This window comes from Astatotilapia calliptera, chromosome 22 (assembly GCF_964374335.1).
Source record: "Astatotilapia calliptera chromosome 22, fAstCal68.1, whole genome shotgun sequence".
Classification (NCBI taxonomy): domain Eukaryota; kingdom Metazoa; phylum Chordata; class Actinopteri; order Cichliformes; family Cichlidae; genus Astatotilapia; species Astatotilapia calliptera.
This window is the reverse complement of record NC_137442.1, coordinates 3,122,840-3,378,980: the sequence shown is the minus strand read 5'-3', so window position 1 is coordinate 3,378,980 and position 256,141 is coordinate 3,122,840. Positions and strand designations below refer to the sequence as shown.

At 41.9% G+C, this 256,141-nt stretch overlaps 2 protein-coding genes, 4 long non-coding RNA genes, 1 other non-coding gene and 2 gene segments (V, D, J or C); 3 read left to right on the top strand and 6 right to left on the bottom strand.

The window, feature by feature from the left end:
* Nucleotides 1-24,547: 24,547 nt before the first annotated feature.
* On the top strand, nucleotides 24,548-166,408 carry LOC113014269 (Ig kappa chain V-III region MOPC 63-like). The segment is given in 4 exon segments: nucleotides 24,548-24,778; nucleotides 87,100-87,415; nucleotides 164,903-164,934; nucleotides 165,920-166,408. Coding segments are annotated over 4 exon segments (726 nt in total).
* On the top strand, nucleotides 35,808-249,534 carry LOC145423569 (Ig kappa-b4 chain C region-like). The segment is given in 2 exon segments: nucleotides 35,808-36,063; nucleotides 249,438-249,534. A coding segment is annotated over 1 exon segment (255 nt).
* On the bottom strand, nucleotides 103,935-104,648 carry LOC145423578 (uncharacterized). The gene is made up of 2 exons (XR_013904628.1): nucleotides 104,178-104,648; nucleotides 103,935-104,040 (listed from the first exon to the last, which is right to left on the bottom strand). It is a non-coding gene; the product is annotated as an uncharacterized LOC145423578 (long non-coding RNA).
* Nucleotides 109,840-113,691, bottom strand: LOC145423570 (uncharacterized). Of its 3 annotated transcripts, XR_013904618.1 has the most exons (6): nucleotides 113,658-113,691; nucleotides 113,404-113,536; nucleotides 112,920-112,955; nucleotides 112,391-112,543; nucleotides 111,941-112,030; nucleotides 109,840-111,366 (listed from the first exon to the last, which is right to left on the bottom strand). It is a non-coding gene; the product is annotated as an uncharacterized LOC145423570 (long non-coding RNA). The 3 variants fall into 3 exon arrangements; XR_013904617.1 differs by lacking the exon at nucleotides 113,658-113,691 and having other exon boundaries at nucleotides 113,404-113,632; XR_013904616.1 differs by lacking the exons at nucleotides 113,404-113,536; nucleotides 113,658-113,691 and having other exon boundaries at nucleotides 112,920-113,336.
* LOC145423565 (uncharacterized) lies at nucleotides 150,003-154,301 on the bottom strand. The gene is made up of 4 exons (XM_080296237.1): nucleotides 153,583-154,301; nucleotides 153,345-153,500; nucleotides 152,230-152,322; nucleotides 150,003-151,221 (listed from the first exon to the last, which is right to left on the bottom strand). The coding sequence occupies exons 2-4, from the start codon at nucleotides 153,447-153,449 to the stop codon at nucleotides 150,904-150,906; spliced, it is 516 nt and encodes a 171-aa protein (XP_080152363.1). The 5' UTR covers nucleotides 153,450-153,500; nucleotides 153,583-154,301; the 3' UTR covers nucleotides 150,003-150,903.
* Nucleotides 159,478-159,560, top strand: trnal-uaa (transfer RNA leucine (anticodon UAA)). Its single transcript has one exon. It is a non-coding gene; the product is annotated as a tRNA-Leu (tRNA).
* Nucleotides 161,422-163,327, bottom strand: LOC145423703 (uncharacterized). Its single transcript, XM_080296458.1, has 2 exons — nucleotides 163,323-163,327; nucleotides 161,422-163,100 (listed from the first exon to the last, which is right to left on the bottom strand). Exons 1-2 carry the CDS (start codon nucleotides 163,325-163,327, stop codon nucleotides 161,549-161,551), a joined length of 1,557 nt encoding a protein of 518 aa, XP_080152584.1. The 3' UTR covers nucleotides 161,422-161,548.
* On the bottom strand, nucleotides 203,198-205,009 carry LOC145423575 (uncharacterized). 2 transcript variants are annotated; one of them, XR_013904624.1, is made up of 3 exons: nucleotides 204,620-205,009; nucleotides 204,302-204,438; nucleotides 203,198-204,215 (listed from the first exon to the last, which is right to left on the bottom strand). It is a non-coding gene; the product is annotated as an uncharacterized LOC145423575 (long non-coding RNA). The 2 variants fall into 2 exon arrangements; XR_013904623.1 differs by having other exon boundaries at nucleotides 203,198-204,438.
* LOC145423573 (uncharacterized) lies at nucleotides 213,612-218,696 on the bottom strand. The gene is made up of 3 exons (XR_013904621.1): nucleotides 217,209-218,696; nucleotides 216,012-216,038; nucleotides 213,612-214,723 (listed from the first exon to the last, which is right to left on the bottom strand). It is a non-coding gene; the product is annotated as an uncharacterized LOC145423573 (long non-coding RNA).
* Nucleotides 249,535-256,141: the final 6,607 nt, after the last annotated feature.

The window sequence follows — 256,141 nt, the reverse complement described above, 5'->3', positions numbered from 1 at the left end:
GAAAAGTGCACAGTTTTCTACAAATTATGCAATTATGATGCCGTTATTATTTCACACTAAAATCTTTTTGAGCATTTTCTTTCAATGAAACTTAAATTTTTAAAACTTTTTTTTAGAATTTTTTCTTCAAAAACAGTTCATAGATGGCACATTTTTGTTTCTATGTTTTAACCTTTTGCCAAAGTATCTGCAAATAATTTTTCATCCATTTCATTTCGCCTTTGATGAAGATTTAAAATTACTATACTGCCATATGGTTACCATTTAACCATACTCTAAAACAGGGGTGGGCAATTCCAGGCCTCGGGTGCCGGTGTCCTGCGGGTTTAAGATCTCACCCTGGGTCAACATACATGAATCACATAATTAGTTCGTTACCAGGCCTCTGGAGAACTTCAGGACATGTTGAGGAGCTAATTTAGTCATTTAAATCAGCTGTGTTGGTTCAAGGACACGTCTAAAACCTGCAGGGACACCGGCCCTCGAGGCCTGGAGTTGCCCACCCCTGCTCTAAAAACATGCTGACCACGTTGGGCTCAGTTTATGAGATTTAATTTGTAATTAAGTTATTTTTATTTTTCCAAAATATACCAAAAATAAGTTGGTTTGTTTTTTTCCATTTTTACATACAAAATTGTTTAATTTTTGAGTTTTGATAAAATTCTGACAAATTTATTTTTCTGATTATTTTAATTGTAATTGTAGAACTAAGAAATAGTTCACAGATTACAGACGAGACCATCAGAAGTCAACGAAACACTTTAATATTTTTATCTTTGGTACTGAAACTCGTCTGTTGCCATGGTTCAGCAGTGAAGCCTTTCAGTTACCATGGTTACCAAGCTCAGAGAGGGAAGTGAAACATCTGGAGAGCAGTTTCACCCAAACTCCCAGTTTCTCTAACATCTCTCTCTCTCTCTCTGCAGTGGGTTGAGTCCCCCCCTCCCTGACCGTGCTGGCGCCCTCTAGTGAGGAGCTGCAGCAGGGGAAGGCTACAGTCATGTGTGTGGCCAACAAGGGCTTCCCCTCAGACTGGAGGCTGTCCTGGAAGGTGGATGGCAGTGGCAGCATCAGCTGGGAGGAGAGCAGGAGCCCCGGGGCACTGCAGAATGACGGCCACTACAGCTGGAGCAGCACCCTGAGGCTCCCTGTAGACCAGTGGGAGAAGGTGGGCTCTGTGACCTGTGAGGCCACCCAGGGCTCCCACACTCCACTCTCAGAGACTCTGATGACAGACCAGTGTTCCCAGTCCTGAGCTGACTCACTGGGACTCTGATACTGGCTTTAGTCTGCAGCTTCTCTCAGTCTGCTCCCTCTGTGTCTGTATTGCTTTGATAGTTTTCATGTTTTCATGCTTGTGGCACTGTTGATGGTTTTAATACTTCAAATAAAAACTGAGGTCTTCAAATAGTGGTTTTCATGTGTTTCCATTCAGCTGCTCTTCTGTCTGATAATCATCCTTCAGGTTCAGCAGTGATGCTTCCATACACTGAAAATCTCTGCTTCAGTAACTTTGACTGAGAGAATCACATGTGCTGTATCACATCAGAGTGTAAATGTAAAAAAATGAAAACAACTAAAAAAAAGAAAAAGCAATAAGTTAAAAATAGAATAACAGCCAACAGCTGCTCCCTGTTATAAATAGTTTTAAAGTCTTTTGCAGCTGCATTATTTTCCATCATGTTGGATTTTGTGATGATATTTGCTGTTGGGTGTAGAAGAAGTAGAAAACATGGTGACAGATTATTGTAACCTGCATGTGACCCGTGATGAGACCCGTCCTGGTTTTCTTCAAAGTCAGAATTGATAAAATAACCCAAAGAAAAATGAAACTTTCTTTATCAACATAGGAGACACTAAAAATGTCTCTTTCAGAACATCAGTGCAGGTTAAAAAGTGTAAATGTCAGAATAATTTATGTCACAAAGATGAAGTTAAAGACTTGATGAACTAAACTTTAATCTTCAGATCAAATCATGTGAAATATTTCTGTGACCAAGAATGTAGCTGAGCAATCTACATACATACATATATCAGTACTGCAGTTTACTAAAATATTCTCATTTAATAACTACTTCCCAGTTTGAATATTTACAGGAGAGTTTCTTCATCACAGATCTGACTCACAGTATCAACTGTTTTGTGTTTCACATGTTCTTCTGTGCGAGCTCGTCAGGATGGACACAAGTCTGATGTTTTGAGTCAAACCCACATTAACATTTAGGGTTAGACTGTGTGTGTGTGTGTGTGTGTGTGTGTGTGTGTGTGTGTGTGTGGGTGTGCGTGTGTGTGTTTATGGCAAGGTTTTTCTGCGCAGTGTACCAGGGGCACGGAGAAAAGTTGTCGTACCAGAGGCACGAGGAGTGTGTGTGTGTGTGTGTGTGTGTGTGTGTGTGTGCGGGCGCGCGTGTGTGTGTGTGTGTGTGTGTGTGTGTGTGTGTGTGTGTGTGTCCTCAGTGAACTGTATCAGTCTCTGCAGTATCTTCCAGCTGCAGCAGTCACTTCAGTTTCTGTTCAGTCTGACTGAGGGAGGTTTTTGTACGACTGTTTTTCACTGTGTGAACACATACTGACTGTTGATAACATGAAAACTCTGACAGTAATAAACTGCTGCATCTTCAGCCTGGACTCCACTGATGGTCAGAGTGAAGTCAGAGTTTGATCCACTGCCTGTAAAACGAGCTGGAATCCCTGATTGTCGAGTGCTAGCATAGTAAATGAGCAGTTTAGGAACTCCTCCATCTTTCTGTTGGTACCAGGCTAAATGGTTGTTGCCATGAACATTCTGACTGGTCCTACACTTGATGCTCACAGATCCTCCCACAGCAGAGCTCACTGCTCCAGGCTGAGTCACTGTGATCTGTCCTCTGGACTCTGAGGACACAGAGACAAAAACATAAAGCAGCTTCATGGTTTTGTGGGCTTCATTTCAGAGGGACAGATGTTGATAGAGGAGAGGAGTTTGATTCTCTGGACTTTACCTGTGAAGCAGCAGCAGAGGAGAGTCCAGATGAGGACGCAGATCAAAGTCATGTTTTTGATGAGGAGGATTTCTGTGGCTTCTGTTGTGATGAAGGACAGCTGTCAGTCATCCAGTGTTCAACTCTCAGGACTATAAACTCTCCCAGAGCACTGGAGCATGGTGCTGCTGATGCAAAGTGCCTCTCTATGGAAATCATCTGACTGACACAATGAAATCCTTCGTGCTTTTTCTGTCTGAATTAATGATGTCTTTTCTGTTTTTGCTTAGTTTCCTATTAATTGATATTAAAAATTAATCAAAATTTAATTTGCAGTTTATGGATTACAGTTACAGTTAATGTGTAACCTGCCCCTTACCCTGGGACAGCTGGGTAAAGCTCCAGCCTCTCCAGAATCCTGTCAGATAAGATCACAGATTGAAATAGAAAGTGTGACATCATCAATATTTTTATAACTTTCATTTGATGCTTTTTTTATATATAAATTTGTTGGCCCAACAGCTAATTTAGGAAATTATATCGGTGACTCATAACTGAATGATCAGTCATTCAGTGTTTAACAGAACGGCTTATTCATTTATTAATGTCAATAGTAAATGATCAACTGTAATGAATATTATCCGTAGTGTCCATCTTTACACAAGGTCACTCTTCTGAAAAGAAAAACAAATTATCATCAAGAGAACTAAAACCATGAATAACAATAATCAAGAAATATAAATTAAACACAGAACACTTGGTCACAGACCAATGAAAGCTATTTTGATTGAAAACATATATTATGTTGTTTAATTTATAATGACGCAGAGTTGGTAAAAGAGGAAGAATTTATAGATTATCTGGGATGAAGAATAGTTGAGTTCTTTAAAATAAATAACACAAAAACATCTGCCTTCATTGAATGAAAGCATTGAATTAATAAAAATATTTATATTTTTATTGAGATTCATAAAAAGCTTTATTACTTAAAGAAGTACAACAAATCAGACTGCTTATGTAATGGAGTTATTTCTAGGAAAACGTCTGTCAGAAGATTGATCCACAGAGGGAAAAGTAGCCATATGCTATGAGATGATGAATTAATGACGTTTGAAGCAAATGCTTAAATTTACAACACGTGTTCTTTGGTCAACCCAGGTAACTCTTGGTATGACAATATATATTATAATGAGGTTGTTATTACACATTATGTTGAAAACAACAAAGCTCTTGGAGAATTTCACCAGCCATTTGTACAGTACTGCACTTAAAACAACACAGAAGAGCTACTGATTGAAGGTGTTAACTACAATTTCAAATGGAAACAGAGGATAGCTGGATTCTGAAATAAACACTGGATGCTGGGAAATGGTGCAAAGTAATTGAATGACTGTCTACTACAAACCATTTCATGGGGAAACAAGATTATCTTTGTAACTCATCTTGGAATAATGAGGAAACAAAGTATTTTGAGTTCAAGAGGTGAGGTTGCATGTATCAGCATGAGGTCCAGGAAATCATCAATCAGCTGACAAACTAAATCAAACATAGAGAAAAAAAACTTTATTACTGTCAAGTTACACTCAAGAACTGGAAGACTGGATTAGACTTTGCCAGTAAAACATTTAAAAGGTCAAAAACAGTTAAAAGATGAACTTTTTTCAGCATGACTGGAAGAGAAAATTAAAAGGAGAAAAACTGATCTGATGCAAATCACAACATCTGTCAAAGATGGTGGAGACAAAGTTATGGCACTGATGGTTTTGGCTGTAAGTGTAGCTGGGCCACTGGTATTTACTGATAATGTTACTGCTGATAGAGGTAGCATGTCACAATCTGGGAGGCAGATCGTCTGGAGGAGGATTTGGACCCAAACGCAAGCACGGACGACAGCGTAGCTGTGAGCAAGTTTATTAACAATGAAAGGCATTTTCCAGTGACATTTGTTCACACCATACCCGTTCCTGTTATGTGCTTCGCTTACGTTAAATAAAACTCACTCCCTGAATATGAGTCTGCGTTTGGGTCCTTCCAATAAAACCCGCAGCTGTGACAGGGAGCTTTTGTAGTGATGTATCTTAACAACTATAAAATGTAAATTCTCAAATTATAATTTTGGAACTTTATTTTATTGTGTTTATTTTATTTTAAAATTATACTATTAATATGTTATAAAGCTATGATAAAAACAATTCATATGGTTGAGTTTGTTTGTTTCAGAGTCAGAGAGCCGTGTCTCAGAGGTTTTTGTACGGCGCCTCAATGAGTTTGTATCACTGTGGTGGACTTTTGGTGGAGGAACCAGACTGGAATTTGGAAGTAAGTCGAACTTAAACCTCTTTTATTTTATCAGATTTCTTTCTTGTGGTTATCTTGACTTTTCTGTTCAGTGTGCCAGAAAACAAAAATCATTAAAATAGTTTTTAGATCAATTTTCATGAAGACACAAAGTTAGCTTCAGAATAAATGTTAAAATCAATATTAACAAATAATATAAAACATCAGAGTGGACTTGAGGATTATTGAGATATATATATGTCTGGTTAACTCTTGAGAGCTTTTGGTTTTAATTTAGTCTGTTAGAGTCAGAGAGCCGTGTCTCTACAGTCAGAGGTTTTTGTGCAGCGGCTCAGTGAGTTTGTATCACTGTGGTGGACTTTTGGTGGAGGAACCAGACTGCAAGTTGGAAGTAAGATTATAATGTTTTTAAAGAAACTACATCGAGGTTTAAATGTTAGCTTTATAACAATGAAGTATTCATGTAGAGGTAATATTATAACCATTGTACACTGGAGGCTGACTCCATCAGCTTTAATTAGATTTTATGTCGACATTTCTGACATAAAGACGATGCATTGTGTAAATAATATAAACTGTCATCAGCCTGTGATTATTTTCTAGTTTGAAATCACAGTCACTGTTTCTAAGATGAATTAAATGTAACTGTCCTCAAGTTAAACAGAGTGAAGATAAAGATTTCTGGTCTTTTACTTAGTCAGTAAAAATGTAGAATTTGCTTAGAAATCATAAAAGCACTACAATAAATGACTGAAACTCACATGAGGTAAGTAGAAAACTTGTGTATTATACAGAACGGAGGTTTTTCAAGCTGAACATCTTGTATAATTGTTGCCATATCTGCTTCTTTTATTTCCAGAAGTTAAAGATGGGCATTTGACAGTGTGCAGCACGTCTGGTGTTTCTGTTGTAGCAGATATCATTTCAAATGTCATTAAAATCATGTAAGCAGTAAAAGAAATTAATCCACATCATTCAAGTAGTGCTATTAAGTTTCTTATCTCCAACAAGTGATGTGTTATAGATAACTGATGATGTTGAAGCTAAAATAGTTTTTGTAAATGTTTCCACATCTGCTTCTTTTATTTCCAGTGTAGTTTGAACATATTTCAGCTCAAACTGTGTGATGATTCTCTCTGTGCTGATATGCATGAGAGGTTTCTGAAAGGGAAGTGAAACAATGTGTGAGTGAATGACTGGTGGAGCAGAAAAAACACCTGACAGAAACTTCTTAACGGAGAAAATCAAATTGTGGTTCCTGTCCTCTAAGCTGATTGGTGTTTCCTAGGTGATGCCCGCCCCGCCCTGAAGGTGCTGGGTCCCTCCAGTGAGGAGCTGAAACAAGGGGAGGCTACAGTCATGTGTCTGGCCAACAAGGGCTTCCCCTCAGACTGGAGTCTGTCCTGGAAGGTGGATGGCAGTGGCAGCATCAGCTGGGAGGAGAGCAGGAGCCCCGTGGTGCAGGAGAACGACGGCCTCTACAGCTGGAGCAGCACCCTGAGGCTCCCTGCAGACCACTGGATGAAGGTGGGCTCTGTGACCTGTGAGGCCACGAGGGGCTCCCACACTCTGGTCTCAGAGCCACTGATGAGAGACCAGTGTCCCCAGTCCTGAACTATATGTGACTTTTATGCTGGTCTTACTTTCACACTGCATTCTGTAGCTTTTTTTTTCCAATTCCTTCTCTCATTTTTCATTGCTTTGTTTAAAGTTTAAAGTTTGTTTAAAGTTTTAAAGAATAAAAAAAATCTACATTGAATAAGAATTGAGTGTTTGTCTTACTTTTGTGGTGATATCAATATTAAACTCTAAATAATGATTTGCAGGATTCTTATTGGAAACCAGTGTGCTATCTGTAGAAAGTCAATATGAGTCAGTAGAATTAAGTCACTTTGAATACATGAAGTTAAGCGAAGTTTATGTTAAAGAGTGTTAAGGTTCAAAAATTGAGGAAGGAGAGTACAAACAACCAGGTCCAGAAGATCTTGGTCAAACAAATGATTTTAATGAATACACGCGTGGGAAGAATAATCTGTACGCAGACAAGAATTAATCTTCGACTTAATCAAAGCATACACAGATTTTTATAGCATCAGGGTTTGAATTACTGACGCCCCTTCATACGTCACAGACAGAATATATACACACGTCAAATCAAAACCACAATGACTTTTAACACAGTTTAAAGGAACGTTGTCTTCTATTTTCATGGCCGGTACTTCCTGTCACTGCCGGATGCTCTCTTGTCATCTTGACACCTCAGCAGCAGTTCTGCGACAAACTGCTCTTTTTGCAACCCCAAGCAAAACATGATTAAACTTCCACCTATAAATGATTCTCTCTAACTGAGTGTGTGTGTGTGTGTGTGTGTGTGCTGTTCTCTCAATTCACCCGCTGCACTTCTGACCTTTTACCAGACCAGAGGCTCATCCTTATGTGTAATAACCTAACTGAAACTACATGTACTCATGTACTATGTTGAATAAATGTTTTAATCAAGAACCTCTACTAAGAGCTTAGTAAAAGAATATAAAAGTATAACAGACAATTTGAATAACCTAGTAATTCAAATAGCCTCGTCTAACCTGCTCCTCAGAATAACTTTCGGTTTCAGTCCTGCAAACTCTCTGCAACTTCCTGTCAACTGCAACTTAGTCTTTCTTGAAAGACACACACTGTTTAAACCTCTGAATACAATATCAATGCTGCAGATTCTATTATTAATGCAATAGTAATGATGATGATTATTTGACAATAGCAGTAAAATAATTTCCCTGCTCCACAAGAGTAAGTGCGAAGGGGAATTGATAAGAACTTAGAGATTATGATTTTATTACTGAGAATATTGAGCGACACCGCCGTTATTCATGCAGAGTCATTGCATGCTGTTTAATGAATGTTTCAGCATGTTGTAGCTTGTTATATAAAGCAATTTGAGTTCTCAGGTGGAGTAGAAAAGCACAATATAAGAATGAGTCAAATGATCAGTGTTGAGGTATCTTAAAGTATTCTATTATGCAGAGTACTTTTTTAAAGTAATGCAGTACATTATTTTGGTGTTTTTCTGTAAAATCACCTGAAACACACCATCTCATAACTATCATTTAACAATAAGAACTTATAGGCTACAGTCCCTCACGCCAATATAAATCCCTATCCTAATGAGGCCACACATACAGTGGCTTGCAAAAGTATTCGGCCCCCTTGAACTGTCCCACATTTTGTCACATTACAGCCACAAACATGAATCAATGTTATTGGAATTGCAAGACAAAGTTATCAGACTAGTATTGAACAGCAAAAAAGAAAAAAATCTACAAACCTGAGAAAATTGGACTTAAAGTTTATATTGGAAGTATTTTTATAAGTTATGCAGACAATTGTGACTCACTGATTTTGGTGATTTATTGTGTTTTTTTCTCTTTCTTTAAGAAATGTTTTCATAATGAACAATATTCAGGAATTGGTTCACATGTATTTGAGCTGCTCTGAAGCAGAGGTCAAAGGTCAAAATTTGATTGACTAAGATACAGATAGATTTCCAACTTCTTTTTTGTTTAGCAACAATAACATTTTCACTGTGTGTGTGTGTGTGTGTGTGTGTGTGTGTGTGTGTGTGTGTGTGTGTGTGTGTGTGTGTGTCCTCAGTGAACTGTATCAGTCTCTGCAGTATCTTCCAGCTGCAGCAGTCACTTCAGTTTCTGTTCAGTCTGACTGAGGGAGGTTTTTGTACGACTGTTTTTCACTGTGTGAACACAAGCTGACTGTTGATAACATGAAAACTCTGACAGTAATAAACTGCTGCATCTTCAGCCTGGACTCCACTGATGGTCAGAGTGAAGTCAGAGTTTGATCCACTGCCTGTAAAACGAGCTGGAATCCCTGATTGTCGAGTGCTAGCATAGTAAATGAGACGTTTAGGAACTCCTCCATCTTTCTGTTGGTACCAGGCTAAACAGTGAGAGCTGCCAGAAACAAAAACATCCTGACTGGTCCGACACTTGATGCTCACAGATCCTCCCACAGCAGAGCTCACTGCTCCAGGCTGAGTCACTGTGATCTGTCCTCTGGACTCTGAGGACACAGAGACAAAAACATAAAGCAGCTTCATGGTTTTGTGGGCTTCATTTCAGAGGGACAGATGTTGATAGAGGAGAGGAGTTTGATTCTCTGGACTTTACCTGTGAAGCAGCAGCAGAGGAGAGTCCAGATGAGGACGCAGATCAAAGTCATGTTTTTGATGAGGAGGATTTCTGTGGCTTCTGTTGTGATGAAGGACAGCTGTCAGTCATCCAGTGTTCAACTCTCAGGACTATAAACTCTCCCAGAGCACTGGAGCATGGTGCTGCTGATGCAAAGTGCCTCTATGGAAATGATCTGACTGAATACAACAGCTACTTGGCTCAAATAGTTGATGCTGTTTATCAGTTAATCAGTTTTTCACAATGTCCACTGTAATTTGTTTCAAAAGAACGATTTTCTTGGAAAGGAGATTTCCTCACCCCAGTCCAAGTGTTGGCCAATCAGGAATGTGCAGGGTGCCAGTTTAGCGCAGTGGGTCATTGGAGGGGGCAGCAGCCTGGATTTGAGTCTAACCTGTGGCCCTTTACTGTGTGTCTTTCCCACTTTCCTGTCTGTCTTCACTGTTTTACTATCCAATGATGGGAAAAATGCCAAAAATGTCAAAAAAAAACCATGCTACCTATAAGACAGTGTTGCCTGAAGATAAAAGCACACACATTTGTCCTTGTAAGACACAATCTGATTTTGTTCACATAAAAAAAAGAAAAGAAATACTGTACTTATCTACTCACAAACACATGAACAGAGTTTCTGAGAATCTTCACCCTGAAAGAAGTTAGAAAATGACCTGTCAACAAATTAAAGTGCTGTTCACATGTAAAAAATAGGCCAGAATAAATAGAAAAGTCAATGTTTTTCAGACTACACCTGTGCATGTAAACATGGCCTCAAAAGTGAAATTTAAAAAAAAAAGGAACAATTTGTAAAAGTTATTTTAGAGTTTTGAAAAACTCACTCAGTACAAAAAACCTTGCAGTGATTCACATTGATGCACGATGCTGACCACAGGGTGGAAAAGTTAAACATGACCACAGCGCAGATATCACTTGTTAAAATGTTTTGTAGAATAACAGGACAACCTGTGAGACAGGAAAGACTCGACTTTCATGTCCTGAACATGTTATTATCTGTTTTGTGATGTAGTGTGTAATGCTCAGCAGTATTATCATTTTAACTGGTTCTGTGCATGATGTAAAGCAGTCTTTCTCAAACTGTGGTTCACATACCACAAGTGGTACTTGGGCTCTCTCTGGTGGTACGTGAGAAATCTCCATATTTTTTTAAGATTAAATAATATACCATTGTGGAGGTATGCAAAGATGACACGAGCGTTCCCGAGGCTCTTCTGGGAGCCGGAGTCAACCAGAAAACGTCTCCCCGAGCATGAGTCCTCCATGAAGTGCAGCCTTTCCTTATCGCCAGCAGTCACGGCCGCTACAGAGCACAGGCGGGCTCATTTCCCTGGGCCATAAAACTGCAAAGACGGAACAGCGCTGTCACGCTGATGGTAAAAACACAACCCTTTTCGATGACACCGCGATCCCAGCCACTATCAATGAGTTGGAGGCCCCTGGGAGAATCGGTGGGGGCGCGGGAGTTGCCGTCGGTGAGTCGGGAATTATTGTCTCGATGCCAAAGGTCCTGGTAGCCAGGAGAATGCGATCCACTTCTTCTGCAAGTGACTGGGAATCCTTTGCACCCAGCAGCAGGGAGTTGTCAAGGCCAGCTCAAGGAAGACGTGAGTGAAGAGGAATCCGCCGTCATCCGTTCCTAGCAAGGACAGCGTGCTCTCCATGAGCTCGAGAGCGGTACCATCACCCAGGCCAGAGAGAGAGAGGAGTTTCTCAGGCCGCTCTGCATCGGAGGGGGAGTAGTGCTGCAGCAGCAGCACCTTCAGAGCGGTGTATTTCCCTTTGATAGGGGGGGATCTCGGAGGAGGGTCATCACATGGTGGGTGGACAGTAGATCCAGCAAGTATTTTGTGTTGTCGGCCGAAATGCCATGAAGAGTAAACTGAGTTTAGACGTGCACAAACCATGAAGGAGGGTCATGAAGCCAAAACTCTGGCAGCTTAACTGACACAGAAAAATTAAAACATACAGCTTTGCTATCACTTCTGACATAAATGAAGACAGAAAACTAAACAACAGTGGCGTTTGTAGGGTTACTGAAGTTGGGCTAGCTACACAGCTATGGTTAGCATAATATAAACACAGTGAAGCTGGAGGATGAACTTTTTTCACTCGATGAGGGTTCCCGATGGTTAGGAACAAATGTAACTGCATGGCAGGATGCTGTTAACGGACCAGACTTCATTGAGGAGATCAACTGCGGTATAAGGTTAGAATAGAATAGAATAGAATTCAACTTTATTGTCATTGCACATGCACATGTACAGGGCAACGAAATGCAGTTTGCATCCATCCAGAAGTGCTTTAGCCATGATATAGATATATTACAATATATATATTAGCAATAATATAGATATGTGAGTATATTACAGAAATGGGTCTATTATGGTATGTTATAATGTACACGGTATGAAGTATGTTGTGAATATTCTATAACTATAAGTATGTACAGGCTATGAACAGGATATAAATATGAAAAACTATACAGAATATGAAATAAATAACTTTACAGAAATAATGGGAACTATGCATTATTATAATATATTACTTATTATAATATAGTGCTGCATGGGCTGGGCTGTAGTTACATTATAAGGTTTAAAAAACTGAGCTTTAAAATGAATTGTGATGATAAAAACCGAAAGAGGCCGACAGTGATCACTGACTTTTTTAGGGGCTTGTTTAGATTAAATGGAACAAAATAAAAAGCGTTAATGTTACAGCCGAGAGGGCCAGGCGGTGTGTGTGGACTCAAACGCAGACACAGAGGTAGGCAAAACAGTGCCTAGTTTAATTACAATGCAGGAACTATAAAGGCTACGAACTGTGAACTATGAAACGTGAAACTCAGACAGTGTGCTATGACTAGATGCAAGAGTTTAAGTACAGATCCTGGGGAGGGGAAAAGGGGCGGCAGCCTGGGTGGAGTTACACAGAGTCACTATAATGAGAAGAGACAGCCAGTCAGTGGCAGTCTAGTGAATCACAGCCATTTGATTAAACTATGATGGTTATGGCTTATGCATTGCAGGGGCAGGTGTCGCGCAAGGAGAGTGTCTAGGGGGTCCGGGTGAGGAGTGGTGGGGAGAGAGTCCGGAATATACTTGGAGCAACGGCCCTGGCAGGGAGGCAGATGAAGAGCCACGATGAAGGGAGTGCAACCTGATAGCAGAAACCCAGTGTCCAGACAGAGATGCATCTCTCCTGTTTGTAAAGCGTGACAGCCAGGCAGGTACTAAGACAGGGAGAAAACACTGAGTAGAAATGCAGATGTTAGGGAAACTCTCAAGAGCTTGGCGGCCTAGAACTAACGTGGGTTAGCTGAAGATCTGGCAGAGGTCTGTTGTGAGTGCTGGTCTTAAATGCTGGTGACTTGATTGCAGTCAGGTTTGAAGGCTGATGGGAGTCTCCGCCTGAAGGTGGAGCCCAGCAGAGTGGAAAAACCCCGCACTCACCCGGACCATGACAGTTAAAACGTAAGATAAGATAAGATACCTGTATTAGTCCCACAAGGTGAAATTTCATGTTAAGGCTGCCGACCTATTGCACGCAATGGCAGCGCCATCTTACCCTCCGACCATACATACATTACCCAAAAACATCACATGGGGAAGACAGGTCAGAGAGGTATAACATGGAAAATGCACCACATGAGGAAAGATAAGGAGAAAAAAATAACTCCCCCCAGACTGAGCTCCAACAGGGAGATCAGTTTGAGAACAGAAAAAAACACCTCTGCACATGAAAAAACTCTTAATACACCAAAGAAACACAAGAAACAGGGGAGGGTAAAGGGGGAGAGACAGCCAGTGTAGACAGCACATCTGGGCCTGCAGCATAAGCGCTGGTCTCCTTGATCCACCGTCAGCATCGGAAGGGAATCAGCGTCAAAGGCGTTTGGAGGGGGGATGAGTGCACATCTGCATGTGTATATATGTCTGTGTCTGTATGTGTGTGTGTGTCCAGAGTTCAGCTGAGACAGTGTCCTTCGCCCTGCCAGGCTAAGTAAACAGTCTTCCAGCCAACCCAGGTGGCCTTGCATGGAATGGGAAGAACAGTCTAAACACAGTCGTTATCAGGGTGTTGTTGTTCAGCTCCAGCCTTGAGACCACAGCTGGTGCCAAAGGGGTCTCCGCATGAAGTGATGGTGGTTTTTACTTTAGTGCGAACAACTCATATGAATTTCAAAGCAGTTCTAACAGTCCAACACTGGTCTCTCAATCTCCTGTTGGAGAGCTGCGAGCTTCTCCATGATGTTATCAAACTTACTCTCTGTGATGTCGTCATTCTTGTGCTCAAAGAGCCGATTCTGAGAACTCACGACCGCAGTGAGCTTCTCCAAGATGTGATCCAGTTTGTGCTCAGAGGTCTTATTCTGAGTATTCACGGCAGCCGTAAGCTTCTCCGAGATCTTATCCGTGCTGCACTCAATGAGCCCATTTTGAGAAACTCACACCTCGTCCCATCGTTTCAATCCCAGCGGGCAGCCTTGTGGGGGGTTTGAACAGCCGGTTCCGCTTTCTTAATTCTTCGATAAGTCAGGGCCAAGCCAGCTCCGATCAGCCAGAACCCTGTTATCATGGTTCTGAATACGTAGATATCTTCAGCACTCAGGCTCACCCGAGCCCAGACTTCTCGTTGAGAAAAGGGTGTCAATTGCATTCAGGGACCAGATTGATCAAATCCATAATTCCTCTTTTAGGTTTTAGAGAACAGACATGTTAAAAACACAACAGCCTTAAAAAATGCAGAATAGTTTGGATCCAGAAGCAGGGTTCATACGTCATCACTTAAAGATTGGATATCCCACCTGCTGTGAATGTTTTAATGCAGTACAGTTGTTATTATTATCATTTGTCACATCCTGTTTGTGACAGTTAAAATAAATAACATTCATATAAGAAATAAAATTGTCTCGTGTAAACTGTGTGGTGTTACAGTGGCTTTTCCACATTTTGTCACATTACAGCCACAAACATGAATCAGTTTTATTGGAATTCCAGGTGAAAGACCAACACAAAGTGGTGCACACGTGAGAAGTGCAACGAAAATCATACATGAATCCAAACATTTTTTACAAATAAATAACTGCAAAGTGGGGTGTGCGTAATTATTCAGCCCCCTTTGGTCTGAGTGCAGTCAGTTGCACATAGACGTTGCCTGATGAGTGCTAATGACTAAATAGAGTGCACCTGTGTGTAATCTAATGTCAGTACAAATACAGCTGCTCTGTGACAGCCTCAGAGGTCGTCTAAGAGAATATTGGGAGCAACAACACCATGAAGTCCAAAGAACACACCAGACAGGTCAGGGATAAAGTTACTGAGACATTTAAAGCAGGCTTAGGCTACAAAAAGATTTCCCAAGCCTTGAATATCCCACGGAGCACTGTTCAAGCCATCATTCAGAAATGGAAGGAGTATGGCACAACTGTAAACCTACCAAGACAAGGCCGTCCACCTAAACTCACAGGCCGAACAAGGAGAGCGCTGATCAGAAATGCAGCCAAGAGGCCCATGGTGACTCTGGACGAGCTGCAGAGATCTACAGCTCAGGTGGGGGAATCTGTCCATAGGACAACTATTAGTGGTGCACTGCACAAAGTTGGCCTTTATGGAAGAGTGGCAAGAAGAAAGCCATTGTTAACAGAAAACCATAAGAAGTCCCGTTTGCAGTTTGCCACAAGCCATGTGGGGGACACAGCAAACATGTGGAAGAAGCTGCTCTGGTCAGATGAGACCAAAATGGAACTTTTTGGCCAAAATGCAAAACACTTTGTGTGGTGGAAAACTAACACTGCACATCACTCTGAAAACACCATCCCCACTGTCAAATATGGTGGTGGCAGCATCATGCTCTGGGGAGGCTTCTCTTCAGCAGGGACGGGGAAGCTGGTCAGAGTTGATGGGAAGATGGATGGAGCCAAATACAGGGCAATCTTGGAAGAAAACCTCTTGGAGTCTGCAAAAGACTTGAGACTGGGGCGGAGGTTCACCTTCCAGCAGGACAACCACCCTAAACATAAAGCCAGGGCAACAATGGGATGGTTTAAAACAAAACATATCCATGTGTTAGACTGGCCCAGTCAAAGTCCAGATCTAAATCCAATCGAGAATCTGTGGCAAGATCTGAAAACTGCTGTTCACAAACACTGTGCATCTAACCTGACTGAGCTGGAGCTGTTTTGCAAAGAAGAATGGGCAAAGATTTCAGTCTGTAGATGTGCAAAGCTGGTAGAGACAGACCCTAAAAGACTGGCAGCTGGAACTGCAGCAAAAGCTGGTTCTACAAAGTATTGACTCAGGGCGCTGAATAATTACGCACACCCCACTTTGCAGTTATTTATTCGTAAAAAATGTTTGGATTCATGTATGATTTTCGTTCCACTTCTCACGTGTGCACCACTTTGTGTTGGTCTTTCACCTGGAATTCCAATAAAATTGATTCATGTTTGTGGCTGTAATGTGACAAAATGTGGAAAAGTTCGAATACTTTTGCAAGCCACTGTAAATAGGCCTATAACTGTACTTTAATGTTGGTCATAAGGGTGGTACTTCAAGAGACATATGTTATGAGGTGGTCCTCACTGTGAGTTTGAGAACCACTGATCTAAAGACTCTGAGTGTTTGTGAGAACACGTAAAACTGTTTTGATGTATTTGTGCAGTTTGAGGTTTTGTGAATGTAGATTGAAAATTCAATTTAATGTTTAGAGTTTTGAGAAAGAAGGTGGAAGTGTCGTGGTCCGGAGTCTGTGGACTCCATGTTTATGTTTTAGGTTAATTAATGTTCTGTGGTTTTGTTTATTTTGGGTTATTTGTATTTGTGATTGTTCAGAGTTTAATGTTCTCTGTTCCTCGATTGTGTTTTGCTTAGTATTTTTGGTTCTATGGTAATGTTTTCAGGTTACATCCTCCCAGTCTCGTCTAATTAGAATCAACTGTGTCTTCCTCCTGTCTGCCATTTCCTTGTTTCCTTGTGTGTGTATATTAGTGTGTGTTTGCCTCTTTGCTCTTTGTTGGAGCATCTGCGTCTCACTGGTGTTTCATCCGCATCTCGTTTCCTGCTGGCCATCCCCTGTGTTGTCTCAGTCTCCTCACGTTTCAGGTTTGTCTTACTTTTGTGGTGATGTCAATATTAAACTCTAAATAATGATTTCCAGGATTCTTATTGGAAACCAGTGTGCTATCTGTAGAAAGTCAAAATGAGTCAGTAGAATTAAGTCACTTTGAATACATGAAGTTAAGCGAAGTTTATGTTAAAGAATAAGTGCGAAGGGGAATTGATAAGAACTTAGAGAGTATGCTTTTATTACTGAGAATATTGAGCAACACCGCCGTTATTCATGCAAAGTCATTGCATGCTGTTTAATGAATGTTCCAGCATGTTGTAGCTTGTTATATAAAGCAATTTGAGTTCTCAGGTGGAGTAGAAAAGCACAATATAAGAATGAGTCAAATGATCAGTGTTGAGGTATCTTAAAGTATTCTATTAGGTTTTGTATTGTTGATTGTCATTTATGCTTAGAAATATTTACTCATATATGCTTAGAAGTATATAATCATTTGTAGATTGAAAGAATGTCTCATCCTAGGAGGTCTGTAACAACTCTGTGTAGCATGAAGAGGGGAGTGCGTTCACTCCTCTACAGAGTGTTCTGGCATAGATCACACACCTCCTAGGAGAGGTCGTATCTTCTCTTGCTGATATATGGTTTAGCAAACACACGTATATTTCTTTAAGTATAAGAGCCTTTTGTTCAGATGGAGCCCTAGACTCCTGGCACCAGCTTTGGGGAGTCTTCACAGGGTCACATCTTGACCACACACACACACACACAAAGCCAAGGTACTCTTTGTGTGTATGTAGACGTCATATGTTAATGAACCTATGCATATTCATGTAACCTCAATAAAAGAGCAGTGTTACGGGAGAACGGACGAGAGAAACTGGGGTCAAGCGAAGGAACGGCGTTTGTCCGGTTCTCTCCCGTGCACGAGAAACATGAAGAACTTTGCCTATTTGTGTCTTGCTTGCTGTGTAATTATATTGTCTTCAATGTTCCAGCGAATAGGTTCAAGCTACAAACCTATCAATTCTATTATGCAGAGTACTTTTTTAAAGTAATGCAGTACATTATTTTGGTGTTTTTCTGTAAAATCACCTTAAACACACCATCTCATAACTATCATTTAACAATAAGAACTTATAGGCTACAGTCCCTCACGCCAATATAAATCCCTATCCTAATGAGGCCACACATACAGTGGCTTGCAAAAGTATTCGGCCCCCTTGAACTTTCCCACATTTTGTCACATTACAGGCACAAACATGAATCAATTTTATTGGAATTGCAAGACAAAGTTATCAGACTAGTATTGAACAGCAAAAAAGAAAAAAATCTACAAACCTGAGAAAATTGGACTTAAAGTTTCTATTGGAAGTATTTTTATAAGTTATGGAGACAATTGTGACTCACTGATTTTGGTGATTTATTGTGTTTTTTTCTCTTTCTTTAAGAAATGTTTTCATAATGAACAATATTCAGGAATTGGTTCACATGTATTTGAGCTGCTCTGAAGCAGAGGTCAAAGGTCAAAATTTGATTGACTAAGATACAGATAGATTTCCAACTTCTTTTTTGTTTAGCAACAATAACATTTTCACTGTGTGTGTGTGTGTGTGTGTGTGTGTGTGTGTGTGTGTGTGTGTGTGTGTGTGTGTGTGTCCTCAGTGAACTGTATCAGTCTCTGCAGTATCTTCCAGCTGCAGCACTCAGTTCAGTTTCTGTTCAGTCTGACTGAGGGAGGTTTTTGTACGACTGTTTTTCACTGTGTGAACACAGCTTGACTGTTCAGCCAGTGATAACTCTGACAGTAATAAACTGCTGCATCTTCAGCCTGGACTCCACTGATGGTCAGAGTGAAGTCAGACTTTGATCCACTGCCTGTAAAACGAGCTGGAATCCCTGATACTCGAGTGCTAGCGTAGTAAATGAGACGTTTAGGAACTCCTCCATCTTTCTGTTGGTACCAGGCTAAACAGTGAGAGCTGCCAGAAACAAAAACATTCTGACTGGTCGTACACTTGATGCTCACAGTTGCTCCCACAGCAGAGCTCACTGCTCCAGGCTGAGTCACTGTGATCTGTCCTCTAGACTCTGAGGACACAGAGACAAAAACATAAAGCAGCTTCATGGTTTTGTGGGCTTCATTTCAGAGGGACAGATGTTGATAGAGGAGAGGAGTTTGATTCTCTGGACTTTACCTGTGAAGCAGCAGCAGAGGAGAGTCCAGATGAGGACGCAGATCAAAGTCATGTTTTTGATGAGGAGCATTTCTGTGGCTTCTGTTGTGATGAAGGACAGCTGTCAGTCATCCAGTGTTCAACTCTCAGGACTATAAACTCTCCCAGAGCACTGGAGCATGGTGCTGCTGATGCAAAGTGCCTCTCTATGGAAATGAACTGACTCCAGCACGACTGCATAATTAGTCTTTGCAATGTGAATTCACTGGTTTTCAACATGTTTTGAGATGTAATTGGGTTGGTAGCTTTTTATTATTCTATTTATTACTTTATCCAGGACCTTTAAGCCTTCTCCTGATACACAATCTGGTAATGTGGATTAAAAGCAGAATTAAACATTCATTCAGCTACTGCTATAAAAGTGATCAATGAACCTTTTGGAGTGACTTTTTTCCTAGACTGACTCCAACACAGACTTGGACCAGGCTCATAATGCTGTTTAATAATGGATCAATCAAATTAACATACCACTGAATAAAGGTCTCAAAGTCAGTTTTCTAAAATCTGGAATGTGTTTGAACAGACTGCCACAAGGATACGTCTTTGTTTTTTAAAGCCAGTTCATGGACAGATAAGACCTGTTAATTAAACAGATCATTGATTGATTTTAAGTAAAATAATTGCATGTATTGTTAATTAATTACTCTCCATATGAGGTCCAAAGAGATCATCACCACAGGAAATAACAAAATAAACATAAGAGCAAAAACTTTAGGACTGTCCGAATCAACCACCATCATTCGTAAAAGGAATAAATGCATTGGACAGCACGATACTAAAAAGGCCTGAAAAACCACTGAGCTGCACTCAGCTCCCACTGAAGGTTTGGACTAAGAGGCTGCTGGCTCTGTGGCCCGTCCGAGCTGTGGCACTGTATGTTGCATGTACCCACTCGATTCGGACAACGGACCAGCTGTTAGTTTCATTCCATCCCGGGATTCTGGGAAGCCCCCAGTCCAAGTCATCAGCTGTGTCAGCCTGACTGTACTGAGAGTAATTAATAGTAATTAATACTGTTGGATTTGAAGGTAAAATCCACAGACTGAACTTGTGGCCTTCACGTTTCTACCCCTCTTATGATCGAAAATCATGTGGGTCATATGTGTGTGTGTTTATTTGGGTGACTCTGTCATGGTCCTGGGTCATGTGACCCAGTATTCTGAGTTTCTTGATGTTTTCTTTTTCCTTTCAGTCTAGTTTCATTTCAGTTTATCGAGTTACATTCCGTCACGCCTGGGTTACAGTTTTAATTCATGATTTTTCAAGCTCCCCATTTGTCTCATCCCTGTGTGAAGTTTTCTGTGTTAAATCTTCGTGTGTTTATCTGTCATGTTTCATGTCCAAGTTTTCTTTGTTTGTCTAGTTCCAGTCATGTCTGGGTCTCGTTATGTTTCCCGTTTTATTTTGAAGGATCCTTGTGTTTTGTGTTTATTGTATTTAGCTTCACGTCCCCTGTCCTGTCATTATGTTAATTGTTGTCAGCTGTTTCCCATGTGATTCCGCTTCCCCTGATCATTCCTTATGTGTACTTAATCCGTGTGTTTCTGCTCAGTCGGTGTCAGATCGTCTGTTAACCTCACCACAGTATTCATAGGTTTACCTCATTGTTCCGCTGTGTGTCCTAGTTTACTCAGTGTTCATAGTTTTGTTGTAGTTCTTTCACTGAGTGTCACGGCCTTCTGTTAACACAGTGTTCATCGTCTCCTTAGTTTCCCTAGTTTTATGTTTTTTCTTCTACAATAAAGGGTCGCTTTATTTTTGAAACTACGTTTTGTCTCCACCGTGTCTGCATCTGGGTCTACTTCATTCTTCACACCGGCGCACCCCGCCGTGACAGACTCTTCCCATCAGAGGATGTATGTGTGGGTGTTTCTCTTTCGTCCCTCACAGGTGCCTGCTGAGTGGTTGGGTTGACTGATTCCTGTTCCCAAACTGTGTACAGAAATCTGTACATTACAGAGAGTGCAAGCATGCACATTTTTTATTTTCGTCAGCCAAAAAGTTTACTGATCTTTGAGAAAATTATGTAACTTTAATAACTATATGTTCTAACTAGGGACCGAAAGTGCTTAAAATCTCAGAGAAGCGGTGTAGGTGAGGTAGAAAGTCATTAGGATTACATGTTACATATCACACATTGACTCACTTTGTCTTAGATAAGTGTGTGTGTGTGTGTGTGCGTGTGTGTGTGTGCGTGTGCGTGCGTGCGTGTGCGTGTGCGTGTGTGTGTGTGTCCTCAGTGAACTGTATCAGTCTCTGCAGTATCTTCCAGCTGCAGCAGTCACTTCAGTTTCTGTTCAGTCTGACTGAGGGAGGTTTTTGTACGACTGTTTTTCACTGTGTGAACACATTCTGACTGTTAGGATAGTGAAAACTCTGACAGTAATAAACTGCTGCATCTTCAGCCTGGACTCCACTGATGGTCAGAGTGAAGTCAGAGTTTGATCCACTGCCTGTAAAACGAGCTGGAATCCCTGATATTCTCTCATGAGCACGCTTAATGAGCAGTTTAGGAACGTCTCCATCTTTCTGTTGGTACCAGGCTAAATGATGGTAGTTGCTAGAAACATAAACATCCTGACTGGTCGTACACTTGATGCTGACAGATCCTCCCACAGCAGAGCTCACTGCTCCAGGCTGAGTCACTGTGATCTGTCCTCTGGACTCTGAGGACACAGAGACAAAAACATAAAGCAGCTTCATGGTTTTGTGGGCTTCATTTCAGAGGGACAGATGTTGATAGAGGAGAGGAGTTTGATTCTCTGGACTTTACCTGTGAAGCAGCAGCAGAGGAGAGTCCAGATGAGGACGCAGATCAAAGTCATGTTTTTGATGAGGAGGATTTCTGTGGCTTCTGTTGTGATGAAGGACAGCTGTCAGTCATCCAGTGTTCAACTCTCAGGACTATAAACTCTCCCAGAGCACTGGAGCATGGTGCTGCTGATGCAAAGTGCCTCTCTATGGAAATCATCTGACTGAAAACAACAAGTAGTTGGATCAAATAGTCGATGCTGTTTATCAATTAATCAGTGTTACACCCCGGCCTAGGCAACCGGGGTGCAACGTAGAAAAACAAAGATAAGGAAAATAAAACTACGAAGAAAAACACTAAGGCTCTCCACCAAAATCCCAAAAAGTGTCTCAAAACGAATTTATTTCCATCAAAACACAAAACGTCAAACTATTTACAACGGGGGGGAAGATCGCGACCATGACAACTGACACACAGGGCTTAAATACATGGAGGGAACAATCAGGGAATGGACAACAGGAGGGAAACACAGCTGGGGCAAATCAGAACTGACGAGACAGGGAAAATGTAAACTGAACACACTAAGATGACACAGACTTTCAAAGTAAAGTAGGAAACACATAACAGTCACGCAAAAACAACACATTACCAACGCCAAATCGTCAATCCCGGAGGAGCACCTAGACACTCAAATCCACACACAATTACGGTCACAGCCGTAACCAGTCAGTTTATGAAAATGTTTTCTTTCTTGTGTTTTAGGACACATCCACACATTGATGGATGTGTGGGATTTTTAAATTTGGGTATTTTCTGCAATCTTTTACAAAAACATGTTCATTGACTGAGAAAGGCAAGAAAATGTTTCATGATCAAACCAGAGCAGTACTTTGTGATATAACCCCAAGTGTTGCCAAATGCCAACAAAACATGCAAACAATGTCTGAAGATAAAGGCACAGACATCCATCCTTGTAAGACAAAATCTGATTTCCTCTTGTTCACTTAAAAAAAGAAGAAGAAAAGAAATGTTGTACTTGTCTACTCAAACACATGAACAGAGTTTCAGAGAATCTTCACCCTGAAAGAAGTTTTAGAAATGTATCTGTCAGCAAATCAAAGAACCGCTTACATGTAAGCAACAGGACAGAATAGAAAAGCTTTCCCCCAAAAAAGAACCTGCACATTTGAACATGGCGTCAAAAATGAAAGACATTAAAAAAAATCAGAGGAAAGGTACAATTTGCAAAACCTATTTTAGAGTTTTGTAAAACTCAGTACAAAAAAACTTGCAGTGATTCACATTGATGCATGATGCTGACCACAGGATGCAAAAGTTAAACATGCCCACAGCGCAGAATCATTCATCTCTGTTTTAATTTGATATTTTTATAACAGGACAACCTGTGAGGCTGGAAAAACTTCGGTTTCGTGCCCTGAACAGGTCACTTTCTGTTTTGTGATGTAGTGTCTGCAGTGTTGGGAAGGTTACTTTTAAAATGTATTCCACTACAGATTACAGATTACATGCCCCAAAATGTATTTTGTAACGTATTCTGAATACTTTGGATTACTTAATATATGATCATGCTTTTTACAACTACATAAATGTACTATTGCTGTGTGATTTATTAGTGTTACTGAAGGCTACTTGCCGTACCAATAACAACTCGATTTTTACATCTTAATATAAATGAGTATCAGTAGGTGGACATTAGGTAAGGCTGCACTTTTTGCAGTAATCTGCAAACGCATATATAAAACAGGTCCACAGCTCCAAACTGTAGTAAAGGGACCTCTGGCTAATCCGTCGGGTTCGTGTCGGGCTCGTAGCTGAAAACTAGCTTTACTTTGTTGTCTGGGTCAAGTTTGTAAGAGACAGAGAGAGGCGTTGAAAGGCTGCTCCAGCAGAACTTATTGTTTCGGAGGAAAACACGAACACAGTGTCCAGTCGAGTCTTAATAGCTTACTTACAGCTGGGCTCGTCAGGCTCTCTGTTTGGCTGCTGTGGTTATTATCATATTTACATGCTTCCAGCTCCCTGCATCAAAATAAACTTTTTCCAGCAGTGCAGTATGAGTCCTCAGCATCCCAGAAACGACACAGAAAGTCATAAAGTCAAACATAACTTTTAAAAACACAAGTATAGGCTCATAAGGCCACGATGGTAAAAAAAAAAACTACATTTCCGCAAAATGGCGTCACTTCCGGTTTCGGGCAGGACATGGAGGACATGTGATAGTTCACGCTGATGGACGTAGGAAGTGTTACAAACAGCTGATCGGATCGGCAAAGCGTGTTTCTGGAATATTTTTTGTTGCTGCAAGTGCTTTTTATGCAGTTTTTGCAAAGCTTTATGTGGAAGGAAACTGTGACCGAGGACAAGCTGATGACATAAAATGTAAGTACAACTCCTCCGGTTTCATATGCAAAAAAAATTATTGCGCTAGCTCACGTGGTTGCAGTGCTACCGGGATTTAAAAATAGTTACGCAAATTGGAGCGTGTCCGCTCCTACCGGCTTTAAAAGGTTAAAGAGGGCTGCTATTCATCTTTAGAGACACGTATCAGTGCCCCACTGAATGTCGTCTCTCCCTCAACTGCTTGGGAATTAAAAAGGTGTTGGCTCATCGTGTCTGCAGACTTTGTTGATTATATTTCCATGACATTATTCTGCAGTGACAAAGTGAGATATGTCACAACAAAGGAGCGAAAACTGAAAAAGTGTTTGTTTACATTGTTGAGTTAACACCGAATATAAAAGCTTCAGTGCTCTTTGGTACAGATTCTCCAGTTGTTTTATTTAAAAGTTTTATAATTACGATTTTGATTATGTCCCCACATTCGGTGTCAATGATGGTGATGATACTGGAGGATAAACGTGAGCTCTAACACATCTGCTCAAATTTACACAGCTTTCCCATCACTTCATTGTAGGGGTCGACTTTTTCTTTATTTGTTACCTGTCTATGAATCTACAGTGTTCAGTTGAGTCACATTCCAAATATGCTGTGAAAAACTCTTTTTAAACGAGTCGTGCTGGAGTCAGTCAGATGATTTCCATAGAGAGGCACTTTGCATCAGCAGCACCATGCTCCAGTGCTCTGGGAGAGTTTATAGTCCTGAGAGTTGAACACTGGATGACTGACAGCTGTCCTTCATCACAACAGAAGCCACAGAAATCCTCCTCATCAAAAACATGACTTTGATCTGCGTCCTCATCTGGACTCTCCTCTGCTGCTGCTTCACAGGTAAAGTCCAGAGAATCAAACTCCTCTCCTCTATCAACATCTGTCCCTCTGAAATGAAGCCCACAAAACCATGAAGCTGCTTTATGTTTTTGTCTCTGTGTCCTCAGAGTCCAGAGGACAGATCACAGTGACTCAGCCTGGAGCAGTGAGCTCTGCTGTGGGAGGAACTGTGAGCATCAAGTGTACGACCAGTCAGGATGTTTATAACAACAACAATTTAGCCTGGTACCAACAGAAAGATGGCGGAGTTCCTAAACTGCTCATTTATGGTGCTAGCACTCGACAATCAGGGATTCCAGCTCGTTTTACAGGCAGTGGATCAAACTCTGACTTCACTCTGACCATCAGTGGAGTCCAGGCTGAAGATGCAGCAGTTTATTACTGTCAGAGTTATCACTATCCTAACAGTCAGGATGTGTTCACACAGTGAAAAACAGTCGTACAAAAACCTCCCTCAGTCAGACTGAACAGAAACTGAAGTGACTGCTGCAGCTGGAAGATACTGCAGAGACTGATACAGTTCACTGAGGACACACACACACACACACACACACACACACACACACACACACACACACACACACACACACACACACACACACACACACACACACAGTAGTACAGGTCCTCCATCTTTTTTTACCCAAAAAGGGTTTAATTTGTGAGAGTAAACTTGTGCAGTGTAAATAGTCAAACAGTAAAATGTAAACCTTGCAGCAGTTAAGGAGTGAAAGGCCATTTTTGTTGAAACACTTGTTTCCTGGTTAAGAGCATTGCTAAGAAACTCGTCTTTGGTTTACTTTTCATTTTCTGTTTGGGAAGATTGGGGAACATAAGGACCTGTTTTCTTGTTTTGGCATTGCTCACATCCAAAACAAATAAACTCCTCTATACCAAAAACGAACCTTCTTATCAACTCACATGATCTTGTTGTGCAAATATAGTCATCCTGTTTTTATTAAGCTGTATATTTTCAAACTTGAACATTGTTAAAATGATTTGGTCGATGTTTCATCTTTCACTTTGTTATTCTCCTGGTCTTTCATTTGTTCAACTGTGATGCTAAAGTTCAAAAAACAAATCCCAGAATTGTTTTCAGTTAAGCTAAGCAGTGCCTTCATGTTCTAATTATCTTTAACATTACAGGGCTCTAGAATAACTTTTTGCCTTGGTTGCACTGGTGCGCCACTTTTTCAACCGCATCGCTTACATGTGCCCTTTTTTGGGGGGGAAATTGCTGTCCATACAGACAATATTGATTTGTAAATGATTAACTAACAATCTTGTTCTTGTGCTTAAAGTGCTTTGGCACTCTTTGGCCATAAGAATGCAGAGATGGCACCGGGTGTTATGGCACGCCGTCTTTCTCTCGGTTCTGCAATGTTTGTATGTTGTGTTCTTAGTGGTGTCCCTGCTAGCTTGGAAAACCCACTCCCTGTTGGTGTATGAGCGACAGACACTTTTTAACATCCGTGACTCACTGCTGATGCTCCACAGTGTTAGCGAGCGACCTGGAGGAATCCCGCCGCCGTGCCGGAGGAGCAGCTTCGCCGTGATCGCTGCTCTGCGCTTCCACAGGCCCCGCTGGTTTAGAAACTTATTCCCGTTAACGACAAGGAAGCAAGATGAACAGCAATTTTACTTGCTAGCAAGGGAGGCTGGTTGGAACCAGGCTCTTGGAGCTAAACGCTCCTCACCTGTCTCCCAGCCAGCATCAAATAAACAGCCTTCCTTGCAGCTTTTTATTCTGAGAACACAAACACCACTCGTTGTAAAACCCCCCTATGGTCACAAAAGGTTAAAACACTGCGCACGTGTGTGTGTGTGTGTGTGTGTGTGTGTGTGTGTGTGTGTGTGTGTGTTTGTGTGTATGTGAGTGTGTATGTTTGTTTGGTGGTGCGTTTGTGTGACCTCCTGCTTATCAAAAGGGTCATAAAAGAAGGAAGCTTACTAACCAAGAAAACAGAACCCTCACATAGGATGTCCCTATAATGAAACACTACAGCCTCCCCCACCAACAAACAGGCTGGAGAGGTGGTCAGAGACAAAGGAATGTCTTTGACCATGCTGCTTGAACTAAGTCTTACACATTTAAGTAACACAATGACAACATTTAACAATTTGACTCCAACAGTCCCCCCTTTTTGTCAACTTTGTACTTAAATTTCCACTTATGCACCCTTGTGTTTGACAGTTCAGTATAGGCTTCATTCACACACAGCTCCTCACATCATTCACTTCCTACTGCTGCAAAAGTTCACAGTTAATACATGTACAAAACGTGCTTAGCAATTATCCTACTTCTCATTCATCTCACACACAGGAAACTACATCCTGCAAGGAAACAAATGAATGTCAACAGTCAAAAACAAGAGTCAACGTTCTCAAAAGAATATGCACTACAATCCAAATGTATGCAGACATAGGCATTCAAACACATCCGTTGGTTTTTGGTTTGTCCATGTGGCTTCCAGCTATCTTCAAAGCTGTAGCCTGGTCAACACTCCTCTTTATGACCCCTTTCAAACCCCCAAATCTTCTCACTGTAGACACCCTGTGGGGTGATAGAGTCACCTGGTGAATCATCTGCATTTACAACTCCTCTCCTTTCCTGTTGTCACTGCAGAAAAAGTTTTTTAAAGGAAATTGGATCAAGTTGTTTATGATCTTCTCCCCCCTTTTTGAGTCATGTCCACCCATGGCTCAAAACTCCAACCAACTTATATAAGTGTACGTGATGTAAATGTAAACAAAAGAAAGCCCCTTTGACTGTCTGGCTTTTTCTTCATAATGATAGCCATATTAGGACACATAAAGGCAATGGTTATATATCTATATATTTTAGCACAAATGACAATATAAAAAATATCAATCCTAACAATGCCCATGTGTCAAAGTAACTGAGAATAAAAAACAGAAAACATGAAGGAGATATTCCTGGCCTGGCTTTTTATAGCAGATAATCTTAAAAAATATTCTGCAATTTTGCATAATTTTAAAAAGTTTAAATTTCTTCAGTATTGAACAGCAGAAAATAGGCTTTCTTGTCCGAGGTCATTGAAGTAAAAGAAAAAAAGAAAAAAAAAGACAGAGGCTGACAGAGCTGCAAACAACGGTAGACTGGTGGGTAATAAGCGAAGAAATAACGCAGAAAACAGAGATTTGAGACGGGAAACTGTTCTTGAAGTACAGAGAGAGAGAGAGCTGTGCATGAAGTGTGATTTTTATCTTGGTGGAAACAAAACAGTAAAGTAAGAGGGAATTCATGACGATGTTTATCAGAAGTGAATAGTTTGTTGCTTCTTTTGCTGCTGGTTCAGTCAATTTTGCTTGGAGAGAGACAAAACCTGCAGCTCAGAATCAGCACAAAAAAGACGTAAACAGCGCGGACCCGACGCATCAGAATCAGTGAGCTGTCGGCTTTCAGCCCGATGGCGTGTCCGTCTACGTGCCGTCGTGTGAGAAAGCAAAGAAAGCTGATTCTGATGCGTCGGGTCCGCGCTGTGTGTTTACGCTGTGTGTCTTTGTGTGGAATCCGTTTACCTGCTCTCATTTACTGTTTGGTGGTTGATAAAATACTTTTGTGATCTTTAACCTGAGATTCCGGCGTTTCTGGGAAAATATATTTATGTTTAAAACTCGATTTAGGATTTAATGAATCAATGTCGCTTTATTCAAGCTACTCACCTCTCTCTATCTGCCTGTACTTTCAAACGTACAGACGGACTACATGAATATCTGAACTACGACCAATCAGAGAGGTCCCACCCCTGATTATCTCTGATTGGTTTAGACCACGATAGGAGCATAATGTGTGTCGGTTGTTGACCACAGGGAGAGTTTCAGAGTTGCAGAGAGTGTTTTTTTATTTATTTATTTTACTCGAATAGTTGGTCGTACCGCTGCGACTTGAGATTATTTTTAATCGCACTTGCGACCAAATTGGTTGCACTCTACAGCCCTGCATTACATTTAATTTTTCTAACTTAGCTTTGCTCCAGTGGTAATTAGAGTGAAAGGACTTGAAACTCAAAGTTTTACTCGTCTCTGTAAAACAAATTATTCATACCACCTTTACTTAACAGGAGCTTTACTGTGATAGTTTTAATACATTCTTCTATATTTAGTATGGTTTTAATATTTTCGTATTTTAAATTACGCAGGATATATGATAAAACAATAATTTACTTGCAAAGAGTTTTAATTTCTACACAAATACTTTCATTATGTGGAAAAAAGGTATTTGAGATGGAATTGTTTTATTTGATCTGAGAACAAAAAGAAATTGTTCATTGTTAATATATTTAGATCATATAAACAATATACAGGTACATTTATCAAAGAAAGTAAGAGAGAAAAAATACTACAGACGGGCATCTGAGGGTGAGGGGAGCGTGCCAAGCTCCAATCGACAGCACAGAGGGAGTTCAATGATGGCATCATGATTCTGTGAGCAGCACAGAAACCAGAAGCTAGGGTGGTGATGGGGAATGACCGACGGCAATTTCCTATGAACATCACCTAATGCTGTGTCACTGTGCTAAGCATACTTTGACAATCTGAAGAGGGTCTTCCTTTGTGTCATTGTTGTTGTCATTTGCATCATGACCACTTCTACAAGACTGCTAAAGTGATTCAACAGGTGGGATCATAACAGCAGTAAAACAACTGGATCCAATACCCTTTCCGAGAAAGGTTTTCTGCAGAGATAAAAAGGACAATAGAGGAGTCATAAGTATTCCCCCCACAGGAAGAATGCCTGAAGTGAGGCGATGAGGGTTGATAGAGGCCATAAAAAAGGGCTCTATCATATAATCATATATGCTTAGAGGTATCAATTGTATAATGATAGAGGTCTGATCCTTGGTAGTCTGCAAAGACTCTTCCAGAGTGTTCTGGCATGCACACACATCCTAAGGTCATGAGTGAGGTCGTACCTTCTTTATATAGTATGGGAGGACACCTACTCTGTATCTGTTTAAGTATAAGAGCCTTTTGTTTAGGTGGACCGCTGGACTCCTGGCACCAGCTTACACACACACACACACACACACACACACACACACACACACACACACACACACACACACACACACACACACACATACATACAGTGCCTCGTCTTTGTAACCAAGGGGGGTTTACGAGGGGAGGTACTATTGTATTGTGTGAACTGTTTTCCCAATAGCAAGCGGAGGCCGTCGTTGGGGTCATTTTGTGGTAGACACCGACGAGGCCTCCATTGCAAGTAAATCGATCGATCGCTGACTGTCTCGTTTTCTTCATGATGAATTAGTCTCTAAACCAGCGGGGCTTGTGGAAACACAGACCCAACAACACCCAGATAGAAGACTAGTATTAATAACTGACTGCACACTTATTTCCACACTGTCATCCTCGAGTAGGTGAGAGGGAACGAAGTCCTGCCCCAAAGACATTTTGTAGGTTTGCTGGCTCCTTAGAGTACGAGCACCTGGATGACTGAGAGCCTTCACAGATCTATTTTCAAGCTGAGCTCAAAGGTCAAAGCCAAGCTTTTTTCAATACACTGCTCAGCTTTCTTTATCATAATCGTACACATCATGGTTTTGGGAGCTTCATTTCAGAGAAATGATTTTTGCAATGATTGTTTCTCGAGACTTTCTCCAACTTTTCCTTGCTGTGCAAAAAATGATGGTATTTGTTTAAGAGACATACAGTGTGTGTGTGTGTGTGTGTGTGTGTGTGTGTGTCCTCAGTGAACTGTATCAGTCTCTGCAGTATCTTCCAGCTGCAGCAGTCACTTCAGTTTCTGTTCAGTCTGACTGAGGGAGGTTTTTGTACAACTGTTTTTCACTGTGTGCTCACCCACAGACTGTTAGGATAGTGCCAACACATACAGTAATAAACTGCTGCATCTTCAGCCTGGACTCCACTGATGGTCAGAGTGAAGTCAGAGTTTGATCCACTGCCTGTAAAACGAGCTGGAATCCCTGATACTCGAGTGCTAGCAACATAAATGAGCAGTTTAGGAACTCCTCCATCTTTCTGTTGGTACCAGGATAAACGGTTGTTGTTATAAACATCCTGACTGGTCGTACACTTGATGCTCACAGATCCTCCCACAGCAGAGCTCACTGCTCCAGGCTGAGTCACTGTGATCTGTCCTCTGGACTCTGAGGACACAGAGACAAAAACATAAAGCAGCTTCATGGTTTTGTGGGCTTCATTTCAGAGGGACAGATGTTGATAGAGGAGAGGAGTTTGATTCTCTGGACTTTACCTGTGAAGCAGCAGCAGAGGAGAGTCCAGATGAGGACGCAGATCAAAGTCATGTTTTTGATGAGGAGGATTTCTGTGGCTTCTGTTGTGATGAAGGACAGCTGTCAGTCATCCAGTGTTCAACTCTCAGGACTATAAACTCTCCCAGAGCACTGGAGCATGGTGCTGCTGATGCAAAGTGCCTCTCTATGGAAATGATCTGACTGAATACAACAGCTACTTATCTCAAATAGTTGATGCTGTTTATCAGTTAATCAGTTTTTCACAATGTCCACTGTAATTTGTTTCTGCTTCCTGGCTGCCAAATATCCTTGGGCAAGATACTAACCCCATGTTTGACTACTGGTGGTGGTCAGAGGGCCCGGTGGCGCCAGTGTCCGGCAGCCTCGCGTCTGTCAGTGCGCCCCAGGGCGGCTGTGGCTACAATGTAGCTGCCATCACCAGTGTGTGAATGACTGAATGTAGTGTGAAGTGCTTTGGGATCCTTAGGGACTAGAAAAGCGCTATACAAATGCAGGCCATTTTATATTTATTACTTTAATTTTTTAGTCTAATATATATAGTCCAATATATCTTATTGTCACGGTTTCTGAGGCAAGCTGCATGGTGTTATGAATGAAGGACCCAAGATTCAGGCACAGGCTGTGATGCGAGTGAGCTTTTATTCCAACAGGTGAAAACACACAACAAAAGTGAGGATGGCAAGGACAGAACTAAGGCTACGTTCACACTGCAGGCGAAAGCGCATCAAATCTGATTTTTTTGACCCTGTCTGCTGACAGATGGAGAGAATAGACAGACTGTTCCCTGTTTGTGAAGGACTGCTAGGAAAGTTTAACATAACTGTCTGTCCTGAATCAGTCTTATTAGGTAATGTTCAAATAATTTCATCATCCCAGTGTTTTCAGTGTGGGAGAAAGTACTCAGGGCCTTCAAGTTACACACTATGAAAGGCAGCAACAAGTTTAATGTTCAGAAACCTAAAGTATGTAAAAATAAATGTTTGTTTCAGTTCTATGAAGCTTTGAGTATTTTGGATCAGTAGCTGCTGTGTTTGTTGCATCATATTGCTGTAATTGTTTATATGCTTTATATATTCTGAGCTAAGTTGATCTATAGTGTTACATCATATTCTATAAGGATGTTATGTGTTTGTAGACTTTCTGCCCAGTTTGACCCATTTAGCAGACGTCAGCCTGTTTAAGGCTCTGATATCTATGCTGTATGACTTACAGCAGTTATGACATGGTCTGATTTTCTCACCCAATAAAGGAATATTTCATATATCAGTCAACTCTTCATTCTATCAGACACAGTTATCACAGCTCGTACATTTTCTTTTTACACATATATGTAAGCATTGAGCCAAATGTAATAATGCCAACATATTAAACGAACAATATTTGTCTCTTATATATAATACATCTGTATATACACTGTCACACTGTCATACTTGTCTTTGAGTGAAGAAATGAATGACCAACAAGACATTTTTCCTCCTTCATTTCTGTCACACAAAGCTGTATGTAACGTTTCTCGCGGTTAGTATCATGGTTGCTAGGCAACCTGAACAGCGCGACGCAGGCTAGACCGTCCCATTTCACAAGCCTCTCACTTCCGCACTTCTCGTACTCATAGTACGCACCGTAGTGCGCGTAGTTCAAGCGTGCAGACCCTGAATTGGGACACAGCCACGGCTTTACACAGAGACCTGACTGAACTGGAACAGAGGGAGCATGGGAACCAAACCTAGGAACTAGAAATCACAGCAAAAGACATAACCAGAATAACCTAAAGCATAAGATAATAATAATTAACACAAAACACTGGGTCACATGACCCAGGACCATGACACTTATAGCACTAGAATTAAATAATAAGGGAAGGATTCTGGATCAGCATCATGATGAAAACTTGTGGCCGTAGTATATACAGTATTCTGGAGAAGGTATAAAATGTCACCGTATGTGTGTGTGTGTGTTTTATGTGTATGGATTTTTTAAATTATTACTCATCATATATTACTGTCTATTAAACCTGATTTTTTCATCCCCATGATAGAACAGAGAAAACCCAACTCAGGAGTGGTCCAAACATTTATAATTCTTTATTCAATCATCTTCCAGAAGAGAGAGACCCCACACAGCCCAAAAGCCAGTTGCAAAATCTCTAGAAGCCAAAAATGTGTCTCATATAGGTGTTATTTTGGTCCTTTCCACGTCACACATAGTTTTGATAAAAACATCTCCTTCTGTGTTACTAGTTCCGCTTTTTCTGTCTGGTTTCCTGTATGTTATTAATATGCCTCTGTAGCTCTGCACTAAACTTCCTGTTTCGTAACTTCCCCTTACTGAAGCCTCGGTTGCTAAGGCGACCTGTCACCCTCTGACCTAATTCTCTCTCACAGCTGGCCTTGCTTTATAAAATACTTTATTAAAAAGTACAAAAAACAATATAATCAGAAAATAAGCACTAATAACATATATTGATTCTGCAACATGTCCAAACATGTCTTGTAAGGACATGAGGAGGAAACAGTGACAAGGGAGCTGTGTGAGGTTATTAAAGGCAATGGATCCCTCAGCAGCTGGATTAAAAAGAGCACAGGTAACAATAACGCCTGTACCAGTTGTTGCATAGCAGAGGTGCTCAAGTATAAAAACAATAATAAACACAATGCTTTGGTTCTATAACATTTTTCTATCATTACTTTATTTTGGATTAGGTGCATGAGCTTTTAAGTATGGATAATTAAATAATAGATTAATGAAACACCAGAGTGTGCCCTGTTCTGAGATGTACAGCAAGTGGAGAGTGACAGATGAGATGAGGAGATGGAAGAGTGACTCACAGGCAGAGCCGAGTTCATTTCCCACAGTTTTGTGGTTTAATGCTTCTGAGCGCTGTCACCAATCTTTGCATTTTATTATCATCTCATAACACTTCTTTAATCAGCTGCCATCTCTGCTGTGGACTTTTTACTGTCTACAGTCTCAAAGCAACACAGACCTCCATCACTATCTGCAGCAGGAGCAGCAGCAACCCCTCAACAGCAACAGTGTTGTTGTTATTCAGCCTGGTTCCATGTGCCCCTTTTGAACTTTGAGCACCCATCCCTTCCAGCATCTCTGCACGGCCCTGCTCAGAATCATTCATCTGTTTTAGGTTGACATTTTATATGTTTTGTAGAATAACAGGACAAACTGTGAGACTGGAAAGACCTGAGTTTCATGCTCTGTTTTGTGACGTAGTGTGTAATGCTCAGCAGTATTATCATTTTAACTGGTTCTGTGCGCGATCTGAAGACACTAAGTGTTTGTGAGAGAACATAAAACTGTTTTGATGCATTTGTCAGGTTTTACCTGATGAGTTTTAAGTTTTGTGATTGTAGCTTGAAAATTAAATTTAATGTTTAGAGTTATGAGAAAGAAGGTGGAAGCATTAAAGTGATGTATCTTAACAGTTGTAAAATGTAAATGACCAAATTGGATTATTGGAATATAGTTTTATTGTGTTTCGTTGTTTTTATGTAAAAATTATAATTTTAATATGTTATGAAATTATGATTTAAAGAATTCATATTGTTGAGTTTGTTTGTTTCAGAGTCAGAGAGCCGTGTCTCTCTACAGTCAGAGGTTTTTGTACGGCGGCTCAATGAGTTTGTATCACTGTGGTACACGTTCGGTGGAGGAACCAGACTGGATGTTGGAAGTAAGTCAGCCATAGAGCTTTTTTTTTTTAATGTAATTTTCTTTTCTTTAATTTCATTTAATATGAAAGGCTAGGAAACTTTTTATGTAACTGATTAATTATTTTATTCATAAATTCTGTCCTAAGAAACAAAGTCAGCTTTGGAAATGAATATTCAGACACTCAGGACAATTTCCAATGAAAATCTGGGATGTTTCATATTATTCATTATTATTTCTAGTTCTGATGGTAAAGTTGTATTTTGAGGGCTTGTAGGTTTAGTTCAGTCACACAGAGTCAGAGAGCCGTGTCTCTCTACAGTCAGAGGTTTTTGTACGGCGCCTCAATGAGTTTGTATCACTGTGGTGGACTTTTGGTGGAGGAACCAGACTGGATGTTGGAAGTAAGTCAGACTTAGAGCTTTTTTTTTTAAATGTAATTTTCTTTTCTTTAATTTCATTTAATATGAAAGGTTAGAAAACTTTTTGTGTAACTGATTAATTATTTTATTCATAAATTCTGTCCTAAGAAACAAAGTCAGCTTTGGAAATGAATATTCAGACACTCAGGACAATTTCCAATGAAAAAAGTTAAACTGCACAGAGTGAAGATAAAGATCTCTGGTGTTCTTATTGTATCATATCATTTACAACAATGTAAGCAATAAAAAAAACCACATTAGGTAAGTAGTGGTATTGAGTTTCTTATCCAGAACAAGCTGTTTATTATGAAGAACTGATGATGTGGAAGCTTAACATCTTTTAAAAGTGTTGACACATCTTTGTTTCGTTTTGTTGTTTTTTATTTCCAGTGTAGTTTGAACATATTTCAGCTCAAACTGTGTGATGATTCTCTCTGTGCTGATATGCATGAGAGGTTTCTTAAAGGGAAGTGAAACAATGTGTGAGTGAATGACTGGTGGAGCAGAAAAAACACCTGACAGAAACTTCTTAACGGAGAAAATCAAATTGTGGTTCCTGTCCTCTAAGCTGATTGGTGTTTCCTAGGTGATGCCCGCCCCGCCCTGAAGGTGCTGGGTCCCTCCAGTGAGGAGCTGAAACAAGGGGAGGCTACAGTCATGTGTCTGGCCAACAAGGGCTTCCCCTCAGACTGGAGTCTGTCCTGGAAGGTGGATGGCAGTGGCAGCATCAGCTGGGAGGAGAGCAGGAGCCCCGTGGTGCAGGAGAACGACGGCCTCTACAGCTGGAGCAGCACCCTGAGGCTCCCTGCAGACCACTGGATGAAGGTGGGCTCTGTGACCTGTGAGGCCACGAGGGGCTCCCACACTCTGGTCTCAGAGCCACTGATGAGAGACCAGTGTCCCCAGTCCTGACCTGACTAACTGTGACTTTCACACTGCTTTTTTTTTTTTTTTCCAATTCCTTCTCTCATTTTTCATTGCTTTGTTTAAAGTTTAAAGTTTGTTTAAAGTTTTAAAGAATAAAAAAATATCTATATTAAATAAGGACCGAGTGTTTGTCTTACTTTTGTGGTGATGTGAATTTTAAACTCTAAATAATGATTTCCAGGGTTCTAATTGGAAACCAGTGTGCTATCTGTAGTCAATATGAGTCAGTAGAATTAAGCCACTTTCAATACATGAAGTAAAGCAAAGTTTATGTTAAAGAGTAAGTGCGAAGGGGAATTGAGAGACACTGCCATTACTAAGCAGGATATTAAAGACATTACATTTATGCAAATTCATTGCATGCTGTGTAATGAAATGTTTCAGCATGTTGCAGTTTGTTGTATAAAACACTGAGCAGGTGGAGCAGAAAAGTGCTGTATAAGAATGAGTCTATTCTCGTGATCAGTGTTGGGGTAGGTATTTTAAGAAGTAATTTAATATACAGAGTTTTTTTGTTAAAAGTATTCAGTACGTTATTTTGTTTTGTTTTTTTTCTGTAAAATCACCTGAAACACAACATGTCATAACTGTCATTGAACAATATGAACTTGTAGGCTACAGTCTCTCACACCAACATAAATCCCTATCCTAACGACGACACACATATTTTCTTTCTCTTGGCATTTAGGTATATGAATACCTGTCAAGGGTCCTTGACATACAGGTCTCCGACTCGGAGGACAAAAATTAATGTCCTGTGTCTTAGGAGGGCAGGATTGCTTTGCTTTTTCATTATACGATGCTTCGCAGTATTAGTTTTGCCTGACAACCTGTTTTTGACTCCTAAATTGTCATTAATGCAACCGCTCTACATAACAGTCAGTGTAACTGATTATAAATCTTTTATTCATGAACCTACACATTACGCTTTATTTACTAGTTGTATGTATTTTAACAGAGCAAGAGGTGGACCACACGTTTGAAGAGCTGCTGGTCTTTATAACTGGGGCTGACTTACTTCCACCACTGGGGTCCTGCAACATAGACTTTTATGATCAGGAGTCAGGGATACGCATCGATGTGCAGCTTATCCCTGTATCTTCCGAGACGTGTTGCATACGAGGATCAATTTAAAGATCTTATGAACACTGCATTAAAAGGATTCCTGGGATTTGGAAAGCTGTAGCTGCATTTACATGAACTGATGCTGGAATGCTGTGGTTAAAACCTGTGGCCTTTTGGGATGAAGTTGTGCTATTCTAAGTGTTCTGAAATGGGATTGCTCCTGGGCTTCTTCACATTGTACATTTTAAAAGTGTTTAGTATAAAAGTTTTTTGTTTTTACAAATGTGACTGTATATAGTTGTATTTATAGTCCTGTTAAGACAGGGTAACGAGGGAATACACCACAGAAGGCAGACACAGCTGAACCTCATCAGACATGACGAATACACTCACACAGAACGCAGAATCCAAATAAAACAGGGAACCAGAGAATAGCTCTGAGACACGGGTTGACAGAACATAAGGAACAGAGGGATGAAGAAATGTGACTGGAAAACAGAAAATAAATGAAACGAATCATATTAATAATCAAAAAACATGAATAGGAAGTCAACAGGTCTTTGTACCATGGCAGTGTTGAAGAGCAAAAAAGAGAAAATCTAAAAACCTGAGAAAGAAAAGATGGAAATTTGATCATTTGACTGATTTGGACTTAAAGTTTCTATTTGAAGTATTTGCTAAATTGTGCAGATAATTATGACTCACTGACTTTTGCTGAGTTCATTTAGTGTTAGATTTTTTTTCTTACAGAAATATGATTTTTGATAATGATCGATATTTAGAAATTGAGATTTATTTGAGCTGGTATGAAGCAGAAGTCAAAGGTCATAAATGATTTGTTAAAAATAAATGATATATTTCCAACTTTTTTTTCCTTTAGCATTAATGACATTTTCATTGTGTGTGTGTGTGTGTGTGTGTGTGTGTGTGTGTGTCCTCAGTGAACTGTATCAGTCTCTGCAGTATCTTCCAGCTGCAGCAGTCACTTCAGTACTGAGGGAGGTTTTTGTACGACTGTTTTTCACTGTGTGAACACACGCTGACTGTTAGGATAGTGACCACTCTGACAGTAATAAACTGCTGCATCTTCAGCCTGGACTCCACTGATGGTCAGAGTGAAGTCAGAGTTTGATCCACTGCCTGTGAAACGATCTGGAATCCCTGATTGTCGACTGCTAATATAGTAAATGAGCAGTTTAGGAACTCCTCCATCTTTCTGTTGGTACCAGGATAACCAATTACTATAAATATTCTGACTGGTCGTACATTTGATGCTCACAGATCCTCCCACAGCAGAGCTCACTGCTCCAGGCTGAGTCACTGTATATTGTCCTCTGGACTCTGAGGACACAGAGACAAAAACATAAAGCAGCTTCATGGTTTTGTGGGCTTCATTTCAGAGGGACAGATGTTGATAGAGGAGAGGAGTTTGATTCTCTGGACTTTACCTGTGAAGCAGCAGCAGAGGAGAGTCCAGATGAGGACGCAGATCAAAGTCATGTTTTTGATGAGGAGGATTTCTGTGGCTTCTGTTGTGATGAAGGACAGCTGTCAGTCATCCAGTGTTCAACTCTCAGGACTATAAACTCTCCCAGAGCACTGGAGCATGGTGCTGCTGATGCAAAGTGACTCTCTATGGAAATGAACTGACTGACTCCAGCAGGACTTGTTTAAAAAAAGTTTTTCACAGCATATTTAGCATGTGACTCACATGAACCCTGTAGAATTTATAGACAGTTAACAAATGGTCTTTGAGCGCAAAATCTCCAATGGGAGATTGAGAGACCCGTGATGGACATTTAGATCGACTGTAAAATTGACATGCACTTGTTCGCACTAAAGGAAACCACCATCATTTCATGTGGCTACCATATCGGCGCCACCTGTGGTCTCAAGGCTGGAGCTGACCAACAAAAAACTCTGTTTCTGAAGACAGACTCTGTAGACTCTTCGTTCCCATCCTGTGTCCCCCAACCTGGATTCCAAACACCTTTGAACGCTTATCTCCAAGGCTGAGGTCAGACGGCGGGTCTAGTCCCAGCGCATGCTGCAGGACCGGATGTGCTGTCTACACCGACTTACTCTCACCCCTTACTCACACCTGTTGCTTGTCATGTGCTTCTATGGTGTATTAAGATTCATGTGCTTTTGTGCTGAGGTGTTTTTTGTTGTTCTCCCATCAGAAGCTCAGTCTGGGTGGAGCTTTTTTTTCCTCCTCTCGCCTCATGTTGTGTATTTTTGTTGTTTTTCTTATCAGCCTACCTCTCTGACCTGTCTTCCCAATGTGATGTTTGTTTTGAAGTATGTTTGGTCTGAGGGTTCCTGTGTGTGTGTGCTGTGAGATTATTATTTTATCATGTGTCTATAATCGAAATGAGTGAATCATTGTACTGCTGTAAGCCACACCATACTCCTTATTATAGAGAGTATAATTAGTATGTAGTTGTAGTTCTAGTTTGCACTATGCTTCTGAATTACAAAAGAATCATTAGAAAATCATTAGATTCATTAGATAGGTTTGTACTATCCTATACTGTTGATTTACTGTGAGTGAGTTACACTGTTTCATGGCATTTCATACTGCTGAGTTAAGAAGAGAATACTGTGTGCAGAGAGCACAGAGCACATTCCACAGGAGCTCACCCCCTTGTTGGAAGCAGATAGGCAGGGAGCCAAGGTCATAACACAGGCTCACTGAGAGTTAGAGGGTAAGTTTGAGCTTTTTACGACTGGGTGGGGTCAACAGAGGCTATAAAAGCTTTGGGTAACGCTCCACCATTTTGAGACTTGCTGTGACCCTCTTCTTGCATGTCTCCCCATCCGGATGGTTTGTGCTCTTAAAGTGTTGAATTGTATGGAATACAGGATTGTTGATTGAGCATTTATACACCGAGTATTGTCCTTCCTTCAGCCCATGCACAGTACTGGAATGTAAGCGTTTCAATGTGGATGCACAACTCTGTGAAAACGACTGAAAACCCTAGTGTGGACGCAGAGCGTTTTCAAATCTATCCGGGCTAGTGTGGACGTAGCCTAAAGATGAATAGCAGCCCTCTTTAAATACAGTCAAGAAGAAGGCATTTCCACAGTTGTTGTTCACACCCTTGAACCCTCAGAGAGAGAGTTTACAACCTTGTCTCCTCTTCCAGTGTCACATAGAGACTGCTCCTTGCCTCTTCACCCCATCCTCAAAGACCTGATTAACAAAAGACTTCACCACCTGTTGGATCCTCCCCCTCTGGGTGTCACCAACTTTCTCACGAAAGTTAACTCGCCTAACTTTGTGTAATAGAATTAAAGCTAAACGCTTCTCCACATTTAGTATTTATTTATTTATTGTCATTGTCAAGAACAATGAAATTGCGTTTGGGGCTTCCATACAACCCCAAAAAAGAAGAAAATAATAAATACCCCTTAAAACCCAAGTGTACATATTTAACCCAGTGTGACTCCAATGCAATAAGACAATCCTTAGCAATAATGTTCATAGAAATTCAGACAAAGACCTGAGAAACATGACAAAATACAACAATGCAACCCATTCAATATTATTGTACTGTGAGATATGATATCAGATATGATAGTTATCTATTTAAGAAAGGGGGGGGGGGGGGGGCAGGAGGGGGAAGAGAATAAAGATATGATGCACCAATGCAGACCAGTTCATTGCTATTAAGAAGTTGGATATGGTTATTGTCCGTGAGAGGGGGGCAGAGAGTTCAGGAGCCTCACAGCCTGTGGATACAGGCTGTTGGCCAGTCTGGATGTTCTGGCCTGTATAGACCTGTACCTTCTCCCTGAGGGCAGCAGATGTTGGTCCCGCAGGATACTGTGCACCCTCCTCAGACAGCGAGTGGGGAAGATATTACTGATCTCTGGCAGACTTGTTCCAATAATTCTGCCAGCTTCCTTCACCACCCGCTGGAGTGCTTGCTGATCGGCCTTGGTGCAGCTGGGGAACCACACTAGAAATCCATACGTCAGAACGCTGCTGATGGCACAGTTGTAGAAGTTCAACATCAGAGATCTGGGAATGTGTGCGCTCCGCAGTCTCCTCGGGTAGTAGAGGCGCTGTTGGGCCTTCCGTACAACTGAGGTGATATGGTTGCCCCAGGACAGGTCCTCGGTCACAGTTACCCCCAAGAATTTAAAACTGCTCACCCTCTCCACCGCCTCACTGCCAATGAAGAGAGGCAGATGGTTGTTATGACCCCTCTTCCGGAAATCTACAATGATCTCCTTGGTCTTTTTGGTGTTTAAGACCAAGTTATTGTCGTGGCACCATGACTCTAGTTGTTGCACCTCTGTCCTATAGTTTGTCTCATCATTGTTGGATATAAGTCCGAGCACTGTAGTGTCATCTGCAAACTTAACAATGAGATTGGACGCGCAGGAGGAAATACAGTCATGGGTGAAGAGAGTGTATAGCAGAGGGCTCAGAACACACCCCTGAGGGGCACCGGTGTTGACCACAAGGGTGGAAGAGGTGTTCTTACCCACTCTGACACTCTGTCTACGGTTAGTGAGGAAGTCCACAATCCAGTTGCACAGAGAGGAGTTAAGTCCCAGTTGGTGGAGTTTGGGACGTAGTTTGTATGGCCGGATGGTATTAAAAGCCGAGCTGTAGTCTACAAAGAGGAGCCGTGCATAGGTATTCCTGTGTTCCAAGTGCTTCAGTAATGTGTGCAGCACTGTGGTGATCGCATCCTCGGTTGACCGGTTCTCCCTGTATGCAAACTGGTACGAGTCCAGGGATGGTGGAAAAGCAGCTCTGATGTGTTTAATGACCAGTCTCTCCAGGCATTTGGCGGGAATGGGGGTGAGTGCCACAGGTCTGAAATCGTTCAGACATGTGACATTTGACTGTTTTGGATGGGAACGATGGTTGCTGCTTTGAAACAGGATGGTACCAGTGAACAGGACAACGAGGTGTTATATATAGAGGTGAAGACGTCCGCCAGGTCCGCAGCACAGTCTTTTAGCACCCGGCCCAGCACTCCATCCGGCCCGGCCGCCTTCCTGGTGTTAATGCTCCGGAACACACGCCTCAGCTCATGAGTGCTCAGGACCGGAGCAGGGTCGGTTGAGGGGAGAGGGGACAGGACAGGGTCGGTGTTCTCCCTGTCAAAACGGGCATAAAAGAGATTTAGATCCTCAGCCAGAGTAGAACTGTCGGCTGAGGGTGATGGTGTTCTTCTTTTGTAGTCCGTGATAGCCCTGATGCCCTCCCAGACCTGCCTTGGGTTTGTGTTGTTCTCAAACCTGGCCTCGATACGCCTCCTGTGCTGCTGCTTGGCAGTCTTGATGCCTCTTCTCAGGTTGGCCCTGGCAGCACTGTATGCCTCCTAGTCCCCGGATTTGAAAGCGTTGTTCCTTGTTCGAATAAGTTGTTGAACTCCGTGTGTCATCCAGGGTGGATTATTAGGGAACACACGGAATCGTTTCCAAGTTGTTACATTGTCCACACAGAAACAGATGTAGTCCAAGACAGTGGAGGTGTAACTATCCAATGCGACACGATTGTCAGTGTCCTGCACCTTGAATACATCCCAGTCTGTGCAGTGGAAACAGTCCTGAAGCATCGGAATAGCATCCTGCGGCCATGTTCTCACGGTTTTGGTTGTAATCCCAGTGCTCTTGATCTTTTGTGTGTATATTGGGTGTAGCAGAAGGGAGAGATGGTCTGACAGACCCAGGTGGGGATAAGCCTGGGCTCTGTACGCATTCGCCATGTTGGTGTACACCTGGTCCAACGTTCTATCTCCTCTGGTAGCACAATTCACATTACGGTGGAAATTGTGAAGTACAGATTTCAGGTCCGCGTGGTTAAAATCCCCAGCCGCAATAAAGACACTGTCCGGGTGTGCTACCAGGCTGTTATTGATGCTGCTGCTCAATTGTGCTAACGCTAGCTTAGCATTAGCATCTGGTGGAATGTAAATAGCGCAGATGTAAACGGCAGAAAATTCCCGAGGGAGATAGAATGGACGGCACTTTAACAACAACAGTTCTACCTCTGTACTGCACAGTTTTTCCGTTACCGTGACGTTCGTGCACCAAAGGTTGTTAATATAGATGCACAGCCCCCCGCCAGTCTTCTTACCCGAGTCCGCAGACCTGTCGGCTCAATAGGCGGTGCGGCCTGCTAGATCGATAGCCGCATCGGGAATGGCGCTGTCCAGCCAGGTTTCAGTGAAAATCATGCACGAACAGTTATTAAAAGTCCGTCGAGTGGCGATCTGCAGTCGTATTTCATCCAGTTTGTAACGGATTGAACGGGCGTTGGAGAGGAATATGATCGGGAGTGGTGGTTTAAACAGACTAGTCTTTAGCCGTGCCCACAGGCCTCCCCGCTTGCCTCTCTTCTGCCTCCGCTCGCAACGTCTCCTCCTGCGGCTTGCTGTTGCGGGTAGCCCCGGGGGTTGCTTAACGATCTCCGGGGGGATGAGATACTCGGATGTTAGTTGAAGATCTCCACGGCTTAGTTGTAGTAGATCATCTCTGTTGTATTGAAGTAACCCCAGACTGTGTGAAATAATACACAGTACCACCAAAAGTGCAAAAGTGTAGGAGCTCCGGGCCGCTGCGTCTGTGCGCGCCGCCATCTTGGTTGCAGTGATCAGAAACGCTTCTCCACATGTGAACCTTGAAGTGACCCAAAAGTGATATTACTAAAACATGTGACAAATGTGAAATTTCCAGCACATTCCCACTCTTTGGATTACTCTGCTAATCACATCAATAACAGACATTTCTTTTCTGACAATCTGTATATCACATCAACACCATTGTACACTCAAAGAGGTTTCACTATGTGCATCCTCACTTCACTATTCTCCTCTCCACCCTTTTGTTCATCTCCAATCGTCATCATAGCCTAAACTTCCATATGCAAAAGATAACAATAATGATAAAAAGAAAAAACTTCCAAAAATATCAAATTACACATGGAAACATGATGTTCATTCATGAGAAACTGTGGCTAAGATAACTGGTGTACTAGAGAAACGGTCTAGCTGTCATACAAAATGTGCACAAGTAATTTGTCAGTCATTTTTAATCAGGATCACGACTCCCTGTATTTGTGATGTGTGGAGAATCATGTAAATGCATATCATTTGTAAAATGACTAGAAAAGTCACACCAGTGACCACCAGAACTTAAAAACACACTGAACCTTTCAGGCAAGACCAGCCTGACTGTTTAATCAGGTGTTATCCACATTCCATCGCTGATCCCTCTCTGCACGTTACTCAGTTGGAGCTTGGCACTCTCTCGTTGGAGGAGGGCGCTCTTTCACCCCTCACTCTGTTCCAACGCAGCTTTAGGTTGAAAGGGCAAAGTACATAGACCCTTGTTGTCTTCCTCAACATCAACACAGAAATCCTTTCGACCTTTGGATTATTATTGTGGTTCTGAAAACTTCTTGTGACAACTGCTAGGAACTCAAGTGGCACAACCTTCCACCTTAACCTCTGTCTGGGCTCTCAGCTGTGACTGGAATGGTCCCTGCTTCTCACTGGTTCTTTCATGACTTCTCATCCAGTCTCAGTCTGGAGTTTCCACCTTGGGATGACTTCTTGCTGTAACACTCTCTGGTGTTAAAGGTCCTTGCCATGCATCAATTTAACTTAATTAGCAGAACAAGAAAACGGACAAAGCTAAGTCTCTTAAATTGATAGGTTTGTAGCATAAACCTATTCGCTGGAACGTTAAGACAATATAATTACACTGCAAGCAAGACACAAGTAGGCAAACTTCTTCATGTTACTCGTGCACGGGAGAGAACCAGACAGAGCGCCGTTCCTTCGCTTGACCCCAGTAGCTCTCGTCCGTTCTCCCGTACCACTGTTCTTTTATTGAGGTTACATGAATATGCATAAGTTCATTAACATATGACTTCTACATACAAACAAAGAGTACCTTGCCTGTGTGTGTGTGTGTGTGTGTGTGTGTGTGTGTGTGTGTGTGTGTGTGTGTGTGTGTGTGGACTGCTGATCAAAGGGTCAAACATCCTTGGTCAGGAAGAGGGTAGACTAGACCCCCCCCCCCCCCCCCCGGTGAGGAAGTCCAGCAGTTCATCTAAACAGAAAAGCACTTAGACTAGAACAGACGTAGCTACGTTAATCCTACCATAAAACAATAAGACACGGTATGACCTCTCATGCTCCCAAAGTGCTGTCTAATACACACAAAGTTTGCAGACTATCAAGGATCAAAACCTCTACCAATCTACAACTAATTACAAAACTCTAAGCATATATAAGTAAATATTTCTAAGCATAAATAACAATCAACAATACAAATCTAACATTTCCCCCCTTTTTGACCTTTATGCTTGAAAAGTTCCCAGGTATGAATACCTCATGTCTGACAGTTTCAATGCAAACCTTTTTATACTCAGCATATGTCAAATCACCCTAAATTACTGAAAAGGTACACAGTTTAACAAATGTATTAGCAGTTATCCCATTCCTCATTGATCTCATCTCATGGCAAACTGCATCCCACAAACAAACAAATTGTTAATTTAATAGTGAAAATAAGAAGATAACATTTCCAAAAACATCTCAGCTTGGTGATGCTTCCTCCGGGTGTGCGATCACATGTCTCTCTGCAGAGTGGTTTAAGCTCTGCAGGGCGTCATGAATGTCTCTTCCAGTTGTTTCCATCACTGTCCATAGGACCAGAGTCCAAATGTATGTAGAATAGACATTAAAACATACCAGTTGGTTTTGTTGTTCGTCAACATGGGTCTCAGCTATTTCCAAGCTGCAGACTTCTCAGCACTCTAGTTTTATGGCCTCTTACCAGCCCCCATCACCTGACTTCAGACCTTCGTCTTGTGAGGGGGATATTTATGACTCCTTAATTGTCCACGCTCTGCAGAAAAAGCTCTCTGTGGAAAGGGTGCTGGGTTCCGTCATCTTACTGCTGTTATGATCCCAGCAGCCTTCAGAGTGTCATCGTATGCACAGTACAGTGGCACAGCGTTAGGTGATGTTCATAGGAAACTGCTGTTATCACCACCATAGCTTCTGGTTCCTGTGCTTTCACAGAATCATGATGTCATCCTCGAACTCCTTCTGCGCTGTCGATGGAGCTTGGCACGCTCCCCTCATCCCACGAGTTTTCATGTTCCAACGCTGCTGAAGGTTTAAGGCAGAGCACGTCGTACACCTTAGTTGTCTTCCTCAGCGTCAATATTGAATCTTTCATTTTATTTAAAATCTCCTGGAAGCTCAGTAGCACAGCTCTCTGTGTGATGTCTGCTGTGCTGAAGATGATCTCTGATCCTCCTGAAGCCTCTCTCCTGGCCTCAGCTCCCATCTTGTGGACGATCCTCTCCTCTATTTTGCAGGCAGTTTCATGGTCCTTGCTGTGGCTCCAAGGTCTGATCTCACGATGGGCCCCAACCAGCTTGACCTTTGACCTCAACCACTGCCTGGCTGTCAGCTATGCCTGGAATGGTTCACGCTTCTCACTGGGTCTCTGAAGATTTCTCAGAAGATTACTGCTGCACCTGTATTTCCTTGCTAAGAAGAAAAACTTCTATTTGGAGAGCATGTCAACAATCATCAAACCACATTCTTTAGTTCAGTGAACTTCACTTATAGGCCATCAAAGCCTCATCTGAACATGGATGCACCACTTGCATAGGTTTAATACTTGTAAATAAACGGCTAATCACACAAATCACTGCAACAATAATAGTAAACATTGTTTAATGTTAATCCTTGCACTCCACCTCTTGACGCATGGACATTCCCATGCATCAACTCACCAAACCTGGATCCCTGTCTTAAAGAAAAAGATTAGCTAGATCATGTCCCAGGCAACATCAGGGCATCTCCTCCGGAGTAGCTCCGTAACCCTGCAATAAAAGATGTTAGTGTGTCTTGCATATTAAGTTTGCTTAACACCTGGCTCTCCCAGGAGCCTGCATACACACCATCATGGCCTGGAAAGCAAAACCTGGAAGTGAAATCAAACTTCATACCTGTAAACAATTGTATCATAAGAGTAATAAGCATTCGACATCAGCAAGACAAGTGTCATGTGCAGGCTTTCTCAAATCAGTAACTACAACTATTACCCTAATTCACCTCAGACATGGATTATCCCATGTACTCTGTTAACATTAATGTAATCAGTGACTTCTCTTAAGCAAAGTCACTCCACTCATATATTATTATTATTATGGGTTCAAAAGTGGCCAGCAAATGAGCCCATAATAAACTATTCCATAAATACCGTAATCTCTTATCTGTTTTACTCATGTCACTTGTCCGCTTCAGCTGAATCTTCTAAACACAGTCTCAGAAAAACAAACATTAGCAATACACATTGACCATCCTGGTGGGCAGGCGTCGGCCATCCACATTCCAGAGGTGCCATAAAACACCATAAAGTTAGCCATCCCTAGCTGTGGAAAGAAGTAACACCAGTTCTCAACACAGGAAATTTCACACATGTTATTCACAGTACCAAAGTAACCTTCACATTTTCCCATCAACACAATGCAACAGCATCACCACCCATAACCTGTAAACACAGTTTTCCTCACACATAAACCCAGAAATCCTGTAGTAGGAAAAGACATCAACCAGTTGTCCTGGTATAAATCGCATCATCAATTCACATGAAGAACTTGTCATGGTCTGGCTGGGCACCTGCAGGTCTCAGACAGCGGCTCCTCCTCCTTTAGGCGGAGTCCGGTTGCCCCTCCCTGGCTGACCACCTGTGAGCAATCGTGCCAGCGGTATATCAGACCTGCGCTCTCAACCACTCATCGCCTGAGTATCTCCTATTCCCATGTTAGTTCAGTGGAGCATCCTAAAACCTTGTCTTAACGCCGTGTGATGACTGACCTGTCTTTTCTTGTCCTCAGCGATAGCACCCGGAGTGGAGATCTTGTTCCCCTCGCTCCCGTCCTCCTGGACCTGGGCCGCCAGCTGCTCACACAACGTGGCCTGCCGACCCACTGCTCACCTGCCTGCCTCCCCACGCCTCGACCGCTTCCGGGTTTTCCGCTCCACCTGTCCCCTCCATCTGAAACCAATGCCCGGGCCCCTACCTAGTCCTGTTTCTACCTCCCCGCTGTCCCCGCTGTTCAGCCGTCTCCTAGAGGTGTCTAGGTCGCCCTCATTTTCACAGACGAATCCTACGCGCCACTAGTGTGGTGGCGTCGCTTTGTGTTTCACCTTTGTTTTCCTGTGGGCGGAAATAAATCATTTGTTTTCTGTCACCTCGCTTCCGGGTTGGTTTCTGCGCCTGTGTCCATCCCTGTTCCCTCGTGCCGTTGAGCCGTGACAGAACTGGCATGCTGTAAGAAAAGAAAATGCAAATATTAGCGCTTGCGCAGGCGTATGCATACTTTGTCACAGTTATCTCTGTGAGCAACTCAAGCTAGTGAATGACACACACATAGTAAATTCACAGACACAGAAAATGGCATTTAAAATGTTAAATCATCACGCAACCTCGAGTGTTGCTGTCATCTTTCTGCTCCTGTAAAAGGAAACACATGGGTTCATCTGCACCTTTGTCAGGTGGGGGTTAGCTTCACACAATCATGTTCAGTCAGTCAGTCAGTTATTTTAAAAGTCTTACTCATTCACTCAGTGGTTCCTTCTTTTGCTAATTGTGGAAATTATCATCGCATTCGTTTCCACGCTCAGCAAAACGACGTTATTTCAAAAAGAAAAATAATTTAGACTGGATTTCCTCGTTGAATCCTTTTTGGGGGGACTCTCATTTCCTAATTGTCCCAAATAAGTGGCTTTCTCCTGAACCCATTTTAAATGTGGAGAAACTCACTTGCAACAATTTCCTTGACGACGTGTAACGCTTTTAATTCCCGACTTGCAGATCTGCTCAAAGAAAAGAAATTCACAAGCAAAAATCAGTACTTGTTCAAAAATGAAAAATAAAAAATAACAGAGATTATCAAACCAAACTCTCAGTGCACTGTGAAAGTATCAAAATAAAAAGGCCTTGTTAAGTCATGACACAAACTCCTCATCATCTTCACAACAGGAGAAGAATCATCAGCTAGATTCACTCCAAACCAACCATCAACTGCACAACACACAACATAACCCTAATGTCATATTAGCTATGAGTTTAATCACCCGGTCTGTGCTCTTCACTCATTTAAGCCACAGATCTATTTTATTCAATTTTTCCTTTTTCCCTTCATCATAAAACATGTGACATGCTGTCATGCACTTCACAAAAGACGTTTGTTCTGATGTATTCAGAGTTGTGTATCTAAATACAGGATTCACTCGCACATCAAAACAGGAAACTCAGTGTTTTAGAGTCTCCACTCAACACACAACTCCAACACATCTCATTCACTCGTGCTAGAATTCAGTCACCTTTCATTAATCTAAGACCGATCAACTAATTTGAATCAGCTATTAACCCACTAGGATGACAGGACGACAGAAATGCATGTTCAAAATGTTATCACTAAAAGAGAATTTCCCTCATACAGTAAATTTAGTAGTAAACTTGTGCTGCATCAATCAAGCAGGAAGCTTCTCCCAATTTACCATTTTAACAACTAAATTTATTGTCTGATCACTGGTTGGTCAACCCAGGATCTTTTTTCCCACAAAAGTTAAACTGTTGTCCTGCAACCTGGAGAGTCAATTTTTTGCATTGGTTACATTCAGTATTTAATAACAAGTGTCTGCTAAATTGACACTAATTTAACACTGATGAAAGATAACAAGCTAATTTTCATTGCATGGGTGTTTGTGTTATTAGGCAGGTCTAATGCATGTCTGTGGAGCTGCATCTCCAGCAGAGCATGTTCTTAAAGCTGCCTTTCCTACACATTTCTCTGCTATTATTTAATCATTTCTTAACTAATGTGCTATGAGTCTTCATGAGTCATTTTGTGTTTGGAATTGTTAGTAGGGTTAATGCATGTTCTGCTTGTGTGTGTGTGATTTTGTATATGTTTCTATTTTCGCAATGTTTCAGACTCCGTCTCAATTTTCCAACTTAAGCAGTCAGTTTTGTTTTTCCCAGGTTTGCTAACCCAAATTTTGATTTCCCACATTAAATAATTCCTATGTGTTCTCACCTAGTCTTCTCACTCTGTTGTCCTCTCCCACTTCAACAGTCCAATAGCAGGCAGTTTCTCCTTCAGCTTTGTCCTGTCCCTCCTCTGATGCGGTTGACTTTGTGCTAGTGTCTGAAGTGCTGCCGCTGCCTTCTTGGGCGACTTCTTAGCAGCTGCTGTTTGTCCACATTGCTGCTGCTTTACTGGGACTTTTTGTGCTCAGGACTTGCTGCTGTCTCTTTATCATGTTATTGCTTTGGAGCTGCATTCCTTATCTTCAGGGAGGAGTGAGCTCGCTTGTGAGGTTGAGAAACACATGGCACTGTAAATAAGTCAGCCAGAAACTTGGCCTGCATGTTTCCAATGATGTTAAACTATAACTTTCTTCCGACCGCTGCATGTGGAAAATTGATTCAGGTCTGCTTTTCACCTGAAAGTGACAAACTAAGACATTTCATTATTATCATCACTGCTTAATCAACACACATCTCTCTCTCTCTCTGTGTTTTTGTGAACAGTCTTTTCTTAAAAGCAGAAAATGAAATTGTAGATGTTTTTGGCTGATCAACACAAAACCTTTTTCCTATGATTTTTCTTTTTCATCTACAATATAAGTTCATTCTCTTTTTCACCCTTTTTTTTCTTCTTCTTTACAATAGCTGGTGATCTGCAGAATCACCGCTCTCACTCACGATCAAAGGCAATTACTTTTACACAGTGCACAAAAACACTGTGACGTCAGACACATTCACACTCACTTTGTCATCTGCAAAAATAAATCACATGGCTGATGATATGTGCCATGGTGATCCGTAAATATGATCACCAGTTTATTTAACTATTTTTCAACCCAACAAACAAATAAACAAAAACATGATGCTGATGTTATGAACACTCTACACACAAGTCAAGATGCAGGAAAACTGCTCACGGAAACGCTGCACACTCTCTGTTTCCCCCTCTTTGAGTAGTTCCCAGACAGCTCTTGATCTGATAATGTGTAGCTTGCTCATCAGCTCAGAAAAAAAACTGCAACGCAACATCACACAGTAGTTGCATGCTCTGCCCACAGCGGCAAAGTCTTACACTTTCATATTCAACACAGCTCCTCCATCATGTACTTTTAGATGTTTCATACAGGGTTCAGCATATTAGTTGTTTTCACAGGTGTGCTCCATATCTCAACAATGGCTCATAACAAGACGACAGTCTTTCACACAGGTCAAGTGCCTCTATGCACTTCATTAGTTTAAATATTTACCTATATCACTTCACCTCACATGTCATTATACTGAATTTAAGCAACCACAAGCTTAATGTAGATTACTTTTAACAACTATCCACCTCAATTAAATCTATGGTCTGGCACACAGGCTGCTGTCGATCAGGGCAAGCTAAAGAATAAACATTGTGTCAGCAAGGGGTGGGGGGAAAGCCATTCACCAGAGCATATCTTAAGTGCTGCTGATGTGGGCTGGCCTTCTCCACAGCTCTCCAAGGCTGGTGTGTTTTCTGAAAACTTCTAACATTTGAATCTCTTCCATTTATAAGCCTGCGATTAACCGCACGGCTCAGGTCCGCGTGACCGCGCTCGCGTGAACCCGCGCAGCTGTGGAGCCGTCGCTCTCTCTCTTTTTTACATAAATACTTTGTGCTGCCAGGAGCAAAGTCCAGCACAAACGTCTGTCTCCCTCCGACTCACTCTTGGTTGCTTAGAAACCCATGATAACAACAACAGTCGGTGTCACAGACCACATGTTCTGCTCCGCACACACCCACACACAACAACAACAACAACGACGACGACAATGACAACAACACAAAATAGGCCTACTGTCCAGCACAATCTGGACCCCGCGGAACTTCTCAACACCCCACTGAGCAGTGGAGAACTCACTACAGTACCCCACACAGCGGTCTGTATTTCGCCCCACTAAGACGGCGAACCAAAAAAAGTTCGAACTGCGCAACTCTGCGACTTAATGCTTCTGTACAAAAAACCCCACTGAGCGGCTTTGTACATCGCCCCACTTAGACGGCGAATTTTAGCCCCACTAAGCGGCCACGGACAACGCCCCACTGAGTGGCGAAGACGTAATTTTAGCCCCACTAAGCGGCCACGGACAACGCCCCACTGAGCGGCGAAGACGTACAGTTATAGAGTTGGACTCTAAACTTACTCGGTGTTGCTTAGCGTGTAATATCAGCCTCGAATCCCGCCAATCGCCATTCATCGAGGAGAAAAGACATACAGCGAATCCACAGGAACTTCCTGGCTGACGTCAGTCTTTCAGCGTGTCCCTCCTCCCCTCGGTGAATGCGATTCCAGGGATCCGGCTCGAAGGACCAATTAATGATAGGTTTGTAGCATAAACCTATTCGCTGGAACGTTAAGACAATATAATTACACTGCAAGCAAGACACAAGTAGGCAAACTTCTTCATGTTACTCGTGCACGGGAGAGAACCAGACAGAGCGCCGTTCCTTCGCTTGACCCCAGTAGCTCTCGTCCGTTCTCCCGTACCACTGTTCTTTTATTGAGGTTACATGAATATGCATAAGTTCATTAACATATGACGTCTACATACAAACAAAGAGTACCTTGCCTGTGTGTGTGTGTGTGTGTGTGTGTGTGTGTGTGTGTGTGTGTGTGTGTGTGTGTGTGGACTGCTGATCAAAGGGTCAAACATCCTTGGTCAGGAAGAGGGTAGACTAGACCCCCCCCCGGTGAGGAAGTCCAGCAGTTCATCTAAACAGAAAAGCACTTGTCATGCTACGTTGTGTGGCAGGCAGGGGAAGGACCCAAGATGCAGGTTCACAGACACGGAGATAAACTCAAAAAACACAGCTTTATTGCTGGCCACGGGAAGCAATACAGAATAAACTAAAACTGGGAAAACTAACGCATGAACTGTACAAGGAACCGAACCACGGGGAGAATTACACACAACATGAGGGAGAACGCGACGCCGAACAGAGGAAGACGCAGACAGAAATACACAGAGGGTTAACGAGGAAAGTGGGAACACACGGGGAACACAGGTGACACAGATAACCATAACGAGACAGGGCGGGGTGAACATAACGCTGACGGGTACAGGCACAGAGGTTCAGACAGGAGGAGAGAGAGCACGGGAAGAACGCAGACATAACGGGCTAGGGAAAACATAGAATAAAGCACAAAGAGAGACGAGGGCTCATAAATACACAGAGGGGCACACAGGGGGTAAGAGTCACGAAGGGAAAACACATGAGGAACAACGTAACAGATCAACCCAGGAAGCATGGCCTAAATAAAGAACAAAATACAAAAATACATGAAAACTAAGAATACTGGGCCCACATGGCCCAGGACCATGACACCACCCCCCCCTAAAGGGCTGGCTCCTGACAGCCCAAACCCGAGAAACAAAAACAGAAAACAACCCACCCAGGGCGGGAGGCGGGGGACCAGGACGGAGGGACCAGAACGGGAAACAAAACAAACAACAGAAAACACAGGAGCACATGACTGTAGTCAAAATAAAGTTCAGGGGGCCGACCCAGAGCCCACAGGCACAAGAGTCCACGGGTCACACGGTCGGGGGGCCGACCAGGCGGGTGGCACAGGTGGCAGAGCTGGTCCGGAGGCCGGCCGTGCGGAAGGCAGCGGCGGCGGCGAAGGAGACGGAGCAGTTCAGGAGGCCGGCCGCGCGGAAGGCAGCGGCGGCGGCGAAGGAGACGACGGAGCAGTTCCGGGGGCCGGCCGCGGGGAAGGCAGGGGCGGCGGCGAAGAAGACGACGGAGCAGTTCAGGGGGCCGGCCGCGCGGAAGGCAGCGGCGGCTCTCCAGTGTCAGGCGTGCTGGCCATGGCCCGGTGGGCACAGGACCAGACGAAGCACAGGCCGAAGCCGCGACAGACGAGGCTGAAGACTCGGAGGCTGCTGCAGCTGACGAAGGCTCGGAGGCTGCTGCAGCTGACGAAGGCTCGGAGGCTGCTGCAGCTGACGAAGGCTCTGAGGCTGCAGCGGATGAAGGCTCTGAGGCTGCAGCGGACGAAGCACAGGCTGGACCAGGCGTAGCAGAAGGTGGCTGGATGGGCTCCTCGGGCCCTCCAGCTGACGAGGCTTGAGGCTGAACGGGCCCCTCGGACCCTCCAGCGGAGACAGGTGGCCGAACGGGCCCCTCGGACCCTCCAGCGGAGACAGGTGGCCGGACGGGCCCCTCGGACCCTCCAGCGGAGACAGGTGGCCGGACGGGCCCCTCGGACCCTCCAGCGGAGACAGGAGGCTGAACGGGCCCCTCGGACCCTCCAGCGGAGACAGGTGGCTGAACGGGCCCCTCGGACCCTCCAGCGGAGACAGGTGGCTGAACGGGCCCCTCGGACCCTCCAGCTAACGTGACGTGAAGCGATGGTGTCGCCGCAGGGTGCCGGATAGGCACACCTGGGAGTCCAACAGCAGATGCAGGACAAGCAGTTATGTAGGCCCCTGGCTGGACTAGGAGCAGAGGAAACACAGGCTGCTGAGGCACAAACCCAGAGAGAGAGAAAACAGGTAGAAAACAGTCTATAGGGCTTAACATCTTGGCATGAAAAACCGTGAAGTGAACAGTGGTAGGGACCACCAGTTCAGAGCCAGCAATCATTAGGTTCCCAGAGTCTGCATCAGTCCAAGGTGGCTCGCAGGTTACTGGCCCAGTCTCAGTAATCCTAGGAGAGGCCAACATAAGCTGGTTGGACTTAACCGATGGTAGTGTGCGGCTCAGAGGAGCTGGTTCAACCATACGGAAAACAAGAATTGCCACTCGATCCACAAAAACAAGGCTTAGATCATCAGGAGCTAACTCCTGAAAAAACAGTAAACACACAGGTATGGACCTAACCAATGTCACCGTGGTAGCATGACTGTGGTGTGTTGGATGGATGTGTTTGTTGGAACCTGCACCCGCAGTGATCTGTGGCGTCAGAGTGATGACTATATTGAGTGGAGAGACAGATACAGGCAAAACGGTACGTAAACCATTAACTGAAGCAGGTGACACTTCAGGCTGAGAGTGAGTGGTTACAACAGTGTTCGAGGCTAAAATCTTATCCAGTGATGAGTTCACAGAGACAGGAGAAAACGGTGTCACATTAACCCTGATCTCAGCCTCCATCTCCTGAGTGGAGGTACTGGTGCAAAACAGTTCAGAATCACCCTGTGTATGACCTTCAGGAAGACAGAATTCATATTGTGACGTTACACAGTCCAGGTTACCATGATCAGCATTTATGTTTTCATCTTGACAGGTTAGAGTGAGTTTATGATCGGCGTTCACCGTTTTCAGTTCATTAAACACAAGAGTAGCAGGGAAAACAGGATCACTAGTCATGTTACACTTTAATCCATGATTTGCCAACTCTGCAATATCCTTGCTTACTGTGGCTTCAGAGGGCCCCGGAGTTGAGAAAACACAGTTCTTGAGGTCAGGCTCAGAAACAGATAGCTCAGACTTGGATGGAACCTCAGACATGGTAAAAGACACAAAAGGAAACACCTTCACCCCACTACTCACACTATTACCCTGAGAATCAGTGGAAGTCTCTTTCAGTCTATGTGTAGATTTTGTGGTCCCTGCAGGATTGAGTGAAGCAGTCATAATCGGCTGAGAAGGACTGTCCCTAGCCTGTGGCTTGGTGAATAGCTCATTGCTAGCCATATCACCGGCTAAGTCTGTAGTTACTTCACATGCCGCCCGCTCAGAGGAAACTTGGCTTGACAGAACAGGTTCACTCACCTCCGAGCATCGGGTGGTGCGGTGACGACGCGAACGCCGTTTTTTCTTGGCCGTGGGCCCCGTTAACGCGGAAAGTGGAGCCTCCTGCGGTGACGCAGAGGCTGAGGATGCGAGTGTTGGCGGAGCGTCAGGTGGGAGCTCCTGGCAACTCCGGGGGCCCCCAAAGGCCAGGCGTGTCCCGCGGAAAATCTCACCGTAGTGAGGAGCGAGCCCTGGCTTCCCCCGTTGCTCCTCCTCCAGTTGCGCGCATGCGGCGCTCTGCCGCTCCTCGAGGTCGAAATCCATTACCTCCACAGCCTCCTCGTGTCGTTCAGTGGAGGGCGAGACATGCCGTAGCGATGAGCGACGGCGACGTGAACGCCGCTTCCGTCTTGAAGTGGACGAGGATGGAACTTGGTTTTCTGTGATGACTGGCTCCTCGTCTTCCGACCACATCCGCGCCAGAAAGGAAGCGGGAGAAGAGTAGTCCGATCGAGGCAGCGAGGACGGGCGGCCGGTCCGAGGCGGGGCGGCTGGCGGAAGCTCCTCCTCGGAGATAAGCCAGGGCTTCCAGCGTAGCTCATCCTCCCGATACGCTCGCAACACCTGCTGCCGCTCCTCCTCACCGAAGTCAACAGCCTCGGGCATCTCCGTGCAGGCAGGCGGTGGCGAAGATGCGGAAGCTGATGAAGTGTGAGCCAATGGTGTGTCCGTGGTGAGCCTCACCGTTCCGACTCTGACCGCCACTGGCTCATGAGGCGGCGGGGCAACGGCGCGATGGCACGGCTCTGGTGAAGGTGCACGCCCACCGGGCCGCTGCTGCGGACGGAGTCGGAGAGCGGAGACGAGAAGGTCGCTGACGAGGGGGTGCAGCGTCTCCCATAACCAGGGGAACACAGACACGCACACCCCTACCTGGCGGGCGAACTCCTCCCGTTCCTCCTCACTGGAACAGTGCAGCCACTTGTCGCACAGCGACTCCACTGTCCGGACAATCTCCAGTCTTTGTGTCGCTGGGTCCGGCATGCTCGCGTCGTACTGTCGGTCCGCGGAGGGGTTGTGAACTGCTGGGTCCATGTTGTGGTCGCGTTCTTCTGTCATGCTACGTTGTGTGGCAGGCAGGGGAAGGACCCAAGATGCAGGTTCACAGACACGGAGATAAACTCAAAAAACACAGCTTTATTGCTGGCCACGGGAAGCAATACAGAATAAACTAAAACTGGGAAAACTAACGCATGAACTGTACAAGGAACCGAACCACGGGGAGAATTACACACAACATGAGGGAGAACGCGACGCCGAACAGAGGAAGACGCAGACAGAAATACACAGAGGGTTAACGAGGAAAGTGGGAACACACGGGGAACACAGGTGACACAGATAACCATAACGAGACAGGGCGGGGTGAACATAACGCTGACGGGTACAGGCACAGAGGTTCAGACAGGAGGAGAGAGAGCACGGGAAGAACGCAGACATAACGGGCTAGGGAAAACATAGAATAAAGCACAAAGAGAGACGAGGGCTCATAAATACACAGAGGGGCACACAGGGGGTAAGAGTCACGAAGGGAAAACACATGAGGAACAACGTAACAGATCAACCCAGGAAGCATGGCCTAAATAAAGAACAAAATACAAAAATACATGAAAACTAAGAATACTGGGCCCACATGGCCCAGGACCATGACAGCACTTAGACTAGAACAGACGTAGCTACATTAATCCTACCATAAAACAATAAGACACGGTATGACCTCTCATGCTCCCAAAGTGCTGTCTAATACACACAAAGTTTGCAGACTATCAAGGATCAAAACCTCTACCAATCTACAACTAATTACAAAACTCTAAGCATATATAAGTAAATATTTCTAAGCATAAATAACAATCAACAATACAAATCTAACATAAATAATTTCAGGATTTCTCCTCTGGAGCAGCCTCGCTCCGGGCCTGTAAACCTGTGTTAGAAATGGAAAAGAAAGAAAATATGTCTGTGAAGGTCATCGTGGTCTAAGGAGCTTGGAAAGAAAAGCGTCTGGACTTCTTTGAGTTGCTTGAAGACGTTTCACCTCAAGAAAGAAAGAAAAGAAAATGAAGTTAGTGTGTTTTTCATGTTGACTCTGTGTAACTCCTGGTTCCTCCATCCACACTATAGTATAATCAAAGACCACTGATCAATGGCCATGAAAATTTGCATATTAATGATCAAGGAACTGACCTCACAGCCCATTTTTCACTCAGTGGTGCTGGTTTCAGTCATTGTGGAAATGTCCTGTTTATAAGGTTGGGGAAACCTGCAGTCAGCTGAGACTGAAGAAGTCACTTGGATGAGTGACGCTATGACCAGATGAACAGATTCAAATTTTGGGGATAAAGTCAACACAGCTTGATACCTTTTGTTTGTGTATTCAATTGTGTCTGTATTTCAATTATTTCAAGTTATATTGTCTCTCATTACAGTGTGTGTGTGTGTGTGTGTGTGTGTGTGTGTGTGTGTGTGTGTGTGTGTGTGTGTGTGTGTGTGTGTGTGTGTGTGTGTGTGTCCTCAGTGAACTGTATCAGTCTCTGCAGTATCTTCCAGCTGCAGCAGTCACTTCAGTTTCTGTTCAGTCTGACTGAGGGAGGTTTTTGTACGACTGTTTTTCACTGTGTGAACACCCACTGACTGTTAATGTTATGGAGACTCTGACAGTAATAAACTGCTGCATCTTCAGCCTGGACTCCACTGATGGTCAGAGTGAAGTCAGAGTTTGATCCACTGCCTGTAAAACGAGCTGGAATCCCTGATTGTCGAGTGCTAATATAGTAAATGAGCAGTTTAGGAACTCCTCCATCTTTCTGTTGGTACCAGGCTAAATGGTTGTTGCCATGAACATTCTGACTGGTCCTACACTTGATGCTCACAGATGCTCCCACAGCAGAGCTCACTGCTCCAGGCTGAGTCACTGTGATCTGTCCTCTGGACTCTGAGGACACAGAGACAAAAACATAAAGCAGCTTCATGGTTTTGTGGGCTTCATTTCAGAGGGACAGATGTTGATAGAGGAGAGGAGTTTGATTCTCTGGACTTTACCTGTGAAGCAGCAGCAGAGGAGAGTCCAGATGAGGACGCAGATCAAAGTCATGTTTTTGATGAGGAGGATTTCTGTGGCTTCTGTTATGATGAAGGACAGCTGTCAGTCATCCAGTGTTCAACTCTCAGGACTATAAACTCTCCCAGAGCACTGGAGCATGGTGCTGCTGATGCAAAGTGCCTCTCTATGGAAATCATCTGACTGACACAATGAAATCCTTCGTGCTTTTTCTGTCTGAATTAATGATGTCTTTTCTGTTTTGGCTTAGTTTCCTATTAATTGATATTAAAAATTACTCAAAATTTTATTTGCAGTTTCCATATGGATTACAGTTACAGTTAATGTGTAACCTGCCCCTTACCCTGGGACAGCTGGGTAAAGCTCCAGCCTCTCCAGAATCCTGTCAGATAAGATCACAGATTGAAATAGAAAGTGTGACATCATCAATATTTTTTATAACTTTCATTTGATGCTTTTTTTATATATAAATTTGTTAGCCCAACAGCTAATTTGGGAAATTATTTAGGTGACTCATAACTGAATGATCAGTCATTCAGTGTTTAACAGAATGGCTTATTCATTTATTAATGTCAATAGTAAATGATCAACTGTAATGAATATTATCCGTAGTGTCCATCTTAACACAAGGTCACTCTTCTGAAAAGAAAAACAAATCATCATCAAGAGAACTAAAACCATGAATAACAATAATCAAGAAATATAAATTAAACACAGAACACTTGGTCACAGACCCAGGGCCGTGAAAGCTATTGTTGTCACGGCTGGGGCGGCAGTCGTGTGGAGGGTGAGAAAGGAGTTCTCCTGAACCTTCAGCTGACGAGTCTTGGGGCTGGACGGGCTTCTCGGGCCCCCCAGCGAAAACAGTCTCAGAACCAGTGGGCACCGGAGCCCCTGGCACACACAGGACAGAACCAGCAGGTGCGGGGACCTCTGGCGGGCGCAAGACAGAACCAGCAGGTGTGCGGACCTCTGGCGGGCGCAGGACAGAACCAGCAGGTGCGGGGACCTCTGGCGGGCACAGAACAGACTGCAGGTGTGCAGAGCACCGACCCTGCTCAGGCAGCGACAGCCGGGTGCAGTCCTCAGCTGGGTTCTTAGCCTCCAAGGTGTCCAGAGTCGGCTGAGGGCTGTAATTTAACCTCTGGTGAGGCCCTGGAGCAAGTAACAGTCTCTAAACTAGCCAGCTGTTGAGGAACAGTTGCAATTTTAACGTGTTTGTCTCTCTGCAAAAAATACGTACTAGAAAAAGAGTCCAAAACCGGAGGCACAGACGCAGCCTCCCGTACAGAGGGAGTCGGTGAAGACGGAGATGGCATAGATGACTGGGCTAGCGGGGATACCGGAGGCCGAGCTGAATGCTGCTGCGCAGCTAAACGAGGTAAAGACAGCTGAGCAGGAGAATGAACAGGCAACAAACAGTTCTCCTTGTCATCTGCTGCACAAAACAAAGCCCCTGAATAAACTGTCCCACAGTCCAAAACAGAAAAAGGGTCCTTCTCACTCACTACAGCCGGCAATTCTGAAGTCCTAATATCCGGCTGTGGGGTGACGCGCCGGCGGCGCGATCGTCGCTTCCTCCCTGCCGATGGCTCCGGCGGGTCGGGCAAAACCTCTAGCGGGCCGATCAAAACCGGGAGAAGCTGACATGACTGTTCCGGGGCGGCCGTAGTCCGCTGCTGCTGGACAAAGTCTGTGGATTCCTGAGCTTGCACCACCCCCTGGGCTTTATGCAGTAGTATTTACTGATAATGTTACTGCTGATAGAGGTAGCATGTCACAATCTGGGAGGCAGATCGTCTGGAGGAGGATTTGGACCCAAACGCAAGCACGGACGACAGCGTAGCTGTGAGCAAGTTTATTAACAATGAAAGGCAAAATATAAACCAGAGCAGAGCATTCGGTGGGCCTTGAAGGTCTGCACTTCAGTCACATCCTAGTTCTTTGAGTCAGATTCCACTGTGTTGGTGTACACAGTAAAACTGTGAAAATGTGTCATTGTCCAAAAACTTATGGATCAAACTATATTTAAACTAATGTTGTACAATGTTATTATGATGGTATTTGAATCAGAATCAGAATCAGAATCAGAATACTTTATTGATCCCTGGGGGAAATTATTTTTTGTTACAGTGCTCCATTTTAAACCAACATTAAGACAAGACAGACAATACGCTAACTAAGAATAGTACAATATATACATATATATACATACATACATACATAAGTCACTTATAAATAAATATTTGGAAAAGAAACATGTGTAGTTGTAGCAGCAAACAGTGTGTTAAGTGGATGCGTTGTACAGGGAGATGGCCACAGGCAGGAATGATTTCCTGTGTCGTTCAGTGGTGCTTTTCGGTAATCTCAGTCTCTCACTGAACGAGCTCCTGTGACTGACCAACATGTCATGGAGTGGGTGGGAGGTGTTATCCAACATTGTCTTTATCTTGGACAGCATCCGCCTCTCCGACACCACCTTGAGGGAGTCCAGCTCCATCCCCACAACATTGCTGGCCTTACGGATCAGTTTATTAAGTCTGTTGGCATCTGCGACCCTCAGCCTGCTCCCCCAGCATGCAACAGCATAGAGGATCGCACTGGCCACCACAGACTCATAGAAAATCCTCAGCATTTTCTGGCAGATGTTGAAGGACCTCAGTCGCCTCAAAAAATAGAGACGACTCTGGCCCTTCCTGTAAAGTGCTGTGGTGTTTTTAGCCCAGTCCAGTTTATTGTCAATGTGTACTCCAAGGTATTTATAGTCCTCCACAATGTCAACACTGACCCCCTGGATTGAAACAGGGGTCAAGTGTTTCCTGGTCTTCCTGAAGTCCACGATCAGTTCCTTGGTCTTTGCCACGTTGAGCTGCAGATGATTCTGCTCACACCACGTGACAAAGGAGTCGACCACAGCCCGGTACTCTGTCTCATCATCCCTGCTGATGCATCCAACCACCGCAGAGTCATCAGAAAACTTCTGAAGATGGCAGGTCTCTGTGCAGTGGCTGAAGTCTGTGGTGTAGAGGGTGAAGAGGAAGGGGGAGAGGACAGTCCCCTGTGGTGCCCCTGTGTTGCTAATCACCTTGTCAGACACACACTGTGGGAGACGTACATATTGTGGTCTTCCTGTCAGGTAATCAACAATCCAGGACACCAGAGAAGCATCCACCTGCATCGCTGCTAACTTATCACCCAGGAGGGTCGGCCTGATGGTGTTGAAAGCACTGGAAAAGTCAAAAAACATGACCCTCACAGTGCTCGCCGGCTGGTCCAGATGGGTGTAGACACGATTGAGCAGGTAGATGATGGCGTCCTCTGTTCCGAGACGAGGCTGATAAGCGAACTGAAGGGGATCCAGATGTGGTCTTACTATGGGTCGCAGCTGGTCCAGGATGAGCCTTTCCAGGGTCTTCATGATGTGGGAGGTCAGTGCCACGGGCCTGTAATCCTGGGGGCCACTGGGACGAGGCGTCTTTGGTACAGGGACGAGGCATGATGTCTTCCACATCACCGGGACCCTCTGCAGACTCAGACTCAGCATAAACAGTTTATGAAAGACTCCACACAGCTGGGGGGCACAGGCCTTGAGGACAAGGGGACTCACTCCGTCTGGTCCAGCAGACTTGCCTGAGTGAAGTCTCCTCATTTGCATCTCAACCTGGTATTGAGTGAAGGTGATGGGTGGGGGAGGGGTGTCAGGAATCTCACAGGAGGCAACATGTGAAGAGAGAGGCTGGCACAGTGGTGTGGCTCTGGATTCCAGGCTGACTGCAGGTGAGGTTGTGGGGGTGGGAGCAGACACTGTGGTGTCGAATCTATTGAAAAACAGATTCAACTCGTCGGCTCTATTCTCACCTCCCTCAGCTCCCCTGCTGTTGGTTGGCCTGAATCCAGTGATGGTCTTCATGCCCCTCCACACCTCTCTCATGCTGTTCTGCTGGAGTTTCCACTCCAGCTTCCTCCTGTAATTGTCCTTAGCCTCTCTGATCTTGTCCTTTAGTAACACCTGGACCTTCCTCACCTCCTCTTTGTTGCCCCCTCTGAAAGCCCTCTTCTTGTTGTTGAGGAGGGCTTTGATGTCCTTAGTCACCCACGGCTTGTTATTTGGGTAACAATGAACAGTCTGAGCTGGAACAATGGAGTCGGTGCAGAAAGTTATGTAGTCTGTGATACACTCAGTAAGCCCATTGATGTCCTCGGCGTGAGGCTCACAGAGTGTTTCCCAGTCGGTCACCTCGAAACAGCCCTGTAGTTCCGCTATTGCCTCCTCTGACCACCTCCTAACAGTCCTGGTGGTCACAGGTTCCCTCCTCACAATTGGCACATAGCGGGGGGTGAGGTGAATCAGGTTATGATCTGACCTACCAAGTGGGGGGAGGGAGGAGGAGCTGTATGCATCCTTGACGTTAGCATACAGTAAGTCTAAAGTTTTCTCTTCCCTGGTGGGACAGTCCACATATTGTTTGAATGTTGGTAGTGTATTGTCCAGTGATACATGGTTGAAGTCACCCGAGATCACAATAAAGGCACTCGGGTGCTGAGTCTGTAGCCGAGCTATGGCAGAGTGGATAGTGTCACATGCAGCTGTGGGGTTAGCAGAGGGGGGAACATAAACAGCCACCAAGATGACGTGAGAGAATTCCCTGGGTAAATAATACGGCCTGAGTCCAACAGCACACAGTTCAGTGTCCGGGCAACAAATCCTTTCTTTGATTGTTATGTTGGCAGGGTTACACCACCGGTTGTTAACTAAAACAGCAAGCCCACCTCCTTTACGCTTACCGCTAGCGATGCTGTCCCTGTCCGCCCGAACAGTGTGGAAGCCTTCCACGGAAGCATTCTCATCGGGAATGACCTGGTGCAGCCATGATTCGGTGAAACACATCAGGCTACACTCTCGGTATTCCCTCTGACTCCGTACCAGTGCTGAGAGCTCGTCGATTTTACTTGCCAACGATCGCACATTTCCCATCACGATAGACGGCAGACACGGTTTAAACCTCCTCCTCGCTTCGAGCCTCCGCTGTCTCACCGTCACCTTTTTTCTTCTCTTCTGTCCTTGACCTCTGCATCCCCGATGTGTTTTCCTCCAAATTTCAGCTGGTACTTCTGCGGGCACTTCTGCGGGCCTGGCCAGCGAGCCGGCCGGCATCAGGGCGATCAGCTGATCTCTGGAGTAAACAGTCCGTGCGTGTAGGAGATGTGCCGCGGTCCCGTTCCATGATAAAAGTAACAGTTCCACGGCCACCAGAAGAACAAAAACTCTCTCAATCCACATGATTGAGTAAGAGATAGAAAACGGAGGAAAATACAAGTCAGAAAAAAAAAAAGAATACGTAAGAAAAAAGAGCTAAACTAAGAGAAAAGCAGGAGCGACTGTAACAGGCTGCACGCTGGTTGGCGCATGCGCACTAAAGAAGTCATATCAGCTGAGTCATGGCTGCTGTGAAAACAATGAATGATTTAGTTGAGTTTGAGTTGAGTTTGTTTGTTTCAGAGTCAGAGAGCCGTGTCTCTCTACAGTCAGAGGTTTTTGTACGGCGCCTCAATGAGTTTGTATCACTGTGGTGGACTTTTGGTGGAGGAACCAGACTGGAATTTGGAAGTAAGTCGAACTTAAACCTCTTTTATTTTATCAGATTTCTTTCTTGTGGTTATCTTGACTTTTCTGTTCAGTGTGCCAGAAAACAAAAATCATTAAAATAGTTTTTAGATCAATTTTCATGAAGACACAAAGTTAGCTTCAGAATAAATGTTAAAATCAATATTAACAAATAATATAAAACATCAGAGTGGACTTGAGGATTATTGAGATATATATATGTGTCTGGTTAACTCTTGAGAGCTTTTGGTTTTAATTTAGTCTGTTAGAGTCAGAGAGCCGTGTCTCTCTACAGTCAGAGGTTTTTGTGCAGCGGCTCAATGAGTTTGTATCACTGTGGTGGACTTTTGGTGGAGGAACCAGACTGCAAGTTGGAAGTAAGATTATAAAGTTTTTAAAGAAACTACATCGATGTTTAAATGTCAGCTTTATGTAGCAAGTACATAAGCTAAAATAATTTAAGTTGGTTATGAATATAACCAACTTAAATATAACAATGAAGTATTCATGTAGAGGTAATATTATAACCATTGTACACTGGAGGCTGACTCCATCAGCTTTAATTAGATTTTATGTTGACATTTCTGACATAAAGACGATGCATTGTGTAAATAATATAAACTGTCATCAGCCTGTGATTATTTTCTAGTTTGAAATCACAGTCACTGTTTCTAAGATGAATTAAATGTAACTGTCCTCAAGTTAAACAGAGTGAAGATAAAGATTTCTGGTCTTTTACTTAGTCAGTAAAAATGTAGAATTTGCTTAGAAATCATAAAAGCACTACAATAAATGACTGAAACTCACATGAAGTAAGTAAAAAACTTGTGTATTATACAGAACGGAGGTTTTTCAAGCTGAACATCTTGTATAATTGTTGCCATATCTGCTTCTTTTATTGCCAGAAGTTAAAGATGGGCATTTGACAGTGTGCAGCACGTCTGGTGTTTCTGTTGTAGCAGATATCATTTCAAATGTCATTAAAATCATGTAAGCAGTAAAAGAAATTAATCCACATCATTCAAGTAGTGCTATTAAGTTTCTTATCTCCAACAAGTGATGTGTTATAGATAACTGATGATGTTGAAGCTAAAATAGTTTTGTAAATGTTTCCACATCTGCTTCTTTTATTTCCAGTGTAGTTTGAACATATTTCAGCTCAAACTGTGTGATGATTCTCTCTGTGCTGATATGCATGAGAGGTTTCTTAAAGGGAAGTGAAACAATATGTGAGTGAATGACTGGTGGAGCAGAAAAAACACCTGACAGAAACTTCTTAACGGAGAAAATCAAATTGTGGTTCCTGTCCTCTAAGCTGATTGGTGTTTCCTAGGTGATGCCCGCCCCGCCCTGAAGGTGCTGGGTCCCTCCAGTGAGGAGCTGAAACAGGGGGAGGCCACGCTCATGTGTGTGGCCAACAAGGGCTTCCCCTCAGACTGGAGTCTGTCCTGGAAGGTGGATGGCAGTGGCAGCATCAGCTGGGAGGAGAGCAGGAGCCCCGTGGTGCAGGAGAACGACGGCCTCTACAGCTGGAGCAGCACCCTGAGGCTCCCTGCAGACCACTGGATGAAGGTGGGCTCTGTGACCTGTGAGGCCACCCAGGGCTCCCACACTCTGGTCTCAGAGCCACTGATGAGAGACCAGTGTCCCCAGTCCTGAACTATATGTGACTTTTATGCTGGTCTTACTTTCACACTGCATTCTGTAGCTTTTTTTTTCCAATTTCTTCTCTCATTTTTCATTGCTTTGTTTAAAGTTTAAAGTTTGTTTAAAGTTTTAAAGAATAAAAAAAATCTAAATTGAATAAGAATCGAGTGTTTGTCTTACTTTTGTGGTGATATCAATATTAAACTCTAAATAATGATTTGCAGGATTCTTATTGGAAGCCAGTGTGCTATCTGTAGAAAGTCAATATGAGTCAGTAGAATTAAGCCACTTTGAATACATGAAGTTAAGCGAAGTTTATGTTAAAGAGTGTTAAGGTTCAAAAATTGAGGAAGGAGAGTACAAACAACCAGGTCCAGAAGATCTTGGTCAAACAAATGATTTTAATGAATACATGCGTGGGAAGAATAATCTGTACGCAGACAAGAATTAATCTTCGACTTAATCAAAGCATACACAGATTTTTATAGCATCAGGGTTTGAATTACTGACGCCCCTTCATACGTCACAGACAGAATATATACACACGTCAAATCAAAACCACAATGACTTTTAACACAGTTTAAAGGAACGTTGTCTTCTATCTTCATGGCCGGTACTTCCTGTCACTGCCGGATGCTCTCTTGTCATCTTGACACCTCAGCAGCAGTTCTGCGACAAACTGCTCTTTTTGCAACCCCAAGCAAAACATGATTAAACTTCCACCTATAAATGATTCTCTCTAACTGAGTGTGTGTGTGTGTGTGTGTGTGTTGTTCTCTCAATTCACCCGCTGCACTTCTGACCTTTTACCAGACCAGAGGCTCATCCTTATGTGTAATAACCTAACTGAAACTACATGTACTATGTTGAATAAATGTTTTAATCAAGAACCTCTACTAAGAGCTTAGTAAAAGAATATAAAAGTATAACAGACAATTTGAATAACCTAGTAATTCAAATAGCCTCGTCTAACCTGCTCCTCAGAATAACTTTCGGTTTCAGTCCTGCAAACTCTCTGCAACTTCCTGTCAACTGCAACTTAGTCTTTCTTGAAAGACACACACTGTTTAAACCTCTGAATACAATATCAATGCTGCAGATTCTATTATTAATGCAATAGTAATGATGATGATTATTTGACAATAGCAGTAAAATAATTTCCCTGCTCCACAAGAGTAAGTGCGAAGGGGAATTGATAAGAACTTAGAGATTATGATTTTATTACTGAGAATATTGAGCGACACCGCCGTTATTCATGCAGAGTCATTGCATGCTGTTTAATGAATGTTTCAGCATGTTGTAGCTTGTTATATAAAGCAATTTGAGTTCTCAGGTGGAGTAGAAAAGCACAATATAAGGATGAGTCAAATGATCAGTGTTGAGGTAGGTATCTTAAAGTATTCTATTATGCAGACTACTTTTTTAAAGTAATGCAGTACATTATTTTGGTGTTTTTCTGTAAAATCACCTGAAACACACCATCTCATAACTATCATTTAACAATAAGAACTTATAGGCTACAGTCCCTCATGCTAATATAAATCCCTATCCTAATGAGGCCACACATACAGTGGCTTGCAAAAGTATTCGGCCCCCTTGAACTTTCCCACATTTTGTCACATTACAGCCACAAACATGAATCAATTTTATTGGAATTGCAAGACAAAGTTATCAGACTAGTATTGAACAGCAAAAAAGAAAAAAATCTACAAACCTGAGAAAACTGGACTTAAAGTTTCTATTGGAAGTATTTTTATAAGTTATGCAGACAATTGTGACTCACTGATTTTGGTGATTTATTGTGTTTTTTTCTCTTTCTTTAAGAAATGTTTTCATAATGAACAATATTCAGGAACTGGTTCACATGTATTTGAGCTGCTATGAAGCAGAGGTCAAAGGTCAAAATTTGATTGACTAAGATACAGATAGATTTCCAACTTCTTTTTTGTTTAGCAACAATAACATTTTCACTGTGTGTGTGTGTGTGTGTGTGTGTGTGTGTGTGTGTGTGTGTGTGTGTGTGTCCTCAGTGAACTGTATCAGTCTCTGCAGTATCTTCCAGCTGCAGCAGTCACTTCAGTTTCTGTTCAGTCTGACTGAGGGAGGTTTTTGTACGACTGTTTTTCACTGTGTGAACACACGCTGACTGTTCAGCCAGTGATAACTCTGACAGTAATAAACTGCTGCATCTTCAGCCTGGACTCCACTGATGGTCAGAGTGAAGTCTTTGTTTGATCCACTGCCTGTAAAACGAGCTGGAATCCCTGATTGTCGAGTGCTAGCGTAGTAAATGAGACGTTTAGGAACTCCTCCATCTTTCTGTTGGTACCAGGCTAAACAGTGAGAGCTGCCAGAAACAACAACATCCTGACTGGTCGTACACTTGATGCTCACAGATCCTCCCACAGCAGAGCTCACTGCTCCAGGCTGAGTCACTGTGATCTGTCCTCTGGACTCTGAGGACACAGAGACAAAAACATAAAGCAGCTTCATGGTTTTGTGGGCTTCATTTCAGAGGGACAGATGTTGATAGAGGAGAGGAGTTTGATTCTCTGGACTTTACCTGTGAAGCAGCAGCAGAGGAGAGTCCAGATGAGGACGCAGATCAAAGTCATGTTTTTGATGAGGAGGATTTCTGTGGCTTCTGTTGTGATGAAGGACAGCTGTCAGTCATCCAGTGTTCAACTCTCAGGACTATAAACTCTCCCAGAGCACTGGAGCATGGTGCTGCTGATGCAAAGTGCCTCTATGGAAATGATCTGACTGAATACAACAGCTACTTGGCTCAAATAGTTGATCCTGTTTATCAGTTAATCAGTTTTTCACAATGTCCACTGTAATTTGTTTCAAAAGAACGATTTTCTTGGAAAGGAGATTTCCTCACCCCAGTCCAAGTGTTGGCCAATCAGGAATGTGCAGGGTGCCAGTTTAGCGCAGTGGGTCATTGGAGGGGGCAGCAGCCTGGATTTGAGTCTAACCTGTGGCCCTTTACTGTGTGTCTTTCCCACTTTCCTGTCTGTCTTCACTGTTTTACTATCCAATGATGGGAAAAATGCCAAAAATGTCAAAAAAAAACCATGCTACCTATAAGACAGTGTTGCCTGAAGATAAAAGCACACACATTTGTCCTTGTAAGACACAATCTGATTTTGTTCACATAAAAAAAAGAAAAGAAATACTGTACTTATCTACTCACAAACACATGAACAGAGTTTCTGAGAATCTTCACCCTGAAAGAAGTTAGAAAATGACCTGTCAACAAATTAAAGTGCTGTTCACGTGTAAAAAATAGGCCAGAATAAACAGAAAAGTCAATGTTTTTCAGACTACACCTGTGCATGTAAACATGGCCTCAAAAGTGAAAGACATTTAAAAAAAAATTAAAGAAAAGGAACAATTTGTAAAAGTTATTTTAGAGTTTTGAAAAACTCACTCAGTACAAAAAACCTTGCAGTGATTCACATTGATGCACGATGCTGACCACAGGGTGGAAAAGTTAAACATGACCACAGCGCAGATATCACTTGTTAAAATGTTTTGTAGAATAACAGGACAACCTGTGAGACTGGAAAGACTCGACTTTCATGTCCTGAACATGTTATTTTCTGTTTTGTGATGTAGTGTGTAATGCTCAGCAGTATAATCATTTTAACTGGTTCTGTGCATGATCTAAAGCAGTCTTTCTCAAACTGTGGTTCACATACCACAAGTGGTACTTGGGCTCTCTCTGGTGGTACGTGAGAAATCTCCATCTTTTTTTTAAAGATTAAATAATATACCATTGTGGAGGTATGCAAAGACGACACGAGCGTTCCCGAGGCTCTTCTGGGAGCCGGAGTCAACCAGAAAACGTCTCCCCGAGCATGAGTCCTCCATGAAGTGCCGCCTTTCCTTATCGCCAGCAGTCACGGCCGCTACAGAGCACAGGCGGGCTCATTTCCCTGGGCCATAAAACTGCAAAGGCGGCACAGCGCTGTCACGCTGATGGTAAAAACACAACCCTTTTCGATGACACCGCGATCCCAGCCACTATCAATGAGTTGGAGGCCCCTGGGAGAATCGGTGGGGGCGTGGGAGTTGCCGTCGGTGAGTCGGGAATTATTGTCTCGATGCCAAAGCTCCTGGTAGCCAGGAGAATGTGATCCACTTCTTCTGCAAGTGACTGGGAATCCTTTGCACCCAGCAGCAGGGAGTTGTCAAGGCCAGCTCAAGGAAGACGTGAGTGAAGAGGAATCCGCCGTCATCCGTTCCTAGCAAGGACAGCGTGCTCTCCATGAGCTCGAGAGCGGTACCATCACCCAGGCCAGAGAGAGAGAGGAGTTTCTCAGGCCGCTCTGCATCGGAGGGGGAGTAGTGCTGCAGCAGCAGCACCTTCAGAGCGGTGTATTTCCCTTTGATAGGGGGGGATCTCGGAGGAGGGTCATCACATGGTGGGTGGACAGTAGATCCAGCAAGTATTTTGTGTTGTCGGCCGAAATGCCATGAAGAGTAAACTGAGTTTAGACGTGCACAAACCATGAAGGAGGGTCATGAAACCAAAACTCTGGCAGCTTAACTGACACAGAAAAATTAAAACATACAGCGTTGCTATCACTTCTGACATAAATGAAGACAGAAAACTAAACAACAGTGGCGTTTGTAGGGTTACTGAAGTTGGGCTAGCTACACAGCTATGGTTAGCATAATATAAACACAGTGAAGCTGGAGGATGAACATTTTTCACTCGATGAGGGTTCCCGATGGTTAGGAACAAATGTAACTGCATGGCAGGATGCTGTTAACGGACCAGACTTCATTGAGGAGATCAACTGCAATATAAGGTTAGAATAGAATAGAATTCAACTTTATTGTCATTGCACATGCACATGTACAGGGCAACGAAATGCAGTTTGCATCCATCCAGAAGTGCTTTAGCCATGATATAGATATATTACAATATATATATTAGCAATAATATAGATATGTGAGTATATTACAGAAATGGGTCTATTATGGTATGTTATAATGTACACGGTATGAAGTATGTTGTGAATATTCTATAACTATAAGTATGTACAGGCTATGAACAGGATATAAATATGAAAAACTATACAGAATATGAAATAAATAACTTTACAGAAATAATGGGAACTATGCATTATTATAATATATTACTTATTATAATATAGTGCTGCATGGGCTGGGCTGTAGTTACATTATAAGGTTTAAAAAACTGAGCTTTAAAATGAATTGTGATGATAAAAACCGAAAGAGGCCGACTGTCACGGTTCTGGGTCCGTTGGACCCAGTATTTTGAGTTTATTGTGTTTTGATTTAAGTTTGCATCAGGGATTGTGTTCTTGTTCTCTTGTCGTGTTATGGTGATGAATATGATGTCTATTATGAGAGTTCCATGTTTCTGTTTGTCTGGGTTTAAGATGTGGGCTTAATTTCATATGTCATTTCCTGTCTGTCTCTCTATGTCGAGCCTGCGTGTGATGTTTTATTGTGAAGGTCTGCGTCTTATGTGAGTGTTCAGTTTTACCTCTGTCTCGTCTTACGGATTATTCCCAGCTGTGTCCACCACCTGTGTGTAATTCCCGTGTTTCTCTGTGTGTATTTAAGTCGTGTCCTCCGTCATTGTAGTTGCTGGTCCGTCTGTGTAACCACCGTGTCTCGCTCGTGTGTTCACCCTGCTGTTAACCATCGTCTGCTTCATGTTCATGTTCTGGTTTCTGCGCTATAGTTTAGCTGTTTCCCTGTATAGTTTAGTTCGAGCTCCATTTGCTGTTTGTCCTCATTTTGTGTTCAATAAACCACCTTCACCTCTCCACTACTGCCTGCGTTTGGATCCCCCTTCATTTCCTCCACACGGCTCCTCTCACTCGCCGTGACAGTACGGACCAGCCACAAGATGGATCCAGCAGCTTTGTCTGGAGAGAGCGACCTCGCACGCATCCGACGCCTGATGGACTGGGTAACCCACACCACCAACGCAAGGGCAAGAGTGGTGGGGTTAAAAGCCATCGAGGCAATCCTGGAAGGAAATCCCTACCTCTGCCAGCTTAAGGGAGTTTCAGGCTTAATCTGCAACCTGCATAAAGCCCGGGGGGTGGTGCGAGCTCAGGAATCCACAGACTTTGTCCAGCAGCAGCGGACTACGGCCGCCCCGGAACAGTCACGTCAGCTTCTCCCGCCGGAGGTTTTGCCCGGCCCGCCGGAGGTTTTGCCCGGCCCACCGGAGGTTTTGCCCGGCCCGCCGGAGCAGTCGGCAGGGAGGAAGCGACGTTCGCGTCACCGGCGCGGCATCCCACAGCTGGACTTCAGGATGTCAAAACAGTCGGCTGTGGTGGGTGAAGCAGACACTCTTTTTGTTCCTTTTTACCCAGATGCTAGGTCTATTTCTTCTGGAGCTATTTTTTGTGTCTCCTCTAAACATGATAAGGATTTCTCCGTCTCACCCATGACCATTGCTCCTAAGACTGCCTTTGTTGAGCCGACTTTTCGTGCTAATGACTATGTTCACGCTGTTGTTCCCATGCCCGGAGTAGCTGAGCCTAGCACTACGAACATAGGGAATTTAAGTGTCAGGGAAGCTTTCTTGTCTCTGTCAGTTCCTTCAGGGAAAGCTATAAACCTTTCTGAAACTGGTTTTTCTGACCATATTGTTCCATCCTTACTTTCACCTCAGTCTGTAGCCCAGCTGCCCTCAGTTCAGTCTGTAGCCCAGCTGCCCTCAGTTCAGTCTGTAGCCCAGCTGCCCTCAGTTCAGTCTGTAGCCGCTTCACTGCCTATAGCTCTGTTGCCACCAGTTCAGCTGTCTGCCCACTCATTAACCCAGCCATCATCCTCGAAGCCTCATCACAAGCAGGGAACACACTTCATACAAACTTTAGCTGGTTCACTTAAGCTGGCCATCTCAGAGACAGTTGCTCCCTCTAGGGCCTCCCCAGAGGCTGGGTGTCAGTCACCAGCCAACTCTGGACCCCTAGAGGTCAAGACACCAGCACCAGCAGCCTCACCGGAGAACTCACCTGAACAGTCTCGGCTCTCAGCACCCCCTGAGAGCTCAAGTGAGTTCACCCGTCCGCCTCAGTCCTCTGCTGAGTGTATTGGGGAACACTTCCAGCCCTCTGAGGACTGTATCCCACTGTTGCTGCCTGAGTCTAGCCACGGTGCTGCTCAGTCCCAGCCAGTGTCCACACTGGCAGAGGTCTCCGTACCTGCTGCTTCAGAGACTGCTTTCACTGGAGGGCCTGAGGAGCCCGTCCAGTCTCAAGTCATGTTAGCTGGGGGTTCAGGTGAACCCAGCCAGCGTCCTGCCTCGTCGGCTGGAGGGCCTGAGGAGCCCGGCCAGCCTCAAGTGTCGTCTGCTGGGGGTTTAGGAGAACCCAGCCAGCCTCAAGTGTCGTCTGCTGGAGGGCCCGAGGAGCCCATCCAGCACCACGCCTCGTTAGCTGAGGGTCCTGGAGGACCCAGCCAGCACATCCTCACACCTGCTGACGGTCCTGGAGGACCCAGCCAGCACATCTCCACATCACCTCCTGCAGCGTCGCTGCCGTCAGGTTCCGCAGCCGTCCCGCTGCCGTCAGGTTCCGCAGCCGTCCCGCTGCCGTCATCCACGCCTGGTCCAGCCTCCGCTTCTGTCTCGTCGCCGTCATCCACGCCTGGTCCGGCCTCCGCTTCAGCCTCGGTCTCGCCTGGACCGGCCTCCGCTTCCACCTCAGTCTCGCCTGGTCCGGCCTCCGTGTCTTCAGCTTCGTCTGGTCCGGCCTCCGTGTCTTCAGTCTCGTCTGGTCCGGCCTCGGCTCCGCCTTCGTCTGGTCCCGCCTCGTCTGATCCTGCGGTTGCCACACCGCCGTTGGAGCCAGCTCGACCCGTTCTGCCTCGCCTCTGCCGGCCATTTTCCGGCATCATGGCCTTCGGGGACGGCCTCCGGAAAGAGTTCATCGCCGCCGCTGGCATCGCGGCCGTCCTCCGGACCTGCTCGGTGGCCGCCACTACCTTCCAAGTGGTCGGCCTCCAGAACTGTTTGCCCGTCGCCGCCGTTGCCGTGTGCACGGTCGGTCCCCAGAACTGTTTGCCCGTCGCCGCCATTGCTGTGTGCATGGTCGGCCCCCTGACTGTGTTATGGACTAGTGAACAGTCGTGTTTTGGTTCTGGACTCTCGTGCTCCTGGTTTTTTGTGTTTCGGGCCCTCCTTCCTGGGCCCCCTCCGCCCGCCCTGGCTTGGTGCTTGTGCTTTTTGTTTGGGGCTGTCGGGAGCCAGCCCTTTGAGGGGGGGTACTGTCACGGTTCTGGGTCCGTTGGACCCAGTATTTTGAGTTTATTGTGTTTTGATTTAAGTTTGCATCAGGGATTGTGTTCTTGTTCTCTTGTCGTGTTATGGTGATGAATATGATGTCTATTATGAGAGTTCCATGTTTCTGTTTGTCTGGGTTTAAGATGTGGGCTTAGTTTCATATGTCATTTCCTGTCTGTCTCTCTATGTCGAGCCTGCGTGTGATGTTTTATTGTGAAGGTCTGCGTCTTATGTGAGTGTTCAGTTTTACCTCTGTCTCCTCTTACGGATTATTCCCAGCTGTGTCCACCACCTGTGTGTAATTCCCGTGTTTCTCTGTGTGTATTTAAGTCGTGTCCTCCGTCATTGTAGTTGCTGGTCCGTCTGTGTAACCACCGTGTCTCGCTCGTGTGTTCACCCTGCTGTTAACCATCGTCTGCTTCATGTTCATGTTCTGGTTTCTGCGCTATAGTTTAGCTGTTTCCCTGTATAGTTTAGTTCGAGCTCCATTTGCTGTTTGTCCTCATTTTGTGTTCAATAAACCACCTTCACCTCTCCACTACTGCCTGCGTTTGGATCCCCCTTCATTTCCTCCACACGGCTCCTCTCACTCGCCGTGACACCGACAGTGATCACTGACTTTTTTAGGGGCTTGTTTAGATTAAATGGAACAAAATAAAAAGCGTTAATGTTACGGCCGAGAGGGCCAGGCGGTGTGTGTGGACTCAAACGCAGACACAGAGGTAGGCAAAACAGTGCCTAGTTTAATTACAATGCAGGAACTATAAAGGCTACGAACTGTGAACTATGAAACGTGAAACTCAGACAGTGTGCTATGACTAGATGCAAGAGTTTAAGTACAGATCCTGGGGAGGGGGAAAGGGGCAGCGGCCTGGGTGGAGTTACACAGAGTCACTATAATGAGAAGAGACAGCCAGTCAGTGGCAGTCTAGTGAATCACAGCCATTTGATTAAACTATGATGGTTATGGCTTATGCATTGCAGGGGCAGGCGTCGCGCAAGGAGAGTGTCTAGGGGGTCCGGGTGAGGAGTGGTGGGGAGAGAGTCCGGAATATACTTGGAGCAACGGCCCTGGCAGGGAGGCTGATGAAGGGCCACGATGAAGGGAGTGCAACCTGATAGCAGAAACCCAGTGTCCAGACAGAGATGCATCTCTCCTGTTTGTAAAGCGTGACAGCCAGGCAGGTACTAAGACAGGGAGAAAACACTGAGTAGAAATGCAGATGTTAGGGAAACTCTCAAGAGCTTGGCGGCCTAGAACTAACGTGGGTTAGCTGAAGATCTGGCAGAGGTCTGTTGTGAGTGCTGGTCTTAAATGCTGGTGACTTGATTGCAGTCAGGTTTGAAGGCTGATGGGAGTCTCCGCCTGAAGGTGGAGCCCAGTAGAGTGGAAAAACCCCGCACTCACCCGGACCATGACAGTTAAAACGTAAGATAAGATAAGATACCTGTATTAGTCCCACAAGGTGAAATTTCATGTTAAGGCTGCCGACCTATTGCACGCAATGGCAGCGCCATCTTACCCTCCGACCATACATACATTACCCAAAAACATCACATGGGGAAGACAGGTCAGAGAGGTATAACATGGAAAAAGTACAACATGAGGAAAGATAAGGAGAAAAAAATAACTCCCCCCAGACTGAGCTCCAACAGGGAGATCAGTTTGAGAACAGAAAAAAACACCTCTGCACATGAAAAAACTCTTAATACACCAAAGAAACACATGACAAGCAACAGGGGAGGGTAAAGGGGGAGAGACAGCCAGTGTAGACAGTACATCTGGGCCTGCAGCATAAGCGCTGGTCTCCTTGATCCACCGTCAGCATCGGAAGGGAATAAGCGTCAAAGGCGTTTGGAGGGGGGATGAGTGTATATCTGCATGTGTACATATGTCTGTGTCTGTATGTGTGTGCGTGTCCAGAGTTCAGCTGAGACAGTGTCCTTCGCCCTGCCAGGCTAAGTAAACAGTCTTCCAGCCAACCCAGGTGGCCTTGCATGGAATGGGAAGAACAGTCTAAACACAGTCGTTATCAGGGTGTTGTTGTTCAGCTCCAGCCTTGAGACCACAGCTGGTGCCAAAGGGGTATCCGCATGAAGTGATGGTGGTTTTTACTTTAGTGCGAACAACTCATATGGATTTCAAAGCTGTTCTAACAGTCCAACACTGGTCTCTCAGTCTCCTGTTGGAGAGCTGCGAGCTTCTCCATGATGTTATCAAACTTACTCTCTGTGATGTTGTCATTCTTGTGCTCAAAGAGCCGATTCTGAGAACTCACGACCGCAGTGAGCTTCTCCAAGATGTGATCCAGTTTGTGCACAGAGGTCTTATTCTGAGTATTCACGGCAGCCGTAAGCTTCTCCGAGATCTTATCCGTGCTGCACTCAATGAGCCCATTTTGAGAAACTCACGCCTCGTCCCATCGTTTCAATCCCAGCGGGCAGCCTTGTGGGGGTTTGAACAGCCGGTTCCGCTTTCTTAATTCTTCGATAAGTCAGGGCCAAGCCAGCTCCGATCCGCCAGAACCCTGTTATCATGGTTCTGAATACGTAGATATCTTCAGCACTCAGGCTCACCCGAGCCCAGACTTCTCGTTGAGAAAAGGGTGTCAATTGCATTCAGAGACCAGATTGATCAAATCCATAATTCCTCTTTTAGATTTTAGAGAACAGACATGTTAAAAACACAACAGCCTTAAAAAATGCAGAATAGTTTGGATCCAGAAGCAGGGTTCATACGTCATCACTTAAAGATTGGATATCCCACCTGCTTTCAATGTTTTAATGCAGTACAGTTGTTGTTATCATCATTTGTCACATCCTGTTTGTGACAGTTAAAATAAATAACATTCATATAAGAAATAAAATTGTCTCGTGTAAACTGTGTGGTGCTACAGTGGCTTTTCCACATTTTGTCACATTACAGCCACAAACATGAATCAGTTTTATTGGAATTCCACGTGAAAGACCCACACAAAGTGGTGCACACGTGAGAAGTGCAACGAAAATCATACATGAATCCAAACATTTTTTACAAATAAATAACTGCAAAGTGGGGTGTGCGTAATTATTCAGCCCCCTTTGGTCTGAGTGCAGTCAGTTGCACATAGACGTTGCCTGATGAGTGCTAATGACTAAATAGAGTGCACCTGTGTGCATCTAATGTCAGTACAAATACAGCTGCTCTGTGATGGCCTCAGAGGTTGTCTAAGAGAATATTGGGAGCAACAACACCATGAAGTCCAAAGAACACACCAGACAGGTCAGGGATAAAGTTACTGAGACATTTAAAGCAGGCTTAGGCTACAAAAAGATTTCCCAAGCCTCCAACATCCCACGGAGCACTGTTCAAGCCATCATTCAGAAATGGAAGGAGTATGGCACAACTGTAAACCTGCCAAGACAAGGCCGTCCACCTAAACTCACAGGCCGAACAAGGAGAGCGCTGATCAGAAATGCAGCCAAGAGGCCCATGGTGACTCTGGACGAGCTGCAGAGATCTACAGCTCAGGTGGGGGAATCTGTCCATAGGACAACTATTAGTGGTGCACTGCACAAACTTGGCCTTTATGGAAGAGTGGCAAGAAGAAAGCCATTGTTAACAGAAAACCATAAGAAGTCCCGTTTGCAGTTTGCCACAAGCCATGTGGGGGACACAGCAAACATGTGGAAGAAGCTGCTCTGGTCAGATGAGACCAAAATGGAACTTTTTGGCCAAAATGCAAAACGCTATGTGTGGAAAACTAACACTGCACATCACTCTGAACACACCATCCCCACTGTCAGATATGGTGGTGGCAGCATCATGCTCTGGGGAGGCTTCTCTTCAGCAGGGACAGGGAAGCTGGTCAGAGTTGATGGGAAGATGGATGGAGCCAAATACAGGGCAGTCTTGGAAGAAAACCTCTTGGAGTCTGCAAAAGACTTGAGACTGGGGCGGAGGTTCACCTTCCAGCAGGACAACCACCCTAAACATAAAGCCAGGCCAACAATGGGATGGTTTAAAACAAAACATATCCATGTGTTAGACTGGCCCAGTCAAAGTCCAGATCTAAATCCAATCGAGAATCTGTGGCGGGTCGCGGAGTATGGGGGTGCCTACTGGGGTCAGCGGGGGAGCTGGCCCCAGGGAGGGGTCACTTGCCCCTCCCTTCCTTCCCTCCCCATCTCCAGCTGCCTCCCTCTTCCCGCTCCACCACAACCACCCACACATGCAGGGCCTTGGAGTAGGGGTATGTCACCAGGGTGCAGAGGAGGCTACCCCCCCCCCCCCCTCTGTCCCCTTCTGGCTGCCTCTGCCTCAATTTTATCCCACAACTTAGACATTCACATTACTCACACTCTCATTACACATACATATAGGATCTTGGGGGTGGGCACGCTACACGGAGTCCAAAGTACCATCAGGGTGTACACCCCACCCCTGGCATCGTTGCCCACCTCTCAATTTTAAATACACGTAGACATTGAGGGCTAGCAGGAGGGACCATGCGCTTACCTGCTGCTCTCTGGCAGGTAGCTCCAAGCCCTCCTGGGTTTTAAATGCACCTTAGAACACACATGCATCAACACTACAATGAGCGGGTGGAGGGAGGTTTGGAGTCTTCTCTCACCCCCATTCTCTGCGACCTGCTGGAGCAGGGGGGCTAGGACTAGGAGGAGGAGTTGGCCGTCCGACTGCGGTCTGGAGTGTGGAGCCTTCCTGCTGCTGCGGAGTCGGGGCGGTCTGCCTCCCCCACCGCAGGGAAAAGGGAAACACCACCTGGGTCTGGGTGCAGTTCCCCCCTCCAGGGGCGGGGGCACCTAGACCCGGTTTGTAGAGTACGCTTGGGGAGTGTGATCGTGTGTACAACGTCTCTTTATGTCTGTCTCCACGTTGGTTGAGTGTGGAGTAAGTGCATATGAGAGCATGAGGGTGGGAATGGATGTTTGTATCTGTGTGTGCCCGTATGTCTGTGTCTATATGTCAGGTTGGGTGTCAGGCGCCACCTCTCTGGGGACATCTCAGGCCCTCCAAGTTTTTGGAGGCCTATCTCCCCCTACCACCACTTCCCCTGCCAGTGGCGGACCCCCTCAGACATCGGTGCGTTGGTGGTTCTTTGTGTCCGGGGATGGGCGTCCAGGTACACACCGGCTCACTCCTTGGCGGCCGCTTATCGGGGCCTGGAGCCTGGGGCTCGCTCGGGCCACTTCGGAGGTGGGGTGCCCCCGGCCTCTCGGCCTGGGGCTCGGTCACTCAGGCGCAGCTGGCTGCCGGCGGAGCTCACGGGCGCGTCACTGGAACTCCCCCTGGCTTCTGCTCCGCGGCTGCTGAGTGAGCCCTCATCTGGGACTCTCCTCAGCTCTTTCCGGGACAGTGGCGCAGCTGCCCCTCTGTTGGTCTTCCTTGGTCTCTTGTGTTCTGGGGGCCTCTGGATGTCTGGAGTTTTGATTTCCTCCACACCTGCTTCACGCCCTGGAGGACGGGGCTGTGGCCCCCCCACACCCTCTAGCAGATTATTACATGAAGGAACCTTTTAAAAAACAAAAAACAAGCGCGTCCATGCTCACAGGTGTACACACGGGTGATCACACCCACAAACTACACCCTTTTTGGCTCCTACCTCAAAGCACACTGTGTTCTGTTGATCTTATGTGCTGCACAATAATGTTTAACATTTAGTATTTACTGTCATATTCCCATATATCATTGTGATGTTGTTTATTCTATTACTCTTGTTCTCTTCTGCTTGCTTTCTTTTTTCTTTCTCAGCAGGTGATCCAGGTGATTGATATATGCATTTTTTTTTCTCTGCCCGTTCTGTTGGTTTTTGTCTTTTGCCCTTCTCCCCCGTCCCTCTTCTCAGCTGTTTCTCTTTCCCCTTCTTTCCCCCAGTCAAGTCTGTCCCGTATTCAGTAAGTGAAAATAAAATAAACAATAAAAGGTGAATCAAATGGACCATTACGGCAAGGCTGGGATGGTCAGTTTGGTAAAGTAAATCCGTTGGGCATCTTTCTTTGCCTTTAGACAACAATTCTGATGCAAAAGAGCCAAACAGGACAGGCCAAAAAAAAAAAAAAAAAAAAAGCCACATAAAGTGTGATTAGGCAGAATGGAGAAGTCCATCTTTGTCAGTTGGGACAAAGATGGGAGCAATGTGGGAGCTTACAGAAACCTCCCGCTATGTATTTTTATTGGTTTAACTCTAAGTTTATGAGAATATATAATTAATAATTTGTTATGTAATATAATTACACACTAATCAATCTGTAGGATGAAGTATATCTGTAGGTACAACACCCTTTCATCTATCATATAATCTCAAGAAACAACTAACTGTATCTTGAGTTATAAACATAATAGTCTGGTCATTGATGCAGTCTGGGTGACTGGGCACTTAAATAAATCAGCCAGTCTCCAGATACTGTTTTCTGCTTTAAAGTGTGTTTTCCTTTTTTAAATGTTGGTTCCTCTTCAAAAAAAAAAAAAGAGAATCTGTGGCAAGATCTGAAAACTGCTGTTCACAAACACTGTCCATCTAATCTGACTGAGCTGGAGCTGTTTTGCAAAGAAGAATAGGCAAAGATTTCAGTCTGTAGATGTGCAAAGCTGGTAGAGACAGAACCTAAAAGACTGGCAGCTGGAACTGCAGCAAAAGCTGGTTCTACAAAGTATTGACTCAGGGCGCTGAATAATTACGCACACCCCACTTTGCAGTTATTTATTCGTAAAAAATGTTTGGAATCATGTATGATTTTCGTTCCACTTCTCACGTGTGCACCACTTTGTGTTGGTCTTTCACCTGGAATTCCAATAAAATTGATTCATGTTTGTGGCTGAAATGTGACAAAATGTGGAAAAGTTCGAATACTTTTGCAAGCCACTGTAAATAGGCCTATACTGCTGTACTTTAATGTCGGTCATAAGGGTGGTACTTCAAGAGACATATGTTATGAGGTGGTCCTCACTGTGAGTTTGAGAACCACTGATCTAAAGACTCTGAGTGTTTGTGAGAACACGTAAAACTGTTTTGATGTATTTGTGCAGATTGAGGTTTTGTGAATGTAGATTGAAAATTCAATTTAATGTTTAGAGTTTTGAGGAAGAAGGTGGAAGTGTCGTGGTCCGGAGTCTGTGGACTCCATGTTTATGTTTTAGGTTAATTAATATTCTGTGGTTTTGTTTATTTTGGGTTATTTGTGATTGTTCAGAGTTTAATGTTCTCTGTTCCTCGATTGTGTTTTGCTTAGTATTTTTGGTTCTATGGTAATGTTTTCAGGTTACATCCTCCCAGTCTCGTCTAATTAGAATCAACTGTGTCTTCCTCCTGTCTGCCATTTCCTTGTTTCCTTGTGTGTGTATATTAGTGTGTGTTTGCCTCTTTGCTCTTTGTTGGAGCATCTGCGTCTCACTGGTGTTTCATCCGCATCTCGTTTCCTGCTGGCCATCCCCTGTGTTGTCTCAGTCTCCTCACGTTTCAGGTTTGTCTTACTTTTGTGGTGATGTCAATATTAAACTCTAAATAATGATTTCCAGGATTCTTATTGGAAACCAGTGTGCTATCTGTAGTCAATATGAGTCAGTAGAATTAAGTCACTTTGAATACATGAAGTAAAGCAAAAGTTTATGTTAAAGAATAAGTGCGAAGGGGAATTGATAAGAACTTAGAGATTATGATTTTATTACTGAGAATATTGAGCGACACCGCCGTTATTCATGCAGAGTCATTGCATGCTGTTTAATGAATGTTTCAGCATGTTGTAGCTTGTTATATAAAGCAATTTGAGTTCTCAGGTGGAGTAGAAAAGCACAATATAAGAATGAGTCAAATGATCAGTGTTGAGGTATCTTAAAGTATTCTATTAGGTTTTGTATTGTTGATTGTCATTTATGCTTAGAAATATTTACTCATATATGCTTAGAAGTATATAATCATTTGTAGATTGAAAGAATGTCTCATCCTAGGAGGTCTGTAACAACTCTGTGTAGCATGAAGAGGGGAGTGCGTTCACTCCTCTACAGAGTGTTCTGGCATAGATCACACACCTCCTAGGAGAGGTCGTATCTTCTCTTGCTGATATATGGTTTAGCAAACACACGTATATTTCTTTAAGTATAAGAGCCTTTTGTTCAGATGGAGCCCTAGACTCCTGGCACCAGCTTTGGGGAGTCTTCACAGGGTCACATCTTGACCACACACACACACACACACACACAAAGCCAAGGTACTCTTTGTGTGTATGTAGACGTCATATGTTAATGAACCTATGCATATTCATGTAACCTCAATAAAAGAGCAGTGTTACGGGAGAACGGACGAGAGAAACTGGGGTCAAGCGAAGGAACGGCGTTTGTCCGGTTCTCTCCCGTGCACGAGAAACATGAAGAACTTTGCCTATTTGTGTCTTGCTTGCTGTGTAATTATATTGTCTTCAACGTTCCAGCGAATAGGTTCAAGCTACAAACCTATCAATTCTATTATGCAGAGTACTTTTTTAAAGTAATGCAGTACATTATTTTGGTGTTTTTCTGTAAAATCACCTGAAACACACCATCTCATAACTATCATTTAACAATAAGAACTTATAGGCTACAGTCCCTCACGCCAATATAAATCCCTATCCTAATGAGGACACACATACAGTGGCTTGCAAAAGTATTCGGCCCCCTTGAACTTTCCCACATTTTGTCACATTACAGCCACAAACATGAATCAATTTTATTGGAATTGCAAGACAAAGTTATCAGACTAGTATTGAACAGCAAAAAAGAAAAAAATCTACAAACCTGAGAAAACTGGACTTAAAGTTTCTATTGGAAGTATTTTTATAAGTTATGCAGACAATTGTGACTCACTGATTTTGGTGATTTATTGTGTTTTTTTCTCTTTCTTTAAGAAATGTTTTCATAATGAACAATATTCAGGAATTGGTTCACATGTATTTGAGCTGCTCTGAAGCAGAGGTCAAAGGTCAAAATTTGATTGACTAAGATACAGATAGATTTCCAACTTCTTTTTTGTTTAGCAACAATAACATTTTCACTGTGTGTGTGTGTGTGTGTGTGTGTGTGTGTGTGTGTGTGTGTGTGTGTGCGTGCGTGCGCGTGTGTGTGTGTGTGTGTGTGTGTCCTCAGTGAACTGTATCAGTCTCTGCAGTATCTTCCAGCTGCAGCAGTCACTTCAGTTTCTGTTCAGTCTGACTGAGGGAGGTTTTTGTACGACTGTTTTTCACTGTGTGAACACATGCTGACTGTTAGGATAGTGAAAACTCTGACAGTAATAAACTGCTGCATCTTCAGCCTGGACTCCACTGATGGTCAGAGTGAAGTCAGAGTTTGATCCACTGCCTGTAAAACGAGCTGGAATCCCTGATATTCTCTCATGAGCACGCTTAATGAGCAGTTTGGGAACGTCTCCATCTTTCTGTTGGTACCAGGCTAAATGGTGATAGTTGCTAGAAACATAAACATCCTGACTGGTCCTACACTTGATGCTCACAGTTGCTCCCACAGCAGAGCTCACTGCTCCAGGCTGAGTCACTGTGATCTGTCCTCTGGACTCTGAGGACACAGAGACAAAAACATAAAGCAGCTTCATGGTTTTGTGGGCTTCATTTCAGAGGGACAGATGTTGATAGAGGAGAGGAGTTTGATTCTCTGGACTTTACCTGTGAAGCAGCAGCAGAGGAGAGTCCAGATGAGGACGCAGATCAAAGTCATGTTTTTGATGAGGAGGATTTCTGTGGCTTCTGTTGTGATGAAGGACAGCTGTCAGTCATCCAGTGTTCAACTCTCAGGACTATAAACTCTCCCAGAGCACTGGAGCATGGTGCTGCTGATGCAAAGTGCCTCTATGGAAATCATCTGAATGAAAACAACAAGTAGTTGGATCAAATAGTTGATGCTGTTTATCAATTAATCAGTCAGTTTATGGAAATGTTTTCTTTCTTGTGTTTTAGGACACATCCAGACATTGATGGATGTGTGGGATTTTTAAATCTGGGTATTTTCTGCAATCTTTTACAAAAACATGTCCATTGACTGAGAGAGGCATGAAAATGTTTCATGATCAAACCAGAGCAGTACTTTGTGATATAACCCCAAGTGTTGCCAAATGCCAACAAAACATGCAAACAATGTCTGAAGATAAAGGCTCAGACATTCGTCCTTGTAAGACAAAATCTGATTTCCTCTTGTTCACTTAAAAAAAAGAAGAAAAGAAATGTTGTACTTGTCTACTCAAACACATGAACAGAGTTTCAGAGAATCTTCACCCTGAAAGAAGTTTTAGAAACCTACCTGTCAGCAAATCAAAGAACCGCTTACATGTAAGCAACAGGACAGAATAGAAAAGATTTCCCCCAAAAAAGAACCTGCACATTTGAACATGGCGTCAAAAATGAAAGACATTAAAAAAAATCAGAGGAAAGGTACAATTTGCAAAACCTATTTTAGAGTTTTGTAAAACTCAGTACAAAAAAACTTGCAGTGATTCACATTGATGCATGATGCTGACCACAGGATGCAAAAGTTAAACATGACCACAGCGCAGAATCATTCATCTCTGTTTTAATTTGATATTTTTATAACAGGACAACCTGTGAGGCTGGAAAAACTTCGGTTTCATGCCCTGAACAGGTCACTTTCTGTTTGGTGATGACTACATCACAAAACACTAGTCTGCAGTGTTGGGAAGGTTACTTTTAAAATGTATTCCACTACAGATTACAGATTACATGCCCCAAAATGTATTTTGTAACGTATTCTGAATACTTTGGATTACTTAATATATGATCATGCTTTTTACAACTACGTGAATGTGATTTATTACTGTTACTGAAGGCTACTTGCCGTACCAATAACAACTCAATTTTTACATCTTAATTTAAATGAGTAACAGTAGGTGGACATTAGGTAAGGCTGCACTTTTTGCAGTGATCTGCAAACGCATATATAAAACAGGTCCGCGGCTCCAAACTGTAGTAAAGGGACCTCTGGCTAATCCGTCGGGTTCGTGTCGGGCTCGTAGCTGAAAACTAGCTTTACTTTGTTGTCTGGGTCAACTTTGTAAGAGACAGAGAGAGACGTTGAAAGGCTGCTCCAGCAGAACTTATTGTTTCGGAGGAAAACACGAACACAGTGTCCAGTCGAGTCTTAACAGCTTACTTACAGCTGGGCTCGTCAGGCTCTCTGTTTGGCTGCTGTGGTTATTATTATATTTACATGCTTCCAGCTCCCTGCATCAAAATAAACTATTTCCAGCAGTGCAGTATGAGTCCTCAGCATCCCAGAAACGACACAGAAAGTCATGAAGTCAAACATAACTTTTAAAAACACAAGTATAGGCTCATAAGGCCACGATGGTAAAAAAAAAAACTACATTTCCGCAAAATGACGTCACTTCCGGTTTCGGGCAGGACATGGAGGACATGCGATAGTTCACGCTGATGGACTAGGAAGTGTTACAAACAGCTGATCGGATCGGCAAAGCGTGTTTCTGGAATATTATGTTTTTGTTGCTGCAAGTGCTTTTTATGCAGTTTTTGCAAAGCTGTATGTTTTAAGGAAACTGTGACCGAGGACAAGCTGATGACATAAGATGTAAGTACAACTCCTCCGGTTTCATATGCAAAAAAAATTATTGCGCTAGCTTACGTGGTTGCAGAGCTACCGGGATTTAAAAATATTTACGCAAATTGGAGCGTGTCCGCTCCAACCGGCTTTAAAAGGTTAAAGAGGGCTGCTATTCATCTTTAGAGACACGTATCAGTGCCCCACTGAATGTCGTCTCTCCCTCAACTGCTTGGGAATTAAAAAGGTGTTGGCTCATCGTGTCTGCAGCCTTTGTTGATTATATTTCCATGACATTATTCTGCAGTGACAAAGTGAGATATGTCACAACAAAGGAGCGAAAACTGAAAAAGTGTTTGTTTACATTGTTGAGTTAACACCGAATATAAAAGCTTCAGTGCTCTTTGGTACAGATTCTCCAGTTGTTTTATTTAAAAGTTTTATAATTACGATTTTGATTATGTCCCCACATTCGGTGTCAATGATGGTGATGATACTGGAGGATAAACGTGAGCTCTAACACATCTGCTCAAATTTACACAGCTTTCCCATCACTTCATTGTAGGGGTCGACTTTTTCTTTATTTGTTACCTGTCTATGAATCTACAGTGTTCAGTTGAGTCACATTCCAAATATGCTGTGAAAAACTCTTTTTAAACGAGTCGTGCTGGAGTCAGTCAGATGATTTCCATAGAGAGGCACTTTGCATCAGCAGCACCATGCTCCAGTGCTCTGGGAGAGTTTATAGTCCTGAGAGTTGAACACTGGATGACTGACAGCTGTCCTTCATCACAACAGAAGCCACAGAAATCCTCCTCATCAAAAACATGACTCTCCTCTGCTGCTGCTTCACAGGTAAAGTCCAGAGAATCAAACTCCTCTCCTCTATCAACATCTGTCCCTCTGAAATGAAGCCCACAAAACCATGAAGCTGCTTTATGTTTTTGTCTCTGTGTCCTCAGAGTCCAGAGGACAATATACAGTGACTCAGCCTGGAGCAGTGAGCTCTGCTGTGGGAGCAACTGTGAGCATCAAGTGTACGACCAGTCAGGATGTTTATAACAACAACTACTTACACTGGTACCAACAGAAAGATGGAGGAGTTCCTAAACTGCTCATTTACTATGCTAGCACTCGAGTATCAGGGATTCCAGCTCGTTTTACAGGCAGTGGATCAAACTCTGACTTCACTCTGACCATCAGTGGAGTCCAGACTGAAGATGCAGCAGTTTATTACTGTCAGAGTGAACACAATCCTAACAGTCAGTGGGTGTTCACACAGTGAAAAACAGTCGTACAAAAACCTCCCTCAGTCAGACTGAACAGAAACTGAAGTGACTGCTGCAGCTGGAAGATACTGCAGAGACTGATACAGTTCACTGAGGACACACACACACACACACACACACACACACACACACACACAGTAGTACAGGTCCTCCATCTTTTTTTTTTTTACCCAAAAAGGGTTTAATTTGTGAGAGTAAACTTGTGCAGTGTAAATAGTCAAACAGTAAAAAGTAAACCTTGCAGCAGTTAAGGAGTGAAAGGCCATTTTTGTTGAAACACTTGTTTCCTGGTTAAGAGCATTGCTTAGAAACTCGTCTTTGGTTTACTTTTACTTTTCTGTTTGGGAAGATTGGGGAACATAAGGACCTGTTTTCTTGTTTTGGCATTGCTCACATACAAAACAAATAAACTCCTCTATACCAAAAACGAACCTTCTTATCAACTCACATTGTTGTACAAATAAAGTCATCCTGTTTTTATTAAGCTGTATATTTTCAAACATGAACATTGTTAAAATGATTTGGTCGATGTTTCATCTTTCACTTTGTTATTCTCCTGGTCTTTCATTTGTTCAACTGTGATGCTAAAGTTCAAAAAACAAATCCCAGAATTGTTTTCAGTTAAGCTAAGCAGTGCCTTCATGTTCTAATTATCTTTAACATTACAGGGCTCTAGAATAACTTCTTGCCTTGGTTGCACTGGTGTGCCTTTTTTTCTTAGGCGCACCCATTTTTTCAACCGCATCGCTTAACACCGCGGTTTTACATGTGCCCTTTTTTGGGGGGAAATTGCTGTCCATACAGACAATATTGATTTGTAAATGATTAACTAACAATCTTGTTCTTGTGCTTAAAGTGCTTTGGCACTCTTTGGCCATAAGAATGCAGAGATGGCACCGGGTGTTATGGCACGCCGTCTTTCTCTCGTTTCTGCAATGTTTGTGTATTATGTTCTTAGTGGTGTCCCTGCTAGCTTGGAAAACCCACTCCCTGTTGGTGTATGAGTGACAGACGCTTTTTAACATCCGTGACTCACTGCTGATGCTCCACAGTGTTAGCGAGTGATAAGGATGGGTATCGAAACCCGGTTCTTGTTGAGAACCGGTTCCCACTGTTTCAATTCCTTGGAATTGTTTGCCATTTTTGCAAACGATTCCCTTATCGATTCCAGTCGCCCCAATGACGTCACCACGCTGCGGAGCGTCATTTACCCAGCAGGAAACACTGCGCCTAAGCGGCTCAAATGCTCAAAAGTTTGGTTATACTTTACGAGAACGGATGACAACGGGGCAACTTGCAAAGTAGATATTTCATTTAAGGGAGGAAAGACTACGAATATGCAAAAAACACACGATGACCTTAAATCAATGTCGTGTTTTTAATTCCGCCTCGTGAATCTCAACCCAGCAGCAGCGGTAACGTTTGCACGTCCTCTCCCGTTAATGCGGCAGGTAAATAATCAACTAACAGTGCATATTATGTTAGCGCGATCTGCCTTATTACAAACCTGCCATTACTGTGCATTTAGTGACCATGATGAGACAGAGTCTGGCTCAGATGCTGGCAGTTCACGCTGCAGTCTACCGGTAGCATCTCCTTTCAGGCCAGGATAGACGAATGTCACCGAGCAGAGACTCAGTTTGTGGTCAAAGGCTTGCACCCATTTGTCACAGCAGATGCCCCGATTTTAAGCAAGTGAATGTGTTTAATTGTAGGCAGGGACATTACTGGATATTCTTGTGTAATTGCTACTGAATAATTTATGTTATACTTTGTTATTGCTACAGAAGAATATTTATTTTATTATTTTACATTTACAATTTTTTTTTTCCTGGGGACCCTGTGACACCCCATTGAAGAGCCGTAGGCTGGATCTCTTAAGATCTCACTGCTGGGTTTGTAAGGCCATGTTACTCCTAAATTTCTATCTTGTTCAAAGAGAAGATAAAAAACAAAGTTCTAAGCTAATCGACCTTAGTGTTCTCCTTTTTTAAAAAGAATCGATAAGAGAATCGATAAAGAATCGAATCGTTAAACAGAATTGAAAATGGAATCGGAATCGTGAAAATCTTATCAATACCCATCCCTAGCGAGCGACCTGGAGGAATCCTGCCGCCGTGCCGGAGGAGCCACTTCGCCGTGATCGCTGCTCTGCGCTTCCACAGGTTTAGAAACTTATTCCCGTTAACGACAAGGAAGCAAGATGAACAGCAATTTTACTTGCTAGCAAGGGAGGCTGGTTGGAACCAGGCTCTTGGAGCTAAACGCTCCTCACCTGTCTGCTAGCCAGCATCAAGTAAACAGCCTTCCTTGCAGCTTTTTATTCTGAGAACACAAACACCACTCGTTGTAAAACCCCCCTATGGTCACAAAAGGTATGCTTGTTTGGTGGTGCGTTTGTGTGACCTCCTGCTTATCAAAAGGGTCATAAAAGCAGGAAGCTTACTAACCAAGAAAACAGAACCCTCACATAGGATGTCCCTATAATGAAACACTACAGCCTCCCCCACCAACAAACAGGCTGGAGAGGTGGTCAGAGACAAAGGAATGTCTTTGACCATGCTGCTTGAACTAAGTCTTACACATTTAAGTAACACAATGACAACATTTAACAATTTGACTCCAACAGTCCCCCCTTTTTGTCAACTTTGTACTTAAATTTCCACTTATGCACCCTTGTGTTTGACAGTTCAGTATAGGCTTCATTCACACACAGCTCCTCACATCATTCACTTCCTACTGCTGCAAAAGTTCACAGTTCATACATGTACGAAACGTGCTTAGCAATTATCCTACTTCTCATTCATCTCACACACAGTAAACTACATCCTGCAAGGAAACAAATGAATGTCAACAGTCAAAAACAAGAATCAACGTTCTCAAAAGAATATGCACTACAATCCAAATGTATGCAGACATAGGCATTCAAACACATCTGTTGGTTTTTGGTTTGTCCATGTGGCTTCCAGCTATCTTCAAAGCTGTAGCCTGGTCAACACTCCTCTTTATGACCCCTTTCAAACCCCCAAATCTTCTCACTGTAGACACCCTGTGGGGTGATCGAGTCACCTGGTGAATCATCTGCATTTACAACTCCTCTCCTTTCCTGTTGTCACTGCAGAAAAAGTTTTTTAAAGGAAATTGGATCAAGTTGTTTATGATCTTCTCCCCCCTTTTTGAGTCATGTCCACCCATGGCTCAAAACTCCAACCAACTTATATAAGTGTACATGATGTAAATGTAAACAAAAGAAAGCCCCTTTGACTGTCTGGCTTTTTCTTCATAATGATAGCCATATTAGGACACATAAAGGCAATGGTTATATATCTATATATTTTAGCACAAATGACAATATAAAAAATATCAATCCTAACAATGCCCATGTGTCAAAGTAACTGAGAATAAAAAACAGAAAACATGAAGGAGATATTCCTGGCCTGGCTTTTTATAGCAGATAATCTTAAAAAATATTCTGCAATTTTGCATAATTTTAAAAAGTTTACATTTCTTCAGTATTGAACAGCAGAAAATAGGCTTTCTTGGCCGAGGTCATTGAAGTAAAAGAAAAAAAGAAAAAAACACAGAGGCTGACAGCGCTGTAAACAACGGTAGACTGGTGGGTAATAAGCGAAGGAATAACGCAGAAAACAGAGATTTGAGACAGGAAACTGTTCTTGAAGTACAGAGAGAGAGAGAGCTGTGCATGAAGTGTGATTTTTATCTTGGTGGAAACAAAACAGTAAAGTAAGAGGGAATTCATGACGATGTTTATCAGATGTGAATAGTTTGTTGCTTCTTTTGCTGCTGGTTCAGTCAATTTTGCTTGGAGAGAGACAAAACCTGCAGCTCAGAATCAGCACAAAAAAGACGTAAACAGCGCGGACCCGACGCATCAGAATCAGTGAGCTGTCGGCTTTCAGCCCGATGGCGTGTCCGTCTACGTGCCGTCGTGTGAGAAAGCAGAGAAAGCTGATTCTGATGCGTCGGGTCCCTCTGTGTGTTTACACTGTGTGTCTTTGTGTGGAATCCGTTTACCTGCTCTCATTTACTGTTTGGTGGTTGATAAAATACTTTTGTGATCTTTAACCTGAGATTCCGGCGTTTCTGGGAAAATATATTTATGTTTAAAACTCGATTTAGGATTTAATGAATCAATGTCGCTTTATTCAAGCTACTCACCTCTCTCTATCTGCCTGTACTTTCAAACGTACAGACGGACTACATGAATATCTGAACTACGACCAATCAGAGAGGTCCCACCCCTGATTATCTCTGATTGGTTTAGACCACGATAGGAGCATAATGTGTGTCAGTTGTTGACCACAGGGAGAGTTTCAGAGTTGCAGAGAGTGTTTTTTTAATGCTGTGTCACTGTGCTAAGCATACTTTGACAATCTGAAGAGGGTCTTCCTTTGTGTCATTGTTGTTGTCATTTGCATCATGACCTGTTGAAAGATTTTATTATGTTTATGTTTAGAAGTACATTTCATTTGAGGTTCTCTAGATGTGTTTGCTCTTTTTACTAGAGAAGTTACACTGTGCAAGCTCAGCAGGAAGTCTCTACCGTTGTATGTTATCTCTTCCTGCATGTGTCTGTGACGCAGTCTCTACCGTTATATGTTATCTCTTCCTGCATGTGTCTGTGACGCATACATGCTTGAGTATAAATAAAGGGTGGCAACTGCTGCGGTGAGTGAGTCTCCGTTTGAAATCTCACCCGTGTGCACGTTAAACCTGCAAACCTGTCTGAGTATCATTTATTCTGACCTGAGTTGCATTACAGGAAAACTCCTGACATTTCTTGGTCCTCCGAGCCGGAGGGACACCACTTTGCGTGATCCCACAGGAAAACCTCATCGAGTCCTGACGTCGTGAGAAGCCCGCGCTGAAGTCTGTCGACAGCTCCTGTCTAGGTACAGGATAAAAAACCAGAGACGTAGAATTCGGGTTCTGGCCAGCGTTCTTAAAAGTGGTACACGACGCTGGGGGTCGATGAGGGAGACTTGACAACCGGCAAAGTCAACAAACAGGTGAATATTGACACTCTGAGACACGTTGCGTAAAACCGTGTAAGCTCGCCCAGAGAGGGGCTGGTAGCATTTAAAAGCTCGCCTGAAGAAGGCTGGTAGCATTTTAAAATAAAATAGAGCTCGTCTGAAATAGGACTGGTAGCTCCCCTGTAGAGGGTAAAATTAGCGCGCGCATAAAGGTATTTATTGTTTTATTTTTGTTGGTGGAATAAGTTGATTTTCCAGCACAATAAGAAGGCTGAACTATTCCACTAATTTGTTTACTGTTGGCCACCCAAGTACTGGTGAAAAGAGAAAAAGGTCGTGTTTTATCACGTAAAGCTGACACCGCTTTCAAGAATAGCTTGAAAGTAGAAGGCCGTGTCAACTACCTCTCTCGATTCTCGTGCCAGAGAAGGTGCCGCAGTTGTGTAGTTATAAAGGATTAAAATGGGTAACGAAGCTTCAAAACTCACTGCTGACGAGCAGTGGTTAGAGAAAAAATGTCCAGGTGCCGGACAAACTAGTGCATGCAGATGGAGAAATCAAAAGAAAACTAAATGTCCCACATGGGAGGGAAAATGTAGCCCCTCCGCATTGACTAAATTAAAAGAAACCCTCCAAGCAGAAATAAATACTGAAAAGAATCCTAAAAAGAAAACAAAACGTATTCAAGAGTTGCAGTATTTCAAAGCGTGGAAAGAGGAGGAAGAAAGACGTAGTGAAAATAGACAAAAAAGGCAAAAGAAAAAAGAAACAGCATTACAAAACTCATAGCCACCCCCTTATGTACCAACGCCGTCAGCACCAGAACCGCAATCAAAAAACCCGTTTACCAACCAATCTAACCCCTATGCTCAAGCCCGACATGCCTTAAACTGTATGGCTGTAAATAAAAATCCACAGGAAGACATAGGGAGAGATCCGACAGGCAGGGACATGGGAGGAAATGTTGACCCCCCAGGACCCTCTGAATTATTCCCAATGATAGCTACACCCAATCCTAGATATTGACAGCTGACCGGTGGTGCAAATAATGAGCGAGATGAGAACCCAAACATATTTGTTTTTAGACCATGGTCACAAACAGATAGACAGAATGTACTCAAAGATGTCCCATCTTTAAATGAAGGTTTCATACAGTGGAGAGAAGCTGTCGAGTTAATTAGAAGACAGTGGTATTTGAATGGCCATGAAATGCTCCAAGTGATACAAGACTTGTTAGGATTAAAAATGGGAACAGTGAGGGAAAATTTTACAGGATCAGATGAAAATGGTAGGGCCCTAGATCCCGGATCTGATGACTTACAAGCTGCCATAACACACTTGTATGAGCGGATTAGAGTCCGCCTGGCCCCCAGAGCAGATTACGCAAAAATAGGAGAAGTAAAACAAAAGGAAGCCGAGACAGCAGCAGACTTCCTCGACCGGCTACGCCCGGTTTTTAGACAGCATTCAGGCCTAGATTATGAAGAAGGCCCAGAGAGACCATACCAACAGCAATTAAAGAACGCATTCCTAAACGGTCTCCTTCCCCCAGTTAGAGCCCATGTTGAAAAACACTGGGTAACAATGAATACCGGTAACCTAACAGATGCTCTGCAGTATGCAGAACATGCAACCCGAGTGCTAAAAAAGAAAGAGAAAGGAGGTGTTTTCACTGTGGATCCTGAAACAGGATTTGTGGCATTTGCTGGTGGATACAGAGGACAGAGACAGGGACAGCGGAGGAACAGAGGAAGGAAAAGAGCAGGTTTCAGAGGAGATAGAGGGGACAAAAATGATAGAGACAATCGCTGTTATAACTGCGGAAAGGAAGGACATTTTGCAAGAGACTGTAGGAATGGAAGTGAGAATCAGAGTAAGTGACTAGAACAGGAAACAGAAGAGGAGACAGAAATTTTCAACATAGAACAGTTGCTTTTAGGTTCCGAACACAAACCCACAGCAACAATCCATATAAGTGGCCAACCCATGACCATGTTATGTGACACTGGAGCATGTAAAACCGTGTTAAATCAAAAGCCCAAAAATTTAAAATACTCAAGTGACACCCTGATAGTTAAATCTGCATCAGGCCACACCAGTGTTAAATCATTAACAGAAGGATTGTTGCTAGAACTCAAAGAAAGCGGCAGAAGTTGTAAAAACCAATGTATATATGACCCATCCTGCCCAGTCAACCTTTTAGGGAGAGATGCTTTAAAAAAACTAAAGATCGGTGTGGTGCCAGGGCCAGAGGGCATGTATGCTAAACTAATGTTGCATGAAGAGCAAAGTCTTGAGGCCCGTCAGTTTAGTGTGTGTGAAGGACAGGGGGAACCCCACTATTATTGGACATTAGACTTGCCTCCATTAGAACCCTTGCAGCATATAGCAAATCGCTACTTGCCAACCCAATCAAGAAAGCTAGATTTTGCTGATTACCACAACACCTTAAGGTTCAAACAAAGTCCAGGTCATGACCCCATATATGACCAACAAGTGCACAGACTAGGCCCACAGAAACTCACACTGCAACACCTCTATGTTACCCAAAGCGGTAATGCAGTGTGCTCTGTAATACAGCCAGAAAAGGTCCAAGAGCTAAGCAGGATGCCAAAACCACATGTGTCAATAGCACGTAATGACAATACGGACTGGAAAGACTTAGGCCGCATCCTCACTCAGGTTGAAAGGGACAGATATGAGTCAACTGAGGAAACACATGAAGGGTGGCTTCAGGGCCGTAGAACAGGATGTATGAGGTACACATTAGGGTGGGTACTCACAACACAGCCAGCAACCCACATGATTGACTGCGCAGATGCACACATGCACGAAGTTAGTGAGGATTGATACACACTCTCTTTAGAACAACATCCAGAATTAGAAGAATTACCTGCAAAGCTGTGGTCCATAGGACCAACAGATGTAGGACTAATTAAAGGAGCAGATCCTGTTGTAGTAAAAACCACAACAACTTACAGGCCAGTAAAACCACAGTATCCCCTCACAACAGAAGCCAAAGCAGGAATAAAACCAGTAATTGCAGACATGGAAAAGGCAGGCATCTTAATAAAAATGACTAAAGTAACCTGTAAAACACCCATTTTCCCAGTGAAAAAAGCAAATACCGGAAAGTACCGTCTAGTACATGATCTCAGGGCAATAAATGAAGTAACAGAACAAATCCCACCTGTGGTAGCAAATCCACACACAATCCTGAATCAAGTGACCCCCAAGGAACAGTGGTTTTTAGTTATAGATCTGTCAAATGCATTCTTTTCTGTACCACTGCACCCTGACTCGCAGCATCTGTTCGGGTTCACCTTTGAGGGTCAAAAGTACACGTACACAAGGTTACCTCAGGGCTTTCAGAACAGCCCCACCTTGTATGCAGAGGCTCTAAAAAAGTCCATGTCACTGTGCACACTCCCCGCCCCGGGACAGTTTCTCCTGTATGTAGATGATATACTCATCACAGGGAACACACAAGCAGACTGCAAAGCAAACACAATGACAGTGTTACACCATTTAGCTGAGCAGGGCCATAAAGTCTCACAACACAAACTACAACTGTGGAGCCCAAAGGTTACATACCTAGGACACACACTCACAGGGGAAGGGAAGACACTGTTAGACAGCAGAAAACTAGCAGTACAAAATGCTCCAAAACCGCTCACGAAACAACAAATGATGAGCTTTTTAGGTCTTTGCAATTTTTGTAGAAGCTGGATACCTGAATATTCTTCTTTAGCTCAGCCTTTGCAGAATCTAATTTATGGTAAAAACCTAGCACTGAAAGATAAAATAGAATGGACACCAGAAGCGGATGAAGCGTTCAGTAATCTAAAACTCGCACTCCAGACACATACAGTTTTAGCATTACCAGATTATGACAAACCTTTCTACTTGCATGTAGACGGAGGTGCAGGCTACATGAAGGCTGTTTTAACGCAGGCCTTCGGGGAAAAGCAACGTCCACTTGCGTTTTACTCGTGCAAATTAGACTCAGTTGCGTCCGGTTTGCCTACCTGCATACAAGCTTGTGCAGCTGCAGCAGAGGCAGTTAAAAAATCTGCTGATATTGTTCTCGGACACACATTGATTATCAAAGTCCCACATGCTGTGACCTCCATTTTGTTACAAGCAAACTTGTCTTATCTCACACATGCAAGACAACTTTCCTATGTAGGTATTCTGCTTTCACAGTCACACATCAGAATTGAGAAGTGCGGACAGTTAAATCCAAGCACACTTCTTCCTACTGTGCAAGATGGTGACGCGCACTGCTGTATAAAGAAGCTAGATGAGGAAACAAAACCACGTGCTGACATTTACAGCACACCACAAGCTGGCTTCGTTAACATCTTTGTAGACGGTTCAGCGTTCAAAAATAGTCTCGGGCGAAACTGTGTAGGTTACGCAGTAACCACAGTAGACACAGTTTTAGAAGCAAAAGCCCTAACTTCCTCTTTTTCAGCACAGAGTGCTGAACTCATTGCTGTCATACGTGCATGCCAGCTACACAAAGGTCAAGATATAAACATTCACACTGACAGCCAATATGCCTTTGCAGCAGTGCATCATTTCGCAAAAATTTGGCAGAATAGAGGAATGATCACTTCCACTGGCAATCCAGTGCAACATGGAGATCTTTTAAAGGCACTGTTGGAAGTGATAACATTGCCAAAACAGTTAGCATTATGTAAATGTGCTGCACACCAGAAAGACAACTCAGAGGTCACTAAAGGCAATAACTTCGCAGATCAAGCCGCAAAAGCAGCAGCACAACAAACTATAGACACATTAATGTCTGAATCCTCAATGCAAATACCACTTGATGTGCTTAAAAACGAACAAAAAGCCGCACCGACTACTGAACAAAAGAAATGGTTAAAATGTGGAGCACAGCTAGAAAATGATTTGATGACTTGTAATGGCAAACCAATACTACCAAAATCCCTACACAAAACAGCAGCATTAGTGACACACGGTTCCACTCATGTGTCAACGGGAGGAATGGTAGATATACTTTCTAAATATTTCTATACTCAAAATTTCGAAAATTCAGCAAAAGAATTTGTCAGAACATGCATGATTTGCCAAAAACATAATGCACAGGGAAACCTCAGACCAAAAAGAGGAAACTTTCCCACACCACTTCATCCTTTTCATACAATCCACATGGATTTTATTGAACTAAATGAATGCCAAGGCTCAAAATACGCTCTAGTGATCATAGACGTATTCTCAAAATGGCCAGACATCTATCCAGTAAAAAAAGCAGACGCCATCTCAGTAGCAAAATGTTTGTGCAATCATTTCATTCCAACATATGGCATCCCCACTCTGATAAGATCAGACAACGGGACACATTTTGTTAATGAAGTGATCAGCAAGGTCTCTGAAGCACTAGGATTCAGCATCAAACATCACTGTGCTTACCACCCACAAAGTGCCGGACTAGTGGAAAGAACTAACGGCACAATAAAACAGAGACTGAGAAAATGCATGGAAGAAACAGGGAGACCATGGCCTGAGTGTATAGGCCTAGTAAAAATGTGGATGACATTGACACAAAGTTCTCAGAAACTCACACCTTTTGAAATCATTCATGATAGACCATTTCCACTACCAATCACAAGTGAGCCCATAGATAAGTCAATAAGAGAAACTACACTAGCTGAATGGATGACTAAATTGCTTGAAAATAAAGAGATTGTTCTAAACAACCAACAGCCGAGTGATTCATCTCCAGTGTCTTGCAGGTTGAAGCCAGAAGATTGGATCCTGATAAAGGTGCTCCACAGGAAAAATTGGAGTTCACCCCGTTGGGAAGGACCATATCAAGTACTCCTGACCACACCAACAGCGTGCAAAATTGCCGAAAGACCCTCTTGGATTCATCAGAGCCACTGTAAAAAAGTGACAACATAGACTAAGAGACGCCGACGCCCCTGCCTGTAGGTGATCTAGGAAGGTGGAGAGAGGGCTGTTTTGGGTAGAATCCCGCCCTGTTCTTCTCGCCCCTAGTCTACTCACCTATAGGACGCTCGTCCTCCTAGTGGCTAGTATTGCACTCCTGGTGAGTTTATTAACACTCACCCGAAAGAAAGAAGATGAACAGCACCACCTGCAGACAAGAAGGACACATGACGACTCACATCTTCGTGACATGACGCAAGACCACATTCACCCATGGATGAACAACGCATGGTATCGATATATACATGACAGCACACTCAGGAAAGACTGCTATGTTTGCTCCTATATGCCCCCAACGACACAATACGCCACCTTGTACGCGAAGGGAATGAACATGGTTCAGGCACAGTGTGCCGCAAGTTACGCCAGCCTTGGGTATCAATACCGGGGAATTGTGATTGACTATTATTATTATTATTAACCTTTATTTAACCAGGAAAAGTCCCATTGAGATTAAAAACCTCTTTTTCAAGGGAGTCCTGGCCAAGAGGCGACAACACGTTGAAATTACAAAGTTACATACATATTATAAATAACAATTACATTTTAAAAACATTTTTCTCTGGCTCTCTCAATCTGGACTTAAAAGCATTTAATGAAATAAGTTCTGCTATCTTCCAGTCTTTTTGCATCATGTTCCATGTGAAAGGGGCAGCATAAGTAAAAGCCCTCTTTCCCAGTTCAGTTCTGGCAAATGGAACATTGAGCAAAAAAAGATCGCTTGAACGCAGGCTGTAAGAAACAGTACTTCTCCGTGTGAGCAGATCGCAAATGTAGGTGGGCATTTGTCCAAGCAGGGCCTTATAAATAAAGATGCACCAGTGAGCAAACCTCCTGGAGGACAACGAAGGCCATCCCACTCGAGCGTACAGATCACAACAATGGGTCAAGGCCCTACAGTTTGTAATAAACCGTAAAGAGGCATGATAAACTGAGTCAATCTTATGAAGACTATCTATGAGAAACCTCTCGAGATAGGACTACCAAGTGGCACATGTGACGAATGGTTCTGGGTTGACCTGAAAGAAAAACACAGGAGTAAGGCTAGATCATTCCCAGTCTTTCTCGAAAACAATGGGAATTTGAGCCACACCCTATGCTTCCGCCAACAGATCGGATCCACGCCAATGGGAAAAACCACCAACTGTGAAGCAGTACAGATACATGCTCCTGGAGGACCAGTGAAGAACAACAACATCTCGAATGGCACCTATTGGGTGCAAGGAATGGCCTGGCTCTGTGGCCAACAAGCCTATTTTATCCTTCCTAGGAATTGGACAGGTCAGTGCGCTCCCATTTTCATATCTGACCACACTTTCAAGATAACTGTGGACGCCACGTCAACAACAAGGAAAAAACGAAGCACTCTAGACCTCAAGAAGCATGATTCCATTTGGGGTTCTGATGTCCCAGAGGAATTTAAACTTTGGACTGAAAAACAAAAGGTTGTTCACGCACTCTTCCCATGGGTGGGGGTAGGAAAACACGCTTTAAGAATAGAGACTCTGAATTACCGTTTTGGACTTTTTCTGAATGCTTCATGTAAAATCAACGACGAACAGAATCAAGAAATTGATGCTCTGCGCATTGCAGTAATGCAACACAGGGTAGCATTGGACATGATTCTTGCTGAGAAAGGAGGACTATGTGTCCTCTTTAACAACACATGCTGCACATACATTCCAGATAATGTACACTCATCCAACATGACCGATGCTCTGAAAACACTCAGACAACTTCGGGATGTACAACAACAAGACTATGTTGCGAACACAGAAGACTGGCTCACGTGGCTTTTAAGCGGCTCTTGGAAGTCCCTGTTGTTTAAAGGACTTGTTTTTGTTGGTGTTCTACTACTGTTATTGTGTCTTTTCACTTCATGTGTCATACCTTGTTTGAAGAACATGGTGTCAAAAATGGTAACTGCTTCAATTAATGCTTACATCACCCTACCACAGAATGAAAAAGATGATGATGAGATAGACATTTGGATATAACATACTCGCAAAACTCACTATTTCATGATGTCTTGGCTAAAAATGTTTTACAAGTGGTCATAGACTGATACAGTGTTAGTGAGTTGCTATGTACATATATAGGAGAAAAGATCAAACAACAGGAGGGAATGTTGAAAGATTTTATTATGTTTATGTTTAGAAGTACATTTCATTTGAGGTTCTCTAGATGTGTTTGCTCTTTTTACTAGAGAAGTTACACTGTGCAAGCTCAGCAGCAAGTCTCTACCGTTGTATGTTATCTCTTCCTGCATGTGTCTGTGACGCAAACATGCTTGAGTATAAATAAAGGGTGGCAACTGCTGCGGTGAGTGAGTCTCCGTTTGAACTCTCACCCGTGTGCACGTTAAACCTGCAAACCTGTCTGAGTATCATTTATTCTGACCTGAGTTGCATTACAGGAAAACTCCTGACATGACCACTTCTACAAGACTGCTAAAGTGATTCAACAGGTGGGATCATAACAGCAGTAAAACAACTGGATCCAATACCCTTTCTGAGAAAGGTTTTCTGCAGAGATAAAAAGGACAATAGAGGAGTCATAAGTATTCCCCCCACAGGAAGAATGCCTGAAATGAGGCGATGAGGGTTGATAGAGGCCATAAAAAAGGGGCTCTATCATGTAATCATATATGCTTAGAGGTATCAATTGTATAATTGTCACAGCCCAGCGGCACGAGGGAACAGGGATGGACACAGGTGCAGAAACCAACCCGGAAGCGAGGTGACAGAGAACAAATGATTTATTTCCGCCCACAGGTAAACAAAGGTAAAAAACAAAGCGACGCCACCACACTAGTGGCGCGTAGGATTCGTCTGTGATAATGAGGGCGACCTAGACACCTCTAGGAGACGGCTGAACAGCGGGGGCAGCGGGGAGGTAGAAACAGGACTAGGTAGGGACCGGGGGCATTGGTTTCAGGTGGAGGGGACAGGTGGAGCGGAAAGCCCGGAGGCGGTCGAGGCGTGGGGAGGCAGGCAGGTGAGTGGTGGGCTGGCAGGCCACGTTGTGTAAGCAGCAGGCGGCCCAGGTCCAGGAGGACGGGAGCGAGGGGAACAAGATATCCACTCCGGGTGCTATCTATGGGGATAGCAGATACTCAGGCGATGAATGGTTGAGAGCGCAGGTCTGATATACCGCTGGCACGATTGCTTACAGGTGGTCAGCCAGGGAGGGGCAACCGAACTCCGCCTAAAGGAGGAGGAGCCGCTGTCGGAGACCTGCAGGTGCCCAACCAGACCATGACAATAATGATAGAGGTCTGATCATTGGTAGTCTGCAAAGACTCTTCCAGAGTGTTCTGGCATGCACACACATCCTAAGGTCATGAGTGAGGTCGTACCTTCTTTATATAGTATGGGAGGACACCTACTCTGTATCTGTTTAAGTATAAGAGCCTTTTGTTTAGGTGGACCGCTGGACTCCTGGCACCAGCTTACACACACACACACACACACACACAATTCCCAATAAAAGGCAGCAAGCGGAGGCCGTCGTTGGGGTCATTTTGTGGTAGACACCGACGAGGCCTCCATTGCAAATAAATCTGTCTCGTTTTCTTCATGATGAATTAGTCTCTAAACCAGCGGGGCTTGTGGAAACACAGACCCAACAACACCCAGGTAGAAGACGAGTATTAATAACTGACTGCACACTTATTTCCACACTGTCATCCTCGAGTAGGTGAGAGGGAACGAAGTCTTGCCCCAAAGACATTTTGTAGGTTTGCTGGCTCCTTAGAGTACGAGCACCTGGATGACTGAGAACCTTCACAGATCTATTTTCAAGCTGAGCTCAAAGGTCATAGCCAAGCTTTTTTCAATACACTGCTCAGCTTTCTTTATCATAATCGTACACATCATGGTTTTGGGAGCTTCATTTCAGAGAAATAATTTTTGCAAGATGAGAGATTGTTTCTCAAGACTTTCTCCAACTTTTCCTTGCTGTGCAAAAAATGATGGTATTTGTTTAAGAGATCTACAGTGTGTGTGTGTGTGTGTGTGTGTGTGTGTGTCCTCAGTGAACTGTATCAGTCTCTGCAGTATCTTCCAGCTGCAGCAGTCACTTCAGTTTCTGTTCAGTCTGACTGAGGGAGGTTTTTGTACGACTGTTTTTCACTGTGTGAACACATCTTGACCGTTAGCATAGTGATCACTCTTACAGTAATAAACTGCTGCATCTTCAGCCTGGACTCCACTGATGGTCAGAGTGAAGTCAGAGTTTGATCCACTGCCTGTAAAACGAGCTGGAATCCCTGATACTCGGCTGCTAGCACGATAAATGAGCAGTTTAGGAACTCCTCCATCTTTCTGTTGGTACCAGGCTAAACGGTCGTTGCCATCAACATTCTGACTGGTCCTACACTTGATGTTCACAGATCCTCCCACAGCAGAGCTCACTGCTCCAGGCTGAGTCACTGTGATCTGTCCTCTGGACTCTGAGGACACAGAGACAAAAACATAAAGCAGCTTCATGGTTTTGTGGGCTTCATTTCAGAGGGACAGATGTTGATAGAGGAGAGGAGTTTGATTCTCTGGACTTTACCTGTGAAGCAGCAGCAGAGGAGAGTCCAGATGAGGACGCAGATCAAAGTCATGTTTTTGATGAGGAGGATTTCTGTGGCTTCTGTTGTGATGAAGGACAGCTGTCAGTCATCCAGTGTTCAACTCTCAGGACTATAAACTCTCCCAGAGCACTGGAGCATGGTGCTGCTGATGCAAAGTGCCTCTCTATGGAAATCATCTGACTCTTATGTTGTGAGTCAGTTTGCTGCATTGACTTGGAACCAGTTGTCCTCTTAGACTGAAGGGTCACTGAAAATGTATTAAAGTTGCTCTAATAAGTCATTACTATCCCCTAATTACATATTAATATCCTCATTTTTTTGGTCTCTCTTCATTTTTTACAAATGTATTAGACAGAGCTCTCTGTCACATCCAATGAGGGAATATGTTTGGGAAAAATAATTTCCATCCCTTCATTCCTCGTATACCACGGAGACTCTCTCACATCAGCTGTTTTCTCTACATTTATGTCAAACGGATTTTTTTCTGTAAACAAGATTACAAAACTACATCCTCATATGATTCATTTTGAAATTTGTACCACATTAGATGTTCTTTGGGTTCATTAAATTGGCTTTGTTTAAGTAAAACTGTGTATTTGTAAATATTATTTAGTCAGTTATTGCTTCAGATTTATTCTGGTCATGATTGAAAAGTACATGAAATATATTTTATAGCAGTGAGTAGCTGTAGTACTTGTTTCCTCTAATTCCTTCAGTCTCATGTATGATCCAGACTTTAAATGATCTCAGAGAAAAATGTTTCAGTAAGTGTTCCCATATCTGTCATGCTGTATAGTCCTGCCTACATGTAAGGAAGAGGACTCCCTTACTGCATTTATTTATATTGTATTGTCTGTATAGCACTTTAGAGCACACCTTTCACTTTATTAAAAGCACCTTATCAAGCACTTTATGAGCATTGCACTTTAAGCATGGATTTGCACACAAGCAGTTTAAATATTTATTGTCTATTTATTGGGAATTTTAAAATCAGTTGGTAGCCTTATTTCAGATCCTGCACAGCTGCTCCTCGTCAAGGAATGTGGTGGTTGTCTGTCAGGAGAGAAGAATGGTGATTGAGATTGTGATTAAGGCTGACCAGTAAGGAAAACTAATGCAAATGTGTGTGTGTGTGAAATCTAGGGATAAAAGTGTTGCAAATAAGTGTTTGTAAGTTAATGATTACTCACCTTTCTTGCCTGTGTCCTCTTCAAGGTGTTTGGGCAAATGTTTCCCCGGGGGTCCAGACACCATTTAAAGGTTCCGGGAGAGACCATTGGTAAAGAGAGTGTGGTGAATCTTTTTGTGCTTGGGTTTCTGGGTTTTTATAATATTGGGTTTGGTGTAACATTAAAGTGTGAAGTATTTATTAATATGTAAATGTGAAAATGTATTTATGTATTTATTTATTCTTATTGATATATTGTATACTGTGGTGGAAGGTTGGGATTTAAGAATTTACCTGAGAGTGGAATAATGGTTGAGTCTGTGACAGCTGAACATATTTAAGGCTGCCAGTTGTCATTAGAGGGTGGATTTTTTTTGTGCTGTGAAGAGGCTCGACAATTGTTGTAAGGAGAGCCATATAGCGAATAAATACTTTGTTCCACTACACTTGCCTTGGTCTGTCTCACTGTGTTTCCAGCCGCTAAGGGCTGCCCTGTTACACTACATGTAGGGGGAAGAATGAAGAAGTCATCACATAAAACCACATAAAATCCTACCAGGACAAAGACAAGGCACCTGTCTGCTGCTTTTTCTCACATGTTTCTTTGTCTGAAGTTTATATATTAACATGTGTGTACAGCAATGTGAGTGTTGTTAAGCTCTTCATGTTTCTTTAAGAATATTTCAATCATTCTGGACTCTTGAGGAAACAGAACAAGTTCATGCTTGATGATAAAACAGAGATAATGTCAGGGACCTGGGTCTGATGACCCAGAGTCCAGAGCAGTTTAGGACTTATCTTACTTGTTATATGTATGTTTGATGTATTCTGTGGCTCTCCCTGCTTAAAGGGAACCCAGTGTGTATGGGTGTGGGTGTGTCTGGTAGGCCGGCTTGCAGGAACCATCAGGCCTGGTGGGTGTGGCCTGCCAGGTGGCTGGCCACACCTAAGGATGCGGTTCACACACCTGTAGCTGATCAAGCCTCGTCGGAGAAGCTACTTAGGAGTGTGGTGGAGCTCTCTTTATCTCTTAATATTTTAAATTCCAAAAAAGAGGAACCTTGGTCCAGTCATGAAGAATTTTAATAATTCTGTTTCTTTAAAGAAATTTTTAACATATTTAAACAATGCCTTCTCTGTGCGGTTAATGAATGGGGAAATAAAACATTTTATGTCGTTTTTTACAAGTCAACAAGTGCCAAAAAATAACTTGAAAATCTCTTGAATTAAATAATTGTACAGAAGTAATGCCTCATCGATATAAGAAAAATGACCAGTGAGGTATGGTGTAATGGTATCTGCATTCTCATTTGGGGTGTTTCTCACCTCAATTAATTTTGTTTGCACGCCACCGATCTTCCAGTCAAAGTACTGAATTATGATCGGGAATATTTTCTCGGCTCCATGGTTACTTCCGTCTGTAGAAACACCACATTACTGGATTTCATTAAGAACTTCATGAATGACTCCCAGTGAATGTAGCGCTATCACACCATCGACAATCAGTCTTCAGTCGTGATGCGGGCACTGCTGAACCTTTTAGCTGTGTTAAAGTCTGCAAATGCGTTTTTTAGCAACACACTAGTGCAATCCATGGATCTGTAGCTATTGTAATGCTTCACAGTATGAAATGCCAGTGCACCTTCTGCTGCAGATACCGCAGCATCGTTGTTTTTCCCAGGTGTAACAAACAACTCAGTAAACTGAGCCTTTTTATGTTTTTCTGTATCCTTGTGAGCAACAAGACTTCCAGCACCTTTGTTAGACACATAAGGGTATGTGCCAGCTCTGCAAACGGTGCACTCCGCCTCCCATTTATTCCAAACGGGGTGATACGAAGGAAATTTCTTTTGCAGTTCTTCTGAAAAGATACACTTGCTCTTTGGCATCTTTTAAACATCATCAGGTGTGCCCGTCTGTGAGAGCAGAACAACCACTCACAAAGCAGCACCTCGGAGATGGCGTCACACATATAAGTCCTCTGTAGGCCTATAGGAAAACCTGGACAGAACGTGAAAAGTAGCCATGTCCCAGGTGTGGCCTAAAATAGGGTGATGTAATGTCCTATGATGTGGACAAGGAGAGGAGGAGAGAGAAGAAGAACATATGTAAAAATCCCATGCAAATGGAATAAGTAGTTCTGCCTCTATTTTCCTGTGATGGGTAGAGAACATCTCTCTGTATGTTCACGCCTTCAGTGGAAGCAGGGTGGACATTAGGTAAGGCTGCACTTTTTGCAGCGATCTCGTATAGAAAACTATTCCCCGCGTGTATAAAACAGGTCTGTGGCTCCAAACCGTAGTAAAGGGACCTCTTGCTAATACGTCGGGCTCGTAGCCTAAAACTAGCTTTACTTTGTTGTCTGGGAGAACTTTGCTAGCGAGAGACAGAGAGAGGCGCCGAAAGTCCACATATTGTCTGAATGTTGGTAGTGTATTGTCCAGTGTGACATGCTTGAAGTCACCCGAGATCACAATGAAGGAACTCGGGTGCTGAGTCTGTAACCGGGCTATGGCAGAGTGGATAGTGTCACATGCAGCTGTGGGGTTAGCAGAAGGAGGGACGTAAACAGCCACTGAGATGACATGAGTAAATTCCCTGGGCAAATAATACGGCCTGAGTCCAACAGCACACAGTTCAATGTCCGGGCAACAAATCCTTTCTTTAATTGTTATGTGGGCAGGGTTACACCACCGCTTGTTAAGAAAAACAGCAAGCCCACCTCCTTTTCACTTACCGCTAGCGATGCTGTCCCTGTCCCCCAAACAGTATGGAAGCCTTTCACGGATGCGTTATCGTTGGGAATGTCCTGGTGCATCCATGATTCAGTGAAACACATCAAGCTACGCTCCCGGTGTTCCCCCTGACTCCGTACAAGTGCTGAGAGCTCATCAATTTTATTTATTAATGATTGCACATTTCCCATTACAATAGACGGCAGTCACGGTCTGTACCTCCTCCTCGCTTCGAGCCTTCACTGTCTCACCGTCTCCTTCTTTCTTCTTTTCTGTACTTGACCTCTGCATCCCCGATGTGTTTTTCTCCAAATTTCAGCTGTTACGTCGGCGGTTCTGGCCGGCTTGCATGTGTTTTTGTCACGATCCTGGGTCTTATGACCCAGTGTTTTGAGTTTTAGTTCATTTTGATGTTTATAGTATGTTTAAGCTCATTAGGTCTCCTATGTTCATTTGCTTATTAGTTCCCCCTTGTGTTTCCAACCCATGTTAAGTCTCCCCTGCTCTTCATGTGTTTCATGTCTGTGTCTTACGTTGTCAAGTTCTGGTTGTCATGTCTGCGTCTCATTACGTTTCCTATTTTATTTTGAAGAGATCTCGTGTTTTTATATTATGCATTATGTTTTGAGTCCTTTGTTGTACTGTTTCTTGTTTCCCTAGGTCTCAGTTATGGTTATCATAGGTTTAGTTCTTTGGCTTTGTAATATGGCTTCCCTGTGTTCCATGTTGTGTCTACTGTGACGTTTTTGTACCATGTTTCAGGTTCCTATGTTCTGTCTCCCCAGTTGCTGTTAAGTTTACATGTCTAGAGTTCAGTCAGTGTGTTTCCTGTTTTACTTTGAAGGTCCGTGTCTCATGTCAGTGTTTCTAGTTTTGCTTCCCTTGCCTCGTCCAGCCTGATTACTCCCAGCTGTGCTCTCCTTCTGTGTCTTGTTCCCTCGTTATCCCTCTGTGTATTTGAGCCCTGTGTTTCTCTTTGTCAGTGTCGTAGTCTCCCTCATGGCTGTGTTTCAGTCATCCATGTCCCAGTTTAGTCTTCCATGCCATTCTGCAATAAAGCAGCTTTTTGAGTTTAATTTCGTTGTCGTGAGTTTTGGGTTTGGGTCCTTCTCCTGCCTGTACACAGCCGAAACATGACAGTTTTACTCTAATTGAATAGTGTGCATGGTTGCAGTCTCCACAAGTGTGCATTTTTAGACGTTTCTTAAGCCCCTAGTGTGTTAGCATTATACAAATTTCCGATTGCTGCAACGTAGAGTTTGCCCTTACTATTATTTATTTTATTTTTTTTAGCCACACGGATTCACATTGTCAGAATAGAACATTACAAGATTGAAAGACACAAGTGGAATATATTTGTGTGTTTTGTTCAATTTTGTAAGTATTTGTAGTAAATCTGATTATTTAAAAATATCCTTTTCATATCCTGAATGTTGCAAGCTGTGCGTGTGAAATGCAGAGAACAACAGCTTCATCAAGTTCATCTGTTTTGAGGGCCAATTGACCTACAGATTGTTTTTGGAATGTGGTTAGTAAAAAACATCAATGTTTCCAGCGTTTATCATAGTGTCAATCAGTCAAGCTTTGGGAATGATGCTATAATTGCTACTATACCAACTTTTTAGGTCTATTTTGTTGAATTTATTTAACTTCACTTTCCTTGCCTTGTTTTGGTGTTTATAGTTACTAGTGTTCACAGTTACCAGCTGTCAGATACGTAGAAAAGGATCCTGGTGTTATTTGTCTCTCAGAAACAGTTCATAACTTCCCTTCAACTCATTCATGTCACCTAAAAGGTAAACCTGTTTCTCCATCACAGCTCTGATGATTCAGTAAGGACATCTCCTGGTTTCATCTTCATGTTTCCCTCTCACCACATATCCAAACCGACATCATGACCAGCAGCTTTACAGCTGTGGCTCCAGCAAACATCAGCTGATACTAGAAAGTAATATTAAATACATTCTAACAACAGCTGATCAAGCTTAAACGTGCTGCTGTTGTTTAGCGAACATCCGCTGGTTTCCTCTTTCTGGTGCAAAGTGGGCGATAAACAAACAAGCGAGAAAAGCTGATCAGCTGATCATTGATCAGTTTCATGATTGAAGTAGAAACAGGGGGGGTGAGAGAAGAAGAGGCAGCTGTGCAGCAAAGACACAGAATAAATCCAGCTTTGTGTCTTTTTTTCATTCTAGCTGAAGTACGGGACAAACTGCATTCCTTTTCACCTCAATACCATTTTCTTCTATTTGTCTGTGATAAGATTGCTTTCAGAGCCATTGCCCAAGCAAAGGGGCGGGTGCATCCAACCTCCTCAGCTGTAATTGGTCCAGCCCAGAGTCGATCATGACACATTGGCCAATCCACTGCCTTTCTTTTAGTGATGGGATTTCCGGCTCTTTTTAGAGAACCGGCTCTTTCGGTTCGGCTCACTAAAAAGAGCCGGTTCTTCAGGTTGTTTTGTTGCTTTAATTAATTTATTATTAACAATAATATAAAATTATGCACAAAAGGAATTACTAATGTAAAAAAAGTGGTTTTATTTATGTTTTTATATATAAATATATCTCCAAGGCTGAGGTCGAACGGCGGGTCTAGTCCCAGCGCATGCTGCAGGACCGGATGCAAGCGGCAGAAATGAGCTTCCTCCGAAGGGTGGCTGGCCTCTCCCTTAGAGATAGGGTGAGAGGTTCGGCCATCCAGGAGGGGCTCAGAGTAGAGCCGCTGCTGCTTCACATCGAAAGGAGCCAGCTGAGGTGGTTCGGGCATCTGACAAGGATGCCCCCTGGGCGCCTCCTGGTTGAGGTGTTCCAGGCATGTCCCACTGGGAGGAGGCCCCGGTAGAGTTGGATGTCTCGAGACCGGTCCTGCGTTCTCAAATCGACGTAGTGTTCGGGAGATTTGGAGTCAACCATCAGCGGAGCGGGGGGGTGGCTTACACTGAAAAAAATATGTTGTTGGATTTACTTAATTCAATGGTGGACATTTGTTGCACACAGATGTTTTGCTTTGGCAGCAACTTAAACAATTGAGTTAAATTAACACAATTTATTCATGTTCAATAAACCTGTGCAATTTGTGTTGATAAAATGTGACTTAAACATGTTTTGATGAAGTAATTTGAGCTCTTGAAATATTTTAATCCTTCACAATTTTTTCACTTTATCCCAACACCATTCAATAACTTTTACCCAATACTACTTGGTCACTTAAATACTACATGTTATCTTCAAATTACATTTTGCTATTATATTCTAGTATCAAATACACAATTTTCAAATGGAGGCCTTATAACAGATTATATTGTCCTCTTCCAAGATGGTTGCTGGCATCCACCAGTAACCTTTCAAAACAAAATGTCTAATTTCACTGCATTGACAGTAGGTAAAGAATTAAACTGACATTACTCCACTACTGAATCTATATAAACCAACAGTTAAATAATGTCAGTTCTTCCGTGTTCTCTGGAATCAATCACAGCAAAGAAATTAGACTCTTTCTTTTGAAAAATGTTGGGAAAGAACAAATCAAAACATTCTATTTAAGGCCTCTGACGTCAAGATTCAGTTAAACAACAATTATAACTAAACAATTTGAGGTAATGTTAGTTTCCATTAACATTAAATTAGGTTACTGAATTGGCAAACACTTTCCTATTAACATTACCCATTTTACCCCAATAACTAAAGAAATTAGCACTTGCAGGTCAAAACCTTTATTCAAGAGATGCAAAAATAACATTGATACAGTGACTGTCAAAAACTACAGCACTAATCATACTGTGACATCTTGGTTCAAAACAGCACACTTAGAAATATTCAACGTTCTTTACTTCAACTGAATGAAACTGAAAATACCATTTCACACGGCCCATATGGGATATTTAGACTGCATAACTGTTCATGCTACATCTCTTCACTAGTAAAAGAAAGAAAAAATACAAAGAGAAATTTAAAAATGCTGCCAAACAGAGAACTTGTACAGAGTAAAAGGAAAAACAAACAACAACAACAACAAAAAAACGGCTCGTCCTCATGGCAGTTGCAGTGTATATAAAAATGAACCCTGCGATCTGTTCCTGGAATTGAGCTTCAAAAATGCAGCAGAACAAGTGTGAGATTTAAATGTCTTCTCACCTAGAGCTGGTCACCTCACATGCATAACAGTGAGCTTCGTTGCAGGAGCAGTTTTGTCTTAGTTGTGAACTTTTCTTGAGAGCTGAGTTGCTTCCAACTCCATTACCACCCTTTGAATCACCTCAAAAGTGTAGCAGAGTTGTGATGGGTAACTCATATTGAAGGAATAAAAAAGGTCCAAACAGCATGGCTACTGCAAAGGTCACGTTATCCAGATCTTGAAGAACTACTATACCCTCGATGATGATGCCAACATCAGAAAAGTCATTGCCTGGTGCATCCTCTGGAGACAGATGTTCATTGTGGTTTTCTCAATCTGTGCAGTGGCCTCAGTCAAGTCCTGGTTAAACACAAAACATTTTTTTAAGATTCCCTTTTAAACTCATCTCTTTTGAATCTACCAGTTCTAATGTTAGAGTAATTTAAACCAATGCAAGCAACATAGTAAATAGCTATAGCCAAAGAGTGGCCTGCCATGCTGCCATTCATGGTCTAACAGAGTTTCTAAGAGAGGGTGAAAAACATAATTTTACATTCGTTTTTGTTAGAAAGACACCGGCCCATCAGAAATCCAGGTTATGTCACTCAGAAGATGTTAGAATTTAGACTTTCAGCCCCACAATTTGGTTAGCTGTTGGTCTTTTTTTTTTTTTCAAACAAAAGCTAATGTAAATATTGGTGGGATTTTCCTTTGTTCACTAGAATGACAAATTTAAAGTTTTTTCACACTGATGTGACCCCTAATACAGGGGTGGGGCCTCAAGGGCCGGCGGCCGAGTTCACTACCAGGCCTCATGTGAACTTCAAATTATTAAAGAGGACTACTGGTCCTAACCAGTCCAATGAGGATCAAGTGGATAACTAAATGCATTTTTAAATGTTGCAAAGCCACAATCTACTCATAAAACACTCACCATGAACTCCTGCACCAAGATGTTGCAATTGTCTTTCACACAGATGCGGAGCACTTTGATGAGGGACTCCCTTCGAGCATTAATGTCATCCTAAAGTATTATAACAAAGAAAACAGAGATTTGTGAACTTTTCAGTAGCACAGAAGAAAATGATCCCAGACAAAAACTTAAACCAGTCAACATGCAACACCAGCATCTACAAAGCAATATCAAAAGTTCCTGTTTGACATCAACTTTATGGATATATAGTTTCCAGAACATTTATTTTTTTAAAAAGATCAATTTTTCTCAGTGGGCCAGTAAATGCATGACGAAAATTATGGCATCCTTTCGGTGGAATCAGTACTCACAGGTAATAGTTGACTGTTTCAATGGATGCAGCATAAAAATCTTTACTGACCTAATGCAATACATATACACTTTGTAGTTAAAGAATTTTAAAGTTCTTACTGTCATTATGGCAGCTACATCCTTTAGCTTTGTGCCCTGTTCCCCCGATCACTTTGCAAACACTTTCAGCAGACTGTCAGAGAGAAACTCAGCTCCGTCAGAAACCTTGACTGTAAAGGCATGGTTGGGATGCACTGGAATGCTGCATTTCATCTGAAATGACATAAAATTATTTTGAAATAACAGCAGGCACTGTGCTTGGTTAATAATCAGTAATGTTTTGTTGAATAAAAACTGTGCTTCCAGATCTTATGGGATTAAAAAAATCCAAAGATGTTTATTTCTGATTTGCAACCCAAGAACCCACAAGTTACAACCTCATTTTAGTTCAAGTGTGCATTAATGTGAGTCCAGTAATCACCTTTCTGACAATACATACAGGTATAAGTTAAACCTATGGCAGATTTTGGATTTCTCAGTTGTATTAATAGGGTGGTCTATTTGAGTATGCATGCACCTAATAATTATAAAAAACCTATTATAATTAAGTTACAGAAACCTTAAGCGAAAATAGAATATACTTTCTTACCATAACACCTTGAACCCACAATCCATCAGCTGACTCCTGGTGAAATGCAGAATAGATGTGGTCTCTCAATGTGCATCAACAAAAACAAAAACAAAAACAAAAGGACAGCAGGTGAGGGCAGGAGGGGTAGGGATGTAAGCTAGCATAATACCGCTGATGATATTAGCTAAAGCTGTTCAATGTCCAAAATCTCACTAACACCACGGTGCAGTAAAAACACAATGTAACTGAAGAGTCAGTTGACAAATCTATTCACACAGAAAACCAAATTATGTTATGAGTGCCTCGCAATTAGGTTTAATGTGATATTACGGCTCTTGTGCCAAAGACAAATTCAAATGAAAAAGCGCCAATTCTTTGACAACAGATAAAACAGCAAATAAGCTAACGGCTCTTTTTTAGCATGTTACATGGCGGCACTTTAGACGTTTAACTACATTTGGCTGAAATATGGTAAACATTAATTCAAAAAATCAAGACATACCAAAAAACGTAGAGTTGGCTGCTCGACTTGACTGAGATGGATGCATTTTTTAAACCACGATCCAAAGCCCGCGAGATGAAATCACGCGTGGTTTCACGAGATTTAACGTTGCTATCTTATTGACTTACTTCACCTGAACATGATATGAACAATTTAATACACCCTTTCTGCATATCATGTCATTTTTACACTATATAGTTACATTTATCTTTAAAACATGAGGCAATTGTGTTAAATACATGCAAGATGCTTACATAAATCCAAGAGATGGCCAGTCCCTTTTTTTCAGAGTACTGGGCTTAAGCCCGGGTCATTTTTTCAGAAGCATGGGGTCTTTTGGAGTGTAATTTGTTAGTTAGATGCCTGACTGACAACTGTATAAAACAAAAACAACACACGAAGCACAGATCGCACCGTCGTAAATTCCCCCTAATTTTGGTATGATCCGAGCTCAGGCACTGGGCGACTGAGCACAGCACCCATGTGAGCGAGGGGGGAGAAGCTGCTGCCTGCGAGTTTGCTGCAGACAGAGGAGAGCTTAAGTTTGACCAGGTACCAAAGCAAATCATTCGTACTGAACTAATAATGTAAATATGACGGTGTATCACAAAAGATTGATATCAAACTGATCACTTGGTTGCGTTACTTGCTCTTCGAGTTGAATCAACCAATGGATAAATAAGAAGCCGAACAGCAATGCTGATTTTTTAGAGAGTCTTAGCTTACATTTCATATTTTCAGTTGTTACCCTCCACGGCTAAACAAACTCTCTAAATCGGTTTCAATTGTGTACTGATGTACACAACAATGGACATAAGGAGCTTCTTTCAAAGAAAAAACTCAGGTAGATGTTATTTTATATATTATGCTTTGGATGTTGTTTAGTATATCTATGCAAAACAAGAGGAATTTCAATACACAGCAGTATATTCACAGCTGAAACCAGATATTTACATACACTTCATGGAGAAAACATAAAAACTTTTTTTTACTGTTAAACATCAATTTAGAGTAAACTTTTGTTTTAGATAAATGTTGAAATATCTTTTGAATTAGTTAAATGTCAGAATAAAAAGAGGGAGCTGTCTATTTTAATCACTTTCATCAAATTTAGGAGCACATATACACTAAGTTTTGAAGAAAATATAATCTGATCAAACATTATTCAGCTTTAAATATTGTTCAGCTTTAAAGTTACTGTGCAACTGTGTAATAAAAATGTGCTCACAGCTTTAAAGTTACTGTGCAACTGTGTGCTCACGACTTTGGCCTTGAGAGCGATAAGAAGCGATCGCCTCATCCTGCAGGCGAAAGATATCTGCAAGCGAAGAGACTAGAACACTCAAGGCCGCTTTCCTTTTATGGAGTTGTTTTTCTGCTAATGCAGCACTTTCCTCACAACCCCCTCCTGTAAGTTTTAGAGAATATATACCCATCCTCACAGAAAATATGAGGAATCTCTTGATGTGAGCTGTTTTTGAGAGGTTGTCTCTGTCTCAATAAAAGTTCACTGATTCCCCCATCTGCTGCAGGTGTCCGGTTGTCTTCATTCTCCGCCAGCCTGGTTAAGTCAATTCCTCCTTAACATCTAAAAGAACCTATTTAATGAAGGAAGACGGGTTCACTTTGTGTTTAATATTATTCTATTGCTGTTGTTGTTTTTTTATATCCTTCAATTGGCGTCACGGAACAGGATCCGCTCCAGGCCAAACTGGAACGGGGGGGAGGACATCAGCCGTGGTCTGAGTGAACGGAGTTTGGACAAAAGCTGTGTGCACACAAAAACAAGGTAAGCAGACCTTTTATTTCTGCTATATTGAACATTATAAAAATACTTAGTGTCCAAACTCCTAGTAATTCATAACCAAAATTGTCTGGCTTACTTAAGGCTTGCTGAGAATCAGACAAGTGAATAAGAGATAAGTGAATAAGAAATAAGTGAATAAGTGAATAAAGATAAGAGTGAACTGAGGTCTGACCACGGTTGCGGCCGACGGGTCGCTCTCCGGTGTCGGATAAATACCTCAGCAGGTCTGGGACCTTGAAAGGGTTTATTAGTAACGCCTTTCTAAACAAATTAAAAGGTTAAAGGCCTTGAGAATATTTTTTAGTAATATTCTCTAAACTACAGAAGGGTTAGGAAGGCCCAGAGGACTTTATTAGAAAAGATCCTCTAAAACTTAAAAAAGAGAAGTACTGGTTGGAGTCCAAAAGGAGAGGTCCCTTTGATCAATAGGAGAAAACGGATCTCTTCTTAAAACCCCGATGATTTTAGTGTTTTAAATGTTTTGATGTTCTGTTTGATATTGGACACACATAAATACACGCTGAATGCTTGCTGTGGAACACTGGGCAGGACAGTTTGGTTCTCCGTGTTCACAGATTACACAATTAAAGGAACTAGGTTCCTCTTTTGGTTAAAATAATACACCACACATAGAATTTTTTTACACATTTATTACATACATAAGGAGGGTAATGAGTGACTGCAGGTAATGTATGAAGTGTGAATGAGACGTGTGAACAAGGTGACAACCAACTAGCACCCCTATCAGGAAGCTCTAGGCAAGGTTACCCGCCAGACTCCGGTTTGGTAGAAGCTTGGTAACACCTGAAGGGATATTTCAGTGCTGACTCACCTTTAAAGCAGCGCCCCAGCTGATTAGTGCCTAACAGAGGCAGAAACCCAGCTGGCCCAAATTCTCCTTTAAAATCAATAAAAGAACACTCCTCCATTGACAGAAAAATGGATGGAGAATTAGATCGACAAACTAATGATGATGGTTGGGGTCCCGGTGTTATTCTTAGCACATTGGGAGAACAATTAACATGTGTTGAGACAGTCATCAACTCCACACACCAGCCTAAAGAAGCAAAAAAGCAGAAAGAGTCATTGAGGAAAACAGCTGAAAGGTTAATGAAAGAAAAGGGAAAGAATGAGGGGAGTAGTGGTAATTGGGGAATAATTTGGCAGAATAAGGCTATGCAGGCAAAAGAGAAAGAGGAAGAAGCCAACTCAGCAGCAGCAGGTGCAGGTGTGATAAGCGGGGTGAGACACAGAAAGGAAGCAGATAAGCACGCAGGCCGCAAAGCTAAATTTAATCACTGGGTGTGTTTATGGGAAACTGCAAAACCACACATGAAGAAAAATAGGTCTCAGCCACCTCCCTATTCTGCCTCAGTCCAGACTCCTCCCTCGGCAGGCATATATCCGGTACTTAATATCTCTGGTGGAATAATGACTATTGGAGAAGAACCGCCCGTAGCTCCAACTCCCATAGATACCAAGCATTTTTGCCCAGGAAGCTCCTCTCTGTCGGCGACACCCTCAGCTAGTAGTAGAGCCCCCTCTTCCATCTCCCATTGTTCTGGAACCGGATCTGAGGGCCTAACTGACCCATTTGCGAGCGCACCATTTGCGGTTCGAATGAACAGACAGGAACCCACTGAACAACAATTAACTGATCTAGAAGCAGCATTACGCAGCTGCTTAAATGAACGTAGGTCAGTGGTCCAGGTGAATAATCGTGTTGCGTCAGCCCCTCTTTCCCGGTCCAACCCATTTGCCAGCACTCCCGTCGCTGTTAAAGGAGATCTGACCGCTACTGCAAAAACTGAGCCTGGCACTTCACCAAATGTCACAGTTAACATGTCTTTGGTGGGCCGTCAGGATCCGGAAACACAGATGAGTTTAGCCCACGTTTTTGCTGACACTGCTACCCCACCAGGCGGGGGAAAAACTGAGGATACTGATGATGAACTCAGTGACCTTAACAATACACCCCCCTCTACCCCTCACAGTTTAGGATATCAGACTAGATCTAAGGGCCCTGTGCCTCAGCCTCCAGGCATGTTTCCCCTGGTCCAGACTAAAGCGCAACGTAGACCAGTGTATCAACCTTATTCATTCGGAGATGTCCAGGCCCTAGTGGACAAACTCCCTGACATAATGGAGGGAGGGAATGCCTGGTTAGCTGGTTTGGATAAATACACAGCTGGACAGGACCTCGCACTGGGAGATTTTAGAGCTATTATAACTAGGTGCACATCCCGATCTCAGGCAGCGGATCTGGAACAAAATGCGGGTACTACCACGCATGAGAACGAGGTGCCACTAATGCAGGCCTTGAGGTTTATTGGACCGGCCCTGCGCAAACAATTCCCACCCAAAAATCAAGGCACCTTACAGAAATTTAAATGGGAGGAAAAGCAAAATCCCACCCATTATCTAAATCAGGCTGTTGAAGACTGGGTGAACCATACAGGTCATCACCCCAGTAGGACTTGTTCACAGAGCATGTGGTTTAGAAGGGCGGTGCTGAGGGGCATTCCGGAGTCAGTAAGCCAGAAAATGGAGGATAATCCTGATTTGCAGGACTGTGACTTTGCAATCTGGAAGAAACATTTGATTTTTAATCTTAACAAAGTGCAGATTAAGTCTGATGATAAAGCGGAGAGCGTCGAAGATTTACAGTTGCAACTGTTGAAGGTTCAGCTGCAGAAAGCGAAAAACGACCTGGGTGGAAAAGGTGACAAGCCTAAAAAGCAGCTTGTGGCCGCTGCGGCTCCCCCTCCTGGTCCAGTTGCCCCTGATTTGTATCCGAACCCGTGGCCAGCTGATCCACAGCCCCCCCAGTATGGTGCTTATCACTCACCGGCCCCTTATGGGCAGAGAGGTTCCCCATTTGGAGGAAACAGAGGTGGTTTCAGGGGAAGAGGTCAGATGAGAGGTGGTAGGGGAGGCCAGATGTATGTTTGTTTCCGGTGTGGACAACCTGGACACTGGGCTAAAGCGTGCCCTTTGAACCCGGCTGCTGGAAGAGGCAGGGGAGCCCGTGGTGGGCCCTATCAGCAACATGGCCACAGAGGTGGACCTCGTGGTGCTTTAGTTGAAGTGCCCCCGGCCCCACAGATGCCTGTGATGGGGTGGGAGTACTACGAGGGTGGTCCCCAGCTATAGGACACCCCACAGACTGCCCAGGACAGTGAAGGGACAACGGCGGACCCTATGCTGTCCGTAACTGTAGATAAAAGAAGAAGCAGCTTTTTAGTGGACACTGGAGCTACGTACTCCACCATTAAGGATGTTGCTCGTGAAAGACTTACTGACAGAGTGACTACAGTGGTGGGCATATCTGGGGAACCTAAAACTCTGCCTTACACCGTGCCTCTCCCCACAACGGTTGGAGATCAGACTTTGTTACACAGCTATGTTTGTTCAAAACAGGCGCCTGTGAATTTACTGGGAAGAGACTTGTTGATTAAATTAGGAGCCACAATACTCTGCTCTTCACAAGGCCTAACTGTGACTCTCCCTACTGGTGTTGTGCTTCCCTGTTCTAATGGGCCAGAGGGAGGTGGTCAGTTTCTGCTGCAACCCTCCTCCTGTTTAGCGGACTCTGCTGACATCTACTGGGCATTATTGGAAGTTGAAACACCTGCTGAACCAGGAGTTTGGACTGCTTTTCAGCAATGGCGGCCGTGGCTCTCACTCCTGCATCCTTATGTCCCTCCCCCTGACCCACCTCATGTTACACTGTTTTATGACAGGCATGACACCACCTGGTACCAGCACATGTTCCAAGAGCAGTGTGAGGGGCGGGCTTGGTCTTTGAACATGTCATGCATTTTTGCGGCACCGGAGGGAGTGGCAGCAGCGGTTACTTTTACAACAGATCAATTACAGTGGTACATGATGTCTGATGAGGCAGCTCCCCATGTGTCACTGGCCTTACATCCTGGACACCAGGCTAAGGAGCTGGGTGGAATGGTTAAACGTTCCCTTGCGGCCACTGACTGGACACCTACAAAACTCCCACAGGTTTTGTTTTCTCCATCTACCAACACATACCAAATTTTAAATGATTGCTTTAATTCCTCAACACTGCAACATAGAGTGGTCAGCGGGTCACATGGCAGAGAACACACAGACCACTGTGATGCTGCGCCTTTACTCGACTCTCTTCCAGATTGTTTGTGGTCCCTTGGACCCACAGATGTAGGTTTAGTTGATGTGGAGCCAGTCTCTTTTCAACTGTCATCTGCTACCCCTTTGTGGCAGCCTCAGTACCCACACAAACCGGAGGCTGAGGCTGGGATTGCAGAAACAATTTCTGGTTTGGTCACTGCCGGTGTCCTGGAGCCCTCCTGCTCTAAGTGGAACACGCCCATCCTACCCGTTGAGAAAAAAGGCACGGGGAAGTTCAGAATGGCACATGATTTGAGAAGGATTAATGCCTTACTTGGCACTCCTACTTTGCCTGTGCCTAATCCTTATGTTGCCTTGACCAACCTCCCACCATCTCATGCCTGGTTCACCTGCATTGACTTGGCTAATGCCTTTTTCTGCCTCCCACTTCGTGAGTCACTGCGTGACATTTTCTCATTTACATTTAGAGGCCGACAATGGCGTTACACTCGCTTACCACAGGGATTTGCCCTCTCCCCAGGACTGTTTAATCAGTGTTTGAAAGAACTTTTACAAACCTGCCCACTACCATCTGACTGTATGTTAATACAATATGTGGATGACATTTTGCTGTCTGCCCCCACGGCTGACATCTGTTTGGAGGCCACCAGAGTGGTACTTCAACACCTGGCCAACACAGGTTTTAAAGTGAGCAAAACCAAACTACAGATTGCAAGAAAACAGGTTTCTTTTCTAGGCCGCATGGTCTCACAGTCCGGTATTTCCTTGTCCCCAGAACACAGGAACTCCATTTTGCACCATCCAAAACCTCTAACTGTAAAAGACATGTTGTCATTTTTGGGCCTGACTGGTTACAGCAGGACCTATGTCCCAGACTATGTTGGCCTTACTTCCCCTTTGCGCGCTTTGGTAAATGAACAAGGCATGAGAAACCTCTCCGCTCCCCTCTCATGGACTACAGAAACAGAACAGGCGTTTATAAAGTTAAAACAACAGCTTTCTGTGGCCTCTGACCTTGCTGTGCCGGATTATGCTTTGCCTTTTCATCTTGATGTTTCTGGAACTGGAACCCATATTAATGGTATCCTGTTCCAGAAAAAAGGGGGAGAGAGAAAAGTGTTGACATATGTAAGCGTAATGCTTGACAACACTGAAAAACGCCACCCACCGTGCACACAACACGTTTCTGGACTTGCAAAAATCATTCAGAAAACAGCACACATAGTGATGAACCACCCACTAAAAATTTTGACATCACACAGTGTGGTGGCCTACGTCTCTTCACAGGCCTTCACACTCACGTCACTCAGGCAGAGACGCCTCAGTACCATTTTGGAAGCACCACACATCACCTACTCACATGAAGGCATAAACATGGCTGATCACATGGGATCAGGGGAACCACATATGTGTGAAGAGGTTGTGCAGGTACAGGAGAAAATCAGGCCAGATTTGCAGGCAGAACCTCTAATGGATGCAGAAAAAGATTGGTTCACAGATGGATGTTGTTTCAGAACTGAAAGTGGAATGTTGAAGGCTGCATGGGCAATAGTGGAACAGACAGACATGAGATGGAAAACAGTGAAGGCAGAGCAGTTGACAGGACAACAGTCTGCACAGAGAGCCGAACTGAGAGCGGTGATTGAAGCCTTAAGGATGGGAAAGGGACAGAAAGTGAATATATACAGTGATTCAGCTTATGCTGTGGGAGCAGTGCATGTGGAGCTCAAGCAGTGGCTAAGAGCTGGTTTTTTGACAGCCAGCGGAAAGCCTATTAAACATGAGATGGAAATGAGGGAATTAGCGGAAGCACTGTTGTTACCTGTTAAGGTGGCAGTGGTAAAATGCAAAGGACACAGTGCCGGATTGGATTTAGTGGCATTAGGTAACAAACAGGCCGACTTAGTAGCTAAGCAGACAGCTGGTTACTTACCCTCCCTGATTATGGTAATGGACCCAGAAGCCACACCCCCTCCAGAAAGACCACCCATACAACTAGGCCTAGCCACAATCAGAGAGTTACAGGACAAAGCCAGCCCCCAGGAAAAATCATTATGGGTAACAAGAGGGGCCACAAACACAGACGTCTGGCGTGGCCCAGATGGAAGGCCCATTCTACCGCCAGGGGTCAGACAGACAGCAATGGAAGAGGCACATGGAGTGGGGCATGTGGGACCTGCACAAATGATGAGAAATTTAGCCGTCTGGTGGCACCCTTATTTAAAAGACATGACAAAATACATGGTTAAAACCTGTAAGGAGTGCAACCAATTTGGAATCAAGCCCGCCTTCAAGCCAATAGCAGGGTACTTCCCCATCCCACTTTGCCCAGGGAAAGAAATAATCATTGATTACACAGACATGGTGGACAGAGTAGGTAGTTACAGGTACCTGCTGGTGGCTGTGGATGCATTTTCAGGTTGGCCAGAAGCCTGGCCGACAGCAAGTGAAAACAGTAGAACTGTGGTGAAGTGTCTGATTAATCATTATATACCACAGCATGGGTTTCCCGAGGTCATAAGGTCGGACAATGGTTCACATTTCAGGAACCACGATCTGCAGAGGGTTGAAGCCGCATTAGGTTTGAAACATAAGTTTGGCTCAGTTTACCACCCCCAGTCCCAGGGGAAAGTGGAAAGGATGAATCAAACTCTAAAAACTAAATTGGCTAAAATCTGTGCACAGACCAAATTAGATTGGGTTAAAGCATTGCCTCTTGCATTAATGTCCATAAGATGCTCAGTAAATCAAACCTCTGGTTACACTCCATTTGAGTTGGAGCATGGCAGGCCTTTTCCTGGCCCCTCCTCTCGCCTGTTAATGTCGGATGAAGCTGATTCAGACCTCGATCCGAGGACATATTATAACATGCTCCGCAGTTTTGTTGCCCAGTATTCCTCACAGGTCGCTGAAAGAAACCAGCAAGAGCTAAAAGAGGCGGCTACACCTGGAATGGACTACGTCCTCCTGAAAGTCACAAAGAGAAAGTGGGCTGAGCCTCGCTGGACAGGCCCTTACCGCATAACAGAGCGGACCTCCCACGCTGTCAGGCTCGAAGGTAAAGGTGACACCTGGTTTCATTACACACAGTGCGCTGCTGCCACCGAACCAGGAAGAACCTTGAGAGAGGTGCAGAAGGACCTGTCAGAAGGAGCTGCAACAGCATCACCAACCACTTGAGGGAGCCAAAGCTCAACCTACAAGCCGGCTGGTTACAAAAGGGGGTGTTCTTCACACTGAACTAAACATTTTTATTTTTTTATTTTTAACATCTTTTATGACTTTGCTTTTATATTGGCTTGAGTTTTTAAGATTTACATTTTACATTGCAATAGTTTTAACCGCTGAAAGCTCATTTAAAGTTGTGTCACTGATACTTTTTGTTGCTCTTTAACTCCTAGAACACGCCCTTGGCGAGGTGGGGGAAACTGGACCACCTTTCTCTGCCCCATCATCCTCTATTGGACGACATCCAAGCTAAGTAAACATGTCTTGGCCCTTTCCCCCTGAAATGACAGGCAGGCAAAGATGTTGCGTCTTTGTTTCCTTCCTGGCCCTGGGTCTCATTCCCATTGGCATAATCCTGATCTGTGAAGGGCCCCCGACACTTCTGACACCTTCAAGTTCAAAAGCTTCGCCCCTTTCTGAAAGTTCCAATCTGACAAATGTAGCCCCTAGGGTCTTGCCCACCACTTCCTCTCCAGTTTTGCCCACGCCCGATCCAGTTAGAAAGAAACGAGACACGGTTACCTCCTGTACCCCAAGCACGACTAGAATGATTACTCTTTGTGTCCCCAACAATAAAAGTTGGGTAGTTGAAATAGATTTCGCTAGCTTCCCAGTCACTCCCGTCACCAAAGACCAAGGGGGGGATCTTTTTAACCTGGCAGTACATCTCTCCTCCTCAGTGTGGTATATAACCCTGGGAGGTTGGCATCAGTGGAAGTGGTCCAGTTTAGTGTCAGAAACGGACCTGGATTGGTCAAAGTACTCTAGGGGTCAGGCTTTGCACTGGAGAAACCAAAATATGCTCAGAATAGCAAAAAAACCGGATCTTTCAGGCTTAATTTTTACCCTAAAGGATCTGGCCTTGACCTCCTGTCAACAATTTATAATTGCCCCTTGGACTGATCGCACCGCCCTGTATTGGCAAATGGAAATATGCCCTAGCGTTGCTGCAGTTCCAAGCTCTGTAGTTAAAGATGATAATCCCACCTTTAATGGCCCTCCGGTGACATATACAAACGGGGGGAGAAATGGCCGAATACGCATTGTAGACACAAATAAAATGTCTAAAGATGACCTCTTCCAAATTCTAACCGGTATTTCTGGAGCAACAAACAACTGGTTACTACTAGCTGAACAAGCTGCTGACACGACGGCTTCCGACTGCATAGTATGTATGGGAGCCCGCCCCACTTTACGAGTTGTACCGGCGCCAGTCAATAGTGCATGCCTCCTGCATCTTATGAACAATACAAAACGAGGTCATTGCTCATATCTGGAAAATCACTTTCCTAAAACTCAACGCTCAGTCTCTAATAAACCACCTTTCTTTTCTTCAGATGTAGCTGTGAACAATTTCACTTGTATTAACCTGACTGGCAATGCAGTAAAACTAGGTAGCTTGAACTCTTCTTGGTGCACTGAGATGACTGTTATGAAACCAAACTTCCGACCTACGGCTAGGGCTGATTTGTGGTGGTGGTGTGGCAATAACAAGTTATATGATGGTTTCCCTCGGGATGCGTCAGGTCTTTGCGCTCTCATAACTCTTATTTTACCTGTTTTAGTCACTCCAGTGGATCTCTCTATAGAAGTACACGAAGTTAGCCTCCCATCCTCCTCTGAACGCCGCTCTAAACGTTCTCTAATCCCAGGTTCAGCTCATAATCCAACCTATATTGATGCTGTAGGTATACCCCGTGGGGTCCCCGATGAATATAAACTGCGAGACCAGGTTAAAGCAGGATGGGCCTCGATACTTTGGATGGTTGAAATAAATGCGAATGTAGACAGAATTAACTACATTCACTTTAATGTGCAACTGTTGGCTAATTACACTCGAGATGGTTTTGAAGCTGTGCATGCACAGTTATCTGCCACTTCCCTAATGGCTTTCCAAAACAGGGTCGCAACGGATTTTCTCCTCGCAGAAAAAGGCGGAGTCTGCAGCCTTTTTGGTCAGGAGTGCTGTACCTATATCCCCAATAACACAGCTCCTGATGGTTCCCTCACTAAAGCTATTACTGGTCTCACAGCTCTTACTGTTAAAATGAAGGAACACTCGGGCGTTGATACTGCCATGTGGGACTCTTGGCTTAACATGTTTGGCAAATATAAGGCCCTTGTAGCTTCCATCCTAGTTTCCATCTCAGTTTTTGTTGCTATCCTAGTCACCTGCGGTTGCTGTTGTATTCCATGCATTCGATCCCTCTTCCAGAGACTGATTGTTACAGCTTTCACTCCTGAGGATAAGGATCTCGCCCGGCAGATGCCTTTATTGGCTAGTCAACTTCCCACCTCCTCGCCAACGGATGATGAAAACTCTGATCGTGAGGGTGACGAACATTATCGTCTTTCTCTTGTTTAAATGCTTCTAGAATGGTTGTTTCTCTGTGGTGTTTTGTATTAGGTTTGTTATTAATTGTTTCCCTCACCCAATTCCTATTGAAGGATATATCTGGTTGAACTGTGTCTGGTCGGGTTGTGAGGGTTAAGCGATGTTCTCAGGGTCTCCGGACTTAAGCCTGAGCGAATATGTACTCCCACAAATGGATATGAATTGTTTTATTCCACACCCATTCCTCACATTTTACCATATTCACTTTTGAATGTCCTTAGCAGTTACCGTTCTGAGTTTATTTTACAGTTGATTTATTCTTTCACATTTTCACGTTTATATCTCTCATTATTATAGTATACTCTGTACTCTCCACATTTTTATCATTACTTATGCTTTTTGGTTGCTGAGTTACAGGAACTGTTGATTTTGTGTCACTACCCTGGTTGCACTAACTCGTTGTATCCGTGTGTGCAGGACAGCTGTTACTGCTTTCATCGGGAACCGAGACTGCTTGCAGCCGACCCCTGGGCAGGGTGGTGCCTGGACTCTTTTCTCCTCATCTGCAATGACAGATAAATACAAATGATAAGACCCGAGGAGTTTTTCGAGCCAGGCTTCGACACGTCTCTGTGTTCCTTTGAATGTTACTTATTTTTGTGTGTTGACCCATTTAAGATGGGTCAAAAGGGGGATTTGAAGAAAATATAATCTGATCAAACATTATTCAGCTTTAAATATTGTTCAGCTTTAAAGTTACTGTGCAACTGTGTAATAAAAATGTGCTCACAGCTTTAAAGTTACTGTGCAACTGTGTGCTCACGACTTTGGCCTTGAGAGCGATAAGAAGCGATCGCCTCATCCTGCAGGCGAAAGATATCTGCAAGCGAAGAGACTAGAACACTCAAGGCCGCTTTCCTTTTATGGAGTTGTTTTTCTGCTAATGCAGCACTTTCCTCACAACCCCCTCCTGTAAGTTTTAGAGAATATATACCCATCCTCACAGAAAATATGAGGAATCTCTTGATGTGAGCTGTTTTTGAGAGGTTGTCTCTGTCTCAATAAAAGTTCACTGATTCCCCCATCTGCTGCAGGTGTCCGGTTGTCTTCATTCTCCGCCAGCCTGGTTAAGTCAATTCCTCCTTAACATCTAAAAGAACCTATTTAATGAAGGAAGACGGGTTCACTTTGTGTTTAATATTATTCTATTGCTGTTGTTGTTTTTTTATATCCTTCAGTTTATTGTTAATTAATAAGAAAACTCCAGACGATTCCATTCTGAGCTGAAGAAGCTTCTGATTGGTTAGTAGAGTCCATGTGAGTAAATTGGTGGCACAGCTGTGGATGCATATAAGGCAAAACACAGAGCCTGTTTCTGTGACATGGGAACATCAAGAGATGTCAACCAAAACACCAGGAAAAGAATTGTGGAGCTCCATAAGTGTGGCTCAGTTTGAATACAATTTGGTGCCATTTGCAATTAAGAAACACAGATAGTTTCTCTCTTTCCTCTTAAAGTTAACAAATATGTTTTTTATATTTATCAATTTAAAAAAATAAACATTTAGACTGATTTGATGTTACAATTAAAAAAGTGTTTTTGTTTTTATCTGAAGAGTTTGTAAATATCTGGTTTCAACTGTAGATTTGATGATGTTGGTGTTTGGCTTGATTGTCAGCACAAAGAGGGAGAGAGAGGAGCAGAGAGGGAGAGAGAGAATGAGGACAGAACAGAGATGAACAAGAGCAGGTGAGACACACATGTTAGTCAAATGGTTGTTTGCCAAAACTCATCAGAACATGTATCTCGTACCTAGTGTTTCTTTTTAGATACCATTTGTTACTTTTCAAATTCTATATTTATTAAGTTATGCAGGCTTGTTTGCACAACAAGGATAAATAATTATATAAACTTTTCTCAATCTAAATATTGTACTTTGGTAGAATTAAAAAACAAGTGTAGTGCAGGTCTATGATGATTTTTAGTGCTACTATCATCTAGTTCTGATTCTGGTTCTGTCTTGGTTACTGTTGTAGTCCTGTTTTAATTCCGGATCAGTTCTGGGTCTGGTTGAATTGAGGTTTAGTCCCTGTGTCTTGATACAGGCCCGACTTTGTTCTGCCTTGCTGCTTAATTAAAAAACTAGTTTAAGGTGTCCTGCATATGTATATAGAATAGCATCTGGCTGCAGTTTAAAGACTTTTTTTGTCTCGGTCTCGGTCTTCGTCTCGTCTCGTCTCGTCTCGGTCTCGGTCTTGGTCTCGTCTCAACTTGGTCTTGGTCTTGGTCTTGTCTTGGTCTCGATACCCTCTGGTCTTGGTCTTGTCTTGGTCTCGGATTAGGCGGTCTTGACTACAAGTCTAGGCCCCGGGGCAGACCCAGGACACGCTGGAGAGATTATATCTCTCGGCTGGCCTGGGAACGCCTTGGTGTTCCCCCGGATAAGCTGGAGGAGGTGGCTGGGGAGAGGGAGGTCTGGGCCTCTTTGCTTAGGCTGCTGCCGCCGTGACCCGGCCTCGGATAAAGCTGATGAAGATGGATGGATGGAAACTTAAAGACAGTTTCAGAATAAGATTAACTGTATAGTAAATATCTCATGTCCACCTACATCCACGAACATACTCTGAGATCTTCCTCTTTTCCTCGTGCCTGGAAGCTTCATATCACCCGAGCTGTTTAGGTGTGATCATTCTAATATGTGATGTACATTGTTGTGGAAGTTTTTTAAAATAAACTGCAAACTCTTAATGAGCATCTTTTGATTTGGATTGAATATTACACTGCAGCAGAGAGAGCAAACTGGTCAAAAGCCAAAATGGTCTCTAAAGATAGGTGCAGCCTTGTGCCTTATGTACACACAGACCCAGACATTTCACAACACATCACTTGCGCCTATACTTTTAGCCAATCCTTGCAGGGAGAGAGAGAGTCACGACCTTGTTTTTCCCACCTAACACAGTCAGGGTCACAAGACATACCCTCAAGACCTCCTCCACCACCTCCTCTCAAAGGCCAGAGAAGGGTCTCACTGTCTACTCCCCACGGCACCTGAATGTCTCCAACTTACTCACAATGTCTCACTGCATGTGTCATAAAGCACATATGTGCAGTGGAGTGAGTGACATCATCATTATGCTGCTGGTGTGTGAGTGGCTCTGAAAGGCCTGGACAGCCACTGATCAACACTGGCCTCTTAACAGCTGTGAGCAGAGAGGCAGGACACATATGCAAACACACAGAGTCACAGTGAGCACTGAATAATTAAAAAATGTATGATATCTAGTGGAGAGAAATAAGTCAGATTTTAAATAGGGATGATGATTAAAACTGTGTAGTTATTATAAAGTGTAGTGTCAATGTTACAGGATAGTACAACACGTTCTCACTCACAACTCGTCAAACGTGTGACGCATGCTCAGGCTCCCTCTGCTTCACTTATGGACGCGCAGGGTACCCCTCTCACGTTGGGAATTGACGTGAAGGGTCCTCCGATTGAAGAGATTGCCGCGGAAGTGCCTTTTGTCGGTATATTTAGACATTTTCCAAATCACATTGTAACGACCTATACTGAACACAATAAATTATATAATGCAGGCAACTATCTGAGAGAAAATTACTGCAGATAAAACTAGTTACAGGCTGTTATTTGTGTATCGGTTCTTGCATTGACGGAGTGAGCGATGTATGCTGGGTAATGGCACAGCTAGCGATTGGGTGAATTTATTGCACCGGTTTTATAAACTGTTCTACAATCCTTTTCATATTTGGAAATCTGTCGATCATTCTGCTACAGCTGTAAGATATCTTCTCCAACTCCTCTGAATACATGCAGTCATTTTACCGTCTGCTTTGGCTAATCACGCTCTTACGTATTAAATTAAATTAAATTAAATGCCTAATAAAAAAGCTGTTCTTTTTTATTAGGCAAAAACATTTTCGGCAAAAAAACATTATGCAAAAACATTTTCGGTGCTGTTAAGGAATTCACAGCGACTCAGTTGTTTATTTTTGAGAAAGTTTATTTTTTTATCATATTAGATGAGCGGCAGTGACGTCAACGTACTCGATCGTACCACAGGTAAGTGCGAATCTGAATCTGTAGATTTTTTAAAATTATTTTTCTTATTTAAAACCAAAAAGAAAAACCCGAAACAGTGAGCTCACAAAGCTGCTTTTAGCAGTTCCATGGGTTAAGATTAGCAATTTCGTGGAACAGTGAATGACTTAACATTTAATAGCATATATGTTACCACACCACATGTGCTGTAAGCTAGCTAAATTCATTTCTGTTAGCCAATCAAGTTAAGCTTATCATATATCATCATCCAGGGTACAGTGATAGAGAAGTGTGTGCTGACGTTTGCTGTTGTTGCCACTTTGTAAAGTTTGAGGGTTCTAATAAGGGTCAGTGTTGCCAGATTGGGTTGATGCTCAAATTCAAGATAGACGTTATCTATCAATCTAGCTCTCTCTTTATGGCTCTCTCTCTCATTCTGGCTCTCTCTCTCGCTCTCGCTCTCTCTCTCTCGATTTTAAACTTAATAACAGCATTACATAATCATTCAATAGCAGACCGATCATCTATGCTGCAAATGAAATACAAATGGACACTAAACAGGGTTTATCTAAATCGTTACAATAGGGTTTAATGTATATATTTATTTATAAGGTGCTTCTGAATTCTGAATACTTTTTTTTTCTAAACAGGTTCTTCATCAATCCGCCTATTATTGATTGATTCCTTCCTACATCTGCTTTTTGAAAAACTCCTAAAGGCACTTTTAAGAGCCACGTCAGTCTGTTTGTATCTGTTCTTACTGCTGTCCTTATTGGTCTGTCTCTCTGTTTCTGCCTCGCTCTGTTGGTCTCTGTCTTGTTTGATTGTTCTGTTTGTGTGTGTGTGTGTGTGTGTGTGTGTGTGTGTGTGTGTGTGTGTGTGTGTGTGTGTGTGTGTGTGTGTGTGTGTGTGTGTCCTCAGTGAACTGTATCAGTCTCTGCAGTATCTTCCAGCTGCAGAAGTCACTTCAGTTTCTGTTCAGTCTGACTGAGGGAGGTTTTTGTACGACTGTTTTTCACTGTGTGAACACCCACTGACTGTTAGGATAGTGCCGACCCTGACAGTAATAAACTGCTGCATCTTCAGCCTGGACTCCACTGATGGTCAGAGTGAAGTCAGAGTTTGATCCACTGCCTGTAAAACGAGCTGGAATCCCTGATTGTCGAGTGCTAGCATACTTAATGAGCAGTTTAGGAACTCCTCCATCTTTCTGTTGGTACCAGGATAAATAGTTGTTGTTATAAACATTCTGACTGGTCGTACACTTGATGCTCACAGTTCCTCCCACAGCAGAGCTCACTGCTCCAGGCTGAGTCACTGTGATCTGTCCTCTGGACTCTGAGGACACAGAGACAAAAACATAAAGCAGCTTCATGGTTTTGTGGGCTTCATTTCAGAGGGACAGATGTTGATAGAGGAGAGGAGTTTGATTCTCTGGACTTTACCTGTGAAGCAGCAGCAGAGGAGAGTCCAGATGAGGACGCAGATCAAAGTCATGTTTTTGATGAGGAGGATTTCTGTGGCTTCTGTTGTGATGAAGGACAGCTGTCAGTCATCCAGTGTTCAACTCTCAGGACTATAAACTCTCCCAGAGCACTGGAGCATGGTGCTGCTGATGCAAAGTGCCTCTCTATGGAAATGAACTGACTCCAGCAGGACTACATAATTAGTCTTTGCAATGTGAATTCACAGGTTTTCAACATGTTTTTTATTATTCTATTTATTACTTTATCCAGGACCTTTAAGCCTTCTCCTGATACACAATCTGGTAATGTGGATTAAAAGCAGAATTAAACATTCATTCAGCTACTGCTATAAAAGTGATCAATGACACCATTGAGCCAATGAACCTTTTGGTGTGACTTTTTTCCTAGACTGACTCCAACACAGACTTGGACCAGTCTCATAATGCTGTTTAATAATGGATCAATCAAATTAACATACCACTGAATAAAGGTCTCAAAGTCAGTTTTCTAAAATCTAAAATGTGTTTGAACAGACTGCCACAAGGATACGTCTTTGTTTTTTAAAGCCAGTTCATGGACAGATAAGACCTGTTAATTAAACAGATCATTGATTGATTTTAAGTAAAATAATTGCATGTATTGTTAATTAATTACTATCCATATGAGGTCCAAAGAGATCATCACCACAGGAAATAACAAAATAAACATAAGAGCAGAAACTTTAGGACCGTCCGAATCAACCACCTGGTTCATTCGTAAAAGGAATAAATGCATTGGACAGCACGATACTAAAAAGGCCTGAAAAACCACAGAAGAAAACTAAAACTGATAACGACAGAATGCTTAGTTAAGAAAAAAAAACATTCCCTTGGAAAACTTGGATGCAGTTCGCCTTGGTCGCTCAGCACTCAGTGACGCTGACACTGCTTTGCACCTAACAGCTTCAAGGCCAGGGTCCTCAGTTCCCCCTTGGGACCTGGACCTTGTCCTTGGCGCCCTCCATTTGAGCCCCTGGAAAGTGCTGAGTTGAAGTGGCTATCGCTTAAGACTGCCTTCTTTCTGGCCCTAACTTCCACCAGATGAATTAGTGAGCTGGAGGCGCTGTCGGTCCACAGTGACTGTTGTAGGTGGCTGCCAGATGGGAAGGGGGTGGTCCTCCGGCCCAACCCTGCCTTCTTGAAGAAAGCCCTCTCGGACTTCCACCTCTCTCATTCAGTTGAGCTGCACTCAGCTCCCACTGAAGGTTTGGACTAAGAGGCTGCTGGCTCTGTGGCCCGTCCGAGCTGTGGCACTGTATGTTGCATGTACCCACTCGATTCGGACAACGGACCAGCTGTTAGTTTCATTCCATCCCGGGATTCTGGGAAGCCCCCAGTCCAAGTCATCAGCTGTGTCAGCCTGACTGTACTGAGAGTAATTAATAGTAATTAATACTGTTGGATTTGAAGGTAAAATCCACAGACTGAACTTGTGGCCTTCACGTTTCTACCCCTCTTATGATCGAAAATCATGTGGGTCATATGTGTGTGTGTTTATTTGGGTGACTCTGTCATGGTCCTGGGTCATGTGACCCAGTATTCTGAGTTTCTTGATGTTTTCTTATTCCTTTCAGTCTAGTTTCATTTCAGTTTATCGAGTTACATTCAGTCACGCCTGGGTTACAGTTTTAATTCATGATTTTTAAAGCTCCCCATTTGTCTCATCCCTGTGTGAAGTTTTCTGTGTTAAGTCTTCGTGTGTTTATCTGTCATGTTTCATGTCCAAGTTTTCTTTGTTTGTCTAGTTCCAGTCATGTCTGGGTCTCGTTATGTTTCCCGTTTTATTTTGAAGGATCCTTGTGTTTTTTGTTTATTGTATTTAGCTTCACGTCCCCTGTCCTGTCATTATGTTAATTGCTGTCAGCTGTTTCCCATGTGATTCCGCTTCCCCTGATCATTCCTTATGTGTACTTAATCCGTGTGTTTCTGCTCAGTCGGTGTCAGATCGTCTGTTAACCTCACCACAGTATTCATAGGTTTACCTCATTGTTCCGCTGTGTGTCCTAGTTTACTCAGTGTTCATCGTTTTGTTGTAGTTCTTTCACTGAGTGTCACGGCCTTCTGTTAACACAGTGTTCATCGTCTCCTTAGTTTCCCTAGTTTGATGTTTTTTCTTCTGCAATAAAGGCTCGCTTTATTTTTGAAACTACGTTTTGTCTCCACCGTGTCTGCATCTGGGTCTACCTCATTCTTCACACCGGCGCACCCCGCCGTGACAGACTCTTCCCATCAGAGGATGTATGTGTGGGTGTTTCTCTCTCGTCCCTCACAGGTGCCTGCTGAGTGGTTGGGTTGACTGATTCCTGTTCCCAAACTGTGTACAGAAATCTGTACATTACAGAGAGTGCAAGCATGCACATTTTTCGTTTTCGTCAGCCAAAAAGTTTACTGATCTTTGAGAAAATGATGTAACTTTAATAACTATATGTTCTAACTAGGGACCGAAAGTGCTTAAAATCTCAGAGAAGCGGTGTAGGTGAGGTAGAAAGTCATTAGGATTACATGTTACATATCACACATTGTCTCACTTTGTCTTAGATAAGTGTGTGTGTGTGTGTGCGTGTGTGTGTGTGTGTGTGTGTGTGTGTGTCCTCAGTGAACTGTATCAATCTCTGCAGTATCTTCCAGCTGCAGCAGTCACTTCAGTTTCTGTTCAGTCTGACTGAGGGAGGTTTTTGTACGACTGTTTTTCACTGTGTGAACACAAGCTGACTGTTGATGTTGTGATAACTCTGACAGTAATAAACTGCTGCATCTTCAGCCTGGACTCCACTGATGGTCAGAGTGAAGTCAGAGTTTGATCCACTGCCTGTAAAACGAGCTGGAATCCCTGATATTCTCTCATGAGCACGCCTAATGAGCAGTTTGGGAACGTCTCCATCACCTTGTTGGTACCAGGCTAAATAGTGATAGTTGCTATAAACATGAACATTCTGACTGGTCGTACACTTGATGCTCACAGTTGCTCCCACAGCAGAGCTCACTGCTCCAGGCTGAGTCACTGTATATTGTCCTCTGGACTCTGAGGACACAGAGACAAAAACATAAAGCAGCTTCATGGTTTTGTGGGCTTCATTTCAGAGGGACAGATGTTGATAGAGGAGAGGAGTTTGATTCTCTGGACTTTACCTGTGAAGCAGCAGCAGAGGAGAGTCCAGATGAGGACGCAGATCAAAGTCATGTTTTTGATGAGGAGGATTTCTGTGGCTTCTGTTGTGATGAAGGACAGCTGTCAGTCATCCAGTGTTCAACTCTCAGGACTATAAACTCTCCCAGAGCACTGGAGCATGGTGCTGCTGATGCAAAGTGCCTCTATGGAAATCATCTGACTGAAAACAACAAGTAGTTGGATCAAATAGTCGATGCTGTTTATCAGTTAATCAGTCAGTTTATGAAAATGTTTTCTTTCTTGTGTTTTAGGACACATCCAGACATTGATGGATGTGTGGGATTTTTAAATTTGGGTATTTTCTGCAATCTTTTACAAAAACATGTTCATTGACTGAGAGAGGCAAGAAAATGTTTCATGATCAAACCAGAGCAGGACTTTGTGATATAACCCCAAGTGTTGCCAAATGCCAACAAAACATGCAAACAATGTCTGAAGATAAAGGCTCAGACATCCATCCTTGTAAGACAAAATCTGATTTCCTCTTGTTCACTTAAAAAAAAAGAAGAAAAGAAATGTTGTACTTGTCTACTCAAACACATGAACAGAGTTTCAGAGAATCTTCACCCTGAAAGAAGTTTTAGAAACTTACCTGTCAGCAAATCAAAGAACCGCTTACATGTAAGCAACAGGACAGAATAGAAAAGTTTTCCCCCAAAAAAGAACCTGCACATTTGAACATGGCGTCAAAAATGAAAGACATTAAAAAATCAGAGGAAAGGTACAATTTGCAAAACCTATTTTAGAGTTTTGTAAAACTCAGTACAAAAAAACTTGCAGTGATTCACATTGATGCATGATGCTGACCACAGGATGCAAAAGTTAAACATGACCACAGCGCAGAATCATTCATCTCTGTTTTAATTTGATATTTTTATAACAGGACAACCTGTGAGGCTGGAAAGACGTCGGTTTCATGCCCTGAACAGGTCACTTTCTGTTTGGTGATGTAGTGTCTGCAGTGTTGGGAAGGTTACTTTTAAAATGTATTCCACTACAGATTACAGATTACATGCCCCAAAATGTATTTTGTAACGTATTCTGAATACTTTGGATTACTTAATATATGATCATGCTTTTTACAACTACATGAATGCACTATTGCTGTGTGATTTATTACTGTTACTGAAGGCTACTTGCCGTACCAATAACAACTCGATTTTTACATCTTAATATAAATGAGTATCAGTAGGTGGACATTAGGTAAGGCTGCACTTTTTGCAGTGATCTGCAAACGCATATATAAAACAGGTCCGCAGCTCCGAACCGTAGTAAAGGGACCTCTGGCTAATCCGTCGGGTTCGTGTCGGCTCGTAGCTGAAAACTAGCTTTACTTTGTTGTCTGGGTCAAGTTTGTAAGAGACAGAGAGAGACGTTGAAAGGCTGCTCCAGCAGAACTTATTGTTTCGGAGGAAAACACGAACACAGTGTCCAGTCGAGTCTTAATAGCTTACTTACAGCTGGGCTCGTCAGGCTCTCTTCTTGGCTGCTGTGGTTATTATTATATTTACATGCTTCCAGCTCCCGTTTCTGCTCGATGACAGCTCGTACTTTTTCTCCCTCTTCGCGCTCACAGACACATAACAGGTACAGCAGTCCATTCTCCCTGCAGCACGGACTACACTGCCCATCAGGCTGCATTCTTTAGGGCGATGCCTGTAACACTCTGCCTGTTGCCTTCATATTAAATCATTTTTTGAATAATAATTTTGAAATATTTTTAAATATTTCTTCACGTCATAATGCTGGCAGCAAGTAGAGATGACATGGGCCGCAAGATTGAGACACAGACATCAGAGCCTCTTAATGTTTTCTTTGGGTTTCAACCAGCATGGAATTACCATAGAGAGTGCACAGCCTAACATATGAAACAGGAGAAGACGTGTAATCCATTTATTTCAACAAAGTAATTGTAATCTAAATTGATGTGATTAGCAGAGTAATCCAAAGAGTGGAAATGTGCTGGAAATTTCTTTTATTTTATGAATTTGTCACATGTTTTAGTAATATCACTTTTGGGTCACTTCAAGGTTCACATGTGGAGAAGCATTCAGCTTTTACTCTATTGCACAAAGTCAGGCATCGTGAGAAAGTTGGTGACACCCAGAGGGGGAGAATTCAACAGGTGGTGAAGTCTTTTGTTAATCAGGTCTTTGAGGATGTGGGGAAGAGGCAAGGAGCAGTCTCTATGTGACACTGGAAGAGGAGATAAAGTTGTAAACTCTCTCCCTCTCTTGGAGGGGTCAAGGGTGTGACAACAGTGTGGAAATGCCTTCTGTTTGACTGTATTTAAAGAGGGTTGCTATTCATCTTTAGAGACACGCATCAGTGCCCCACTGAATGTCGTCTCTCCCTCAACTGCTTGGGAATTAAAAAGGTGTTGGCTCATCGTGTCTGCAGACTTTGTTGATTATATTTCCATGACATTATTCTGCAGTGACAAAGTGAGATATGTCACAACAAAGGAGCGAAAACTGAAAAAGTGTTTGTTTACATTGTTGAGTTAACACCGAATATAAAAGCTTCAGTGCTCTTTGGTACGGATTCTCCAGTTTTTTTATTTAAAAGTTTTATAATTACGATTTTGATTATGTCCCCACATTCGGTGTCAATGATGGTGATGATACTGGAGGATAAACGTGAGCTCTAACACATGAGTCTGCCTACAGGAGGGAGGTTGAACGTCTGGTGTCCTGGTGCAGCCACAACAACCTGGTGCTGAATGCCCAGAAGACAGTGGAGATTATTGTGGACTTCAGGAAGCACACAGCCCCACTCCCCCCATCATCCTGACTGACACCCCCATCACCTCTGTGGACTCATTCCGCTTCCTGGGTACCACCATCACCCAGGACCTGAAGTGGGAGCCCACCATCACCTCCGTCATCAAGAAAGCCCAGCAGAGGCTGTACTTCCTGAGGCAGCTGAAGAAATTCAACCTGCCAACACGGACGATGATGCAGTTCTACACTGCAATCATCGAGTCCATCCTCACCTCCTCCATCACCGTGTGGTACGCTGGAGCCACTATCAGGGACAAACAGAGACTGCAGCATGTTGTGCGCTCTGCTGAGAAGGTGATTGGCTGCAGACTCCCATCTCTGCAGGACCTGTACACCTCCAGGACACTGGGGCGTGCAGCTCGGATCTCAGCTGACCCTTCTCACCCTGGACACAGTCTGTTTGACCTGCTCCCCTCAGGCAGGAGGCTCCGGTCCATTCGCACCAGAACCTCTCGCCATAAGAACAGTTTCTTCCCCTCTGCTGTCGGACACATGAACAATAAACGTATGACTGTTCCCACCACTAACACATGACCCTACGCTGTGTTCACTGCATCATTCCATGTTTGCACTGATCACCACCTGCACTCATGTATATATCTTTCTACGTAGCACTCTTAATTCTTATTCTCATGTATATCTCATGCATATATCTTTCTACGTAGCACTCTTAATTCTTATTCTCATGTATATCTCATGTATATCTCATGCATATATCTTTCTACGTAGCACTCTTAATTCTTATTCTCATGTATATATCTCATGCATATATCTTTCTACGTAGCACTTTTAATTCTTATTCTTACTTTTATTTTTTTCATGTCTATTTAAGCGCAATTTATGACACTATGTTTGCACTGAAGCACCGCAGCAATTTCCTGATGTTGTAAACCTGCTCAACATTTGGCAATAAAACCCTTTCTGATTCTGATTCTGATTCTGATTCTGATCTGCTCAAATTTACACAGCTTTCACATCACTTCATTGTAGGGGTCGAGTTTTTCTTTATTTGTTACCTGTATATGAATCTACAGTGTTCAGTTGAGTCACATTCCAAATATGCTGTGAAAAACTCTTTTTAAACGAGTCGTGCTGGAGTCAGTCAGATGATTTCCATAGAGAGGCACTTTGCATCAGCAGCACCATGCTCCAGTGCTCTGGGAGAGTTTATAGTCCTGAGAGTTGAACACTGGATGACTGACAGCTGTCCTTCATCACAACAGAAGCCACAGAAATCCTCCTCATCAAAAACATGACTTTGATCTGCATCCTCATCTGGACTCTCCTCTGCTGCTGCTTCACAGGTAAAGTCCAGAGAATCAAACTCCTCTCCTCTATCAACATCTGTCCCTCTGAAATGAAGCCCACAAAACCATGAAGCTGCTTTATGTTTTTGTCTCTGTGTCCTCAGAGTCCAGAGGACAGATCACAGTGACTCAGCCTGGAGCAGTGAGCTCTGCTGTGGGAGGAACTGTGAGCATCAAGTGTACGACCAGTCAGAATGTTTATGTTTCTGGCAGCGCTCACTGTTTAGCCTGGTACCAACAGAAAGCTGGAGAAACTCCCAAACGTCTCATTTACTACACTAGCAGTCGACAATCAGGGATTCCAGCTCGTTTTACAGGCAGTGGATCAAACTCTGACTTCACTCTGACCATCAGTGGAGTCCAGGCTGAAGATGCAGCAGTTTATTACTGTCAGAGTTTTCACTGGCTGAACAGTCAAGATGTGTTCACACAGTGAAAAACAGTCGTACAAAAACCTCCCTCAGTCAGACTGAACAGAAACTGAAGTGACTGCTGCAGCTGGAAGATACTGCAGAGACTGATACAGTTCACTGAGGACACACACACACACACACACACACACACACACACACACACACACACACACACACACACACACACACACACACACACACACACACTAGTACAGGTCCTCCATCTGTTTTTTTACCCAAAAAGGGTTTAATTTGTGAGAGTAAACTTGTGCAGTGTAAATAGTCAAACAGTAAAATGTAAACATTGCAGCAGTTAAGGAGTGAAAGGCCATTTTTGTTGAAACACTTGTTTCCTGGTTAAGAGCATTGCTTAGAAACTCGTCTTTGGTTTACTTTTACTTTTCTGTTTGGGAAGATTGGGGAACATAAGGACCTGTTTTCTTGTTTTGGCATTGCTCACATCCAAAACAAATAAACTCCTCTATACCAAAAACGAACCTTCTTATCAACTCACATTGTTGTACAAATAAAGTCATCCTGTTTTTATTAAGCTGTATATTTTCAAACATGAACATTGTTAAAATGATTTGGTCGATGTTTCATCTTTCACTTTGTTATTCTCCTGGTCTTTCATTTGTTCAACTGTGATGCTAAAGTTCAAAAAACAAATCCCAGAATTGTTTTCAGTTAAGCTAAGCAGTGGCTTCATGTTCTAATTATCTTTAACATTACAGGGCTCTAGAATAACTTTTTGCCTTGGTTGCACTGGTGCGCCACTTTTTCAACCTCATCGCTTAACACCGCAGTTTTACATGTGCCCTTTTTTGGGGGGAAATTGCTGTCCATACAGACAATATTGATTTGTAAATGATTAACTAACAATCTTGTTCTTGTGCTTAAAGTGCTTTGGCACTCTTTGGCCATAAGAATGCAGAGATGGCACCGGGTGTTATGGCACGCCGTCTTTCTCTCGGTTCTGCAATGTTTGTTTGTTGTGTTCTTAGTGGTGTCCCTGCTAGCTTGGAAAACCCACTCCCTGTTGGTGTATGAGCGACAGACGCTTTTTAACATCCGTGACTCACTGCTGATGCTCCACAGTGTTAGCGAGCGATCTGGAGGAATCCCGCGCCTCCCGTGCCGGAGAAGCAGCTTCGCCGCGATCGCTGCTCTGCGCTTCCACAGGCCCCGCTGGTTTAGAAACTTATTCCCGTTAACGACAAGGAAGCAAGATGAACAGCAATTTTACTTGCTAGCAAGGGAGGCTGGTTGGAACCAGGCTCTTGGAGCTAAACGCTCCTCACCTGTCTGCTAGCCAGCATCAAGTAAACAGCCTTCCTTGCAGCTTTTTATTCTGAGAACACAAGCACTGTGTTTGTGTGTATGTGAGTGTGTATGTTTGTTTGGTGGTGCGTTTGTGTGACCTCCTGCTTATCAAAAGGGTCATAAAAGCAGGAAGCTTACTAACCAAGAAAACAGAACCCTCACACAGGATGTCCCTATAATGAAACACTACAGCCTCCCCCACCAACAAACAGGCTGGAGAGGTGGTCAGAGACAAAGGAATGTCTTTGACCATGCTGCTTGAACTAAGTCTTACACATTTAAGTAACACAATGACAACATTTAACAATTTGACTCCAACAGTCCCCCCTTTTTGTCAACTTTGTACATAAATTTCCACTTATGCACCCTTGTGTTTGACAGTTCAGTATAGGCTTCATTCACACACAGCTCCTCACATCATTCACTTCCTACTGCTGCAAAAGTTCACAGTTCATACATGTACGAAACGTGCTTAGCAATTATCCTACTTCTCATTCATCTCACACACAGTAAACTACATCCTGCAAGGAAACAAATGAATGTCAACAGTCAAAAACAAGAATCAACGTTCTCAAAAGAATATGCACTACAATCCAAATGTATGCAGACATAGGCATTCAAACACATCCGTTGGTTTTTGGTTTGTCCATGTGGCTTCCAGCTATCTTCAAAGCTGTAGCCTGGTCAACACTCCTCTTTATGACCCCTTTCAAACCCCCAAATCTTCTCACTGTAGACACCCTGTGGGGTGATCGAGTCACCTGGTGAATCATCTGCATTTACAACTCCTCTCCTTTCCTGTTGTCACTGCAGAAAAAGTTTTTTAAAGGAAATTGGATCAAGTTGTTTATGATCTTCTCCCCCCTTTTTGAGTCATGTCCACCCATGGCTCAAAACTCCAACCAACTTATATAAGTGTACATGATGTAAATGTAAACAAAAGAAAGCCCCTTTGACTGTCTGGCTTTTTCTTCATAATGATAGCCATATTAGGACACATAAAGGCAATGGTTATATATCTATATATTTTAGCACAAATGACAATATAAAAAATATCAATCCTAACAATGCCCATGTGTCAAAGTAACTGAGAATAAAAAACAGAAACATGAAGGAGATATTCCTGGCCTGGCTTTTTATAGCAGATAATCTTAAAAATATTTTGCAATTTTACATAATTTTAAAAAAGTTTTTCTTCAGTATTGAACAGCAGAAAATAGGCTTTCTTGTCCGAGGTCATTAAGTAAAAGAAAAAAAGACAGAGGCTGACAGCGCTGTAAACAACGGTAGACTGGTGGGTAATAAGCGAAGGAATAATGCAGAAAACAGAGATTTGAGACGGGAAACTGTTCTTGAAGTACAGAGAGAGAGAGAGAGAGAGAGCTGTGCATGAAGTGCGATTTTTATCTTGGTGGAAACAAAACAGTAAAGTAAGAGGGAATTCATGACAATGTTTATCAGATGTGAAGCATAGTTTGTTGCTTCTTTTGCTGCTGGTTCAGTCAATTTTGCTTGGAGAGAGACAAAACCTGCAGCTCAGAATCAGCGCAAAAAAAGACGTAAACAGCGCGGACCCGACGCATCAGAATCAGTGAGCTGTCGGCTTTCAGCCCGATGGCGTGTCCGTCTACGTGCCGTCGTGTGAGAAAGCAGAGAAAGCTGATTCTGATGCGTCGGGTCCCTCTGTGTGTTTACGCTGTGTGTCTTTGTGTGGAATCCGTTTACCTGCTCTCATTTACTGTTTGGTGGTTGATAAAATACTTTTGTGATCTTTAACCTGAGATTCCGGCGTTTCTGGGAAAATATATTTATGTTTAAAACTCGATTTAGGATTTAATGAATCAATGTCGCTTTATTCAAGCTACTCACCTCTCTCTATCTGCCTGTACTTTCAAACGTACAGACGGACTACATGAATATCTGAACTACGACCAATCAGAGAGGTCCCACCCCTGATTATCTCTGATTGGTTTAGACCACGATAGGAGCATAATGTGTGTCGGTTGTTGACCACAGGGAGAGTTTCAGAGTTGCAGGGAGTGTTTTTTTATTTATTTATTTTACTCGAATAGTTGGTCGTACCGCTGCGACCTGAGATTATTTTTAATCGCACTTGCGACCAAATTGGTTGCACTCTACAGCCCTGCATTACATTTAATTTTTCTAACTTAGCTTTGCTCCAGTGGTAATTAGAGTGAAAGGACTTGAAAATCAAAGTTTTACTCGTCTCTGTAAAACAAATTATTCATACCACCTTTACTTAACAGGAGCTTTACTGTGATAATTTTAATACATTCTTCTATATTTAGTATGGTTTTAATATTTTCGTATTTTAAATTACGCAGGATATATGATAAAACAATAATTTACTTGCAAAGAGTTTTAATTTCTACACAAATACTTTCATTATGTGGAAAAAAGTATTTGAGATGGAATTGTTTTATTTGATCTGAGAACAAAAAGAAATTGTTCATTGTTAATATATTTAGATCATATAAACAATATACAGGTACATTTAGCAAAGAAAGTAAGAGAGAAAAAATACTACAGACGGGCATCTGAGGGTGAGGGGAGCGTGCCAAGCTCCAATCGACAGCACAGTCGAGTTCAATGATGGCATCATGATTCTGTGAGCAGCACAGAAACCAGAAGCTAGGGTGGTGATGGGGAATGACCGACGGCAATTTCCTATGAACATCACCTAATGCTGTGTCACTGTGCTAAGCATACTTTGACAATCTGAAGAGGGTCTTCCTTTGTGTCATTGTTGTTGTCATTTGCATCATGACCACTTCTACAAGACTGCTAAAGTGATTCAACAGGTGGGATCATAACAGCAGTAAAACAACTGGATCCAATACCCTTTCCGAGAAAGGTTTTCTGCAGAGATAAAAAGGACAATAGAGGAGTCATAAGTATTCCCCCCACAGGAAGAATGCCTGAAGTGAGGCGATGAGGGTTGATAGAGGCCATAAAAAAGGGCTCTATCATATAATCATATATGCTTAGAGGTATCAATTGTATAATGATAGAGGTCTGATCCTTGGTAGTCTGCAAAGACTCTTCCAGAGTGTTCTGGCATGCACACACATCCCAAGGTCATGAGTGAGGTCGTACCTTCTTTATATAGTATGGGAGGACACCTACTCTGTATCTGTTTAAGTATAAGAGCCTTTTGTTTAGGTGGACCGCTGGACTCCTGGCACCAGCTTACACACACACACACACACACAATTCAAAATAAAAGGCAGCAAGCGGAGGCCGTCGTTGGGGTCATTTTGTGGTAGACACCGACGAGGCCTCCATTGCAAATAAATCGATCGATCGCTGACTGTCTCGTTTTCTTCATGATGAATTAGTCTCTAAACCAGCGGGGCTTGTGGAAACACAGACCCAACAACACCCAGGTAGAAGACTAGTATTAATAACTGACTGCACACTTATTTCCACACTGTCATCCTCGAGTAGGTGAGAGGGAACGAAGTCTTGCCCCAAAGACATTTTGTAGGTTTGCTGGCTCCTTAGAGTACGAGCACCTGGATGACTGAGAACCTTCACAGATCTATTTTCAAGCTGAGCTCAAAGGTCAAAGCCAAGCTTTTTTCAATACACTGCTCAGCTTTCTTTATCATAATCGTACACATCATGGTTTTGGGAGCTTCATTTCAGAGAAATGATTTTTGCAAGATGAGAGATTGTTTCTCGAGACTTTCTCCAACTTTTCCTTGCTGTGCAAAAAATGATGGTATTTGTTTAAGAGATATACAGTGTGTGTAAGTGTGTGTGTGTGTGTGTGTGTGTGTGTGTGTGTCCTCAGTGAACTGTATCAGTCTCTGCAGTATCTTCCAGCTGCAGCAGTCACTTCAGTTTCTGTTCAGTCTGACTGAGGGAGGTTTTTGTACGACTGTTTTTCACTGTGTGCTCACCCACAGACTGTTAGGATAGTGCCAACACATACAGTAATAAACTGCTGCATCTTCAGCCTGGACTCCACTGATGGTCAGAGTGAAGTCAGAGTTTGATCCACTGCCTGTAAAACGAGCTGGAATCCCTGATTGTCGAGTGCTAGCATAGTAAATGAGCAGTTTAGGAACTCCTCCATCTTTCTGTTGGTACCAGGCTAAATAGTTGGAGCTATAAACATTCTGACTGGTCGTACACTTGATGCTCACAGTTCCTCCCACAGCAGAGCTCACTGCTCCAGGCTGAGTCACTGTGATCTGTCCTCTGGACTCTGAGGACACAGAGACAAAAACATAAAGCAGATTCATGGTTTTGTGGGCTTCATTTCAGAGGGACAGATGTTGATAGAGGAGAGGAGTTTGATTCTCTGGACTTTACCTGTGAAGCAGCAGCAGAGGAGAGTCCAGATGAGGACGCAGATCAAAGTCATGTTTTTGATGAGGAGGATTTCTGTGGCTTCTGTTGTGATGAAGGACAGCTGTCAGTCATCCAGTGTTCAACTCTCAGGACTATAAACTCTCCCAGAGCACTGGAGCATGGTGCTGCTGATGCAAAGTGCCTCTCTATGGAAATCATCTGACTGACAGAAACATGCAAGTTAGAATAGAATAGAAAGCCTTTTTTTGTCACTATAAAGTTGTACAAAGAGATACAGAGAAAATGAGACAAAGACACAAAGTTGCAGGGGGAAAAGTGCCAGAAACACATTATATTAGATTAATATTTCAAACATGACAAAATGCTGATCTTACAGCAGCAAAATGATTGTATCTCTACAGTTTAAACATTTCTTATGCACAGAGTGGATAGTCAAAAATATTGAATCATCAAAAATACATTATTTTATATTTATTACTTTTACTATTACTTACTTTTTAGTCTCATTTTATTCTTATTGTCACGGTTTCTGAGGCAAGCTGCATGGTGTTATGAATGAAGGACCCAAGATTCAGGCACAGGCTGTGATGTGAGTGAGCTTTTATTCCAACAGGTGAAAACACACAAAAAAAAAGTGAGGATGGCAAAGACAGAACTAAGGCTACGTTCACACTGCAGGCGAAAGCGCATCAAATCCGATTTTTTTGACCCTGTCTGCTGACAGATGGAGAGAATAGACAGACTGTTCCCTGTTTGTGAAGGACTGCTAGGAAAGTTTAACATAACTAACTGTCTGTCCTGAATCAGTCTTGTTAGGTAATGTTCACATAATGTTATCATCCCAGTGTTTCCAGTGTGGGAGAAAGTACTCAGGGCCTTCAAGTTACACACTATGAAAGGCAGCAAGAAGTTTAATGTTCAGAAACCTAAAGTATGTATCAGCAGCAGAATGGAGCTAAAATAAATGTTGGTTTCAGTTCTATGAAGCTTTGAGTATTTTGGATCAGTAGCTGCTGTGTTTGTTGCATCATGTTGCTGTAATTGTTTATATGCTTTATATATTCTGAGCTAAGTTGATCTATAGTGTTACATCATATTCTATAAGGATGTTATGTGTTTGTAGACTTTCTGCCCAGTTTGACCCATTTAGCAGACGTCAGCCTGTTTAAGGCTCTGATATCTATGCTGTATGACTTAAAGCAGTTATGACATGGTCTGATTTTCTCACCCAATAAAGGAATATTTCATATATCAGTCGACTCTTCATTCTATCAGACACAGTTTTCACAGCTCGTACATTTTCTTTTTACACATGTATGTAAGCATTGAGCCAAATGTAATAATGCCAACATATTAAACAAACAATATTTGTCTCTTATGTATAATACATCTGTATATACACTTTTGAGTGAAGATTTAAGGTGATAGGAAATATAAATAACTGCAACTGAATCTTTCAAGTTCAAGCTCACTGCTGTAATATATATATATATATATATATATACACACACACACATGTATACATATATACATATACATATATATATATATATATACATATATATATATATATATATATATATATATATATATATATATATATATATATATATGTATATATATATATATGTATATATATATATATATATATATATGTATATATATATATATATATATATATATATATATATATATATATATATATATATATATATATATATATATGTCGTTCGGACTGGAGAAGTGTAGTCGGATGGTAACAAAGAGAGGGAAGGTAGTCAGAACTGAGGGGATTGAACTACCAGAAGACATTGCAGACATAGAGGACAGTTACAAGTACTTGGGGATCCCGCAGGCAAATGGGAACCATGAAGAGGCCGCTAGAAAGGCTGCAACCACCAAGTACCTGCAGAGGGTCAGGCAAGTCCTGAGGAGTCAGCTGAATGGTAAGAACAAGATCCGGGCCATCAACACGTACGCCCTGCCCGTGATCAGGTACCCTGCTGGGGTAATAGGCTGGCCAAAGGAGGAGATAGAAGCCACTGACATAAAGACAAGAAAGCTCCTGACCATGCATGGAGGGTTTCACCCCAAGTCCAGCACCCTGAGGCTGTACGCTAAGCGGAAGGAAGGGGGCCGGGGACTGGTGAGTGTCAGCACCACAGTCCAGGATGAGACAAGGAACATCCAAGAATACATTGGGAAGATGGCCCCAACTGACCGAGTGCTCAGTGAATACCTCAGGCAGCAGAAACCCAAGAAAGAGGAGGGAGACGAGGAACCATCATGGAAGGACAGGCCCCTGCACGGTATGTACCACCGGCAGATAGAGGAGGTGGCTGATATCCAGAAATCCTACCAGTGGCTGGACAAAGCTGGACTGAAAGACAGCACAGAGGCACTAATCATGGCAGCACAAGAACAAGCTCTGAGTACAAGATCCATAGAGGCTGGGGTCTTCTCGTACTCATAGTACGCACCGTACTCATAGTACTCACCGTACGCAGTACGCGTAGTGCGCGTACTTCAAGCGTGCAGACCCTGAATTGGGACACAGCCACGGGCTTTACACAGAAACCTGACTGAACTGGAACAGAGGGAGCATGGGAACCAAACCTAGGAACTAGAAATCATAGCAAAAGACATAACCAGAATAACCTAAAGCATAAGATAATAATAATTAACACAAAACACTGGGTCACATGACCCAGGACCATGACACTTATAGCACTAGAATTAAATAATAAGGGAAGGATTCTGGATCAGCATCATGATGAAAACTTGTGGCCGTAGTATATACAATATTCTGGAGAAGGTATAAAATGTCACCGTATGTGTGTGTGTGTGTGTGTGTTTTATGTGTATGGATTTTTTAAATTATTACTCATCATATATTACTGTCTATTAAAGTCCTGTAGTAATTTGTCCATCAGCCTTTGGAAGGTGGCCGGTGCCCCATGTAGGCCAAATGGCATCATCGTGAACTGGAACAGGCCGGCAGGTGTCCTGAAGGCGGTGTACGGTCGAGAAGACTCCTCCAGTGGCACTTGCCAGTAACCTTTGCAAAGATCCAAGGTGGTGATGTACCTGGCCGCTCCGATCTTCTCCAGCAAATCCTCGGTTCAAGGCATGGGGTAGGCATCAAACTCTGAAATGGAATTAAGCTTCCGGAAATCAATGCAGATGCGTAGGGAGCCATCTTTGAAGATGATGACCACCGGGCTACACCACTCTGAGCAGGACGGCTCTATCACCCCAAGCTCCAGCATCTTCTCCACCTCCTGTCGCAGTTCATCCACTAGGTGTTGTGGAACCCGGTATGGACGTTGGCGGATGGGATGTCCATCCTTTAGGCGTATCACATGTTCGACAAGGGTGGTCCTGCCGGGGTTAACTGAACACAGAGATGGAGTCTCCCAAAGGACTTGGAATAGCTCAGCAGCCTGCTGTGGGGTAAGATGAGTCAGCACCAGAGACATCGGATCGGCTCCCTGCTCGGGTTCTGTCTTCCCTTCTCTTGGCACTTGTCTTGCCATCAGAGCTTTTGCAGGGGCCTGGTGGGCACGCTCTTCCCATTCTTTCAGGAGATTCACATGGTAAGTCTGCTTCGGTTTCCTCTTTTCAGGATGATGAATCTCATAGGTCACTGGCCCCATTCTGCGAAGAACTGTGTATGGCCCTTGCCATTTCGCCAGAAGTTTACTGTTGGCTGACGGGAGAAGTAACAACACCTTTTGACCAGGTTGAAATTCACGTTGCCGGGCCTGTTGGTCATACCTGGTCTTCTGGCTTCGTTGAGCGTCTCGCAGGTTGACCTCGGCCTCTTCATGGTATCTCCCCAACCGATCTATCATTTCCAGCACAAATTGCACCACTCCTTTATCATTTGGAGCAGAAGCAGGAGACTCCCAACCCTTCCGGAGGAGATCCAATGGCCCCTGCACATCCCAACCATAGAGTAGCTCGAATGGTGAGAAACCAGTGGAAGCTTGGGGAACTTCTCTGTACGCAAACAGCAGGAAGGGTAGCCACTGGTCCCAGTCTTTCCCAGTGTCTGACACAAACTTCTGCAGCATCCTCTTCAGAGTTTGGTTGAACCTCTCCACTAACCCATCTGTCTGTGTATGGTAGGGTGACGTCCTGATGGCAGAGATGCCTAGCTGGTTGTGGAAGAGCTGCATCAACCTAGAGGTAAAGTTAGTCCCTTGGTCGGTCAAAATCTCATCTGGTATCCCCACCCGGGAGAACAGCTGTACCAGTGCACGCAGAACATTGGGTGCCATGAGCGCACGCAGGGGGAACGCTTCTGGGAAACGAGTCGCATAATCACACACCACCAAAATGTACTGATGACCCCGACTACTTTTTACCAGAGGACCCACAATGTCCATAGCTATCCTACGGAAGGGGGTGGAGATGACCGGAAGTGGCTGTGGCAGGGCCCTGTCTGACTTGCGAGCTGGACAAGTTTTCTGGCAGGTAGGGCATGTACGGCAATATTTTTGTATGTCTGTATACATTGATGGCCAAAAGAAACGTGAGCTAACTCACATATAGGTTTTTTGGCGACCCAGATGACCTGCCCATGGGAGGGTATGTGCTAATTGCATAATGAGGGGTCTACAACTAGAAGGTATCACAAGCCGTTGGTGGTCACCGTCAACTGCATACAAAACATTTTTGTCAACAATGAACTTCTCTTTCCCTCCCCATTTCCCAGTTCCCCCTTCAGTCACATTAGCAAAGAAAACTTTCAACGTTTCATCCTCCCTTTGCAACAAAGTGATATTTTCTGGTACATCCCATTTCATGCTCTTAGTGTCCGGCCCCTTTGACCATAGCTGCTTCTCAATGCGGAGTTGGCGGCGGGATTTTCTTGGCCCATTAGTGCCACCCTCGCACAGACTACTGTCAAAGTCTGGCAAGGGTTGGCATCCAGCCTTCATTTGGGCTCTAGTGACCACTGGGCCAGACACGTTTAATTTAGCATTCCCCTTATCCCCCACATCAGTCTCTGTCCACTGTTCTTCTTTTTCTTGCAGCAAGTCCATGAGTACAGGCAAGTCCATCCCCAGAATAACCTCTACAGGCAAGTTCTGTACCACCCCTGTACAGAACACAACAGGTATGGCTGTTCATTAATATGTTCAAGATGGCGCTGGAGTGACGGCAGCCTTTCCAAGTAGCTCTGCAACACCGCACCTTTTTGTTAACTTTAACTTTTTAGACTAGGCTTTTCAAACTTTTTTTCACCTTCCTCTACTTATACCTCTTAGATATAGCGATACAAGATGGATAATGCACTTTTTAAAACTTCTGGAACCAGTTCCTTCATCTATTCGAGAGCGGAGCTGCTGGCACTAAAAACAAAGGGACAGACCGGCATGCGACACAACATCCCGGCCGAGCTAAAGAGGAGCTACAGAGGCTGCAAAGCTGGAGCGAGGAGAGCGGATCACCGGAGGCGATTCAAACCATCAATCCCGACAGTGATCATGGGCAACGTGAACTCGTTACAGAATAAGATTGACGAACTGTGCGCTCTGAACAACCACAGACTATACCGTGAGTGCAGCTTGTTTATCTTCACGGAGACGTGGCTAACCGAGCTAACGCCGCAGGCTAACGTAGACCTATGCGGTTTCACACCCGTGAGAGCCGATAGGGACACGCAGGCCACACTCAAAAAAATAAAACATTAGATTTACTTAAAAAAGTTATGTCAAGTGGTTCCACACAACTGCTTTAAGTAACTTTTAAGAAATGTTGTTACTTAGTTTGAACTCAATACTGTTAAGTTAGATTTACGTAAGTGTATTGGCTAAATGTAACTTAATTGCAATGCTTAGCTGATACTTATCTTTGTTGCTTTAAGCCTACATAACTTGTTTAGGCAATATCTTTGTAATACTGTTACTTAGCTGGTACATAACTTTTCTGCTTTAGAAGGACATAACCTGGTTAGGTAGTATCTTTGTAAAACTGTTATGTAGCTGCTACATAACTTTGTTACTTTTGAATTATATAAAATTGTTAAGTAATTTCTATTCAATACAATTACAAATAAATCATTTACACTGGTTACTTCCATACAAAATAGCAAAGTTTCTTAAAAGTTACTTAAAGCAGTTATGTGGAACCACTTGACATAACATTTTTAAGTAAATCTTAGGGAGATCTTTTAGGAAGAAATGAAGACAGCACCCAAATTATCAAACACAATCCTGCCTTTAATAAGCACATTCAGTGCATATAAAATACTTTTTTCCAAGCACAACAGCTTAACACAAAGTGCAATCAATGCAACTTGTTACAAATTCCAAGTGAATATTTTGTGCAGAAAATGTAGATCAGTATAAAGTGCTAACCAACTTGTCGTCAAACTAAAATGATTAAAAAAAAATGATCCAACAAAGTCCTGTCTTTACTAAGCACATTCAGTGCATATTAAATACTTGTTGACAGACCGAAAAGACTGTAGAGCCGTAGCTTAACACAAAGTGCAATCAATGCAGACAACTTGTTACAACTTTAACTAAATACTTTGTGAATAAAACAATATTTTACTTCAAAGATCAGTGAAGTGCTAACCAACTTGTCTTTCAACTGGTCCAGAAAGCATCCAAATTATCAAAAAAAATCCTACATTTTACAGGACGTTTCAGGAATTATTTTCAAACACTGATAAGCATGAAAGAGCAAACTAAACTCATTTAAAACAGTGAAAATTGGCTGTTTTGTTCAAAAACTGTACTGTAAAACAGTGCTACTCAGTTTTTCAAGTTATGGTTACATCCCAAGTTGCAGACAGCTGCCAAATGTCACATTCTTTGAAATATCAAATCACAGCGGCCTAACCGCTAGAACTTTTTAAAATGTCTGTCATTTTCTGTATGTTGTCAAGTAGCAGTAGAAGAAGTGCAACACCAATTTTTTAAGTAACAGTATTTTGCTAAAATGCAAATGAACATTATTGTTCTCTAAAACTGGTGAATGTTCCCAAGAAACAGTACTGACAATGAAAAAAAGTGTTTATGAACAACTTAACTATACCTGAACGTAAAGCATTCAAACTAAGTTAAGCAATAAGGGCCTCCCGCCTCCTCCTCTTTATTCAAGGAGTTTGTTTCTGAGCACTTGAACTTTGTTTGATAGCTTCTTAGCATCAAGTCCCATCAGTACTTTCTGAAAAAACTCAAAAGTGTACCTGAGGTTGGATGGGTAGCTCATGTTTAAAGTGTAGATCAGGCCGAACAACAACACAACAGCAGTGGCAACATCAGGAAGATCTCTGAGCACAGCGACACCCTCAATTATGATACCAATGTCTTCTGCCGGGTCAAGGTCACGCTCTCCTTCTGGTTTGATGACGTAGATGCCAATGAGCGTCTTCTCCATTTCACTTTCGGCCTCATGGAAGTCCACATCCTAAAAAAATTAATAAGTAAATAAACATAATAATACAAGTTGCAGGGTTTCATATCAATTAAAGGGATATTCCACCCAAAGTGGAAATTTGTCTATTACCATAAATTGCCAAGAGTTAGATAAGTGAGAAAAAAGCATTTTGTAACCAGCACAGTACATTTCTGATCTTATACCCATTGTTCCTGGTGAGCTCAATAATCATGTCGACTGCAAATGAAAAGTAAAAAGTAACACGACGGATTTGCAGGAGGAGGAGATTTAGACTTGGGCCTACATTACGGTTACGCCAAAGCACCCTGTAACCCGCCATGGCATAGCACTTGGATACAACAACAGTGGTTGAAAAAGCCTCTGGTTTCCATAAATAAACACATATTCGAATATCCATGCACCATGCAGCGGCGGCTTACAGTGTTGTATGTGGTAACCATAATGTATTCCCAAGTCTAAATCTACTCCTCCAAATCCTTCAAGTTACTTATTACTTTTCATTTAAAGTCGACATGATTATTGAGCTCACCAGGAATAATTCGTACCATTAAAGAGTCATTTGCAACCAAAATGCTTATAGTTCCCATTCACTCCATTTTTTAAATGCTAGGCAAAAGCAAATAGACTGCTGCCGGATCAGGAGAATTATTGCACTGGTTACAAAATTATTTTTTCTCACTTATCTTACTCTGGGTAATATGGTAATAGACCAATTTTCACTTTGGGGTGGAATATCCCTTTAAGCTGCAAAACAGTAGACAGCTCAGAGCGAGATGAGAGGTGTTGGTCCATCATCTAGATTACACGGCAGAACAACAAAGCAGAAAGACAGTACACTCAGCCCACATTACACCCCAACTGTAATGGCAAGGGTCACTCCCGCATAAGCTTGTGCTTTTATATCTCCAATAATGTTCTAATTTTAACTTTTTGTTATAATCTAATGAATGTGTGTGAGGAAAAATTACCGTCAGTTAAATTTTTATTACTGGAAATTGTTTCTATTTGATTACTTGCCTGATATTCTTTGATCAAGCTGTTCGGATCTTCATTGAGGTAGACTGCAAGTCCTTTCAGCGTACACACTCTTCTCATTGCAACTGTGTCGTTCTGTAAAACATAAAAGCAAATTTTACTTAGCTAAACTTTAAAGACATTTTCAGTTAACTTCAGCAAAATAAATGTATATAATGCTTTGAGAAAAAAAGTCCATGACACACTACAGAAGAACAACAAAATTTAAAATAAAAAAAATTAAGGAAAGAAGGAACATTATCATTTGAAAAAATGTGACGAGCAAAAAAAGGTAACCACAGGATCCCAAAAAAAACAGAAACCCGACCAAAAACAGCAGCATGAAGAATCCAGTGAGGAAGAGGATGAACAAGAGGTCACACCAAAGCCAGCCTGAACAGAGGATTTTTTTTTAAAAGTAAACCACTGAGTCCACTGATCTAAGGCTTAGGAGGAGAGTTCCAGAGTTTGGGGGCCACAGCAGCAATGATCTGTCACTTTTGGTCTTTAGACTGTTGTGCACTACCAGGCTTTGATCACTGGACCTCAGGGACCTGCTGGGGGTGTTGGGACTGAGAAGATCTCCATTGTATGATGGTGCTTGTCCATGTAAGGCCCTAAGGACCAGAACCAGGATCTTGAAATGAACCTTGAAGTTGACCAGCAGCCAGTGACGCTGGAAGAGAAGCGGGGTGACGTGGATGTGTTTGGAGGACTTGAACAGGAGGTTTTGCAAGGACAAATGAAAAAACAGTTGTAGTACTAAGCTCAGAGACCTCCCTTTATCCCGTCTTGGTTTGAAAGGTGCCTGATGGCAGTTTATTCTAGCTTCAGCTTTTCTACTGTAAATGCCAAAATTCTCCCCAGGGAGCCGCGGCAAATCCCGTTTTGGAAACGCTACTGTCCTGTAAAAACAGCTTTTAATTCTGGCAATTTTTTTTTATAAAGTATCCAAATCAACTTAAAACGTTATTACTGTGACAACACTATCATGAAAAGGGCAAAGAATAAACAATCCCATAATACCAACATTAAACTTTACCTTACAATAGAAGGAGACAACAAAATCATATGTATTAAAAGAGGGAATGAAGCATTGAAAAAAATTAATTCCAAACCTCATCAATTGCAGCCATGATTTCTGTGATCTTGCGTCCAGATGTTCCTCCCTTGTTTCTGAAGACTTTGGTCAGTTTGGTTGTGTTGTTGTCCAGCTGTGCCATAAATGTGGATGTTAGCGGGATCGTAGTGATGCGCTGGAATTCAGCATTTATCTGTAAAATAAACAAATGTTTAGCGTGATGGGTTTAAAATATTGCATGTGGAGTGCATTTGCAGATCAACTGATTCAGTTACCTCACGTGGAGAAAAAAAGAGCTGGCCATCGGCTTTTAAAGTCAGCTACGAAGGGCATGTCCTGAAGAATTTCTTGCCTCCGGTGAGGAAAGGTTTGGGCCATTTTTGCTTTGATGGTTTCATTGTTGTTCTTCTTCTTGAACTCTGAAAGCAGCACCAACCTTTCTTCTTCCTGACTCTCTCGGGTTTCTCCAGCTGGATAATCAGGGCAGAAATTCACCTCTGCTCTCCTGGGTTTCTTGACTTGGTTGGGATGCACATTACTGTTCCCTCTTCTTTTGAGAGAATTGATGACCAACTCACTACACCCTAAGTTCTTCAGTTTTCCACGATAGTTTGACATTTTATACTTCAAACTGATCTTCCATGCAGAAAATCCAGTTTCTGAACCCTTCTCTTTCAAGCATGGATGCTTTACAACCAAAGCTTGGCAAACATCACTAAGATTGCTGTCTGAAGGGTAAGCTTTGTACTTCATAATTTCTGAAGACAAGCTCTCTAAAATGTCAGACTTGAGCTTTGGTTTTAGGGTTAAAAGTGTTCCATTGGCTTGGAATTCCTGGTTGCCTTTTGTCAATTGCAGCTCTACATCGAAGCTAAACTCAGGTATGCGAAAGTCCAGTGGCCAGGCTTCTGATCGCAGCGTGGAGTTTGCTGAGCTCGAGGAGCTTGATGACCTGGATTCTGGCGATGACAGTATATCTGTGTCATAATCAGGGTTGTGGCCAGAGAAGGGGCTACCCAAGTTAAATGAGGACACACTGCTTTCATTACTACCAGTGGATGTTTCTGGAACACCTGTTTTAATCACTTTTATTTTGTCCATGTCTTTTAGATCAAATGTGGATGTCATGTTAAGGAACTGATTAAAATCTGTGTCCATGTACTGCAATCTGAACTGTTCAGAAACTCCGCACTGATTTTCAATCTCCGCTTTGAGCTCGTTAACATTCTTTGGTATCCCCAAAGGAAGGGTTAACTTGAGTGCGTTGTTCTCCCCCAGGATTATCAGAAGCTTTGTTGGGGCTGTCATTTCTGATGTCCCAATCTCCAACTATTACTCTAAAAAATAAGTGCAAGAACATGAGCAGGTGGTTCCCAAACTTCAGTACATGTTACATTTTTTTAGTGGTATTCAGAATTTTGCAGCACAATTTTTTTTCTAGTATTTTTACAAGGCTTGAAACATATCCGAGTAGATTTAAGTTCTGGTCCAACTATTTTTAAGAACCAAACTTTGAGAAGAACTGCTATACAGCACAAAAATTAAATCGGCAACATGGACATTAAAATTACCTGAACAGTGTATGTATCTCTTTAATGTAACCATGCGAGAAGCTCCGACTTGGTAGTCACAAAGTGGATAACAATCCACCAGATCCTCATGTGCAACAAGAGAAATTTCCTTTGGAGATGGGTCAATTTTGAAGGATCCATAGTGTTCAGTGTACCACGAGCTCAGTTTTTTTACTATAAACACCAACGAATCTGCCAAAATACACATCTGCAGGATTTCAGCAAACTCTGGCAGACCCCCCAGTGATCCATGTACTATTAACATGCCCTTCCTGTAGTAGATGCCTGCAACAGACACACTCTGGGCAAGGCTAACTACAGCTGTGTCAGGGTACTTTTCAGCAAGACAATGTGCAATTTCACGTTTGAGAAGTTCTACTGGGACTGCCGAGACTCGTGAAACCTCAAAAGTGGCTTTGCTACAGCCTGATGAATGCATGTAATGGCCAATCATGAGCTGGTGTTTGGTTGACAAAGACAGGGTAATGTTTTTGAAGCAGTTTGTGTGTCTAGGTACTTTTTTAAAAAATGTGTGCTTTGCCTCGAATCTGATTGTCCATAATAAGGCAAGTGGACCAAAATGGCGAATTATTGAGGGATAATGAGCCAGAAAGTGATGTTTTGGCAATGGTCTTCTATCTGGGCATACTTCTTTGTACCTTTGATGGTGGTCTAAAATCTTACTCTCCAGGTATGCAACTGAGTCACTGTTATGAACAGGACACACAACAAGCTCAACAATATCCTTCAAATCTAGTAGAAGTTCCCAAGCTGGTTCGTTTTCAGGTATGTGTTGTCCAATAATAAGTGGCAGAAGTCTTAGTAAACACCAATTTTCATGTGCATTGCCACCAACAGTTTTTTTACTAAGAAAATTGTGAGGCAATTTCTGAGGGCGATTAGTCTGATCCCCTCCTTTGTAGGGAAATGACTGAACAAGTCTATTTAGATTTTCAAAAGTGATGTACTTCTTGCCTATTAGTATTCGAAGGCACTCAGCTATCTCAAAAGGCACAATACCTTCAAAAAGGTCATGTGCAAGATCAGGGGGGAATCCTGTAGTGACCTTGAAGAAAGACAGACTGTCTGCTAAGACACACGAGCTTTTCACACCACAACAAGCTACCCCTGTCTCACGTGCAGTTGCTATGTGTACACGATGGAGCTCCTCAGTTCTCAGAGAAAAGTCACTATTTGTAGCTTTTGATTCAATTTCTGAGCGTGTAGCAGTACAAAACCTGCAAAAGTAATCTCCAGAAAAACTTTCCACAAAACCGGCCAATCCATGAGCTCCGAGGCTGTCTGCCACTACATATTGGACAGTGCCTTTAAAGTTGACCCCTAAATTGTCAATGAACACTCCCTGCTGCTCTAAAATGACAAGGTCTTGCAAAAGTGGCTCAAATATTTTTGAATAGCCAAAGGTCCTAAGGTCCTCACTTTTGCACAAGAGAGCCAAATAAATAGAAGAGAGGGATGAATGACTACCTGGTGGCAAGTTACCTAAAATCCAGTAAACTGAGCAAAGTTTATGCTTTTTCCGTGATGTCCCCAATGGATTGCAAATTTCGAAATCATCAACATAAAGACAAATAGAGATTCTTAGTTCACCGCCTGAGAAAAACTCATTATTTTGAAAATGTAGACCATCTTTATATGATGTATACTTTTCCTTATTTACAAAAGGATTCTGATTGTGGCTAGTGACAAATTTGTTCAGTATGTTTTCTTGTTTAAATATCTGCTGTAATGATTTTAGAATAGGGATATACTGAAAGGTCCTCTTGCTTTGGGAGTCGAGAATGTATTCAATTGGATCAATTACTTCAAAATGTTTTCTGTAATACTGTCTGCGTTTGAAGGCAGTGGCAAGTGTGCCGTCCTTTTCTATGGCTTTTAACAAAGGGTTAAAAGAAACTGCCTTTGTCAGTTCTTCAATAACAGGCTGGTCTAGACAAAGGTTATGATTCTTGAGTATGTCTACAATTACTTGATTTGTCAAAGGCACTGATGCACAGCTTATCAGGTAGTGCAATTCTGAAAGCAACTCGTCAATTGCTATGCTGGGAACATGAAAATAGTTTTCCAACTTAAGTAAAAGAGATGCAAAATTAAGTTCTATTACATTTGCCAAATCTTCAGTCTCACTTGTAGTTGTATCGTGATCAATATTTGCACTTATGTCCTCTTCTACAATAGTGTCTGTACTGTCATCAGCTGATGTTTGGCCTACAATAGTGTTAGCAATACCGATTTTAAAGTCTTTTAAGGTATAAGGATTGTGTTTCCTATTTCGATGAGACTTGAATGTACCATAGATATTTGTTTTGAATGAACAACCCTCAAACATGCAATGCACAGTCTCGTTACATTTTAGATGGTTGTTAATGTGAGAAAAATACTCCTGCTCCGAAGCTATGTTGCAGCAGGAACACAAATGGCAGTTAAATGTTGCCAAACTCACAGACTTGTCTAGAGTTCTTTGGGTATGTGATCTGCTTAAGTGGCTATGTAGAGCATTCCATGTTTTGAAAACACAGACACAATCAGAATAGGCACATGGATACTGCTGTCTACTATGAACTAACCTGTAGTGTTTTAATAACAGAGCTCGTGATGACACCACTTTTTTGCACAATTTGCACTGCCACATCAACGTATCTGGGGGAGAAGCACAAAAGACATTTTCATTACACTGTCCCTGAAAAAACTAAATAATTTGCACATTGTTAATGTTTCATATTAATCAGTTTTATTTTTAATATTGTATGCTACAACAATGAATTTATTGATCTACATCATCACCACTGCATATTGTGTAAATGTGTGTGTAATCTGACATTAAAAGTCGAGTGAGAAATCCCATGGACATTGTACAACATTAATGCAGTTCATCTTACACCAGCTTACTAAATGCTTTCTGCAAGCTACATCAAAACGTAAGCTGAAATATTAGACAGAAAATACACCCTAACCTGTCTGCTAGCGAGGAGCGCTTCTCCACTGTTGTTGGCTAAAGTGCAACGCAGTCAGGCGTCCGAGTATAAACTTGGCGCGAAAGTGCGTGCCGGACCGAATGCGCTGCCTGTACCGACGCGTACCGACTCATACCGACGCTAGCGCTACACTACATTTGGGCTGAAAACAGAGCTTTGCTATTGCAATGGAGTCCCCTCCAAAATCATTTGGAAACTCACGTGCAGCAAGTCCACGTTAGCAAACCTTTACCGGGCAAAACCCTGCCTGTACTCTTTTCTTAGTAGCACTTGCGACATTAACTGACGTGTGAACATATATATGTAGACGGGCTTTACAAGAAAAATGACTTCTTACCTGATTTTTGGACAAAAATGCGGCTGAACCAGTCCACATGGCGAAGAAATAGCAAGCTTGAGAAAGAGGGTGGTGCGCATGCGCATTGGCCCTTATTTAGGCGGGCTCTGCACGCAGCAGTATGTGCAGAGGGACAAACCTGTGAATTTACTCAACAATGTTACGTTGACACAGTTCAATGACTTTGTGTAACAACAAAAAGTAACAACATTTCATTAAATTTGCACAAACACTTTAAGGATTTTTGCAAAATCGAGTTTATTAAGAACAAACAACAAAATCTACTTTAGTAAAAGCAGAGATAGGCTGAGTTCATTTTTTTGAGTGCAGCGGAAAAAGCAGAGGTGGGGGACTCATTGTCTACGTTAACAACAGATACTGTAACCCTGGACACGTCTCCGTTAAAGTTTCGGTATGCCGTCCGGACCTGGAGCTGCTAGCTGTTAGCTTGCGGCCATATTATCTACCTCGGGAGTTCAGTCATGTGATCTGTGTGTGTGTTTACATCCCTCCGAGGGCCGACGCAACAGCTGCCTGTGAGAAAATACACACAGTCACAGCAAGACTTCAGACACAAAACCCCGAGGCTTTCATTATTATATCTGGAGACTTTAACCATGCCACACTGGACTCTACTCTGGCTGCTTTTCACCAGTTTGTGAATTGTCCCACAAGAAGCAACAGGACAATTGACCTACTGTATGCTAATGTGAGAGATGCATACAGAGCCACCCCCCTCCCCCCACTAGGGAAGTCAGACCACAACCTGGTTTACCTACAGCCACAATACACACCCCTCGTCCAAAGGCAGCCGGTCACAACACGCTCCATCCGGAGATGGACCCCAGAAAAGGAGGATGCTCTGAGGGACTGTTATGACACCACAGACTGGGATGTGCTCCTGAGCCCACATGGTGAGGACATAGAGGGGGCGACACACTGTCTTACAGACTACCTCAACTTTTGTGTGGACACGGTCGCCCCTGCTAAGACGGTACGGTGTTATCCTAATAACAAACCGTGGGTAACACAGGAAGTCAAAGCTGTCCTCAACATGAAGAAGAAGGCTTTCAGGAGCAAAGTGAAGGAGGAGATGAAGGCAGCACAGCGGGAGGTGAAACGCTGCCTGAGGGAAGCAAAGGACACCTACAGGAGGAAGGTGGAGCAGAAGTTGGAGAGGAACAATATGAGGGAGGTCTGGAATGGTGTGAAAACCATCACAGGCCACAACACCAAGAAAAGCACAGTGGGGGGGACTGAATATGCGTCAGGATGGCCGAGTGGTTAAGGCGTTGGACTTAAGCTCCAATGAGCGCATGCTCTCGTAGGTTCAAACCCCACTCCTGGTATAATTTGGAGCCTCATGACTGGTAAACTGAAATGTATCTATGGGAGCAACAATGATCAATTGGAGAAGGCAAACGAACTCAACAACTTCTTCAACAGGTTTGACCAGCCCACAACCCCCCCACCCTCACCTTCACTACAGAGTCCAATCCCCACTCTCCTACCTCCCTCGCTTCCCCCCCTTCCTGACACCATGACACCCCCCTCCTCCAATCCCTCTCTCAGCAGCAAGACATCTCCCCCCCTCCCCTCTTCCCAAACATCTCCCAGTGTCACAGTGGATCAGGTCAGGAGACAACTGAGGAAGCTTCGCCCCAGAAAGGCAGCAGGCCCAGACAAGGTGTGTCCTAGGATGCTAAAGGCGTGTGCTGCTGAACTTGGGGAGCCGCTACAACGAGTCTTCAACCTCAGTCTGCGACTGGGGAGAGTGCCCGCCCTATGGAAGACATCCTGCATCGTCCCGGTCCCCAAAAAGAACCGGCCCAATGAGCTGAATGACTTCCGACCGGTGGCACTGACGTCACATCTTATGAAGACTCTAGAGCGGCTCTTCCTCAACCTCCTCCGACCACAGGTACAACATGCCCAGGACCCACTACAGTTTGCATACAAGGCGGGTGTCGGAGTGGAGGATGCCATCCTGTACCTCCTACACAGAGCCCACTCACACCTGGATGGGGGAAAAGGCACGGTCAGGATCCTGTTTCTTGACTTTTCCAGTGCCTTTAATACCATCCGGCCCTGTATGCTTCAAGAAAAACTGAACAGGATGGAGGTGGACCCCTGCCTGGTGGCTTGGATCTCCAACTACCTCACCGACAGACCACAGTACGTCAGGCTGAAGGACATCACGTCTGACACAGTGGTCAGCAGCACAGGAGCACCACAGGGAACTGTGCTGTCCCCTCTTCTCTTCACCCTGTACACCTCTGACTTCTGCTACAACTCTGAATTATGCCACATTCAGAAGTTTGCAGACGACACAGCCATCATGGGGTGTATCTGGGATGATCAGGAAGAGGAGTACAGAAGTCTGGTGAGGAACTTTGTCGCATGGAGTCACACAAACCACCTGCAACTCAACACCTCAAAGACTAAGGAACTGGTTGTGGACTTCGGGAGGTCTAGAGCAGGTCCACTGCCGGTTCAGATAGAGGGGGAGGAGGTGGAGGTGGTCAACAAGTACAAGTACCTCGGGCTGTGGGTGGACAATAAACTGGACTGGTCATGCAACACAGAGTACCTGTATAAAAAAGCCCAAAGCCGACTGTACTTCCTCAGGAGGCTGAGGTCTTTTAACATCTGCAGGAAGCTCCTGAGGATGTTTTACCAGTCGGTGGTTGCTGGAGTACTTTTCTATGCTGTGGTGTGCTGGGGGAGCAGCACAGCAAAAAAGGACTCATCCAGGCTGGAGAAACTGATCAGGAGGGCTAGCTCTGTGGTCGGCATGAAGCTGGACACTCTGGTGACAGTGGCAGAGAAAAGGACATTAAAGAAACTGATGGACATTATGGACAATGCTGGGCATCCTCTGCACACGGCCATTAACAACCAGAAGAGTCTGTTCAGTGACAGGTTGCTTCTCCCAAAGACAAGAACTAACAGACTTAAAAACTCCTTTGTCCCACACGCCATCAGACTGTTTAACTCCTCTCTGGAGGGGAGAGGGAGGGGAAACAGGAGGACAAAGGAGGGAACAACTAAGCTGTAGTGCCTCTTCACCTCACTGTGCAATACCTTTTGTGCAATACTTTTGTAAATAGTCAACGGTGCAATAGACTCAATACTTGAAATGTGCAATTCACTTGTATTTTTATTTTTATTCCTATTTATTCTATTTATCCCCTTCGTATATTTTATTTATATTGTCTCTGTATTTATATATATGTGTGTGTGTATAACTCTGTAACTTCTGTCGGTGCTGTGCTTTTTTGGAAATCGAATTTCCCAGAGGAACCCACCCGAGGGATTAATAAAGTTCTATCTTATCTTATCTTATCTTAATAGTCACTGTTACCTCCACTTTTGGGTATGGATGTTTATCGCCATGCACACATAAAACTTCTTCCTGTCTGCTATAGTCCACACTGTTCACTGGTACCAAACTATGCTTAATTAAAGACATAAAACTACCAGTGTCCAGCAAAGCAGTAGCCTGCAGACCATTGACCTTTACTTTTTTATAGCGTTGCACATCCACTGGCTGGATCCTTGTGGGCTCCCTCTCCAGCCGGGGTGCATAGCAGGCACCAGTGACTTTAGCCTTCCGGATAGGGCATACCGAGGCTTTATGACCTGGCTGCTGGCAATAATAACAAAGAAAGTCCTTACCCGCTCCTCGTAAGTTTGATGCCTTGGGGTTTTCTGATGGCTCTTGGTTGCTCTCCCTTTTCAGAAGACCCGATGATGGGAGTGGTGGTCGCTGTGGCATCCCAGATGAGCGTGCAGGTGGTGCTCCTTTACGCACATTGAAGTACTGTGACACCAGCTTAGCAGCGGTCAGTCCATCTGCTGGCTCATGCTCCCTCACCCAGGTCCTCACCTCCCCTGGAAGTACCCGGATTAACTGCTCCAAGATGATAGCTTCTCCCATCTCTTCTTTAGTATGCTGCTCTGGTCGGATCCAGCGCCGATAGAGGCCCTTCAGGCGATAATAGGTCTCAGTGGGGCTCTCACCAGGTGGAACTGTATTGGACCGGAACCTCTGCCGATACGTCTCAGGGGAAATGTCAAATTTGGTTAGCAACGCCGCTTTTAAATCTTCATAACGATGGGCTCTTTCTTCATCCATTGCAGTGTAGGCCTCCAACGCCTTCCCCAATAGCAGTGGAACCAGACGACAGGCCCATTCACTCTCTGGCCATCTACAGGTTTTGGCAACTCGCTCAAAACGCAACAAATAGTTCTCAATGTCTTCCCCCATCTGATAGGGTGGAATTTTTGGCCCAACAGATCGCATCCACTCTGAGACTGACTGGTCGAGGCTGTTGGTCACTGCTTGTGACTGACGAGAGGGAACCTCCTCTGGGGGATCCCGGTATCCTCTTTGACGTGCAGGTGTAGGCAGTACCATTCTGAGGCTGCTTGCTGTTGCGGTGCTTGGCGTGGCCATTGCTGCTGTGGTGCTTGCTCCGGCTGGTGCTTGGGCTGGACTTTGCTGACCAGCAAAATCTGAATGCAGCTGAGCGTTGGGAGGGGAAACAGTCCTCAGCCCCCTGAGTTCTGCCAAAAAAACCTCCTCTCTCCTTTGCTGTCCCGCCAGGAAGTCCCTCATCATCGCAATCAGCTCTCCATTTGGGTTACGTGCTGAGGTCGAAGCTGTAGGCAATTCTGGACCAATCCTGCCGGAAACCTCCTCCTCCTCCTCTGCTGAAGAAGATGACGCCGGCACTGTGTCCCATGCCAGCTCCTCTGCTGTCTTCTCCACTGGAAGCTCATGCTGCTGGGACCGCAGCCCTGTGCGCTTAACTGGGAGGCGCGTTTTCCTCTTCCGACTAGCAATCCCACTTCTGACACCATATGTCGCGGGGTCCTCTCCTAAACTTCTCCCGAACAAATGCAGGCGTAGTCAGGAAGCATTCAGTGTGGATAATTTATTCTGCCGGCCTCCCAGGTGCACAAAAGATTATTTACAAAGAAAATAGGAAACTAACTTAAGTCAACACAAAACAAACATCTATATACAAAACACAGTCTGCATGTTACCCTCTCTGTAACATCTCACTGAAAGAACCCAGGTAGGCCCTGACAGCCTTCTTTTATACCCCATGGCCCCTCCCACTAGGCATAATAGTCATTTCTTTATTATTTCTTTTACCAAACAGCCATTCCCCCTCAGCTTATTTCCAGCTGTATTCCTACAATACATATATGTATATACAGACATTTATGGCCAATTCCAGGCAGCCTACAGTATTTCACAACAACAAAAAAACAAACAAAAAAAATAATGCAGTTCGCGTGACCTTTCAAGCGTGCGCGAACCCACTATTTGAACCCGAGAACACCATACCATCGGCCTGCATAACCCCCGTACAATCGGCGATCACAGCGAGTCTCCGCGACCGGCTTTATTAAAGGTAAGTGGGAAAATATGTTGGCCACCTTCTGCGCTGCTCAAAATATACCTCTCACCCCTTTTTGTTTATCTGCCCGGTCGACGAAAAGACGCGCAGTAATTGTAGAAACTAATGGTGGTGGTGCATGTATGCGCCCAGATCAGCTGTCTGCGGCCCGGGACGGTGTAACTCCGTCACAACAGGTAACAATAACGCCTGTACCAGTTGTTGCATAGCAGAGGTGCTCAAGTATAAAAACAATAATAAACACAATGCTTTGGTTCTATAACATTTTTCTATCATTACTTTATTTTGGATTAGGTGCATGAGCTTTTAAGTATGGATAATTAAATAATAGATTAATGAAACACCAGAGTGTGCCCTGTTCTGAGATGTACAGCAAGTGGAGAGTGACAGATGAGATGAGGAGATGGAAGAGTGACTCACAGGCAGAGCCGAGTTCATTTCCCACAGTTTTGTTGTTTAATGCTTCCGAGCGCTGTCACCAATCTTTGCATTTTATTATTATGTCATAACACTTCTTTAATCAGCTACCATCTCTGCTGTGGACTTTTTACTGTCTACAGTCTCAAAGCAACACAGACCTCCATCACTATCTGCAGCAGGAGCAGCAGCAACCCCTCAACAGCAACAGTGTTGTTGTTATTCAGCCTGGTTCTACGTGCCCCTTTTGAACTTTGAGCACCCGTCCCTTCCAGCATCTCTGCACGGCCCTGCTCAGAATCATTCATCTGTTTTAGGTTGACATTTTATATGTTTTGTAGAATAACAGGACAAACTGTGAGACTGGAAAGACCTGAGTTTCATGCTCTGTTTTGTGACGTAGTGTGCAATGCTCAGCAGTATTATCATTTTAACTGGTTCTGTGCGCGATCTGAAGACACTAAGTGTTTGTGAGAGAACATAAAACTGTTTTGATGCATTTGTGAGGTTTTACCTGATGAGTTTTAAGTTTTGTGATTGTAGCTTGAAAATTAAATTTAATGTTTAGAGTTATGAGAAAGAAGGTGGAAGCATTAAAGTGATGTATCTTAACAGTTGTAAAATGTAAATGACCAAATTGGATTATTGGAATATAGTTTTATTGTGTTTCGTTGTTTTTTTATGTAAAAATATTAAATATTAAAATATTAATATGTTATGAAATTATGATTTAAAGAATTCATATTGTTGAGTTTGTTTGTTTCAGAGTCAGAGAGCCGTGTCTCTCTACAGTCAGAGGTTTTTGTACGGCGGCTCAATGAGTTTGTATCACTGTGGTACACGTTCGGTGGAGGAACCAGACTGCAAGTTGGAAGTAAGTCAGCCATAGAGCTTTTTTTTTTTTTATGTAATTTTCTTTTCTTTAATTTCATTTAATATGAAAGGCTAGGAAACTTTTTGTGTAACTGATTAATTATTTTATTCATAAATTTTGTCCTAAGAAACAAAGTCAGCTTTGGAAATGAATATTCAGACACTCAGGACAATTTCCAATGAAAATCTGGGATGTTTCATATTATTCATTATTATTTCTAGTTCTGATGGTAAAGTTGTATTTTGAGGGCTTGTAGGTTTAGTTCAGTCACACAGAGAGCCGTGTCTCTCTACAGTCAGAGGTTTTTGTACGGCGCCTCAATGAGTTTGTATCACTGTGGTGGACTTTTGGTGGAGGAACCAGACTGGATGTTGGAAGTAAGTCAGACTTAGAGCTTTTTTTTTAAATGTAATTTTCTTTTCTTTTCTTTAATTTCATTTAATATGAAAGGTTAGGAAACTTTTTGTGTAACTGATTACATATTTTATTCATAAATTTTGTCCTAAGAAACAAAGTCAGCTTTGGAAATGATTATTCAGACACTCAGGACAATTTCCACTGAAAAAAGTTAAACTGCACAGAGTGAAGATAAAGATCTCTGGTGTTCTTATTGTATCATATCATTTAAAACAATGTAAGCAATAAAAAAAACACATGAGGTAAGTAGTGGTATTGAGTTTCTTATCCAGAACAAGCTGTTTATTACGAAGAACTGATGATGTTGAAGCTTAACATCTTTTAAAATTGTTGACACATCTCTGTTTTGTTTTGTTGTTTTTTTATTTCCAGTGTAGTTTGAACATATTTCAGCTCAAACTGTGTGATGATTCTCTCTGTGCTGATATGCATGAGAGGTTTCTTAAAGGGAAGTGAAACAATGTGTGAGTGAATGACTGGTGGAGCAGAAAAAACACCTGACAGAAACTTCTTAACGGAGAAATTCAAATTGTGGTTCGTGCCCTCTAAGCTGATTGGTGTTTCCTAGGTGATGCCCGCCCCGCCCTGAAGGTGCTGGGTCCCTCCAGTGAGGAGCTGAAACAGGGGAAGGCTACAGTCATGTGTGTGGCCAACAAGGGCTTCCCCTCAGACTGGAGTCTGTCCTGGAAGGTGGATGGCAGTGGCAGCATCAGCTGGGAGGAGAGCAGGAGCCCCGTGGTGCAGGAGAACGACGGCCTCTACAGCTGGAGCAGCACCCTGAGGCTCCCTGCAGACCACTGGATGAAGGTGGGCTCTGTGACCTGTGAGGCCACCCAGGGCTCCCACACTGTGGCCTCAGAGCCACTGATGAGAGACCAGTGTCCCCAGTCCTGACCTGACTAACTGTGACTTTCATGCTGGTCTTACTTTCAGTCTGCACTCTGTAGCTTTAAAAAAAAAAAATACAATTTCTTCTCTCATTTTTCATTGCTTTGTTTAAAGTTTAAAGTTTCTTTAAAGTTTTAAAGAATAAAAAAATATCTACAATAAATAAGAATCGAGTCTTTGTCTTACTTTTGTGGTGATGTCAATATTAAACTCTAAATAATGATTTCCAGGGTTCTAATTGGAAGCCAGTGTGCTATCTGTAGTCAATATGAGTCAGTAGAATTAAACCACTTTCAATACATGAAGTAAAGCAAAGTTTATGTTAAAGAGTAAGTGCGAAGGGGAATAGAGTCACACTGCCATTACTAAGCAGGATATTAAAGACATTACATTTATGCAAATTCATTGCATGCTGTGTAATGAAATGTTTCAGCATGTTGCAGTTTGTTGTATAAAACACTGACTGAGCAGGTGAAGCAGAAAAGTGCTGTATAAGAATGAGTCTATTCTCGTGATCAGTGTTGGGGCAGGTATTTTAAGAAGTCATTTAATATACAGAGTTTTTTTGTTAAAAGTATTCAGTACGTTATTTTGGTGTTTTTTTTCTGTAAAATCACCTGAAACACAACATGTCATAACTGTCATTTAACAATATGAACTTGTAGGCTACAGTCTCTCACACCAACATAAATCCCTATCCTAACGACGACACACATATTTTCTTTCTCTTGGCATTTAGGTATATGAATACCTGTCAAGGGTCCTTGACATACAGGTCTCCGACTCGGAGGACAAAAATTAATGTCCTGTGTCTTAGGAGGGCAGGATTGCTTTGCTTTTTCTTTATACGATGCTTCGCAGTATTAGTTTTGCCTAACAACCTGTTTTTGACTCCTAAATTTTCATTAATGCAACCGCTCTACATAACAGTCAGTGTAACTGATTATAAATCTTTTATTCATGAACCTACACATTACGCTTTATTTACTAGTTGTATGTATTTTAACAGAGCAAGAGGTGGACCACACGTTTGAAGAGCTGCTGGTCTTTATAACTGGGGCTGACTTACTTCCACCACTGGGGTCCTGCAACATAGACTTTTATGATCAGGAGTCGGGGATACGCATCGATGTGCAGCTTATCCCTGTATCTTCCGAGACGTGTTGCATACGAGGATCAATTTAAAGATCTTATGAACACTGCATTAAAAGGATTCCTGGGATTTGGAAAGCTGTAGCTGCATTTACATGAACTGATGCTGGAATGCTGTGGTTAAAACCTGTGGCCTTTTGGGAGGAAGTTGTGCTATTCTAAGTGTTCTGAAATGGGATTGCTCCTGGGCTTCTTCACATTGTACATTTTAAAAGTGTTTAGTATAAAAGTTTTTTGTTTTTACAAATGTGACTGTATATAGTTGTATTTATAGTTCTGTTAAGACAGGGTAACGAGGGAATACACCACAGAAGGCAGACACAGCTGAACCTCATCAGACATGACGAATACACTCACACAGAACGCAGAATCCAAATAAAACAGGGAACCAGAGAATAGCTCTGAGACAGGGGTTGACAGAACATAAGGAACAGAGGGACGAAGAGATGCGACTGGAAAACAGAAAATAAATGAAACGAATCATATTAATAATCAAAAACATGAATAGGAAGTCAACAGGTCTTTGGACCATGGCAGTGTTGAACAGCAAAAAAGAGAGAATCTAAAAACCTGAGAAAGAAAAGATGGAAATTTGATCATTTGACTGATTTGGACTTAAAGTTTCTATTTGAAGTATTTGCTAAATTGTGCAGATAATTATGACTCACTGACTTTTGCTGACTTCATTTAGTGTTAGATTTTTTTTCTTACAGAAATATGATTTTTGATAATGATCGATATTTAGAAATTGAGATTTATTTGAGCTGGTATGAAGCAGAGGTCAAAGGTCATAAATGATTTGTTAAAAATAAATGATATATTTCCAACTTTCTTTTCCTTTAGCAACAATGACATTTTCACTGTGTGTGTGTGTGTGTGTGTGTGTGTGTGTGTGTGTGTGTGTGTGTGTGTGTGTGTGTGTGTGTGTGTGTGTGTGTCCTCAGTGAACTGTATCAGTCTCTGCAGTATCTTCCAGCTGCAGCAGTCACTTCAGTTTCTGTTCAGTCTGACTGAGGGAGGTTTTTGTACGACTGTTTTTCACTGTGTGAACACCCACTGACTGTTAGGATAGTGAAAACTCTGACAGTAATAAACTGCTGCATCTTCAGCCTGGACTCCACTGATGGTCAGAGTGAAGTCAGAGTTTGATCCACTGCCTGTAAAACGAGCTGGAATCCCTGATTCTCGAGTGTTAACAGAGTGAATGAGACGTTTGGGAACTCCTCCATCTTTCTGTTGGTACCAGGCTAAACGCTGATAGTTGCTATGAACATAAACATTCTGACTGGTCGTACACTTGATGTTCACAGATCCTCCCACAGCAGAGCTCACTGCTCCAGGCTGAGTCACTGTGATCTGTCCTCTGGACTCTGAGGACACAGAGACAAAAACATAAAGCAGCTTCATGGTTTTGTGGGCTTCATTTCAGAGGGACAGATGTTGATAGAGGAGAGGAGTTTGATTCTCTGGACTTTACCTGTGAAGCAGCAGCAGAGGAGAGTCCAGATGAGGACGCAGATCAAAGTCATGTTTTTGATGAGGAGGATTTCTGTGGCTTCTGTTGTGATGAAGGACAGCTGTCAGTCATCCAGTGTTCAACTCTCAGGACTATAAACTCTCCCAGAGCACTGGAGCATGGTGCTGCTGATGCAAAGTGCCTCTATGGAAATCATCTGACTGACTTCAACAGGATTTCATCACAAGCAGTCATCACATTGTGAATTCACAGGTGTCATTTCGATCAGTCAACATGGTTTGAGAGTCATTTGTAAAATCATCTAAATGATATGATTCATATTTATTCAGAAAAGTATATTTTAACATCCCCTGGTCTAGTTTTGTTTTGGTTGCTGCGGCTCTAAGTCAGCACAGACTTGTATCAGTCAAATAATGCTGTTTAGTAATGGATCAATCAAATTAACATTTTACTGAAATTCAAAGTAAGTTCTCTAAATTTGGTCCTATATTGGAGCAGATAACATGTGGACGTCTTTGCCACAAGGATACTCCTTTTTTTACTTATTTTTTTCAGAGGCTCAAAAATAACTGAGCAATTGAGGACGAATGAGGACAGAATTCATAGTTTAAGGGAAAAAACTCTACCACAGCTTAATTTTGAGTACTTTACACGTCATATTCATTAGTCTAAAATACTCTCTAAGGGGGAAATGGACTGGTTTTTCTATAGTGCTTTTCTGCTCATTCACCCATAAAGAAATACAAGAACAATTTGTATGCTTTTCCTACTGGAATGCTTTCTATACAACATTCAAACACATTTAGACTGAGATGGATGAATTGGATGGATGCTTCTGAGCTACAGTAGCCCCAGGTGGCTGTATCATAGTCTAAGTCTACTACCAAGAGATCAAGAGTCATCTTCATGAAAGGAAACTCTTACCAGTTACAAACTGCTGGTTACACTCAAGAACTGGAAGACTGGATAAGACTTTGCCAGAAAAACACAGAAAAATCAGGAACAGTTCCAAGATGAAATTTTATCAGCATAATTAGAAAAGAAAATGATGAAGAAGGAAAACTGATCTGAAGCATATCACATCATCTGTCAAAGATTTTGGAGCCAATGTTACTCATTGGAGTAGTTGGAAAGTCATTGGACAGCACTTCACAGTGCAAATAGATAATGACCCAAAGAACACTGACAACCCAAGACTTTCTCAGGTGAAGAAATGGTCAAGTCACCTTTTTTTTGGTCTCCTATTATTAAATAGCCACAAGGCTCAAAATGTGGGTTTAGTGTCAGGGATACAGTTAATTTAAGATTTAAGCTAGGTGTTAGAGTTCAGGATTCATTTTTAAGGCTAGGGTAAGAGGCTGGGGAAAGCATTATGTCAACTAGATGTCCTCACTAAGGTATAAAAAGCATTTATTTGTGTGTGTGTGTGTGTGTGTGTGTGTGTGTGTGTGTGTGTGTGTGTGTGTGTGTGTGTGTGTGTGTGTGTGTGTGTGTGTCCTCAGTGAACTGTATCAGTCTCTGCAGTATCTTCCAGCTGCAGCAGTCACTTCAGTTTCTGTTCAGTCTGACTGAGGGAGGTTTTTGTACGACTGTTTTTCACTGTGTGAACACCCACAGACTGTTAGGATTGTGTTCACTCTGACAGTAATAAACTGCTGCATCTTCAGCCTGGACTCCACTGATGGTCAGAGTGAAGTCAGAGTTTGATCCACTGCCTGTAAAACGAGCTGGAATCCCTGAATATCGAGTGCTAGCAAGGTAAATGAGCAGTTTAGGAACTCCTCCATCTTTCTGTTGGTACCAGGCTAAATAGTTGTTGTTATAAACATCCTGACTGGTCGTACACTTGATGCTCACAGTTGCTCCCACAGCAGAGCTCACTGCTCCAGGCTGAGTCACTGTGATCTGTCCTCTGGACTCTGAGGACACAGAGACAAAAACATAAAGCAGCTTCATGGTTTTGTGGGCTTCATTTCAGAGGGACAGATGTTGATAGAGGAGAGGAGTTTGATTCTCTGGACTTTACCTGTGAAGCAGCAGCAGAGGAGAGTCCAGATGAGGACGCAGATCAAAGTCATGTTTTTGATGAGGAGGATTTCTGTGGCTTCTGTTGTGATGAAGGACAGCTGTCAGTCATCCAGTGTTCAACTCTCAGGACTATAAACTCTCCCAGAGCACTGGAGCATGGTGCTGCTGATGCAAAGTGCCTCTCTATGGAAATATTCACAGTGACTCCAGCATGACTTCATAAGCAGTCATCACATTGTGAATTCACAGGTGTCATTTCAATCGGCCAACATGTTTCAAGAAAAATGTAAAATAGTATAATTATAATTTTTTGATCTGGGATGCACTTTCGAGGTCCAAGTATTTTTGTTTTTAGTCTGTTATTTATTCATTCGGGATCTCTAAGTGTTCTCCTTAACTACAAACTGCTGCAGCAGATTAAAAACAGAATTAAACATTCATTCAGCTGCTGCTATAAAAGTCATGATGAATGATATCTTCGGGGCATTGAAACTTTTGGTGTGACTTTCTCCTGGACTGACTCCAACATGCTGTTGTCAGGGTTCCTGGGTCGTTGACCCAGCATTTTCAGTTTGTTTCATGTCTGGTTTATTCTCTGTTTTCACTCCCTGTTCTTTGTGCCAGCCTTTCCCTGTGTGTTACTTCAATTATGTTCAGCTGTTCACTCACCAGTCTCCAATCAGTCATTATTCAGCCAGTGTGTTTAAGTCCTCAGTTTCTACTCACTTACTGTCTTGTCATTGATGTTGTCACTGCTGTCTACGCTGCATGTTTGCCTTTCACTTCAGTTCAGTCCAGTCAGCCAGTCTTCTTCCCTGTTCTGCTCGTGCGTTCATCCTGCCATTGCAATAAACTCCCTTAATCCTCACCACGAGTCCTGTGTTTGGATCCCCTCTTCTTCACATCCACACAGCAACCCCTGACAGCTGTTTAGTAACAGATCAATCACATTAATATAATCAAGATCACAAAGTCGGTTGTCTAACTTTCTGATTGTATTTGAATTGAAAGGTGTGTAGGTTTTACCCACAAGGATTTTTTCGCCAGACACTCAAAAGTAATTGAACAACTGTCTACTACAACCCATTTCATGGAGATATAAGACTTGTTTCCTCATTATTCAAAGATAAGTTAAAAAGATGAAGTATTTTCAGTTCAAAGTTAGCATAAGGTTCAGGAAATCGTTAATCAGCTAATATACTAAACTTTAAAAACCACCCAAGACTTTCACAGGCAAAGAAATAGGATATTCTTCCATTTTTAAGTCACCTTCTTTCACCTCAACAGAGCATGCATTCCTGTTATTAAATACTAAACTGAATGAAGAGAGACCCACAAACAAGCAGAAACTGAATTTGGATTCAGTAAAGGCCTAGTGGAGAATTATGTAGTTGAGTTTGTTTGTTTCAGAGTCAGAGAGCCGTGTCTCTCTACAGTTTTTTCTCAAAATAGCTGATAACTATTCACTGATAGCTGCTAACATCTGCAAACAAATATAATTCTATAAAGTTGTTCTATATAGTGTGTAACTGTTAATATAGAGGGTTATTAAATTTATTGCTAATGAAATTGTAACCCAGTGTTAAAAACAGGATTAAAAGCATAAATATTGATACTCTTTTGATTAAAATACTCATTACACAATGGGAATAAATATTGATAAAAAGCAATTAAATATAATAAATGCTGATAAAAAGCATGTAAACATAAGTTTAATCAATATGTGGATAAATGGTGTGGAGGCAGGACTGACCCTCCCCCAATCTGTGTGCGCTGCTCGGACACCTGTGTGTGCCTTCATGTACCAATCAGCTACGCTAGAGATACAGATGGAAGGAGAAAGAAGCTATCTGGATAGTAAAAGCCTTTTTGGTGAAAGTACTTGGAGAGTATTAGTGAATTCTGAAGGCCATGCAAGCTCTGTGAAGCCCTGTATAGCATTTGCTGCTTCACATTGGGCCTGTCTCAATATGCGTACTTGTAAGGGTCTGAACAGAGTTTCATCATGTTATTTTTGCACTATTATGTTCTGCCACATGTTGTTATTACATGGGTTGATTAAGGTAAACATTAGGCTGACATCTGGGGCCAGAGCTGAAACTCTTCTGGGCCAGCACAGGACCACCATTGTATCTGCAGCTGGCCTTGTGCTGGCCCATGTGTGGGCCACGTCTGGCAAACCTGATCTGGGCCACCAAAGGGCCGTCATACTTTGCGGTATGTGGGCCATGTGTAAGCACATTGTGTGGGCCAGATCAGGGCCATAACAATTTTACTGTGTGGGTAATAGTTTATGTTACACTTCTTTTGCCCCGGATCACATTTTATTCACTACTGTTGTGTTTCTACCTCATTGTAAATAAAGTCATTGTCCACACCACAGCTCGGAGTCTGTTTTGGGTTCACTCCACGCTCTGGCGACAGCCCTGACACTTGATTAGATGTCATGGCTTTGTTCCACTGCGGTTATCAAAGGTCATGACTAAGATTCATCTTGGTATCTGTTACTGGCCCACGTTTGTTCTTTAGTTAATTATATATTTGCAAGTTGAAAACAACATGCATGAGATAGCAGTGGGACACATATTTGTGTTGAAGGGCTTTATTTTGTGTGTGTGTCCTCAGTGAACTGTATCAGTCTCTGCAGTATCTTCCAGCTGCAGCAGTCACTTCAGTTTCTGTTCGGTCTGACTGAGGGAGGTTTTTGTACGACTGTTTTTCACTGTGTGAACACATACTGGCTGTTAATGTAGTGCTGACTCTGACAGTAATAAACTGCTGCATCTTCAGCCTGGACTCCACTGATGGTCAGAGTGAAGTCAGAGTTTGATCCACTGCCTGTAAAACGAGCTGGAATCCCTGATGCTCAACTGCTAGCAGAGTGAATGAGCAGTTTAGGAACTCCTCCATCTTTCTGTTGGTACCAGTGTAAACGGTGATTGTTGTTCCAAACATAAACATCCTGACTGGTCCTACACTTGATGTTCACAGATCCTCCCACAGCAGAGCTCACTGCTCCAGGCTGAGTCACTGTGATCTGTCCTCTGGACTCTGAGGACACAGAGACAAAAACATAAAGCAGCTTCATGGTTTTGTGGGCTTCATTTCAGGGGGACAGATGTTGATAGAGGAGAGGAGTTTGATTCTCTGGACTTTACCTGTGAAGCAGCAGCAGAGGAGAGTCCAGCTGTCAGGACAGCTGTCAGTCATCCAGTGTTCAAGGTTCAAGGTTCAAGGTTCTTTATTATTTGTCACATGCATAGTTATACAAGTATAACACACAGTGAAATGTAAATAAATATATATATATATATATATATATATACACATATAGTATATACACTGGGTGAATGTGCAGTGGTAGCAGCAAGCAGGTGAATTCTGTACATTAATATGAATAGATATCTGACTATTTTACAGGATAGACAATATAAACATATTTGAATTGAAATGTACATTGTGCCTTGGTTTAGTGTCTGGAAGAGTCCTGTCTCAGTCAATTATAGATGATGTGAGAGGGCGGGTGTGTGTGTTTAGGGCACGGATGGCTTGGGGATAGAAGCTCCTCTTGAGTCTCTCTGTCCTTGCCCGGAAGATGCGGAACCTTCTACCAGATTGCAGAAGTTGGAACAGTTTGTTGCCAGGATGGGACGGGTCCTTCAGTATCTGCACTGCTCTAGTCTGGCATCTGCTGGTGTAGGTGTCCTGAAGCGGGGGGAGAGCAATCCTGCAGCAGCGTTCTGCTGTACGGATCACTCTCTGGAGAGCTTTTTGGTCCTTCACACAGCTGTTCCCAAACCACGATGTCATGTTCTGTGTGAGGATGCTCTCCACAGCGCCTGTATAGAAAATCCTGAGGATCTTTGGAGAGACCCTGAACTTCCTCAGTTGTCGTAGGTGATACAGGCGCTGCCTAGCCTTTTTGGTCTGGACCTGAATGTGGGCAGACCATGTCAGGTCTGAGGAGATGTGGACACCAAGATACTTGAAGGACTGCACCCTCTCCACTGGAGCTCCATTGATGATAATGGGCTTGTAGTCTCTGTGCTGACCCCTTCTGAAATCCACCACCAGCTCCTTGGTCTTGCTGACGTTCAGCTGGAGGTGGTTGTCCTGGCACCACGATGCCAGATTCTTCACTTCATCCATGTAGGCCGCCTCATCGTTGTTGGAGATGGCACCCAACACCACTGTGTCGTCAGCAAACTTCACAATGGTGTTGGAGCCATGGGTGGCCACACAGTCCGAAGTGTAGAGGGAGTAGAGCAGTGGCGAGAGGACACATCCCTGAGGTGCTCCTGTGTTGATGGTGATGCTGTTGGAGAAGCACCTGCCCACCCTCACCACCTGAGTTCTGCCAGTGAGGAAGTCCAACACCCATGCACACAGACGGCTGTTAAGTCCCAGATCCCTCAGCTTTGTGAACAGTCTGCAGGGCACTATTGTGTTAAACGCTGAACTGTAATCAACAAACAGCATTCGCACATAGTTACCCTGTTTCTTGTCCACGTGGCTGAGAGTGGTGTGTAGGACGTGGGCGATGGCATCCTCTGTGGATCTGTTGGATCTGTAGGCGAACTGCAGCGGATCTGTGGTGTCTGGGATGGAGGAGGAGATGATGTTCTTCAGCAGCCTCTCAAACACCTTCATTACTACCGAGGTCAGTGCAACTGGCCGGTAATCGTTCAGGGATGAGGGTTTGCTGTTCTTGGGCACAGGGATGATGGTGGATCTTTTGAAGCATGTGGGGACCACAGACTTCGCCAGGGACTCGTTGAAGATGTAAGTGAACACACCTGCTAGCTGGTCAGCACAGCAGCGCAGCAGACGGCCGGTGATGCCGTCTGGCCCCGCCGCTTTCCTTGTGTTCACTCTCCTCAATGCCGCTCGGACGTCATGCTCCGCGATGCTGGTCACCGGTCTCTCGCTGATGACGTCACTGTCCTCGGTAGTCAGGCGGTAGATAGCATTAGCCGCCTGGCTAACGTCGAAACGGGCGTAGAACCGATTCAGCTCGTTGGTGCAGAGTCGGCGTTGATCGGCGCAGTGTCCCTGGCTTTGTAGTCCGTAATGGTGCGTAGTCCGTGCCACATACTCCGTGTGTCGCCCTGGTGGAAGTGGGACTCCACACGTTCCCGGTACTTGCGTTTGGCATCTCTCACCGCGCGCTGCACGCCGTATGAGGCCGCTTTGTAGGCGCTCATATCGCCAGTGGCGAGACCCGCGTTGTAGGAGGCGGTCCTGGCGTTTACTGCAGTGCGGATCGATCTGTCCATCCACGGTTTCTGGTTTGGGAATGTGGTGACTCTCGCAGTGGGGATAATCTCCTCCGCTAGCATATTGACGAAGCATACTGCTACTTCCGTAAACTCGCTGATGTCGACTGCGCATGCTCTGAACATGTCCCAATCTACGTCGTTGAGTGCGTCCTGTAGCGTAGCTTCTGATTGGGCAGTCCACCGTTTTACTTCCTTCGTGGTCACGTCTTCCCTCCGTATGCTTTGTTTATACTGGGGAATGAGGAAGATGGCGTTGTGGTCAGACTTCCCAAAAGCCGGGTGTGAGACAGCTTTGTAGCCCTGCTTGTATGGCGTGTAGCAGTGATCCAAAATCCAATCCCCTCTCGTTGGACACGAGACATGCTGGTAAAAGTTTGGCATGACTAGTCTGAGGTTCGCTTTGTTAAAGTCTCCTGCTACAATGAGGGCTGCACCCGGGTCCTTGTTTTGAAGCGAGCTCAGCACATCATGTAATTCGGACAAAGCCATACCTGTGTCCGCTTGGGGTGGGATGTAGACCGCCATGGCGATGACTGAGGTGAACTCACGGGGCAGATAGAAAGGGCGGCACTTAATGCTCAGGAACTCCAGATGTGGCGAGCAGCCGCTGGAGAGAGTAGAAATGCTCCTGGCATCACACCACTTTCTGTTTACCATGAAACACACTCCTCCACCTTTGGTTTTGTTCGACTCTGCCGTTCTGTCCGCGCGGAGCACAAAGAATGAATCCGACGGAGTTACGGCCTGGTCCGGCACGGTGGGGGTCAGCAATGTCTCCGTGAAGCACAGAATGTTGCAGTCCCTCATGTCACGTTGGAAGGTGACCCTTGCTCTTAGGTCGTCGAGCTGGTTCTCCATGGATTGTACATTGGCCAGTAGGATACTGGGCAGTGGTGCGCGATGCGCCTGCTGTCTCAGTCTGTTCCTAATACCAGTGCGTTTTCCCCGGCGCTTCTTTGTTCTGCGCCTCGGATGAGCGGCCCGTCCTTTGTTGTTCTCCGCGCCGCGTAGAATCTCTGGCGGCCAGGAAGGGTCAGGTTTAAAAGTGTCCGAGATTAGATGTGCAACCTTGGCACCGATGTTTACAAGTGATCCGCTGTCGTATACTATAAGACTAGAGGATTTTGGGATGTAAACCAGAGCAAAAAATAAGTAAAAAACAAGAAAAGTGGATAGTCGGAGCGGAGCGGTCAGGAAGGCGTCTGGACGTGGCCGCGCCATCTTCAACTCTCAGGACTATAAACTCTCCCAGAGCACTGGAGCATGGTGCTGCTGATGCAAAGTGCCTCTCTATGGAAATGAACTGACTGACTTGGATCAGTCTGACGATGCTGTTTATCAGGAATGATTCAATCCATCGTAGTATTGAGCAGATATATCAGTTTGTTCTTCAGAATATTCTTATTCCAAAATATTTTCTATTATTTAAATGTTTTGTTTTATGGTTCATTGATGGATTCACATGTTTATCATAATATTTAGTAAGAATATATCTCGATTAATTAAAAATATGAATTAAGGAGGTCACAGGTTCATCCTGTAGAGTAGCTGAGCTTAGTCTCAGAGAGTGAGGAGCTCAGACATGTGGAGGTACAGTCACTGCTCTTTGCTTCAAAGGACTTCTTATAAAACACAAACAGACACAATCAGTATCTTTTAAATGAGGCTGTTATCTCTGACAGCAATACCTATAACACCTCTTTCTGTAGCTATGATCACAACCATGTGACATGTAACAGTGGGGCAGATCAAGCATCGTTGTTCACTGCTGTTGATGTTTTTTTAATCACGAATTACAAACAATTACACAACTGAATTCCAGCTTTATTCAAATGAATAAAATTAAGTAATAAAACCCATCATGATAGAATCTCTGTTATCATCACGGACACTTTAAGTTCAAGAACATGTACCTGGATAAAAGCTGCTGTTGGAGGTAAAATCCTCAGACTGAACTTGGGACCTTCACATTTCTAATTCTTACAGAATTTAATGAGCAGAAACAAACAACTGATTGTTTAGAATTTATGATTGTTCAGCACTTTTCTGCACTTTACTGAGTGCTTACATTTGAGTCTTTCATGCTACTCTGTATACAAATCTGTACATCTGTGTCCATAACAGAGAGAGACAAAATGGGTATATTTGATTTGCCTTCTGTGGCGGAGGTGTGGTCCTTGGCTCATCTGCAGGGGAGGAGTGGTACAGTGAGCTCAAGGGGGCGGTGCCGGGAGGCAGGTGAGCCACAGGTGGTGGCGACTGACTGATGACGCTGTCTCTTTCTGTTTCTCTATATAGTGAAGACAGAGTCGAGCGGGGACGGGGAGAGCTGGACTGGAACAGACTGTGTTCCTTGAGTTCATAACTGTCAGTAAAACGCAATAATAGTGAGCACAATCATCGTGTGTGTTGTGTACTTTTACACCTTTCTAACAATCCTATTTATGTGAAGTTGGGATAAGGTTCCAAGAAACTTAAAACCTCTGTGAAGTGTGAGTGAGGTCAAAGGTCATGAAGCTCAAGTGTCAGCATTATAAGTTAGCTTTTTAGGAGTTTCACCATTTTTCTGTTGGTAACAGAACATGTCATTACCTTCATCTACCCCAGGATTGGTTGTAAATCTGAGGGTGATGGAGACAAATAAACTTCTTTTGATGAAATAATATATACTATGTTTGTTGACTCCAGAAACACCAACAGTGACATCTGGAGGAGGTTCCCCACATGTTTTGTTTTTTTGATTTTTTTTTTTAAATGTGCATTACACGTGTGGCATGCCACTATACTGTGGAGAACAACAGTCACTTATGGGGAAAAACGCTCGTCCCAAACGAGTTTAAAGGCATTTGAGTCTCAAAAAGTGGTTTTAGTGTCAGGGTTACAGTTAGGTTATAGTTAGGCATTCACTTTTGATGGTTAAGGTTATAGTAAGCAGTTAGGAAAAGCATTATGTCAATTAGATATCCTCACTAAGATATGAAAACCAGTGTATTTCTTTGAGTGTGTGTACTCAGTCAACTGTATCAGTCTCTGCACTTGAGAGAGGTTTTTGTATGATGGTTTTTCACTGTGTGAACACATACTGACTGTTAATGTAGTGATCACTCTGACAGTAATAAACTGCTGCATCTTCAGCCTGGACTCCACTGATGGTCAGAGTGAAGTCAGAGTTTGATCCACTGCCTGTAAAACGAGCTGGAATCCCTGATTGTCGAGTGCTAGCATACTTAATGAGCAGTTTAGGAACTCCTCCATCTTTCTGTTGGTACCAGGATAAAAGATGGTTGTTGCTCCAAACATGAACATTCTGACTGGTCGTACACTTGATGCTCACAGATCCTCCCACAGCAGAGCTCACTGCTCCAGGCTGAGTCACTGTGATCTGTCCTCTGGACTCTGAGGATACAGAGACAAAAACATAAAGCAGCTTCATGGTTTTGTGGGCTTCATTTCAGAGGGACAGATGTTGATAGAGGAGAGGAGTTTGATTCTCTGGACTTTACCTGTGAAGCAGCAGCAGAGGAGAGTCCAGATGAGGACGCAGATCAAAGTCATGTTTTTGATGAGGAGGATTTCTGTGGCTTCTGTTGTGATGAAGGACAGCTGTCAGTCATCCAGTGTTCAACTCTCAGGACTATAAACTCTCCCAGAGCACTGGAGCATGGTGCTGCTGATGCAAAGTGCCTCTCTATGGAAATGAACTGACTGAAAACAACAAGTAGTTGGATCAAATAGTCGATGCTGTTTATCAGTTAATCAGTCAGTTTATGAAAATGTTTTCTTTCTTGTGTTTTAGGACACATCCACACATTGATGGATGTGTGGGATTTTTAAATTTGGGTATTTTCTGCAATCTTTTACAAAAACATGTTCATTGACTGAGAAAGGCAAGAAAATGTTTCATGATCAAACCAGAGCAGTACTTTGTGATATAACCCCAAGTGTTGCCAAATGCCAACAAAACATGCAAACAATGTCTGAAGATAAAGGCTCAGACATCCATCCTTGTAAGACAAAATCTGATTTCCTCTTGTTCACTTAAAAAAGAAGAAGAAAAGAAATGTTGTACTTGTCTACTCAAACACATGAACAGAGTTTCAGAGAATCTTCACCCTGAAAGAAGTTTTAGAAACTTACCTGTCAGCAAATCAAAGAACCGCTTACATGTAAGCAACAGGACAGAATAGAAAAGTTTTCCCCCAAAAAAGAACCTGCACATTTGAACATGGCGTCAAAAATGAAAGACATTAAAAAATCAGAGGAAAGGTACAATTTGCAAAACCTATTTTAGAGTTTTGTATAACTCAGTACAAAAAAACTTGCAGTGATTCACATTGATGCATGATGCTGACCACAGGATGCAAAAGTTAAACATGCCCACAGCGCAGAATCATTCATCTCTGTTTTAATTTGATATTTTTATAACAGGACAACCTGTGAGGCTGGAAAGACGTCGGTTTCATGCCCTGAACAGGTCACTTTCTGTTTTGTGATGTAGTGTCTGCAGTGTTGGGAAGGTTACTTTTAAAATGTATTCCACTACAGATTACAGATTACATGCCCCAAAATGTATTTTGTAACGTATTCTGAATACTTTGGATTACTTAATATATGATCATGCTTTTTACAACTACATGAATGTGATTTATTACTGTTACTGAAGCCTACTTGCCGTACCAATAACAACTCGATTTTTACATCTTAATATAAATGAGTATCAGTAGGTGGACATTAGGTAAGGCTGCACTTTTTGCAGTGATCTGCAAACGCATATATAAAACAGGTCCGCGGCTCCAAACCGTAGTAAAGGGACCTCTGGCTAATCCGTCGGGTTCGTGTCGGGCTCGTAGCTGAAAACTAGCTTTACTTTGTTGTCTGGGTCAAGTTTGTAAGAGACAGAGAGAGGCGTTGAAAGGCTGCTCCAGCAGAACTTATTGTTTCGGAGGAAAACACGAACACAGTGTCCAGTCGAGTCTTAACAGCTTACTTACAGCTGGGCTCGTCAGGCTCTCTGTTTGGCTGCTGTGGTTATTATTATATTTACATGCTTCCAGCTCCCGTTTCTGCTCGATGACAGCTCGTACTTTTTCTCCCTCTTCGCGCTCACAGACACATAACAGGTACAGCAGTCCATTCTCCCTGCAGCACGGACTACACTGCCCATCAGGCTGCATTCTTTAGGGCGATGCCTGTAACACTCTGCCTGTTGCCTTCATATTAAATCATTTTTTGAATAATAATTTTTAAATATTTTTTAATATTTCTTCACGTCATAATGCTGGCAGGAAGTAGAGATGACATGGGCCGCAAGATTGAGACACAGACATCAGAGCCTCTTAATGTTTTCTTTGGGTTTCAACCAGCGTGGAATTACCATAGAGAGTGCACAGCCTAACATATGAAACAGGAGAAGACGTGTAATCCATTTATTTCAACAAAGTAATTGTAATCTGAATTGATGTGATTAGCAGAGTAATCCAAAGAGTGGAAATGTGCTGGAAATTTATTTTATTTTATGAATTTGTCACATGTTTTAGTAATATCACTTTTGGGTCACTTCGAGGTTCACATGTGGGGAAGATTCAACTTTAACTCTATTGCACAAAGTCAGGCATCGTGAGAAAGTTGGTGACACCCAGAGGGGGAGAATTCAACAGGTGGTGAAGTCTTTTGTTAATCAGGTCTTTGAGGATGTGGGGAAGAGGCAAGGAGCAGTCTCTATGTGACACTGGAAGAGGAGATAAAGTTGTAAACTCTCTCCCTCTCTTGGAGGGGTCAAGGGTGTGACAACAGTGTGGAAATGCCTTCTGTTTGACTGTATTTAAAGAGGGCTGCTATTCATCTTTAGAGACACGCATCAGTGCCCCACTGAATGTCGTCTCTCCCTCAACTGCTTGGGAATTAAAAAGGTGTTGGCTCATCGTGTCTGCAGACTTTGTTGATTATATTTCCATGACATTATTCTGCAGTGACAAAGTGAGATATGTCACAACAAAGGAGCGAAAACTGAAAAAGTGTTTGTTTACATTGTTGAGTTAACACCGAATATAAAAGCTTCAGTGCTCTTTGGTACGGATTCTCCAGTTTTTTTATTTAAAAGTTTTATAATTACGATTTTGATTATGTCCCCACATTCGGTGTCAATGATGGTGATGATACTGGAGGATAAACGTGAGCTCTAACACATGAGTCTGCCTACAGGAGGGAGGTTGAACGTCTGGTGTCCTGGTGCAGCCACAACAACCTAGTGCTGAATGCCCAGAAGACAGTGGAGATTATTGTGGACTTCAGGAAGCACACAGCCCCACTCCCCCCATCATCCTGACTGACACCCCCATCACCTCTGTGGACTCATTCCGCTTCCTGGGTACCACCATCACCCAGGACCTGAAGTGGGAGCCCACCATCACCTCCGTCATCAAGAAAGCCCAGCAGAGGATGTACTTCCTGAGGCAGCTGAAGAAATTCAACCTGCCAACACGGACGATGATGCAGTTCTACACTGCAATCATCGAGTCCATCCTCACCTCCTCCATCACCGTGTGGTACGCTGGAGCCACTATCAGGGACAAACAGAGACTGCAGCGTGTTGTGCGCTCTGCTGAGAAGGTGATTGGCTGCAGACTCCCATCTCTGCAGGACCTGTACACCTCCAGGACACTGGGGCGTGCAGCTCGGATCTCAGCTGACCCTTCTCACCCTGGACACAGTCTGTTTGACCTGCTCCCCTCAGGCAGGAGGCTCCGGTCCATTCGCACCAGAACCTCTCGCCATAAGAACAGTTTCTTCCCCTCTGCTGTTGGACACATGAACAATAAACGTATGACTGTTCCCACCACTAACACATGACCCTACGCTGTGTTCACTGCATCATTCCATGTTTGCACTGATCACCACCTGCACTCATGTATATATCTTTCTACGTAGCACTCTTAATTCTTATTCTCATGTATATATCTCATGTATATCTCATGTATATATCTCATGTATATCTCATGCATATATCTTTCTACGTAGCACTCTTAATTCTTATTCTCATGTATATATCTCATGCATATATCTTTCTACGTAGCACTTTTAATTCTTATTCTTACTTTTATTTTTTTCATGTCTATTTAAGCGCAATTTATGACAGTATGTTTGCACTGAAGCACCGCAGCAATTTCCTGATGTTGTAAACCTGCTCAACATTTGGCAATAAAACCCTTTCTGATTCTGATTCTGATTCTGATTCTGATCTGCTCAAATTTACACAGCTTTCACATCACTTCATTGTAGGGGTCGAGTTTTTCTTTATTTGTTACCTGTATATGAATCTACAGTGTTCAGTTGAGTCACATTCCAAATATGCTGTGAAAAACTCTTTTTAAACGAGTCGTGCTGGAGTCAGTCAGATGATTTCCATAGAGAGGCACTTTGCATCAGCAGCACCATGCTCCAGTGCTCTGGGAGAGTTTATAGTCCTGAGAGTTGAACACTGGATGACTGACAGCTGTCCTTCATCACAACAGAAGCCACAGAAATCCTCCTCATCAAAAACATGACTTTGATCTGCATCCTCATCTGGACTCTCCTCTGCTGCTGCTTCACAGGTAAAGTCCAGAGAATCAAACTCGTCTCCTCTATCAACATCTGTCCCTCTGAAATGAAGCCCACAAAACCATGAAGCTGCTTTATGTTTTTGTCTCTGTGTCCTCAGAGTCCAGAGGACAGATCACAGTGACTCAGCCTGGAGCAGTGAGCTCTGCTGTGGGAGGAACTGTGAGCATCAAGTGTACGACCAGTCAGGATGTTTATGGCAACAACCATTTGGCCTTGTACCAACAGAAAGATGGAGGAACTCTCAAACGCTGTATATTTTCAAACATGAACATTGTTAAAATGATTTGGTCGATGTTTCATCTTTCACTTTGTTATTCTCCTGGTCTTTCATTTGTTCAACTGTGATGCTAAAGTTCAAAAAACAAATCCCAGAATTGTTTTCAGTTAAGCTAAGCAGTGCCTTCATGTTCTAATTATCTTTAACATTACAGGGCTCTAGAATAACTTTTTGCCTTGGTTGCACTGGTGCGCCACTTTTTCAACCGCATCGCTTAACACCGCGGTTTTACATGTGCCCTTTTTTGGGGGGGAAATTGCTGTCCATACAGACAATATTGATTTGTAAATGATTAACTAACAATCTCGTTCTTGTGCTTAAAGTGCTTTGGCACTCTTTGGCCATAAGAATGCAGAGATGGCACCGGGTGTTATGGCACGCCGTCTTTCTCTCGGTTCTGCAATGTTTGTATGTTGTGTTCTTAGTGGTGTCCCTGCTAGCTTGGAAAACCCACTCCCTGTTGGTGTATGAGCGACAGACGCTTTTTAACATCCGTGACTCACTGCTGATGCTCCACAGTGTTAGCGAGCGATCTGGAGGAATCCCGCCGCCGTGCCGGAGGAGCAGCTTCGCCGCGATCGCTGCTCTGCGCTTCCACAGGCCCCGCTGGTTTAGAAACTTATTCCCGTTAACGACAAGGAAGCAAGATGAACAGCAATTTTACTTGCTAGCAAGGCAGGCTGGTTGGAACCAGGCTCTTGGAGCTAAACGCTCCTCACCTGTCTGCTAGCGAGCATCAAGTAAACAGCCTTCCTTGCAGCTTTTTATTCTGAGAACACAAGCACTGTGTTTGTGTGTATGTGAGTGTGTATGTTTGTTTGGTGGTGCGTTTGTGTGACCTCCTGCTTATCAAAAGGGTCATAAAAGCAGGAAGCTTACTAACCAAGAAAACAGAACCCTCACACAGGATGTCCCTATAATGAAACACTACAGCCTCCCCCACCAACAAACAGGCTGGAGAGGTGGTCAGAGACAAAGGAATGTCTTTGACCATGCTGCTTGAACTAAGTCTTACACATTTAAGTAACACAATGACAACATTTAACAATTTGACTCCAACAGTCCCCCCTTTTTGTCAACTTTGTACTTAAATTTCCACTTATGCACCCTTGTGTTTGACAGTTCAGTATAGGCTTCATTCACACACAGCTCCTCACATCATTCACTTCCTACTGCTGCAAAAGTTCACAGTTCATACATGTACGAAACGTGCTTAGCAATTATCCTACTTCTCATTCATCTCACACACAGGAAACTACATCCTGCAAGGAAACAAATGAATGTCAACAGTCAAAAACAAGAATCAACGTTCTCAAAAGAATATGCACTACAATCCAAATGTATGCAGACATAGGCATTCAAACACATCCGTTGGTTTTTGGTTTGTCCATGTGGCTTCCAGCTATCTTCAAAGCTGTAGCCTGGTCAACACTCCTCTTTATGACCCCTTTCAAACCCCCACAGCTTCTCACTGTAGACACCCTGTGGGGTGATCGAGTCACCTGGTGAATCATCTGCATTTACAACTCCTCTCCTTTCCTGTTGTCACTGCAGAAAAAGTTTTTTAAAGGAAATTGGATCAAGTTGTTTATGATCTTCTCCCCCATTTTTGAGTCATGTCCACCCATGGCTCAAAACTCCAACCAACTTATATAAGTGTACATGATGTAAATGTAAACAAAAGAAAGCCCCTTTGACTGTCTGGCTTTTTCTTCATAATGATAGCCATATTAGGACACATAAAGGCAATGGTTATATATCTATATATTTTAGCACAAATGACAATATAAAAAATATCAATCCTAACAATGCCCATGTGTCAAAGTAACTGAGAATAAAAAACAGAAAACATGAAGGAGATATTCCTGGCCTGGCTTTTTATAGCAGATAATCTTAAAAATATTTTGCAATTTTGCATAATTTTAAAAAGTTTACATTTCTTCAGTATTGAACAGCAGAAAATAGGCTTTCTTGTCCGAGGTCATTGAAGTAAAAGAAAAAAAGAAAAAAAAAAGACAGAGGCTGACAGCGCTGTAAACAACGGTAGACTGGTGGGTAATAAGCGAAGGAATAATGCAGAAAACAGAGATTTGAGACGGGAAACTGTTCTTGAATACAGAGAGAGAGAGAGAGAGAGAGCTGTGCATGAAGTGTGATTTTTATCTTGGTGGAAACAAAACAGTAAAGTAAGAGGGAATTCATGACGATGTTTATCAGATGTGAATAGTTTGTTGCTTCTTTTGCTGCTGGTTCAGTCAATTTTGCTTGGAGAGAGACAAAACTTGCAGCTCAGAATCAGCGCAAAAACGACGTAAACAGCGCGGACCCGACGCATCAGAATCAGTGAGCTGTCGGCTTTCAGCCCGATGGCGTGTCCGTCTACGTGCCGTCGTGTGAGAAAGCAGAGAAAGCTGATTCTGATGCGTCGGGTCCCTCTGTGTGTTTACACTGTGTGTCTTTGTGTGGAATCCGTTTACCTGCTCTCATTTACTGTTTGGTGGTTGATAAAATACTTTTTTGATCTTTAACCTGAGATTCCGGCGTTTCTGGGAAAATATATTTATGTTTAAAACTCGATTTAGGATTTAATGAATCAATGTCGCTTTATTCAAGCTACTCACCTCTCTCTATCTGCCTGTACTTTCAAACGTACAGACGGACTACATGAATATCTGAACTACGACCAATCAGAGAGGTCCCACCCCTGATTATCTCTGATTGGTTTAGACCACGATAGGAGCATAATGTGTGTCGGTTGTTGACCACAGGGAGAGTTTCAGAGTTGCAGAGAGTGTTTTTTTATTTATTTATTTTACTCGAATAGTTGGTCGTACCGCTGCGACCTGAGATTATTTTTAATCGCACTTGCGACCAAATTGGTTGCACTCTACAGCCCTGCATTACATTTAATTTTTCTAACTTAGCTTTGCTCCAGTGGTAATTAGAGTGAAAGGACTTGAAAATCAAAGTTTTACTCGTCTCTGTAAAACAAATTATTCATACCACCTTTACTTAACAGGAGCTTTACTGTGATAGTTTTAATACATTCTTCTATATTTAGTATGGTTTTAATATTTTCGTATTTTAAATTACGCAGGATATATGATAAAACAATAATTTACTTGCAAAGAGTTTTAATTTCTACACAAATACTTTCATTATGTGGAAAAAAAGTATTTGAGATGGAATTGTTTTATTTGATCTGAGAACAAAAAGAAATTGTTCATTGTTAATATATTTAGATCATATAAACAATATACAGGTACATTTAGCAAAGAAAGTAAGAGAGAAAAAATACTACAGACGGGCATCTGAGGGTGAGGGGAGCGTGCCAAGCTCCAATCGACAGCACAGTCGAGTTCAATGATGGCATCATGATTCTGTGAGCAGCACAGAAACCAGAAGCTAGGGTGGTGATGGGGAATGACCGACGGCAATTTCCTAAGAACATCACCTAATGCTGTGTCACTGTGCTAAGCATACTTTGACAATCTGAAGAGGGTCTTCCTTTGTGTCATTGTTGTTGTCATTTGCATCATGACCACTTCTACAAGACTGCTAAAGTGATTCAACAGGTGGGATCATAACAGCAGTAAAACAACTGGCTCCAATACCCTTTCCGAGAAAGGTTTTCTGCAGAGATAAAAAGGACAATAGAGGAGTCATAAGTATTCCCCCCACAGGAAGAATGCCTGAAGTGAGGCGATGAGGGTTGATAGAGGCCATAAAAAAGGGCTCTATCATATAATCATATATGCTTAGAGGTATCAATTGTATAATGATAGAGGTCTGATCCTTGGTAGTCTGCAAAGACTCTTCCAGAGTGTTCTGGCATGCACACACATCCTAAGGTCATGAGTGAGGTCGTACCTTCTTTATATAGTATGGGAGGACACCTACTCTGTATCTGTTTAAGTATAAGAGCCTTTTGTTTAGGTGGACCGCTGGACTCCTGGCACCAGCTTACACACACACACACACACACACACACACACACACACACACACACACACACACACACACACAATTCCCAATAAAAGGCAGCAAGCGGAGGCCGTCGTTGGGGTCATTTTGTGGTAGACACCGACGAGGCCTCCATTGCAAATAAATCGATCGATCGCTGACTGTCTCGTTTTCTTCATGATGAATTAGTCTCTAAACCAGCGGGGCTTGTGGAAACACAGACCCAACAACACCCAGGTAGAAGACGAGTATTAATAACTGACTGCACACTTATTTCCACACTGTCATCCTCGAGTAGGTGAGAGGGAACGAAGTCTTGCCCCAAAGATATTTTGTAGGTTTGCTGGCTCCTTAGAGTACGAGCACCTGGATGACTGAGAGCCTTCACAGATCTATTTTCAAGCTGAGCTCAAAGGTCATAGCCAAGCTTTTTTCAATACACTGCTCAGCTTTCTTTATCATAATCGTACACATCATGGTTTTGGGAGCTTCATTTCAGAGAAATAATTTTTGCAAGATGAGAGATTGTTTCCCGAGACTTTCTCCAACTTTTCCTTGCTGTGCAAAAAATGATGGTATTTGTTTAAGAGATCTACAGTGTGTGTGTGTGTGTGTGTGTGTGTCCTCAGTGAACTGTATCAGTCTCTGCAGTATCTTCCAGCTGCAGCAGTCACTTCAGTTTCTGTTCAGTCTGACTGAGGGAGGTTTTTGTACGACTGTTTTTCACTGTGTGCTCACCCACAGACTGTTAGGATAGTGCCAACACATACAGTAATAAACTGCTGCATCTTCAGCCTGGACTCCACTGATGGTCAGAGTGAAGTCAGAGTTTGATCCACTGCCTGTAAAACGAGCTGGAATCCCTGATACTCGAGTGCTAGCAGAGTAAATGAGCAGTTTAGGAACTCCTCCATCTTTCTGTTGGTACCAGGCCAAATGGTTGTTGCCATAAACATCCTGACTGGTCGTACACTTGATGCTCACAGTTCCTCCCACAGCAGAGCTCACTGCTCCAGGCTGAGTCACTGTGATCTGTCCTCTGGACTCTGAGGACACAGAGACAAAAACATAAAGCAGCTTCATGGTTTTGTGGGCTTCATTTCAGAGGGACAGATGTTGATAGAGGAGAGGAGTTTGATTCTCTGGACTTTACCTGTGAAGCAGCAGCAGAGGAGAGTCCAGATGAGGACGCAGATCAAAGTCATGTTTTTGATGAGGAGGATTTCTGTGGCTTCTGTTGTGATGAAGGACAGCTGTCAGTCATCCAGTGTTCAACTCTCAGGACTATAAACTCTCCCAGAGCACTGGAGCATGGTGCTGCTGATGCAAAGTGCCTCTCTATGGAAATGATCTGACTGACAGAAACATGCAAGTTAGAATAGAATAGAAAGCCTTTTTTTGTCACTATAAAGTTGTACAAAGAGATACAGAGAAAACTAGAAAAATTTGCATTTCCTGCGAAAATGCAGTGTGGATGCTTAAAGCTGAAGCTGTATGCAAAAAGTAGCTGAAAAAGCTGAAAAGTTGCAGAAATTGTAAAAACTTTGCAGAAGCAAAAGAAGTTTGCTAAAATGGAATAACTTAGCAGAACTGCAATATCTTAGAGGAAACATAATACTTGGCAGAAATACAATAGCATAGCAGAATTTAGCAGAAATATTGTAACTTACCAGAAATATGATAACTTCTCAAAAATACAAGAATTTAGGAGAAATAGTATAAGATAACAGAAAGAATATATTTAGCCAAAAATACTTAAACATTACAGAAACACTATGATTTAGAAAAATAGTACAACAGAGCAGAAATATTGTGATTTACCAGAGACACTGTGATGAACTATGAATATTGTAATTTTAAATTAAGACTATGTTTTAGCACAAATATTATAATTTGGCAGAAATACTATAATTTAGCAGAAATACTATATTAAGCACAAATCCTATAAAAAGCAGAAATGGTATGATTAAGCATAAATACTACATTTAGTAGAAATACTTTGTTTTAGCACAAATCCCATAAAAAGCAGAAATACTGTACTATGATTTAGTAGAAAAACTATAATTAATCAGAAATACTAAATTTAGCAGAAATACTATATTAAGCACAAATCCTATGAAAAGCAGAAATAGTATGATTAAGCATAAATACTACATTTAGCAGAAATACTATATTAAGCACAAATCTTATAAAAAGCAGAAATACTATATTAAGCAAAAATCCTATAAAAGCAGAAATAGTATATTAAGCACAAATCTTATAAAATAGCAGAAATAGTGTGATTTAGCACAATAGTAATAAGTTAAACAGAAAAATTGGAAAAGCAAAATGGACAGCTGAAAAAATGCTGAACATGCTGAGGTTCCCTCAAATATACTTGTTAAATGACAAAAATCTGCAAAAAAATTTATGACAGCCACACAATTACAAATATGTACACATGAGGAAACACACATGCACAGAGAGACACACACACAAGATCCAATTCAGTCAACCAGTCTAAATATATTAATTTGAATCTTACAATGGGATCATCCCATTAAAAGGCTTTCTCTCTCTCTCTCTCTCTCTCTGTCACACACACACACAAACACACACACACACACACACACACACACACACACACACACACACACACACACACACACACACACACACAGGGAGATAGAAGTAAGTTTCTAGGTCAGCCTGGGAGCTGCTGAATTTGAATCCACCAATCAGAGAGGCTGTTTACGTTTTCCCGCCAAAACAGGTGCATCTTTTTACACATGCAGCACAGAGACATAGACCTGCTTCTTTCAGTTTATTTCACATAGTGAGGATTCCCCTCAAACAAATGACCATAATTTCCTAACCATAGGGGCTAGAGCGGTCATTCTTACACCGTTTTGTTCAGAAGAGATGGGGGAATCTTCAAGTGTTGACAATTTATCATTAAAATATGAATTTTTAGAGATATATGACATGGATGACTTGTTGACTTAGAAGCCACGAATTCCCCAATATGCAAATTTGAATACCTGGAGCCCACATACATGATTGGCTGGCTGGGAAGCTGTGCAGGCCCTGATTTGTGGATTTGAATTCCTCAGCCCTCAGATATGATTGGCTGGCTTAGAAGCCATGAAGGCCCCAATATGCAAATTTGAATGCCTCAGGACACATATATGATTGGCTGGGAAGCCGTGCAGGCCCTGATTTGAAAATTTGAATTTCTCAGTCCTCACAGAGGATTGGCTGCCTGGGGACCTGGCAGAAATATATAGAAATACTATGATTAAGCATAAATACTACATTTAGTAGAAATACTATGTTTTAGCACAAATACTATAAAAAGCAGAAATACTATAATTTAGCAGAAATACTATATTAAGCACAAATCCTATAAAAAGCAGAAATAGGATGATTAAGCATAAACACTACATTTAGTAGAAATACTATGTTTGAGCAAAAATCCTATAAAAAGCAGAAATACTATATTAGGCACAAATCCCATAAAAAGCAGAAATAGTATGATTAAGCATAAATACTACATTTAGCAGAAATACTATATTAAGCACAAATCTTATAAAAAGCAGAAATACTATATTAAGCAAAAATCCTATAAAAGCAGAAATAGTATATTAAGCACAAATCTTATAAAATAGCAGAAATAGTGTGATTTAGCACAATAGTAATAAGTTAAACAGAAAAATTGGAAAAGCAAAATGGACAGCTGAAAAAATGCTGAACATGCTGAGGTTCCCTCAAATATACTTGTTAAATGACAAAAATCTGCAAAAAAATTTATGACAGCCACACAATTACAAATATGTACACATGAGGAAACACACATGCACAGAGAGACACACACACACAAGATCCAATTCAGTCAACCAGTCTAAATATATTGAATTTGAATCTTACAATGGGATCATCCCATTAAAAGGCTTTCTCTCTCTCTCTCTCTCTCTCTCTGTCACACACACACACAAACACACACACACACACACACACACACACACACACACACACACACACACACACACACACACACACACAGGGAGAGAGAAGTAAGTTTCTAGGTCAGCCTGGGAGCTGGTGAATTTGAATCCACCAATCAGAGAGGCTGTGCACTTTTCCCCACCAAAACAGGTGCATCTGTTTACACACGCAGCAGCACAGAGAGACACAGGATTTTTGCAGTCTATTTCTCATAGTGACGACTCCCCTCAAACAAATGACCGTAATTTCCTAACCGTAGGGGCTAGAACGGTCATTCTTACACCGTTTTGTTCAGAAGAGATGGGGGAATCTTCAAGTGTTGACAATTTAATATTAAAATATGAATTTTTAGAGATATATGACATGGATGACTTGTTGACTTAGAAGCCACGAATTCCCCAATATGCAAATTTGAATGCCTGAGACCACATATGTGATTGGCTGGCTGGGAAGCCGTGCAGGCCCTGATTTGTGGATTTGAATTCCTCAGCCCTCAGATATGATTGGCTGGCTTAGAAGCCACGAAGGCCCCAATATGCAAATTTGAATGCCTCAGGACACATATATGATTGGCTGGGAAACCGTGCAGGCCCTGATTTGAAAATTTGAATGTCTCAGTCCTCACAGAGGATTGGCTGCCTGGGGACCTGGCAGAAATATATAGAAATACTATTATTAAGCATAAATACTACATTTAGTAGAAATACTATGTTTTAGCACAAATACTATAAAAAGCAGAAATACTATAATTTAGCAGAAATACTATATTAAGCACAAATCCTATAAAAAGCAGAAATAGGATGATTAAGCATAAACACTACATTTAGTAGAAATACTATGTTTGAGCAAAAATCCTATAAAAAGCAGAAATACTATATTAGGCACAAATCCCATAAAAAGCAGAAATAGTATGATTAAGCATAAATACTACATTTAGTAGAAATACTATGTTTTAGCACAAATAGTATAAAAAGCAGAAATATTGTAATTTAGCAGAAATACTATATTAGGCACAAATCTTATAAAATAGCAGAAATAGTATTATTTAGCACAATAGTAATAAGTTAAACAGAAAAATTGGAAAAGCAAAATGGACAGCTGAAAAAATGCTGAACATGCTGAGGGTCCCTCAAATATACTTGTTAAATGAAAAAATCAGCAAAAAAATGCACAGGGAGAGAGAAGTAAGTTTCTAGGTCAGCCTGGGAGCTGCTGAATTTGAATCCACCAATCAGAGAGCCTGTGTACTTTTTCCCGCCAAAACATGTGCCTCTTTTTACACACGCAGCACAGAGAGGCACAGGATTATTGCAGCCTATTTCTCATAGTGAGGACTCCCCTCAAACAAATGACCATAATTTCCAAACCGTAGGGGCTAGAGCGGTCATTCTTACACCGTTTTGTTCAGAAGAGATGGGGGAATCTTCCAGTGTTTACAATTTATCATTAAAATATGAATTATTAAAGATATTTGACTTGTAATGCACCATAACTGAGTAGAGCGAAGCAAAAACTGCCTTGACTTGCCCTCAAACAACGCTTTCTAACTCGAAATCTATTTGGAGTATCGATATCATTCTTTCACCGTAAGAGACAGCAGGCTTTGGTGAACAATCATGGAAATTTTCAGGTCTCTGTGGAAATCCAACAAAAAGTTATGACGAGAGAAAAAAGTGGTTCATTTCCACAGTTTGAAATCTGAAGAAATCTGAGCGAAGGACGAATTTCCTACCCTCAAACAAGTCCAACTCATTTCAGAACGGTAATAGGTGAGAAAGAAATTCTTGAATTGTGAGCATCAGGGGTGTCTGAAGATATTCGGGGACAAGCCTCATGTCTTAACTTTGCTTCGTTAAGGAGATATGACGATTCGAATATGCCTCTCATTACAGAAATCCAGCGGTGATTTTGAACAAGCTCTCCATTCACTTTATATGGAGAGTTTTCTGACCTTGTGTTAGTCTGAGGAGATTTGCAAAAATTCTATAAATCCCACAACAATGATGGTGACATTTTCTGAAAGCCAGCAAAAATACCTACGTTTTGATGTATAATTTGTGGAAGTTGAGTGAAAATTGAGCAAGTAGCAGGAAGTTGTTCGGACATGAAGTGAAAATTGCAAAACCTTCAGTGGCACACTGGAAGCCAAGAGCATAGCAACCATAACAACACATGTATTTTGTGAAAAATCACAATTTTGCAACTCAAAACTTTAAGAGGCATAAAAGTAAAAAGGTAAAAGATTTGAAAAAGCTGAATCATACCTGAATAGCCCAATAATTTGTGAACATTTTAAAGTTTGAATGGTTGTTCTAGGTGAAAATATGAGGAAGTAGTTAAGTTTCAAAAACAAGCAAATTTTAGCAGAATTGCTGAAGTTTCCCATTCATTTCAATGGGACAAATTAAAGGAAAAAAGTGGAATATTTTAAAAAGTATAATAGTTAAAAATACCAAAAGATATAGCAGGAATTAGCAAAAATAGCTGAATAGTTTAAAGTTTGAACGGTGAAAATAGCACAAAAATTGTGGAAGTAGTTAAACGGCGAAAAGTGTACGGAAGTCCTAAGAATAATAATAACTAGAAAAATTTGCATTTCCTGCGAAAATGCAGTGTGGATGCTTAAAGCTGAAGCTGTATGCAAAAAGTAGCTGAAAAAGCTGAAAAGTTGCAGAAATTGTAAAAACTTTGCAGAAGCAAAAGAAGTTTGCTAAAATGGAATAACTTAGCAGAACTGCAATATCTTAGAGGAAACATAATACTTGGCAGAAATACAATAGCATAGCAGAATTTAGCAGAAATATTGTAACTTACCAGAAACATGATAACTTCTCAAAAATACAAGAATTTAGGAGAAATAGTATAAGATAACAGAAAGAATATATTTAGCCAAAAATACTTAAACATTACAGAAACACTATGATTTAGAAAAATAGTACAACAGAGCAGAAATATTGTGATTTACCAGAGACACTGTGATGAACTATGAATATTGTAATTTTAAATTAAGACTATGTTTTAGCACAAATATTATAATTTGGCAGAAATACTATAATTTAGCACAAATATTATAAAAAGCAGAAATACTATAATTTAGCAGAAATACTATATTAAGCACAAACCCTATAAAAAGCAGAAATACTGTACTATGATTTGGTAGAAAAAACTATAATTAATCAGAAATACTATATTTGGCAGAAATACGGTATTTGGCACAAATCTTATAAAATAGCAGAAATAGTATGATTTAGCACAATAGTAATAACTTAAACAGAAAAATTGGAAAAGCAAAAATGGACAGCTGAAGAAATGATGAACATGCTGAAGGTCCCTCAACTATACTTGTTAAATGAAAAAAATCAGCAAAAAAATCTATAACAGCCACACAATCACAAATATGTACACATAAGAAAACACACATGCACAGAGAGACACACACACAAGATCCAATTCAGTCAACCAGTCTAAATATATTGAATTTGAATCTTAGAATGAGATCATCCCATTAAAAGCCTTTCTCTCTCTCTCTCTCTCTCTGTCACACACACACACACACACACACACACACACACACACACACACACACACACACAGGGAGAGAAAAGTGAGTTTCTAGGTCAGCCTGGGAGCTGCTGAATTTGAATCCACCAATCAGAGAGCCTGTGCACTCTTTCCCTCCAAAACAGGTGCATCCTTTTTACACACGCAGCACAGAGAGACACAGGATCATTGCAGTCTATTTCTCATAATGACGACTCCCCTCAAACAAATGACCATAATTTCCTAACCGTAGGAGCTAGAACGGTCATTCTTACACCGTTTTGTTCAGAAGAGATGGGGGAATCTTCAAGTGTTGACAATTTATCATTAAAATATGAATTTTTAGAGATATATGACACGGATGACTTGTTGACTTAGAAGCCACGAATTCCCCAATATGCAAATTTGAATACCTGGAGCCCACATACATGATTGGCTGGCTGGGAAGCTGTGCAGGCCCTGATTTGTGGATTTGAATTCCTCAGCCCTCAGATATGATTGGCTGGCTTAGAAGCCATGAAGTCCCCAATATGCAAATTTGAATGCCTCAGGACACATATATGATTGGCTGGGAAACCGTGCAGGACCTGATTTGAAAATTTGAATGTCTAAGTCCTCACAGAGGATTGGCTGCCTGGGGACCAGGCAGAAATATATAGAAATACTATGATTAAGCATAAATACTACATTTAGTAGAAATACTATGTTTTAGCACAAATCCTATAAAAAGCAGAAATACTATAATTTAGCAGAAATACTATATTAAGCACAAATCCTATAAAAAGCAGAAATACTATATTAAGCACAAATCATATAAAAAGCAGAAATACTATATTAAGCACAAATTCTATAAAAAGCAGAAATACTATATTAAGCACAAATTCTATTAAAAGCAGAAATACTATATTAAGCACAAATCCTATAAAAAGCAGAAATAGGATGTTTAAGCATAAACACTACATTTAGTAGAAATACTATGTTTGAGCAAAAATCCTATAAAAAGCAGAAATACTATATTAGGCACAAATCCCATAAAAAGCAGAAATAGTATGATTAAGCATAAATACTACATTTAGTAGAAATACTATGTTTTAGCACAAATAGTATAAAAAGCAGAAATATTGTAATTTAGCAGAAATACTATAATAGGCACAAATCTTATAAAATAGCAGAAATAGTATTATTTAGCACAATAGTAATAAGTTAAACAGAAAAATTGGAAAAGCAAAATGGACAGCTGAAAAAATGCTGAACATGCTGAGGGTCCCTCAAATATACTTGTTAAATGAAAAAATCAGCAAAAAAATGCACAGGGAGAGAGAAGTAAGTTTCTAGGTCAGCCTGGGAGCTGCTGAATTTGAATCCACCAATCAGAGAGCCTGTGTACTTTTTCCCGCCAAAACATGTGCCTCTTTTTACACACGCAGCACAGAGAGGCACAGGATTATTGCAGCCTATTTCTCATAGTGAGGACTCCCCTCAAACAAATGACCATAATTTCCAAACCGTAGGGGCTAGAACGGTCATTCTTACACCGTTTTGTTCAGAAGAGATGGGGGAATCTTCCAGTGTTTACAATTTATCATTACAATATGAATTATTAAAGATATTTGACTTCTAATGCACCATAACTGAGTAGAGCGAAGCAAAAACTGCCTTGACTTGCCCTCAAACAACGCTTTCTAACTCGAAATCTATTTGGAGTATCGATATCATTCTTTCACCGTAAGAGACAGCAGGCTTTGGTGAACAATCATGGAAATTTTCAGGTCTCTGTGGAAATCCAACAAAAAGTTATGACGAGAGAAAAAAGTGGTTCATTTCCACAGTTTGAAATCTGAAGAAATCTGAGCGAAGGACGAATTTCCTACCCTCAAACAAGTCCAACTCATTTCAGAACGGTAATAGGTGAGAAAGAAATTCTTGAATTGTGAGCGTCAGGGGTGTCTGAAGATATTCGGGGACAAGCCTCATGTCTTAACTTTGCTTCGTTAAGGAGATATGACGATTCGAATATGCCTCTCATTACAGAAATCCAGCGGTGATTTTGAACAAGCTCTCCATTCACTTTATATGGAGAGTTTTCTGACCTTGTGTTAGTCTGAGGAGATTTGCAAAAATTCTATAAATCCCACAACAATGATGGTGACATTTTCTGAAAGCCAGCAAAAATACCTACGTTTTGATGTATAATTTGTGGAAGTTGAGTGAAAATTGAGCAAGTAGCAAACATTTGTTCGGACATGAAGAGAAGACTGCAAAACCTTCAGTGACACACTGGAAGCCAAGAGCATAGCAACCATAACAACGCATGTATTTTGTGAAAAATCACAATTTTGCAACTCAAAACTTTAAGAGGCATAAAAGTAAAACAGTAGAAGATTTGAAAAAGCTGAATCATACCTGAATAGCCCAATAATTTGTGAACATTTTAAAATTTGAATGGTTGTTCTAGGTGAAAATATGAGGAAGTAGTTAAGTTTCAAAAACAAGCAAATTTTAGCAGAATTGCTGAAGTTTCCCATTCATTTCAATGGGACAAATTAAAGGAAAAAAGTGGAATATTTTAAAAAGTTTAATAGTTAAAAATACCAAAAGATATAGCAGGAAAGAGCAAAAATAGCTGAATAGTTTAAAATTTGAACGGTGAAAATAGCACAAAAATTGTGGAAGTAGTTAAACGGCGAAAAGTGTACGGAAGTCCTAAGAATAATAATAATAATAATAAAGAATAAAGAGAAACAGGAACTCAATAGTGTGGATGCTTAAGCATCCACACAACTAGAAAAAATTGCATTTCCTGCGAAAATGCTGTGTGGATGCCTTACGCTGAAGATTTCTGCTGAAAAAAGCAGAAAAAGTTGAAAAAACAAAAAACATTGCCCTGAGCGAGATTCGAACCTGGCCTTTCTGATCTATAGGCGGCGTCTCACCTTACTGGACCAAACTGATTCTTACAAAGAAGAGGTGGAGAGACTGACAATTCTGGTGAAATTAGCAGAAGCTGCTTAGTATTGTGCTAATAAGAGGTGAAAAGGCTACACCTTTAGCAGAAAAGAGGTGAATCAGAAGAAGTTCTGCTGAAAAGAGGTAAAGAAGCAAAAAGATGAGTTGAAAAGAGGTGTAGAAGTGCTTGCTGAAGATGGCTGTATGTGTAATGACACACTGGAGAGTGTCAAGAAAGCAGAGCGCATGCAAGCAGGGAACATGTGTAGCAACTGTCACAGGTAGGATTCGAAACTCTGCCCCCGGGTCTCACGGCAGCTGCCCTACCCTCTGAGCCAAATGAGTTCTGGTCTCAAGCAAATATATGATGAGAGAGAAAATGTGCACTGTGGAGCAGAAGCTCAAATTAGCAGAAAAGAGGTGAAGAGGAAGAACTTTGTTGTGAAATGAGGTAAAGAAACTGAAATTTGTGCTTAAAACAAGTGAAAAAGCTGAACTCTGAAATCCTGCTAAAACAGTAGTAGAGGCTGATATTTTTCAGCTACTCACTGAGCCAAACTGGTTCTCACGTAACTGAAAAAAGGTGGAAAAGCTTAAAATTCTAATGAAAACAGCAGAAGAGGCTAAGTGCACTGTGGAGCAGGAGCTCTAATTAGCAGAAAAGAGGTGAAGAGGAATAATTTCTGCTGAAAAGAGGTAAAGAAGCAAAAAGCCGAGTTGAAAAGAAGTGTAGAAGCAGAAGTGCTTGCTGAAGATGGCTGTATGTGTAATGACACACTGGAGAGTGTCAAGAAAGCAGAGCGCATGCAAGCAGTGAACATGTGTAGCAGCTGTCACAGGTAGGATTCGAACCTCTGCCACCGGGTCTCACGACAGATGCCCTACCCTCTGAGCCAAATGAGTTCTGGTCACAAGCAAAGATATGATGAGAGGGAAAATGTGCACTGTGGAGCAGCAGCTCAAATTAGCAGAAAAGAGGTGAAGAGGAAGAACTTTGTTGTGAAATGAGGTAAAGAAACTGAAATTTGTGCTTAAAACAAGTGAAAAAGCTGAACTCTGAAATCCTGCTAAAACAGCAGAAGAGGCTGATATTTTTCAGCTACTCATTGAGCCAAACTGGTTCTCACGTAACTGAAAAAAGGTGGAAAAGCTTAAAATTCTAATGAAAACAGCAGAAGAGGCTGAGTGCACTGTGGAACAGAAGCTCAAATTAGCAGAAAAGAGGTGAAAACAGCAGAAGAGGGTGAGATTTGTGCTGATAAGAGGTGAAACTGCGGAACCAATCAGAGGTACTGCTTCTGTCTGCTTCATCAGGCTGTGTACTTGTATGTATTTCTGCCATAGACTGTTAACCAGAATCTGAGGTCCATATTAGAAAAGCTGCTAAAATCATTAAACTTTGCAGAATTGTAATAAATTATCAATATGAATTACCGGTCTGTGATAGTGTATAAATTTGTAGTTAAAAAAAAAACATGTGGGCCAAGGTGGAATCGAACCCACGACCTCTGGTCTGAAGAGCGGTGTCATTACCAATCGCGCCACCTCTAAGGGGGCGGGCGCTTTGAAAAAAAGGGTGATGAGGAGTCAGAATTAGATCGCGGTGAGACGCGAAAAACGCCGTTTTTTGGAGTTACAAAACGTCGTGTAACTCAAAAACTAGGTGGAATAGAAGCATAATTCTTGCACTGGGTGAATCAGCGGACTTTGGTGTACTTTGACTGCGATTTACATAGCTCTTTGTATCTCCGTCGCGGAGATATGACGAGAGAAGAAACGGCTTCATTTTCGGAATTTGAAAAATGAGAGGAGGACAGATTTCCACCCCTCAAACAAGTCTAACTCATCTCAGAACGGTAATAGGTGAGAAAATAATTCTTGAATTGTGAGTGTCAGGAGTGTCTGAAGATATACAGGGACAAGCCTCATGTCTTAACTTTGCTTCGTTAAGGAGATATGACGATTTGAAAATGCCTTCAGTTTCAGTATTTCAGCTCTGAGTTTCACAACCTCCCCATAGACTTTGAATGGGGAGTTTTTAGACCATGTGTCACTTCGAGGCAAATTGTGAAAAAAACGTAACTCTCACAATAATTATAGTGACACTGTCTTAAAGCCAGCAAAAATACCTACGTTTTGATGTATAATTTGTGGAAGTTGAGTGGAAATTGAGCGAGTAGCAAGAAGTTGTTCAGACATGAAGAGAAAATTCAGAACGGACGAGTGTGCAGTGGGAGTTAATTGCATAGCAACCATAGCAACACATGTATTTTCTGAAAAATCACAAAGTTGTAACTGAAAACTTAAAGAGTCATTACATGAAAACGGTAACAGATATGAAAAAGCTGAATCACACAGGAATAGCCCAATCATCTGAGAACGTTTTAAAGTTTGAATGGAGTTTCTAGGTGAAAGTATGAGGAAGTAGTTAAGTTTCAAAGACAAGCAAGTTTTAGCAGAATTGTAGAAGTTTCCCATTCATTTCAATGGGACAAATTAAAGGAAAAAAGTGTAATATTTTAAAAAGTATAATAGTAATAAGTACCAAAAGATATAGCAGTCGAAAGCAGAAATAGCAGAACAGTTTAGAGTTTGAATGGTAAAAATCGGCTGAAAACTGAGGGAGTAGTTAAGCGGCAAAGAAACGGAGCAACTAGAATAACTAGAAAAATTTGCATTTCCTGCGAAAATGCAGTGTGGATGCTTAAAGCTGAAGCTGTCTGCAAAAAGTAGCTGAAAAAGCTGAAAAGTTGCAGAAATTGTAAAAACTTTGCAGAAGCAAAAGAACCTTGCTAAAATGTAATAACTTAGCAGAACTGCAATATCTTAGAGGAAACTGTAAAGCTGAAGCTGTCTGCTGAAAATAGTTGAAAATAGCTGAAGAAGCTGAAGAAATCAAAGTCAGTGTTTAAAAAGTTGCTGAAATTTTAATAACTTTGCAGAACAATATCAAGTTAAGAAAAATGTAATAACTTAGCAGAAATGCAATAATTTAGAATAACATAACTTAACATAACATAACAAACAAAAGTAGTGTAACCTAGCAGGAATAATATAATTTAGTAGAAAATTAAAAACTTGGCAGAAATATTACAACTTATCAGAACTGCTAGAAATTTGCAGAAATGTAATAATTAGGCAAAACTGTCAACAGATAACAGCTGAAAATGCTGAAGTAACCTCAAAGTTACTTGTTTAACTGTGAAAAATTACCAAAAACATTAGAAAAGGAAGAAAACGTGCCAGCAGATAAACTAATGTGGAACAAAACCAAGGTAAAATTGCGAGTTTGCACAGCTGGTGAAATCTAAAAATGGCAAAAAAACATAACAAAGGCAAGACCCACACAAACAACATTTAGGTAATAAATGCACAAGATGCTGCAGTCAGAGATTAAAACACCCAAAAATAATGTTATTGAAATGCCAAAAAGTGGCAGAAAGTTTAGAAAGTAGAAAACCAGTAGTAGAAAAGTAGAACATTCAAATATTTTTAGAAACATATGATACAAAATATTTACTCAGTTGTTTCCAATGATTACAATAATGGCATAAAGAAATAAAAATACCATTTGGGACAAACAGAAAAATATTAATAGAAAATGCAAATCAAATTGATCTAAAATCTATACAAACAATTGAAGCATCTGTTGGAATTGTGAACATATCCTTGTTTGCCATGTTTATGTTTATGGCCCTAAGATGCGCAGACACATGATAGGCTATTAACTGCAAAAATATACACATATATAGCAAGTGAGAGACAAAAATATATCCTCTGATTTGCTGGAGTTTTGTGTAAATACCATTTGGCAAGGATAAACAACATGTTCCTATGCCACATTAAAATTTTCATAAGCTTAATTTTTTCAATTAGTTTACAGTTTCCTGATTTGATGATAAATATGGTACCAATCTACAAAATACTGTCAAAATGAAGTCCACATTGTGATATATTTGAGGTGTGGAGAGTCACACAGCTGAACAATCGATTTGCATATTTAAAGAAACAAGGATCAAATAAAGAACATCGTTGTGGAATAAATTACAGTGAAAAATAAACACTGCTTTGCGTTAGTGAGTGACTTATGATGAGGTATTAATTGGCTTAACTTTACCTCTAACAGCTTTTCACATAGTGCTGTGACCAGGGTGAAATCCATCATAAAGTAACTGTAAACAGTAGAACCATTAGCATGAATGTCATGGTTCTACTCTGATCAAAACTCAAGTCAGCTGTTTGACCTGATATAAAATGATAAAGAGGAACACATATAAATGACCTTTATGAACTTTTCAAAATGACTTTATATGTCTGACCCATTATCTATATATATTACAGCAGCGGTCCCCAACCCCCGGGCCTCGGACCGGTACCGGTCCGTGAGTCGTTTGGTACCGGGCCGCGAGAGATGAGGCTCAGGTGTGAAATGTATAGTTTTCAGGGTTTTTATCGGTTTTCAGCGTTATTTTGTTAGCGTTTTTATCGTTTACTTGGTTTTCCTGGGTCTTTTCACGTGTGTTATGAATAAATTTTCTTTTTTTCAGTACCGGTACTAGTTTTATTTTGTTATATTTATCCGCGACACCTTAAAGGCCGGTCCATGAAAATATTGTCGGGCATAAACCGGTCCGTGGCGCAAAAAAGGTTGGGGACCGCTGTATTAGAGCAGATGTGGAAAACCACTGTTAGACCTACTCTATACTAATGTAGTTACTGACACCCCATACTAAGGCAGGATTCATACAAACACACATTATTTATTCTCTTAAACACTTTCTTTTTTCACATTTTGAGATTGTGTAATTTCTAAAAAGAATACATGTAATGGTTCAATAGATATAGTTATTTAAATGTCCATAATAATCACATGATCATTTTTGTACATCCTACAATCCAGGATTTAGAGCTGTGTGTCTGTATGAATTCAGCTTGCTATACTTATAGACTTAGATATATTAATCCACTATTTACCCAAACAAGTTACATTGTTTGGGTAAATAGATTGGGTTTGTTCTACAAAATAATTATTCAACAATAAAAAAAAACACAAAAAAAATCTGCACATTAATCCAGAGTTCAGTTTCATATGTCTGATATTGTTAGTTAAATCTGATGACACAAACACAGTCAATAATTCATTGCTAGTGTGACATGTGGTCCTTTTTGCCTTTGACCAATGATATGCTGGGTACTTGGACCAGTTTAGTATTTGCTGTCACAGAGGAATGTTAACCAGAAATCCAGAAGATAAAACTTAAAAAAAATATGTTAATTGCAAACATGTTTTTGCTTAGTAAAAGGATTGAAATTACATGGAAACTGTCACCTTAAAGCCTCATTGTAAATATCATCACAAACAGATGTTTTCCACACAGTTAACAAAGCTCCACCACATCCGATCAGTGCACATAAATCTAAAAGAAAACAAAAACAAATAAAATAAAAAAAATTAACACAAGGGAAGACTTTTGATTTAATAACTAAGCTTAAAACAAGTGTTACCTTTGAATATTTGTGGGAAAAATCTGATGCTACCCCAAGAATACAAAGCCACACTGGAAACGATGACAGGCTTGCAGCCCTGTGTCTTCCTGGAGTGAGGTGCCTGATCAGTAGCAGTGAGTTGACAGAAGTTGGTGTCTGTAAGAGTGGCCAAACACTGATACTCTGTCCACTTGAGTAGAGTCTAAGAAGCTGGAATGCAGGCACACTGGACGAGCTTGTTCTAAAAAATACAGAAAAAGGAACATTTTATTTGTGTTAAGGCCTAAAAACTACAAATAAGTTATACAATGAACAATGTTGAAATACCTTATAGGTGCTGCAGGCCACATAACCAGAATCCAGAGCAATCTCACAGTCACATGATGGTGAGGAAAGACATGAGCTCTGCAATGAGGTTTGAAGGCCTCAGTTGGGACACGGAAGAACTCAGAAGACAGCAATACCTGCACAGAGAGACAGAGTAGAAAAAGCATAGATTTGTAATCCGTAATGTGAATTAAAACTCAAAAAGTGTCAACAAGTATAATCATTTGAGTGTGGAATTATTTATCCACTAAACAGGATTTTAATTAATTAATTGAATTAAAAACACTGCCATTTTTTATCAAAGATAAAGAATCATACCTCTCTCTGCTCTGAGGATCACTGAGCATCTCTGACAGGAAATAGTTTCCTCAGTAGGAGTCATCATTCATGGTCTCAGAGGTGTGTAGTGTGGCAGCATCATGACGGTCTCCAGATCAGGCAGGAGGTCAGGTGATGGGTGTGTCATCTTCTCCATTGAAGACACACTGGTATAGCAGTTCATAAAACAGCAGTCTCTGTGTGGCATGTGGTTATCTGTGCAGTCCAGCACTGATGGATCAGGTTTGGCTTAGCAGTTCATGAAGATGGTGTTAAGATGTTGTTGTTTCAGCTGAGGATGGTGAAGTTTGAAGGTTTTCCCACAAAGGAAACAGGACTGTGTGTGCCCTGTCTGAAAAAAATACATCTACAAAACATACAGTGCTTTTAACACCACCCACCCACCCTCCCCACCCACCCATCTCTGCCCCCAAGTGTCTATATAATGCTGGTATGGGGTGTCAGTTACTAAATCTAATTAGTGCGTCAGAAAGCGGGGGCTACACCTAAAGCCCCCGCTTTCTGATGTCTTTGTTTATTATCAGCTTTTTCCAGCTGCTCAGAGAATTCTGACTTGGCCTTTATCCACCCAAACCCAAACCCACCCAGATAAAGGCCAAGTCAGAAAATGGATGCAGAAACTTTCCATGTACTTCTAAATCAGTTTTTATACAAATTCTGTAAGCTGTAAAAATGTTTTTCTCTACATAATGTATAATTATAGACATCTCTGTTAGCCTGAAGATAGTTTAAAACTTTAAAAAAAATTTACCTGTAAAACATGATAAGCAAAACCTCATTCATCCCAAAAACATTTGATTCTACAAAATTTACTATAATCAAGAAAATATAATTGTCTGTATTTATTCATGTGACCCATAATAAATACCTGCATTTATCTGGGATTTATTTATTTACTATTTCATATTTGAAAGCATCTTTGAGGGGAAGATCTCGTTTGTTGAGATACATACGTCAGAGTAAAAAAAGTATCAAAAAAGGAGATAACAATTAACATCCATGAAAAAATGTATAAGTAGATTTAGTCATTTAAAACATGAGAATAAAAAATAAATTATGTCCGTTTAATGCAGTATATTTCAGATCTGAGGTGCATGATAACAGAAAGCAGATCTCCCGGCTCTGCATGAAGTACAGCCATGATTTGGTGAAATGATTAATAACATTGCAATAAGAAAGGGTCTTCTTACAGACAGAGTAGGGAAGACAATTTTTTCCAATGAAAAATATTTTTCATACTCTACAATCAGTAAACTCTGTAACAAACATGATCTGTAATTGTTTCAAAACTCACCAGACGCCTTCATGATTGGCTCAAGGACAGGACACAAAACACAGGGTTGTGGTAACTGTAGTATGATCTCAGAACACCTGAATGACGACATAGCTGTGGCTGAGAAATAAAAATGAGGTCAAGCAGGGTGTTCTTGTCTGTAGTGGCAGAAGTGATCAGCTGTGAATACCCTCTCGACTGAAACTGCTCCAGAATCTGTTTTCTTCCACTCTGCAACTGGTTCTCATTAAAATCTCCACACACAATTATTGGGTGACAGTCCATTATTTCAAGTGAATCTAAAAGACTTACCAGGTTTTGCATGAATGGTGTCAAACTGTAGTCAGGAGGTCTGTACACAACAGCAATGAGTGCAGGGAATGGAGCCTGAACCTTCAACACTAAAAACTCAAGATCAGTGACATTATGCAGATACTGTTTTACCTGAACCTGAAAATGATTCCTCAAATACACAACAACTCCACCACCACTTCTGCTGGCCATGTGAGGAAAGTTTGTGTAGGACACATGTCTGTTGCGTTTGAACATGGTGTAGCCATCCAAATTAAGACTGTCTGCAACAAAGGAGCCTTGGAGGTGAGACTCTGTGAGACACAAAACATCTGCTAAACACATTTCATGATGACTCTTGATGTCACTGATGTGAGATGGCAAACCCTCCGTATTGTGATGGATCAGTGTAAGAGTGTCAAGTCTGTTGGCTGTTTCTCTGACCTGAAGAAGAGGCATCATTTCCTCAACACTGGCTTGTCTCATGGTTTGGAGCGCTGCAGTTACCTCGGGATTGGCGTAAATCTTTTTCTCATCCAAGTCCTGTAAATACAGTCCACTGAGAGACGTCACCCTGCTGAGAGCAACATAAGCCATACCTGGTTCAAAAATGTTCTTCATTGAAACTACAGCTGTCTGTGTTGTAAGACCCTGAGTTTTGTGAATTGTGCAGGCGAATGCTAGCTTTACAGGAAACTGTCTGCGTACCGCTCCTTTAAACTTCAGACTCTCCTCTGCTCTCTCAATGTAAACCAGATCATCAGATGCTGCATTAGCACTGCGGTTGTGTCTCATAGGCTGCCGGTTGTCCATTCTGAGCCCCAGTTTAATTATGTGTCCATCATTTTCAGATCTCACCACCTTTACCAGTATACCAAAAGCACCGTTGACCAAACCGTTTAGTGTGTCCAAGTTTCTGGTCAGCATAACTCGAGCTCCTTCAGCAACATTCAGAGTGTCAGGTAAATCATTTCGCCCACCTGTAAATGGTTTGTCTCTTCGTTCCATTCTGCCTGTACGTTTATCCTTCTGGAAATCGTCTGCAGTGATGATTATGATGTTTGAATGAAGCTTCTTCAGGGTATCTGTGTTATGGGATTCCACATTCTTGTTGGTGGCATAAATGTGTAAGACCTCAGTTGGACATTCTTCTGGTGCAGTCACAGCCTGTGACAACAAATCTCTGTCGCACTGAGAAAGCTCTTCTGTCTTTTCTTTGACTCTAATCCTGTTCAACATCTCTGCAAAGGCCACATCATCTTTCTGACGCATGATCTCGGTTAGAGTGATCATCTGAAAATGTTCCTGCCATAGGTCAATCTGTTCTGGATCGTAAACGCAGAGAGGTTTAGACTGTCGCACTGGTGGCAGCTGGTAAAAATCTCCAACAGCTAAAACTGACATTCCACCAAAAGGTCTCTGAGTGCCTTTGATTTGTTTCAGTCTTGCATCCACATAAGCAAAAAGGGGTTTTGAAACCATTGAAATCTCATCAATAACAATAATTTCAGCATTCATCAGCTCAGATCTGACTTCATCCAGTTGGTTACCAAGTCCTTGAATGGGTGGTTTCAGACTCCTGGGTAGTTTCAGTAGAGAATGTAATGTAGAGCCATTGATAGAAAAAGCTGCTGTCCCGGTAAATGAAGTCAGTAAAACAGTTGGATTTGATATGTCAGCTTCTTCTGCATTAGCAGGCAGTCTGCTCAGGATCTTTGATGCTTCAGAGTGAATACACTTAATCAGATGTGACTTTCCAGTTCCTGCACCACCGTTGATATAGAAGAAAAATGGATCTGGGTTCAAACCACAAACTCGCTGAATACACCAGTCTCTTATGGCATAGAACACGCAGGCCTGCTTCTGGTTCAGATTCTGATACATTACACGTACCACGGCTGGATCGACTGCAGGTTGTTCTCTGATGGCTCTGATCTCTGTTACAGCATCAGACTGACGACTGTAGTCGGGGACATTCTCCTGTTCGTTCTCATCATCAGAATGTCTCTCAGGAAGATTCTCATCACATTGCAGCCTCACAACTTCAGATTCAGGAGCCAGATTACACCATTCATCGATCACAACATCCCTATTTTGTTCAAACTCTTCCAGTGCACTCTCAATATCCTCAGAGTTCTTCTCATACTTGTCTTTATTTCTCTTCACAATCCGTTTCACAGACTCACTGTGGTCTGAACATGGAAGTCGCACAAAACCTGAGTTGTAGAAGGACTGATAGGTTTGGAAACATTGTGGTTTCAGTTCCTGCTCTGATCTGTGTGGAAGGTAAAGTCTCAACAGTCGACCATAATATTGCTCAGGATCTTTTTCCTGTGAACAGTGGTAATATCTGATTATAGCTGGTTTATCATTCTTTCGCCTTTGTACAAATCCAAGCTGGTTTAGAAGAGGAAGCACATCTTTTCCTTCATTTGGACCACTCACCAACCTGCACAAGGCAGCAAAATCAGCCAGTGACATTTCCTCATATTCTGGGGTCTCAGGTCTGCATTTGTATTTATCACTCAAACTTGTCATCCAAATATTACAACTGTCATGTGTTGTGCTTTCCAGGAAGCTCATGGGCCGACTCATTTTTACTGGGTTATCATCTGTTGGTACAAATACAACACTGCGGGAACATTTTTTCATTTTTAGGCCACAGACTCGAGTCACACACTCCTGTGCACTGATCTCTCTCTTTTTTGAGTAAGCCTGCATCACAGCTCTCATTTCATCACATTCATTGACCATGTTGTTTCCAGAGTTATCAATAACTGTCTTCAGGTATTCAGAGAGGCCAGATTCTTTCTTTGTTATATATTTACAGAGGTATTCTACACATGAATAGGCATTCAAAATGAATGAGACATCTAAATTAGAGTTCCAGGCTTCAAGCAGGTGTGGGTTGTAATTGTTGATCCAACAGTCCTTTGGGTCACGTTTCAGAATCAGACCTGTTTTCTTGTTTATGTTCTGGAGGCATTGTTCATACTCATTCATTGTCAAGTTGCATCGTGACAGAATCTGCTCTATGGTGAGGGAAGCAGCTTCAGGTTCCTTCAGCAGGTTCAACAAAGGTCTGAGTTTGGCTTTTGCAGCTTCAGTGTCTGAATCCTCATCCTGTCTCACAATCATTGTTCTTGTGGATGGTGGTTTTGGAAACCCAAATCTACAACCAGAGTTCACACTCTTAAAGCATGTTTTTGTGTGGTTTTTGCTGTGCTTTTGTAGTTCAGTGACTTTTTTGTGCAGTTCAGGTTGCTTTTCTGGATCAGGGAGTTGAGCTGAGATGTATCTGTCCACAAAGTCACAGACAGTTTGGTCGTCATCCACATCTGCTTCTACCTTTTCTCGAATCCACAGCAACATGTGTATATGCGGACTACCTCTGTGCTGGAACTCAACTCTGTAAAAGTAATCAATGATCTCACCAAGGGGCTGTGCAGGAGAAAAAAGCAAATCTCTGAACAAAGCCTCAACACGCTTATCAAACATCCGCATGGTAGTTACTGGATTTGATCTTAGAATTTCACACTTTTCTGACCAGTCCAGGGCTTCAAAATCAACCTCTTCACCTTGCTGTCTCTTTATTGCTTGAATCACTTCAGGCCATCTCATCTCAGCAGCAGAGAAAGTGACAAAGAACTGAGGTGTTCCTATTTGACGAATCATACTGAATAAATCTTTGGTAGTTTTCTGCCAGTAAGCTGGAGTTCCTCTGAGTGGCTGCATAAATCTGATTGCATCTTTATTTCTTACCAGCTTCTCTACTTCTGTCTTACTTTGTAACATTCCTGATGTGATTTTGCGTCCATCTTTGGTCATAGTTTTACCTTTCCTTAGCTGTATTGTCATGCTGGAATTAGCCAAGTGTATTTCAGTGACAAACTGTGAGAAAAACAGGTAATTTGTGTCTTTAGCAAATCTTGCATCAATGTTGAAAAGCCTTGACTTGAAGTAAGCACTTGGTGTGAGTTTAAGAAGTCTCTTTTCATCCAGTGTATTCTGACCAGTAGGAAACTGCACAGGAAATGCCATGGCTTCCAAATGAGGAGTTCTGAAGAAGCTGACAGGATTGTTTCTTTCTGCAGGAGCCACACAATATGTGTTATCAGTGAAACAGAGAATCTCTTCTGAAATGTCAACAGGCTGCAGACAACTTTCTAGAGCAAAACCTCCATTGTTCAAATCACTTTCTGGTTCATCTGGATTTTGTTCCTCTGGTTGTTCATCACAGGATTGCATATTAATAGCTTGTTCACTTTCAGACTCACTTTCGCACAAAAGGGCATCTTTTTCATAGTTGTCAATTTCCATTAAATCTGCTTCATCATAATCATCACTTCCCATGCTGGCTTCATCACTGCTGTCATCATCAGGTAATGTTGGATCACAAAGCAATGCATCATCTCTGATAACAATATCTGTGTACTGTGGGTGAATCTGTTTCAGTTTACGCAGGGCTTCGATCAGTTTAGACCAGGTGACAGTCTGGAACAGCTGATGGCCTTTGTAGCACAGTCGTCTTTTCAATTTCACCCTCATGATCTGTGATTGGCTTCTGAGCCGAGGTAGATAGTCAACTGTTTGTTGGACTTCAGATGGTACACACACCACATTACCACGTATGAGTCTTTGTCTGCCCTTTGGAAGAGGAATAATCTTTGCAAATGGTATGCATTTGGCAATCAGATGTCTCTCCAGAATGTTGAGATCACACAGTTCAGCTGGAATATCCTGCAGTTCTAAACCGTTGACAGCAGCAAGCCTGGGCATGCATCCACTTTTGAGGGAACTGTGACACGTGTGACAGATATACTCCTTTTTTCTCTCAACGGGAAAGCTGCAGTGATCATTACATGCTTCATCACACACATGAACAAATTTACCAGTTAGACACTGCTGAGCTACAGTTTGGTGTTTTGAGTAATTTTCTCTTTTGCAGATTTTCACCTGATTAGGAAAAGAAGCTTTTAGACAAACAGTACAAACATAAGATGGTGCTGACTTAATGTTGGATCTGAAACGAGATATGGCCTCATTCATTAAACTGTTATCTGGATGACACTGTAAACTTTCAGCTGGTCGATGCATCTGACGATATTTTCTTTTTATGTTCATTGCACATCTGATATTATGCATCTGTCTAAAAGAAAAACCGTTCCAATATTTTACTCTCATTCGTTCTCTCATATTCTCTTTGTGTTGTTGCTGAAATTGTCTCTCTTCTCCATAACGTTTAGTGATGTAACATTTTTTTTTCTGTCTAAATTCTACACTTTCTTTATATAGGTTAGAAACATATGACCTCATGTAAGCTTTATGTTTCTCTCTGAATTCGGCACAAGTTCTGTATGTTCTTGTTATTCGTTCCTTCTGCTTTTCTCGGAACACGGGAGATTCTCTGTATGTTCTTGTTATTCGTTCCTTCTGCTTTTCTCGGAACATGGGAGATTCTCTGTATGTTCTTGTTATTCGTTCCTTCTGCTTTTCTCGGAACACGGGAGATTCTCTGTATGTTCTTGTTATTCGTTCCTTCTGCTTTTCTCGGAACACGGGAGATTCTCTGTATGTTCTTGTTATTCGTTCCTTCTGCTTTTCTCGGAACACGGGAGATTCTCTGTATGTTCTTGTTATTCGTTCCTTCTGCTTTTCTCGGAACACGGGAGATTCTCTGTATGTTCTTGTTATTCGTTCCTTCTGCTTTTCTCTGAATAAAGAATCTTCTTTATACATCCTTATGACACGTTCTCTTTTTCTCTCTCTAATTTTAGCACTTTCTCTATAGATCCTTCTCATTTGCGCCTTCTGTTTTTCCTTAAAATCATCTCTTTCCTTATAGATCTTTCTCAAATGTTCCCTCTGTTTCTCTCTATATATAGGATTTAGCTTATATAGATTACTTTTGTACACAGTCTTCTTTTGTCTGTGATCAGGATCCTTTCTTTTTGGTAGTTTTTGTTGGGCCAATGATCTTCTCCTCATTTTTTTCCTTCCCTGTTTACTATATTTCAGCAGTTTATGTGAAAGTTCCTGTGTTGTCTTTGTTGAACAGCGGTTGGCAGCGGTTGGATCCTTCTGAGGAACAGAATCTGATGTTACCTGAGGTTCTCTCACAGAAGATGCAGAGGTTTCTATTTCTAAATAATCAGAATTGTTCAGCTCAGCAGCTGGCTCATTTGAATAATCCACTCTGGATGACATCACTTCAGTAGCTAAAGTGTCGGCCACAGTTTTCTGTGTCTGCTCAGTGGACTTTGGGGTTTCAAATTCAGGTTCATTTAAAGCTGGTGCTGAAACAGTTGTAGCTGTTTGTCTGTTTTCATCAGCATTTCTTTGGTCAGCAGCGTTTTCACTGTGGAACTCAACAGGCTGTAGCTCATAAGCACAGGTTGGTGCGATGCTACACATTCGGTACAAACGTTTGATCCTGTCAATCATGTCGTTAAGACGTGTGAATTTTAACATAACTGCAGTTCCACCACTTACACTTAGCGACAATGGCATTCCTGTAGACTTACGTGGGTGAGGGTCAAAGTATGCGTATTCACCTGAAGTCAGCCTGGAAACTGCGATGGCTGTTCCTCCCATGACTAGCAAAGCGTAGCGAAACTCTGAAGCCAAACGCTGTAGTCCCTGTTCAAGGCTCGGAAGATGATCTGTACCGTCAAATGTGCCATAATGAGCAAACTGAGACATGTCGACTTGATACTCGTGTCTGCGGCTGATGATCACAGTGGGAAGTTCATCACAGGCTAGAAACACACTGTTCACAAACCTCTTTCTGGCATCTGAATACACGGCATGGCCTTTGTCCAACACACGGTTGAGATCTGCTCTGGTAATGAATTCATCCTCGTGTAAGAATGACAGGAAAACCAAACTGTTCGCCATGCATTGCTGATTCCGGTACTTTCCATACTTAGCATTGGCCTGGCTTCGAGACGCACAGATGCTACTCACTCGTGCACGACTTTCACTGTTTGTAACCTGTACATGAGACGGTCCTGGAGCTTCTCCATCATGCTGCGTTTGCACAGTTAGCTGGGGTTCAGTCTGGATTACCTGTTGTTCTTTAGCATTTGGCACAGATGATGAGCAAACACCTCTCTTTACCACATCTGCATAAGACACTGCGGCCGTCTGAACGCTGAGCTGCACTTCTGGACTGGGAATACTTGTAACAGACACCTTTACCTGCTCACCGGTCTGAGAAAGATTTACCTGTTCCTTCTGCTTTTGCCATCTAAGCTTCTGGGACTGTGACCTTTGACCTTTCCTTGGCATTTTGTGCAAGTACAAACTGGACCTTATATGTATTTATACACAAATGTATACAAAACTCAACCTGTAAACACTGAAAAACTCAAGTTTCTATTAAATGGATCAACTATACAAATGGTAAAGTGTTCTTATGACCGTTTAATTGATGTAAAAGGCTGGCTTAAATACAAACTCAATATAAAAGTTATTGAAAGATCCTTAAAAACGTTTTATTGTAGCTTTTTCAACAACTGTATATTATTACTTCTTTTTTTTAACCAGACTGGTTAATGAATAGGTCTATACTTCTGTGAAGTAATATGCAGAATAAATCTCAACAATCAACAGGCTATAATAAAACTCTTAGCTTTGAAGTAGACTTTGTGTAAATCTTTGAGATATCTAAAATCTAAAGCAAATATAAGGAGCTGTGGTGGTGTGGTGATCAGATGACAGGCGATGAGGATTCTTCAGCTGGATGTTCTGCAGCAGTCAGGAAACAGGAAGTCTGGGTCCTCAGGGCAGCTTCTCAATGACAATTGTAACTCAATACTTACACTGAGTAATAGAAATGGGTTTGTCCTTAAATAATATTAGTATAAACTTACTGTAGTCAAATGTTATAGTCAATGAAACAGACTTGAAAAATGTATTTGAATCTAATTTAATATTTATGTAAATAGAGCAGTCTGAATGTATATATTACAAAATAACCAGATTGTCTTATTACAAATAAACCTTTAAGAGGTGTATATTTTATATAATTTATCAAAGCAATTGCACCTGTAAGCCAATCAATGTTTATTCCAAAGTGTAATGCAAAATTAAAATGACAAATGTAGGGCTGTGTAAGTAGTTTCTACAGTGACTTCTACTGTACTGTATATTCAACTTCTTACTTGTAATTTCCAGTAAAATGAGTGGATATGAGAGAGTTTAACGACAGGAAAGAAGGAGCAGTGAGAGCAGAGATCTCTCAGATTTCTGAAAACAGATCGTCGAAGTTGCGGTAACTTCAATTTCCAAAAACTTGGTTTGTTGTCAACCTTGGTTTGTTGTCAAACTTGGTTTCTTGTCAAACTAGGGCTTATGCTTGTCAAAATTAGATAGAGTACATGGCGGAGAATGGATAGAAGATAGAATGGCTTGTCAAAAAAGATGGAGCAGGGAGAGGGAGAGTGATAGGACAGACTGAATTTGCTTGTTAATGGCTTGTTAATGATAGAGGGAGAGGGTTTTCTGCAGCAGGTCACCTGTAAGACAGAAAGAAAGTGGAATTAGACACACTTCCAATAAACCTGGCTTTACCGTATTTTTCAGACTATAAGGCACATTTAAAAGCCTTTAATTTTCTCAAAAATAGACAGTGCACCTTCTGTATGGTTGTGCTTACTGATTTCAAACCAATTCTATGTGGTACACGGCACTCTGTCAAATGTTTTAGTATGACTTTGGTAAGCTACAAAGCAGCACCACTTGATGTATTGTCGGAGCATGGCTTTTCTTTTTTTTTTTCTTCTTTTTTTCTAAGGAGCATGGCTAACATAGTCAGCACCCTCATAGAGTAATTCGTACTGTGCTTCAACATAATATGGTGTGTGTGTGTATAAGGGCCTGGCACCTGTTGAGAGCCATGCTTATGAAGCAGATTTCAAACTGATCAATCCACATTCATCAGTCCATAAATCCTGAAAAGTGAGTGTATTGTTCTGTATTTTATGTCTTACAACTGAACAATTTTGAGAGTTATTGTAAATGAGTTGAATAAAGTTTGACTTATCTGTTTTGTTTGGCTTAATGTGCCTTAGAATTTAGTGCGCCTTACAGTCCGAAAAATACAGAACATATATATCATTACACACTGAAGAGTCGTACAGTACATTATTAGATTCAACTGAATGAAAATGTTTATCATATGGTGGTGGAACATTTCTAAGGACATTTTTGCATTCTATTAACACAATAAAAACAAACACAGTCTGTAAACCAAGATGTGGTGCTACAGTAACTTACTATAAACATTATATGGTCAAGCTAAACCCACACAATGAAGTCAGAGCAGACAGTTTCAGACCACCTGCTTTAAACACTTCACAGCACTCAACTCACATGATCCTAAATGCCCAAAGGTCTCAAATTCCCGTTTCTGTGTGTACTTACCTGGTTCAACAGTATATCATAATGTCTGGGGAGCCGTTAACATAAAAGTAAAAAATAATTTACTCAGTATGACTTTTGGCAAAATGAAAAATTTGGAGACAGATGACTCCTAAACAGCAGTTTCTACATTTTTCAGTCAAATATGGGGCATGTTTAATACACACTCCACTAAATCTACAATAAACTTAGCATGGCCGATATTAGGGCCTAATTAAAAATGTACTATGATGATAAGAGAGATCTGTAAGTCTGGAAATGTTTACACAGACTTTTCTACGATCTGATTATTCCCAAGAGCTGTGCTGACTCACTCCACTAAACTGAATGTCCTATAATGAGAAACATTTCCCAGCACTGTACCTCAGACAAACCTTTACTTACCAGACTGGAGACGATCAGATCAGCAGTCTAGAGAAAGGAAACAATTCATCAGATCACTGTTTGATGATTCAGACTGTTGAGCCTCTTCACACACAATCCAATTTACTGTGACATAAATTAACTAGTAAAATTCTTAATTTATTTAAGGCTTTATGAGCTTACTGTAGTCTAAAGAGGAGATAAATGAACTGCAGCGTCTCACATGGCTGTAGCAAGTGTAATAAAAGCATTCATTACTACAGAAATATAAAGAATAGCCACCAATATTTGTTGGCACAAGTGCAGGATATACCAAATATTTCCTACACAGAAGCTTTGTGGCTCCAACATTTTCTACAACAGGTCAGTACTACTAAAGTGTGAAAGCCAAAACTTTTAAAAATGTTAGATACAAAATAATTATATAAATCAGAAGCAACAGAAAACCTCGTCATGTCTGATATGAATATGTAAATCTTAAAATAGTTTTAAATATTGACATGTTACAATAGCAGAGGTGCACCATGTTTTGTAATTAAAATTAAATGTCTTAAATTTTTACACTAAAAAGTCCTTTCATTATACCTGTTGCTAGGAATATTTATGTATTTTGCAGTGTACCTTTTTGGCAACTTTTCTATTAAATTTTAAAACACATTATATTCACCAAATAAGTGATAAACTAATTAGACACACTGGCTGTAATGTACCTAACAATGTCCACTCACACCTCTGGTTTTCTTAGTTTTTCATTATTGCTTAACTGTACAAAATACTTCTACAGTGTTCTGACTTTAATGTAACACATCAGCAGAATTTGAGAGACAATATGAATCAATACCTGTGCAGCTCTTAAGTGTTTGAGCAACCACTTATACTGACTCCCCTAAAACACTTTCATTGTTTTGTCTGCTACTTAAATCCACAAACATAAGGAGAAAATGAACAACTGACATTTAGCTATGTTTGGATTCAATAAGCCATAAGAAATTTAAATCATACATAAATGGGCTATTAAACTTCAGGGACATTTTCAGGGACAGTCAGAGGTCCCGTGTGAGGACTTTGCTGCTACAGGTAATAAATCCTGACTTTGTGTTTTTGCCCATCAGTAAATGGAAACATATCACAAAAAGTCAAACTACTGTATGTAAGTTGTCAAATGTGCTACGCAATGCCAGGTTCATACTGCCTCAGTTACAATCACTGTTTACTTACCAGCAAAGGCAAAACCAAAGATCTCTTTCACTCTGTGTAACAAAAGACAAAGCACAAAAATACAGAATGAGACAACTCAAATCAGCATCACAGTCAATACTGCATCACTCTGTGTAGTACAAAAGATTCAGTACATTCTTTGTTTACCACAGCAACAAACAACTCACCTTTTTCTACACCTTATTAAAGATTACTGTCTTCATTAAGGTAAAATATGGTTTCATCCATTTGTAATAAGCCACACACGTCTCTTAGTTATGTGATAGCTCTATTAGTTTGGTGCTATTAGATAACACAGTAGATTTAATAAGCAATGATTTGCTACACCTAGCTCTGCACACTTTATCAAATTCTGACATCACAATTTCAAAGCATGAACAATCATAAATGAAAGCTTGGATGATATTTTTGTAGGCTTCAACATTTGAGTTCGTCTGCATTCAAATTCTGCTTCCTAAAAATATTATCACCTGCACACAGTATCATTTAATATGCTGTTGTTTTAAATATCTACATATCATATTTATAATATTAATGGTGCACTGCTGCATTTTATTTATTTGAAGGTGGACTTTTTTATATTTCGTTAGTTTTTCACAAAGTGAGAAGTTAAACAGAGCTGCAGGTGTAGGTTTCATTTAAAAAAAAAAAAAACAACCTGCACAAACAAGTGTTTGTTAAACAGTTCTTAAAATTTAACTAAAAAACTAAAATTACCTAATTAAAAAAAACTTCTTGTTAAGAGATGTTATTATTCTTATATTATGTGTTTCATCCTCACTCTCTCTCTCCCTTCTGTTAATTAACCCACAGCACAAAAACACACCGGTACAGGCACGTGACTCTTTTTCTCCCGGCTTTCAGTCAGAAGCTGTGTCCCAAAATGTCGGCTGCATCCTCCGGAGGCCGCATTTGAAGGCCGATTATGTCACAGCCAGTCGACGAAGGCTGTCTCAAATGCGGCCGACAAATGAGTCCTTCATTTCCCCGAATAAACTTTTAACATATTTTTAGGCGAGAAAGTAGCGGTGTAAATATCTGCTTGGTTTATCAAGACATCGCATATTTGCAAAAGTGTGCCGACGTTTTCAGAGACGTCTGTCACCCACCGGCTCGATGGCAAGCCGGGAGGGGGGTTCAGACCCCCGCTCTTTCGCTACTCAGGTTAAACATGATATACAAGTCACTCTGATAACTTAAAAATGTAATTGTTTGCCTTTTTCTGTGTTTTATTTGTTCTGGAGTAAATCGGTTTGGCTGAGATCAAAGTTATTAGATTATTAGATTAAATAAAGCTTTATTAATCAATCCGGTGGGTTCCTCCGGGATTTTCACACAGCTCAATAAACGTTAAACGGTCGAGAATTTACGCCAGTGTCCTGTTATATTTTAAATAGCAAGGAGCAGACGGCCGAGTTTATTAAACTCCAGAGAGACAGCGGTGACGCAAATCTGAAGGCTAGACCGTCCAGTTTCACAGCCTTCTCGGTCCACGTCGACCGCGAAGGCTGGGTCCTCCGAAAGATGCAGCCGACGTTTTGGGAAACAGCTAATGGCGGTAAAATGGCTCCTGTGAAGTTGCCGACCCTGCTGCTTCAGCAGCTAATCAGTGGTTCTAAAATGACGGCTCATTACCTTACAACCGAAAGAATGAGGCCGTTTTTAACTGACTGATTTGTGAAGAGAATTAACTTCAGCTTCCCTAACAGACTCAGAAACACTAACACACCGAATGAACCAAATACAACACAATAACTGTAATAAACAATCAAATGAACCATATTAATTTCACACTGGGCCTATAGCAGCTAGGCTAGGCGTTAGCACTTAGTGCTAGCATACCAAACACTCCTTTTAAATAGTAAAATTACAACGTTTCACTAAAAAAGCAGCCATTGTGTTACTTTAACATGACTTATACTTCGACTGGCTTCATAAGTCACTAACAACAACTGGGTAAATCCCTCATACAGCTTATAGACATTTCATTTCAGAAAAGAGAGACAGAGAAGCAGCGCTTACCGGTGGGGATCGAGCTGAGAGTGTACGGAGATTCAGGAGTCAGGCAGAGACGTTAAAAAAAGAGGCATTCACGGGTAGTGGGAAACTCCGCAATTACACAAAATTGGCATGGAAAACGTGAAAAATATATGTAAATTTAAATATTATTATACTAGATTTTTTTGCAACAAAAAGCAACTAGCAGAAATTTAATTCTATAAGTTTAATAAATGTTTAAAACAGGATTCTTTGAATTTGAAATAATGGTTAAAAGACATAAATAAACACAAGGTCATTATGTTAAAATGTACTTTATTATGATAGATTTATTTAACTGACTGCAGTAATAAGAACAGTCTTCTGCTGAACACCAACACCAAGGAGCTGGTGTTGGTGATCGCCTAAGCATCCTCACAGTAGGAGCTGCAGAGGTTCATCTCACTCCACTGCAGGACTCAAGAGGTTCAGGAGGTCCCTTAACCACACTGCTATGAGACTTTTTAACAGGGACTCCTGATATGTTCATTGCACATTTGTTTCTTTTATTCTACTACATATTGGTTGTAATCATGAATTCTGAATTGCTTTAAAGCTGAAGCTGTCTGCTAAAACTAGCTGAAAAAGCTGAAAAGTTGCAGAAATTGTAAAAACTTTGCAGAAGCAAAGGAACTTTGCTAAAATGGAATAACTTAGCAGAACTGCAATATCTTAGAGGAAACATAATACTTGGCAGAAATACAATAGCATAGCAGAATTTAGCAGAAATATTGTAACTTACCAGAAACATGATAACTTCTCAAAAATACAAGAATTTAGGAGAAATAGTATAAGATAACAGAAAGAATATATTTAGCCAAAAATACTTAAACATTACAGAAACACTATGATTTAGAAAAATAGTACAACAGAGCAGAAATATTGTGATTTACCAGAGACACTGTGATGAACTATGAATATTGTAATTTTAAATTAAGACTATGTTTTAGCACAAATATTATAATTTGGCAGAAATACTATAATTTAGCAGAAATACTATAATTAATCAGAAATACTACATTTAGCAGAAATACTATATTAAGCACAAATCCTATGAAAAGCAGAAATAGTATGATTAAGCATAAATACTACATTTAGCAGAAATACTATATTAAGCACAAATCTTATAAAAAGCAGAAATACTATATTAAGCACAAATCCTATAAAAGCAGAAATACTATATTAAGCACAAATCTTATAAAATAGCAGAAATAGTATGACTTAGCACAATAGTAATAAGTTAAACAGAAAAATTGGAAAAGCAAAATGGACAGCTGAAAAAATGCTGAACATGCTGAGGGTCCCTCAAATATACTTGTTAAATGAAAAAAAAATCAGCAAAAAAATATATAACAGCCACACAATCACAAATATGTACACATAAGGAAACACACATGCACAGAGAGACACACACACAAGATCCAATTCAGTCAACCAGTCTAAATATATTGAATTTGAATCTTACAATGAGATCATCCCATTAAAAGGCTTTCTCTCTCTCTCTCTCTCTCTCTCTCTCTCTCTGTCACACACACACACACACACACACACACACACACACACACACACACACACACACACACACACACACACACACAGGGAGAGAGGACTAAGTTTCTAGGTCAGCCTGGGAACTGCTGAATTTGAATCCACCAATCAGAGAGCCTGTGCACTTTTCCCCACCAAAACAGGTGCATCTGTTTACACACGCAGCAGCACAGAGAGACACAGGATTTTTGCAGTCTATTTCTCATAGTGACGACTCCCTCAAACAAATGACCGTAATTTCCTAACCGTAGGGGCTAGAACGGTCATTCTTACACCGTTTTGTTCAGAAGAGGTGGGGGAATCTTCAAGTGTTGACAATTTAATATTAAAATATGAATTTTTAGAGATATATGACATGGATGACTTGTTGACTTAGAAGCCACGAATTCCCCAATATGCAAATTTGAATGCCTGAGACCACATATGTGATTGGCTGGCTGGGAAGCCGTGCAGGCCCTGATTTGTGGATTTGAATTCCTCAGCCCTCAGATATGATTGGCTGGCTTAGAAGCCATGAAGTCCCCAATATGCAAATTTGAATGCCTCAGGACACATATATGATTGGCTGGGAAACCGTGCAGGACCTGATTTGAAAATTTGAATGTCTAAGTCCTCACAGAGGATTGGCTGCCTGGGGACCAGGCAGAAATATATAGAAATACTATGATTAAGCATAAATACTACATTTAGTAGAAATACTATGTTTTAGCACAAATCCTATAAAAAGCAGAAATACTATAATTTAGCAGAAATACTATATTAAGCACAAATCATATAAAAAGCAGAAATACTATATTAAGCACAAATCCTATAAAAAGCAGAAATACTATATTAAGCACAAATTCTATAAAAAGCAGAAATACTATATTAAGCACAAATCCTATTAAAAGCAGAAATACTATATTAAGCACAAATCCTATTAAAAGCAGAAATACTATATTAAGCACAAATCTTATAAAATAGCAGAAACAGTATGATTTAGCACAATAGTAATAAGTTAAACAGAAAAATTGGAAAAGCAAAATGGACAGCTGAAAAAATGCTGAACATGCTGAGGGTCCCTCAAATATACTTGTTAAATGAAAAAATCAGCAAAAAAATGCACAGGGAGAGAGAAGTGAGTTTCTAGGTCAGCCTGGGAGCTGCCGAATTTGAATCCACCAATCAGAGAGCCTGTGTACTTTTTCCCGCCAAAACATGTGCCTCTTTTTACACACGCAGCACAGAGAGGCACAGGATTATTGCAGCCTATTTCTCATAGTGAGGACTCCCCTCAAACAAATGACCATAATTTCCTAACCATAGGGGCTAGAGCGGTCATTCTTACACCGTTTTGTTCAGAAGAGATGGGGGAATCTTCAAGTGTTGACAATTTATCATTAAAATATGAATTTTTAGAGATATATGACATGGATGACTTGTTGACTTAGAAGCCACGAATTCCCCAATATGCAAATTTGAATACCTGGAGCCCACATACATGATTGGCTGGCTGGGAAGCTGTGCAGGCCCTGATTTGTGGATTTGAATTCCTCAGCCCTCAGATATGATTGGCTGGCTTAGAAGCCATGAAGGCCCCAATATGCAAATTTGAATGCCTCAGGACACATATATGATTGGCTGGGAAACCGTGCAGGCCCTGATTTGAAAATTTGAATGTCTAAGTCCTCACAGAGGATTGGCTGCCTGGGGACCTGGCAGAAATATATAGAAATACTATGATTAAGCATAAATACTACATTTAGTAGAAATACTATGTTTTAGCACAAATACTATAAAAAGCAGAAATACTATAATTTAGCAGAAATACTATATTAAGCACAAATCCTATAAAAAGCAGAAATACTATATTAGGTACAAATCCTATAAAAAGCAGAAATACTATATTAGGCACAAATAGTATAAAAAGCAGAAATACTATAATTTAACAGAAATACTATGTTTGGCACAAATCCTATAAAAATAATAAATACTATAATTTAGCAGAAATACTATATTAGGCACAAATCTTATGAAAAGTAGAAATAGTATCATTTAGCAGAATAGTAATAACTTACAAAATTACAAATATGAAGGCATATTGAAACACAAATGCACAGAGGGACACACAAACACAGGCTCTAATCCAGTCAACCAGTCTAACTATATTCAATTTAAATCCTACAATGACATGCTGCCAAATAAGGGCAGGGTCCTCTCTCTCCCACTAAACACACACACACACACACACACACACACACACACACACACACACACACACACACACAGACACAGAGGGAGAGAGCTGCCGAATTTAAATCCACCAATCAGAGTGGCTGTTTACGTTTTCCCGCCAAAACAGGTGCATCTTTTTACACACGCAGGACAGAGAGGCACAGGATTATTGCAGCCTATTTCTCATAGTGAGGACTTCCCTCAAACAAATGACCATAATTTCCTAACCGTAGGGGCTAGAGCGGTCATTCTTACACCGTTTTGTTCAGAAGAGATGGGGGAATCTTCCAGTGTTAACAATTTATCATTAAAATATGAATTATTAAAGATATTAGACTTCTAATGCACCATAACTGAGCAGAGCGAAGCAAAAACTGCCTTGACTTGCCCTCAAACAACGCTTTCTAACTCTAAATCTATTTGGAGTATCGATATCATTCTTTCACCGTAAGAGACAGCAGGCTTTGGTGAACAGTCAGAGAAATTTTCAGGTCTCTGTGGAAATCCAACAAAAAGTTATGACGAGAGAAAAAAGTGGTTCATTTCCAGAGTTTGAAATCTGAAGAAATCTGAGCGAAGGACAAATTTCCTACCCTCAAACAAGTCCAACTCATTTCAGAACGGTAATAGGTGAGAAAGAAATTCTTGAATTGTGAGCGTCAGGAGTGTCTGAAGATATACCGGGACAAGCCTCATGTCTTAACTTTGCTTCGTTAAGGAGATATGACGATTCGAATATGCCTCTCATTACAGAAATGCAGCGATGATTTTGAACAAGCTCTCCATTCACTTTATATGGAGAGTTTTCTGACATTGTGTTAGTCTGAGGAGATTTGCAAAAATTCTATAAATCCCACAACAATGATAGTGACATTTTCTGAAAGCCAGCAAAAATACCTACGTTTTGATGTATAATTTGTGGAAGTTGAGTGAAAATTGAGCAAGTAGCAAGAAGTTGTTCGGACATGAAGTGAAAATTGCAAAACCTTCAGTGACACACTGGAAGCCAAGAGCATAGCAACCATAACAACGCATGTATTTTGTGAAAAATCACAATTTTGCAACTCAAAACTTTAAGAGGCATAAAAGTAAAACGGTAAAAGATTTGAAAAAGCTGAATCATACATGAATAGCCCAATAATTTGTGAACATTTTAAAGTTTGAATGGTTTTTCTAGGCGAAAGTATGAGGAAGTAGTTAAGTTTCAAAAACAAGCAAAATTTAGCAGAATTTTGGAAGTTTTCCATTCATTTCAATGGGACAAATTAAAGGAAAAAAGCTTAATATTTTAAAAAGTATAATAGCAAAAAATAGCAAAAATCATAGCACAAATTAGCAGAAATAGCAGAATAGTTTAAAGTTTGAACGGTGAAAATAGCACAAAAATTGTGGAAGTAGTTAAAGGACGAAAAATGAGCAACTTGAAGAATAATAATAACTAGAAAAATTTGCATTTCCTGCGAAAATGCAGTGTGGATGCTTAAAGCTGAAGCTGTATGCAAAAAGTAGCTGAAAAAGCTGAAAAGTTGCAGAAATTGTAAAAACTTTCCAGAAGCAAAAGAAGTTTGCTAAAATGGAATAACTTAGCAGAACTGCAATATCTTAGAGGAAACATAATACTTGGCAGAAATACAATAGCATAGCAGAATTTAGCAGAAATATTGTAACTTACCAGAAACATGATAACTTCTCAAAAATACAAGAATTTAGGAGAAATAGTATAAGATAACAGAAAGAATATATTTAGCCAAAAATACTTAAACATTACAGAAACACTATGATTTAGAAAAATAGTACAACAGAGCAGAAATATTGTGATTTACCAGAGACACTGTGATGAACTATGAATATTGCAATTTTAAATTGAGACTATGTTTTAGCACAAATATTATAATTTGGCAGAAATACTATAATTTAGCAGAAATACTATATTAAGCACAAATCCTATAAAAAGCAGAAATGGTATGATGAAGCACAAATACTACATTTAGTAGAAATACTTTGTTTTAGCACAAATCCCATAAAAAGCAGAAAAACTATAATTTAGCAGAAATACTATATTAAGCACAAATCCTATAAAAAGCAGAAATACTATAATTTAGAACAAATAGTATAAAAAGCAGAAATACTATAATTTAGCAGAAATACTATATTAAGCACAAATCCTATAAAAGCAGAAATAGTATATTAAGCACAAATCTTATAAAATAGCAGAAATGCTATGATTTAGCACAATAGTAATAAGTTAAACAGAAAAATTGGAAAAGCAAAATGGACAGCTGAAAAAATGCTGAACATGCTGAGGGTCCCTCAAATATACTTGTTAAATGACAAAAATCTGCAAAAAAATTTATTACAGCCACACAATCACAAATATGTACACATGAGGAAACACACATGCACATAGAGACCCACACACAAGATCCAATTCAGTCAACCAGTCTAAATATATTGAATTTAAATCTTAGAATGAGATCATCCCATTAAAAGCCTTTCTCTCTCTCTCTCTCTCTCTCTCTCTCTCTCTCTCTCTGTCACACACACACACACACACACACAGGGAGAGAGAAGTAAGTTTCTAGGTCAGCCTGGGAGCTGCTGAATTTGAATCCACCAATCAGAGAGGCTGTGCACTTTTCCCCACCAAAACAGGTGCATCTGTTTACACACGCAGCACAGAGAGACACAGGATTTTTGCAGTCTATTTCTCATAGTGACGACTCCCCTCAAACAAATGACCGTAATTTCCTAACCGTAGGGGCTAGAACGGTCATTCTTACACCGTTTTGTTCAGAAGAGATGGGGGAATCTTCAAGTGTTGACAATTTAATATTAAAATATGAATTTTTAGAGATATATGACATGGATGACTTGTTGACTTAGAAGCCACGAATTCCCCAATATGCAAATTTGAATGCCTGAGACCACATATGTGATTGGCTGGCTGGGAAGCCGTGCAGGCCCTGATTTGTGGATTTGAATTCCTCAGCCCTCAGATATGATTGGCTGGCTTAGAAGCCACGAAGGCCCCAATATGCAAATTTGAATGCCTCAGGACACTTATTTGATTGGCTGGGAAACTGTGCAGGCCCTGATTTGAAAATTTGAATGTCTCAGTCCTCACAGAGGATTGGCTGCCTGGGGACCTGGCAGAAATATATAGAAATACTATTATTAAGCATAAATACTACATTTAGTAGAAATACTATGTTTTAGCACAAATACTATAAAAAGAAGAAAAACTATAATTTAGCAGAAATACTATATTAAGCACAAATCCTATAAAAAGCAGAAATACTATAATTTAGAACAAATAGTATAAAAAGCAGAAATACTATAATTTAGCAGAAATACTATGTTAGGCACAAATCCTATAAAAAGCAGAAATACTATAATTTAGCAGAAATACTATGTTAGGCACAAATCCTATAAAAAGCAGAAATACTATAATTTAGCAGAAATACTATATTAGGCATAAATCCTATGAAAAGCAGAAATAGTATGATTTAGCAGAATAGTAATAACTTATTGAAACACAAATGCACAGAGGGACACACAAACACAGGCTCTAATCCAGTCAACCAGTCTAACTATGTTCAATTTAAATCCTACAATGACATGCTGCCAAATAAGGGCAGGGTCCTCTCTCTCCCACTAAACACACACACACACACACACACACACACACACACACACACACACACACACACACACACACACACAGGGAGAGAGGACAAAGTTTCTAGGTCAGCCTGGGAGCTGCCGAATTTGAATCCACCAATCAGAGAGGCTGTTTACGTTTTCCCGCCAAAACAGGTGCATCTTTTTACACACGCAGCACAGAGACATAGACCTGCTTCTTTCAGTTTATTTCACATAGTGAGGATTCCCCTCAAACAAATGACCATAATTTCCTAACCATAGGGGCTAGAGCGGTCATTCTTACACCGTTTTGTTCAGAAGAGATGGGGGAATCTTCAAGTGTTGACAATTTATCATTAAAATATGAATTTTTAGAGATATATGACATGGATGACTTGTTGACTTAGAAGCCACGAATTCCCCAATATGCAAATTTGAATACCTGGAGCCCACATACATGATTGGCTGGCTGGGAAGCCGTGCAGGCCCTGATTTGTGGATTTGAATTCCTCAGCCCTCAGATATGATTGGCTGGCTTAGAAGCCATGAAGGCCCCAATATGCAAATTTGAATGCCTCAGGACACATATATGATTGGCTGGGAAACCGTGCAGGCCCTGATTTGAAAATTTGAATGTCTAAGTCCTCACAGAGGATTGGCTGCCTGGGGACCTGGCAGAAATATATAGAAATACTATGATTAAGCATAAATACTACATTTAGTAGAAATACTATGTTTTAGCACAAATACTATAAAAAGCAGAAATACTATAATTTAGCAGAAATACTATATTAAGCACAAATCCTATAAAAAGCAGAAATAGGATGATTAATTATAAACACTACATTTAGTAGAAATATTATGTTTGAGCAAAAATCCTATAAAAAGCAGAAATACTATATTAGGCACAAATCCCATAAAAAGCAGAAATAGTATGATTAAGCATAAATACTACATTTAGTAGAAATACTATGTTTTAGCACAAATAGTATAAAAAGCAGAAATACTGTAATTTAGCAGAAATACTATATTAGGCACAAATCTTATAAAATAGCAGAAATAGTATGATTTAGCACAATAGTAATCAGTTAAACAGAAAAATTGGAAAAGCAAAATGGACAGCTGAAAAAATGCTGAACATGCTGAGGGTCCCTCAAATATACTTGTTAAATGAAAAAATCAGCAAAAAAAATGCACAGGGAGAGAGAAGTAAGTTTCTAGGTCAGCCTGGGAGCTGCTGAATTTGAATCCACCAATCAGAGAGCCTGTGTACTTTTTCCCGCCAAAACATGTGCCTCTTTTTACACACGCAGCACAGAGAGGCACAGGATTATTGCAGCCTATTTCTCATAGTGAGGACTCCCCTCAAACAAATGACCATAATTCCCAAACCGTAGGGGCTAGAGCGGTCATTCTTACACCGTTTTGTTCAGAAGAGATGGGGGAATCTTCCAGTGTTTACAATTTATCATTAAAATATGAATTATTAAAGATATTTGACTTCTAATGCACCATAACTGAGTAGAGCGAAGCAAAAACTGCCTTGACTTGCCCTCAAACAACGCTTTCTAACTCGAAATCTATTTGGAGTATCGATATCATTCTTTCACCGTAAGAGACAGCAGGCTTTGGTGAACAATCATGGAAATTTTCAGGTCTCTGTGGAAATCCAACAAAAAGTTATGACGAGAGAAAAAAGTGGTTCATTTCCACAGTTTGAAATCTGAAGAAATCTGAGCGAAGGACGAATTTCCTACCCTCAAACAAGTCCAACTCATTTCAGAACGGTAATAGGTGAGAAAGAAATTCTTGAATTGTGAGCGTCAGGGGTGTCTGAAGATATTCGGGGACAAGCCTCATGTCTTAACTTTGCTTCGTTAAGGAGATATGACGATTCGAATATGCCTCTCATTACAGAAATCCAGCGGTGATTTTGAACAAACTCTCCATTCACTTTATATGGAGAGTTTTCTGACCTTGTGTTAGTCTGAGGAGATTTGCAAAAATTCTATAAATCCCACAACAATGATAGTTACATTTTCTGAAAGCCAGCAAAAATACCTACATTTTGATGTATAATTTGTGGAAATTGAGTGAAAATTGAGCAAGTAGCAAGAAGTTGTTCGGACATGAAGAGAAGACTGCAAAAGCTTCAGTGGCACACTGGAAGCCAAGAGCATAGCAACCATAACAACGCATGTATTTTGTGAAAAATCACAATTGTGCAACTCAAAACTTTAAGAGGCATAAAAGTAAAACGGTAAAATATTTGAAAAAGCTGAATCATACATGAATAGCCCAATAATCTGTGAACATTTTAAAGTTTGAATGGTTTTTCTAGGCGAAAGTATGAGGAAGTAGTTAAGTTTCAAAAACAAGCAAAATTTAGCAGAATTGCGGAAGTTTTCCATTCATTTCAATGGGACAAATTAAAGGAAAAAAGCTTAATATTTTAAAAAGTATAATAGCAAAAAATAGCAAAAGTCATAGCCCGCATTAGCAGAAATAGTAGAATAGTTTAAAATTTGAATGGCGAAAATCGGCTGAAAATTGTGGGACTAGTTAAGTGCCAAAGAAGTACAAAAATTGGCAACTAGAATAATAAAGAATAAAGAGAAACAGGAACTCAATAGTGTGGATGCTTAAAGCATCCACACAACTAGAAAAATTTGCATTTCCTGCGAAAATGCAGTGTGGATGCTTAAAGCTGAAGCTGTATGCAAAAACTAGCTGAAAAAGCTGAAAAGTTGCAGAAATTGTAAAAACTTTGCAGAAGCAAAAGAAGTTTGCTAAAATGGAATAACTTAGCAGAACTGCAATATCTTAGAGGAAACATAATACTTGGCAGAAATACAATAGCATAGCAGAATTTAGCAGAAATATTGTAACTTACCAGAAACATGATAACTTCTCAAAAATACAAGAATTTAGGAGAAATAGTATAAGATAACAGAAAGAATATATTTAGCCAAAAATACTTAAACATTACAGAAACACTATGATTTAGAAAAATAGTACAACAGAGCAGAAATATTGTGATTTACCAGAGACACTGTGATGAACTATGAATATTGTAATTTTAAATTGAGACTATGTTTTAGCACAAATATTATAATTTGGCAGAAATACTATAATTTAGCAGAAATACTATATTAAGCACAAATCCTATAAAAAGCAGAAATGGTATGATTAAGCACAAATACTACATTTAGTAGAAATACTTTGTTTTAGCACAAATCCCATAAAAAGCAGAAATACTGTACTATGATTTAGTAGAAAAACTATAATTAATCAGAAATACTAAATTTAGCAGAAATACTATATTAAGCACAAATACTATGAAAAGCAGAAATAGTATATTAAGCACAAATCTTATAAAATAGCAGAAATGCTATGATTTAGCACAATAGTAATAAGTTAAACAGAAAAATTGGAAAAGCAAAATGGACAGCTGAAAAAATGCTGAACATGCTGAGGGTCCCTCAAATATACTTGTTAAATGACAAAAATCTGCAAAAAAATTTATTACAGCCACACAATCACAAATATGTACACATGAGGAAACACACATGCACATAGAGACCCACACACAAGATCCAATTCAGTCAACCAGTCTAAATATATTGAATTTAAATCTTAGAATGAGATCATCCCATTAAAAGCCTCTCTCTCTCTCTCTCTCTCTCTCTGTCACACACACACACACACACACACACACACACACACACACACACACACACACACAGGGAGAGAGGACTAAGTTTCTAGGTCAGCCTGGGAACTGCTGAATTTGAATCCACCAATCAGAGAGCCTGTGCACTTTTCCCCACCAAAACAGGTGCATCTGTTTACACACGCAGCAGCACAGAGAGACACAGGATTTTTGCAGTCTATTTCTCATAGTGACGACTCCCTCAAACAAATGACCGTAATTTCCTAACCGTAGGGGCTAGAACGGTCATTCTTACACCGTTTTGTTCAGAAGAGGTGGGGGAATCTTCAAGTGTTGACAATTTAATATTAAAATATGAATTTTTAGAGATATATGACATGGATGACTTGTTGACTTAGAAGCCACGAATTCCCCAATATGCAAATTTGAATGCCTGAGACCACATATGTGATTGGCTGGCTGGGAAGCCGTGCAGGCCCTGATTTGTGGATTTGAATTCCTCAGCCCTCAGATATGATTGGCTGGCTTAGAAGCCATGAAGTCCCCAATATGCAAATTTGAATGCCTCAGGACACATATATGATTGGCTGGGAAACCGTGCAGGACCTGATTTGAAAATTTGAATGTCTAAGTCCTCACAGAGGATTGGCTGCCTGGGGACCAGGCAGAAATATATAGAAATACTATGATTAAGCATAAATACTACATTTAGTAGAAATACTATGTTTTAGCACAAATCCTATAAAAAGCAGAAATACTATAATTTAGCAGAAATACTATATTAAGCACAAATCATATAAAAAGCAGAAATACTATATTAAGCACAAATCCTATAAAAAGCAGAAATACTATATTAAGCACAAATTCTATAAAAAGCAGAAATACTATATTAAGCACAAATCCTATTAAAAGCAGAAATACTATATTAAGCACAAATCTTATAAAATAGCAGAAACAATATGATTTAGCACAATAGTAATAAGTTAAACAGAAAAATTGGAAAAGCAAAATGGACAGCTGAAAAAATGCTGAACATGCTGAGGGTCCCTCAAATATACTTGTTAAATGAAAAAATCAGCAAAAAAATGCACAGGGAGAGAGAAGTGAGTTTCTAGGTCAGCCTGGGAGCTGCTGAATTTGAATCCACCAATCAGAGAGCCTGTGTACTTTTTCCCGCCAAAACATGTGCCTCTTTTTACACACGCAGCACAGAGAGGCACAGGATTATTGCAGCCTATTTCTCATAGTGAGGACTCCCCTCAAACAAATGACCATAATTTCCTAACCATAGGGGCTAGAGCGGTCATTCTTACACCGTTTTGTTCAGAAGAGATGGGGGAATCTTCAAGTGTTGACAATTTATCATTAAAATATGAATTTTTAGAGATATATGACATGGATGACTTGTTGACTTAGAAGCCACGAATTCCCCAATATGCAAATTTGAATACCTGGAGCCCACATACATGATTGGCTGGCTGGGAAGCTGTGCAGGCCCTGATTTGTGGATTTGAATTCCTCAGCCCTCAGATATGATTGGCTGGCTTAGAAGCCATGAAGGTCCCAATATGCAAATTTGAATGCCTCAGGACACATATATGATTGGCTGGGAAACCGTGCAGGCCCTGATTTGAAAATTTGAATGTCTAAGTCCTCACAGAGGATTGGCTGCCTGGGGACCTGGCAGAAATATATAGAAATACTATGATTAAGCATAAATACTACATTTAGTAGAAATACTATGTTTTAGCACAAATACTATAAAAAGCAGAAATACTATAATTTAGCAGAAATACTATATTAAGCACAAATCCTATAAAAAGCAGAAATACTATATTAGGTACAAATCCTATAAAAAGCAGAAATACTATATTAGGCACAAATAGTATAAAAAGCAGAAATACTATAATTTAACAGAAATACTATGTTTGGCACAAATCCTATAAAAATAATAAATACTATAATTTAGCAGAAATACTATATTAGGCACAAATCTTATGAAAAGCAGAAATAGTATCATTTAGCAGAATAGTAATAACTTACAAAATTACAAATATGAAGGCATATTGAAACACAAATGCACAGAGGGACACACAAACACAGGCTCTAATCCAGTCAACCAGTCTAACTATATTCAATTTAAATCCTACAATGACATGCTGCCAAATAAGGGCAGGGTCCTCTCTCTCCCACTAAACACACACACACACACACACACACACACACACACACACACACACACAGACAGACACAGAGGGAGAGAGCTGCCGAATTTAAATCCACCAATCAGAGTGGCTGTTTACGTTTTCCCGCCAAAACAGGTGCATCTTTTTACACACGCAGGACAGAGAGGCACAGGATTATTGCAGCCTATTTCTCATAGTGAGGACTTCCCTCAAACAAATGACCATAATTTCCTAACCGTAGGGGCTAGAGCGGTCATTCTTACACCGTTTTATTCAGAAGAGATGGGGGAATCTTCCAGTGTTAACAAATTATCATTAAAATATGAATTATTAAAGATATTAGACTTCTAATGCACCATAACTGAGCAGAGCGAAGCAAAAACTGCCTTGACTTGCCCTCAAACAACGCTTTCTAACTCTAAATCTATTTGGAGTATCGATATCATTCTTTCACCGTAAGAGACAGCAGGCTTTGGTGAACAGTCAGAGAAATTTTCAGGTCTCTGTGGAAATCCAACAAAAAGTTATGACGAGAGAAAAAAGTGGTTCATTTCCACAGTTTGAAATCTGAAGAAATCTGAGCGAAGGACAAATTTCCTACCCTCAAACAAGTCCAACTCATTTCAGAACGGTAATAGGTGAGAAAGAAATTCTTGAATTGTGAGCGTCAGGAGTGTCTGAAGATATACCGGGACAAGCCTCATGTCTTAACTTTGCTTCGTTAAGGAGATATGACGATTCGAATATGCCTCTCATTACAGAAATGCAGCGATGATTTTGAACAAGCTCTCCATTCACTTTATATGGAGAGTTTTCTGACATTGTGTTAGTCTGAGGAGATTTGCAAAAATTCTATAAATCCCACAACAATGATAGTGACATTTTCTGAAAGCCAGCAAAAATACCTACGTTTTGATGTATAATTTGTGGAAGTTGAGTGAAAATTGAGCAAGTAGCAAGAAGTTGTTCGGACATGAAGTGAAAATTGCAAAACCTTCAGTGACACACTGGAAGCCAAGAGCATAGCAACCATAACAACGCATGTATTTTGTGAAAAATCACAATTTTGCAACTCAAAACTTTAAGAGGCATAAAAGTAAAACGGTAAAAGATTTGAAAAAGCTGAATCATACATGAATAGCCCAATAATTTGTGAACATTTTAAAGTTTGAATGGTTTTTCTAGGCGAAAGTATGAGGAAGTAGTTAAGTTTCAAAAACAAGCAAAATTTAGCAGAATTGCAGAAGTTTTCCATTCATTTCAATGGGACAAATTAAAGGAAAAAAGCTTAATATTTTAAAAAGTATAATAGCAAAAAATAGCAAAAATCATAGCGCAAATTAGCAGAAATAGCAGAATAGTTTAAAATTTGAACGGTGAAAATAGCACAAAAATTGTGGAAGTAGTTAAAGGACAAAAAATGAGCAACTTGAAGAATAATAATAATAATAATAATAAAGAATAAAGAGAAACAGGAACTCAATAGTGTGGATGCTTAAAGCATCCACACAATAATAATAATAATAAAGAATAAAGAGAAACAGGAACTCAATAGTGTGGATGCTTAAAGCATCCACACAATAAAGGATAAAGAATAAAGAGAAACAGGATCTCAATAGTGTGGATGCCTACGGCATCCACCCAATAAAGAACTAGAAAAAATTGCATTTCCTGCGAAAATGCTGTGTGGATGCCTTACGCTGAAGATTTCTGCTGAAAAAAGCAGAAAAAGTTGAAAAAACAAAAAACATTGCCCTGAGCGAGATTCGAACCTGGCCTTTCTGATCTATAGGCGGCGTCTCACCTTACTGGACCAAACTGATTCTTACAAAGAAGAGGTGGAGAGACTGACAATTCTGGTGAAATTAGCAGAAGCTGCTTAGTATTGTGCTAATAAGAGGTGAAAAGGCTAAACATTTAGCAGAAAAGAGGTGAATCAGAAGAAGTTCTGCTGAAAAGAGGTAAAGAAGCAAAAAGATGAGTTGAAAAGAGGTGTAGAAGTGCTTGCTGAAGATGGCTGTATGTGTAATGACACACTGGAGAGTGTCAAGAAAGCAGAGCGCATGCAAGCAGGGAACATGTGTAGCAGCTGTCACAGGTAGGATTCGAAACTCTGCCCCCGGGTCTCACGGCAGCTGCCCTACCCTCTGAGCCAAATGAGTTCTGGTCTCAAGCAAATATATGATGAGAGAGAAAATGTGCACTGTGGAGCAGAAGCTCAAATTAGCAGAAAAGAGGTGAAGAGGAAGAACTTTGTTGTGAAATGAGGTAAAGAAACTGAAATTTGTGCTTAAAACAAGTGAAAAAGCTGAACTCTGAAATCCTGCTAAAACAGTAGTAGAGGCTGATATTTTTCAGCTACTCACTGAGCCAAACTGGTTCTCACGTAACTGAAAAAAGGTGGAAAAGCTTAAAATTCTAATGAAAACAGCAGAAGAGGCTAAGTGCACTGTGGAGCAGGAGCTCTAATTAGCAGAAAAGAGGTGAAGAGGAATAATTTCTGCTGAAAAGAGGTAAAGAAGCAAAAAGCCGAGTTGAAAAGAAGTGTAGAAGCAGAAGTGCTTGCTGAAGATGGCTGTATGTGTAATGACACACTGGAGAGTGTCAAGAAAGCAGAGCGCATGCAAGCAGTGAACATGTGTAGCAGCTGTCACAGGTAGGATTCGAACCTCTGCCACCGGGTCTCACGACAGATGCCCTACCCTCTGAGCCAAATGAGTTCTGGTCACAAGCAAAGATATGATGAGAGGGAAAATGTGCACTGTGGAGCAGCAGCTCAAATTAGCAGAAAAGAGGTGAAGAGGAAGAACTTTGTTGTGAAATGAGGTAAAGAAACTGAAATTTGTGCTTAAAACAAGTGAAAAAGCTGAACTCTGAAATCCTGCTAAAACAGCAGAAGAGGCTGATATTTTTCAGCTACTCATTGAGCCAAACTGGTTCTCACGTAACTGAAAAAAGGTGGAAAAGCTTAAAATTCTAATGAAAACAGCAGAAGAGGCTGAGTGCACTGTGGAACAGAAGCTCAAATTAGCAGAAAAGAGGTGAAAACAGCAGAAGAGGGTGAGATTTGTGCTGATAAGAGGTGAAACTGCGGAACCAATCAGAGGTACTGCTTCTGTCTGCTTCATCAGGCTGTGTACTTGTATGTATTTCTGCCATAGACTGTTAACCAGAATCTGAGGTCCATATTAGAAAAGCTGCTAAAATCATTAAACTTTGCAGAATTGTAATAAATTATCAATATGAATTACCGGTCTGTGATAGTGTATAAATTTGTAGTTAAAAAAAAAACATGTGGGCCAAGGTGGAATCGAACCCACGACCTCTGGTCTGAAGAGCGGTGTCATTACCAATCGCGCCACCTCTAAGGGGGCGGGCGCTTTGAAAAAAAGGGTGATGAGGAGTCAGAATTAGATCGCGGTGAGACGCGAAAAACGCCGTTTTTTGGAGTTACAAAACGTCGTGTAACTCAAAAACTAGGTGGGATAGAAGCATAATTCTTGCACTGGGTGAATCAGCGGACTTTGGTGTACTTTGACTGCGATTTACATAGCTCTTTGTATCTCCGTCGCGGAGATATGACGAGAGAAGAAACGGCTTCATTTTCGGAATTTGAAAAATGAGAGGAGGACAGATTTCCACCCCTCAAACAAGTCTAACTCATCTCAGAACGGTAATAGGTGAGAAAATAATTCTTGAATTGTGAGTGTCAGGAGTGTCTGAAGATATACAGGGACAAGCCTCATGTCTTAACTTTGCTTCGTTAAGGAGATATGACGATTTGAAAATGCCTTCAGTTTCAGTATTTCAGCTCTGAGTTTCACAACCTCCCCATAGACTTTGAATGGGGAGTTTTTAGACCATGTGTCACTTCGAGGCAAATTGTGAAAAAAACGTAACTCTCACAATAATTATAGTGACACTGTCTTAAAGCCAGCAAAAATACCTACGTTTTGATGTATAATTTGTGGAAGTTGAGTGGAAATTGAGCGAGTAGCAAGGAGTTGTTCAGACATGAAGAGAAAATTCAGAACGGACGAGTGTGCAGTGGGAGTTAATTGCATAGCAACCATAGCAACACATGTATTTTCTGAAAAATCACAAAGTTGTAACTGAAAACTTAAAGAGTCATTACATGAAAACGGTAACAGATATGAAAAAGCTGAATCACACAGGAATAGCCCAATCATCTGAGAACGTTTTAAAGTTTGAATGGAGTTTCTAGGTGAAAGTATGAGGAAGTAGTTAAGTTTCAAAGACAAGCAAGTTTTAGCAGAATTGTAGAAGTTTCCCATTCATTTCAATGGGACAAATTAAAGGAAAAAAGTGTAATATTTTAAAAAGTATAATAGTAATAAGTACCAAAAGATATAGCAGTCGAAAGCAGAAATAGCAGAACAGTTTAGAGTTTGAATGGTAAAAATCGGCTGAAAACTGAGGGAGTAGTTAAGCGGCAAAGAAACGGAGCAACTAGAATAATAAAGGATAAAGAATAAAGAGAAACAGGATCTCAATAGTGTGGATGCCTACGGCATCCACCCAATAAAGAGAAACAGGAACTCAATAGTGTGGATGCTTAAAGCATCCACACAATGAGACAAAGACACAAAGTTGCAGGGGGAGAAGTGCCAGAAACACATTATATTAGATTAATATTTCAAACATGACAAAATGCTAATCTTACAGCAGCTGCTGTGTTTGTTGCATCATATTGCTGTAATTGTGTGGATGCTTTAAGCATCCACACTATTGAGTTCCTCTTGGGACTTCCGTACACTTTTTGGCACTTAACTACTTCCACAATTTTCAGCCGATTTTCACCGTTCAAATTTTAAAATATTCTGCTATTTCTGCTAATTCCTGCTATGTCTTTTGGTATTTTTCACTATTATACTTTTTAAAATATTAAGCTTAATTTGTCCCATTAAAATGAATGGGAAACTTCTGCAATTCTGCTAAAATTTGCTTGTTTCTGAAACTTAACTACTTCCTCATATTTTCACGTAGAACAACCATTCAAACTTTAAAATGTTCTCAAATTATTGGGCTATTCAGGTATGATTCAGCTTTTTCAAATCTTTTACCGTTTTACCTTTATGCCTCTTAAAGTTTTCAGTTGCAAAATTGTGATTTTTCACAAAATACATGCGTTGTTATGGTTGCTATGCACTTGGCTTCCAGTGTGCCACTGAAGGTTTTGCAGTCTTCTCTTCATGTCCGAACAACTTCTTGCTACTTGCTCAATCTTCACTCAACTTCCACAAATTATACATCAAAACATAGGTATTTTTGCTGGGTTTCCGAAAATGTCACTATCATTGTTGTGGGATTTATAGAATTTTGGCAAATCTCCTCAGACTAACACAAGGTCAGAAAACTCTCCATATAAAGTCAATGGAGAGTTTGTTCAAAATCACCGCTGCATTTCTGTAATGAGAGGCATATTCGAATCGTCATATCTCCTTAACGAAGCAAAGTTAAGACATGAGGCTTGTCCCGGTATATCTTCAGACACTCGTGACGCTCACAATTCAAGAATTTCTTTCTCACCTATTACCGTTCTGAAATGAGTTGGACTTGTTTGAGGGTAGGAAATTTGTCCTTCGCTCAGATTTCTTCAGATTTCAAACTGTGGAAATGAACCACTTTTTTCTCTCGTCATAACTTTTTGTTGGATTTCCACAGAGACCTGAAAATTTCCATGATTGTTCACCAAAGCCTGCTGTCTCTTACGGTGAAAGAATGATATCGATACTCCAAATAGATTTAGAGTTAGAAAGCGTTGTTTGAGGGCAAGTCAAGGCAGTTTTTGCTTCGCTCTACTCAGTTATGGTGCATTACAAGTCAAATATCTTTAATAATTCATATTTTAATGATAAATTGTTAACACTGGAAGATTCCCCCATCTCTTCTGAACAAAACGGTGTAAGAATGACCGCTCTAGCCCCTACGGTTAGGAAATTATGGTCATTTGTTTGAGGGGAGTCGTCACTATGAGAAATAGGCTGCAATAATCCTGTGCCTCTCTGTGCTGCGTGTGTAAAAAGATGCACCTGCTTTGGCGGGAAAACGTAAACAGCCACTCTGATTGGTGGATTCAAATTCAGCAGCTCCCAGGCTGACCTAGAAACTTACTTCTCTCTCCCTGTGTGTGTGTGTGTGTGTGTGTGTGTGTGTGTGTGTGTGTGTGTGTGTGTGTGTGTGTGTGTGTGTTTAGTGGGAGAGAGAGGACCCTGCCCTTATTTGGCAGCATGTCATTGTAGGATTTAAATTGAATATAGTTAGACTGGTTGACTGGATTAGAGCCTGTGTTTGTGTGTCCTTCTGTGCATTTGTGTTTCAATATGCCTCCATATTTGTAATTTTGTAAGTTATTACTATTCGGCTAAATCATAGTATTTCTGGTACTTTTCGGTACTTGTGCTAAATACAGTATTTCTGCTAAATCATACTATTTCTGCTTTTCATAAGATTTGTGCCTAATATAGTATTTCTGCTAAATTATAGTATTTGTTCTTTTTATAGGATTTGTGCCTAACATAGTATTTCTGCTAAATTATAGTATTTCTGCTTTTTATACTATTTGTGCCTAATATAGTATTTCTGCTTTTTATAGGATTTGTACCTAATATAGTATTTATGCTTTTTATAGGATTTGTGCTTAATATAGTATTTCTGCTAAATTATAGTATTTCTGCTTTTTATAGGATTTGTGCTAAAACATAGTATTTCTACTAAATGTAGTATTTATGCTTAATCATAGTATTTCTATATATTTCTGCCAGGTCCCCAGGCAGCCAATCCTCTGTGAGGACTGAGAAATTCAAATTTTCAAATCAGGGCCTGCAGGGCTTCCCAGCCAATCATATATGTGTCCTGAGGCATTCAAATTTGCATATTGGGGCCTTCATGGCTTCTAAGCCAGCCAATCATATCAGGGCTGAGGAATTCAAATCCACAAATCAGGGCCTGCACGGCTTCCCAGCCAGCCAATCATATATGTGGCCTCAGCCATTCAAATTTGCATATTGGGGAATTCGTGGCTTCTAAGTCAATAAGTCATCCATGTCATATATCTCTAATAATTCATATTTTAATGATAAATTGTCAACACTTGAAGATTCCCCAATCACTTCTGAACAAAACGGTGTAAGAATGACCGCTCTAGCCCCTACAGTTAGGAAATTATGGTCATTTGTTTGAGGGGAGTCCTCACTATGAGAAATAGACTGCAATAATCCTGTGTCTCTCTGTGCTGCGTGTGTAAACAGAAGCACCTGTTTTGGCGGGAAAAAGTACACAGCCACTCTGATTGGTGGATTCAAATTCAGCAGCTCTCTCCCTCTGTGTGTTTGTGTGTGTGTGTGTGTGTGTGTGTGTGTGTGTGTGTGCGTGTGTGACAGAGAGAGAGAGAGAGAGAGAGAGAGAGAGAAAGCCTTTTAATGGGATGATCTCATTGTAAGATTCAAATTCAATATATTTAGACTGGTTGACTGAATTGGATCTTGTGTGTGTGTCTCTCTGTGCATGTGTGTTTCCTCATGTGTACATATTTGTAATTGTGTGGCTGTTATAGATTTTTTTGCAGATTTTTGTCATTTAACAAGTATATTTGAGGGACCCTCAGCATGTTCAGCATTTTTTCAGCTGTCCATTTTGCTTTTGCAATTTTTCTGTTTAACTTATTACTATTGTGCTAAATCATACTATTTCTGCTATTTTATAAGATTTGTGCTTAATATACTATTTCTGCTTTTATAGGATTTGTGCTTAATATAGTATTTCTGCTTTTTATAAGATTTGTGCTTAATATAGTATTTCTGCTAAATGTAGTATTTATGCTTAATCATATTATTTCTGCTTTTCATAGGATTTGTGCTTAATATAGTATTTCTGCTAAATTTAGTATTTCTGATTAATTATAGTTTTTCTACTAAATCATAGTACAGTATTTCTGCTTTTTATAGGATTTGTGCTAAAACAAAGTATTTCTACTAAATGTAGTATTTATGCTTAATCATACCATTTCTGCTTTTTATAGGATTTGTGCTTAATATAGTATTTCTGCTAAATTATAGTATTTCTGCCAAATTATAATATTTGTGCTAAAACATAGTCTTAATTTAAAATTACAATATTCATAGTTCATCACAGTGTCTCTGGTAAATCACAATATTTCTGCTCTGTTGTACTATTTTTCTAAATCATAGTGTTTCTGTAATGTTTAAGTATTTTTGGCTAAATATATTCTTTCTGTTATCTTATACTATTTCTCCTAAATTCTTGTATTTTTGAGAAGTTATCATGTTTCTGGTAAGTTACAATATTTCTGCTAAGTTCTGCTATGCTATTATATTTCTGCCAAGTATTATGTTTCCTCTAAGATATTGCAGTTCTGCTAAGTTATTCCATTTTAGCAAAGTTCCTTTGCTTCTGCAAAGTTTTTACAATTTCTGCAACTTTTTAGCTTTTTCAGCTAGTTTTTGCATACAGCTTCAGCTTTAAAGCATCCACACTGCATTTTCGCAGGAAATGCAAATTTTTCTAGTTGTTTATATGCTTTATATATTCTGAGCTAAGTTGATCTATAGTGTTACATCATATTCTATAAGGATGTTATGTGTTTGTAGACTTTCTGCCCAGTTTGACCCATTTAGCAGAAGTCAGCCTGTTTAAGGCTCTGATATCTATTCTGTATGACTTAAAGCAGTTATGACATGGTCTGATTTTCTCACCCAATAAAGGAATATTTCATATATCAATCTACTCTTCATTTTATCAGACACAGTTTTCACAGCTCGTACATTTTCCTTTTCACACATGTATGTAAGCATTGAGCCAAATGTAATAATGCCAACATATTAAACGAACAATATTTGTCTCTTATGTATAATACATCTGTATATACACTTTTGAGTGAAGATTTAAGGTGATAGAAAATATAAACTGCAACTTGAATCTTTCAAGTTCAAGCTCACTGCTGTAATATATGTATATATATACACACAAAGACATTTGTGTGTATATATATATTTCCAGTCCTCAGATACTCAACTAATCAAAGTGATGTCATGACAAAAATGAATGACCAACAAGACATTTTTCCTCCTTCATTTCTGTCACACAAAGCTGTATGAAATGTTTCTCGCGGTTAGCATCATGGTTGCTAGGCAACCTGAACAGCGCGACGCAGGCTAGACCATCCCATTTCACAAGCCTCTCACTTCCGCACTTCTCGTACTCATAGTACGCACCGTACGCAGTACACGTAGTGCGCGTACTTCAAGCTTGCAGACCCTGAATTGGGACACAGCCACGGACTTTACACAGAGACCTGACTGAACTGGAACAGAGGGAGCATGGGAACCAAACCTAGGAACTAGAAATCATAGCAAAAGACATAACCAGAATAACCTAAAGCATAAGATAATAATAATTAACACAAAACACTGGGTCACATGACCCAGGACCATGACACTTATAGCACTAGAATTAAATAATAAGGGAAGGATTCTGGATCAGCATCATGATGAAAACTTGTGGCCGTAGTATATACAGAATTCTGGAGAAGGTATAAAATGTCACCGTATGTGTGTGTGTGTGTGTGTTTTATGTGTATGGATTTTTTAAATTATTACTCATCATATATTACTGTCTATTAAAGTCCTGTAGTAATTTGTCCATCAGCCTTTGGAAGGTGGCCGGTGCCCCATCTAGGCCAAATGGCATCACCGTGAACTGGAACAGGCCGGCAGGTGTCCTGAAGGCGGTGTGCGGTCGAGAAGACTCCTCCAGTGGCACTTGCCAGTAACCTTTGCAAAGATCCAAGGTGGTGATGTACCTGGCCGCTCCGATCTTCTCCAGCAAATCCTCGGTTCGAGGCATGGGGTAGGCATCAAACTCTGAAATGGAATTAAGCTTCCGGAAATCAATGCAGATGCGTAGGGAGCCATCTTTGAAGATGATGACCACCGGGCTACACCACTCTGAGCAGGACGGCTCTATCACCCCAAGCTCCAGCATCTTCTCCACCTCCTGTCGCAGTTTATCCACTAGGTGTTGTGGAACCCGGTATGGACGTTGGCGGATGGGATGTCCATCCTTTAGGCGTATCACATGTTCGACAAGGGTGGTCCTGCCGGGGTTAACTGAACACAGAGATGGAGTCTCCCAAAGGACTTGGAATAGCTCAGCAGCCTGCTGTGGGGTAAGATGAGTCAGCACCGGAGACATCGTATCGGCTCCCTGCTCGGGTTCTGTCTTCCCTTCTCTTGGCATTTCTCTTGCCATCAGAGCTTTCGCAGGGGCCTGGTGGGCACGCTCTTCCCATTCTTTCAGGAGATTCACATGGTAAGTCTGCTTCGGTTTCCTCTTTTCAGGATGATGAATCTCATAGGTCACTGGCCCCATTCTGCGAAGAACTGTGTATGGCCCTTGCCATTTCGCCAGAAGTTTACTGTTGGCTGACGGGAGAAGTAACAACACCTTTTGACCAGGTTGAAATTCACGTTGCCGGGCCTGTTGGTCATACCAGGTCTTCTGGCTTCGTTGAGCGTCTCGCAGGTTGACCTCGGCCTCTTCATGGTATCTCCCCAACCGATCTCTCATTTCCAGCACAAATTGCACCACTCCTTTATCATTTGGAGCAGAAGCAGGAGACTCCCAACCCTTCCGGAGGAGATCCAATGGCCCCTGCACATCCCAACCATAGAGTAGCTCGAATGGTGAGAAACCAGTGGAAGCCTGGGGAACTTCTCTGTACACAAACAGCAGGAAGGGTAGCCACTGGTCCCAGTCTTTCCCAGTGTCTGACACAAACTTCTGCAGCATCCTCTTCAGAGTTTGGTTGAACCTCTCCACTAACCCATCTGTCTGTGTATGGTAGGGTGACGTCCTGATGGCAGAGATGCCTAGCTGGTTGTGGAAGAGCTGCATCAACCTAGAGGTAAAGTTAGTCCCTTGGTCGGTCAAAATCTCATCTGGTATCCCCACCCGGGAGAACAGCTGTACCAGTGCACGCAGAACATTGGGTGCCATGAGCGCACACAGGGGGAACGCTTCTGGGAAATGAGTCGCATAATCACACACCACCAAAATGTACTGATGACCCCGACTACTTTTTACCAGAGGACCCACAATGTCCATAGCTATCCTACGGAAGGGGGTGGAGATGACCGGAAGTGGCTGTGGCAGGGCCCTGTCTGACTTGCGAGCTGGACAAGTTTTCTGGCAGGTAGGGCATGTACGGCAATATTTTTGTATGTCTGTATACATTGATGGCCAAAAGAAACGTGAGCTAACTCACATATAGGTTTTTTGGCGACGCAGATGACCTGCCCAGGGGAGGGTATGTGCTAATTGCATAATGAGGGGTCTACAACTAGAAGGTATCACAAGCCGTTGGTGGTCACCGTCAACTGCATACAACACATTTTTGTCAACAATGAACTTCTCTTTCCCTCCCCATTTCCCAGTTCCCCCTTCAGTCACATTAGCAAAGAAAACTTTCAACGTTTCATCCTCCCTTTGCAACAAAGTGATATTTTCTGGTACATCCCATTTCATGCTCTTAGTGTCCGGCCCCTTTGACCATAGCTGCTTCTCAATGCGGCGTTGGCGGCGGGATTTTCTTGGCCCATTAGTGCCACCCTCGCACAGACTACTGTCAAAGTCTGGCAAGGGTTGGCATCCAGCCTTCATTTGGGCTCTAGTGACCACTGGGCCAGACACGTTTAATTTAGCATTTCCCTTATCCCCCACATCAGTCTCTGTCCACTGTTCTTCTTTTTCTTGCAGCAAGTCCATGAGTACAGGCAAGTCCATCCCCAGAATAACCTCTACAGGCAAGTTCTGTACCACCCCAACTGACAACAGGTATGGCTGTTCATTAATAGTCACTGTTACCTCCACTTTTGGGTATGGATGTTTATCGCCATGCACACATAAAACTTCTTCCTGTCTGCTATAGTCCACACTGTTCACTGGTACCAAACTATGCTTAATTAAAGACATAAAACTACCAGTGTCCAGCAAAGCAGTAGCCTGCAGACCATTGACCTTTACTTTTTTATAGCGTTGCACATCCACTGGCTGGACCCTTGTGGGCTCCATCTCCAGCCGGGGTGCATAGCAGGCACCAGTGACTTTAGCCTTCCGGATAGGGCATACCGAGGCTTTATGACCTGGCTGCTGGCAATAATAACAAAGAAAGTCCTTACCCGCTCCTCGTAAGTTTGATGCCTTGGTGTTTTCTGGTGGCTCTGGGTTGCTCTCCCTTTTCAGAAGACCCGATGATGGGAGTGGTGGTCGCTGTGGCATCCCAGATGAGCGTGCAGGTGGTGCTCCTTTACGCACATTGAAGTACTGTGACACCAGCTTAGAAGCGGTCAGTCCATCTGCTGGCTCATGCTCCCTCACCCAGGTCCTCACCTCCCCTGGAAGTACCTGGATTAACTGCTCCAAGATGATAGCTTCTCCCATCTCTTCTTTAGTATGCTGCTCTGGTCGGATCCAGCGCCGATAGAGGCCCTTCAGGCGATAATAGGTCTCAGTGGGGATCTCACCAGGTGGAACTGTATTGGACCGGAACCTCTGCCGATACGTCTCAGGGGAAATGTCAAATTTGGTTAGCAACGCCGCTTTTAAATCTTCATAACGATGGGCTCTTTCTTCATCCATTGCAGTGTAGGCCTCCAACGCCTTCCCCAATAGCAGTGGAACCAGACGACAGGCCCATTCACTCTCTGGCCATCTACAGGTTTTGGCAACTCGCTCAAAACGCAACAAATAGTTCTCAATGTCTTCCCCCATCTGATAGGGTGGAATTTTTGGCCCAACAGATCGCATCCACTCTGAGACTGACTGGTCGAGGCTGTTGGTCACTGCTTGTGACTGACGAGAGGGAACCTCCTCTGGGGGATCCCGGTATCCTCTTTGACGTGCAGGTGTAGGCAGTACCATTCTGGGGCTGCTTGCTGTTGCGGTGCTTGGCGTGGCCATTGCTGCTGTGGTGCTTGCTCCGGCTGGTGCTTGGGCTGGACTTTGCTGACCAGCAAAATCTGAATGCAGCTGAGCGTTGGGAGGGGAAACAGTCCTCAGCCCCCTGAGTTCTGCCAAAAAAACCTCCTCTCTCCTTTGCTGTCCCGCCAGGAAGTCCCTCATCATCGCAATCAGCTCTCCATTTGGGTCACGTGCTGAGGTCGAAGCTGTAGGCAATTCTGGACCAATCCTGCCGGAAACCTCCTCCTCCTCCTCTGCTGAAGAAGACGACGCCGGCACTGTGTCCCATGCCAGCTCCTCTGCTGTCTTCTCCACTGGAAGCTCATGCTGCTGGGACCGCAGCCCTGTGCGCTTAACTGGGAGGCGCGTTTTCCTCTTCCGACTAGCAATCCCACTTCTGACACCATATGTCGCGGGGTCCTCTCCTAAACTTCTCCCAAACAAATGCAGGCGTAGTCAGGAAGCATTCAGTGTGGATAATTTATTCTGCCGGCCTCCCAGGTGCACAAAAGATTATTTACAAAGAAAATAGGAAACTAACTTAAGTCAACACAAAACAAACATCTATATACAAAACACAGTCTGCATGTTACCCTCTCTGTAACATCTCACTGAAAGAACCCAGGTAGGCCCTGACAGCCTTCTTTTATACCCCATGGCCCCTCCCACTAGGCATAATAGTCATCTCTTTATTATTTCTTTTACCAAACAATCTTTCCCCCTCAGCTTATTTCCAGCTGTATTCCTACAATACATATATGTATATACAGACATTTATGGCCAATTCCAGGCAGCCTACAGTGTTTCACAACAACAAAAAAACAAACAAAAAAAATAATGCAGTTCGCGTGACCTTTCAAGCGTGCGCGAACCCACTATTTGAACCCGAGAACAGCATACCATCGGCTTGCATAACCCCCGTACAATCGGCCATCACAGCGAGTCTCCGCGACCGGCTTTATTAAAGGTAAGTGGGAAAATATGTTGGCCACCTTCTGCGCTGCTCAAAATATACCTCTCACCCCTTTTTGTTTATCTGCCCGGTCGACGAAAAGACGCGCAGTAATTGTAGAAACTAATGGTGGTGGTGCATGTATGCGCCCAGATCAGCTGTCTGCGGCCCGGGACGGTGTAACTCCGTCACAACAGGTAACAATAACGCCTGTACCAGTTGTTGTATAGCAGAGGTGCTCAAGTATAAAAACAATAATAAACACAATGCTTTGGTTCTATAACATTTTTCTATCATTACTTTATTTTGGATTAGGTGCATGAGCTTTTAAGTATGGATAATTAAATAATAGATTAATGAAACACCAGAGTGTGCCCTGTTCTGAGATGTACAGCAAGTGGAGAGTGACAGATGAGATGAGGAGATGGAAGAGTGACTCACAGGCAGAGCCGAGTTCATTTCCCACAGTTTTGTGGTTTAATGCTTCTGAGCGCTGTCACCAATCTTTGCATTTTATTATCATCTCATAACACTTCTTTAATCAGCTACCATCTCTGCTGTGGACTTTTTACTGTCTACAGTCTCAAAGCAACACAGACCTCCATCACTATCTGCAGCAGGAGCAGCAGCAACCCCTCAACAGCAACAGTGTTGTTGTTATTCAGCCTGGTTCTATGTGCCCCTTTTGAACTTTGAGCACCCGTCCCTTCCAGCATCTCTGCACGGCCCTGCTCAGAATCATTCATCTGTTTTAGGTTGACATTTTATATGTTTTGTAGAATAACAGGACAAACTGTGAGACTAGAAAGACCTGAGTTTCATGCTCTGTTTTGTGACGTAGTGTGCAATGCTCAGCAGTATTATCATTTTAACTGGTTCTGTGCGCGATCTGAAGACACTAAGTGTTTGTGAGAGAACATAAAACTGTTTTGATGCATTTGTGAGGTTTTACCTGATGAGTTTTAAGTTTTGTGATTGTAGCTTGAAAATTAATTTTAATGTTTAGAGTTATGAGAAAGAAGGTGGAAGCATTAAAGTGATGTATCTTAACAGTTGTAAAATGTAAATGACCAAATTGGATTATTGGAATATAGTTTTATTGTGTTTCGTTGTTTTTATGTAAAAATTATAATATTAATATGTTATGAAATTATGATTTAAAGAATTCATATTGTTGAGTTTGTTTGTTTCAGAGTCAGAGAGCCGTGTCTCTCTACAGTCAGAGGTTTTTGTACGGCGGCTCAATGAGTTTGTATCACTGTGGTACACGTTCGGTGGAGGAACCAGACTGCAAGTTGGAAGTAAGTCAGCCGTAGAGCTTTTTTTTTTTAAATGTAATTTTCTTTTCTTTAATTTCATTTAATATGAAAGGCTAGGAAACTTTTTATGTAACTGATTAATTATTTTATTCATAAATTTTGTCCTAAGAAACAAAGTCAGCTTTGGAAATGATTATTCAGACACTCAGGACAATTTCCAATGAAAATCTGGGATGTTTCATATTATTCATTATTATTTCTAGTTCTGATGGTAAAGTTGTATTTTGAGGGCTTGTAGGTTTAGTTCAGTCACACAGAGAGCCGTGTCTCTCTACAGTCAGAGGTTTTTGTACGGCGCCTCAATGAGTTTGTATCACTGTGGTGGACTTTTGGTGGAGGAACCAGACTGCAAGTTGGAAGTAAGTCAAACTTAAACCTCATTTACTTTAGCAAATTTCTTTCTTTTGATTATCTTAACTTTTCTGTTCAATGCGCCTAAAAAAACCTCAGGAAAATAGTTTTTAGATAAATCTTCATGAAGAAACAAAGTTAGCTTCAGAATAAATGTTAAAATGAATATTAAACACAATATAAAACATCAGAGTGGACTTGAGGATATTTTACATATAAATATATCTGGTTAAGTCTCGAGAGCTTTTAGTTTTAATCCAGTCTGACAGAGTCAGAGAGCCGTGTCTCTCTACAGTCAGAGGTTTTTGTACGGCGCCTCAATGAGTTTGTATCACTGTGGTGGACTTTTGGTGGAGGAACCAGACTGCAAGTTGGAAGTAAGTCAGACTTAGAGCTTTTTTTTTTAATGTAATTTTCTTTTCTTTAATTTCATTTAATATGAAAGGTTAGGAAACTTTTTGTGTAACTGATTACATATTTTATTCATAAATTTTGTCCTAAGAAACAAAGTCAGCTTTGGAAATGATTATTCAGACACTCAGGACAATTTCCAATGAAAAAAGTTAAACTGCACAGAGTGAAGATAAAGATCTCTGGTGTTCTTATTGTATCATATCATTTAAAACAATGTAAGCAATAAAAAAAACCACATGAGGTAAGTAGTGGTATTGACTTTCTTATCCAGAACAAGCTGTTTATTACGAAGAACTGATGATGTTGAAGCTTAACATCTTTTGAAATTGTTGACACATCTTTGTTTTGTTTTTTTGTTTTTTTATTTCCAGTGTAGTTTGAACATATTTCAGCTCAAACTGTGTGATGATTCTCTCTGTGCTGATATGCATGAGAGGTTTCTGAAAGGGAAGTGAAACAATGTGTGAGTGAATGACTGGTGGAGCAGAAAAAACACCTGACAGAAACTTCTTAACGGAGAAAATCAAATTGTGGTTCTTGTCCTCTAAGCTGATTGGTGTTTCCTAGGTGATGCCCGCCCCGCCCTGAAGGTGCTGGGTCCCTCCAGTGAGGAGCTGAAACAGGGGAAGGCTACAGTCATGTGTGTGGCCAACAAGGGCTTCCCCTCAGACTGGAGTCTGTCCTGGAAGGTGGATGGCAGTGGCAGCATCAGCTGGGAGGAGAGCAGGAGCCCCGTGGTGCAGGAGAACGACGGCCTCTACAGCTGGAGCAGCACCCTGAGGCTCCCTGCAGACCACTGGATGAAGGTGGGCTCTGTGACCTGTGAGGCCACCCAGGGCTCCCACACTCTGGTATCAGAGCCACTGATGAGAGACCAGTGTCCCCAGTCCTGACCTGACTAACTGTGACTTTCATGCTGGTCTTACTTTCAGTCTGCATTCTGTAGCTTTAAAAAAAAAAATCTAATTTCTTCTCTCATTTTTCATTGCTTTGTTTAAAGTTTAAAGTTTGTTTAAAGTTTTAAAGAATAAAAAAATATCTATATTAAATAAGAATTGAGTGTTTGTCTTACTTTTGTGGTGATGTCAATATTAAACTCTAAATAATGATTTCCAGGGTTCTAATTGGAAGCCAGTGTGCTATCTGTAGTCAATATGAGTCGGTAGAATTAAGTCACTTTCAATACATGAAGTAAAGCAAAGTTTATGTTAAAGAGTAAGTGCGAAGGGGAATTGAGAGACACTGCCATTACTAAGCAGGATATTAAAGACATTACATTTATGCAAATTCATTGCATGCTGTGTAATGAAATGTTTCAGCATGTTGCAGTTTGTTGTATGAAACACTGAGCAGGTGGAGCAGAAAAGCGCTGTACAAGAATGAGTCTATTCTCGTGATCAGTGTTGGGGCAGGTATTTTAAGAAGTAATTTAATATACAGAGTTTTTTTGTTAAAAGTATTCAGTACGTTATTTTGGTGTTTTTTTTTTCTGTAAAATCACCTGAAACACAACATGTCATAACTGTCATTTAACAATATGAACTTGTAGGCTACAGTCTCTCACACCAACATAAATCCCTATCCTAACGACGACACACATATTTTCTTTCTCTTGGCATTTAGGTATATGAATACCTGTCAAGGGTCCTTGACATACAGGTCTCCGACTCGGAGGACAAAAATTAATGTCCTGTGTCTTAGGAGGGCAGGATTGCTTTGCTTTTTCATTATACGATGCTTCGCAGTATTAGTTTTGCCTAACAACCTGTTTTTGACTCCTAAATTGTCATTAATGCAACCGCTCTACATAACAGTCAGTGTAACTGATTATAAATCTTTTATTCATGAACCTACACATTACGCTTTATTTACTAGGTGTATGTATTTTAACAGAGCAAGAGGTGGACCACACGTTTGAAGAGCTGCTGGTCTTTATAACTGGGGCTGACTTACTTCCACCACTCGGGTCCTGCAACATAGAGTTTTATGATCAGGAGTCAGGGATACGCATCGATGTGCAGCTTATCCCTGTATCTTCCGAGACGTGTTGCATACAAGGATCAATTTAAAGATCTTATGAACACTGCATTAAAAGGATTCCTGGGATTTGGAAAGCTGTAGCTGCATTTACATGAACTGATGCTGGAATGCTGTGGTTAAAACCTGTGGCCTTTTGGGATGAAGTTGTGCTATTCTAAGTGTTCTGAAATGGGATTGCTCCTGGGCTTCTTCACATTGTACATTTTAAAAGTGTTTAGTATAAAAGTTTTTTGTTTTTACAAATGTGACTGTATATAGTTGTATTTATAGTCCTGTTAAGACAGGGTAACGAGGGAATACACCACAGAAGGCAGACACAGCTGAACCTCATCAGACATGACGAATACACTCACACAGAACGCAGAATCCAAATAAAACAGGGAACCAGAGAATAGCTCTGAGACACGGGTTGACAGAACATAAGGAACAGAGGGATGAAGAAATGCGACTGGAAAACAGAAAATAAATGAAACGAATCATATTAATAATCAAAAACATGAATAGGAAGTCAACAGGTCTTTGGACCATGGCAGTGTTGAAGAGCAAAAAAGAGAAAATCTAAAAACCTGAGAAAGAAAAGATGGAAATTTGATCATTTGACTGATTTGGACTTAAAGTTTCTATTTGAAGTATTTGCTAAATTGTGCAGATAATTATGACTCACTGACTTTTGCTGAGTTCATTTAGTGTTAGATTTTTTTTCTTACAGAAATATGATTTTTGATAATGATCGATATTTAGAAATTGAGATTTATTTGAGCTGGTATGAAGCAGAAGTCAAAGGTCATAAATGATTTGTTAAAAATAAATGATATATTTCCAACTTTTTTTTCCTTTAGCATTAATGACATTTTCATTGTGTGTGTGTGTGTGTGTGTGTGTGTGTGTGTGTGTGTGTGTGTGTGTGTGTGTGTGTGTGTGTGTGTGTGTGTCCTCAGTGAACTGTATCAGTCTCTGCAGTATCTTCCAGCTGCAGCAGTCACTTCAGTTTCTGTTCAGTCTGACTGAGGGAGGTTTTTGTACGACTGTTTTTCACTGTGTGAACACCCACTGACTGTTAGGATAGTGACCACTCTGACAGTAATAAACTGCTGCATCTTCAGCCTGGACTCCACTGATGGTCAGAGTGAAGTCAGAGTTTGATCCACTGCCTGTGAAACGAGCTGGAATCCCTGATTGTCGAGTGCTAATATAGTAAATGAGCAGTTTAGGAACTCCTCCATCTTTCTGTTGGTACCAGGATAACCAATTACTATAAATATTCTGACTGGTCGTACACTTGATGCTCACAGATCCTCCCACAGCAGAGCTCACTGCTCCAGGCTGAGTCACTGTATATTGTCCTCTGGACTCTGAGGACACAGAGACAAAAACATAAAGCAGCTTCATGGTTTTGTGGGCTTCATTTCAGAGGGACAGATGTTGATAGAGGAGAGGAGTTTGATTCTCTGGACTTTACCTGTGAAGCAGCAGCAGAGGAGAGTCCAGATGAGGACGCAGATCAAAGTCATGTTTTTGATGAGGAGGATTTCTGTGGCTTCTGTTGTGATGAAGGACAGCTGTCAGTCATCCAGTGTTCAACTCTCAGGACTATAAACTCTCCCAGAGCACTGGAGCATGGTGCTGCTGATGCAAAGTGACTCTCTATGGAAATGAACTGACTGACTCCAGCAGGACTTGTTTAAAAAAAGTTTTTCACAGCATATTTAGCATGTGACACACATGAACCCTGTAGAATTTATAGACAGTTAACAAATGGTCTTTGAGCGCAAAATCTCCAATGGGAGATTGAGAGACCCGTGATGGACATTTAGATCGACTGTAAAATTGACATGCACTTGTTCGCACTAAAGGAAACCACCATCATTTCATGTGGCTACCATATCGGCGCCACCTGTGGTCTCAAGGCTGGAGCTGACCAACAAAAAACTCTGTTTCTGAAGACAGACTCTGTAGACTCTTCGTTCCCATCCTGTGTCCCCCAACCTGGATTCCAAACACCTTTGAACGCTTATCTCCAAGGCTGAGGTCAGACGGCGGGTCTAGTCCCAGCGCATGCTGCAGGACCGGATGTGCTGTCTACACCGACTTACTCTCACCCCTTACTCACACCTGTTGCTTGTCATGTGCTTCTATGGTGTATTAAGATTCATGTGCTTTTGTGCTGAGGTGTTTTTTGTTGTTCTCCCATCAGAAGCTCAGTCTGGGTGGAGCTTTTTTTTCCTCCTCTCGCCTCATGTTGTGTATTTTTGTTGTTTTTCTTATCAGCCTACCTCTCTGACCTGTCTTCCCAATGTGATGTTTGTTTTGAAGTATGTTTGGTCTGAGGGTTCCTTTGTGTGTGTGCTGTGAGATTATTATTTTATCTTGTGTCTATAATCGAAATGAGTGAATCATTGTACTGCTGTAAGCCACACCATACTCCTTATTATAGAGAGTATAATTAGTATGTAGTTGTAGTTCTAGTTTGCACTATGCTTCTGAATTACAAAAGAATCATTAGAAAATCATTAGATTCATTAGATAGGTTTGTACTATCCTATACTGTTGATTTACTGTGAGTGAGTTACACTGTTTCATGGCATTTCATACTGCTGAGTTAAGAAGAGAATACTGTGTGCAGAGAGCACAGAGCACATTCCACAGGAGCTCACCCCCTTGTTGGAAGCAGATAGGCAGGGAGCCAAGGTCATAACACAGGCTCACTGAGAGTTAGAGGGTAAGTTTGAGCTTTTTACGACTGGGTGGGGTCAACAGAGGCTATAAAAGCTTTGGGTAACGCTCCACCATTTTGAGACTTGCTGTGACCCTCTTCTTGCATGTCTCCCCATCCGGATGGTTTGTGCTCTTAAAGTGTTGAATTGTATGGAATACAGGATTGTTGATTGAGCATTTATACACCGAGTATTGTCCTTCCTTCAGCCCATGCACAGTACTGGAATGTAAGCGTTTCAATGTGGATGCACAACTCTGTGAAAACGACTGAAAACCCTAGTGTGGACGCAGAGCGTTTTCAAATCTATCCGGGCTAGTGTGGACGTAGCCTAAAGATGAATAGCAGCCCTCTTTAAATACAGTCAAGAAGAAGGCATTTCCACAGTTGTTGTTCACACCCTTGAACCCTCAGAGAGAGAGTTTACAACCTTGTCTCCTCTTCCAGTGTCACATAGAGACTGCTCCTTGCCTCTTCACCCCATCCTCAAAGACCTGATTAACAAAAGACTTCACCACCTGTTGGATCCTCCCCCTCTGGGTGTCACCAACTTTCTCACGAAAGTTAACTCGCCTAACTTTGTGTAATAGAGTTAAAGCTAAACGCTTCTCCACATTTAGTATTTATTTATTTATTGTCATTGTCAAGAACAATGAAATTGCGTTTGGGGCTTCCATACAACCCAAAAAAAAGAAGAAAATAATAAATACCCCTTAAAACCCAAGTGTACATATTTAACCCAGTGTGACTCCAATGCAATAAGACAATCCTTAGCAATAATGTTCGTAGAAATTCAGACAAAGACCTGAGAAACATGACAAAATACAACAATGCAACCCATTCAATATTATTGTACTGTGAGATATGATATCAGATATGATAGTTATCTATTTAAGAAAGAGGGGGGGGGGGGGGGGGCAGGAGGGGGAAGAGAATAAAGATATGATGCACCAATGCAGACCAGTTCATTGCTATTAAGAAGTTGGATATGGTTATTGTCCGTGAGAGGGGGGCAGAGAGTTCAGGAGCCTCACAGCCTGTGGATACAGGCTGTTGGCCAGTCTGGATGTTCTGGCCTGTATAGACCTGTACCTTCTCCCTGAGGGCAGCAGATGGAAAAGGTGGCGCGCAGGGTGATGTTGGTCCCGCAGGATACTGTGCACCCTCCTCAGACAGCGAGTGGGGAAGATATTACTGATCTCTGGCAGACTTGTTCCAATAATTCTGCCAGCTTCCTTCACCACCCGCTGGAGTGCTTGCTGATCGGCCTTGGTGCAGCTGGGGAACCACACTAGAAATCCATACGTCAGAACGCTGCTGATGGCACAGTTGTAGAAGTTCAACATCAGAGATCTGGGAATGTGTGTGCTCCGCAGTCTCCTCAGGTAGTAGAGGCGCTGTTGGGCCTTCCGTACAACTGAGGTGATATGGTTGCCCCAGGACAGGTCCTCGGTCACAGTTACCCCCAAGAATTTAAAACTGCTCACCCTCTCCACCGCCTCACTGCCAATGAAGAGAGGCAGATGGTTGTTATGACCCCTCTTCCGGAAATCTACAATGATCTCCTTGGTCTTTTTGGTGTTTAAGACCAAGTTATTGTCGTGGCACCATGACTCTAGTTGTTGCACCTCTGTCCTATAGTTTGTCTCATCATTGTTGGATATAAGTCCGAGCACTGTAGTGTCATCTGCAAACTTAACAATGAGATTGGACGCGCAGGAGGAAATACAGTCATGGGTGAAGAGAGTGTATAGCAGAGGGCTCAGAACACACCCCTGAGGGGCACCGGTGTTGACCACAAGGGTGGAAGAGGTGTTCTTACCCACTCTGACACTCTGTCTACGGTTAGTGAGGAAGTCCACAATCCAGTTGCACAGAGAGGAGTTAAGTCCCAGTTGGTGGAGTTTGGGACGTAGTTTGTATGGCCGGATGGTATTAAAAGCCGAGCTGTAGTCTACAAAGAGGAGCCGTGCATAGGTGTTCCTGTGTTCCAAGTGCTTCAGTAATGTGTGCAGCACTGTGGCGATCGCATCCTCGGTTGACCGGTTCTCCCTGTATGCAAATTGGTGCGAGTCCAGGGATGGTGGAAAAGCAGCTCTGATGTGTTTAATGACCAGTCTCTCCAGGCATTTGGCGGGAATGGGGGTGAGTGCCACAGGTCTGAAATCGTTCAGACATGTGACATTTGACTGTTTTGGATGGGAACGATGGTTGCTGCTTTGAAACAGGATGGTACCAGTGAACAGGACAACGAGGTGTTATATATAGAGGTGAAGACGTCCGCCAGGTCCGCAGCACAGTCTTTTAGCACCCGGCCCAGCACTCCATCTGGCCCGGCCGCCTTCCTGGTGTTAATGCTCCGGAACACACGCCTCAGCTCATGAGTGCTCAGGACCGGAGCAGGGTCGGTTGAGGGGAGAGGGGACAGGACAGGGTCGGTGTTCTCCCTGTCAAAACGGGCATAAAAGAGATTTAGATCCTCAGCCAGAGTAGAACTGTCGGCTGAGGGTGATGGTGTTCTTCTTTTGTAGTCCGTGATAGCCCTGATGCCCTCCCAGACCTGCCTTGGGTTTGTGTTGTTCTCAAACCTGGCCTCGATACGCCTCCTGTGCTGCTGCTTGGCAGTCTTGATGCCTCTTCTCAGGTTGGCCCTGGCAGCACTGTATGCCTCCTAGTCCCCGGATTTGAAAGCGTTGTTCCTTGTTCGAATAAGTTGTTGAACTCCGTGTGTCATCCAGGGTGGATTATTAGGGAACACACGGAATCGTTTCCAAGTTGTTACATTGTCCACACAGAAACAGATGTAGTCCAAGACAGTGGAGGTGTAACTGTCCAATGCGACACG

Bases quoted from the DNA above. Each gene is read 5' to 3' on its own strand.
- LOC145423565 (XM_080296237.1), bottom strand. From the start codon at position 153,449: ATGGCACAGCTGGACAACAACACAACCAAACTGACCAAAGTCTTCAGA. The intron at 152,323-153,344 runs GTTTGGAATTAA...TATGTTTTACAG, and splicing joins TCATGGCTGCAATTGATGAG to AACGACACAGTTGCAATGAG. The intron at 151,222-152,229 runs GCAAGTAATCAA...TAATTTTTTTAG, and splicing joins GCTTGATCAAAGAATATCAG to GATGTGGACTTCCATGAGGC.